Here is a 288,358-nt window from a genome sequence, read left to right as displayed (position 1 = left end):
ACAGTCAGATGGAAAAAATTACTCCCAAACAGATCTCTATAGTTCTGAACTGTATTTTCATCCACACTGATTATTCATCCCAATTTAACTGCTATCAGGTAATACAATTGTTTATTACATACGGTGTTGCTGAGGTGGTTATCAGGGAAGTTTTCTGTCAGCTGCCCATGCTGAAACTGGGGTAAATGTGCAGACAGTTCTGTCATTGAGGCTGTCCTCTGGAAATCACTTGTTTCTATACAAAATGGATCCTTCCTCTTGAGATGCTGGAAGGAAAAAGATGTGTGAATAGTCTTTTTTCTTTTACAAGCAAATTTGCCATCCCCTCCCTACCTCAATTCTTAGAATTCACACAGACCAAAGATAACCATCTTCTCTCTTCACAATGTTACCAAACTGTATCACGTGTTTACTGAGAGGTCATAACAGGGATTTTCCAGCACAAAAATAAGAGTGTCTGGGTGTTATCAAAATAGTTCATCAACCACGGAAGTCAGTCAGCAACAAACCAAAGATTCAAACAGTTCTCCATTCCATCTTGTGCAATAAATGAGAAGTACTGCATACTTGCTCACAACCTTGTGTGCTGTATCTCAGAGTCCAATTGCTCCAAGTCTTTCATTTCTGGATGAACAAGTGTAATCTTCAAGCAAGGATGATCAAGTTACACTTGATCATTTAAAATCTGGGCATGACACCTGCTTACCACTGTAATACCCAAAGAGGGACCTAGAGCTACACAAAACAGTATTTCATCTGAGCCTGAAGAACTAGTATGTGTTCTCCTAGCAGTAGGTTTTATGTATGAGCTAAATGTACCTAAAATTCCTTATGCTTTAATAGTTTCAAGTGTCCTTACACAAAAAAGTTGCGTACTAATATTTTCCTAAGCAAACGTGAATAAACCAGAACTAAGCAGCTGCTCTGTAACAAAGAAGAATAAATAATTATAGCAGAAAAAGGAAGAAGAGTGATGTAAGCGCAGGTTTCAAAAAAAAAAAAAAAAAGTAGTTTAAAGGAACAATGAGTAGGCCTGCATAAATCACTGGCTTGGTTGCACAAAACACAGCGAACTGAAATAACAGCCACTGCTGCTAAGAGGGAAGTGCCAGTCCCCACTTCCACGCCAAGATGCTCCTGCTCCTACCTTGTGCCAACTCCAGCACTCATCAGTCCTCTTTGCAGTATGTTTAACTCAATAAAATGGAAGAAAGCAAACCCAGGAAAAGAACACAATCTTCTTGTGCTGCTGTAGTGCGTTCAACCAGTTAATGGAAGGATCTAAAAAATCGTATTAATGGAGGACATGCAGACACTGCACAAGGCAAGGCCTCTCACTTTTGGCAGCAGAAAGCCACGAGACAGCATCTTACTTCAAATGGGAGTTAAGCTCAGTTTCATACATACAAAGACGCAGAAGCTGCTTCTTCACTGACAAGTAAGTGAATCTCTTACAAGATTAGCTTGCAGTGCTTACTGACTTCTGCAGGGATGCAGCTTACGCTGAAGGGCCATTAGGAGGCAAGACCAATTTAACAGGTCTAGTGGGAGCATCCTACCCGTCTGGAAAGGCAACATAGCATTCGCTAGGAGAATGGCTCTCTTCTGTGCTTCTAATTAAAAACAGAGCATCTAGTTTAAAATCTAATGAAATGTAAGGCTAGAAGAAAATAAAAAGGTATTACGTTGCTCTTATTTTAAAGTTTTTGCTCTGATTCTTTAGTTGGACTACAGAACATACACGGTGCTGCTTTAAGGCTGCCATCAGCGAAAACCCTCAGTGACAGGGCAGCTACAGAGAAAAAAGTTCAAGTATTTTTTATCCAAATGCGGATTAGCAAAACGAGACCTCCACATAGCATCATATCAAAATCCTAAATAAACTGGGGGGGAAAAAATCGAAAAAGCAAACAACAAGAAGAAATGCCACCACAGGATCCTGCTTAAAGGCCGGTAAAGAAAAGCACCACAAAGCCATCCAACGAGACCAGGCACTGAGGGGCTGAGAGAAAGTGAAGGGCACCTGAGGTAACTGACAGGAGAGGGGCACCACAACTTCAGTAGCGGTGTCTTAGAGGTGACAAAAATTATAGTGTGCTAAAATCATCCCTTTTTAAAACTCAAGAACTCAGAAATCGTATTCAGGACATCTTCGAAGACTTTTTTTTTTTTTTTTTTTTTTTAAAGGAATGAACGCCCCCAAGTTTGAAATTTAACTACGAACGAACAAACCCTACAAGCGAGCCGCGCGTGGGCAGGAGCAGATCGAGTTTTTAACCACCTTTACCTCAGAAGGGGCTCTCAAAAACGTCTGATTTTCCAACGAAGCCGTGATTTAAAACCAGCCTGCCTGAAGAAGTTCCCTCCCGCTTCCCCTCCCCTTCCCAGCGCTGCGGCTTCCCCGTGCTCGTCGCCCCCGGCCGCCCCCGTCCCCTCACGCCGGGGCCGGGGCAGCACCGCCGCCAACCGCCCGGGGGCCGCCGCCCCCCTCCTCGCCTCCCGGCACGCAACAGGCGGCCGTGAGGGGCCTCCCGGGCCGGCCCCGGCTCCACGGCCCCGCTGTGCGCGACCCCCCGGCAGCCGCCCCGCTCCCCTCGTGTCCCTGCTCCGGCCCCGGCCCCGACCCCAGCCACACCGCACCTGGAGGGCGCCGCTCCCCCGCCGGCCCCGCCACCGGCTCCTCGCCGCCCCGCAGCCCGGCCCCGCTCGCTTCCGGCCCAGGCGCCGCCTTTCGCCGCCACCTCACGTCCGCCGCCCCGGGGCCGCAGCGCCGCGGCCCGCCCGCAGCGGGGGAGCCGCCGCCTGAGGGGCGGCCTCGCGCCGCCACCGGGCGCTGAGGGGAGCGCGGGCCGAGCCCGCCGCGGGGGCTTTTTTACCTCACGGCGCGTCAGGAGGCGACAGCGCCGCAAACAGGGGTTTCAAGGGAGCACCCCCCCCAGCACCCCGTCAAGGCAGGAATTAGTGATTCTGGTTCAATGTGCTCCCACAATAAAAATATTATTAAAAAAAATTGTATTTCATACCTCAATATGCAAACGCTGGTTTGTTTCAGCTACATGGAACCTTTTCACAAAGGTGCCAGTAGTGCTATGACTCATGGAAGAAATAAAGACACTTCAACCTTGAAGCTTACCTTGCTGTCGCTGGTACTTGACAAGAAATCGACGCTTCCTTTTTAGCTGCACATAACCTCACTGAGCAACTAACACATATAGGAAACGCTCTTATAGGAAACTCCAACTGTGAAAGCATAACGTCCATCGAGAGACCCTGGTGAATTCTGCATGTTTAAAACTGCTCTATTTTTTATTATTCAACCACATTCTGGGACGATCTATGGGAAAGTGAGGTGGCATGTTGAAATTGTGCAATAAAACTTAACTTCAAGAAAATTATCGTGGGCATTCAACTGCACCACACAAGTCTCTATTTGTTATTAATATCATTTAGGCCTAAGATATAATGCTTATTACCAATACCTTACATTGGTTATGCTACAGGACTATGTACTAATTTGTAAGTTTGCAGGTATGACATCCTATGCTCCTGCATAGGAAAACGTATAGAATATTGGAAAGTGTGAACCTAGTATAAGGCAAGAGCTTCCAGTTTTAATTGTATTCACCTACAAGCAAACTATCCTCCTGCAGGCAGCTATCTAGCAACTCTGTTAATAAAAGGAATAAATTAAAAAAAAAAAAAATCCAAGTGTTCTCTCTCTTAGTAATAGGAAAGCTTTAGAGTAGTGAGAAATATAAATTAAATGAGAAACTAAACTTACAGTTTGGGGCCTTCCCCCTGCCCACATTTAGAGCCACAACGGTGTAGCTAGATGCTTTTTAGTGCAGAGGCTCCTGTTCAGATAGAAGACAGGAAGCCCGAAATTAGAAACGTAAAAAGACTACATGAACATGTTAAATATTCTAAGAACAAAAAAAGTCCCAAAATAACAACAGTAATGTAAAAATACATCATTCTTGGTAATTAATGTTTCTTGTTCAAGGCTTCTTCACTTCATTTCAGTGTACGCCAACAGAAACAGTACTTCAGTGACATACCATTGCTTAGAGTATGTAGTATGCAGAAGGGCAGTTGCACAACATGATTATGAGACAAGTTCAGTTACGGTATAAATCCCAATCCCAGCTCCACAACAATGAAGTCCAGATCAATGACTAGCACATCTAGTTCTGTTGTGGAAACTGATATTTTCCCCCTCTGTACATTAAGTTTTGAGATACTTAATTTTTATCATGTAATGAATCATTGTGGCATATTGCACTGAACACACATAATTTGCTATTGGTTTGTTTTCACTATACCACTATTATTTCTGCGCATTAACATACTAGAAATATTAAATTGCACATTCAGGCAGTAAAGTGTTGTAATTTAGAATTGGCAAGTCTTCTCCTGATTTTTTTTTTTTTTTTGCAACTTAATCTTGAAATAATTCTGTTCCTGTGTGTTGAAAGAAAAAACACTTAAAGGGAAGTTACTTCAAGAACCTCTCAGCAGTATGCAGATTTGTATTCTACCCTGCAACATCACACACACACACACACACACTATATTGTTACCAATGGGGAGCAGTAATGCTAATTTGAGTAATAGCTGACACCAAAAGGTGATTTTTTTAAAGCAACAGCTTGCATTAGAAAAGAGGAAAACCTTGTTGAATTACTTGCAAAAACCAGACAGTGTAGTGACCATTCCTTCTTCCTTCCATTACAGATGAAAGCCTCAACTTCTAAAATTTAAACTGGAATGTTAATTTTTTTAGTATGTTGCAACAGGATATTTAATTTCATAGATGTCTTCCTCACAGAGATTCTTCCTTTGGTCTCCTTAGGAAGGTTACAAGCTTATGTCCAGTTCATAAATAGTAGTAGAAGATAAATATACAGCTTTAATGGAGAGCAAAAGAAAATAAGCTGAAGTTTCATGACTTGAACTTTCCCTGAAGAATCTCAACAAGCACATCAGGCAACCTGTCTCACAGTAGCATTAGAAAGCATCTGTTGTCTTTAGTCTGTTTAAATACCAATTATGACAGAGAATGATGCATTAGAACAAAAAGCACCCATGAAGTTCACCTCTTCTCTATGTATACTAAGAACAGAACATATTTTGAACTACTTTAGAATTTGGCATATTTTTTCGGTAAGTGCTGATCCAAAACTATGGGGAGAATGGGGAAGTTGCAGAAAAAAAAAGGAAGATTGCAGCATGTCAGTGTGTGAGCTTCATGCAAACTTAAGCATAACATAAAGGGAACATCCAAGCATTAGACTTCAAGGTAAACAGCATTCTGCTGCAGGGATGAGAATGAACACACTGGGATCACATCTGTATTTGCAGGCTTCTAGTGACCCAAAGTGGAAATTTTAAAAGAAACACCCCTAATTTGTGAACACTTCTTGATTCATTGGATTCAGAAAGCAAACATTAATTAAAATTGCATGCTGTACTGCACAAGACTCAAAAAAATGTCAGTCCTTAAATCAAATATATACATTTTTAATATCTGAAATATTTACATGGTGGAACCTTTACACGATCCCATTTGTTAAGAACAGTGTTTTCAAGTGTCCTCTCCAGATACAAAGAACTAGTAACTCAAGGTCACAGTTATGTTTTCTGAACAGGTCAACCTGTATCCTTCAGTTAAATACAATACAGAGATACTGGAACACCTTTACTTAATTTGTTTGCTATTAAGATTTGTGTTTAAAAATTAAAAATGTTTGACAGTTTGCTCCCTGGAACACAGTCCTCCTGCAATCAAGACAGCTCATAGCACATTATTGATTTGTCTTCTTACCTGGGTATGAGATAAAAAATGCAGTTTACAGTACATCTCATCATTTGTATCACATCAGCCTATTTATAAAAATCCATACAAACGATGCAGGAAAATATCACCCTCTTTGTGGACAATAGACTGCTTACAGTAGAAAACAAAAGTCAGGGCTTGTTTTAACAGTATGGATAAAAACAAGACTTCAGTTTTGTTTGAAAATTTATGATTTAGTTCTTGTCAACTGCTACACTCAGTTACATCTCTGAAGCTTCCCAAGTAGGTGTTTTTTCTTCCTTAAGCTCTAAAAAAAAAAAAAGTTTTAAAAAATAACTTTAAAAAAATTTGATTACTTTGGAGACAGAAGGGCTAATAGAGAAGGGATAAAATGAAATTCAGCAGAAAATAAGCTAGGTTTAAAAAAAATTAAATAGCACTTACTGAATTATGGTCCTGCTCTTGTTTTAACTGAGCTGAGAATAAAAAACTTCCTGCAATTTGCACTTCCTAGGAAAGAAGCAGAGCATCTGCAGGAGATTAACTTCCCAGCTTTACTAGTAACTCTAAATGAGCAATGAAGTACCAAGACTACTTCTGGTTCATGTCAGAATCAGAAGTATAATGGAACTTCTTTTGCAGAGGCAGGTAAGGGACCAGAAGAACACACAAAGCTGTTCTGTGAAAGCAGCTCAAGCCGCTTATTTTTTAAACTGTATTCTGATCATTCCTTAAATAAAAAGAGGGAGAGTAGAGAAAAAAAAAAGCTGACAAATTTGCAGTAAAATCATCCGTCTTCGTCCATAACTGATAATAGTTCCACATTAAGTGCAAGTGTTTTGCAAAATGGGCCTTTTTTTTTTTTTTTTTTTTTAAATATTTACAAGAATCAAAGTAACATAACAAGATTACCAGAGAGCGTGTACAGTAGCTGCAGCTTATAAAACATACCGGTAATTGTACCTGGTGAATTATAAAGAGAACCAATGCAGGATTTCAGATAACTAACTGAGAAGGGTAAAGGGGGCCTCAAAGCAGAGGACAAAAAAATTCACATTTTCTACATAAAAAAATACAGGTCTCAAGTCTCTGAGAACAGAGAAAATTCAAAGTCTTTGAACGATGGAAAAAAAATTGAAAAATGGAACCCTAGAAGCAAGGAGAGTGCTTTATTTCACTAGACCAATCTTCTTGGCTTCTGTCTCGTATATCAACAACCGCCACATTTTGACTATGAAAACTTCAGCTTCTTCATCTAGTACCTGTAGGAAATACACATTTCACAGATTATTTTTTTTAGGTTAGGCATTGTAGTAATAAATATTAATCCTAGTAGACATATCAAAGTCTGCCATTTGTAGTCAAAAGAAAGATGACAATACCATTTTTATCAAAGTAGAGCTGATCAAATCAAAGTTAAGCATCTGAGTGAGGCATCAGATAGATTTTATTCATTTTGTCTGTCCTGCATTTATCACCTGGCTTGACTTCAGTATGTATCTTATATACTTCATACCTTAATACGACTTTAATTATATACTTGCATAAGGCAGCTTTGAGCACAAAGATATAAAAGCATCACTAATGACTTCCTAATAATGGCTTGGGAAAAGGCAGAGAAATAACAAGCCTGGGAAGAACGTTAAAAAAAAAAAAATGGAGACATGAAATTTTCTATAATTCTCTCTTACAGAGAATTAAATCTGCTCATTTTCAGCTTGGAACTTCCTTGGATCCTATTTTATTTAGTAAGTAATCCCTTGATGGGTTTCTCTTCCTTGAGCTTACTATCCAGGCTTCTTTTGAGTCCTTACAGAATTTTAGCACACACAAAACTTCTCAGGAAGTTTCTCATGTTAAACCAAAAACCACCTACTGACTTGTACTGTGAATCTGACTCCTACCAACTTGATGCTTCTAAATTTTCTTTCCAGAAGAGAGGAAACAATCACTACTTAATCACCTTTCAATCTATGAAGACAAGGTGAAGCAGTAGCCTTATTTCATTAAATTTCCTCCTTCTAACACCAAGCAAACAACAAAAACAAAAACCCACAAGTTTTCATAGTCTAAAGAAGATCACCTTTTACTCATTAATTAGGAATAAACCTACTATAACATTAATTATAAAAATCAAGTTACAAGAATGAGAATAAATAGAAGTTCAAGATTCAACAGTAACAGAACTGTACCAGAAACCTCTCTCTAATGTTAGGGACAGAATTTCAACACTTCCAAATACGAAGAAGCCCTCAGCAGCGATCAGTATTTTGTATTTAGATGCCACAACTACAAAGTCATGTCTGTTTTAGCATTACATGTTTAATCAAAACAGCTTTCATAATTCCCTACAATATACACGTTCTATGAACACCAAGTATTTGTTATGGACTCCTAATTGACACACTGACTGCTACCTTCTGCATATCACAGAAGCTATCTCAGTTATACAATTTTTGCTTACCATGGCAACATCATCCAGTATGCTCTGTGGTGAGCTGTGAGCCATAACCTGAAAGGAACAAATATTTTTAGTTTGAAAACTCAAAGTAAATTATTTGAACATATTTGGGGGAAAAAAAAAATCAGTCTGTACTTCAAGGATTTTGAATACTTTGTACATGAGGAAGTGTTTCCAATTTTTTAGTTTCTAGTATTAGCCAGGGTAACATTAATATTAAACTACATCAGATTCAATCATAGTGAGTACTAGTTTATTGCTCATTACTGAGGATTATGATCCAGCAAACTTCAGAGATTCAACAGGACCTCTGTTTGCTGGCCATCTGTGCATCAGTTAAGCTCTCCTAATTTAAGTAAGCTCCCCTTTATCCAACAGTACATTCCTGATAGAAGACTAAAGCCAAATCTTGAGCAAAATTCTCCCTGTATCACTTTATAACTGAATTTCAAATCTGTCTTTTTAAGCATTTCATAGTATTTTCATTTTTCAGAATCATAACATATCATTTAAGACTAGAAAACAATTTTATTTTTATGTTTCTTTTGAATATAATTTAAAATTTTGCAAATATTCAGCTTCTGCTTTTCACTTTCTACTAACCACCCATGCTACAAAAGTGGTTTTTGAAATTCCCTACCTATGAAACAGCAATAAAGATATTGTGACAGATATAAGAAAGCAAGTTACTAGACTTCTTGTTTCTAACTTGATGGAATAATCTCTGCAGAGTTTACTTTAAACAAGTCATGTAATGGCTAAAAGGTATGGCAGAATGACATCTAATTCTAAATCTAAGGCCTCAGTATTTACTACTGAAGAAACAAAGTATCTAAAAAGCTTTTTAAGAAATTAATCTAGTTAACCTAAAAATTATGCAAAGTCAGCCTACTGGCTTTCCCTGAATTCAGGCATCTTGTTGGTTTTTTTTTTTGTTTGTTTGTTTTTTGTTTTTAAAAAAAGTGTTAACAGCAAATGAATTATTAACTCTGAAATCTAATGGTCAAACTATCAAGCATAAGAGCTGCTTTTATTTCATCAATCCAATCCAGTCCATATGTTTATCTAAGAGAACAGCATCTGACACACACAAATTGTATGCAAGCATGAAAGGAGGTAATCTGTAAAACAGAGTACATACTAACTTCAAGTACGTTGACCATTTCTGCACACCAGTATTATATATTTATAGAGAAGATAACAGACTGCCTTCAAAAACAGATATTGCCATCATTGCTGTAGCTTAAAAAAGGAACAATGAACCAAGAAGATACTAACCTTTGAACAAACAAAGTCAACTAGCGTGGCTTCTTCTTCACCAATATATTCTATTATTTTCTTGTTTATCCATGGTCTAATTCGACGTTCCATTAGTGTCTGAAGAAAAAGCACACCATAATCCATAAGTTTTACTTCCCTGAAACAATACTGGCAGCTAGAACAAACCCTACTGTTTAGTGAAAGATACCTTTTGCTATTAGCTTAGAAAGAACCCATAGTGATTTAGAATCAGTATTTCTGACATCTGATCAGAAATGTTTCTAGATGACCCACACACATACACCTTCTATAACACTACTAGACAAATTGAGTCATTACTAGACACCTTATATAACACTACTAAACAATTCAGGAGAGACCAAAACAATAGGCATGCTCATAATAAGTATTAAATGTGGAAAAGAAATATAGTACTCAAGTCTGGTTCCATTTGATGGTGCTACTTAATCCACTGCAGTCCCAGGAATGAGGTGTTCCTATGCAATTCAAAAGTTTGTTTGGAAAAAATTCTGCTTTTTGCAAATTATTAAAAACAAATCAACTTACTGAATCCACAATTGACCAGTCAAGAGGATATGCAAAGAGCTCTGGTTTTGCTGTGGGAATCTTCTCAATGAGACTCTTAATATGTTTGCGTTTTTCTTCTGTATTGACACTGCCTTTAATATTGCTTTTATCTTCATCTCCATAATCCAGGGGTACGAGTTTCCTTTTCCGGGGCACATCATCACTGTCTTCATCATCAAATTTATTGAAAACACTATCCACAGCAAGCTTCTTCCTTTTCACAGCGTTGGGCTGATTAGGACTATTGCAGGCACCTACAAACCATAAGACAGAATTACATATTCATAAAATTCAACTGAAGCTAGTTTGCTCTTCACATATTTCTTGAGGAGTAGCTGTGTTATATAAGTGTCTATGAATGCCAACAAATATTTTAATCTCTCAAAATTTGTTATAAAAATGCCAAGCTCAAACTGAACTTCTTCAAGATTCCAGGAAAAACAGGCTGCTCTTTTCTACCCTGAAACCAATTAGCATCCCTAACTGAGAGAAAGGGACTACGGCATGAGCTCAAACTCTACCAGAGGCAAAGCATAGAGATGAAAGGTTACTCTGAATCTAATGCTAGGAAAAGTGTTCATCTGTCAACCTAAGAGCACACAGTCACTCTTCATTCAAGATTAAAGTGTGAGCTCAAAGTGCAGCCCTGATATTGTTCAACCAAAATATTAAATCATAAATGCACAAACTCTCTGAAATAAGTATTGCTAATTCTGCTACTCAGAACTTTAAGAACATTGGAAAATTGCTGAAGTGCTAAGAAACTCTGCACTCGTGCTCAATTTGCAATTGTCGTCAATTCTACTTTAAGAGGTGAAAAACCTCATTTTCAGTTTTCTTCTTTGAAAATTGATCAATAGTATTTGTGAATAAATAAAGGCAGTACCTTAATTAAGGTACCTCTAGCATAAATAACATACTTGCATCAATGAAGAGTAGCAAAGAGCTTTCACATAGAATTATTAATCCCAACTCAGAGCTTTCCTTAAAAAAATAGTAAGCCTTAAGGATGACAGAACTTCCCTCTCTCTTCCCCCCCTGGATTTTAGAAGTGATCCATAAAAGATATCTACTGGACAGCAGAAATCAATCAGACCGTCAGGATAACAACAACTTGATAGAATACGTCAAAATGTTCAATATAGCTAGAGAACTGTGTGGCTGCTCATTTTGGCTTTTTTTTTTTTTTCTTTGATTGTGAACCCATATAGAACATCAAAATAATACGTAAACTTGCCCAGTTTGAGACTAAGTCCTATTTTGGGCCGATGCTCCTCCGGCTGTTGTTGATCAGGTGAATTTTCATGAGGGATAATAATGCCACAGGGAGATTCATCACCAGGTGTGTTAGGGGTTGCATTTCCACTAGCAGAAGAAACAGATGGGGCAGAACTGATTGGTCGTAAAGTTGGTTTAAGGCAGGGCTTTTGTTCAGGCTCCTCCTCTTCTTCCTCTGGCTCTTCTCTTTTTTCTTCTTTTTCTGCTTTTTCCTCCTCTTCTTCCTCAGACTCCGGCTCTTGTTTGATTTGCGGCTGCCTACGCCGCTCAGCCTCCTGCTCCATCTACAATGAAAGAGAATTAGGAAAAAAAGAAACTCTCAAAACCAGCACTGTTTAAAGAGAATCTAAAGGCCCACTGCTTCCCTGGCAGTCTGTTAACAAATACATGCAACTACTGCCATTTTAGTATAATAAAAAGTCAATCCACCATTTGTTTTTGAGCTCCATCTAAGCACAGATCTGAAGTTACTTTTCATTTCCAATATTCTTACTGCTTTCCTGGATTATTTTTTATTTAAAGAAAGAAAATACAGCAAATATTAACCATCAACTCTTACAAATTTTTGCTTGCTAAATACATTTTTATTTTACTGAATACCAGCAGAATACTAAGGGATGTTTTCCCCTGTCAGACCAACAGCTACTTACCCTCTGGAGTTCTGCATCTGGATCTGGGTGTCCTTCTGCCAGAAGGCGCTGCCTAATTTCTTCTAGTTCTTCCTTTTCCCTTTTCCTATCCCGTTCATCTGCTTCCATCTCTTTCTCCCTGTCTCGTAGCCTCTTCTGAAGAGCACTACCCCTACAAAAGATACAGAATTGGCATTTCAAAGAACATTCCAAATGTGAACCTTGTATGACAATACAAGAAACACCTGATAAAAAGGTCTTCCACTAATTAAAAACAAGAGTTTTGTAAGAGCATCTACTGTCCTGTATTTTTCTGTTGCAAAAATACAAGTTCCCTGCATTACTATACAGAATTTACCTCATCATGTTAAAGAGAAAATGTGACTGCCAATCTCCTCAGGAAAAGAATCAAATTTATCAGAATCGGTTCTTGACAAGTACATATTTCTGTAAGACTAATTTGATCCAAGTTTTTACTTAGTACCACGCTGAAGGATTTTCCCCATCCTTAATACACTTGTTCTTGATACAACTCAAGAGCTTCCTTGTAGTGAACTATTTAGAGACATTTCATCCACCCTTCCTGCCCTCTCCACCTTATTTTGTAATTGATCACTTAAGTGGCAGGAAGGAGCAGCTGCTCCCAAGCATTAGCAAATAGCAATAAAAGGTCTTTTCCTTTTCCCTCTGCCCCTTAATCAAGTAATGCCAAAATAATTAATGTCCCTTACATCACCACCTAATCACTCAAATGTAAGCTTCATGAACCTCTGCCAACAAAACCCACAATTGTGTTAAAATGGTCAATTAATATTTTCTTGCCTGGAATCTATACAAAGACATACCTGTAGTATTTTGGATCATCTCTGTCATCATCATAGTCTTCTAAGAATTCTTTTAACCGTTTGGCTTCTTTTGCCTGCAATGAATTGAAGCATAAGTAATGTTATTTCTGGTTTAAAATCTAGTAATAAATTAACTTGCTAATATTACTATCTGCTGTGCTTCAAAGTACATTTTTCCAGACACAGAAATACTATATGACATCATGCTCAACATTAAAAGCTTGGAGGAAAGGCAGTGAGGGGGAACCTTTGGAGTTACGGCATTTGTCTTCCAAGTAGCTGCTATGCATGATGAAGCTTAACTTCCCTGGAAAACGTTAAATACTTACGTACGACTGGGAAGCAGCAAATTAATTCCTTATTTTGCTTGCTTCTGCAGTTTCTGCTTTATATATTAAACCGTCTTTATCTCAAACCATGAGTTCTCTCGCTTTTACCCTACAAATTCTCTTCTCCATCCCACTGGGAGGGAAGGAGCAAGCAGCTATGTGGGGTTTAGCTGCCTTCTGGAGTTAAAACAGAACACCTCCCAAGCTTCTAGGGCAAAAAAGTTAAATTCCATGTAAACCAAATGTCTTTTTTCTTATTTTTGTTTTATTCTTCCCCATATCTGTTTCCAATTTCTGCTTTGCAGCAATTCCCACTCCACCTCCTACTTAGAACTCTCTCGTATCTTCTCCCCTTCTCTAGGAGAATTATGAAGTGAAATGTTAACACCATCATTTAAAATAATTTCTTCAGCAAAAACCTGTTAGCCTACGGAAGCATCTATTTTTTAAAGCTGTCAGTTCAGACTAGACTTTCAAGTATTACATTGGTAACTGTGGTAATTTCACAACTAATGAACTGAACCCGTAAATTTAGCAGTGCTTAAATATTATAGAAGGTTCAGGCACATGAGCAGGTTGGAAATAAAGACTGGTCTAGTTCCACTGGTATGGCATAGAAAATGTAGTAGGTTTTGCTAAAAATCTGACAAAAATACAGGTTACAAATGGAGTAGTACATGATAATCAAACCATAGCATTTTCAGCTGCCTCCTTCTCATTCTTTTGCCTTCATAAGATCAAGCTGCTAGGTTTTGTTTTCTAGACTTTCAACAGTACTCCTGCTTTTGTTTGACATCTTTTTCAAGTGTAACTGATATTTTTGTATAAAAACAAATCTGCATGTATACAGGATTGATGCTCTATTACTATCCATAAAGATACCAGCAGACTGTTCTATTCTAAATAGGACACAAAGAACAAGGAGAAAAAAAATCACAGGTAAAACCAAGCCTTACCATTTCCCTCCTCCTTTCTTCTTCTCTTTCAGCCTCTTTTTCATATTCTCTACTTTTCTTCCTTTCTCTAATTTCCCAGTTTTTAAGACGCTACAACAGAAGACACACACTTGTCTCAACATTAAAAACAGCACTACTACATTGAAGTTAGTTTGAATTAATGTTTTGAAAAGTTTACATTAAAATTAGGTAAAATTAGTTATTTATAGTTTAAGACCCTAGAATAAGTCCAATGTTGTTCTGATTAACTGACACACCTGCCCCAGTTCATACAGTCAAGAGATTAAAAGTGTATTAAGAAGAGAGAAGGAATGGTGTATTTTACAGTAGAACAGTTAGTGTCACCCAGCAGAAGTTTTCTTTTTCCTTAAGGAATCTTAGAAATTCCAATCTACCTCTTGATATGCAGCTTCTTTCTCCCGCAGTTTCCTCTCTAGCTTTCGGCGTTCATAGGCATCTTCTTCATCTTCTTCTCGGTCTCTCTTTTTATCTTTCTCTCGTTCTCTTTCTCGTTCTCTTTCCCGTTCTCTCTCACGTTCCCTTTCCCGCTCTCGTTCTCTTTCCCGTTCCCGTTCTCTTTCCCTGTCTCTGCTTTTTTCTCTGAAGGAAGCAAAAAGACCGAATTTAAGTACAGAGCCCTCAATGTCCACTCAATCTAACGATGCCTCTCCAAATGCATAATGCACTATAGTCTTGTGAGCAGTCTTGTGCAATTATACAAGACGTTATAATTAGCCAATACAGCAATAGGCACAGATCAATATTTTAATATATTTAGTTCCTATGTTATCTAAACGTAGTTGTTTGAACACTGCAACCATTAAATACAAGTATCTACAGAAATTAAGCATGAGCACATGGCAACTCATTATGTTAGTAGTTCTCTATAACAAGTAACAGCTACAGATACCACAAAAAGGGTATGCTTAAATAAGTCCTTCATGGCTTGCATGATAACACGAACCCTGCCTATAAGAAACTTAACGTGAAGCAGCTATTTTTCCTACACTGAAGAGGGAAAAAAGCAGCATCTAGAGCCCGACACAATTAGTCATAGTTTAAGACTGAAAGAGGAATACCCTTGCATTAAAAAAAATACACCCAAGAAAAAGGTAAGAAAAAAGTGAAGTAAAGACACTGGAGAACTTCAAGGAGAAATGAAACTACCCACCAAAAGATTTAAAAAAAATTTTGATAAATTGAAAAAAAAATCTTGATAAATTCTTGACAAATAAAAAAAATTATTGATAAAACCAGCATCCAAGCCATAGTTGGAGGGTTGCTTACGGCATATTACAATCGTTATATTCTTGTGCTGTGCAGGAAATAAAGTATTCTTCTCATTTGTATAAAAACAGTATTTCCTAAAATCTTGATTTCCTTTTTTTACACTAATCTTCCAAAAGGACCATTCTTTTTTTTGAATGGCAACTGTTGTCATGAACTATATACATTCAGAAAAGAACACTAGTGAAAAAAATGAAATAGATAGCAATTAAAGTGTATTTACCTTGATCTGCTCCGATCCTTGTTGCGGTCTGAACTCCTTTCACGATCTCTGTCCCGATCTCTGTCCCGTTCACGGTCTCTGTCCCGGTCTTTAGTTCGGTCACGATCCCTATCTCGCTCCCGTTCACGCTCCCGTTCCTTCTCCTTCTCTCGTTCACGTTCACGCTCCCTCTCTCTTTCACGCTCCCTCCTTTCTCGTTCACGCTCTCGTTCCCTTTCTCTTTCTCTGCGTTCTTTTTCAATTTCCTGTCTTTCTTTCTCCTTTTTGCCTTTTTCCTCCTCCAGTTTCTAAAAACCAACAAGAGAACTTTCATAGTTAATTTTGCAGTTATAGGAACTGGATCTTCCCGGCGCAACACACAAGGCTGGTAATGGAAATACCAAAACCGCCCATTGATTTTAAAATATTAAATAGGGTTTGGTGGGTATCTTTTGGAACTCATAAGTATGAAATCAAAATGCAGCAATCACAAGACTAGATTTCGTGCAAAAGCATAGATCTACACAGACCAGCAATCTCCAACCTTAGCAGAGCAGGGCTGGCCTCTTATTGTAAGCTGACTAAACTGCACATACACAGTGCACTGCCAGTCATGATTCAAGTGGGCCACAAATTCCACTGGCCCTATAAGCCACTTGGGTACAAACAAACTGAACTTTCATCTAGAAAAATATATTTCAGTGGAATGCTTACTGGACAGTGTGGGGTTTTTTTTTGTTTTGTTTTCACAAGAAGTCTTGGCAGACCAAAACCATCCTATATGAAAAGTTGGGTAAAGAAATTTATCCACTTACACATGGTGCATGTGGTTTAACAGTGAAGAGAACTGCAACCTTTCCCCTTTTCCCTCCCTAAAAAAGTTCTAACAGTTCATTGGTAAGAACTGGACTCTGCAGAATGGAATCCTTAACTTCCACCACTGCAAGATGGAAAGAGTTACAAAAAAAAGGTTGGAAATAGCTCTTTTGAAACACAGAAACTAAAGGGTTACCTGCTACAGTTTTACTAAAAATTGTACAAAATTGCAACTTTTTTTTTCAATTAGAAACAGTTCCTATGACCAGAATTCCTATAAGACAATAGAAAATACATCAACAGAATGATAGATAAATCCATCCTTGGAAGCAATTGTTATGTGTTAACTTACAGATGCTGTGCTAGGACATGGACCGCCAACACTGGATTAACCTTGCCTATAAGCTATGTTTCTGGGAGGAAGAGCAAGTACACGGTTCACAAATATACCAAATAACAACCAAATATACCAAATTTCAACCTGATGGATGCCAGAATACCACTTTTTTTGAACACATATTGAGCAGAATAAACAGGTTTATCCCCTTTGGCTCCACGTTTACCACCACTGAAATGAAATTAAAAACTGGAACAATCATACAGCATTTTCTCTGTTTTTTTGTTTTTCTTTTCTTTAAACAAAGCATTTAAGACAACTTTAAAAAGCAATCTTACCTGATAAGTGTTCTTCTGCCATAGGCACAGGGACCAGAGAACCGACAAAGGATTACAGAAATAAAGCTAATTCACTAGTGATTAATGTATCCAGTGAAACTATACTGCATTGATAGAACAATACAGGCAAACCAATGTTGGATACATTGAAATCACAAAAGGAAAAAAGGACTAAAAATGGTAGGAAATTGGTAGAAAACTGATATGAAAAACAAAACTTAGGTTCTACAAGGTACACGGGGCTGAAAACCAATTTGTAAAGGACTGTATTTTACAGGAGCTTTATGGTATTAAACCTCAATATGGTCAGATACTAACCTAGGCTGTCAACTTTTAAAAATACAACTTACCTCAAATTTCAAATACTTTTAAAGAAAAGTTTATATACTGAAGTCGTTGATACTTACAGGTTATCTTAGATGTTCCAATAGAAATTTCTTTGGTAGAACTCCTGCTTTTTTGCCATTCAAAAACTTTGTGGTGAGAAAAGAATTTCTCAAGAGAGGTTGTTTTTGTTTGTCTTTTTAAAAAATATATTTACACATGTGTAAATACACAAAGTGTTCTGAATTAAAATCCATTTTGTAGACCCGCTTTCTTAAAATCCAATAAAAAAAGTTTACTTTGTAATCAAAATCTGACCTCAACTTCTATCAGCCTAAACAAGAGGATCTGAAAGGGTAATGGGATGGGAACGGTATCAGGTATATTGAAGTAATGAACAGAAATGAACAGGTAGAAGAATTATAAATCTTACCTTGAGCTCTCTTCAGACTCGTCCGTGCTGTAAATGGACGCCCCCTGCAATGCTGATACCCTGACAGTCTGTGGTTATTGTTTTATAAACTCATACCAAAAACATGCAAAGGTTCACTGTGCTCACTAGCCAGCTGCTAAAGATTCAGCCCCTTTTAAACATATCCAATATACACAATGACTACTTCCAGTTGATTTTTTGATGTTAAGAAACCCCAAAATACCCCTCCAATAATAATAAAGATTAAAGGCAGTAAAATGCCCAAAAGCTTCTGAAACAACGAAGCATGTTTTGTTGGTTTTTTTTGTTTGTTTGTTTGCTTGTTTTTGTTAAGCATATAACTTGTTTGTATGTCAATACCAGTGACTTGCTGGGGCTTGGAATTTAACACAATTCTACTGAAGTTTCACCAGGAACCAGTTTTGCATTCAATTGCTGAGCTTCTCCAGATGATTTCTTCTAGAGTTTTTCCCCACATTTTCATCTCCAACAACTTCAGTCAAGTGAAAAACTGAGTTTTTTTATACATCCAACAATGTGTAGTCACTTGTGTTTACATGGATAAAGTTGCGTGAAAACATGGTACCATCCCCAGTGACTGCATGTGGTAAAGCTGAATAACACGGGCATACTCCACCTTGCTGTAGCTTCAAGGTTTTCATTAACGTTGATTTAAGGATATTTTGAAATAAAAGCACGTGCTCAAAAGAGGAGCTTGTTGATATTTCCCTACACCAAGGACCATTCCAGTCTCATTGGGGAAAAAATAATACCAACTTTAAGCTGAACATTAAAACAAGAACATTACATGCATATTTTCCTTACTACCTATAAGTACTATTTTCCATAGCAGAAACATTCACAGATGCAATAGCATTAATGGAAACTTCTGTACGTGGGAACTGAGGTGGGATTTGATGTGCACAAACATTTCCAAGCCAGTTACCCCTTTGCATATTTTTCTGAGGGGGCATCCATAAGTATAATAAAAAACAGAAGCTCATACTTACATCCTATTCCATGTTACTTTCCAAGCTGTGAGTTTCATCTTGCATTAGTCACCATATGATCTCTATCATAATGGTGGGGGTCAATGAATAGATTAGCTTTATGGGAATTTACAGTTCTTCCATGCATCTAAAGTTTGGTAAGTCTGGTAACCACTGACCTACTTTTAATCTTTCCCCCACTCTTAAACTTAGAACTATTAAAATAAAAGACTTAAATTTATTCAAGTTTCAACTCTTCATAAAATCTTGGATTATGTTATAAATCTACCTACAGAAACACACTCAAGTGTATGTCTTATACTGCAGCCCCGTTTAGCCTTTAGTTATAAATATCTTGACTTAATGTATGTGTAGAAACTTAAGTTGCCTTTACTCATGATAAAGTGAGAAGACTGCAAAATAATCAGTAGCAATCAGAAGTCTTAGCATAAAGATGTCAAGGGCCACTTTAACGTGGTATTTGTCGTTTGACTGGTAAAGAACTACATGTATATTAAACCTAATATAAACATCATTTTAAGTGACATTGCAACGTACGGCTAAATTTTTTATAATAGTGGTTTTTTGGATTTTGAAAAAGCCTAATTTGTATTAAGCGCAAAAACAAGAATACTACCTTGTGTGTGTCTCTGAATTTACTGATCTCTCTTGATATCAGGTCTCTTTTGTCTTCCTCCATTTCTATAGCATTTATATCCTCCTAAAAAACAAGGGGGACAGGAGGAAAAGCATTAAGAGCCATTTGTAAAGACATAGGAGAACAAGAGAAAAGCTGAAGGTTAGAAGTTTTCAACCAGTCTTGTAAGAGATAAATAAAGTCCTTCTGCAGTACCAAACCTGACAGTCTGATGTTAATGAGTGAAAAAAAAATAAAATAAAAAAATCAGATGGACAAGAGTCACAAATCTGGCAACTAGCAGTAAACATAGTCATTGTCAAAGCCTACAATGTAAACGAACCTTGGTGATGAGTGGATAAGGTATCAGTGGGGCCACTGGAAATCTGCGGAAAATCTGCGGAAAAATCCACGGAGATTTTTTTTTTTAAAAATAGATTGCACACTACTCTGAAAAACAATGTTTTGTATGTTTGTACTATAAAGCAATATTGTGTTGCTGTGATCTTATTTCTTGATTCAACAAAATTACAGAAGAACCTCGCTAATTCTCCCTTCTCTGAACTACCTCAATAGATAGTGAGGTCTCATATTAGGAAGACTTCACTGAATTGTGAAGTATACTAGAGGATATTAGTATGCTATGAGAACATCACAAGCAAGACTAAGCTACACTTGCCAATATAAACAATCAGGATACTTGTGGTGCATTAAGTCTTGATTTCATTTACTCGCTAATTCGCAAAATTTGGTAAATTGCACCTACTAACTAATAGTGCGAATTAGCGAGGTTCCCCCGTGCTTGAAATAGAAGACCAGATTCCACTCACTCTGTTCCCCACACACATTTTCAACTCCCCCACATCAGTCATGCCTTCATCCAGAAGAACTAACAGACTCAGTTGCTAACACCATTGGGAGTCTTCTTCACCCCCAAGCCCTTCAGGGGACAACAGCCCCGAAGCTAGCAAGCTTCCCCACCCCCCTAACATACATATATATGTGCATCCATCTTCCCTTTCCCCCCACCCCATAGTCCTTCTCTCCTCTCCCCATTATGGCCAAGAGAGCAATGAGCTAGGACCATCTCTTCACTCCCACCTCTATCCACACAGGCCAAAGATGGCAACTTTCCAGTTCCTTTTCCTCCTTCCCAATATGGGAGGGATGATGGGGTGTAATTGCAACCCACATTCACTAAGATCGTATTTGTCTACTTGACTAGCTCAGATTGGTCAAATTCTACATCATACAGAGCTAGCAGAAACTCTCCATCCCAGTGACTCAGCACTCAGTTCTTTCAAGACTGCGATGGCCTCTTACAGTATGTAACTATCTGTCATTCATGGCCATATATGTACCCACAGAACAATAAACATTTTAACAATGCTTGTAACAAAAAACACAGCTGGTATCATTAGACAGCAACTCATTTGTAAGTTCTCAACCAAGAAAGCATCTTCTCCCAAAGGAAGGGAGAGAAAAGAAAGACAAATTCTCAGCTCAGCACTCCTGTACTTCAGGTTAGCCATAGCTAACAATGCTGTGGGGCAGATACACTCACTCCCTAAGGGAGATACTGCTTCTTGCACCATGCTTAAACCCCATAAGCATTTGAAACTGAATTATTGCCTTGGAATAGGTACTTTGCAGAAGGCTTTAGTGAGTAAATATCTCAGTCAAAGAATTGTCCAATCTTTCATATTAGGTGCAAATGGCAAGTGTCAGAGCCCATTTTCCCACGGTTAGAAATTTGGCTGGAAAAGCTAAGTCTGAGTTTGCTCATTCTTACTCCCTCTTCTCCAGAGTTTGTTTTCATCCATAAAAAGCTCATCCACAGAAGCAGGTCTAAACCAGAACATTCATTCCTGCTTAACATTTTTTTCGCATTACACAATATAGGAAAACCAGATGATCAAATCCAGCCAAATTGACACATGCGTGTAAAAGTAATTTTGTAAAGTAGCAAGATAACAATATGCCTTTCATCCCTGAAGGATCCCTCCAAAGTCTGTGAGGCATACATATATACAGCTAATGAAGTTCATCCACATCTGGAGAGACAGCTGCAGGCAGTTGGATCAAGGCGCACTACAAGAATGCACACTAAAAGCAAGAGAGGAAGAATTTCATCAAAAACTACCAGAGCAAATCCTTGCCATTACCAAAGTGCCCTGGCATCTTTCAATGGAAACACAAGGTACGCAGAAACTTTTTACAGTTTTTTGTCAAGTTCTCATCTGAAAAGCCTAAATGCACATACAGTTTCAACTGCACTAAATTCAGCATTTCCACCTTCAGAGGGATGAAAGGTTGATTCAAACCTGCCCAGATTCAAACCTGGCAGTCCAAGAAGGCTAGTTGCTTAGATCCCTAAACCATCCCAAAGAGATGGTGTCTATAACTGACTAGCTTTCAGCATAGAACATGAAACTGCTGCTGACATCAAAGCTTGTTGATTTGTTTTCTCATCAGAAGTTTAGGGTTAAAGTGTTTGCACAAGGTTTGGCCATTATATAAAGGTGAGTTGAAGAAAAAATCTGTTTTGTCCAAAATCAAAACACATACGTCCTCCTTCTTTTCCTTTTTCTTCTTCCTGGGGTGAGAGTCAGATTCCTGGGAGGGGGCATTGAGCTCGCTGGAATATTCTCGTATTAAGACTTCAATGGCCCCTTTAATTATCTGATCTCTTCTCTTCGTTTCCTCATCCAGTGCTTCATCATCATCATTTGTGGTCTCTGGTCTGGTGTTCTAAGGAAAAACAGCAAAGTAACAGAAATCAACAAATTAAGAATAATATTAGTTTTATTTCAGAAGTTCACCTTTGGTCATCATTATTTAATAAATGCTATAGGTGAACAACTAAAGGCTCTACAAGTAGTTATCAATTGCATTATTTTACCCAGACCTTTTCACAAAAGCAGTAACATGGGGACCACGCAGCTTTACGTGTGGAATGACAGCAGAAAACAACTGCAGGATTGCATACTAAAACAGAACAGATTAAGGAGGAAGACAGGAAAAGAGGAGAGAGCGCACACAGAGAGGCAATGACTATAGTCCATCTCCTGATCATAAGTTTCTGCCCTGCTTCCTTCAGAACTTTTAAGTCATTTCAATAGCAGTTCCTCAATGCCTACTATTTAAGCACCATGCAATACAAATGCCTAACTGTAACTTTAAAATTGCAACTTATAAAGGGAGAACTATATTAGAGAAACATTGTTAGAGAAACTACTCCTCCACAAACAATTTTCTTAGTATTGTTGATCAATTACTTCACAGGTTCTCTCATCTTTTTGATGCTTTCCACCTTGTAGCAAGGAAAGGAACAAACAAGACGTGCATTTCACTAAACATTATCTGAAAGGGTAAACATTAAACATTATCTGAAACACTAACATCTGAAACACTAAAGGGTAAACACTAAACATTATCTGAAAGGGTAAAACACCGATCTGCATACCAAGTAAGGTAACCCACCTCTCAATCCCTTCAACCTTTCAAAAAAATGGAATCTCACCTGAGAATCCAGCTGGGTATCTTGTCAAGCAACAGGTGGTAGATGGAGTGAGGGGGAGGGAAAGGTCTGATAGAGCAGCAGCTAAGAATGAGGGGAAAGGGAGGGTTCAGTTGGTTTTTAAAAGGCTGCCAGGCCAAGGAGGACGGGGCTGAAAAGAGCTAGAAGGCAGTGACAGGGTGTGGAATTGTAGAGCTCCAAGGAGAAGTGATCACAGAGAGGAATTAATTTGATAAAGGTTCACTTGCTGTACTTCTAAGAAATCACATTGTATTATACGTTTATTTCTTAAAAAAAAAAAAGATTAAAGAAAAATGTTGCAACTTTCGGATGTGTGGCACCAGGATACTAATGATGGTATGAAAGGAACCACAAGCAGGATGATTAAAATACATGTTTATCAGAATTCCTCAGCAATTCACAGCCTTTCCTGGCTCCAAATGGCTCTTTGATGGTGATGGTGCTCATCTCACTCTAATTCTACATTTCCATACAATCACCATCCACTGATGTCTTCCGCAAAATACAACTTCAAAGCCACAAACAGTAGCCTCCAGTTTATTACATCAATTGCCCAACAACCCCCAGGAGCTCACAGAAAACAAAGTTCATGAAATGTAGAAAAAGCTTCACTGGTGCTTTAAGCTTCAGCTGTGAAGCATGGTATTACAAGTGATGCCAACAGGAAAAAAGGAAGCCTGCAGCCAAATCAAACCCCTATCTAGATTAACAGCTAATATATTAAGCCATTCAAAATGCATGAAGTTAGCACTCTCCTTTATTGAGGTACTGCATTTAATACCATATGCTGGGTACACAGGCAAAAGCACCAAGTGCTTCCCGTCATCACTATGCCTCTAGCTCTGGCTAAATAAAATAAAATGAAAGTACATGTGTTCACACTGTACTTTACACACCGTTATAAGCAAGTCTAAGACTTCTAAAAATTGACTTGCTAGTGTGATTAGTATTTTCAGTTTCCTGAACAAGAGCTTCTTCTCACTTTTGTTTTACAGTCGGTAATTATTTTAAGTACCAAATACCTTAATGCATCCATAGGGCTTGCTCTGGAACTATTTTAAAGTTCAACAACTTGATTGTGATGTGCGATACATTATTTCAGCAAAAATAGACAAAGTTAATTTTAACAGAAATTTGGCAGTTGACTGCCCACTGCCTGGTAACTGCATCTTCTACTGAACGATGTGCTCCTTTCCTTTTCATTAGTTTGTTCCAGAAGATCATCAGCAGAGGGGAAAGAACAAACAACTACTTTGCTAACTCTGGAAGAGTAACTAGTTCTAGCATTTATAAACTTTTAAAGAGTTTCTAAACCAAACTGAAGCAACAGAATAAGGGATGGCATGTATTACTGGACTATAGAATGAACTAGAAATTAATTCTAGATATCCAGTAGTAGTTTACAAAGATGTTTGAATAAATTAAGCTTCAGTCATGATCAGCAATGTGCCCAGGCAGCCAATAGACAACCTGGGGCTCAGTAAGCACAGTCTAGCTAACCATTCAAAAGAAGCGACTATCCCACTATAATCAGCATTGGTGCAGCCTTACCTCGAGTACTGTTCACAGTTTTATTCTCTTCCATACAGAATAGACATAAAAAATAGTAGAATGTGTACACAGGATGGTACCAAAGATGATGAACAGACTTGAGGGCATTGCTATGAAGGAGCAGCTGAGGATACTTGGTTTGTTCAGCTTATAGAAGTGAAGCCTGAGGAGTGACCTCATTGCTATCTACAAATTTCTCACAAGTGGGAGAACAGGAGGAGGTATATATCTTTTCTTGCTGGTGACCAGCAATGGAATGGTTTAAAACTGCATTAGGGAAAGTTCAGATCGGATGATAGGAAAGGAAGTTCTTCAGTGAGAGGGTGGGTAAGGCACTGGAACAGACTCCTCAAAGGAAGTGCTCATGGCCCCAATACTGTTGGTGTTGAAAAAGTATTTGCATGTACAACACTTGTAGACGCATAATTTAACTCTTAAGTTGCCCTGTGCAAAATCAGGAATTGGACTCGATCTTCATGTGTCTGTTCTTAATCAGGGTATTTTATGATTCTATGATCATACAAGTTAAATGAAGCTAATCTGTGCACTGACATTCTAAAATATACGCTGCTCTGTAAGTTTACATGGAAGAGAAAAAACTATTTAAAATATATTAACCACATATGCAGAGTAACTCAAACATTTGTAGTAAACATGGTGAAAGTTTTCAAGAGTGCTGCTGAACTAAGAGCTTACACTTCACTGTCTTTCAACTTATCTTTAGACTCATTCATGTGATTCTGGCAAAACCAAACAGCAGAGACAAGAAAGGAAATCAGGAGACCTGCTCACTGTCTGATCTAGCGAGTATGTTACTTAGCCCTCCTGCCAAAATACTACAAATCATACATTATATACATACCCCATTAGAGGCCTTTCTCTTTGCTTTCCATTCGTCTAGCTGAGCCTTTGTCTTTGCATCAACTTTGACTAGCAGCTTCTTCTCTCCAATCTGGAGGTCATGGAGTAGTCTCAATGCCCGTAGTGTGGATTCTGGTTCTTTGTACTCACAAAATCCAAAGGCTGAAATGAATGATTGAAATGAGAAGCAGAAGCGCTAAAACTCTTCAGGTAATTAACTTCAAATAAACAAACAACCCATGTGTTTTGAGTCAATACATTTTGAACACAGGCATTTTGCTATTTAAGACCAGGAATACACATAAAAAACAGTCATCAAGATAACTCATTGCATTAATCTTTGGAATAATTAATGGCCCAGTGAATAAAATATAAGCAATGAATACACTATATTTATATGGCTTTTGACATGACCTTAATTAACGAATGCAGTCTATATAAAGACATGTCTTAGGTAGATTTGCAATTGTCTGAAGACCAAGGATGTCAATCAACACTTCACTGTTAAATGAGAGCATTTCAAACCAGGCTCTTCACAACAAGTACATAAAATTGTGAGACAGATGCCTTATGAGAGCAAAATAAAGAAAGAATGATATACGACAAAGATGAAGAAAATTACATCTTAAAAAAGCAACCTATGGAAGATAATTTTTGTTATTAGGCTTCACTGTTAATGTTATTTCCTGTATCCACTAGAGAAAGTTTATGGGTAGAAATAAATCATTTAAATCTGGGGATAGGGAAAGAAGATAAATTTTAAATCTGGAAAAACTCCTTAACAGTATGAATAACATATACTAACAGAATAGACAATTACTCTCCAGAAGAGCGAATTGACAACACTTAAGTCCAGACCAGTAAACATCTCTTGGGGATGGTCTATAAACTCTCGAGTCAGCCTCAGAACAGACAAGTGACCAATATTAGTCCACCAAATAAACTTTTTGCATTTATTTTTCTGTCTTGATTCCAAGGACAGAAAATACTAACTTTTTATTAGGAAGCATGTTAAGTAGTAGGATAGCAATGCGTCAGACATTTGAAAGTCTGTCAAGTAATAAAAACGGTAGTCTGACTAGAGACTTCAGAAAGCATGAACATTTACCTTGAAGTTTTCCAGATGCTCCTTGTACTCTCTTCCAACTCAAAACCAAGCCACATTTCTGCAGTAAAGATAAATTTCATCGAATCATTAAGGTTGAAAACGACCTCCAAGCTCATCTGGTCCAGCCAGCTTCCCACTACCAATACCACCCAGTAAACCATGTCCAACCTTTACTTGAACACCCCCCCAGGGACAGTGATGCCACTACCCCCCTGGGCAACCTGTTCCAATGCCTGACTGCTCTTTCTGAGAAGAAATGTCTCAGAATTTCTAACCTAAACTTCCCCTAGCTCAACTTGAAGCCATTCCCTCTAGTCCTGTTACTAGTTATCTGTGAAAAGAGGCCAACTCCCAGCACCCCACACCTTCCTTACAGGGCACTGTACAGAGCAATAAGGTCTGCCCTGCGCCTCCTCTTCTCCAGACTAAACACCCCCAGTTCCCTCAGCTGCTCCTCACAGGACTTGTGTTCCAGGCCCTGCACCCTTCTCTGGACACGTTCCAGGACCTCAATGTCCTTCCTGTAGTTAGGGGCCCAAAGCTGAACACAGTACTTGAGGTGAAGCCTCACCAAAGCAGAGTACAGAGGAACAGTCACCTCCCTGGTCCTGCTGGCTGCACTATTCCTGATACAAGCCAGGATGCCATTGGCCTTCTTGGCCACCTAGGTACACTGCTGGCTCATGTCCAGGCAAACATTGACCAACACCCCCAGATCTTTTTCCTTTGCCATTATTAAAATTGACTAAATATTTATATTTAATATTCATTATGTATTAGCACGTTTTATTACTGTGTTTTATATATATATTTAATATTTATTAAATATCACTGTTTTCAAATATTTATTAAATATTACTGTTTGAAACACTACAAAACCTTTAATACGTTGCAAAGGAAGACAGGTACAAAGAATAACCACTACTAAAAATAAGCTACATGTCTACATTCACTGACACATACAACTGAAAAAAAGATCTACTCTTCATTAAATTACTGACTTTAAACTCAAACCTAATTGACTGTTATTCCAGTGAGTAGGACCGATTCTGTTTTTACTTTCAATTTCACTATCTGGGGGTCACAACCTCATTTTTTAGCCAGGGATGAAATTTAACAAGCAGCCCACTGTACTTACTGCTAGAAGCTGCCGTATGAGCATGTCCGAGGCCTTCTCTGAAATGTTGCCTACAAAAACAGTGGTAGTGGGACCGCTGTTTTCATCATTTTCTTTGTTCTTTAAGCCCGGGTGATCTTTTCTGGCTCCTAAATGTTTTCCAACCATAGACACTGTAGTAGGAACTAATACCTAGAAAGAGGAGAAAAGGGTATAAAATACTGTTGTGTTCTTCTGTGTTTAAATCTCTAAGACAAAAAAAATTGTGCATAGATGTATTTGAAAAATATTTTTTCATATGAACCTTAGTCAGGCTTATGGAGTGAGACATCAATAAGTAATTCACACTTTAATACTTCATACAACACAAAGAGAATGCCTTTTTCTGGCAAAGAGACAGAAAAAAGGTGTACCTGAACATGGCTACTGGAAGGCCGCAAGGCGAGCATACAGAAACATTAAGTGTCACTTGTTTTATGCATTTGCAACATTTGAGTCACCACAAGTGGTAGCATTTCACCTAACAGTGTACTGTATTCTTAAAAAAAAAAACAAGCTGAAAATAGAAAAGTAACTCTGACTCAAACCTCAGAAGGTTTGTCCATTTGGAATGGACAAATGACAGGTCTCAAGGCTTTCACAGAGTGAATAAATGCTACTGAATAAATGCTACTGTTTTAGTCAATAAACAGCTCTTAGCCACTTGCTTTCAGGCAAGGAGCAACCATTTGTGAAATAGAGTGTACAGAGCTAGGCATAATCATTTGTTCCATTTTGCTGCACCTCTGCAGCAAAACCCTAAAATTAATCCTAGGATTTAATGGTAAATATGAACTGAGTCTCTCTTCTCAAAACCCCTTCAAGATGCGTAACTTCTATTAAAAATAATTTTATCAGGAAAGTGAATAATGGATTTGTTCCAGCATTTGTTTATCTTAAATACACCAATTATCATGAATACATCTTCCTGTAATAAATAATGCAAGCTACCCAAAAATTCGGTATTCTGGGGAGATTTCCCTTAAGCAAACTCATAGGAATGGTAATTTACCTTCACATCAAGAAGTAACCGTCATGCTTTAATTAGCATATTAACATAGCAGCAATAAAAACTATGTATTTCATTTCACAGTATGAATTCTGATGAAATAAAATAAAAATACTGTTGGTATCTACTACCTATGAATTTTTTACTCTCCATTTTATTGCCTCTCATCCCTACTGTAATACTTACAGTTGGAGCAGGAGCCATAATGCCCATTGGCACAGGAATCATAGGGGTCCCTGAGAAAGACAAGACATTGCTATCAATCAATCTGTCCTGTTGAGATTATTGATGAATACAAATGAACTGATTGCAGGTATGATTTTCAAACCAGTGAGCAATTTTGCTCACAAGATTTTTAGCATACTGATTACCAGTCATTCTCTAAGCATTCAAGCCCACTCTGAGCACACTAACATAACATAAATGTCCTGATCACTTTCAGCATGTTCACATTTGCTCTTCAAACAAATTTATTTTCAAAGCACATTCAAACCACAGTATTGCTCTAGTTATGTGACGAACGAGGCAGGAAATTCCATAGACAAAAAAGCAGCTGAATTTTTTTTTTTTTTAACACTTGACTTGAAATCTTTAAAACTTAACTTAAAACAGTATTTAATCATGTGAAGTCATGACATATCCTCCTTTCCCCTACTGCAACATAAAGTAGCACTTTACACAGTATATGATATTTATGGTAATGAAATTCCGGAATCTGCTGCAACAGGTGACAGTGGCAACAGTATCAGCAGGTTCAAAAGCTTAAGATGCTCATGAATCCTAAGTCCATAAGCAGAAAAAAGGAAGTGCAGGAGATCACACATCCTTAACATATCAGCTGTGGAAACCACAGCTACATGAGGGAACAGACCTGGAAAGCAGTTAGGTGTAAACATGCACCCTAAAAATCATCTTCTATTCCCATTGCCCAGACAAAACATCAGGCTATATGGACTGCTGGTCTGACCCAACAGAGCATTTCTTACATATCAAAACTGAGTTTTATATCTTAATGGTATCTGATTAATCTTCAGAAATGACGTGAGATACCAGAATCACCAACATTTTTATTTTAACAGCTATATTTTTAAGCAAAGCAAAAACATTTTCCTAACTTCTTACAGAAGCACACTGTTCTAGCCAAAATTCTTCAATAAAAAAATAGAGGCTGGATAACTGGCACATGTTTTTTGCCAAACAGCTAGATAAAGATAACATTTAAACCAGTAAAATTGTGATCTTATAACCTGGAGTAACTTCAAAATACTTTCAAAAGGTCATTGTGGAGTTTTCAACTGTACTCACACACTTGGGCTGAGAAATGAGAGATCCTTATCTAAGTGCCATAAGATATTATCTCTACATGCAAGCAAATCGTATTTCCAGTGTGCAGAGAAAAATTAAGTTCTCTCCTAACACCAGGCTCCTCCAATCCACCATCTATTTGGATTACTAATACTAAAACAAGACTACTTTTATAAAAATCAAACAGTGACAGCACAAAAAGGTCTTTGTTTTATGTGTTAAGAATTAAGTGTTCAGAGCAGAAATTTGTATCAGGCCTTTTAAAATATTCTTCAGGAAGGTATTTTAAAAAGTTATCTAGTGCTTTCCACAGAAGTCTACATAAATCATAACTAGTAAAGATCAGAGGTACAGATAACATCTCATGGATCTTGGGGGAGGGAGGGAAAACTGAACCCACAAGCAAGGCTTAGCACGATGATGTTAGCATGAATGGATATGCACAAACCATTTCTGAGTTCAGCTATCTGGTTTTTGAAAGCCTTTATTGTCTGCAAAATACTTGTGCACAACACGGCTCAAGACCGTATGGCCAGCCAGAAATTTTGTTCAGCCCTCTACATTATGATAAATTTTAAAGGGGTAATTCTCTAAAGTATTCCTCTCTCTCACTTTCCCTGTCATCTCCTGCCTCCAGTCACTTTCAATCCTGGCAATATACAGAAAAAAAGGTGGTTCCAGACCAACAAATTAAAGTCTCAACACAAAAACAGAACCTAAGCTTAAAGATGAAGAAAGGAGAAAAAGTAGAATTAGTTTGGGGAAGATTAGAAAGAATAAGAAAAATAAGTTAACAAAACATGTGGAGTAAAGCATGTAAAAAGTAGAATGAAAAAAAAAGGGGATGAGATGGACTTAAAAAAAGAAAGAGAAAACAATGTGAAAAGGTGGAGCTTCTCCAAAAGTTGCTCCTCTATTTTCACACCACACATTCTCAGTGCAGACAAGCCTTTTCAAAGACTATTACAATGTTTATTTGAAAGGAATTAAAACCTGTCTAGTGTCAAAGCAGTGGTTAGTAAAATACCTCAGATTAACAAAAATCACTACACAGGTCCAGTCTTGAAAGAAAGGACAAAAAATCTGGTGTTGACTCTAATGGTTTAATTTCTGGTCAGAAGTAATCAGCTATTGGCAGACCAGTTTGTTCACATGAATTCCTGCATGGGCGCACTAGAAACTCGATTGCAATGCACATGGATCAGTGTTACTGAAATACATTAATACCCAGTAGCTTTTATAAATAACGCAGCTTAGAATAATGAGGAATGAGGAATTACTTTCTACAGCAGCTTGATGCGCTAACGTAACTTACCAGGGGGCACAGGTGGAGGGAAGCCAGGGAACTGTGGAGGTGGAATCCCAGGGGGAAGTGTTGGGATTCCCATAGGAGGGCGATTCAAATGAGGTGGAAAAGACATGCTTACAGTTGTAATCTGTCAAAAAAGATAGAAAAGGAGAACCGTATTAGTCAATTCCCAAACACATATTACAAAAGGGGTGCAAATTATATGCATCTATGACTTTAAACCTTTATATGGACATTCAGCTACAAATTAAAACTATTTTTGATTTCCTCTTTCCTCAGCTGATCATTAAGTTTCCTCCATAGTACACCTTCCCTCACAATGAAAAAACAGTACTTCTACAAAAGTGTTTCAGAAGGAACTTAAAAAACAGAACTATACCTGCCTCTTCATACCAGTATTTTGCAAAGAATGTGAATTAAATGGCATTTGATAATTGGCAGTTTCTTTAAAATGAAGCTGTGAGTTTTTTCTTCCAGTGTCTGGAAACTGAACTATTTTTGTAACTTTTTTTCAATAAAGTAGCTTTCCAGAACAAGAAGTGATCACACATGATCTAACTGTGGAACAATTTGAGGGAAAGAACTGGGACATCCTCATGCACTGGCAAGAATTGTGGATTGTAATACAGACACTGGGGAAAGCCCCAGACTCCAGCACAGAGACAGTTAAACGCTCAGAAGATCTGATCTATTTTTAACATCCCAGTTCACACACCTTCTAGAGCTCAGATTGGATGATAGCCCATGAGCTAAGGGTCAATATGCTATCACAGAGTAAGAGCTGTTTTAACATCACTTGCTGCTCAAATGGTTATTGTTACGTAGATATTACGGACCCTGTCACAGACACTGCCTCATAAGATTCAAGATCACCCTGAACAAAATTAATGTTCTTGCTTCCAGCAACCTTACACAATCAAGTCTTCAAAAACGGTTGGCCCCCAGTTCTAAAGAGGAAATGGAGCACTGGTTACCAATACACATAATTGGTCACACCCAGCTTAAATCTTTGCAGTCCAGCTTGTGAAAACACACCAAATTACTCTGTAGCAACTTGGCATGGCTGTTACTTCCTTGCAAGTGCATAGGTACATTCTTCCTGCAGAGAGGAACTTCAAAGATGCTGGTTTATGCAGATACAAATCACAACGAGTATCAGAGAGTAACGAGAGCCCAGTTGGCAGTTCTGTGCAGACATGTTCCCTTCTCAAAGGACCATACAGTACTGCAGGATGCAGCGCACTCTGCATCTTCACTGCAGCTCTTTTCCAAACAGGCAACCACAAGTCAAAACCGAGGCCCTCAGTACAAGAATTATTACAAATAAAATTCTGACAACTAAAACAGACCTGTAGACTGGATGATGCATGCCCTGGTTTCCTGGCACCGAGCACAACTGGAACAGGAAATGAGCTTTGCTGGAGAGAGATGTACCTTCCTTATATGTGCAACAGCAAGTAGGCAATGACATCTTCAATACTAGAGCTAAGAGCTAGTATCATTACTGTGCCGCAACGGGAGATGCATTTGAAAAAGTTCAAAAATTATAACAATCACACACAAAACTTTATTCCCACAGACTAGGGAAACAACTGTGAGATCAATGCATACAGTGGACTGGAGAGGATGAAAGGGAAGCCCGTATGTATTTGGTAATGCCTTTGAACACCAGAAATTATGCATTTAGGTGTAACAATGGATACATGATCCTATAGCATAATTCACCCAAAGACAGATTTACAGTTACATTAGTTACAAGAGGTTCATGATGACTGCATTCATTAATTGGGCCCGAAGAGCATTCATCATCTCACCAGGAGAAGAGAAACACTCCTGGGACACAGGGTCACAAGGACACAAAGTCTAACCACCATCTTAGGTTGGTGGAAGACAAGACAGCAAATGCAAGCTTTCCTCCAACAGTTCAATAAAGATTTTATACAATAAACAGAAAGCCTTTTTGTATTTTATAACCACTACCTCCTTACTGTCATCCTTGATTTTTTAAACTGAATGGGCAAGCAAAAGCAGCAAAGGTGTACTGCCAAAAGCTTTGATTTGGAGGAACATTGTTTATAGTCTCGTCGCACTAAGTGCACATCAGCTGACATTCCTCAAGAATCTCAAGTTGGGGTGGTACAGAAGAGACCTGGACTCCCTGGCCCACCTCTGTACCACTGCTCTAAACCCTTTCGACAGCAACAAAAACCAAACCAGGCAAGGGTCGCAGGAAAGATAGGAAATCGGGATCTTTAAGGCTCTTAGTCCTTATCTATATTGCACACTGGTAGCTACCTAAACAAAACTCAAAGCAGTTTTGGGACAGGATGGCACAATTAACTTGTGGTACAATTAACCCTGAGAAGGTTCCAGAGGGGCTACAGCAGCATTACACAATCTGAGGTCCACAAGACATTAAAGAGTGAGCTGTAAAACAAGAATGAACTGGGGAAGTAATTTTCCAGGCTGCCAGTAGGTGCAGTCCCTCCTCTTGCTCTGAGAAGCACTAATCTGAGACACCATTTTGGGGAAGCTTAAAGAAAAAAAAAAAAAAAAAAAAAGGACTAAGAAGTGAAACAGTTCCTTGAATTAAAAAACATTGAAACATACCAAACTGAGTTGTTTTTATTTAATTGAAAAAAATTAGCAGTCAAGTAATCATTACTACATAAAAGTAACAAGGCAGTTTGTAAGAGAGATCAAATTTAGTCTTTGTCTTTTAGTCAGATGAGAACATACTGTAACCTGCGGAGCTACAAAAACTTTTTTTTTACTTGAAGCACTCATTTTTTCTTCCATGCTTGTATGGTTATTCACAACACAGCTAGAAGGCCACTCTGCTGCTGACTTCAATCTTGGATGAAGCAGTGCTAGTACCTCTGCTGTCTGTGACACTGAAGACCGACAGTAAAGCAAGCCTTGGGCTCTCTCCTATTGTAACTACAAGTGTGAAACCACCAGAGAAAACAGTTCAGTTCTGTTTCCGTTACGAAAACTTTGAGAATCGGTGGGAGCCCAACAAACTGCTCGCTGGAGAAGTGAGGGAGCCAGATGAGAGAGGAAGATGCCTCCAGTTCCTTGCAGCAGCCAAGGTGCTGCAATGAAGGAAACTAAATAGCTATTTTTGCTGTCAACAGCCGGAGAACAAGAAACATAAACACTCTCTTCCAGCACTCAGAGGGGTCTCAAATTTATAACCAACGACAAAACATGAGTTGAGTATGGGAAATAAAGAGATTTTAAGCTGGGCCTATGGAGAATACTCTTGTAGAGATCTCAGAAACAGCATCTAATTTCTCTGTAGACTGTCTTATAACCCCACGAGTTCATCTCAGCAATTGTTGCCTGGAATATTTACTGTGGTCTCACAGTAAATTGTATGCAGTGATCTTCAAATTTCCCCCAAATATTCAAATGTACAAGTAAAGAACTAAGGTCCTGAAATGTTTTAAAAATCTCATTTGATTTATGGAATTATTCCCTCCCAAAGTCAGCTGTATAACGCAGCTATCAAGAATGCTGCTTAACTAGCAGCATTTAAGGGAGGCGTTCATTTGTATGAGTTTAACAGTGACCACAAAAATACAGGTATAAGAAAAACAGTGAGCATCTAGCCTGACACTATTAAAAACGCTGAAATAATGGCATCTACAAAACCCCAAATGACGGCCTTGCATCAGGCTGGAAGTGCAGTCATTTTTGTGTCTGTCAGCAAGCTGCAGCAGGAGCCAAGAGCCCGATGCCCACACTGCACACCTTGAGGAGGTGCATGCCGGTGGGCCAAACAGGTCAGGAGGGAAGCGCTCTGTGTGTTTTCAGCTGAAGGGAATCGAGTTCATCCACTGCAGCAGTACAACCCATGTGAGATAGTTTCCTGAGCAGGGCTGACTGCAAGACTTGCCTTAACTGCACAGCCCCGATCTGAGCTAACCCAGTACTGGCCACGCACACTTTATTACCCTCAGACAAATTTTATAAGCTGCAGATTAACAACGCCATGGATAGCAAAACATTTCAGCTTACTCTAAGCAGGTCCAGCTCAAATCCTGCCCAAGCTATTAACTAGAGCTGTGCTTGTCTAGCACTTGCGTTAATATTTCGGGTTCAGCTTTGGCCTAGAAGGAGCTTAGTTGCTTTCACTCAATGCTCTTCCAAGTTACTAAGTACTGGCAGAACCAAACGCCAAGCAGAGTCGACTGCACCAACCTTCTGAAACCTGCAGCAGGCACAGCAATACCCTCATGGCTCTAAGGTTTGGCAAATTCCACTGAAACTAATTAAATCTGACTCAGTGCTATCCCCCGGGCCGGAGCTCCATGCACCAGCCGTGTGCTAGCTCTGACACCAAACTCAACAAGTGCCCGGGGCTGGCCTGAGGGCAGCGGGACCCCAGTGCCTGAAACCCCCACAGCTCAGCAGTGCCATCAAACAGTCACTGTTCAGACACTGCTGCCCCATGGATCTGGATGATCTCTGACTCCTACAACTCCCCATACCAGGGGAGTAAATATATGAGAAGACAGTTTGGCATGACTGCATTGGAACAGCAGTTTTTAAAAGCTATTCCATAGCATTCTTTCAGCCTATTTTTGATTTACTCTTTTTTCTTTTAATATAGGTATGAAAAGATAAGTTATACAGAACACTAGTTACCAGTGCCTTTTAATAAAGTAACATATTTCAAACTGACAGTTGTACCACCTACTCAGAGCAGCATCCTACGAGCCACAGAATTAATCTCCTTAGCATTTATAACTGTGTTTACAAATTATAACATTTATTAAAAAATCTGCAAAATGTTTTAACGATTTTCAAAACAATCACATTCCTCATGGAGCAGTGACAATATTTACTGTTGAAGTACCATTAACTGAACAAAGTTATGATTAATGCATAAACTTAATGTATTTTAGGGCCAAATACATGGCGTATCATAGCAGCAACTGCATGACTGACCTAGCTTGATTTCAATTTGTCTGAAAGCAACTCACCTACATTTCCTAATACCATTCTTTTGCAGCACAAGAAAATCATTATGGTTATTCTAGACAGTTGTACAAAGTAGCTACACAGGCTGGTCCCTCAAATAAGGGAGCATTAAGCAAAAAATGTTTTAAAAAGTTAACTAAAATGTAGCTTTGGCTGTAATCTTAGTCTTTAGATGAGTACAAAATAACTAACAAAATCCGTGCCTATTGTGAGGAGGTAACACTGTGTTGTTTAGTAGCACCCCAGTTAAAGAGATGTTACACCAACACATTTGATTTGAATGCCCACGTTACTATGTTTCACTGTAACTTCCCTACAGAAAAACCTGCACACTCAAAAAATAAACAATGTTAGTGTTTCTAATGCTTTTTTAAGGATGAGAGTATTCCATGTTAGTCTTATGAGGCTTTTGCATTTGGTTAGAATACCTACTGCTCACTCTTTCTTGCTGCCTAGGTATAATTGCCTCTAATTCATGACAATTTTGTATTTTGTGTCAAGACAGGTGCAGCTGAGCAACACAAACATTTTCAGAAACAACTGGAGAAAACATAAGCACTAAACCAACCTACTAAAGTCATTATTGTCACACAGAGCTTTTACCTCAGTCTCCATATGGTGTATGGACTTTTAAGCCACTCCACTGTAAAACTAACCCTACAGTTAGTCACCCCTTGGAGATACTGCTGACATTACTGCATCTCATAAAAAAATACACAGGTGCCTAGAAGAAGTCTCTTTTAGTTAAAGCTAATAGATCCTTTACATTGAAATTTTATATAACATATAACACCCTACAATTTTCTCCAAAATGGCCTGCAAGCTAAGCAAGGCATCAGAAAACACAACATCCACGTGGAGAGAAGAAAATATATAGATTTTTGTAAACATACTTCTGAACAGAAGTAGTACATGTTTAACTCTGTTTTTTTTAGGTGATCTAGAAAGCTCAGTAAGTGCTACCAAGTTGCATCCCAAACTACTAAAATGTAGCAAGTAAAAAGTAACTTCCTTATCCAAACCAAAGCTTCAGCCTGAAAACTCCTTATCTAGTGCTCTACTGAACTTGTACCAAAACTTTAAGATCTTTGATTCTGTTCCTAGTTCTGTGCCCATTAAAGTCCTAGTCAGTCAAATGAGAGGCTTTCCACCATAACTTTGCTATTGTCTCTTCTCAAAACACAAACAAGGCTGTGGCATAACAAAATTTAAGTGAATGTCCAGAGACATTAGTGAGAAACGTGAAGCACTACCTACGAGGCAGCTCCTTCATGGGCACCGTAAGACTGGCAAGTGCTTCCTTGTTCTAGTCTGTTCTGGACCACCTTCTGTAAATGCTGATGCAATACTTGGAGCAACGCTTTCCTGCCCCCAAAAAAAATAAAGAATAAATAAATAAAAATCGGTAAGTAAATATTTCAATCGGAATTGAATGAGGACTATAGCATTTCTAGGTTGTAGTTTCTGCAAGCCCGTGTAAAACCGGCTACAGAAAGAGGAAAAAATTATAAAAAGCTAGTCGTGATCACAGTGCTCGCTGGCCTCTAGTTAAAGTAAAAGATGGAATCCAACAAAACTATTTTCCTTCGGGCAGACAAAAGTCTCGGGCCACAAAGGAAAAAGGAGATGAGGGGGAAGCCACGCCAACACCGCTCACGCCGCCTGCAGCGCGCCGGCCGCCCCCCGACACGTGTTGAAGGCCGGGATCCCCGCGGCACGCCGAGGCCGCCCGGCAGCCGGTGAGGGGCCCGGCAGGGGGGCACAACACCCCGCCGAGGCGGCGGCGGCGGCCGGGGGGCAGCCGCGGGCGCTCCCCGAGGCTGCCGGGCGGCGGAGGAAGCGGGAGGGCCCCGGGAGGGCCCCGACAGCGCCTCCCGGAGGCCGCCGGGCCCGGCCCCGACAGCGCGGCCTCGGCGGAGCGGTGCGGCCTCGGCGCGGCCTCCTCGCCTCAGCGGGCGGCCCGGGCGCCTCGCCTCGCCTCGCCTCACGCCGCCTCGCCGCCCGCTCCTACCGCCCCCCCAGGCGCTCACCGTCGCTCGCTGCAGGCCGGGAGCCGCGTCCGGAGCTCCGCCGCGGCCCGTGCGGGGGTCGCGGGCCGGGGATGGGCCGTGGGGAGGCCGCCGGGGGCCGCGCGGGGAGGCCCCGAGGCGCCGCTAGGCCGCGAAGGCGCCGCGCCGAGCCGAGCCGCCGCCGCGCTGCGCGGGGTCACGTGAGCCGCCCCTTCCGCCAGCGGCCCGGCGTGCACCGCGCCGCCCTACCATAGAGACGGGAGGGACGCAGCGCCCCCTCCCCTCCCAGCTCCCGCGCTTGGATAGTAAGGAGCCAGGGCATAGAGCGGCGGCTAGAAGGGCAGCGTGAGGCAAAGGGAGTGTGGGCGGCCGCCATCTTTGGTGCGGGCAGCTCGGGGCTCCGCCATCTTGAGGTCAGGTGCCGGTGGCGGGGCCCGGCGGGGGCCTCGCGGCTGACTCTCGCCCCGCGGCCCCGCCGCCATCTCGCAGCTCCGCCGGGCCCCGCTGCCTGCGCCCGGGCTGTGACGGGGACGGTGCAGGCCCCGGCCCGGTGGAGAGCACAGCGGGGCTCCCTCTGGGTGTGCTGCAGCTGGGAGAGCGTTAACGGCATAAAAAGCTAAAACAAAGAGCAGTCGGTACATACAAAGATCTGAGGAAGATTCTATCTCACCTGAAAAATTTGTGAGGATTTAGAGAATAAAAAGAGGAAGTGCCAGTGCTTCAGGCAGCCACATCCTCAGTTAAAAATATATATATACACGTACCTGTGCTTTATAGAAACTGGGTCTAGGCATGGTCTATGGCTGCTAGTTTCCCCAGTCTACTTCTAGCATTTAGATTACATTAAAAACATGTTTAAAATATACAGGTCCCCCTCCCCATGCGTACAGGTTACATATAAGAGAGTAACTGCCGTTGCCACAATGGTGGCAAGCCGTTGCAAACGGAACAAGGAAGCAACTGAGTGGAAGAAAGGTGGTCTCGCAGATGGTTGCAGTAGAGACCACAACATGGACGTATGTGAACAAAGCTGTTTAGAATATTTTGGATCAGCTAGGGGAGGAAAATCTTGCTATCTATGACACATTTTCCAATGTTTACATACACTGTATAAAAAGAAAAATGCTCAAAGGATCAGAGTCTAATGGCACACAATCCCTGCCACCTGTACTGGAAAGAAAAACATTCAAGTTAAACACTGTTGACTTCTCCATACAAAGAAGATGAAATCTTTCGTTTGTCCCTTCAACTAATACAAATTTAGTAACTACAGTACTAGTAGTGCATGGCATCCCTGCTCATGGCAGGGGGTTGGAACTAGATGGTCTTTAAGGTCCCTTCCAACCCGAGCCATTTTATGATTCAATAATACTGACTACTATTAATCTTCCAAATAATTTATAAGTCTTTATACCTATATAGGTAAAAATGGCACTCATTTTGCAGCTTGGAGGAAAAACAAGGAAAAGAGAAAAGGCAGAATAAGAATCTTCAGAGTTTCCTGTTTCTACACAGTTCTCTCAGATTGAAACTATTACCTGCTTGGGAAAAAAAAAAAAAAAAAAAAAAAAGAAAGAAAAAAAGAAACGCGACATCTAGAGTCACTAATATTGTGGTAACTAGCCCTTTTATTTAAAGGAAAAATCACCAAAGCTTTCCTGATGTAACTTTATCTGGTTTTGTTTAGCCAAAGAGACCATTTTGCATTTGTTCTCCTTATGCAAGTCTTGAACTTTAGCTTCCGCTATCCTTCCTAATCAAGGAAGAATAACATCAGAAACATACAGTGAAAGTAGTTACTTCCACATCTCTACTCCATCTGCTGTTGAATTTTAGAATTAACTGTCCCTGAACCTATCTGTGCTTTCTTTTTACTCTTTGGTTATCAAACTTAGACACTACTTTCCAGTCACTGATCCCAGTTAACTTGATTTAGTTACTCACTGCTGTCTCCAAAGTTTCATGCTCAAGTCAGTCAAGAAAAGTCCAGTCTGTGGCCTTTCAAATTAAGCCCAACATTTTGAGGCCTTTTTTGTGTCTGCAAGTTTTTCTGCATTTCAAGTGAAAGAAATCATTCCAAACAGGCTAGGCAGAATTTTAGGGTACAAAGGTCAGATTGTTTCTCGAGTGTGCAACATTTTAAATGTTTTATGGGTGGAACAGAATTCTGGTCCACTGCTCTACTTCTGGTAGTTTTCCTGATCTACTTCCAGCATTTAGACATTAAAAGACTGTTAAAAATGTTGTGCAAAGTGACTTCGTATATAACTTCTTACTTTTCGTAGTATTGTAAATGTCTTCAAATGTACTTTCCTTAATACTACCAAACTATTCACTACATTTTGTCTTCTCTTCCTCGTGGGACTTAATCTCTCCATCTCTCACATTACCAGTCTCAATATAGACACTTTGAGGAAGATCCCTTAGAAGCCAAACTCTCATTGATTTGATTCCTTGGCTCCCTATGAATAGCACTGTGAGATTTAAAAGTTTCTACTTCTTCTGTATTGATTATATGCACTATCTAGAAATTTTTTACTCTGAAGACATTTGGCTCACAACAGTTTATTCTTCCAGACATCAGTTTATTTAATCTTTTTGCTTACTCTTATCTGCAAAGTACTGAATAAAAATACATCTTTGTAACAGTGTGATAGGGAATAGGGAAGACGGCCACCATGCCAATCTTGAGTCATTCACATCACTTAACTGCATAGAAGAGAAACAGATAAACCATATATATGCCTAGCTATGCAAAAATACTTAGAATAAAAGTACTTCAGCAATATACTTGTTTTCTGACAGGACCTTGTTTATTCCTAGTGCTAGAAACTTAAGGAATGCCTTTTTTTTTTTTTTTTTTTTTTTTTTTTTTGTGGTAGTTGGACCTGCTGACTTAGTTTTTTGAAATGAGGGTACTTCACCTTACAAATGTAAATTCATTATCACTGCTATCTCACAGATATTCAGTTAAGTAATTTGCCTCCTTCTTGAAGTTATTGGTAGACTACCAAACCAGGGAACAAAATATCAAAGCACTTCCTAGTTGCCTTTCTGTGTCTGTGGATGCGTAAACCCATTGAAGTGAAACAGCACATCGTCCCCCAGTGAGACAGCCACTAGCACCTGATCCAACCAGCCAGCCAAAAATGTTTTTAAAAGAGAAAGAGAAATTGTTGGCGCACTGGCTGTATTACTACAAAAATACTTTTGCATGTCGCCTAAATCATATACCTTCCTTAAATACGCAGCCATTGAAAGATGACTTAGCCCTCCATGTAGCACCCTGCCCTTTCCAGCCTGTATCCCAAGCCAAAACCTCACAGGGCCGCGGCTGGCTGAGGTTACTGCCTCACTGCGGGACCTCTTGCTCCGACGCCCTGCACAGCCTCCACCAGCCATTTCCACAGCTCCGGTTTCTCACTGCCTGTATGCCATTTTTTGGCAGTCATGCACCTCAATTTTGGGTCTGTGGTCTCTTTCCACTAAAATAAGTGGTGGTGGCTCACACGTTGGCTGTAACTACCATAAGAAATAAATAAAAGGGGGTGATGAGGATTGTAACGAACAGTGGCACTCCTTGCTGGGCCTTCCTCTCAGAGAGTGCCAGGCCCAGGAAAGGATGGCACCCTGATGGATGATGGGCCTCCAAGGCCTGGAAATGTCCCCTCGGTGGCTCTTCAAGAAGTAGAAGGACGAGAGCTTCGCTCTGAGAGAAATGGCAGGGATGCAAGAGCTTCGCTTGGGTTTTATCCCTCACACACCTGCTGGGCGCTATTTCCACCCTGCTGGGACTCCTGCTGCCTAGGAGAGCCACCAGCTGGGGGTGAAGAACGAAAATAAGGCAAAGAAAACAGAAATATCTATTTACATTTTATTTATTAGTTTTATTTTTCAGACAGAAAAAGGCGCTGAACCCCCCCCCCCCAAGCCGCCCCCAAGATGTCGGTCCCCACGGACTCCATCTCCCAGCGGGCCCCGCGGCGAGGTAGCGCACCGCGCACCCCCCCCCCCCCCCACCGCGGACTACAACTCCCGGCGTTCCCCCGGCCCCGCCCGCCGCCGCCGCCGCCTTCCCGGCTCCGCGGTCAGCAAATACCCCCGGGGCGCACAGCTGGGCCCGGCCGGCGGCGGCGGCAGCGGGCGGCGGAGCGGCCCCGGCCCGGCCCGGTCGGGCCCTGCGGGAGGAGAAACGGGCTCAGCCGGCCGCACAGGCGGGGCGGAGCGGGGCCGAGGGAGCAGCAGCGGCCGGGCCCCGAGCCCTGAGTCACCGGTGCCGGCGGCAGGGAGGGGGCGGCCGCCGGCCTGGGCGCGGAGCCGGGCCCGGGGCCGCCTTTGTTGCGCCGCTGAGGTGGGTGCGGGGGGACGGGGGGGAAACGGGGGGACGGGGACGGGGCCGGCTTCACCCGGGGGAGCCCCTGAGGGAGCGCCCCGCGTGTAAACACCGCGGGCACCGAGGGAGGAGCCTGGCCGCGGAGTGCGAGCGGAGAATTTTCTAGTATTGACACAATCCCGTGAGTGTGTGTGTTTGTGTGTCCGTGTGTGTGTGTGTGTGTGTCTGTGTTTGTGGTGCCTCTCCGCCTGCTGCGGTACCGACTGTCTCTGTCTGTGCCCCGCTTTAGGAAAACAACGCACCCTGAGCTGCTGAGGTACGCCAGGCTGGTTGCTTCTCACCACCGAAGGCACAGCGCATGGCTGAGCGGAGGAGGAATGGATGCTGGCATTCGGGTATAACGATAAGCAGAACCAGCCACATCGCTTAAGCTTATGAGACAGAAGGAAAACTTCACCTGTGGCAAGCAAGGTGCTGTCAGCCTGTAAACTTTACAGAGACATCTATTAATTATTTAAATTTAAGTACGGACAGAGCTCCTGTTGTGTTTCTTTCTCCTGTGAAAAATACTAAATTTGCAGCCAACTTTTACACGTATCATTAGTAAAGCACAAGCAGAGGGGAAAAACGCTGCTTTAAAGAAATCTGAAGATGAGCGCCCACACACAAACTGCAGAGAAAGGCCAAAACACGACACTCCTGTGCCAGGAAAGCTATGTTTGCAGTGGGACAGATGAAGCAATCTTTGAGTGTGACGAGTGCAGGAGCCTACAGTGCCAGCGCTGCGAGGAAGAGCTGCATCAGCCAGAAAGGTTACGGAACCACGAACGGACCCGTATAAAACCTGGCCATGTCCCTTACTGTGACTCCTGCAAAGGTGCCAATGGGAATATAATGCACGCCAGCATGACGGGGTCGAGACAGATAGCGGCGGTGAGGTGCCAGGTGTGTAAAATCAACCTCTGCGTGGAGTGCCAGAAGAGAACACATGCTGGGGGGAACAGGAGGAAGCACCCTGTCACCGTGTACCATGCTGGCAAAGCCCAAGAGCAGGAAGAGGAGGAGGGGATGGATGAGGAGACCAAGAGAAGGAAGATGACAGAGAAAGTTGTGAGTTTCCTCTTGGTGGATGAGACTGAGGAGATTCAGGTAAGAGCTGCTGTGGCCTGTTTGACAGGTGAGATCTTCAGTTCTGCCTTAGTGTAACGTGTTACTGGGATGCATGGTTGATTCTTGAAGTGTAACTGAGAGCAACAAATTGAGAACAGGGGTTCCTGGCCCTAAATGAGTATCTTGGGCAAAAAAGACACAGAGCCTAAGGCTGGCCTTGCTCTCCAGTTCCTCAAAGGGCAAGTTCACTAAGACCTTTTGTGTGGTAAGAGCCTACTTTCAGTGGCTTGGTAAGTGAAGCTGGTGAAGGAATGGACTGTACTGAGACACGCACAACTAAGATAAGAGCTTGGTATACGGGATGCTGATCATTCCTGAACAAAACTGAACCGAGAGGATTGCAGGAGGTATCCTGCAATGGGAGTGCTGGCTGCCAATCTCCTACCGTATGACCGGGAGTGGGCACTGTACCAAGCAGTACTAATGGGAAAACTGAAGCCCCCTGATACCCTCCTTCACCACCAGTAAATCCATATGATTTTTAGGAACAGGATAAAGTATAAATAAGGGTTTTGTGAGGAATCACAACTGTATGCCATTCAGGTCCTACAGACACCGTGGTTAAGCAGTGTTGCTAGTCACAGATACTGTTCCATGTCAGCCTTTTACACAAAGAGGGGGAGATTGGCCATCAATTTGGGACAGGTTTGCTGGTAGTAATGATTTAAATATTCGTTGGCAGTCTCTCAGGAGAACAGTCTCTCAGGAGACTTGGTTTTAGAGCCTAGCATGCAGTATGTGCATTTATTTAACTTTTCTGTTGGCCTTTATATTTGGTAAGCATAAGCACTTTACAAATGTAAAAATATTCTGTGCATACAAAAGCAGCAACATGTGAAAGTCACGAGGCAGATTAGTTATCCAACTAAAAACTTGGTTTCATCTTTGGGCTTCCAGTTTGCAGCTTTCATGTTTAGCCTTACTCAGGGGATACTGAAAGAAAACATGTAGTCACCTGATGGCTCAGTATCTGGTTGCCCTAATTTGACATATTCATGCTGCTGATGGTAAAAAGATGTGTACGGAGGCAAAAGGGGAGAAAGGATGATAGTGACTGTGAACTATCATCACAGTTTCAGGTGTGGTAGCAGTCCTAAATTTGTATGCTTCCCCTCAGCACGTGTTGCCATATAATGCACGGCAGATGCAGCTATTGCTGTAAGATGCAGGCTCTTCAGTAATCTTCACCTGGCCACTAGAGCAAGCTCTGAAGTGTTTCAGAACATGGCTGTCCTAGAAAGTTCCTCACAAGCTGTGCCTGGGTGTGTTTGTACTGTTTTAAGTTATTTTTATACTCCAGAATCTGTAAGCCTTGCTGGGGCAGACTTTTGGCTGCCTCTTGCGAGCAAGTGCATTACTATTTCAATATCATGGGCTATAAAGCCAGCTTCCTTATTGGGACTGCAATGGTCCTTTATCAGATCATAACAATTTGATCTGAACACGGTTGGAAAAGCTCTCTGAAAATGATCTTTCCTCTTACTGGGATCTTGAGTCAAGAGCTCCTCCATCTCAAGTGATTTTCTCTTCCTCATAGCTGACTGCTTGCCTGACAACTCACAGCCAGTCTCAGAGCAGTCTGAGAGTTTTCAATTACAGGATGTTCTGGCAGCTGAAACTTTGAGTTCTTGCTATTATGGTGATATTTCTGCTAGTGAGCACGAGAACCTTTATTTAGAGAGCGTTGTCAGATCATGAGCTCTCAAGACATGTTCTGTAGCATCTTTTGCCCTTGATAATACCGAACAGACAATGCAGGTATAAGAAAGATTTTAAGTCTTCTGTGCTCATCATTAGCAAGATGATTTCTGATTACTTAAGAAGAAATCTTTAGTTCCTTATTTAAACCAACTAATTGTCCAAAAAAAATACCAAAGCAGTAATAACCTGAAATGTGAAGATTCAGGGTTTGAGAGTGTGTGGTTTTCGAAGCTTGAGCAGCCAGGAGAAGGCTTGATCAGAGTTAGAGAGTGCAGCTGTCCTCAGGCGTCTGATTTTTGACCTTTGGAACTTGAAGATTGTTATCTTGGTTAGGAAAGCAGAGAGAAAACTGCTGATTTGCTCTCAGCAGCACATTTGGCCCTACCAACGTTAAATGCTAGTCCTACAAAATTGGGCAGAACAGGTTATGCTCCTGAACAAATGGGATGGATCAAGATGCTTGCTAATGTATACAGGCTTACTAACATCTGACCTGGCAGTGGGTCAGATGTTCGTAAGTATATGACAATAAGATGGGAATATGGGACAAAGACTTTTTTTTTTTTTTGTTATGCTGTGGAAATTGGAGTTGCTCGGCTCAGGTGGTTGTGTCTCATCTCATCATTCCCTTTGGCTTCCAGGAGCTGGTGGTTCTGAAGCTTGAGGATATTTATGGTGTGTAAGCAACAGCAGCTGGCTTCAAATCCAGAAGCAGTGTAGCTTCATCCATAAGGAGCTGGGCCTCAGCAAACTAGTTGAGCTGAGAGGTGTTGATTCTTAGCTTGGGCTCAGCACTGCACTGTTAGAGCTGTGATAATTCTGAGATCTTCCTAATTGTCCTTGTGCCATGTTGCACAGATGCGCTGGCCTGCTCAGAGCTAGCTTGGAGCTTTTTGCCCTTTGCAGACATAGCCATAAGCTGAAAAAGCTGAGGACTTCTTAGGCTTGTGTCAGATTTGCTTAGAGTTGGGAAAGGTCCCATCTTAAGCCACCAGTTGTACAGCAGTTGTTTGTAGAGAACTGACAGTAGCTTAAGCTCATCCCTGTGAAATGCAGGCTTCTCTGTGACTTCCTCATCGCAGCACTTTATCTGAACACCTCAGAAAGACGTTATCTCAGTAAAAAAAAAAAAAAAAAATGCTGCTAAAGGTAAGATCCAAGCTCACTGCGAGGCTGTGGAAGAAGCAGAGAGAGAGGTGGTTCCTCAGGGAGGTCCAACTGCTGCTGTCTCACCCGCCACACAGCGTGGCGTCTTGTGACTTAGTCCCCAGCCATCCAGACCTACTCCACAGTTTTTTTTTTTCCTTCACTTCCTCCAGGACTGAAAAAAATAAAACATCTTGCTGGTGTTTTACAAACTGACATCACTTGCAGTTTAGACCCCGTTCTATGTCCCTTTTCTCAGGCTGTGTTACAGTTTTACGTTTTTTCTTTGCACAATATTAAACTTTTTGCCTTGTCTATCACCTATCTGAAGCTGAAACTTCAAATTGTTCTTGATAACAGCAGCATTTGTTTGTTAATTGGTTTTGATATATTCGGTCTTACTTGCTTATCTCTACTCAGGGTGATGTTGCAGGGATTATTTCCTCAGCCAATTTCTCTGGTCTTGTCACTGCTGTTGTTAGTCTTCCACATCTCTTCTTTGCCATGGTAGGCCAAAACCCAGCACTGTGTCTTCTTTTCTTATGTATGTAAATCCTCCAGCTGAATCTCCTGATCTTGTTCTGAGAAGGTGTCACCTTTCCTTTCCTACCTCAAACCTGCTGAATTTCCAAAGCAGCACCGTTGTGCTATCACCAGTGCTTCCCCTTGCATGTGTGAGGCGCTTCTCATAGGAACTTAGAGAACAGTTCATTGGTCTCATTAAAACTCTCCTTTACTCCTGGACCTGTTAAGAAAAACACACCAATGAACACACGACAAGGGTTGGGATAGTTGGTTCGGGTCCTGATACTCTCTTGAATTTTTCCACTGATCTGTGTCTGCCTTTGCATTTTGATGTACTTAATGTTTATTCAGTTGGTGAAGCAGCAGCCATCTTTGCTTGGTTGTTACACAACCTTTGCAGCAGAGTGGAGAGTTACCCATCAGCTGTGCGGTGACCTCTATTTGCTGTTACTTCTGAGGCAGGGGAGAAATGCTTAACGAGGCATCACAATTTGATATTGTTATCTTGGGGACCAGATGTTGAGGGTTTCACAGGATCAGAACTCCGCTTTAGTGGCATCAGTGGTTTCCATGATAACGCTTTGTCCAAAGCTGTAGTTGAGGACTTACACACAGAATCTATGCAAGGGGAGGAAGTCTTTCATTTACCCCAGCAGACGGGGAAAATGCTTGATAGTTACAAGGCTGTCTTTGAGTTCACTGATATTTGACCAGAAACAATCCCTGTCACAAGAAATTATCCGTTCTTTGTGTTTCAAAGAAAAATAAAAACAAACTGACTTTGTAGCCTGTCTTATCATGGAGGCAGGAAGAAAATAAGGTGAGCAGGGTTAGACACTTGAAGGATTATTAGTTGTTCCCCTCAGCCAGTACTGAGCAGGATCTATATTCTGCTCTGCAGTCAGCCAGGATGGCTGAAAATGACCCACTGCCTTTATTGAAACGCAGAACACTTGATGCAATAAGCAGCCTCTAACAGTGTAACAGCCTGCATGTCCTCCTCTGTCACCTCTTTTTAAAATTTCTATGCACAGAATGGTAACTCTTCAGGACTGGTAGCTGCTTTGCTTTTGTCATTTCTGTAAGCCTGATGAAAGTGCTGTGGTTTTCTCTTTATTACCTGCTGACTTGAGCTTGGCCCAAGTCTAGGGATGAGAGAAGGGAGAGTCACTAGGAATGCTTTTTCTAATTAAATATTTCTTGTGGGTCAATGCTAGCTAATGTATGTCTTCTAAGAGAAGATCACAATCTCTTAAATTTCATTACTTGCCTCTGTAGTTTAAAAAAAAAAAAAAGCATTTGTCTAACAGACTATTAGTTTCTGTGACACTCTTGCTTGACTTGCTGTTGGGAGAATGTTTTTGTTTTGTGCCTTTTTTTTTTTTTTTTTACTGCCTCCTGTGAATTTCTTGGGATTTTATTCTGTATCCCTGTAGCCTGAAGAGTTGCAGCTGATATATTTTCTATGGGTATAAAGGAGGAAGAAGAAATGCTGAAACATCCAAGGTTTTTTTAGGTCAGTGTGGTCTGTTGGATCAGAGTTTGTAATTTCTGCCCTTGATTCCTGTTGCTGTGCTATTGATGAGTTTTCCTCCTTTTTGTGCTTCAGAGAGGTTTTCTTGCCAAAGTACTTTGCTGCCTCATACTCCAGGACTATTTTTTCTTACTACTTAGCTAGTTTTGAGTATTCTTCCCACCCTACTCTGTTACCAATTTTGCAGTTCCCTCTCCTACAATTCAGTGCACTGTTTTTCTGTCCTCAGAATAAAGTAGCAGGACAAGTATACTTGTTTTTACCTTGAAGTCTCTGTTAGTTTTGAGATCTTGAAAAAGGAAGAGGGGAAAATTCTTCAGCTAGCGAATAAGTTAGGGAGGTGTTTAGTCTTCAGCAATTTCATTGAGCTTGGTTGTCATCTCCAAGGGTGGATTATCTGCTAATAAAAATACTTCAGTCAGTATTGTCTCTTGGGTTAGGAAGGGCTCACAGTAGATTACCTCCCATCCACCTGTGTTGTGTTCCACCCCTCTCAGGGTATTCTGCCCTATAGCCTTTGACATAGGGTCTATCCCCCTAGCTAGGGTTGATAAACAGGATTTAACTCTTATCTCTTTGTCTCTTTCAGGAAAGAGTTTTCTAAATGATAGACGCGGGCTTCACCTGTGGGGAGCCCCTGCCCTTTGCTGCAGGGACCTCTTCCAGCCTGAATTAGTCTAGGATCGTACTGGAAACAGGGTTTGAATTGAGATAGTCTAAGGCACTTCTTGTGCCTCTACTGATGTGACGGGTTTCATAGGAGTTTTCCTTCCCTACAGGGAGCCATCCAGTCCTTTTTCTCACTTGGTAGCAAGAAGCATTTGGGAATATCAGCAAAGGTTTCTCCTGGAGCAAAAGTGGGTTGTTTCCAGCAGCTTTTTTAATAGCCTATCACACCTGAGTTTCTGGGATAAGCCAGCTGTGCTCCTTTGCCTTCCCTTGGAGTTATGGCTGTGTACATTGTGATACAAAACATCAGATACTGTGGTGTTCTGGTTGTCAGACAAGTCTAGTGACTCATATGTTTAATGATTAATATAATGATATATTTATTTCTTGATTGCAGAAAATGTATTTTTGTTATTAAAAACACTCTGTTAAAATTAGCTTAAGCAAAGAGTAAGATTTCAAAATACACCAACAAAAGTACCACCATAACTCACAGTGACGGTGTAACACTAACAAATGAAAGCACTGAGGGATCCTATGCCACGCACTCTGTGTTTTTGTTTTCAGCTGTTGTGTCATCATGGCACAGCTCTAGCTTTGTGCACCGCTTCCATGAATGCTAGCCAGCCTTCAAGGCTTCGTGGATGGTCTTAAAAGAAGAAAACTGTGGTTAAAAAATGTCTGATTCACTTAATGTGTTTGTTTTGCCTGGAGGCAAAGTTAAAGTTGTATGAGTACAGCTCATTGGAAACTCCTTTCTATTTTATGGGTTTTGTTTCTAAGCTTTAAATGTTATTGTTTGAATAACGTTGTTTCCAAGAAATTCATAGGCAGGAATGTCATTTTTATCAGTTCTCGTTTCCAGACTTTTCCTAAACAATTCTACTTTTATTATGGCTTGGATCTAGGTAACTTGTTCTGTTAGGAGTGATACATTTCAGAGTAAGAGTGATGAGGAGGCTGGACATCCACATGCATTCCAGAGCTGTGTGGTATGAGGTTTTTGTGTCCTCTTCAGAGAGGACTCCATCTGTGAAGCTTTTAGTTCTTCCTGCTGAAAGCCTCCACCTCCAGTTCAGTTCAACTCAGGTGGTGTGACTGACTGTATGGAGGGTGCATGACCACTGCTAACAGAAACGTAGCTGAAACTGGAAAATGAATCGAGGCAGGATTCTAACCTGCGATGGAGAAAAATTATTCTTTCTAGAAGGAAGTCTTTTTCTAAGATCCATAACACAAGTGTCAATGAGTCTCTGATACTAGAAATGACAAAATACTTCAGGCAAATAAACGAGGAGCTGGAGAGAGATGTCTCTTAGGGAAGATGTACAAAGTTTTCAGTCTTAATCATCACTGCTGCATGATTTAAGGAAAGTTTCATATCTACTCTTTGCAGTTCATGTCAGATGTGGAGCTCTTGGGCAGCACAGGAGTGTACATGGCAAAATGTGAATCCTTGGCGTGTACAGCAGAAGGTGGTACCAAACAAACTGCTGTAGAGACGGGGGGAAGAAGCAGGACATGAACCCCGAATGGTTTAGTGCTTCAGCATGCTCCAGCTTCGCTTCAGCACACTCCCAGCCTGTCTTTAATTGTCTTTAAATGTCTTAAATAAACTTGGTTGGTTGAAGTTTATTTGGTCACTGATAGAGGGGTTGTTGTGGATGGTTCTTTGTGTGTCATCCCTGTGCTCAGCAGTAATTGAAGATAAATGCACAAGAGCAAGGACCTCATGAGATACCAGCATCCTCAACAAAAGGAAGGTTTGTCAACCTGGGAAGCTCAGCCTGGGACAATTTCAGTGGAATTTGTATGATCTGACTCCTTTTTCTCACTGGGGGGAATGCACTGCAGAGCTACCCTTATCCCTGTGTTCCCTACTGTCATTTGTATCTTATGCCAATACCAACTCAACCCCTTGCAGATGCTGTCTCAAAGTGATACCAGAATATCAACCAGTGCTGCTTAAATGACCTTAGTTATTCGCTGCCCTGCCTACACTTGAGCAACTGTTTGATACTTCCTTGCACTGTCAAGAGAGTGAATAACTGGAGTGAGTGGGTCTGATCAGGCACTTACTCTGGCAAAGAATCTGCTGCTGCCCTTATGGTAAGAAGTTTGAGAGGCAGTAGAATAAAGAAAAAAATCTGGAGAAAAAATCATATTCCTTTGTGTTTACATATGTGCAACATTATGTAATCAGTGGCTGCTTTTAGCAGCTATCCCATGAACCAAGAACTTGCTTTCATCTCCAGAGGTGCTAAATGAGACTGAGTCTGTCATCTGAACCACCTTCCTGACAACAAACTGCTAATCACAGCCACCAGAAAGGCAGACCCTTTCTTGTGCACATAGGTCTTGAGAGTGTCTTGATGGTCTCCCACAAACGATTCTGTTGAAAGCATTCTGATTTCTGTATTTCCTGTTTTTCTCTGCATTGTGAGGCTGCCTTGAATGCTTTGAGCCAGCGAGTAGGTGCTGCAGCCCTGCAGTCCCAGCCTTTCTTTCAGCCCGGTGTGCTGGCTGTTTATTTCCCTTCCAAGTCTGGAGGCTGCTGCTAGATATGACGAGGGCGAGTGAGACTGGATGAGCCTTAAACTAATTTACTGATCTAAGAATAAACTTGTTCGAAGAAATCATTTGCTACCCCGTCGCCTCTCTGGATCTTGTATCCTGAGACCTGCCAGCAGTGCTCTCTGAGGAGCAGGGGGCGAATAGCCAAGCTGCCTCTAGCCACCAAGAGGGGAAGGAAGCCCCCTTCCTTTTGGCTGCAGGGATTCTGCAACGAGGGGATCACGGTGGAGGGAGTGGATTGAATTACTCTCAAGAAGTGTCTGTCCTATTTTTCTCTGTCACATCATGTGTGGGGTAAAAACTCGTTGGGAGACAGAACACCAAGTGATAAGCAACTGTAACCAGAAGCATGAAACCTTTGATAGCCAAGGCTGCATTCTGCAAGGAAAGCAAGATAAGCCCTCGTGCAGAGCCCTACCCTGTTGCACTGCTTGGTATCTGTTCCCTGTTGCTCTCTGATCCAAACAGAAAATGCCCTGTTTTCTACCCTAAATAGCACGGTGCTTGTCACTTAATCTATGTGAAGCCAAAGAAAGGTGATCTGCTGAGGTCTGTCTACTGTCTTTTGGCTGTATGTTTGTTTTTGGAAAGAGGAGTTTTTGTTGTTGTGTGTGTTGTGTTTTATGTTCTTTAAATGAAAGCACGATTCAGTAAATTATGAAATGAATCATTGAGGTTGTTGTGGCACTTCTGTCAAAGGCAGTTTGACCTTCTTCAGTCACCGGTGCTCAGACTCTGTGCATGATGAAGTCAAGGTGACAAAAGCACTCACCTGTTTTGCGCTTGAGTTCAGAGACTTGCCAGGGAGACTGGTGCTACTGAGAGTGTCTGCCACGCTGCAAGTAGCTGTTTTGGCAGACATAGGAGAAAGGTTTTGCTCTCTTCTCTAAAAGGGATTGCTTCTGGGAATTGGTTAACATTATAGAAGAGGTTTCACTGGACAGATAATCGCAGTGAGGCATCACTTCCAGAATGGCTACGTGATGGACCAGCCTGCATCCCATTGATGTGTATGTGTTACAAAGCTGCTTTCTAATATTTTGCTTTGGACTTCTTGGTGCTTCAGATTTTGTATGAAGTTTTTGAACAGGAAGTTATTGCTCTCATTAATCTTATGACTCCTAAAGCCAGCTGTGTTCTGAGTTGTCTACTCCAATTGCATTGTTAATAATATTATGTTTTTTCCTTTTCCTCAAGGTAAGGAATGAGGAAGAATTTATCAAGAAACTGGACTGCAGTCCTGACCAGCATCTAAAGGTGGTGTCCATCTTTGGGAACACGGGGGATGGCAAGTCTCACACCCTTAACCACACTTTCTTCTATGGCCGGGAAGTCTTCAAGACATCTCCAGCACAAGAGTCCTGCACAGTTGGAGTCTGGGCAGCGTACGACCCTGTGCGCAAAGTGGTGGTGATCGACACAGAGGGCCTCCTGGGGGCCACTGTGAACCTCAGCCAGAGAACACGGCTGCTGCTGAAGGTCCTGGCCATCTCTGACCTCGTCATCTACCGTACCCGTGCTGACAGGCTCCACAACGATCTCTTCAAATTCCTTGGTGATGCCTCGGAGGCTTATTTAAAACATTTCACTAAGGAACTAAAAGCTACGACAGCTCGATGCGGCCTAGATGTTCCTCTGTCAACGTTGGGTCCAGGTGTCATCATCTTCCACGAGACTGTGTACACCAAGCTACTGGGCTCTGGTAAGTAGGCAGTAAAAACTGCTCACTGCTGTGTAACTGCTGTCTGCAGGTTATCAGGCTGCGCTGAATGTTCAGTGCTCCTTGCTATTGTGTAAAAGATGTGGTTTGAGTTTTGCTCGTGCTTGTCCCAGTCTGTGAGCCAGGCTGTGGAAGGAGCAGAGCGTTCCCTGATGGTGGTCTGACTCCTCTAGGTCAGCTGGAATGATCCTCTTAGCCAGCTGAGCGGTGGCACTGAGTGGTCACCATGGGAGTTGTGCCAGCCACAGGGAGGGTCACTGCACAGGATCAGGAGTATGGATGATATGGCAGACGAAGGTGAAAACTGAGACACCCTGGGATTTTGGCAGGGGTATAGAGAGTCCTGTTGCAAAAGAAAGAGGGGGGAGGAGGCGAGAAGCAAAGCAAAACAAACAAAAACCAGAAACAGAATATATGTAGGAAATAGGAAGAGCAAGAACAGTGAAATTGATGAACATCAGTACTCACAGTACCCTGAACCAACTCTTCTAATTTCTGTGGACCAAGATTGTTCTGAGGTGGGTGTGAGGTTGGGACTGAGACTGGTGGCACAGGGCTGATGCTGCTTTTCTCTGCAGCCACGTTTGAAGCAAACAAAGCAGCAGGCCTGGCACAGTATTATTCCCATCGCTTTCAGTGTTCTTCACCAATGCTTTTAAGTTGGCTCACGTCGTACTGGATTATGCGTATTTAAATTGTGTGGTTTATTTGCACGTCTGAGTGAAATGCACTGTCCTATGGAAGTCAAGGCAAATTTTGTTTTTGACTATACAGGATGTAAATGTCTTTCCTGGCCCTGTTTTTTCCATGCTTCAAAAGGCATGGTGAAACCTTCCTTCATTCTGTCTGATTCTTTGATGAGCAAAAGCCCTAATGAACGGACTACAATGCATAAGGCTCAGTCCTGCCCTCTGTGTAATGCCACAGTAGCACCCTGCTGGCCCATATTTTCATTCTTGCCTTCCTCATGGGTGAGATCTTGAGCTAGTAGAATGTGGCATTGTTTATGCTGATTATTAGAGTGCCTTCTTAATTACTTTCAACTTACCTGCCATGGCAGTTCCTTTTCTTCCATAGCAATTTGCTGATCACAAAGGGGAGTTTTCTGTAGCTGTTGAAATTTGCTATTTCAGCAAGTCAGACTGTGACCCACAATGATACTGGCACCTGCGTTCAAAGTCAGGGTCGTAAAAAAATCTGTTTTATGATCCCTCCTGATCATAGTATGAATAGCAAAGAAACCTTTTAGCACGTGGATTTGCATCAGGTTGCCATCACCCATCTTAGGAGGTAATGGCGAGGTGAGAGTGTATTTGTGTAGTTTCAGGGCAGGGAAAAAGAGAGGCCTGTGTTATTCTAAAATGTGCATGAAATTCTGAAATGTATGTGGCCAGTTGAAGTGCTTCACTTTGTACAAGGGGCTGATAGACTTGGTCTTCCTTGCTACAGAGCTGGCGTGCAGAATAAACAGCCCATGTAAGGTTTGTGTCCTCCACTTATCAGGTGCTAGGAGTAACTATATCAAGTTCTGGTCTGGTGAGAGGAGCTAGCTAGCGTGTTGACGTGGAGTTGCCTTACGTTATAAATTGTCTTTGTATTTCCAAACCTAGATGTTTCCAGCTTTACCTGTGGATTTGCAGTCTCTACAAAGCTTGGTGTTAGGATCTAAATCTACATATCAAAAAAACACAGATTGGTTTTGGAAGAAGTTTTTCTTTCCTGGCTTGTGAAATATGATAGCTGCATTTCAGATGTATTAGAAGAATTAAGAAAACTAGCACAGAGTGGCATATGAAAGCAGTGTGCAATTTAAATATTATTTTAAAACATCAGTTGTTTATATACTTCCTGATACTCTTACATACAGATCATCCTTCAGAGGTTCCTGAGAAGCTCATTCAGGATCGCTTTCGGAAGCTAAGCTGTTTTCCTGAGGCTTTCAGCTCAATTCACTACAAGGGAACAAGGACATACAATCCTCCAACAGATTTCTCTGGACTTCGGCGAGCTGTGGAGCAGCAGCTGGAGAACAATACAACTCGGTCACCTAGACAGCCTGGGGTTATCTACAAAGCACTCAAGGTAAGTCCTCTGGTTTGGAGATCAGTTCGGTACAATCTGTATTTGTATCGCTGTTGCTAGTAACTGTCAGTCTGGCTAGTTAAGCTGGAGCAAGTGAACCAGTGACACAGAATTGCAGATATATGGAAATCAAGCAAGTTTGGGCAAAGACAATGATTTTGTGTAACAACTAGGTAGCTTGGATAATTTTTACTTTTAAAAAAGCAGACCAAAAAAAAACAGATTGCAAGGTCTAGAAAAGTTGAAGAGCAAAACAGATTTAAAAAAAAAAAAAAGTGAGTTGGGAAGAAACTGACTGGGGAAGAAAATGTAACTAATGCTGTGAGTGGTGAGCACTTGATGAGGGATTTACAAACAGGAGGCCCCTCAGTACAAGGGGAGGGACTGCAAAAGACTTGGAGGGAGTTAATGGTTGGCAAACCTGGCACTGAGCATAGTGTAGCCAAAGGGCTATGTGGTGAAAAGGAGGAAAGATGTGTTGGTAGCTAGGGAACCAGATGGGACCAAGCCAAAGGATGTATCATTTCAGAGGTGCAGCATCAGATCAGAAGGCTGATGAAAAGGAATTGGTGGAGAGAGCAGCTGGTGATTTGTATTTTATTTTTTTTTAAAGATTACCTCGCCAGAATGTCAGAGGGATTTTCAGGTCTTAAAAAATTGCAGTCCATCCTCTGAGTTTCTACACATTGCTTACCACTACCTGATTAGCAGCATGTTTTCATTGGCCTGGAAGAACATCTGCCTCACCATGGGAGCGGGAAGCAGGGGCGTATTTGCAGAAGGTGGCAGTGCTAGCAGTCTTTCCTGATGTTGGTCACAGCCACTGGAACAGAGGACTCCAGCTGCTCTGTATTTGGGGTAACTGAAGCCCAGAAGAAAGTGTCGGGGTAGTGGGTACACCGTTCCTTGCTCTGGGAGCAGACAGGCAGCATGGAAGAAACAGCTGGAGTGGTTAATTCAGGTTTAATTTCCATACATTTACCACAGTAATCAAGTAGGGAAGTTTCAGATACAGCTATCACTCTATGTCAGCTCACATCCAGTAGGGTGGTTGCTGTGTTCAGATCACTACTGAATGCAAACTAACGTTTTAGCTTCTCTTGCTGGGGACTTAAGGCTTGCTAGGCATCTTTGTCTATCCCTTGTGGCTTCTGAATCCATTGGCCAGTATCAGTCAAGCTTGAAAGATACCTTAAAGATAATTTCCTTGAAGCTCTGTGAAATCAGATTTGTTTGTAGAGGTCTTAGCTGAGAGAAGCTGTGGTGAGAGAGATCTGTATGTGTGTGCATACGCACTGTCAATCGCTGTCAGACAGCAGAGATGTTTCTTCCCCCTGCCTATCCTGGAAGGGAAAAGGGAAGAGTAGCCAGAAAGGTAGTAATTATAGTTCATTCAACTGCAGGAAGAGATTCAGATAGACTTCATGCCTTCAAAGATCTCCATCAAAAAAAAAAAGTGCTTTGTTTCAGTGGTTACCAATCTACTTGTTTTTACCATAACACCCAGAAGAACTGAAAAAGTGTGCCGGGGTTAAGGGTTGGATTTATCTAAGAATGGATGCTCCCAGGAAAGGGAACAAAACCCTTTGTCTCAGGCTTGAAGTTTCACCAGCCTAGAGAAGAACAATCGTTCACACAGCCAGAGGAACACTCGGCAGCGCTTCCTGAATGATGGGCAAAGAATGTGTCCTTGTGTACTGTGTGAAATGGCTCTTCAACTCCTAGAGGCTTCCAGAATACAACCCCCTCTTAGCTAAGGAGGCAATGGACACGAACTGAAACACAGGGTTTCATCTGAACATTAGGAAACCTCACCTTTTCTGTGTGAGGGTGACCAAGCACAGGTTGCCTAAAGAGATTCAACCACCCATTTCTGCTGTAAAATTCAAGGTAGGGGCAGGAGGAGAGGAGAAAAGTATCTTACAAACATTCAGGTCATTTCTGTACAAGTGCAAGATAGTCTGTCTTGCTTAACTTCTAATCTTTGTCTTGGTTTCCAGGTTTGCAAGACACCATTTGTTAGCTGTGCGCCCTCTTTCTGCCTCTGGTTCCAGAAGAGGAGCCCATGCTTTTGCTTGGAAAAGCTTTCATAAAATGTCTGCGTTGCTCTCAGTTCATTGATACTTTTCTGTTTCCCAGGCTCTAAGTGACCGGTTTAGTGGGGAGATCCCTGATGACCAGATGGCTCACAGCTCTTTCTTTCCAGATGAATATTTCACATGTTCCTCTGTGTGCCTCAGTTGTGGGTAAGTGGATGAGAAATGTACCCTCATCCTTCTCGAAGTTAGTGCTGTTCTGGTCTACAGCAGTAAAACAAAGTTTTTGTGATGTCTTGACACCTGGCATCTATCATCAGGTAGTGCTTCCAGGCAGAGTTTTTTTGAAATTAGACTCCTATGTGGAATTGGATGGCTGTTATTGTCATGTCCCAGCTAGATACGTGGCCTTTGCCTACTCTATTTTTGTGTACTGCTGTGAATCTGTTTTGCCCATATCCTTTCCCTGGATGGCTCATGAATAACTTGGCTGAGAATTGCAGACAGAGGTAGAAGAAGGGAATGTCTAAGGAAATCCCCTGAAGCCTTGTATGATGATATCTACCTGCTGTTTTTATTACATGAACAATGCTAAAGCACACGTTATGGGCCTGGACTGTGCCCTGTGGCTAATTCCAAGCGTACCCCCAGGTTTGATTAGAGCTTGGTTTGTAGCTCTGTGGGAAGAGCACAGAGATTGAGCCTGCAAGTGCTCTGAGTCTGTAAAGTACTCCAACAGCAGGATGCTAGGGCTGATTATGCTTCTGCAAACGTTCTCTCCCAAATACGCTGTAGTGCTATGTTCACACTCTTTCGTGTTCGTTAGAAAATTCCTACCAGCTTCTTGTACCGGCTGCACTGTTAACGCTGATCTGGCAAATTTCCAAGCTCAGTTAGTCCTACTTAAAATTTTCTGTGAAATTTAAATTGGCTACAGTGATCACTTCCTACGCTGAGTTGTTTTGTAGTGCTGCTTTGTGCTATGAAACAGCTGCTACGACTCTTTGCAAAGAGCCTGCCTTTGAGTAATAGGTGACATCATTGCTTTATGTACAGTTGTTGGGGTTAGAACGCCTACACAAAGGCAAGATAGTAATATAAATGAACTCTTAGTGACATCTGTCCCATATCTAACAGTACCAGCTCACGGCTTGCTTTTGCATACTCAGGTGTGGCTGTAAGAAGAGCATGAATCATGCGAAGGAAGGAGTCCCGCATGAATCCAAAAGTCGATGCAGATACTCTCACCAGTATGATAACAGAGTCTATACTTGTAAGGTGAGTAGAGACACACAAGGACAAGATCTGAAGAATGAAGAAAGGAAAGGATGGCCCAATGAATGAGGAACATCACAGGCATGTGCCTGTTTTGTTGCTTTTTGTCAAATGGGAGAGGTGCTCTGGCCTTTGCAAGAAAAATTAATCCCTGTTGAACTTATATTTTTTGATTGGAGATGTCCTCTCCACTATGTGCTGTGTGTCGCTGGCTAAATTGTGAGCTCAGCTGCTCTAAACTTGGCTGATGTTGACTTTCTACATGCTGGATGCAGTTACTCTCTGTAATTGCCTGTGCCTATTGCTTGATGTTAGCTGATTTTTCTATGGAGTGTATGCAGGAGACAGGAACATTTTCAGCCCCTGTCATGGTATTCAGTATGGTAGAAATATTTACCAGATGTAATTATTGGTAGTGGTTTCTTTATTTGGTTTTGTTGAGTGGCTTTTTGCTGTGGAGACCACTGTATGCCAATTGCATGCTTTATGTCACCAAACAGCTGCGAGACCTGGAGCCTGGGATTCTGAAGAATGTGTTTTTAATTGATCCTTTCTGTTATTATAATACAGGCCTGTTACGAACGAGGGATGGAGGTCAGCGTGGTGCCAAAAACCTCTGCTTCCACTGACTCCCCTTGGCTGGGCCTTGCCAAATATGCTTGGTCAGGGTGAGTACTGCAGCTACGACCTTTGTTCTGCTCTCTATTGCTTCTACTCCACCTAGTGTTCTGGACTTCCAACATCTCGCTGAGGCGAGCTGTCTTCCTTTAATCCTCTCTTGCAGATATGTGATTGAGTGCCCCAACTGTGGAGTGGTGTACCGCAGCCGACAGTACTGGTTTGGCAACCAGGATCCTGTGAACACTGTGGTGAGGACAGAAATTGAGCATGTCTGGCCAGGGGTAAGTCTGGTTGCTGGATAGTCCTTGTGTATGTGCGCATCCACACAAGCGTGTCAATTAATCGAGACACTGATGGAGAAAATGGGTTGACTATGATTCGAGCAGGTCCCCTGTCTGCTGTTTAAAAGAACTTTTGCAAGGGCTTTTGGTCATCTTTTGGCTTTTTTAAACCGGCAATTCAACCATTTCATGAAATCTCTGTGTAAATATTACATCACTGAAAGCTACCCCTATGTTTCAAAGTAGGGCTGGTGAAATTTAGCAGTTTAACAAGGAGCAGTAGGGTCGCAGAGCAATCTGCTTTTGAAAAATCAGATTTTCCTGTTTTTATTCTCAAATGAATGAAATTTGTTTCAGACCGATGGATTTCTGAAAGACAACAACAATGCAGCCCAGCGTTTGTTGGATGGCATGAATTTCATGGCACAATCAGTATCTGAACTTAGCCTGGGACCCACAAAAGCTGTGACCTCCTGGTTGACGGACCAGATCGCCCCAGCTTACTGGAGACCCAACTCTCAGATCCTGGTAAATAGCAGCTACTGTACTTCCGTACTGTAGAGAAAAGCTTTGCATAGCTAAAAATCTTGCCTCACCCTTTAAGTAATGTAGGATTTTGCAGATTTTAAATGCTTGTTTTATTGCAGCAAGCCCTTCTCCTACAATTTTGACAGAACTGAATGTTTTTCAGCTTTTCCCATTCTTGACTTAGAATAAGAATGAACAGACTCTGCCCAGCCCTGCCAAATAGACTGTTCCCTCCCTACTTCTTGTTACCTCTTTTCCCTGCAGTATCACCACTGAAAATCCTGGCTTGCATGAACTTGCTCTTAGAAGCAACGAATCTGCATCTTAAGTTTGGTTTCTGTGGTTGATAGTAGTATTTTTATAGGTGCAGAGATTTAACTCTGGTTTCATACCAGATGCCAAAATCTGGACCCAACAGTTGAACTAGAAAGGAATTCCGTATGTCTTGGCGGAAACAGATACCTCTTCAGGGAAAGCAGCCTTCTGAAATCTTAAACCCCACCAAGACCAAATACCCACCATTCAGTCCTGCATGATGTGGCTGTAATTATTGGTGATTGGGACTGAAGGGATCACAGCAATCTATTGGCTTAACCCCTGTGTTTGTGTATAGTTATATACAGAATATATATAGTTATATATATAGTTATATATATAGAATATATATAGTTATATATATATATATAACTATATAGTTATATATAGTTATATATATAGAATATATATAGTTATATACAGAATCACAGAATCACAGAATTTCTAGGTTGGAAGAGACCAACCTCTGACCTAACGCTAGCAGTCCCCACTAAACCATATCCCTAAGCTCTACATCTAAACGTCTTTTGAAGACTTCCAGGGATGAATATATATACACACCTACCTGAGTCACTTCCTTGGGGTGAAGGTATGGGGGTGGTATCACCCTAGTCTCAGGTGTAACTGTAGTTTTCACAATCTCCGTCTGAGTGATGCCAGCCTGGAATTCTGCTCTGTTTTTCTGCTATGAGACCATTAAGGAAGATTAAGCTAACAGTTTTTCTTTCTATGTTGTCCTGATCAGAGTTGTAATAAGTGCAACACGCCTTTTAAAGATAATGACACTAAACATCACTGCCGGGCCTGTGGAGAGGGCTTCTGTGATGGCTGTTCTTCCAAGACCCGTCCTGTGCCTGAGCGAGGCTGGGGACCAGCACCAGTGCGCGTGTGTGACAACTGCTATGAAAACAGGGGCATCCAGTTAGGTAATTTCGAGTTGACTGTGACAGAATTATTTCTGGGTAGTAGTCTGGAGTCTTTGTCCTTGGCTCGTGGGTGTAGACAGCAATGATCAAGTTGGGCTTTGGTTTAGAGGTGTTTGAGGTGTTTTTTGTTTTTTTTCTTTTTTTTTTTTGCTAGTGAAGCTCAAGAGCTCGATATTTTTTGTCAGGAAGATTGCAATGAGCTAGCAGATATCTGACTCCCCGATAGGATTATTTTCTAATTGGGTCTCTACTTTCTTTTCCCAACGCCTGTTGGTGGTGTGGAGCTGGCATCAGAGCAGGGATACTGCTGTTGCAGCAACCTCTGTTTTGTCCTTTATTTCTGAAATGAAGTGAAAACCCTGCAATTGAAGACTGGGGATGTGGGAGATAGAGGCTGAGGAGAGGTCCCAATCTGTCTTTTGGGTTTGCTGCTTTTGGGTTTTTGCTGATGCAAAAGAATAAATTTGGCAGAAATTGTACTGGAAATAGGTGCTGAGTCCTTAACTCTTGTGTCATGCAGATGTGGCTGAGCTGCCTTCAGACGAAGAAGGGGGGACGCTTATTGCCAGGAAGGTGGGGGAAGCCGTACAGAACACTCTTGGAGCAGTGGTGACAGCCATGGACATTCCCTTAGGTGAGCTGTGCTCTCTTTTGATGGATTTGTCTAGAGGTATTTTTGATTTCACAGGGCAAAACTTCTGACTGAACTTCAAGAGGTTGTATGACGAGACTGTCAACTCCACTATGATGCTACCATTGGTTGAGAGTTGTAGAGCCCCCCGCAGCTGATGTTTCCTCTTGATTTTCAGCATGCTATTTTTGCACTCCATATTTTCTACCTGTTCCTCAAACTTGTGTGCACCAAACTGCAAGTGGTTCATGCTGCCCTGATGCATCACCTCAGTGACCTACCAGCTGAACTTCCCTAAGGACTGGCCGATTAGAAAGCATTTTGTCAGGCTTGGTTTTCTCCCAGAGATGCTGAGTGCATTTGTGTATGTTCGTGGAGACTGCTGGCACTTGGTACTTCTGCAAGGAAGAGCTGAGAATTTGAAGCTGTCCAAGTTGGTTTTGATGGAAAATGATCAGTAATGTTATCTTTCATGGTGAGATTAGTACAGGGAAAGGTTGCTGCTCTTTCATGTGCTGGGTAGCAGTTCAGGTATGTCAGCAAACGCTTTGCATCTGAATCTTCTGTTGTTGGAGCTGAACTCCTCATTGCTCAGATTGTTGTTTTGTTGCTTTGCCTGCAGTGTGTCCCACCATCACCTCTGTGGGCTGTTTGTTGCACAACTCAATGGAAGGAAGAATAAATTTCTTCCTCAGTTCAGTGTTTCTGAATATGTGGTTTGGTGACTGTTTTCTTGGCCACAGCTGAAACTGAAGGTAGCAAAGAGCAACTGTCTCATCATACTCACCTTCTGGAAGAGTATGAGTAAGAGAAGATGCCACAGTGTAAGGAAAAACAATCTGTTCCTTTGAAGAGAGGCAGAATGCGGGAGAAAGCCATTACCCATTTCATCCATTCTGTCTGTCTGTTACGCTGAAGTATTGTCAGAAGGTTGTCTTCCCCTCCATGGCAGTGTTACAGCTTGCTGCGTGTGAGGCCTTCCACCTTTGGAGGAACTTTGAAGGAATGTAGACGTTCTTGACATGCTCGTTTTCACAAATTTTCTTCATCTTTCTCCCCCTGCCCCATCACTTCCCCCATAGGTCTGGTAAAAGATGCTGCCCGACCTGCATACTGGGTGCCAGACCATGAAATCCTGCACTGCCACAACTGCCGGAAGGAATTCAGCATCAAGCTCTCCAAACACCACTGTCGGGCCTGTGGCCAGGGATTCTGTGACGAGTGCTCACATGACCGCAGAGCGGTTCCTTCTCGTGGATGGGATCACCCAGTCCGAGTTTGCTTTAACTGCAATAAAAAGCCTGGTGACCTTTAACCCCAGGCTCTTCTCCAAATCTTTGCAATTCCTTATGTTCTCAGGGTTACAAATGAAAATATCTGGTCTCCCTTTCACCTCTTAACCTGTTGCAGCCAGAGTGCATGTTTCCAGTTTCTGGCCTCCTCTCATGTTATATCCATCTTGGAACGCTGGGAATGAGCTTAAGTTCAGCCTTTAGGTTTTAATTTCAAATTAACTGGAGAAGGGAGGGAACTCCCTTGTAAATGAGTGAACCAAAATCCAGTGTATTTTATTCCAATTTAAGTACATATATATATCTATATATATATCTATGTATAATTCAGTATATTAAGAATGCAGGTGGCTAGTGAAGCATTGAGTATTCCTAGTTCAAATGATGGATAGTGTTGTTCTTTGCTATGTTGGATCAGAATTATGGCCTTCTAATTCTTCTTTTGGAATGTCTCGCTGATCATGATGTCCTGTGAGGAAGGTTTGGACTCTGTGCTGCCAGGAAACCACAGGCCTCTCCAGTGTTGGTTATACGAATTACACCTGGGAATTCGAGCAGCCCTACATCTGGAGGTGCCGTACTTCTGGCCGTGGAAGCTTAAACTCAGATTCTTTAGCAAGTTTGTTTGAACTGTCATATGAACAGTGGTCTTGCAGTGCAAGAGGTATTAAGTTGAAATAACCCCCTGGGAGAGACCAGTAGAGTTTTTAAAGGTAAAGCAAATCATGGCACAAGGCAAAGCATTCCGAGTTTGCCATTTCAAGTTCAATACCAGATCAAAAGGTAACAACAGGGTCTTCATCTCCCTGGCAATGTTCTCATGTACTCAGGTTTTTTTCAGCTTCCTTTGCCAGCTTGTTGCAATTAAAAGTTTTGTCCAGAGCAGAACAAGAGGACAAGTTATGTAGGCAATTCTGGGATAAGTTTGAGTTGCTTGGGTTGTGATGACTTTTCTTTTCTCCCACTTTTTAAGTGATCCCTGAGTGTATGGAGCCTCTGTGTTCTCAGACATGGTTGCGTAGAAACTGCACAGATATGACGTATCTTTTTTTTTTCTTTTCTAATAATAAGAACTTTCAAATCCACCTGGAAAATGGGAACCTTTCTTCTTTGCTCCTAGCAACTGGCATTCACTGGACTTCATCCTTTTATTAAAGGACTGCATTGAATTCATTGATTTATTTTTTTTTTTTTTATTATCAAAACCACCACTTAACCTAACTAATACTGCCTTGTACTGTGGACTTGTGGTTCCAGTTGTAAGAAGAGACCATTGTGGATTGAACTGCCTAAAATTCTCCCTTGTTGGCGTACATAGACAAGAATTCTTCCACAACAGGAGGCTTGTCTCCTCTTGGAGTTTGATGCAATGTCCTGGAACTGTGGTATTTTTTTCCCCAGCTTATTAAATGTGCTCTTGTGTAGATGAGTGCCCAAGACCCTGTTTTAGGACTGTATTATTAAATTAACTACTATAAAAGACTTTATCTTCTGAGCAAGTGTACCGACTTTTTCCTTGTATCATGTAGATCTCACTTGGTTTCTGAAAGACCACACAAAGCGATTGCCCCTTCACAACTACATCCAGCCTGCACACGGAAGTAGACTTGGAAGACATTCCAGGATACCTTCTGTTCTGGCCGAGCTTGCTGGGGACTGTCTCATGTTTTTATACGCAAAGTCTGCCATAAACTGACAGTTGCCCAAGGGTGGGCATCAGCAGGTAGAAATTTTCTCTGAAAAGACGTTCTGCACATCCAGCATAATTCTGTGCTTCAAAGTCTTTTTATTTTTTTAACAGGTGAGCAACGTGTTCTTGGTTTGTAGGCTGTGCCCTGTGTGCTGTTAATGCATGAGGCTTTACTACCATGTTAATGCACAAAGAAGACAGCCATGACATTCCTTGTATAAAATCTTTGGCATCTGTTTAAGCACCTTGTCTGACTTTTTCCTTGTCACAGACATATTTACAAACAAGTCTAAGTGAAAATATTGTCTAAACATTTTTAGTGTATATGCTACCTTAGTAATTTAGCAGCCTGTTGGTGTGCAGAGTCCACTCTTGATTGATTATCCTGGAGCTGATTCTTTTATGCTGTTGCTCGATAAAACAAAATCTTATTTTGTGCTTAACCTGCAGCAGGCTTGGTGTTACTTTTTCCAGACAATGTTGAGAGGATTATGTGGGTTCTTTGTTTCCCAGAATGAGGGAAAAAATTATCTCTGAGGCTTAAATTCACTGCCATTTTCTGTAGACAAGAGCTTTTCCTTATTCTGCTTGTATTGGGTGCTGTGAGTACACTAAGCATAGAATATGGGTATTGAATGGATTAGTTAAGAGGGATAGCTGCACGGTTTTGCAGAGCGCAGTGCTGCCTGATGTCGACCTGTTAAGGTTATCAGGATTTTATCTGGGAAAAAAAGGCTCTAAACAATGTCTTTGAATAGAAAGCACAGGAAACTTAAATAAAGGAAATAGAAATCCGGGGGAGGAATTCACTAAAGCAATTAACAGGGCAACATCTTGTGTTCAGAGTGGGACCGAGCCTGAAGACAAAGATTAATAGCAGCAGTAGAAACCTGTGACAGTTTTATTCCTGAGCTCTTAGGAGAGAGGCTTTACTTGCAGAGGTATTGGTAGCATCTAACCAGAGTGAGTCTTTGCAAAATGTGTCTGCATGTAACAGCTCCTTTCTGGAGCTCTGCAGAAGCCCAGACTGAGTGTTTCATAATGCCAGCACAGTGTTATGAGACAGATCTGACACTTTAATGCAACTTCTGTGCGAGATGTGAAGACTGCTAGGTTTAGCAAGATGCAACTGAGGAAAGAAATTCTAATGCTGGAAAAATGGCTTTGTTTGTTTACCAAGGGTGGGGTTGCTGGTGGGGGGCTGTTTTCCAAGAAATTTCTAGAAGGTCATTGTGCATCTAACTGAAGACAAATTAATGACATACCAATAAATTCCTGTCAGTCAAGGTGGCAGTATGTCATTTGGATCAACTGGAGTTCACTGCAGTGTTAATATATCTGTAGTTAAAACGAGCGCACTGTCTTGGGAAGATAACGATTTCACTTGGTCTGAGATGTGGCATGATATAAGTGTGTTCTGAGTTAGTGAGCGAGACAGTTTGATGTAAATCTATTGCCAGAAAAATGATGTCAGACTGATCATTGGTAGATCAAGCATCTGCACCTCTTCTGACTAGAAATTGTGCTGAGAAAACACTAAAAATATGAATTGTGAGAATTAAGTGATGTGCAAAATCCTCCCCAAAGCACTCCCTGGTGAAAAACTAATTCCTAAACACCACAAAATAAATCTGGATTTATAGAGGAAGAAATGTCTGATATGACTGCTCTGATGGATTTGTGCCCATTATAGAAGCCTATGACAATTCAGCAGAAAGATTCCCCTTCAAACAGGTGGTGTGTGTTGTGGTGTGTGTTTTCTTCTCCTTTGAAGCAGATATATGTGAGCTTCATATAGAAGTGCACGATTCAGTTCCTCGCTACCCAAAACCTTTGGGCCAGACTTGGCTTAAATGCACACCAGGTGCACCTGAGATTTGCAGCTAGGGAAACAGATGGTTGAACAGCAGAGCAGTAACATGTAGCTACTGCCGGGGGTTTGCACAAGGGAAACTGCCTTTGTCTTTCACCTTTTTTTTTTTTTTCTTTTTTTTCCCCTCTAAATATTTATCTTCTATTGGTTTTCCTGCTCATTTGTTCTCCTGCCCAGTTCCTCACAGGTGAAGTTGCGCTTGCAGAAGTTTGCCAGTGCGTCTATCATATGTGCTCCCCTTTGTGTCGCTTCTCAGTTGGACCTTTGCTCATGATCTGGAAAACACGACAACATCAGTAGCTTTTGATGGCAACAAGGGGTTTTGTTGAACTAAAACCTCATTGTGTTACATCTGCCTGGCATGTATGCAAGATGCCTGTCTGCTGTGGCTCTGCTGAGAAATTCACTGGTTCCCTCATTGCTTTGGGGAACCTGGGCATTGCAGAAGTCTGGCTTCGCACCTGCTCATGCAGACTGTGCTCCTTTTTTGGTCCGTTTGCCTTCCAGCAGAGCCAGCCATAACCAGATTTCAGTACTAGTGTCTCACTTAGATTTTGCAGCCTCTTGTTTTCATGTTCTGTTGTTGACTGCTGTTTTCAGTCTCTCTAGCGCCACATATTGTGGCTTTGTCCTTGTATTTAATTTGCCACTGATGGCTGTAATAGAAGTTGGCACTAACAGATACTTCTTTGCCAGTAATTTGAGAACAGAGAGTGATTTGGACAAGTGATAGAGCTGTCTGTTTTTTGTCCCCTGCTGCTTCAGCTGAGCACTTTTTCTTGGTAAAGCAATGTCAACATGTATATTCTGTGGGAACAGCACATAGTAGTGTGTCATAGAACATTTTTGTTCATAGCGCTGGCACGGCAACCATGAAATCATGACAATGCCAAAATAAATAAAACATACTACAAGGGCTTTCAAAATGATCAGTGTGGTATGACAATAAGAAAGCCACTGTGGTAGCAGAATGACAACTAGTCCGTTGTTGAAAGGCAAAATTAAAATGCATGCAGCTTTTTAACTTCACTTATGTTGTGTATAATTTGAGTTGACACAAAGCAATACAGATAAAGGGTGTGGATATGGACATACATATGCACACCTGTATGTATATGCAAATCCTCACGTAGGGAGTGTCTCAACTGCAGTACTAGAGAATTTCTAATACAAGAACGTTCAGAGTTTGAAGCTGATTTCTGACATTTTGACATGCAGGCTAAATCTCTCTGCTTCTGCTTAAAAGGCACTTTTACAGCAGAACTGGGGGGAAGCAGCGGCGTAAGTATGATAAGGTACAGATGACTTGTCAAGAAAGCATCAGAACGCTTCACAGCTGCAGTGGTATTAATAGAGCTGCAGGTAGGAAAGCAGTTGTTTGAACAAGAAAAGGCAGGTGATCTTGATTATATTTTAGGCCTTACCTAAAATGATTTATCTGCTTTGTGCCTTTGCTTCCATTTTTGAAAAGTGAAGCCAGTTTAAGATGTTTTAAACTCTCTGGACAACTATCTTTCAACCTCCAGCTGCTCTCCCCAGAAATCCCTGTCTAGAAAGTTCTTTGGGTTGGTATTGACTGCTTATTCCAGCTCATGGAGATACTTGTGTAAGGCAGCACATGCAGGCAGTCACCAACAGCTCAGGATCTGGGGACTCAGTCTGAACTGTTCACTGCCAAATTACAACTTTTCTGAAAGCAGCTGCTGTAAGGGGACAGCTAGAGACTATGTACACATTCCATCTTAAAATCCCACTTCCTTGCAACAAAATACTTAATTTTCTGGTACTGTTAGAATAGGTCACAAGCTCAAAATGTAAAAATGTCAGAGTGGAGTTGTGACTGATGATTTGCTTTTTTAACGTCTTAAAGTTCAGTATTCATCGGGCTGGTAAAGGAGGAATGGCCATGAAGCCATGCATTGCAGTAAATCATGGGTAGCAGGAGGACAAAAGTGAACCCCCTCCCACTTAGACCTATACAAGGTTAAGTTTCCACCTGTTAACATCTAAGCACCATGTGTGACCTACAAGGCCCCATATTAGAGAAGCCTTTTTAAAGGGTGCAAAGAAAAGACAAGAGGAACAGTGACAAGGCTGAGACACTGCGGCTTCTGAAATACCCATGGTGATGAGAGGGACCGGCAATTTGCAAGTTTTTATCACTTATTAAATAATTGTGGGCTTTTCTTGCAATGGAGCAGGGAAGAAGGATGTGGCAGGCTGTTTTGGGGATTCTCCAATGTCATGCTTCTGCTCTTAGCACAGAAAGGCAGTCCAGTTCCTCTCTCTTCTCTTACATCCTGGAGGACTCCCACTAGAGCAAAACCACTGTTCTGTCTCCCTGGGGGCAGGGAGCAAGGAAAATGCTGCTCTTTCATCCAGCAGCTGGGTCCCATCCTGCTTTAACTGGAGAGGAGCAACATAATAGCCTCCTTCCCAACAGAGAGGGACAGCAGTAAAGGGCTGTACACAACAGATGGAAAGTAAAAGGTTTGCTCGACTGTGGGAAAGAGTCAATAATGATCTGTACTTTGGCTTGAGGGAGGTTACGAGCTCAGGATGACCTTGATTTCCTAGGCTGTAGGAACCTCATTGTGCCTGTTGCTGAGCTCTTGATCTGCGTGTACAGTAAACAACCCAGTGTTTGGGTAAACCCAAATAACTGGCGTGTATGAAGAAATAATAACTAGTCGAGGACGTGAGCATTCTTCAGTAGTTGTTTTGGGCAAGCTTTCTAGAGAAAAGGTGCAGCACGTCTCCAGTGGCATTAATAGGGAAAGCACAAAGGTGCTCAGTGTTCTTCCACAGCCCTGACATTTTTCCTCTGTAGCCTGTCAGTAAGGAGAGCCTGGCTGTCCACTCTGAGCCTTGCTCTAGTGGGCAAAAAGGACCAAATTGTGCCTGCTGGGTGAAGGATGCTGCAGCCTAGCTTGGAGTGCAGATTTGGCCTTTTGAAAGTTTTCTGCTAGATTCAGTGCTTGCTGAGAAGCAGAGGCAAAGAAATAGGGTATTTTGATACTGGAGCAAGAGAAGGGAGTGTGCAGTTCCTTTTTGTTTGTTTGTTTGTTTGTTAAGCTACCTTGGGGTCCTAGCTACTGCTGCATAAAGAAATGGTTGAGTTAATACGTCAGCTACTGCCTGCATACTGCTTGCTGTTTTTCACTGAAGCCAAATTACCTTTTTTTACCCTGCTCCCCCTCTCCTTTCATACTGCTCTTGCAGGCTTAATTAGAAGCATTGGCTGCAAAAGCATTAGTTGGGTAAATGGGTTTGCAAGGACGTGTGTGTTTGGCTCCTGGAAACAACAGAAAGCAAATGAGTATCCTTTTGTTTTGTGAGCTTTGGCTAAAAAGGAGCAAAGAAAATAAACTGTCTTTAGTTACGTAAGATGCCGTTCTACCACAATTCCTAGTTTGTGTTTCCCACAGGAACTGGGCACAATTATTGCAGGGTCTTGTTCTCACAGAACATGCACTACTGGGGTTAAGAGTATCAGAGAGGTTAAATCCTAACTTGACATTCTGGAATTAATTCTTAATAAAGGGACTTTATGATGTGTTTTGCTACCTGTAAGCATTTGAATCACATATGTTTGCTAGTGAGAATATCGATATAAAGTATGTTCCTGTCCAGCTCTGAGTTGATTATCTGATGTAACATCTGGAGTTTGTGGTGGGATGGGGGTTGGTTAGGTTTCTATTTTGTGACCAGATGCTAGTTGTAGCGTGCATTATTAACTAAGCCAATGCAAACTCTTCTGCAACTGGTGCTGTAGGTACTAATCATTGTGCATGTGATATAAAATGGCCTAAATGACCATAAATCACAGGGTATTTTCCCAAATTAAGAAGAAAGGCATGCCAGGAATTGGTGACTATGCTAACCAAGCTGGCCTCTTGATTGACCAAGGGTAGTAAAGCAAATGGGAAGAGCTTGTAAGTGTCAGACTGCAAACCCTCCACTGGGAACAGGGGCCCCTCAGCCTTATAAACAAGTTCTGTAGAAAGGAGTGGCAGCACAGAGTATGCTGTGAGCAGCTTCTGCTCTGCCTTCTGAGAGGGTTAAAATAGGCTCTGCAGAGAAATGCTAAAGCCAGATGCATCAGAGGAGCTATAACTGCAAGGAATTCACAGCTCAATTCCCTTCTGAGGAAAGGGGAGTTGGCTGTTGATGGGATACAAGAAAGATTTGTTTGAATGTATACTCAGGGAAGAAACTGTGTTGGGTGTTTGCTGGGATGTATCTTAACTCCCCTTGCAACAATTATCATAGCATGAATACATTCTATATGAAAAGATGTTACACTGTTCCCACAAGTGTTCCCACAAGGAGAGTTTTCCTGCTATAATTTTGTCTTCTGTATTGATTAATAGGTTAAAAAAAAAAGGCAAGGAGATAACAGCACAAAAATTAAGTGTGATGAACAAAAGGGAGCTGCTGAGGAGAAGAGGCAGTTTAAACAGTGTATTGCTTAGGCATGAAAGTTGTGAAAAGACAGGAAACGTGAGGGTGGAGCCTTGCAGGACCCTTTGTGGTACTTCTGAGTAATTCCCTCTTACCCAAATTCACTTGAAAAAATGAAAGGAAAGGGGAGAGCAGGGCATTGGAAATATTCCCCTCCCTTCCTCCCAGGGAACAAAACCTCAAAAGTTTAAAACTACAGGATGCTCAGGTTTGCATATCACTCCTGAAGGGGAATCTCCCTGTGCTAGACTTGTACTGCAGAGCATGTAGGATGCTTGAACACAGTTCCTTTCTGGAGGAAGCCAAGAGACTCACTCACAGAGTGTGCTCAGTGAGCTCAGGCTGAGCAGGGATGCAGAGGGATGCGTTGGCTGCACCACCACAACCTTGATGAGCTAAAAGCTTTGGGTGAAGATTACTAACTTCTGCTGAGAAAGAAAGGCAAGCCAGAAACCTTTGCAGCATGCCTAGAACGGTAGTGCAAATTTCTCTCTGAGGGCAGGGACAGGCTTGCTTTGCCTGCTGTTGCAGAACATCCATCACTGCCTTTGGGCAATGGCAGTACAGTTGCTCTTCAGCATACTTACGGTTACCACTATCCCCAGCCTGTGCCTGGATGCAGGTCTTCTCTCCCCTGTTTCTGCTGCGTGATGCCTTCCTGGCCCCCTTTTAGCACCCAGTTGGCCCTAAACCCACGAGGGTTTGAGAGAACAGTACAGATGCAGAACAACAAGACAGTAATCAGCAGTCACCTTTTATTTACAAGATGTCTGACGTATATACAGCAAAAATTGCCAAACCTACAGGAGGTTCTGAAGTTCATGGGTAAAGCAGATGCAGCAGCACATAGTGACTCAACAACATAGAATCATTAAGGTTGGAAAAGACCTTCATGATCATCTGGTCCAACCGTCACCCACTAAAACAGGTCCCTGGTGATCAGTGTAAATATTCTGAATTCATGTATAGGCTGGCAGCTTTGTAGGCCAGTTCTGAGAAGAGTATCAATTGTGTCAGTTATAGGAGAAGTGGTAGAGATCCTGTCTGACAGCCATGAGCAAGCCAGGGACTCCTCGTCTACCCCCCAGTCTTGAAGAAAACACCACGCTGGGGATAGCATCTTTGGAGGAGGGGTGGGGAGAAGGGATGGTTCTAAGCAGATGGGCATCTTGGAGGCTCCAAATTCTGGTGTAGCAGTCCTGACCAACTGAAAAGGAAAGACACCAGCAGTCAGCATCATACAAGAAGTACTTTATGTGGCTCTGCAAGACTATCATCAAAGAAGCAGAAGGTGATCTACAGAGAACAAAGCGTAACCATTTCTATACATCCTGTGGGCAAAGTGCTTATCAATACTTTACAGAACAAGATATACATGTAAAACACTGACTACTGCAAAAGTGGCAAGAATATGTATTTCTTATTAGGTTATAAGAGGTATAATAAATCAGTATTTAGAATGCTTTCCTCATTATCAGGCAAAAAAAAAACAGCTTGTCAAATTAAGAATTATTCTCATTATTCCATCACTCATTGAAAAACCCAAGGACAGCAGACACTACATGTACAAGAACTTCAAGAAGTCTAGCTATATTATAAGGATTTAGGAATTTTGCTTCATTTATTGTTACCTTTCCTTTTAGGAAAAAAATCTCAAGATGTAGCCAAGAGTATTCAAAATAACCCTGAGTGACAGAAAATTTACAGGGAGTTCAGCGTATGTGCCAGCGCTTCAGTCCATCACCACACTATGCCCTGTAGCATCAAAGAAGCCTAATTGTGGTCTTTGGTCTCTATATAGAGATATTACTTCAAGTCTCCTGTTAACACATTGCTTCCCTGACCTTCAAAATCCATTATTTTCTGCTCTACTCCTGGGCCACGCTGTGGAAAGGATAATGGAACTTCCTGAACATAGTGGATAAAGCACTTAAGAGCTACGCAGGAGTGATTACAGTAGGTGTGCATCCATTTTTGTAGTTGATTACAGTACATCTAAAGCAAAAGTTCTGCTGAATTTTGAAGAAGTAACAGCTATCCAGCTTGCAACAGCTGTAGCTAAGAAATAGCCTTCAAGCATAAGAAAATCACTGCACTTACAAGTAGAAGGGAAGAAGTCAACCCACCTGCTGTAAGAAGTCCTTCCTCCTCATTTACATGCAAAGGGAGAATAGCATATTCGTTGTGATGACCTTGGTACTGTTTCACACACTTCACTGTTCTCAGGTCCCAGAGTTTTATCTGAAAGTTGAAGTATTTTTTCACAAGAGGATACATTAACAAAGCAGAGATCACGTGCTGGTTGGTAAATAAGTGGACCTAGTAGTGAGGAGCAAAGACAGCCCAGTAGGGAAATACCACCCAGTTCTGTGCCACTCTCCAAAGAACAGCCACCCGCCCTCAGGTCTGGAGTAAGCGTCTGTCATTGCCCAGATACCTAAAGGAACTAACTGTGTATCCCACAGCAGCAGAACCCTACCTTCCCAGCCATATCTGCTGCCATCAGGTAGTGTTCAGCCTCGAGAAGCCGAATAGACGTAACTGCCGAGTCATGGAAGAGGCGGATTGCTTTCCAGCTCTGGCCCTTGCGGTTGCGCTGACGCACATCGATGCTGAAAATCTCACCTGAACGGCAGCCATTGTACAGCATCGGGGTCTGGAAGAATCCAAAAGAAAGAGGTGCACTGCATAGCATCTGAAAAGGCTTCCTTACACAGGAAGTACCAACATCAAGCTTTTGGGTTCACTGGTGTAGCTCTCAAATTATTTTATTAACACAAGCATTAGGAACCAGAATTTTTATTACACAGTGTGGTATTTTTGAGCCAACTCATTAGTTCCATTCAAACCTCAATTATTTACCTCAGTTGTAAAAGGTCAGCTAGGTTAGCAGGAACTTAGGCTAACATAACAGCAGAACAGGAACTGGAATTCTCATGTTCTGATTTGACCCCTCTCACTAAATCTTTGTGAACGAGTCAATTAGAATTCTATGGCTGTTTTTTTCTCTTGATGGAGACAATACATTGAGTGTTAATGAAATTAGGTCATTTTGAAAAAAACAACCTACAATACATTATTACTCTGCTCTTTGTACTTCCATAATTTCCTTTTCACCTCTGAATATTTAACAAATACCTTCCACACCATAGATTTTGAGATCAGTTAATTTTTTCATTGCTATTCCACTGTGTGCCAGCATCAGACAGCTACGGAATGATAACTGTCATCATAACCCTTATCAACAAGATGATGAGTCCCATCACACACAGTACCCACTAATGACAATGCTCTGAAACAAATGAAGGTTCTTTCTACCTGAGTAGCAAACTGTTGTGCCAAGACATCACTACTGGTTCCAAATGTCTGTCGATGCCCTGTCACTACATTGGTCACGAGAACTCGTCGTGTCAGGCCTAAGGGAGACAGATTATGTTCATTTAGTTGTAATTTGAGCTGCAGGTGGGAGATTAAAGCAAGAAGTCTTTCCTGCTGAGATAAAAGTGGTTGCTAGCCTTGCAGATCACCTGTGCTGAAGCAGTTGTCTGCTTGTGGATTCAGGCACCAAGCACAGGACCAGGCAGTAGATATCTTGAAGCTGCACAACATTCCAGGTCGATCTCCTAGGAGAAATAAATACCACATGAAGCATCCATAAAATGTAAGGACAGGATGATAACTCAGGAAGATTCTCTGGACTTCCATGCTTCTTTCAACATTGTAATTAGAAGCAGAGACAATGATAGCCAGTTAATACTCCTGTGCTACTCAAGAGACATGAAACAAAAGCAGGACTTCACCGTTGTAAGCTGAAGACTTACAGCCTACACATATACACGACTGTGAAATTTACTCATTAGTCAGAGGTCTGACCATGATAGTAAAGATCAGAGAAGAGGAAAGTAACACGTGCTTTACAGCACTAAGTAAGCCATTTTTTAAAGACAAGTGGGCTGGAACACAAAACATTTTCTTTAGAAGCTGTAGTTCAGCCAAAGCCTAACTTAGAAGTTCTATAAATAATGAAGATGGAAGAATTAAAAAAAAAAAAAAAATATGGAGGGAAAAAAAAACACTTAAATTAATACTGTCTCTTCCCTGCTTCTCTGGGCCTGTGTTTTTAAAACAGTTTTCAGTGAAGTAACAGCACTCTAGGTTTGATTCTTACTCATGTAGCTCCTGTACAAGGCCTACCAACCCATGTACTTTAACCGCACAGTTTTCACTTTATGGGATGTCTGCCGCAATCATACAGATGTCAGGCAGCACAGGTGACATGTCTAAAACCATGCTGCAGATGGAAGTTTTACTTTTGTTTTGAAGGTACCAGCCTGACTGCTGTCTCCAAGAACACAGAAAAAAAAATATAGATAATACAGCTACAGCCATCAGATTTATGATAAAGAATTTTCTAAATCAATCATGCTTACACAAAGCTAAGCACGATGTCTAGTACAAGGAGCCATGGGCTGAGACATTTACCAGCCTTCCACCTATGATTAATCCACTAAGCACAGGGAGTACCTACGGTGATAAAATATCCTGCAATGATTCTAGGGAGTCTATAAGGAAATCTGAGTACTTCTTGTGTGCTGTTTCTGAATGTTAATTAAAAGGCCAAGCTACTCATATGAATAATCTCAGATGTTTACTTTACAAGCAGGACGTTCTCCTGCCAAAGTGCAACATCAGCAGAAACTAAAAATAAACTAGTGCTTTGAATACTGCTTGCTAATTAATTCTTAAGGTAAGTTCTTTCATCTGTTCGTTTCTTATACTGGAATTCTTCAGGACTTCCTAGATTCATTTCTTTTTTTTGTACAAGAATACAACTACTGAAATTTGGACATCTGTCGTGGTTCCGCTCGAGTGGGTAGCCGAGCTCCACCACAGCCGCTCTCTCACTCCCCCTCCTCAAAGAGGAATGGGGAGAAAATATGTGAAAAGGGCTCAAGGATTGAGATAAGGACGAGAAAATCACGCAATAATTATTGTAACGGGCAAAACAGACTCGGCATAAGGAGATAGTAAGATTTATTGCCTACAACTAACAAGCGAGAGAAGTGAGAAAACAAAGGAAAAAAAAAAAAAAACAAAAGCACCTTCCCCCCATCCACCCTCTTCCACCTCCTCCCCCCGAGCGGCGCAGGGGAACGGGGAATGGGGGTTATGGTCAGTCTACAGCACTTCTTCTCTGCCGCTCCTTCTCGGTCACTCTCGTCCCCTGTGCTGTGGGGTCCCACCCACGGGATGCAGTCCTTGATGAACTGATCCGGCGTGGGCTTCCCACAGGCAGCAGCTCTTCCAGAACTGCTCCAGATATGGGTCCGTACCACGGGGTCCATCCCTCAGGAGAAAACTGCTCCAACCTGGCTCCCCTACGGGCAGCAGCTCCTGCCAGATCACCTGCTCCTGCGTGGGCTCCTCTCCACGGGCTACAGGTCCGGCCCAGAATCTGCTCCGGCAGGGGTCTTCCACAGGCGGCAGCCTCCATCGGTGCAGGGCCACCTGCTCCACCGTGGTCTCCTCCACGGGCTGCAGCGTGGAACCCTGCTCCACCGTGGTACTCCATGGGCTGCAGGGGGACATCCTGCTTCACCATGGTCCTCACCACAGGCCGCAGGGGACTTCTGCTCCGGCGCCTGGAGCACCTCTCCCCCTCCTTCTACACTGACCTTGGCGCAAGGCTGTTCCTCGCTCCTCTCACTCTCCCGGCTGCTGTGTGGCGCAGCGTTTTTTCCCTGTCTTAAATATGCTCTCACAGAGGCGAAAAACAACATCGCTTATTGGCTCGGATCTGGAAAACAATGGGGCCCTTCCCAAACATGGGGCAGCTTCTAGATCTTTCTCACAGAAACCACCCCTATGGCTCCCTGCTACCAAAACCTTGCCACGTAAACCCACTACATTCCACCCCTCGCCTCTGTTAAAAGCATATTTAAGACTACTCACAACATACTCTTACTTTACAATTATCACAACAACCTTCACAAACTTCACTTACATCAAAAAGAAAAAGAATTCACCACACCAAAATGAACATAACATCATCACAGCACCGACAAGGTGGACATTTTACACACACACCACCCCTCGTCCCTTCACCACACTAACATATCACAGTTACTGCTTTCTTAAATTCTTCACAACTTGTACATTCCTAACAATCATCCTGCACATATTTTTGCCCGTTACTTCTACTAACTATCATCCTTATCTCAAATTCCTTGAGCCCCACGTTGGGCGCCAAAAAAGACTGTCGTGGTTCCGCTCGAGTGGGTAGCCGAGCTCCACCACAGCCGCTCTCTCACTCCCCCTCCTCAAAGAGGAATGGGGAGAAAATATGTGAAAAGGGCTCAAGGATTGAGATAAGGACGAGAAAATCACGCAATAATTATTGTAACGGGCAAAACAGACTCGGCATAAGGAGATAGTAAGATTTATTGCCTACAACTAACAAGCGAGAGAAGTGAGAAAACAAAGGAAAAAAAAAAAAAAACAAAAGCACCTTCCCCCCATCCACCCTCTTCCACCTCCTCCCCCCGAGCGGCGCAGGGGAACGGGGAATGGGGGTTATGGTCAGTCTACAGCACTTCTTCTCTGCCGCTCCTTCTCGGTCACTCTCGTCCCCTGTGCTGTGGGGTCCCACCCACGGGATGCAGTCCTTGATGAACTGATCCGGCGTGGGCTTCCCACAGGCAGCAGCTCTTCCAGAACTGCTCCAGATATGGGTCCGTACCACGGGGTCCATCCCTCAGGAGAAAACTGCTCCAACCTGGCTCCCCTACGGGCAGCAGCTCCTGCCAGATCACCTGCTCCTGCGTGGGCTCCTCTCCACGGGCTACAGGTCCGGCCCAGAATCTGCTCCGGCAGGGGTCTTCCACAGGCGGCAGCCTCCATCGGTGCAGGGCCACCTGCTCCACCGTGGTCTCCTCCACGGGCTGCAGCGTGGAACCCTGCTCCACCGTGGTACTCCATGGGCTGCAGGGGGACATCCTGCTTCACCATGGTCCTCACCACAGGCCGCAGGGGACTTCTGCTCCGGCGCCTGGAGCACCTCTCCCCCTCCTTCTACACTGACCTTGGCGCAAGGCTGTTCCTCGCTCCTCTCACTCTCCCGGCTGCTGTGTGGCGCAGCGTTTTTTCCCTGTCTTAAATATGCTCTCACAGAGGCGAAAAACAACATCGCTTATTGGCTCGGATCTGGAAAACAATGGGGCCCTTCCCAAACATGGGGCAGCTTCTAGATCTTTCTCACAGAAACCACCCCTATGGCTCCCTGCTACCAAAACCTTGCCACGTAAACCCACTACAACATCTTTCCCTTGTACTCTTTGCATTACCATAACTACTCTCCAAAATTGGAAAAAAACAAAACCAAAAACAAACATCTTACCTGGGTTAGTGCTGCTGAACAATGATGCTGGAAGCAAACTGGCACAGCCTGGAGTTTCTGCAATTCCCATGAGGCACAGCTTGCTGGAGCGAGTTAAGGAAAACAAAGATTTCTTCCTAGAATGGAACAGGCTGCCTAATATTTATAGCTGGGAAAAGTAAGATGCTCTGACACAGTTGTAGTTCATAATGCTCCCCGTTCAGTAACATCTTCCAAGAACTTTGTTGTGCCTTACGCTTCACAATTAAGTCTTGACGCTTCCTTTCTTTCATAGGGTGAGCTAGAAAGAACACGACTGTGTATATGTAAATAGACCATACATGCTGATGACACTGCATTGATATAGAATTGTTTTGATGGAGATGAGCTGGAGAAAGGGTTACATACACTGAGGAGGCAAGAGTCAATTTAGAGTGCGTTGAAATAATTCCCCAACATTATAGTGGGTATAAATAGATTTTGAAACTGCTTTTCAAGTTTAGTGTGGTAAATCTGTGTCATAGAGAAAAACATTGAATAACCAAGCAATCTCCAACTCCTAACCATCTCTAAGCAAGACTGATGAAATCCTGCCACCTTCTGGATCAGTTCTGAATTGCATAACTATCATAACTATTACATAACTATCAGTATCCCTTCCTCTTTTAATAGCCACTTTTAATGCCACTTCGATAGACCTTCTGTTGCTTGTCATCTCCCACTTTAAAATTCCATTCTGTTCCTCTCTTTTGTGACTTTGTGTCATCCATTTGTACTTCCTCTACTACACATCAACTTTTCTTTTCTTTTGAGATAAAGCTGCAGGACACGCTCTGGCACTGAGCTCTGCTGCTTTCAATAAGTTGCTGCCCTTCTCCTCCCCTCCAGTCAACATGGCAATGGTTTACAACAGACACCAAACAACCCCCTTTCAAAGAGCTCCACTTTTTTAAAAAGAAAGTTAGTTGCCTTGACTCTCTCTTTTGTTGTTTTATTACACTGGTACAGAACTCCATACATCTGTAACAGCATGATACATCTGTTTCACTAGCCCCAACAGCTTCCAATTTAATTAATTTTGGACAACTTTCCCAGTCTTCTAGAAAACAACATTTCTGGGGCAACTACGTGAGATGTCTTCTGAAAATGTTCTGTTCTGTGCAGCACAATGCAGAATAGTCAAAGCAGCACTGACATTTTGCTTTTGTAAAAGGATATAAAACATGAGAGTCTGGATGTGTCAGTGATGCCCAGCACACAGAATTCACCTTCAGACACAAGAAGACAGTGTTTGTGTAGACCTCGTACACAATTCACGAAAGGGCATTTCCATGCAAAGATGGCATGAAACTACGCACTGGGCACACTTCCTTAGCTCATGCAATAGCGTGGTAGCAGCACACGAGCAGTTTATCCCTATTCTCCTCTTAGGTGTACAGAAGAGAGGGCAGCACTGGGAAGTCTGTCCAAATATGGACAGACTAAGGCACCAAGCACATCCTATTATTTAAGGGATCATCCTTACTAGAATCTGAGCATGAAGAGGTTACACAAATCTGTTTTAAATATTCTTCATGTATACAGATAAACACATTTTCCCAAAGTTATTTTAAAGAAACATACAAATCTTACTTTCTCAACATAGTGTTTTCAGCTATGGCTGAGTGAAACCCTGAAGCGCTATCCTTGGAAGGTGATACGTCTACATGGTCTTCTGTTCCGATGGCAGCATAGCATTCCTGATAAATAATGCTAGTCCTCAGGACTATCCGAGGCAAGTTTACTGCAATTCTGTGACATCACGCTGCTAGATTCTTCCTTTCTCTCCTACTAGCCCCTTCCCCTCATGCATTTCCCCACGTGCCTACCAAGCAACAGCGTTTTGAGAATGCAGCAATTGAAGGAAGCAGGAACAGAACACAGTACTTTGCGGTTGGTGAAGTAGAGGTTGTCATACATCTCTACAGTGAGAGACTCCTTCCCCAAACCACTGAGGTTGATGATTCCATATTTACACCCTCCGTGCTCTACGTCGTTCACGGTGAATATCCGCTCACAAGCAACATCTGCCTGTAAAATAAAAGCATCGTTGCACTCAGTGGAAACTTGCTGGAAAAAATGGCTTGAAGCAGCTGCATTAGATCTAAAATGGAGAAACATTAATTAGTCACTTTAACACCATCAACTTTCCATTCATCCTTAAAACAGTGGTCAACACCTTTTTTTAATGCAGGCATAGAAAAATTATCATTAAAAAAGAAAATGATTCAGTCCTTAAACAATAATAAAAACTCTTTCCCATTATATCAGATACTTCCTCTAGTTGTTACTAGTAAGCACAGACTGGTATCAGTAGAGGACTCAAAGAACAAAATAGTAATTAAATCTTATCAAAATGAATGTGGAATTCTCCTATCCTGCTTAAGTGTAGGAGATTCTCCTCCTGCTGGATCACATCACAGCAAAAAGGATGCTGCTGTATTTCAACTTTTATAACACTAAGTTTCCAACCCCGTTCTGGCTCCAGCTACCGAGGCAGTGCTCTGTTTGCAAGGCTAGAAGCTGGTCCTGGAGAGCTTCCTACATGGGCTATGGCAGTTATTTGCTCCAGAGACCTTTTCTGCACACACATGCCATCAAAAACAGTAGAAACTGCCTTCAGAGTATGAGAGGTAAAATTGTTACAGGTGTTTACATAGACTCCCTACACTACAGGCTTTGATATTTCCCAAGTTCTTCTCTTCAATTTTCCTCTTCTTTCCCTTCAGAAAAACACCATACTAATCGCCCACAAAATTCCTGTTTATTTCCAACAGGAAATATTGATCAGCTCCCCAGATCACTTACATATCCAACCTTTTTATAAATTTTCCTCCTTAAGGAAGGACACTCTCTTCCTACCTGCTTAAAAACTACTGAGCTCAGATTTTGAGAACTAACCCAACAGGAATAATGCACCTTTTAAAGCAAAATTTGACATATCGGATTTGATTTCAAGATCCTCAATTTTCACTGAAGACAGACTTTCTGTATCTTAAAAGTTTAACAGTTGTCATAACATACCACAATTATTTTAAAATTGTTGGTTCCAGCAACTGAGGAATCGGGACTGTGAATTTCTATCTTCCTCCTCTGCATGCAGTTCACTTTTAGTTCATGGACCATCCTGTAAAAGCAGGCGGGGCGGGAGGAGAGAAGGAATTCAGGTGAGCCTAGGTTTAAGAATTGTTGATAAGACAGTCAGAACTGCTTCTCAGTTGCAGAAGATAAAATGCCTGAAAACTAGCATGCTACAATTTCACTTACATAATCTGTTTATTGAATTTCGTCCCATCGTTTTGAACCCCAGAACATCTCAAGTAGCAGGAACAACAACATAGCAAGCCACTAACTTCCTTTCTACACTGTTATTGAACTTGAGCATAGAGATTCTAATGGTGGGGAAGACATCCACATCAGCTGAAGAGCACTGATCCAAAGAAAAGCTGAACTGTGTTCATAGAGCACAATGTGGTAAAACAGCATGTATTGGAGGAAAAAAAAAAAAAGTGAAGGTTTAAACTCCAGTTATCTGAGATTGGGACATACCTTCCTCATCTCAATTCTCACCACTTCAGAAATTATAGAAGAATATAACTCTCTTGTTATTATAAATAACATTACTCTGTCCTAAGTGGAAGGGTGAGGGATGCAAAAAAAAAACAAAAAACAAAAAACAACAACTGACAGGAATGGTTGTACGAGTAGCAGAACTTGATATTGCAAACGGAAGACAATTCAGATTATTGTACCTGCAATAACTTGTGGAGCTGAGCAAACCTAGTTGCCTTTTCTGTAACAGCATGGATGAATTTAGTCCAGGCCTTGTTGTTTTCTGGAAGAGAATAAAATGAAAGTGTTCTCAGTTATCTTCTTGTTTATGATTCAACTGTGGCCATTGGTCTTTGATATTTGGGATATTCGGGTAACTTCTTCCTCGAGCCTATGTATAATAATATTTTCAAGTCTATAAAATGCATTTCAGCAACATTTCCCTGGTCTACTATAGAAAGTACACAAGAAAGAGAAGTATTCTTGTGAATTTCAAGTGCTTCTATAAATACAAAAACTGGGAAAAAAATCTCTTGTTTTTGCTTAACACAATCAATGGTACTAGCTTGAGGTGTGAAGTCACCTTGTGTTTTTACTCTGACACCTTAAATCTTATTACATAGCAAAGCTCTATCACCACAAGACTGCTGTTAACATGCAGTCTTATTGCTGCACTAAGTTTCTTTTCCATTCATCACTTTTTAAAATTGCATGTGAACACTTTATAAATACTAGGGAGAGCAAAGGATAGAGAACTTTGCAGTGTTAGGGATTAAGAAATCTCTTTGATAATGCTCTGTCAAAGTATTGAAGAGTCAGAACATTCATATCCAGGAGGCTGATTCAGATGTCTGATTCTATAGCCAGATTTTGAGAAGAAATGTATCTTCACAGTTCCCATTAACAATTACATGGCCAGCAGCTGTATAGGAGCTATGAAAACTAAACTTCTCATGGAAACAGCTTAAGAGAAACCCTTCACCACCACCATCCTCCCACCAAACAACAGCCCTTTCATAATGAAGATGGAAGAGCTGAATTGCTGCTTGAACAAATAACTTTATTACCTGAGGAGAAATATACCACGCTCCTCTCCCAAACAACAGCATATTTAAGGTGAGCTTCAGACACTGATTTGCTAAGTTATAAGACTTGGCTTTCAAGCAATTAAAACCACTCTTGCTAGGTATTTTACCCAGGTTTCAGATGTGTACTATTGCTATCAACTCTGCTGTAACACTTTATGTCTGGAAAGCCTGCATACTTTCCATTATAAACTTGAAAGTATAAAGATAAGACTAAACTTGATGTCACCTGTACAAAGAAAATTCTTTGTTACAACACTGTTTCCCCAAAACATCGTTAGTATTATTTCCTCAGGGTCTAGGTACACAGTCTAAATATTTATTAAACATATGGAAAGCCTACAACTGAGATCCCACTTTGCCAGTTCACAGCAGGGATCTGAAACCTGGCATCCAATGTCCTGACTCAACTGTAATTGTTAGACAATTTGTTATTCTGAGAGTTCCTGTCTCTTTACAGTGTTTTTTTTTGTTTTTGTTTGAAAGTGACTTCCTTTCATTCCTGTGTGGAACAACCAAACAGAAGACTTCAAGAAATATAAATTCTCAGCAAAAAGAATTTTTTGCTTCTTCAGACAGCTTATGGGACTGTACTACAGTCAAAAAATCTAAGGATTTTAGCTCATCATCTGTCTTCAGACAGAACACAACAAAGGATAATTGCAATCTATTTCAGAACGTACCTTGTTTTGTTTTTCTTCCTCTTCTAAGAGTCTCAGTCTTTTACTCTCCATTGCTTTGTGCTGAATACTCTCCTTGGTGAGTGGGTTGCAGTTATTATGTCCAGGCAGTAGGCGAAAATAGCGTTTTTTTTCTGGGTCATAGTAAAATCCTGGCAGTTCTGTAAAGGTAGCAAAAATAAACAAAATCAGATGCATAACCAGATTTATTTGTTACTCTTTGACATCCCACATCTTCGTGGAAACGTCAACCTCACAAGGCTCAAAGTTATTGCTCCTAGTTGGTCCCAAGCATGATAGGCAGACCAGGAATAGAAGACAGCCACTTAAGAGAAAAAAAGGATTTTATTCAGAAGAGGTGAACATTAACATCTTTGGGGGTTTTTATTTAAACCTTTATCTACTACTACAACCTGCATTTGAAGTAACCTCTTTTTGCTGCTGCTTATAATTCAGCTCCTTGTCAGTATGTCTTAGGTTTCAGCTTGGCGATAAACGACCAAGATTTATTCAACTTGAAAAAATGTAAAGTTAGTTGGTAAGAGCACACTGCGTGTAGTATACAGAATCTGTTTATGCAGCAATAAATGTTTTGAACGATATATATTATTTCCTAACAGGCTCACAAACTCTTAAGCACAAGAGTGATACACACACAAAAAAAAAAAAATCACTTTATGCTCTGGCTTTGTCTGTTGCTAAGAGGTTGCAGAGTCAGTGGTGTTTCAGGACTCTCCTGCTGTGGAGCTATGCATGTTCCCACAGGCCTAGCTTTTCCTAGGGATGTTTAATGAGTCAGAAAACCAGAATGCAAACGGAACATCATCTTTTATAGCATTGCTACTGCATCAAGTCTGGTTTTGCCAGTTGACTCCCTAATAACAAATGCACAGATGATTTAGCCAGACAGTATTTCTTACAGATTATAAATACACTGAAGGCATAGAGATGAATTTGTATTTTTCCAAAGTGGTGGATAGTTGTGTCTTTTAGAAGACTGAATAATTTGATCTACATTACTTTTTTATATGCTGTCCTTTTATTTTTATTGAAAGATATATAACATTTTCAGCACAGATAAGAAAAAAGTTCATATTCTTCCCGAACCAAGATTTCTGGAGAGAAAAACAAAATTCTATTATTGTCAGTTTATAATAGCTTGGCTAAGCAGACGAGTTTTCATACAAAAGATGGAGTTCTGGGCCTGAAAGTTTTGTTCCTGCTCTCCAGATTTTCACTAACTACATCTTTTTAGATCACCTTTTCAGATACTAATTTTCTCTACAAACTTTATTGTTTATATCCATCCCTTAACACCATACTATTAATACAGCACATAATAACACCACATTTTTTTTTCATAAGATCAGTGTACAGACACTGATTTTCTTGCCTGGTACTACAGAGTTCTGCGTCAAACTGGATGAAGAAGGATTTCCATTGCTGCTGGGGTCTGCATTCACTGAGGTTTGTGGTTCCTCCTGTTCAGACCTAAAAAAAATAATAGTATTGCCTTCAAGACAGGCCCACAATTGCCCTACACATCTTTTCTGCAAAGCCTCTTTAAAGCAGCTTGTTAGTCACATTAATAGAGTGCAATTTTGCAGGTCTGTGATAAGCACACTGTGTGTATCACTGTATGCCAACCTATGAAAAAGGAACAGTACAAACATTCAGCTTTAAAACCTCTCAAGAACACAAGAGATAACAGTATCTTAAAGTCTTAATTACTTGCTAAAACATTAGAGGTGGTTGCTGCTTCTGTATGTGTAGTTAACTCTGCAGCAAAAGATTAGTTCTGGGCATGTTACCATACCCTCTATTTCAAAGAAAAGCACGTCCTTGAAAGTCGGATAATGCTTTAGAGCATAAAGTGAAAGAAATGGCATGGATAAAAAAATGACATCAGATCAGAAGTATTTTGCTATTGTCTTCATGAAAGGAAGCTCATGGAGGAGCTTCAGAAGCATGCAAACCAAGGAAAAATTTCAGGAAAACTCTAGGAAAGAAAAAATTTGTAATCAGTGTCACAGTGAAGTAGGTAACTGCAGCTTTCTTCTTTGAGAAGCCATTTAAACAGGCACAGTCAGTACTGAGGGGTGAAATTCCACTGGGATGTTTTCTGAATCACCCCTACGATTCTCACTTTTTGAGACAGGTCATCTTAAAAGTGTTAGGCCAAAATGTTTTTCATGAGTCATAATTTACTAAAACAAAATAACAAGGAAATTCTGGTTTTAATACCAGCTCTGTTGCTGCTCAGTTACACAAGTTTGCAATTTTTAAAGAATGTAACTGATATATTGGGTGGGGAACCACTGAATTCTAGCACTTAGGTCTAAAGCTTGTTAGTGAAATACTTTATTCCGTATTTGTGAGTTAGGGGTCCATTTGCATTTCTAACGTTTTACACAACTAGAATTAATGGGGCAGCTCTTACATGCGTGCATATCTTTCCCTGAAAATCCTTTTTACAAGAAATGCTTGCAGTATTAAAGGCCTGGCCTGCTTTACTCCTGTAAGAGACCGATGTCAGAACACGGCAAAGGAGAGCCATACACATAGTCCTAACGCAGGTAAGCAGAGGTTCTAAAGTTTAAAACGTCTTTTTCTGAAAGCGTCAGCTCTCAAGGCAACACAACTCCTAAGACCTCGTCCCAGTTTCCTGACCTGTGTGCGGCATTATCACCCCAATACTTCCCGTGTTTTTAAACTTCCAGGGAGATTTACGGATCGTTTTTACACCGGCAGTCCCTGAGGCGCGAGCTGGATGGCAGGTAAGCGCTTACAAACGCTCCTCTCCTCACTGAGCCATCTCTGCGTGCTGCTGACGGGCTGTGGAGGAGATGAGACCCCCCGCAGCCCCCTCCCAGCGGGGGTGCATTTGCAGGTCAGCAGGCCCGGAGGGGCCCCCCCCAGCTCCCGCACAGCCCCCGCACAGCCCCCGGCCCGGCCCCCCCACCCCCGCGCCCCCACTCGCCTGTCGGGGCGGTGTCCGGGCCGCCTGCGCCCACGGGGCCGCTGCCTGTGCCCGCGGCCGCTCCAGCCCCGCTTCTCCTCGCCTCTCCAGCGGCCTCCCCGCATGGCTGCCTGCGGAGACAACGAACACACGCGCGTGGGGGTGCCCGCCGTGCCAGCGCGCCTCCGCACCGGGGCTTTCGGCGGGGGGAGCCCCAGCGGGGCGGGGCGGGGCGGGGCGGGGCGCCTCGCCCCGGGGCCGGGGCCGGGGCCGGGGCCGCTGCCGGCCCGGAGCCGCACGCCCTGACGCGGGGCCGCAGCCCCCCCCCCGCCGTCCCTTGCCGCTTCCACACAGACGCCCCGCCCACCCCGGTGAACGCTCGCTGATTGGCTCTCAGCGGGTCCTGCCGCCTGACAGGCAGCTCCCTCGGCAAATAGGAGGACAGCGCTCCGCCTGCCTCGCTGCCTGCATCTCGAGGAGGGGCGGGAGGGAAATGGCGGCCGGCGGGAGGCCCTGAGGGGGCTCTGAGGGGGCTTCCCTCAGTTCTGGGGGGCTTGGCTCTGGGGGGACGTCCCAGCTGGAACGGTTGCACTTTACTTTTACATAGCAAGCTTGCTATGGTGCTTGGCGTGAGAGTGACTTTGGGGAGGTAATCAAGGAGTAATGACTTCAGACTAAACACGGGCAGGCTGAGGCTAGGCTCTGTGAGGAAATTCTTCACTCAGAGGGCAATGAGGTGCTGGAGCGGGCTGCCCAGAGCTGTGGGTGCCCCATCCCTGGAGGTGCTCAAGGCCAGGCTGGATGGGGCTTTGGGCAGCCTGATGTGGTGGGAGGTGTCCCTGCCCATGGCAGGAGCATTGGGTTTTATTCATCTTTAAGGCCCATTCCAAACCCAGCCGTTCTGTGGGTCTTAAATCCTCTCTCTCTCACTCACTTGGTGTGTGTTTTAAGTTCAAAATGCCTAGAAATAAAAGTGGCCAGTGCAAATATACCTTTAGGGGTAGGAACGGTCAGGGAACTCCCTTGTAGCTCGTACAGCCTGTGAACTCTGTTTCTTTGCCTCTTTAAAAGGCAGAGGACCAGTGTGGTCTGGCTCTAAGGCATTTTTCATCGATTAGGCGTGTTTTTCAAGGTGGTTTAGCAATACCGGCTTTTCAGCTTCCACAAGATGATTCTGAACTTGCACACGTTAACTGGAGGGTAGGGTAAAAGGCCCAGAGAAAGCTGCATGAGCAGCACTGTCTGGGAGCTGTTAAGCCATTAATCCTGCGAATGCCGTAGACTGGATCCAGAATGACAGGTTCGAAGGTATTGATACTTGATCATCTGAAATTTGATGATACGCCTGTGGCCAGGAGTCTAGGAAATACAGTTTTCCCTGGTGTTTCTGGCTCGTACATAGTATTTCAGAACATCAAATGTTTTACAAGTAATGTTATAACTGTTTTTTTTTTCACTGGCCTTATTTCAGGTTTTTAGTTTCTGATGCCAGCGAGCAGTGTTAAAGGTTTTGTGACCAATGCGCTGTTTGTAAGCTGTGGGTTTGACTCCACCAAGATAGAATTACCTTCGGGGAGAAGTATGATAAATGATCTGTTTTCTCACTTGTATTGCAAGCTTATTATAGAAGCTTGTACGTGTAAATAGGCTGGAAGAGAATTCAGAGGTCACTGGATTGCTCTGTATGTGTATGTATGCAAATAAAATATATAAAACAAATAAAAGACCCCCTTCCACACATATGCTTACCACCCCTCCATTGTTCCTTAGCAATTGTTTGTTTAATCTGTTTTAAGAACAGATTAACAGAAGCAGCCTTTTGGTTCACTTTGTTCTGGTTATTTTATTGTATCGCCCACTGAAAGATTTTTCGGATGTTACCTGAGTGCTTATTGCTGCAATTTAAAATCATTGCTGCAATTTAAAATCATTGCTGCTTTTCCTTCTGCCTTTCATGGATGTAGAAAATGATTTTTTCCCTCTTGTCTGCAACCATACTACATATTTGAAAATTGCTTATGGTGTCTTGCTAGAGTCTTTCTCTAGATTAAATGCTGGCTAAAGAATGCCAGTTCACTCAGGTATTATGGATGACAACTCCCAGCTCCAGTCATTCTTGCTTCCTCTTTTGGACCCTTTCTACAGGGAACACAACTTCCCTTGAGTCATGTTCCCCCAAAGGCTTTCCTAGTGCTGGCTGTGTTGCAGCCTGTACTCATGTAGAGAGCTCTGCGATGTTTTATAGTGGCCCAACTTTCACGAAGCTTAACGATCAAAAAGGAGGGGAAAGTTTCAGTTTGAGAAGCGCAGCACAAGCGGTTATTTTCAGTCTGACTTTGTGCAGTTGGCTGTGCCGGGGCTGTTGCTACTAAATGCTGCTCTTCTCCAGCCAGGTCTTGCTCTGCAGCATGCAGGCTGACCTCAAGTTCTGTCCCCCATTTGCTCTGGTGTTTTTTCTATTTATGTCACTTGGGACTAGAGCTATACCTGGGTAGCCCAGCTTTCAGTCTGTACTTCATTTGCTAATTAAATATAATTGTAAAGTGCATTAAAACATTCTGTAAAAAACAAACTTTGTTATTGACATTGAAATTTATGCTTCAGACATTGGGTTGGATTATTGCAGTTCAGTGTGTTGTCTCTCAGCTGAGCTGCAATACCTGAGCCTGTGTCCATTTTAATAGTCACTTGTGAGAACTAGGGTGAGTTTGCACAAATGTCTTTTGTGCTGAGGATTAAGTTATGTATTTTATCTCATACTTGTTGGGGGCTAAATATATGTGGTCTGCTAGTTATAGCTTAGCTTACTCAAGGCAACTCATTAAGCTATGGTAACTGGAATGTGTACAGGGGCCCACGAGTGTGTAGGGTAATCAAAAGCAGGATTTTGTCTAATGGTACAATTAAGCCTTAATTTAATTCCAGTGAAATCAAAGCAGTTACATTAAGATCCTATGTAACCTTGTATGCCTTTTGCCTTACGTGCTGTGGTAGTTCTGCAGCAGCACTCTTGAGAGTTTTAGATATTTTTGCATATGAAAGTTGCTGCTTGACTTTATTTTAGTTCTTAGAATATTTTGCTGTCCCACAGGGTAGATCTGCTGCTCATGGTGAAAATTGTTTTGGGGTTCCCCTGCATCAGATCGTGGAGGAAGGAACAAACCACTGTACCACTGAAGCATTTGAGGTGATGAATTATTATAATTTATATAAGGATTAATAATATGCTATGTTAATTTTATTTTCAAATCTGGAGCTCCCAAAGCAGTCCTCATGATCTTAGGGATGCAACTCCCTTCAGGGTCTGCTAGGTGGTGTACAGATAGGGGAGAAGATCTGATCAGCTCCAGCAGAGAGCAGCAGTGCACTTACACAGAACTGCAGCCTCTCGGCTCTGTAGGACACTTCGTTTTGATCTCTTTGTAGCAAGTATTGAATTTCTATGAAAATCGATTTAAAAAGCAGAAGTACACCAACAAATCCCTTTGCAATGCTACTTTGTCTGTTTATTTGTATTTATAGCTGTAAGGTGCAGGGGCGCTGATGTTACATATTTTAACCAGAGTTCTCTCCAAGTAGGAAGGAGAAACTTTGTTCTGACATACCAGCTTTGTCTCCCCTGCAGGTCATGAGGGAGTGGGTGGCTAAAACTGGAAAGCTGGCAATGCACCTGCACTTTCACAGTCCTTCACTGCATTTACTAAGAGGAATTTTACAGAATAATGGGGAAAAAAAAGTCCAATACTTTTGGCTGTTAAAATGGCAAGAAGTACTTCTATGCCAGTGAGTGACACTTGGAAATTTTGTGGTAGGCTCTGCATCTGTCAGCCCTTAGTATTGTACACACATGCACAGGAAGGTTTCACCAAAAGGCAGTAGTGAAGATATTTAGGTTATACTTTTGATGATTTTAGTGGAGGGATTTCATGACTTTTGGTGTAGTCAGAAGATTTACCGTAGGTTATGCAAGCATAGGTAGGTACCAACAATTTATATTGGTAGAAATGGAGTTGTTGTATTATGGGTCACATTAAATAGGCCAGTATGTTTCAGGAGGTGGTCTCTGGTAAAAGCCCCTCTCAGAGATCTTCCATTGTCACCTCCCACTTTCTCCTGTGGGGAGTACAGGTGGCTGGGCTGTGTTGGAGCTGGTTGCGGAGGGGGGTAAAAAAAGGAAAAGGAGAAAAAAATTAATATTCTCCCCCAGCTATTGACTTCAGTAAGGGGGTGGTTGCAAGGAGATTCCTGGTCCATGTACCTATCCTGATGGAGCTGTAGGTATATGTACCTTGTATGTACATACACATATATGAACATATCTCAATCTACAAACCCAGGACTTCCATACTGCATTTTTGTGTATGCATAGAGTGCTGGTTTGAAGGCATGGGATTTGCAAATGCTTTTAAGGGCAGAAGTGACTGCTTTGTCTTTTTTCCTGTGGTGCTGTAGGTCTTATGTCTGTCACTTCAGAACAAAACTTGACCCATTTGTTAATAATTTTAGTGCTTTTGTGAACTTTTTTTGGTTTAAAAAAAAAAAATCCTGTCTGTAGGTGGTAAAATCATCTGTCAGGAAGGTAAGGATTGTAACTAGGTTTTACACTGCCAGAACGCAGAACTGGAACTGGACTTTTTATTCCTTGCAGAGCCATTGTAGAATATAGTATACCTATGGTGTGGTTGTTCAAGAAAACTGTGTTGAATACTGCTGTTCTGCCTCTTCATAGGGGAAAAAATAGGATTCTGTGTTGGCAGGTTAAGTTCATGGTATAAATAATGTTATTTCTAGAATAGTGTCAGCTGGCAGCTCTTTCATTTTTCTCCCAGACTAATTTGTTCAGTTTATGGGTATCTAATACACAAGTGCTGCGATTATAAGATTGATTTTCAGTGTCATATTTAAAAATGTGTCAGTGAGAAGCATTGGTCAGAATCTACTAGGAAGTATTTTCTTTTGGGGTCAAAATCTTGTGTACTGCTTCTTCTCCCCTGTCTGCTTTGGATGTGAGGTTGTACTGTTATACAGAGATGCGAACTGTTTTGCTTTACGCATCAATAGTGGATGTCAGGTCTCTGACAGATGATTTCCCACTGGAGGAAAAATTGGTGGCATAGACCACAGGAATCATCTTTTTAGCGGATTTTTTTATATTAAATACAAAGGCTTTGAACAGATGTAGAGACCTGTGATAATGCAGGGGGGAAAAAAAAAACAACACATCTCCAGTAATGTCAATCTGGAAATCAGTGGTTCACTTTCAGAAAGCAATGCTTTATCTTTGAAGTTCATAGCAACTTAGCTAAATACACAGTGTCACAGGGCTGCTAATGCTTCATTTCTCAGTCTATATCCTGCTTGCATCCGAAGGAAAGTAATTTGTAAGACTTGAGTGCGGGAAGCATTATAATCATGTGAGTGTGGTTCTCAGAAATGCACAGTAAATGAACAGTGCTGTCTTGGAGCATGAGCTAGCTCAATTATTTTGTATTCTGTGCTGTAGATGTACCCTCTTGTAAAAGTATTGTTTGAACAGTACGAAAATTAGTTGCTTAGTGTCTCTCCCCACCCTGCTTCTCTTGTTTATGAAGATGTATGGTGGAATTTCTTGTTTCAAGTGGTCTCTTTTTTGAGAGAGAAAAGGGATTGAAAGTCTTATCTAGTAAGAATTCTTGCTTCTCAATCCTCTTTCAGGAAGAACAGAGCAGGAGGAGGAAGAAGCTCAGCCCAGTGTTTACAGACTAGTGTGGGAGGTTTTCGAGATGTAAAGTATCAAGAGTAAGTTGTTGCTTTTTTTGAGGTCTTTCAGGAGTATATCCTGAAGGAAGAAGGGTGGGAGGAGGGAAGGTTAGTTTCCATATATCAGTGCGTTCTGTAGAGGGCATGTGTGGGTTCTTTGATTTGTTTGGTGATAAGAGTTTGAAGGGAAGTAAGAGATCAATCTGCAGATACCTAGGCTCAAAATGATAATATGTATCTTCTACTCATGTCTTGATTACTATTTATACACCCTTTCATTATTCTGTATACTTCCAGAGCTATCATTGTGGCCTCAGTCTTAAATTTTATTCTTAGACCACTGTGCCTTCAGTCATCTTAATTGCATGTATACACTGGTATTTGGTTGGTCTTGGTGGTGCCTTCACCCTGCTGGAGTGCCTGTTTCACATCTCCTAGATGGCTCCACAGACACTCTGCTTCATTGCATGGAAGCTGGGGAACAGTGAACTGTGGGCAGTTGTAATTATCAGTGTGGATGTCAGCCTGTTTATTTCAGTACATATGCTTAGTGAAGAAGTTTGCCCATGGAATGGCATTGCAGGATCTGTCCCATATCTACAAACTAAAAGAATTCTGTGCTGTCCGTGATCTGTCACCTCCACTGTAGCTGGGGGAAAAAAAAAAAAAGAAATAAAAAGGTATTGTAGACCAAGATATACAACAGTTATGGGGAAATATTTAACTATTTCTGAAAAGGGATACTACATAAATCACTGAATTAAAACAAAACTGCAGATGAGGATAGTCTCTTACCCCTAGCAGTATTTTGTAAGGCCTTCAAAAAGTATAAAGACAATTGAAATGGCATGTCTTCTTTGTGGAACTGAAGCTGTAAGAACAAATTTATTGGTTTGAAATTAAAAAAAAAAAAAAAAAAAGAAAAAGAAAAGAAGGCAAACTTTAGCTCTCAGATTAATTGGATGGAAATTAAAAGAGGAAGTAGGATATAGAAGGTGGTGTACAGGGTTGGTTGAGCTATCATTTCCCTGAGCAAAGCACTTCCTAATTGGGAGCTGGAAAGTTCTGCAGGTTGCAAAGAAAGAATAACTGAGGTAACTGGCTGTAGGATAATACAAGTTGTGTATTAGAACCTTGTGGGAAATCAGGAAGGATGACAGAGCACTCAATATAAAATGGTTAAGAGCTTCCACAGACTTTAAGATGCTACCAGACCATGGGGTTTGTGCTGTATTAATTACCCAGCAAGGTGTAGGTTTTTTTTTTTTTTTTTTTTTTTTTTTCTTTCTACCTGGGTAACAATTGAGCATAAGCTGACTAATAGCATTTACTTTCTTTCTTTATAAAATGTGCCTGCTTTCCTACAGCTAACAGACAGTGCAATTATGTCAGCTGGTAGAGCATCCTCACCTTGAATGCTGAATTTATTTTATCACCTCAGTTCAGAATGCCAAGTCTGAAAGAAGAGAAAAATTCATGTGGTGTGTGCATGTGTGTAAGGTCAAGGTCTAGGAGAACTTCTCTGAGAACAGCAACATAAAGGGGAGAAAGAATTGTATGATGATAAGTAAGCAAAGTAAAATTGCTCCTGTAGGTTCTAGATAAGTTTAAAATAAGTGGTGAATGTTTTCATGTGGTATGTATACAGGGTCCAACAGAGAAGTACTTCTGACCTGAGGAGACTGTCCGTCTTCTAAACATGGCTTCTAGGAGGGATGCCAGTGTTACATGGCAGTTGCATGCATTTGTGCAGATAAGAATATAAGGTCAGCCTCAGCCCCCTGAAATGAAGAATAACCCTGTTTTGGTAAGAATTTCCTAGTATACTGTTCTGACAAGTTTCTTCCTCTAAAAATAAATGTATCGTGTTAAATGGAGGTGAAAGAAATAGCAGAAAATATTCTGAGGGTCTTCTTTTTTTTTTTTTTTTTTTTTTAATTCTTTGACCTGCTTATTATCATTTCTTTGGGTTAAACTTTGAGGCAGATTGGCCAAGTTATTGAATAATTAGTCCATTGATAATTGTACCTGAGAAATGCTTACTGTTCAGTAGTATGCTATGACAGTAGGCTAAAAAAAAAGCTTAGATTGGGTAGATGGCTGAAAGCAGGACATTAGAGATAAAATAAACATTGCAATCAAGTGTAGATTGCTTGGAAATCTGCAGGCATAGCTATAGACTAAGTAATGTAAACTGGCTCTACTGAAGGATAATGACAATTTCATTGAAGAAAATCACTGAAAACCTTAAAAGTATTACAAAATAATCGAAACCACAGTTGTCTAGCCAGGAGGGAAAAAAAAAAAAAGGAAAGAAAAAGGCAAACAAACAAACAAAACCCCTACCCTCCTCAAATAAACTGACAAGGCATTCCATAACTTAATTGTTAACAACCTGAAGAAGTCCCTTTGGTGTTAATTTTGAACCTGCCTTTTAGAAATTGCTTGGCACGTGACATCTTTGTTTTAAGATGGGTTGCAAGTGCTATGCTCCTTCTGGTGGTTGCCATAGACTTCTAGTGTATCTCACCCTGACCATCTCTTCTACCTCTTCCAACATTTGACCCCCCTGCCCTGTTCTTTTGTTTGTACAAACAACAGAAGTTGTTCTATACCTTTGACCATCCTTGATATCCTTATTTGTGTCTTTTCTAGCTCTAACAAACCGTACAGAGTACTGAGAAATCAGGCACACCATAGATTCTTCCATTGTGGCATGGTGCCTAGAGTGTGCTGACTTTGACTTGTGGCTGAATAGCAAGCTGCTGTTCTCAGGCAGCTCCTGGTTATACCCTAAAATCTTTTTCCTGACTCATAATAAGTAATTCAGAGACTAAAGTTGTATATGGAAAGTTAGGCTTTTTTCCATGTCTGTCACATGCTTTACCTGCCATTTTAGTGTCTTATGATTCAGTGTCTCTCCTGCTGGGTTCAATTGTGTGGGAACAATAAAGTTCAGTTCCTAAAAAAGCTTCTCTGCAAGTTGGTTGGAAACTGTCACAGAGACCTTCCTGAAAGCTTACTTTCAATGTCCTTTCGTTTGGGGGACTGAGGGGACCTTGCTTCAGGGCAGAGCTCAGATAAAAAATCTGTTACCTCCAGATCCTCAATTCTACTGCTGATGAAATGACTTGGAATGCACTAGAAATGTACTGTCTGATAGTCAATGGTTACAGCCTTTCTGAATTAGTGCAAGATGGTTTGATGCAATGAAAGAGTTTCAATGGAAAGAGTTTATTGAGTGGCCCCGATTTCTTTCTCAATGTTGCTGCTAGTGACAAGCAGTGCTACAGGAACTAGAAATGATGTTATTAAAAGTTTTGTGTGCAGCACAGCCACAAAGGATGTGGCTGTGCCTAATGAGGGCAAGAGCTTGGTACTTGCAGTTACAAATTAATTTATTAGGGCTTGGCTATTGCTGCAGAATCTGGGGTCTGTGCTGCTGCTGGCCTGTGTCGAGCTGCGATATGCAAGGTGTGGCTTAGAAGAAATGCATAGTTTGCCAAATGCTTGCTGAATGTGTGCCACAGATAGGTTCTATTGGTTGTATTATAGTAGATATAATCTAAGGATATAAGCAATGCCATTAAGAGATTGTTGTATCTATCTAAACTCTACCAGTCTTAACATGTTAGATGTATCCTACCCATTAGGAGGAGTGAACTCATAAGTGTTCCAGTTCAAAGTTGCCTCCTAAGTATTTTGTAAAAACATTACTGACAGACTATGCTGCCTTATGAAACTATCTTTCCTCTTCCATTTCTGAAATTCAGACTTGTGACCAGCATTTGCGGTGTGCTTGTGTGAACGCTTTGTAATGATGGAGCTTGTAGAGGGACTGCAAGTCAGTGTCAACTGCTGTCTGCAGAACCAGGAGCTGCACTGCTACACCTGCATGGAACAGTGCCTGAGACACCCAAGTCCTGTAGGATGGCCCAGCAGCTCCTTTCTCATGCCAGGTTGCGCACAGCTTTGTTCACCTGTAAAGCATGCAGTAAGCATGGCACTTGGCTAGTGTAGTTTGTTGCAGTAATTTGGCCCAGTTTACCCAAGCTAGCTGCAGTCAGCTCCAGGTTGACTGTGTCATGATGTAGCTACCAGGTAGGCAAGACTGGCTGTGGAGTATAAAGACACACCCTGAAGATCTGATGCAAAGCCTATTTAAGTCTGTAGGGTTATTTTTATGGAATTTGGATTAGGTGCTAAATCCTGGAAAGGTATTTAAAGGTTCCTTACCTAAAAACCTTTTGCATTTCCCTCAGAGATTCTGGTACACCTTTTAGATCTTCTTGCTGAGCCATTGACCTAAAATATCAAAATATGTTTGTTAGAGTTTTTGGTTATTTATAAGTATTCTGGATCAGATGTGTGATGTGACTACCTAAATTCACATGAGGAATGAAACAAGCAGAGTCTTGTTAATTTTGGGTGTAGCAATTGGATCGTGTCCTTTAATGTTCCTAATGGTAATGGACAAATTATAAGACTTCATTTATTTGGCTTTTCCACTGCATTTTGTTTCAACCTGCCACAGCACCTTCTTTCTTGTAGGAGGCTCTCTGTGTGCATTCTGTTCGTGGGCAGCCATTTGGTATTAGCTTCTGCCACTGGCTTATTTCAGGCTGTTCCACTCTGCCCTGCCACCCATCTGTGGCTGGGTGTGGTGTGGGGGGTTGGGTGGGTTAAGGTGGAAAAGTGGGAATTTGCTGTGTTAGTGTGGCAGCAGAAGCATCCTGCCCCGCTTTCAAAACGCTCAAGAGTAATGTCGGGTGCACTGATGCCAAGGCTGGTGACAAACCATTTCGCCACTGTGTCCCTTTCCCAGGCAATCCATCAAACTCCTTCCACTTCAGCACAAGTTGCGCTAAGTGGAAGGATTTAAGATGTTTAGGCTGCTAAAGGGTTTTTTTTTTTTTTTTCTGGAGACAATTACTTGGGCTGAGTGTTATGTTTACCCTTCCTCCTTGGAGGAGGACATTTTTTGTAGGCTGAAGAAATGCCTTACCTGTTGATCTTTGTTTCAGCTATAAGGAGAGATCTATCTGTAATAAGCTTGAAACCTACTTTAAGTTTGACAAATGGAAACAATGCCATAACGTATGTGCTCTTAACACAAGAAATATCTGATCTTGAAATTCTGAGTTTGCATTTGTCAAGGGTGTCCACTTTGGCTTTGTTTGGAGCATGGCAAGCTACTGAGTGATACTTACATTTATAAAAGAAATCTTTTAAATACTTCTACTCAAATGACATTTGTTGTTGTGTTGTAAGACTTTATCGAAGTAAATGCCTCATATGCTTCTTTGGCTCTATAGGCTGTGCTTAACAAGTCTCATGTTATTTGATAGACACACAGAGATTCACAATCAGTCACTGGGGTCAGGTTTACTCTCTTGAAAGATCACTGTATGGTGAAGAAATGCTAACCTTCATGTAGATGACACTTCCTGCATGCTTTTTCATCCTTCGCCTACCTGATTTTTTTCCTGACTAAAAATTTTGGCATGAAAGCACTACCTCTGTGTAGGTGTTCCTCTGATCCTTCTGTTTTGTTCTTCACCTGAAGCATCATCATCATCCCTATAAAATCAGACTTGGCTCCTGTATGAATAATTAAAATAGTACAAACAGAACTATGATTTCAAGTGAACAGAGCAAAAGTAGATAAAGCACTTCAAAAATTGGCTTTTGAGAAGCATCTCTGTACTAAGAAAGCAGAGTGAAAAGAAAAACTAATAATGCTGTGTGTATAGCACTATCTTTTTAAGTTGTTTTTGGATGTAGTTTTGACATTGTCCCAGGGCTTCCAGCCTGACTTCAAAGGTTAAATGAGACTCGGTAGGTCTGTGTTCATGCTTGCACGTGCATGCCCAGATGCCGCAGAGGGACTCTGTTTGCATGTTTGTGTGTTTGCATGTGTACCAAGGATGGTCAAAATAAAAGTCCTGGGATGTAACCTCTTTGTCCTAGCAGCAAGACGTGTGTTCAGTGTTCTGGGAAAAGCAGAGTGGTGCACAGCCATCCATGACAGCTATGTACATTTAATATCGTGTGTATATATGATAGATTAAAGAGAAATAAAAGTAGTATTAAGGCTGCAAAGTCAAGCCCTCAAAAAGTAGGAGAAGCCAGAACAAAGGTTTTCTTCAGAGTTTGAATTCCGCTCCTTTATGTGGATTGCATTATCATAATGCTCAGTTGCAGGGCCGAGTGCTTTCTCCCACTCTCCTGTCTTCTGCCCTGCCTTCCACTGTGCATCGGGAGAGAAAATGCAGAGCAGGAGTGCCGGCCCTTCCTCCCTGCTACCTGCTGTAATAGTCCCTCATCCAGAGGTTGTTACTGAAAGACAGAACCACACCAAGCTGCTGGACTGCTGGGGAACTGAGGTGCTCCATCGCCACAGCTTTCAGGTGGTGCTTTTCAGTGACTTACCACGCAGTTGTGTGACTTTTTTTTTATACAGGAAAAAATTGTGAAGACACAGCTTGTTACCAAATTGACTGAGCCTTCTGAATTTTAGAGCTGTGAAGGCGTACAGTCACTCAAAGTCATCAGATTTTCTTTTAATACATCACGTTTGCTTTTGCAATGCCTGAGCTGTCCCGCGTCAAACCCTCCTTGCCCCCTTTCTCCCCTCCCGGCCCGTCCCCTGGGCGGGCTGCAGGGAGCCGCGGGGTCCCCTCAGAGCCGCCCCGCCGGGCCGGGGCCGGGGCCGGCCGCCAGGGGGCGCCGCAGGGCCGGGCCGCTGCCGCCGGGGGGCTCCGCGGGCTGAGGGGACCCCCTCGGAGCTGCCTGCCCCCGGTGCCTCGTAATTAAGGCCCCGCAGTGATAAAGGCACACCGCGTGTGGGCCCAGGCCCGTGGGGACGTGAGGAAATGCTGGTTCTGGGACCGGGACCGCTGACCTGAGGCGGAACCCGCCTCTCTGCCGGCTCCACGCGGGGAAAAGGTCCGCAGAAAGTTTTGAGCAGCAAGCACGCCTTTACCAGCTCCCAGCTGAGCGCTGAGAGGGCTCTGCTTTGCCTCACGCCGCTCTAGGTGCGGAGTGAATCCCAGTGGCAGAGCCCCACAGCCCTCCGGCAGACCCGAGCCTTTAGGTCAGAGCTGCGCACCTCACATGGGAGCAGTCTGACCGGCAGGGGTTTTTGTTTGTTTGTTTTTAACGCCTGTAGCCCAGGCGTTCAGCATGAAGGAGACTAAAACTAGGTCCCTAAAACCACTAACTCCCGGAGTTACCCAACAGGAACCACCAGGTGTAGGGACCTGCGGGGAATGTAGGCTGCGTGGCTTACACAGCTGTATTGCAGCACACCAAGTCCGTCAGTCTGCTCTTCCAGGGTGCCCTATAGTTGTGCGCTCTTGGTCTGTAGTGACTTGACATTAGCTGTATAATCCCACTCTGATTCTAGATTCTTTCTTCCAAATATCCCGATTTTAGCAACCGTTGCTTCCTAAATTATTCCCCTGTCCTGTTGCACCCCAGCACTATCTGTTACCTGCATGTCTACTTCTCCCCGTCTTGTTTCCACAAGGTCTTTGGCAGTATAGCTCACCTTTAGCAAATGAATGGCATCAGTGACTATGTATAGACGAACGTGTTCTCTTGATACAACTTTTCTCAAAGCTGTGTAGGTCTTCCAAATTCATTTAAGGAGAGGAATTAGGGTATCTGTGTAAGGATATGGCCTGGAAAGGAAACCTTGCTAGCGGGTTAGAGTGTGTCTGTATGTTTTGGGGGTGGGGTGGAATTTAAATATGCAGCGATTGCAAAATGAATGTCTATTTTCCCAGCATTCCTTGATGCTGTGCTGACAAGTAGGCCAGGCTTGGATGTCCCCAGCACTCCGGTCTGGAATAGCGCCCAGCTTTGGAATATAACATGCTTACGTTTGTATCTGGAATACAAGTGGGATTCTCATGTTCAATAATCAGAAGGAGGGAGCGTGAGTGAGGGAAACAGCTGCATGTCTCTGGCACTGTGCTTTGTATACTGACCCTTGTTGTGTAACCTCAGTGCTCCAGAAGTTTGAATCCATTTCAGGAGGTGGGCATTTATTTAGCTGGGAAAAGTGTTAGCTGGTGAATTATTCCAAGTATATAAATAGAGTAAGGGAATCCATCGCTTGTCTGATGTGAGAATGATCTTAAGCAATAAGCACCTCTCACCCACAGCAAATGCAAGTATATTTCAGACCATTCTGTGCTATCCTTCCCCTTCTCCCTAAATGGATTTAGCCAATGGCTCTGTCTAGAAGAATGACGAGAGTGGATGGTTATGATTGCTAGGAGAAATTATTACTACATAGGGAGAGAAAATGTTTTAATAAAAGAATTCAGGAAGAACTAGCCAGTGGCTAGGAGAAGGTAAGAAGCTATTGCAGGGCCAAAAGGGAGCAGCAAAGAATGCAGGTCAGTTATGCTTGCTGGTACAATTACTGAAGAGTTGTACAGAGAATCAGGTAAGGATCAGTCCTAAGTCTTTCTTCTGTAGCTGTTGGCTGCATAGAGGTCCTGGAAGCTGGATTCCCACTGCTCATGTTTGGTGGTGAGATGCTGATGCCTGCAGGAGCCAGGCAGGGAAAATCTTCCCTAAAAAAATAATCTAGTAAACTAGTCTACTTTGTGCAGGCTGGAGCATTGCAGCAGCAGCTGTAATACTGTTCTTTGTAAATGTTTTTACTTTAACAAAATTGTTCTAATGCCTTTAGATCGTATTTCATAAGGGCTTTAGTCATAATAGACACCAGATGGGAGGGAGCATTCTGCTATGTGTGAGATGGGCAAACCCTTTGGGTTTTGCAAGTGAGTGCAGAATTCAGCACGTAGATGACACTGACCTTAGTAGGTGACTGGTCTTACCCTAATTCTACAGAGTTTTGCTCTGTTTAAAACGGTAGTGCTTGATTGCTCCTGAACATGATAGGCACCAAAATATTCTAAATGTTACAAGGTATCCTCAGGTGTATCTGGTGGCATGTTTTTTTTTTTTTTTTTTTTTGGTTTTGTTTTTGTTTGTTTTTTTTTTTTTTTCTGATGTTGAAGATGCCAGTGCTTTCTCTTTCAGAAAGAGATGCTGGAATGCTCCTAGCTGGTTGACCTTTACAACAGAAAAGACACTGGAAGGAAGAGCAAGGTAGGGCACTTGGGTTTTCTGCATGTGGCGCAGCTGGCATGATAGACTGTAAACTTCCTGTGATGATGCCATGTTGAGACTTGCATTCTACTCTCAGCTCTTGGGTAGCAATCCTTTCTATTTCCTACCAAGATCTGAAGATGGGTTAAATATGTAGTGTACATGAGTGCTACTTGTAGCAGTGTAGGGAAAGAGTATGTGGCTGTCAGGCACACCAGTGAACAAGCTTGAGCCTCTATTGTCTGCTTGAGATCACTCGTAGCAGTTATTAACTGTGATTTTTGGGACAATGCCTGTCTAAACTTACACTTGTAGATATTGGTATAAATCAGAAGCAGTAGTAGTGATGAAATGAGTAGTCCCATATTTGCAGCACACATGCAGATGAGAATCTGGCTCCGTATATATAGATACAGACACATACATGCACACACAGACACACAAGCAAATCCTGCACTAGGCAGTATTTCTTGGGGTTGCACAAGGACTCTAGAGGATAGTCCTAGAAACAGCCTAACAAGTAGCATCAGTAACAGCAAAAATATGGGCTTTGAATCAAGCATTATCCTGTCAGCCACTTTCTTTGCTTGGAATTTCATAATAATCTTTGACACGTTCTTCTTAGCTGCTTTCTGTTGAGGCAGCACAGTACCAGTGTCAGCAAAGGCCTGTCAACTCAGGCAAAAGCCTCAGCTTTTGTGGAAGATTTGACGCGCAGGCTTAGATGTGGTACAGAAATGGATGGAGCAAGAGTTGTATGGCAGAGCTTCCTGCTGGAGAGGTGGCCTCTGTGTTAGAAGGAGGTGGCCTTGACAGCAAAGCTGTTCCACCCTTGGAACACCTTGGGGTGTTAACACACCCCACCTCCCAAAACCCAAACAACAACAAAACAACCCCCCCAGCAACCAGCACTCCACCCTGGGTGAAGCTGTTTCTGCGTAAGGGATTTGACCACTGCAGCTCTCTCTGTTCAAGTGTATCAGCAAAATTCTGAAGGAGAGAATTCTGGCCCGAGAGCCTGTTTGGATTAGGGAAATGTATGTCAAATTAGCTTCACAACTGCAAGTTATTGAGGAGACTTGAGGGAGCAAGTAAATCAGGACTGGCTGTACTGTGACTTAGGCTGCAATTACTTTAATAAATTCCCAAGATCTATTCTGTGTTATACCAGTACCTTGTGTCCACTGAGATTTCCAGGAGTCTGCCAACTTTAAAGTTAGGCTTGTCCAAACCTGGTGTTTTAGGCAGGTCAGTCAGTACTTTTCTGTTGTTCCTCTCCTCTACCAAAATAAAGCTGGATGGGAAATGGAAAAACAATTGCATGACACTTTTAAAGCTGTTTCTATTTCGCAAGTTTTAGAAGATAACAAAACCCAAAGTATTTTATTTCCCCCTTACTTGTGCTTTCTTCTGGCATTTGGCCAATCAGCGCAATGAAATGAGCTAGCGCCTTCTTATCCCCTCACTAATTCCAGTCTGCTGTTTACATGGATTTTTTTCTTTCCACCTTGACCAAACTTTCAGGTTTTATTTTTCTTATTCTGAACTTTTACAAAGTGAAAGATATTTTAAGTTATAGATTGGCAAGATTAATCTTCTTTTTGTACCCAATTTGTTTTGAAAGTAGTGGAACAAAACAGAATGAAAGTTTAAAAAAAAAAAAAAAAAAAGCGGCATGGTATTTTTTCCATATTTATATGAAAGATGAACTGAAAGCATTAAAGATTTTATTAATTGAGATACTGAAAATAAATATTTGACAGATGTTAATTAAAATATTAGCAGGTGGGAAATTTTCTGGGTAAGTTTAATTTTAATGTAGTTGAAATAGATTGGTTTTATTATAAACTGTATAACTAGTCTGTGTGCTACAAAAGTAACCTGTTTTAATGTATTTATGATAACATCTGTTCCCTTGGCCCTATAAAATCTGAAATACATCTTATAAAAAAAGAAGTTTGGATACTGAAAGAAAAGTTGTTGTTATTCCCAAGCTGTGTCTGCACAGCTCGCTTCTGCCTCCAGTTTAAATGAATAAAAATACCAATCTCCACAGTGGAGTCACCAGACAGTCAGTGAAATATTCATTCCTTTCTTTGAGGTGGTCCCATCAGTAATGAAGGTGAAGCTGTTCAGATCAAGAGCAAAATTCAAAGTTAACACTCTTTGAATGAATGTGGCAGTTTGTTTTTTCTCTGAGTTGTTAATTTTCTCAGGTAGAACGCTATCACTATTCATTATGCTCAATCCAAATGTTAAACCTGTCTTAGAATCATAAGAATTACGGTGTGTGCTCAGTGCTTATTAGAGATAAGATGGAGTAGCAAGGTCATACATTCTGTTTTCTACTCCTGGGCAAGAGGAGGTCATCACGTTACTGTGCTTTTTGGCCTCAGCTGAAATCTGTGTTTCAATTAAAAAAAAAAAAAGTGGTTAAAACTGTATGAAGTCAGACCCTCCTGATTCCATCCACAGTGGTGATGAGGAACTTGTTTGGAGGGTCAAATCAGACTTGATGTACTTTACTCAGGTCACTCAGGTAAGATTCATCCGTGTTACCAGACGGGTACCAGGCCTGTAGCATCTGGTCCAACTGACTCGGCAACAGTTTGGGCTGTGGGACAGCCTGCACCTGCCCATGCAGGTATGCCCTGATCTGTACCAGTGACTCCCTCCGAGATTCAAGGCACCTTATAAACTGCTTTTAGCCCTGCACCAGGAATAGTTGGAGGCAGGAGGCATAACATTATCTCAGATGAATTAGAGGACCATCTCCATGTCCCACTAATGGATGTAGATGTAGAAATTCTTTTCCCTGCCTTTTAATGGAGGGGAGTGAAAAGGACACCGAAATGGTTCACATCTCTTTTATTTTCCCTAGCTAGCTATTCATTTAAGGAATTACAAGGAAGACAAACCCGTGAGCATGGATATTAAATCTTGCGCTTCAGGAGATAAAGATACGCATTCTTCAGGAGATAAAGATATGCATTTTCCTTCTGAGTCAGTTTGTTCTTTAGCTTGTTTTAGGCAGTTGGGGGAAACTAAAGAACAATCCATAATAACATAAAGAATTTTCTAACCACCCTAAATAGATTTTCAGCACTCTGTCAGAGCGGAAACTAAAACTTGGAGCCTCAAACAAATTCCATTTCCCCAAACTTTTGAAAACTTCAGAACAAGACCTTAGTGTACTTATCTAGCAGCAGAGACTCATCTTTAGTGTGAAAAATACACTTCTTTTGTCACTTATTTCATTTAAAAATAAAGAGGCTTGAGCCCATATCTTGGCAATATATAATCCAGGAGTAATATGATAGAAAACTGAATAGTGAATACAAAATGAAAACCTTGGGTAGTCAGAATCAGGCCCAGAAAGAAGTGAGTCTGAAGGCATCTGAAAACTGTTGCTGTAGCTGTAGAGGGGAGTTTTGCTTTTAGGAAAGGAGGAAGAGGGGAAAAAAAGAAATTGAGGTCACCTTTTAAGAATGCGATTCCCAAAGTTACAAAGAATGAATCATTGGCGCCAATTTTTACGCTGTGTAGCTCCCTGGTTATCTTTGTTATGCTGACTGTGTAAGATTTTTGGTGATGTGTCTGTAGAGGGCTGGTGTTGAGTCTGTAACATTGACGCTCTGATATTGTTCCCTCCCCTTTCAGCTAACTCAACTATTGGTAAAGATCAAAGAAAAGGAGGAGGAGGGCTGACAAGAAACAGTGTATGAGAGATGCCTGCAAAGCTTTAAATAAATAAAAAGGGGTTAAGACTTCAAATCTGTTGCAGGATATCTGTGAAAGTGGGGCCCTGTTTTGCTGTAACAAATTAAGGCTTCTTTCACAGAGCATGCTGACTACTTTTATCTGTATGAATCTGGTCCTTTGAGTATTAATGTATTTGGACAAAACACAGTTGTATATTACTGGACATATCTGGAAATATTAAAGCTGAAAAAAGCATGTGGCTTCTGGTAGACTACCAACTGTTTCTTTTATGTTTCCCTCCACAGCAAAATTAGATCAGTGGCTTTCAGTGTTGCTGTCTAGTTTGTTTCACTTTCCAATTCAAAAGAGTTGAGGAATGTGTAAGCAAGAACCTAACCTTCCCTCGCTCCAGAAAAGCACAACTCTACGATAAAACTTAACGAGATAAAAGGGAAAACAGGAGACAATAAATAGAAGGTAAAAACTCGTTCACAGGGAAAGGTCCTTAGCCAAAATAGGGCTTTGCAGGGTGAGCAGGAACATTTTTGTCCCCTCACAGAAAGTATCAATGTAATTGCGTTATGTAAATAACAGAAGTGCGGATCAGGATGGTAGCAATATGATGTATGCGACATGACACTTCCAATACAGTGGAAAGAAAGGACACTGTTTTTCTTCTACTTGGGTAGAGATCAGCTGCAGTTGTGTTTGCAGGGCCTGGGGTGAGGATGTGGATTCTACCTTCTAAAGCCCTGTTCACTCCAGCCCCGTAGGGGCAGAATGCTTAGGCTTTGTGTTGATACCTCAGATTTTACTGCAATGGTTTTATGTCAAATCCTGCCTTCCTTTTTTTTTTTTTTTTTTTTTTTTTTTTTTTAATATAAATGTTGTCAGTCCAAGCAGTTGGCAACCATTTATTAAAAATATGCCCACCTAACGTTTTTAAGGTACACTTATATTCTTGCAGCTTACTTCTAATGTTCTGAGTAGGTTTGAGTACAACTCTCAGAAGCTGAGTGAGAATGTAAGTTCCTAAACTTGGAACTTAGTGTAACTGAGTGTGTTTCAGATGTGTGGGGCTTGAAGTGCTGCTTAGGTGTGGTGTAAATCCACATTAACAGTATTTGTTAGTGATGTATGGTAACCTAAAACCAGAATAAAAATCATAAATGATCAGTTGATGCTGGAGTGGTGTGTGTTTGTGGATATGGAGCTCTCTGTGGTATGACTTAAATGTTTTAACATGAGTTTGTGGTGGTCCCCTTACTTTCAGATGGTGAATCCACAAATAAGTTATGTAGGGCATTACCAAGGAAATGCCACTCGTGCTCTGCGCCTCTTTTACGGCTCGACCAGTAACCCAAACGCTGTGGAATTCTCCGGGAAGCACGCTGAAGGAAAACCAGGTATGAGCAGCGCCGCATGTCTTCGTTCTCACGGGTGAGACTTCCCACTGTGCTGATAAGGCAGCTCTGGCCTTGGGCTTTTGGGAGATTTCTCTGAGCGAGGCAGTTCTGATAAATTCTCCTGGCTGGTAACACGGGATCAGGCTGGGAAAAAAGCTCATCAACCCTCCAGGCTCACCTGTGGCAGATACCGCTGCTTGTTGGGGTTGCTGCTAGCGGATAAAGGCCCAACGTGCAAATAACAGGGGCAGCAAGGGAAGTACACGTGTTTGCCAGGATGGGATCAAGCCTCTCTCCCTGCAAAGCTGCAAGATCCCTTTGCCTGCTGAGCAGGAACGGGCCTATACACCCAGCCCAACAGGATCAGAGGCTCGTTAAACTTCTAAAACTGACCTCAAACTTTTTTTTTTTTGATTCTGTGAAAACGTCACCATTTTGCATCGGAGTCTCTGGGGCACAGCTGAGCTGTGGTGCCTTCCCTCAGCAGCACAGCTCTGCAGCAGGGCAGCAGCGAGTCCCACCAGAAACCCTCCCCATAGCGGGCCGGGGCGCAGGTCCCTGGCTGGGGGCGGCAGCTCAGGTGCACGCCGCCCGCTCGCTGCTTTGCAGCCCGCGCACCGGCTGCGCGTTTGCGAGGGCTCGGCAGCGTGCGCTCAGCCTTGCCTCTGAGCGGAGCGAGGGTGCTAACGCCGGGGGCTGACGCTGCCTCCCGCGGCACCTGGGCTCGGCGCTATCGGTTGAAGAGCAATACCGTGGGCTGCCTCGGAGGGCAGAGCTCGGCGCGGGAGCTGGCAGCGCTTCGGGCAAAGCCGCATTTTAGGAAGTTGAACTTTTTTTTTGCCAACTCGTGCTGGAATTTAACAAGCGGGCGGCGCTGCGCTGCTCCCTGCTCCCTCCAGCGCCGGGCGCTGCGCTGCGCTGCGCTGTGCCGCCCACCTGCGGCCGAGCTCCGGCCGGCGGGTCCCAGCGGGTCCCAGCGGGTCCCAGGGGGTCGCGGGGGCTCCGCCGCCTCCCGTCCTGGCAGCGGGACTCGGCTCCAGTTCGGGGGGGGCCGGGGGGGGCCTCCGGGGCGCGCTGCCCCTTTAAGGGCCGCCGGGCGCACGGGCAGGGAGCGACCTCTGGGCTTTGACAGCTCCCCGCAGGACTCCCCGCGCCGCCGGCCCCGCCCCCGGCCGCCCATTGGCCGGCGGGCCGGCACGCCGCGCGCCCATTGGGCGGCCGCTTGCCCTGAGCCCAGCTTTAGAACTCCGAGCCCCAATATTCGGTTACATTGTAGCAAAATGGCGACTGTCATTCACAACCCCCTCAAAGCGTGAGTACCGCCCGGCGCGCCCCGCACGGCGCCCCCCGCCCGCAGCCGCCCCCAGCCGCCGGGCCCCGCCGCTCCGCCCGCCGCCCGCCTCCCCCCCCCCCCCCTTCCTCCTCCTCCTCCTCCTCCTCCTCCGCTCGCGGCGTGCGCCCCGCGGGAGCCGCCGACCCCCCGAGTTCGCGCTCCCCGCGGGCGGCTCTGGGCGCGTCCCGCCCGGCCCCGGGGCTGCGCGCACTTGACAGCGTCCCGCGGGGCCGGCCCGAGCCGGAGGGGGGTCGGGGCTCGGCTCCGCCGCTGCGGCCCCCCCCCGAGGAGTTGGGGCTGGCGGGGGGCTCGCTCCGGAGGCGCGGCGCGGTGGGCGCGGGGCTGTGCGGGAGGGGAGCGGGAGGGCAGGCGGGGAGGGGAGGGAGGGAGGGCGGCGGGCTCGCCTTAAATGAATGACTCGGGCCCGCCGCCGGCGGGTTTGGGGCAGGAAGTCCGGAGGGCTGCTTTGCATATGCCAGGCTTTCGCTTTCCCGAGCGGCGGGGACTCGGGCGCGTCTGCGGCTCGGGGTCGCGGGGAGCGCCCCGGGGCAGCCACCGGGACGGGGACAGGGACGGCAACACCGGCGGGGGCAGGTGCCGGTGCCGGTGCCCGGCCGTCGCCGGCCTCCCGAGCCCCAAACGCGGACGGCCGCCGTCTTCTGGCTCGCGTCCTTTATTTTCCTTGTGGTCCGCGCTGCGCACCGCTAATCCCCGGCGGCATTAGGGAGAGGGGGATTTGGCCCCGGCCGTGGGGCCAGGAGCTGCCGGAGCCTTGCCCGAGCCACTTCTCCGCGAACGGGGGCAGCGCTCTCGCCAACGACGCGGAGCGGAGTACCTGCCGGGGCCGCTTCGTTTGCACTTCCCGGCTGCACCGAGTGGGTGTTTTTATGCCTTTGAGTTTTCAGAGATGAAATTGAGGCTGCGAGTCTCTTTTCTTTTTTTCCTTTTTTTTTTTTTTTCTCTTTGACTCAAGTCTCTCCGCCTGGAGTTGGAAAACCCCTCGGAGGTTTTTTCCAGGGATTCCTGCCTCTGCCTCAGCGCGGAGGGAAGGGAGGGCAGGAGCTGGGAAGGGGCTCGCACGGTCCCCGGCGGGCAGCGAGCTGCCCTCCCGCCTGCCGCCCGGCCCTTCCGTGGCACCGCACCGCGGCCAGCGGGGAACGGGAGCGCAGGTCCCGAGGGGACCGAGCGGGCTCTGCCGGCCCCAACCCCGGTCCCGGCCCCGCCGGTCCCGGTCCCGGTCCCGGCCCGCCGCGCACTTTGCAGCCGCCGGCAACTTCTCGCCCCGGCCGCTCCGCCCCGGGAGGCTCCAGCCCGCTGGCCCCGGGCCCTCGGAAGTGCCCGGCCGGTCCCCGGCAGCAGGAGGGGAGCGGCGAGGGGCGCGGAGCCCCCGGGGGGGAGCGGGCGCCGCCGTGCGGGCGGCTCCGCTGCGGGGCTGCCCCCCCGGAGGGCCGCGGGGACCCCGGCCGGGCCCCGCTGGGATCGGGGAGGGCAGGATCAGGCCGGGTCCCATCCGCTCCCCTTCCTCCCCGGGGGGCAGAGGAGGAACAATAGGCACCCGCTGCCGGGGTCGCTTTTCTCCCCGCGCCTCCCAAAGTAGCGGCGCCGCGCGGGGTGCGCGTGGGGGAGTTGGTGCTGGCTGCCTGACACCGTCTGCATTTTTTATTAAGAAGTTGTTTAATAAAACATTTTATCGTTTTCACTTATTCTTGAAAGTTGCTGATCGGGAAACAATACACATGTAAATAAATTATGCATGGGCTAAATTAGGACAAAAGCGGTAGGACACATAATAGGGTGAAGGATGCAGTGTACAGTATTTTATCCTCATGTGTCCTTCCTGACAATGAAAGGGAGCTGAATGACATTTGCATTTCCTCTGTCTGCGTTTTGATTGTATCGCAAAACCCACAAACGCCCCCTACAGAAACTGGCCACACAAAGGTTTTGCTCTCAGATGGGGGACAATGTCGAGACGGAGAAATCCTAGCTCAGGTATCGAGCAGCTCCCTGTGTGTGCTTGTGCATTTAAGTGTGTCCAATATGCAGTCTCTCTCCGGCACTTGGACACATATGTGGCCTCGTTCATGCTAGGCTAGTCCCTCGGGGTAATCCAGTGTACCTGAACATCTGGGGGAATGCATTAGGTAGAACAGCTCAGTCCCTTATTAATGATGGGTACTTCCCTACCTTCAGCTCGCCTCTTTCTCTACCTCTTCTCACTTGCCGCTTCTCTTTTGGGGCTTTCCTCCCTCTGCTGTTCTCTTCACTTCTTCCAGTGATCCAAACAACCTGGCACAACTGCCTGTTGTTTCTGCCGTTTAATACCTGGTTTACCAACACAGCGCTACAGGCAAAAATACTGGAGATCTAAGTTTAACCGACCTGGGAAACAAGAGAAAGGCAGCAAGCGTCTGGACAAATGCATTCTTTATCTGTGGAAAAGGCAGTACTCAGAGGGCTTCGGTGGGGCAGCAGTGGGTTTGAAATGCTGGGTTTGTTGGGCTGTTTTTTTCCCAGTAGCCTGAGTACTTATCTCAGTGTTTTCTCTTTCCATCTTCCACTCCTTTGAATATCTTAACGTGGAGATATTTGAGCAGGGCAATAGAAGAAACAAATGCCGTTAAATAGTATTCTGAGTGACTTAAAATGTCAGTCAGAAATCTCAGTGGACTTTGTAAACATTAATTAATTAAACCTCTCAACACCCCTGTGAAGAAAGGATTATTGCCTTTGTTTTATGGGCAACTAAACTAGGACAGAGTGGTTAAGAAACTTTCTAATTCAAAGATCGAGCCTAGAACGCAGCAGTTCGGCTTCCAGCCCTAGCACCTCATCACGTTTTCCCCATCTCTGCCTTATTAGTGATGTGCATATGGTTCCATAATGCATTTAATGTAATTAAGATCTTGTAATTTACAGAGTCTTATCTAGAAGCGGAGCTGATTTCCCCCCACCCTTTCTCTGTCTTTACTCCCACAGCTGACTTTTATTTCAGGTTGTCAATTAAACATACTCACTGCAACATATGTTAGGCTATTGCCTTTTCTGCGTGCGAGATTCCCTCATGCTGTAGCTCTCTGCCTGAGCGCGCACGAGAGGAGCTGCTGCCGCTGCGTAGCCTGGTCTCAGAGTAAGTAGCAGTGCCGGTGCTCTCCTGTGCTCTTGCTCCAGACAGCCCGTGGGGCAGAAGAGGCGAGCTGTGCCCCCGTTGCGAGGCTGGGTCACCTACCTGCTGGCCGTGCTGCTGGACAGCTTTGATGTGCGGGAGGAGTTTTATTCCCAGCCAGGTGTTCGGTGCGGTGTGGTGTGTACAGCGCTGGAGCTGACCTTATAAACCCTACCAGGCCTGTTGTGTGTCTGCGCTCCCGCTGCAAAGAGTCAGCAGCGGGTGGTTTTCCAGTCGCTGTGCCTCCTCAGATAAAACTGCCTTGACAGCCCGCTCTGGCCCCTGGGCTGCCAGTTGGCCATCCTTGTGATGAATTCTGTGGCATGAGGCACCTGTGGAAAAAAGGCTTGGTGCTCACATCCTTGCTTAATGTCAGCAGCAGACCAGAGTAGGTCTTTGGGTCTTGTATGGCAAGAGTATTTCGTAAGTGTTAACTTGGGCTGGAATTCAAGCTAGGGACTCAGAACTGTTTCCACATCCTGTTACCCACCCCTGAAACAACCCTACATTGTGATTAAGTGCTTGTGAAGACTCATATATATATATATATATATATATATATATATATATATATATATGTATATGTATATGTAAATACATATACATGTTTTTTCCCCTGAATGTTGTTGCATAGGCATCTGGTTGTTAATTTTTAGTATTAAAGCGAAAGTATAACGTGCTGTGCTTTTTTCAGCAGGTGGAAGCAGAGAAATAGATGGACAGTTAGGTTGCCAGTTCAGTGTTTACAAGTGATGTGAAGGTGATTTTAATGTGGCTTTGCAGAAGGGAGTTTTCTTCTGCTTGACAGAACAGGGTTGTTGGACGCATTAAATCATGTACCAAAATCTCTACAATGTTTCCAGTATGGCTCTGAAGTCACTTAAAAACATAAATGAACCCTACTGTGACACATTTCGAGCCAAAACTCTTGCCCACATGAACGCTCTCTTTTCTGTATCCCAGCACCAGTCTTCAGAGCAAATGATGGATGAATGTTTTTGTATTTATGCAGGGAAACATGAGCATAAGAACAAAGTTGTTGGGGGTGAGAGGGGGAAGAGAGAAGCCAAGTTATGAGGACCTGAGGATATGCTGGTTTGAATATGGGAGAGTCTGATAAATATGTTACTAGTTACAGTGTTTTGTCTGGTTGCATGAGTAACTTGTGCATGGTTAGTTGTTGTAGGTCTTTTGTAATTTTGTTTTGTTGGTGTGGATGGATGAAGCTTGTGCCATGAAATTGTAATTTAAAAAAAAAAAAAAGATTTTTAAAACATGCTATTTGTGGTGTGTGAAAGCAATGTTGAACTATCTGGGGTGGGCTACAAAGAGCCAATTTTTTTTTTTATTTTTTTTTTTATTTTGGAGGGTGTAATCGTTTAAAGGTAAGCATGTGTCCAGTGGTCTGGGTTCATGGTGCCCATTAGATTGGATCCACAGTGTACGACTGGGAACAGTTTACCAGAGCATGCACGAGTGCAGCACATGAAGCACAATGGGGTTCTGTCTTCAGAGGAAGCTGTGGTGGGCTCCAGTGAAGGTAATGTGGCTCATCTGTTGTGCAGCCTCATGAAAATTAATTTCTTCCTCTGCTCTCCTGAAACTGCAAGTGTGGTTTTCTGGGGTTGCTCTCAAGAATAGACCTTGTCCATCTCGTTGGCTGTACCACTGCTGTCCAGAAATGAGACATCCCAGCGTGTTTGTTGTCTGGAATAATGCATCTTTTAGGATTATCATTTGCTGAGACTGGTGTTTTCTCACTCTGGTTTGCCTTTCATGTCAGAGCTGAATTTCTTTGCTTGGTAGATCAATTTTACAATCTTGGTATTTATTCTGGGCTCATCACTGTGTTGTCTCTGTATGTGATGTTGCCTTGAGCAAGAACAATTCCTGTATTGTTTATCCCTGAGGACTTGTAGGAGTAGAACGAATCTGGTTTGGGAGCTGAAGCTTTCTTCCCGTTGGACAAACAGACCTCTGATCTGAGGATTCCCTGGCCTGGGTGGCATGCTCCCTCATGCAGGGAAGCGGCAGCGAGGCAGCATTGCTCAAGGCCTGTTCTGAGGGCTTCATTAGGACTGTGCTGCTCTTCTGGCTTTGCCTGGGAGTTTTGCCCAGGGTGCACAGACTGAGGTGTGTTAATTTCTTCTTTAGTGCCGGTCCGTTTTACCATTGGCTTGTTTTCTTTTAAGAAAAGCAATATCGTTAACATAATCTAGGAGAAAACATACTCTAATACCCATTTTTAGCAACTTTTAGTCAGGTGGAAGTGCTCCTTTCTTCTCTTCATAAACTTCTCAGCAGTTTGTGGAACAATCCCAAATATGCTGGAGCAGTGTGTGAAAAGCAGAAAGTGATTTTACTTTCCAAAGAAAGAAGAAAACTGCCCACTGTGTTTTTACTGTCCAAACTGAGTGACATGCAACAAATAACATAAGTGACTGCTTGAATGCTGAATGTTCAAAACTCTTATTTATCTTTAATGGCCTAAATTATTAGAAATACCATACTTCTTTTTTCCTATTGTTATATATGGTTTATTTCCCAGAAGAGCATATTTTAACCACAGATTCCCAGCAGATGTCTCGGAGAAGAATAATGCAGTGTCTCAATAGCTGCTGGCAAATATCCTTCTCACACCCCCATCTCCTCCAGCATGGGACTAGCAGGGCTATGTCAGCACGTGTCTCGGTTTTCAGGTTACCTGCTTGAGCCGGGTGCAGCAGGAGAGCTGCAATTCCAGCTGCATGGAAGGTTTTTTGGCACCCCAGCGCTGTCTGGGGGGAGGCTTCGCAGGGAGTCACCGGAGCAGCGCGAGCAGGGCAGGGACGGGCGCTGATGAGCGTGTGCTGGGTGGCTGCGATCAGCAGCGTGTGCTTGCCAAAACCTGACTCATTCATTTTTCGTTCTGCTGAGCTATAGCCGGGGGAGAGTCCCCTGCTCAGGTGCTGGTGGGGACACTGACTGCATCAGTATTCTTCTGGGGAGAAAGGCTGGAAGTGACATTTAATACTGCAGTCCCTTCTGACAGAGCTGATCCAGCCTAACTGAGGCTCATCTCCCCATTCACGCAACGCTGTGAGTCGGATCAGTCTTTGGCATCTGATAATGCTGCCCTTGCTTTCTGATATTTTTTTATACATCACAATAAAATGTCAACTATAGGGTGCGTATTAAATCTAAGTATGCAAAAGAAAGCAACTCCAGATAATTTAGTTTCTTCCCCTCGTTTCTTGCCAGATCCCCCATCATTTTGGCTCCTGTACGTGTTGTAAAGGGCGCTCTGGCTGGGGCAACGATCAGTTGTTATTTAGGCTCCTGAAGGTCTTGGTTAAGACATTGCACTAAATTCTCTACAAACACGTGGCTTAATGGTTCCTGCCTCGTAGGGCTGAAAAATCTAAATAGGTTGGACAGTGCAAAGAAAATCAGGTGCAGAGCAGTGAAATAAGGCCGTGTCCCGAGTTGGTTAATTCCAGCCTGCCCTACCGCATCAGCTGGCAGTGCTGATTTGATCTGATCAGATGCGGGCATGCTACTCCTGCCAAAACACAAAGTACAGTGCTTATGCTGCTTTTATGCTTTGGGTTGGCTTCATGCTAGCCACAGGAAGATAGATTATGCCTGTTGGAACAAAATTACCTCTTCGAAACATTCTGAGTGTTTTTCATGTTTGGAAGAGTGAGCGACTGCCAGTTCAGTGCCTGTGTCACACAGCTCTGGAGTTTTTGGTCTGGTTCTAGCAATTCTGCAGTTCCTAGTGTTTGTTGTCTTGTGGATCCACAGCCTAAAGTGATTAGTCAGAGTTGGGAGAAAAATTGAAATGGCTGGAGTTAGATCTCAGATAGCTTGCTATCCAGCGAACAGTGTTGTTGGGAAACTTAACGGAGGCAACAGAGTTAATATTTTTTCTTCAAGGGAAAATTAATATATTCATATTTCCATTTTCTTCAAGAACAGTCCTGAAGAAAGTAATCCATGGATTTGTGACTTTCCAAGTATTTTGGCCTCCATACGGTTTCCTGAGAGATTGTGGGTAGCCAATGATGGGGACAAACACATTTTATGCTTATGATTACTTTAAAACCTATGCAATCTGAATAAAGAATAATGGAGACAGTGTGTCAGAAGGATGTTTTACTGCTCATCTCCTTTGGTCTTGGCCATGAATAAGAACAGAATCCAGTATCAGAAATTTTAACACGAACCCACTTACATCTACAAGTTGCACTGACTGCTACTGCTTATTTTATTATTTTTTTTTTATGAATGCATTTTGAAGACTGTAGGTTTCTGTGTTTTCTATGGACTCCTTATCCTTGCAGTTTCCTCTTCATTCACACGTACCTGTTGATGTGAAATAGGGAACAGATCAGGAGCACAGCTCCAATTCGTAGCTCAGCACCTTTTATAGCTGGGCTGGGGCTAGTGCTGGCTAACAGGCATGTGAGACGTGCCGGGAAGACTCCACAGTGAGAAGTTTCTCTGCAGGTGTGGTTTGATTGCAGCACTGAGATACTTCTTTTACTGCTTCCTCATATCTGACTGACACCCAGACTTCAGCTTTTAGAAGGGCTTCTCCAAAAAGGGACATGTCCCTCTGTTCATTTTGGTGACATCGGTCCCCAAGGATCAAATGGCACGTGGATGAATGTGACGTTAATGCTTCCCCAGGCAGAATGGGGCCCCAAAGATCTCTCCCTTTTCTCTCTTCTCTTACGTTGATGGAGAGGAATAGGAACTTCAGCAGGTTAGCTGGTGTTATGTTGGTGGCAAACAGGCATTCCTGAGGTCAAAATCCGACCAAAAAATATTGATGGGGAAATATGTGGAAAACCCTTCTCAATTTCATGTCACCAGCTCTGATTCATTGTTGTTGATAAGCTCAGCTAAATGTTTTATCTTTTCTTAGCTTTCCTCTCCCCCGCCTCTCAACCTCTTTCCCCCATTGACCTCTACGAGCACAGCCCTAGCTGTTGATTTATCAGGGCAGGCTAGCTCAGCACTGTGTGGAGATTGCTTTTAATTAACTCTCTTCGTTTTTTCCAACCTTCAGGGAGCAGCAACCCTTTAATGATTTTAATATTTTATCTGGATTTATATCCACCTTATGTGTTGTTTGTTGCTCTGCTTCCTCACACGTTCTTCTTGAGTCATTTCCCAAAATGAAGCGTTTGCTTCAGGTCCATCACACGGGATGAGGAGGAGTGTTTTTAATGGCATCTGGACTGGGAGAATTGGGCTCCCTATGGTCTACCACGGTGTTTTGGAGGAGGATGGGGAGTTTGAGGTGATGCATTTTGGTGCTGTCTCAGAGCAGGACTCACTGCAGTGTTGTGCCTCAGTGTGCAGGGAGCGGCAGCTTTGTTTTGTGGTTGCAGCATGGCAGATCAGAGCCTACCAAATTAAATCTGACCCCTGACTTGTTGTCATGGTCAGAGTCACAAGCTAATTTTCGCAGCCAGGTATGACTCTCGTGCTTGAGTACAGGAGGCACTAATGGAATGAACTGTTGCTAAAATGTAGTTAGCTTCCTGTGCGTGAGTACAGGTCAAAATGGGAGTCCTTGTTTACCAGCAGAACCACTCTGCCTGCTGTGAGTAACTCTACCAAGTGAGATTTCTTCAGCCTCATCAGAAAGCAGCTATATAAAACTTCTCCCACCTGGAATTCTCTGTTTACATATCCTACAGTGAGCTTTCAGGCGGTCCAGGATAAAAGAATTAGGGAAAATGCTATTTATAATATTAAGTATGGCGTTTTCATGCCAGAGGAGGAAACCACTTTATAATCATGCTCAAAGTAGCATCACAATCCCGTTTGTGGGATCATTTTCTCTGTTCCTCTCATGGGAGGAATGACTTGCACTGAGTGACTTGGTTGGGGTTGCACCAACAACCACTGACAGAACTGGATGTTTAGTAACTGCATTTCTTTGCTTTTGGTGTTGAGTGTTGAAAGTGCATGGGAATCCTTCCTGGGTAGCAGTTTGATGGTCCAGCTGAAATTGGGGGCGTGAAGGAAAGTGACTTCAGACTGTCTGCCTGGTGCTGATGGAAAGAGTCCACAGATAAATATGGCTAAGCCATCCTTTATGGAAGTGGTTTATGCCTAGAGCAAAAGCATCTTTTGGGGTGCAAAGATTGTACCACTGAAACAAACCAGATGACACCAAGTGGTAAGTAGTTGAGAAGATATTCCCCTTGTGATGCAGAATATACATGCTGCACACCACATAGCCTGTTCGGTGTCATTCGTGCATTGAATTCAAAGTCATTGGCGTGAGAACAGTTTGACTCAATTTATTTTACAAGGCTACTTATAAATATGTGTGAGTGTATTTAAAGCCTATTTGTTAAAATAGCCAAAGAAATGACAAGGTTCCCAGATCCAGTCCTCCCTTACTGAGGAAGGTAACTCCGAGGCGCTAGCTGGGAGGATCACGATCGCTGGTGCTACTTAGGGAACTATTGGCAGTGCATCACTGCGTAAGATCATGTATGTCATCTGGTCTGCGGTTTGTGTCTGTTCTGTCTTCCTCTGCAGTACGCTTTAATTTTAAAAAGTAATTATTTGGGTGTATTTTTTTTTCCCATGCTGTTGCTGCGATTCCTCCGTAACTAACTCCTGGCATTCTCATCTGACCAGATTGCAGATGTGTCTGCTTCAGGTATTCATTCTGCTGAGTTGATCTGAAAGTAAATTCCCTCCTCCCCTCTTATTAGCTTTCTAGCTTTGTTTCCATAACTAACTTATCCGCAAAATCCAAGGGCTAGGAGAAGCCGGCTCTCCTGATAATGTCTTCTGAATTCCTGACTGCTGAACGCACAGCATGCGAAGTCAAAACCCGTCTGGCCCTCACAAGGCAGTCTGTTTCCCAGGCTGTTGTGAGCAGCTACCTTCTCCATGCACCCCTCGGAGGGGAAGAGGAGGAACAGATGAGGGGTGAGCACTCTGCCTTTGGGAAAGGCTCTGACCTGAAAATGGATTGCAATTCCAGCCGAATGGTTCCTTCCCTTGGTAACAGAATTGCACGCCTGGGCTCTGAGCTCTTTGCATTAATTCCATCTCTGCTAAACTTTCCCAGTCAATTAACCATGTCCATCTCCCGCTCTAGCAGCCACATGTGTGCCTTTCCTGCCGCAGCAGGGTTTTGGAACAGTAACTCCCTGCAGCCTTTGCTGCAGCAGTTTTCCTCCAGCAGCTTCCCTCAAGCATGGTTATCAATTAGGACCTGTCAGGTTTTTCCTGCCGATGCATCTGTTTTCAGGGCTGCAGGACTCTGACCTTTTGCTTCTGTCTTTATAAATACTGCTTCTTCCAAGAGGGGCAAGCTCAAATGCTGAGTGTTTCGTCTTTACGCTGATACAAAAGCTAGGTGGAAATTTCAGTCTTAATCTGAGGGGATTCTGGTGAACGTGGATATTTCTTTTGGTTTCTGTCATTGTGCTTCCCTTGGGTTTTGGTTTTGCTTGTCAAAAAGGCCCCATTAGGCTGACCAGTAGTTCTCATGGGGTGTTGCAGGCAGCACCCAGAGTTTAGAGACCTCTTCTGAGTGGGTGACCAGACAGAACAGGAGAGCAGTGTGTTCCTGGAGGCTGAAGTGGCTGAGAGGTGCTCGCCTATGGGCTCCGAAGTAGACTTTCTCCGAAGGGCATCCCACACACACCTCTGTCGCTGGAAGAATAGTTTGGACACTGGCACTGGTGGTCTCTTGGCAAAGTGCTCAGGGGACTACAGCAGTAGCTTGAACGTGATTTTCTTGCATGCTGTGCTGTCTTCAAAGCTCAGGTTGGGCTAGAGTGCCTCTTAAAGTTAGACACTGTGCTTAATGTGTTGCCCTGAGTGTGTGGGTGATCCTGGTTAGTGGATAGGTATCTATATCATAAAAGCTGCCATCCCAGTTGGCACTAATTGGTTCCTATGTGGGTGCTTTCAGATGAGAAGACAAAGACCAAATTGGCCACAGAGGCTCAATTAAGAGAAGTGTAGGTTTAAAAGAAGGTTCCTGGGTCTTATGTCCAGTCCCCTGGTACCATGTCAGATAATCCCTTTCATAAACTGAAAAGTCCTTGTCTTAAATCCCCACTTGGACTGTTTGTTCCCATTACTCCTCTTGGGAGGGTTCCAGAACCCACTGCTCTGATGGCTGGAAATAGCATTTTAATCCCTAGCCTAGCCCTACTTGTGACCAGTTTATACCCATTTGTTCTGGTGCCAGCATGGAGTTGTTAGTTTAAATAGTATTGCTGCTCCCTCCAAGTCTTCCTCTCCACTGTTGTGCATTTGTATGGTAGTGTTACAAGCCCTCTTGGCCTTTGCTAAGCTAAACTATCTGCACTATCTCTTCCTTTCCTTTGATCACCAGAGTATTTATTGCCTTTACCTTCTCTACTTCAGCTTGGATTACTCCCATTTAACTTGCTTGAATGTGAGTAGACAGTTTTTGCCAGTGCCCTCTCCAGAACTTTAATTTTACCCCTTCTGGAAGCATTTTGCCTTTGCATTTGTTTGCCGTTGTATAGTGCTGGTCGTTCAAAGTCATCCTGTGAAAGACTGGTATTGTTCTGGTTTTTCTGTCCTTTTTCAACTGTTGTTGTTGAGGAGATATCTGCACGGTGTCAACTGAAACTTGTACTAAATTCACTCCATCTAATTCTTGCCCGTTATTCTTAACTTCCTGGATGACCCTTCAGCCTGTGGAAGTGGCTAACGTTTATCAGCACACGCACTTCTTGTGCCAAGGTCATTAGCAGAAATATTGAACAAGAGCAGTCCCCAGACCAATCCTTTCTGGAACTCTGTAAGTAACCTCCCTTCGGCCAATTACTTTCTCTCTCAGGATGTTAACTGTGTCCAGTCCTCTCTCAGTAGTTTTTCAGTCATATCACCATTTTTTACTCATCCTCATCTTCTCTGGTTTTGGTAATTTCTTTTATTTCTTTTTCCTCGTTTTGTAATTAAAGAACTTTGTCAGTAAATTCAGGCTCATTTAGCTTTGCTGCAATAACTTGCAAGGTTTTAGAACACTTAACAAAGAAAGAGGAATTTTATTTTGCTTGCTATGCTACAATAGTATAGTACTAACCTTAATTTTTAGTATCTGCCTAAAGAACTTACCCGTAGATGTATGATTTCATGTTGCAGTTCTTGCTCAAAGATTTTTCAGAGTTTGTGTTACAGCTGCACAAGTGTCTGTGGCTTCTATCTCAGTCATCCCACTAAAGCACGAGCACGGCATTCCTTTAGCTCTTGGCCCGTACCTACGTTGTGTTTAATCTAAGTACTGTTCTCATTGCAAAACAGCTGATCTTTCTTTGATCACTTTTGTTTTGATGTATGAAGAATATTACTGTTTCTTAATAGCTTTCTGAAGTTCCAGCTCTTGACTTTGGCAATTCTCCCTTTATCACTTCTACTTCCTGACCTTTTAAAATCTTTTTTTTTTTCCCCTGTAACTACAGCTTTCTGTTCCTGAAGGGTGTATGTTTTATTCTAATGTCCTTTTCCAAATATTCAGCCAATAACTTCTCCAGTCTTTCCATACGAGTTTCAAACAATTTTTGCGTTTTTGTCTTAAAGAAATTCCACAAGTTCTGCTGTATTCCACTCCTCCCATGCTTAAAGAGCAGGTTTGAAGCACTCAAAACCAGGTTCAGAGTACTTTGGTGATGGGAAGTGTACAATTTTGTACCTATTCTTGGACTGCAGAAGACTGAGGCCATGCTGATCTAGGGCAAGCAGAAGTAATTCTGTTTAATATTAAGGTATTTCACTTAATTAGTTCATGTCTAGATGTGGCTTTTAAAAGTTCAGCAATATAAAACTATGTTGTTTCTTTCAGCAGAGTTGTAACCATTAAGTAAAAACCCCAAATGAGCAACATAAAGTAATTTTTTCTTAAATGACTCTGTTCACTTTTTTACCCCTGATGTTATTGATCTTATCCAGAGAAAATTGTGTGTATGCAGAATGAAAAAAAAAAATATATATATATATATACACGCACACACACATATATTTGTGTATATAGGAAAGAAAGAGTGTATCTATAGGTGGTGTTTAGGAAAACATGATACTGTTTGCTAGTCAATGCCTTGCCATTTTAAATCTTTCCATACACTTCCTACTGATTTATAGCAGTATGTGATTCAATTCTTTCCTATTGGACAGTTTCAAAAACCTCATATAAATTGGTTTTTGTTTGTTTGTTTGTAATGAGAGAAGGCTCTGGGAACTTTTGCAGTATTACAGCACTCTTTGGATCAATGCATATCCCAGCAATCCCTTGAACAAATGACCTAAAATTGTGTGATCAAACCTCTTCTCCCCTCCCCATCCCTAGAGAGATATTTGTAATTAGATAAAATGAGGACAGAATATGCATAAGTATCTGTTATGCTGGGATTTCTGCCCAGAAAGGAAACTAACGGCCTGAGCTGGTCATAATCTTCTGCACCCTGTATGCTATTGACAAGGCTGTGGCTTGAGAATGCTGGGAGTTCAGAAGCAGATTTTGGCTGCTGTCTTTTGGTAACCTTTTTTAATTGACTGACTGTTTTCCAAAACAAGTGGAATTACACATCCTATATTTTATTCATCTGTCACTGTCAGGGACGTTTTGCTTGTAGAAGAGGGCCTGATTCACCAATCTCATGCTTTATGCAATGGAAGTGAGTGTAAATTACTGCTTCTGTGGTTTGGAAGTGCTTCGTGTTCACTTTGCCCAGATGTAAATGACCACATGAAGTGCAAGACAGTGGAGATCTGGGCCTGGATTGCTGTTGGTTATTTTTTTCCATTTCATCTAGCAATTGCTTCTTGTCTCTGATTCTTGGGCAGAAGGGACTGTGGTGTTTTGAGAGCGAATTCTGCTCTCTCGGCTCAGACTAAGAAGCCTCTTTGAAGTCTGCATGCTGGGGTGTGCCATCCTGTGATACTATGCAGTGTGAGAGGACTGGGTAGGTGACAGTAGGTGTTAGCTCACCCCTCATAAGCTTGTCGTTTTTTGGTCCTCTGCTAGAGTTGTGGTTTTGTCTTGTGACTTACCAACAGTGAAACACAAACCCTGGGCACTTATGAATCCGTCAGCCTTCCTCAAATAGCCCGGTCATTGGCAAATCCATTGATGAAAAGCTTTACTTGAACAGATGGGCAGTCTGTTCTCTAACCTTTCCGTCATGCTTTGCTTCGATGTCCATGGGGTAAATGTCGGTGAAAGTGAGAGAAGCCTTCTGATTAAAGGAGAGGCAAGGTCACGTAAAAAGCATGTCCTCCTGCACGTTCCCAAGGAAGGTATCTATCCAGCATTTCCAGTACTCTGCCCAGTGCAGCTAAATCAGGAGTTATGAGAGCCAAGGCTATGAGGAAGATTGGTTTGTTCTCCTTCTCCCCTCACAGTAGTTTGCAGCGGGAGATTTGGGATGAACCTCAGTTTTCTGTGCCTACAAGGGAGCAGGAGCTTCTGTGGCTGGACTGGAGGACTGGAATGTGTTGTTTCAGGACACTGAATGTGAAAAAAAAAAAACAGGTTGGCTTCATACAGACTATGGTTTTTGTTTGTACTCAGCCAATGTGATTTCACTGAAGTCCAGAAAGTTGTGCCAGTATGAGAGACGAATCAAGTACATGTTATTTCAAGACAGCCTTGCTACCAGAACTAAGAGGAAAAAAATCTTTTCTTTTTTTTCCACCTTAAATTTTCAGAATCTCCCTCCCTGTAGGATATTCAGCAGCGCCCAATGCTTATAATTTGGCAGCAGTTGTTGCCATTAGCTGCCACCTAGGAGATCTTTAGCAGAAGTCTATAGCTTACCATGCAGGACAGGCAGCAAGATGACTTCTTAGTAACAGGGATGGGTCTGAACAAAATCCTGGATCTCAGCACTTCTTGCGAGCTTCAAAGATTGAACCTGGATCTGAAGTTAAATGTCTTTAATGGACAGGATCCAAACACCCACATGCTTTGGCAGAGCTCAGATACAAATTTTGTCTACCTAAAGAATCAAGGTTCTGTTTTCATCTAGATTCATCTACTAGTGAGAAGCAAGGGAAGGGATAAGACAGAAAATATGACACATTGGCAAAATTGTTTTTCAATACTATGTTTTTCAAAGTTTTTTCCATGAGGCGTCAGCAGCTCTTAAAAGTCGCAGGGAGAGAGTACAGTTGTCAATGAGCCAGAACAGTTAAATGCTTTTAAATATTTGAGTTGGGTTATTCCTTCACCTTTCTTTCTCACAAACATGTCTGGTAAAACTCCAGTAATGAAAACACTTGCTGTGGGGGGGGTGGGGGGGGATAAAATCCTTTTCAGCAAGTAGTGACGGTGACATTTTAATCATATCATAACAACACTGTTAGCAACGGTTTAGGTTTGGCATTGAACATATACACAACATTTGTTCTTTTATACAGTATCGGTATTACGTAGTAAAAATAGCACAATTGCAAAACTCATTTGTCACCCTTGTGCCAACTTTGTTCAGCTGACAGTTGCTGTTTGAACTTTTTAAAGCAATGTTTCATCCATATGTTAATACCAACTGTACGAATAAGTCTCTGCTTTCAGATGATCCTCCGGTGCCCTACAACCATGCACGGTAGTTACTTCCCACTTTGGGATACCTGCAAAGCCATCGCTGCCAGATAAGCTGTGCTCATCCTGGCTGGTTCCGTACTTTGAGCTGGTAAAGAGCAGTCTTGAGATAGGCAGCGGGAATCTTTCTTCAGCTGCTGTAAATTTTCCAGCACATTCCTATGCAGAAGTTTGTTATAGCCACTTAGCTTCACTGAGCCATTTCAGGACGGTGCTATTCAGAAATTTTCATCTTCCTAGTGGGAGATTTGGAGCTACTCTGCAGTGTTTTGGATGCTGTATATTCTCCCTGGTTATTTGCTGCATGTGATGGATGCTTATTGTATAATTCTCAGTTCAATTTTATAGCAGGCTTTTGATTTTCAAAAAGAAACAAAACCATGAGGGCAAAAACAAGACTGAGGGCATCCATCCATAAATGAACACTGGAAGTAGTGCTACGTAGTAACAGGTGGGCAGCTGGCAGGGAAGTCTCCGCTGGCTCATGCTAAACTAGCTTTGGTTTAACAAAACCAAGGATGCCAAGTATGGGAGGAGGGAAGAACTCTCCCCGGGTCAAATGGTGCTCCCTTGGGTAGTTACGAGCAGGGAACAAGCTGATGTACAGATATACGTGCTGCTGCATCATCCCACAAGGTTGGAATTCAGCTGGAATAGGCACAAATAGATCTTATTTCAAAGCCTTTTGAATTCTGCCTTGTACCTACTGTTACAATAAAACCACACTTTATTTTAGGAAGGTTGTTATTGTTTTCTGTATTTACTTCTGTAATGGTTTCTCAAGGGTGGGGGAGAAACATGCAGTAGGTAGGAGTGAATCAACATGCAAGAGTTTGTGTTCAGACTAGGACCTGAACCCAGAGTGGGGAATTGATGGGATTTCACCCTGGGGAGGACATCAAAGCAGAGAGGAGCCCAAAGTGCAGCTGGTCCTTGAGAAGTGCCATTTACCTATAAACTACATGGAGTGGTTTTGTTTTCTGACAGGCCTGTTTGGAGTTTCACTCAGTGTTTCCTTTTACATATTTATAAACATAATGCTACAGCGAACTTGATTGTCATGACTGATATGAGACCCATGCTTATAAAATTGCATGACAGCCCTTATTTGTTCCAAGATACCGCTAAATAGAGTCCTGGGGTTGGTAGACCTTTGCTTAGCTGGAGATTGTTTGAATAGTGATGGAAGGTAATAAATTGTAGCTAAGCAGTGGGGGACAGTGCTTGTGTGAGATATTTGTTCTTCTGGTTTAAGTTGGTGGCACATTTATATAGCAGTACAGGTGTTGCCTGCTCTGGTTGCACCAGTGTTGGGACCGCAGATGCCTGCACTCTGAGCCTTGATGCTGCTACAGGTAATGCTGCATTTTGCCTTTCCGAGGGTGAGAGGCCAAGGCCAGTGCTATTCTGGTAACGGGGAAGGAAAAAGTAGGAAGAGCTGGGATGGAGAACAGGGTGAGAATGAGGCCTGCTTCTCCCTTTCCTGCTGGGAGGACAGGAGGGTGGGAATGGTGCCGGCAGCTGGGGGCCAGAGCTTTCCTCCAGTGGCCACCACTCTCAGCAGCCACCACAACACTCAGGCTGGTTTCCAAATAATGTTGTGGAAACTTCTAAAGAAATTAAACAGCCTTAGGAAGTCCTCTAGAGTCACAGTAGCTGGTTAAAAGCTTGGAAATGCAGGCTAGGAGCAACTGGTTGTTTCTCTCAGGTCACCTGTGGATGCCCAGCTGGCTCAGTAAATGGGGCTGTGCCGCTTGATGTTGGCATGCAGTCTGGAAAAGAAAGTGGAGAGGGAGGTGGCAATCTTAGCTGGTAACACTAAGTATATTCCAGGTTGGAAAAACATAGGGTTGCTGTGAAGTATTGAAAAAGGACCTCATGAACCTGAATAATTGGGCTAATGAAACTGGTTGATTATGTTCAGGCTAGATAAATGTAAATTAGTGCATGCGGGGCAAAACAATCTCAACATACACAGCAATAGGGACAGAACTAGTAAGTGGCACTGAAAAAGAAAGGTTTGGGAGTTATAATAGATAGTTTCACCAATACATGAGCTTTGTGTTCGGTAGCTGGGAAAGATAATAATAAGGTAATAAGAAAGAAAGGAGGAGAGGCAGGTTGAATGTTTGGTTTCTTTCCTTTACATAATAACTCCTAACATCATTGCTATGACACTATATAGACCCAAGTTTTGCTGCATGTTAAGTAGCGTGAGCAGTTTGATCTCCTTATCTTGAAAAGAATACAAAAAGCTCAAAGATGTGCTTAGGAGGAAACAAGGATGATCAAAAGGAATAACTTCTGTATGAGGAGGTACTAAATTGATTTGGGTTTTTCAGTCTGTAAAAAGATTTCTGAGGGCTACTTAAGAGAGATTTATAAGACCAGGGGCATCATGGAAGAGGCAAATGGGATGAATGGTCTCTCTTTCCCTTGAAGCTAGTTAGGACATCAAATGAGATTATCAATGGGCTGATTCAAAATGAACAAAAGGATACTTTTCCACAAAATATTAAATAAAGCTGCAGAATGGGATATACAGGGTGTTAAAGTGAACCCAGATCCAAAAAGTGTCAGCTTCACGGAAGAAAAATCCTTCAATGGCTATTGAATAGCAGATGTCTGGATTGCAATTTGCTGGAGGTTGAGAGGATGTATCAGTGTATTTCCTGCAGAATATCACTCCATCTTGTTCGTATTTGGTGTACCTCCTTAGGGATTCCTTCTTGGCTGATGTTTGAGACGGGGTCCTGGGTTAGATGGACCTTTGGTCGGACCTGGTTTGGCCGATTTTATATTTCAAGGGCTCTGGCAGTCACACAGTACTTGGTGTTGCAAGAAAGACCTTGAGAAGTTTCAAAATAAGAGACCCAGAAATGCAAGATGGAATTAGGATTACTGGCTAAGTAACCAGAGCTTTATTTTGCTCTTTGCAAGGTTTGCTCCTTCATGTCAACCCTAGGGGTAAATCTGTGTGCCAGTTCACCCAGGTCTTGCAACAACCTGAGACAACCTGTTTATTAAACATATGCTTTGGCTGCTATACAGAGGAAATGGCATGATCCAGGCTGGTAATGCAGAGACTTGCATTTAGTTTCTGCCTACACCATTGACTTTCAGTATGTTTCTAGCCAAGTCCTTATTGTCCCGCTGTTTCCCCATGCCAAAGAATAAAACCCTTCATATCTCCCTTGAAGAGCAGCTTGAGATTAATGGTTGCAAAGTGCTAAGTAAGTGCTAAAAGTTGTGAGTGAATGCAAACTTTGCTTGATGCTGCTTTGTTTAATGGACAGTGCAGTTCAGAAACTTGCTCTCTTCTGTGTCTGTTTATAGGCCTCTAATTCAGACTGGGTAAGAAGTAAAACCTATATTCATTCCAGAGGAAAAAATCTGATTGTTTTCCACACTTACTATTTATTCATTAGCTTGGGGGTATGTATGTCAATACTGGCAGGGTTAACACATGGGAAGTCTGCACTGGCCTGATTTGTCTAGGAGAAACATCATTTTTTGTCCTATCTGTCCTGTTGCAGTCTCTTCTTGTTTTTGTGCTCTCACTAGGTTGCTGTTTATGGGATGAATTTTCAAGTCATGTCTCAGATTCCCAGTCACCGTCGACCTTTGCACTTCCATGTTGCTCTCTTTCTGCTACTGTGACCTTTTGCAGATGTGTTGTATAAGTTATTTATAATGAAAGGCAGCTGATGGCACTTTCACATAAGGTGGTTGTCCTCTCCTTTGCTGTGTGGTAGCACACCTGAATCCTGATGAGAATGTGAAGAGATGCTCTTGTTCAAAATTAAACATATCAAAGGCCCTAGAACCTGCCTCGGCACTTGCTGCTGAGCTAGATGGTACCAGATTTCAAGGAGACATGGAAAAAATTCTTGGTGTCCAGTTATTGTGTCCCAGGAAAATGCTACCTGCTTAAATTGAGTTTCAGCAGGGAGGTGTGCAGCCGTGAACACTGTGAATTCATACTGTGATCTCTGATTTCTCTGCACATGGTGTAAAACTGCAATGGATTATGTAAGGCTTTTTCCTCCTTTGGACTGACTAAAATCTGGCAAGGAGGTGACTTGAATCTGCTTGGTTTCTGAATTTCTGGGAAGTGGTTTGGTTCCTGGCTCTGTTTGCTATTACATCTGATTGCTGTCGTCCTCATGCTGCTCCGGTATGGTTGGGGTGTGGGGATATTTCAGCTCAGCTTGCAAGTCCTGTGTCACTCCTGCTCCTAGGGCAGGAGCCTTCTCATCTGCTGTGCTCCCACAGCGGGGCTCCTCTGCAGGAGACCTGTCCTTACGCAGGAGTTGCTGCTGCTGCAGGTTTACAGAATGATTAATAATCGCATATTGGGCCCTTGATCAGGCACCTGTAGATGTTTCAAGGACACTCTACACATCCACTAGACGATGTGGAAAAAGTCCACTGTCAGTGTGCTCGCTGGGTGTTAACACACTTCATTGTTCAGGAGGTTCATTGAACTTCATTGTTCAGCTCCAGGGTGCTGCTTTTGTATATCATCATTTGAGTTCTTAGACATCATATTTCTGGGAGCTCTTTGGAAATGAAACACTAACTTTGGCAGTACAACCAAGAAGCCCTACGTGATTCCCTTTACTATTGGGATTTAAGTGCTGGGATTGCATCAGTCCTCTGCCTCAAAGCTGTTACAGGTCAGGAAGTGGGGGAGAAGACCCAGGTGCTTGTGCAAACCTTCTCTGAGTTTCACTAATACATTTCCAGACACATTTCCCATGAAATAACTAGCACTGTGTGGTTCCTACAGAGAACCTTACTGCAGTGAGAGAAAGTAGCAGCTCCTGGTAATGTATCTGCTCAGTGTTTACACATGCAATTGTCCTGTTGGGTGTCAGTGTAGTTACAATATCAATGCAAGTCTCCATCCCAAATGTGAAGGCAAGAGCTGTGTCATTGCTTCTTTATATTTTACTTTTTTTTCCAACACTCCCTGATAGGTTCTCAGGACCACCACTGATGGCCACTAAGAAGAAGTCTGTGGATTGAAAGGAGAGCCTCATAGTAAAAGAAGAAATGGCATCCAGCAGAGTGGGCTGTCTGCAGGCATGATCTGCAGAGCCACAGAGTCACACGGCATGGAGCAGATGCACACAGGGCAGTGTTAATTGCCAGTCCCTAAATGCCATTCTCACCCACAGTAAACCCTGCCCGTCTCAGGATAATGCTCGAGTGAATTCTGCCAGTGCTCTGCGTCTAAGATCGCATTAGTAAGTGGTCCAGATCTAATACAACACCCCCCCGCACAGGTTCTATTCCATTCATGCAATTCATCTCGGAATTTGTTTCCACTTACACTCTAAGCCTCTCGTGTGCTGGTTACAGGTATTTTTTGTTTGGATAAAAACAGTTATTTGAAAACGGCCATCTCTGTCTTGATTTTATGTAGTTTCTCTGTAAATTCTGTGTGAAGGCCACTGTGTCCTTTTGTTCTTTGCATAAGTGTGGAGAGGTACCTAAACACGGCTCAGCAAACAGTTATCCTATGCAATGCAAACAGTAACTCCGGCCAAAGGGCATTTACCCGGGCCTGTGCTGTCAGTGATGATGCTCAGAGGGTGGTCCTGTCTCAGGCTTTCCTTGTTAGCCTTACTTTACTTCTGGTTGTCTGTGTATGTCTCGCTGCTGCTCTGCCTGCCTAGGAACCAAAGGTAGCCAGTTAAGAAACAGAATAACTGATTTTAGAAAATGAATGAACAAACAAATGAAAAACAACAAAAACTCTCAACACATGGAAGAAAACATCCAGTCCAGTTTGAGATATGCCACCTTTAGAGCGAAATATTGAGGGGTGTATCGAACGCTTGAAGTGTCTGTGAAAATGCAGCAAAATATCTTATACTAAAACAGAAAACAAACTCTAATTCAATATCAGTATTTCAGCTTATGGGAGTATTGTGCTTTAGTTCCACTTTGTACCTTTCTCTGTGTGTAGTCCCAGTTCTGGTCTTAGTTAAAGATTTTCTATACCCTTTGGGTATCTGCAAACTGTCTTCTGACAGTTTTAAGGTAGTTGATAGCATTGTGAAGGTGTTAACTGCAGTTTAATCCTTCTTTTTAAGGGGGCCAGGGACATTCTACCAGAGTGACTTGCCAGTTTTCCTAGCTCAGTGTTGTTTTTTGCTGAACTGATATTATTCTAGTGGGGGGAAAAAGAAAAAAAAAAAAAAGAGAGAGAGAGAAATATTTCTAGTTGTTAGGATATTCTATTTCTTTACCTCCTGGAAAGGCCAAAGTGAGATGGGAGAAGCTAAGCAAACCCCCAACAAAGTGAGGCGATGAGTTACCACTGATGAAGCAGGCTTAGAGGTTAAGGTTGAGAGAAGCACTGTAAAGAAATTATGCTGTGTGTACACGTGTGGTGTGTGTGCTGCTTCGCTTTCAGAGCAAGTCAGAGGAAAGGACTGCAGCTGTGAAGGCAGCTACTGCTGGCCCTGGTCACTAAGTTGCAGGATGGGCACTGATAGCAAGTGAGGAGCATGAGAGCAGTTGGCTACCCACAGACTTCCTTGCAGGAGAGGTTAACTTGCGGACCTGGTGTGACATCCTTGGGGATCGTGTTGGGAGGTTGCTGGAGGAGAAGGCTTAGACTTGGCAGAACAAGAGTGACTTTTCACGCCCAAGGCGAAGACGTGGTAAGGGAGAGTTTGGGAAGGATGAGCAGGAGGGCATTCATGGCAAGGGGGAATGACATACAGCTTTATTTGTGGATGCCAAAGCTGGTGAGAACTGTATCCCTGTTCCCGAGGGGAGAAGTGCGAGATGGGACCCCTCTGTGCGTTTGGGTTTTTAGAGGCTATGCTGCTCAGGGGATCTAGTGACTTTTCCTCCCACTGTTGATAGAAAGAAATCCCTTCTCCTCCTCCTCCTCCCACCAATGAGGACTGGAAGCAGGAAATGAGGTGGTAGCAGCCTTGCTGGAAAGGGCAAGAGACAGCGTCAGGGATGCCTCTGCACCAGCGCATTGCAATGTGAAAAAAAAATTGCACAACTGTCACTTTGAAGTTTGTGGGTTACTGTTCTGGGAGGAAGCAGAAGCAAGGATCCTTTTGCTCTGGCTCATAGACTTAACCCTTGGCTTGCTACTCAGGATTTGTCATGCCAGATCAGACCTCTTATCTGCCTCGTTCAGAATCCTGTTCTGGCAACACCTTTCAAAGCTGGATTTTCAGCGTCTTCTAGGATTCTTCAGCAGAAGCTTTATCACAACAGCTCAACTGCACAGGCTGAACAGACTGTGTGCTGTCCTCAGTAGTGCTGTTTGCTTCCAACAGATCTCCTTTCCAGTGCTATTCCCGCTCCCAGAATCCCAAAATTCTCTTGGGAATTTGTAGGAACTGAGAAATGTAATCCCTTTATTTATTTTGCTTGTGGGTACAGAACGGATTCTGTGCCCACTGAATTTGGCAAAGAAGCACTGAGGGGAAGCCTGCAAGGGTAACTCCCTCTGTGCCTGCCTACGGGTAAGTGGCTAAACTGATCTGACCACCTCTTTTGCCTCCCTGCTCTTTTCTGACAGAAATTCTCTTAAAGTTCTTGCAGCCTTTGTATGACCTGAAAGCACTTAGTCATAACTGCTCAACAGCTCTCAACGTACAGCATCCCCAAATAAAACAAAGGCACTTTCCCACCTTTACCGTCAATCTATCTGTACTATAGTAATTTGAGTACTTTCCTATTTTATGATTTTTTTTTTTTCTGAATTGATCAGTACAAGTGAGGAGTCAGTAAGTGAGCCTCAGCCTCTGTTGTCTTCCCTATATGGTGATTTGCTCACCAAGAGAGCACGTAAAATCTTCCTGTTTAAAACGTGTAACGTTTTGACCAGGTGTTAACAACAGTACAAAGTGTGCCAAAAGGGGTTAGACTGGCCTTGGGCCTTATTGACATATACAATATAGGCTTAAGAATCTTTCATGTCGTCCTAAACGACTGTTTCACCTTTGCTTTCTCACTTTTCCAGCAGTGAGTAGCAAATACAAGGCAAACATCCTCTTTCCTTTCACATCATAGATGTGAGACAAAACGATGTAAAAGCCCAGCCCATGACTCACAAGTGCGTAGAAGTAGAGCACAGACATCACACTGTTCATCTTGAGGGGTGGAGAATAAAAGCAGTTCAGTGGCAGGAAAAGTTTTCTAGAAGGCCAGCATTTACAGTTAGTGTTGCAATGTCATAAGGACATCCCCTTCCAATTATGAATTGGAGTGGTGCTTGTCTATTGTGCACAAAAAACGTACAAGGGAATGCTATGTCATTCCTTGTAGGAATCTGGTGGCTGACTTTACTACCCTGCTTTGTTCTGTCCTCTGCTCAGGAGAAGGCTTCAAAGCTGGCACTGGACATTTTGCTGAAGGCCAGGGTGGTTCTGCAGCAGGAGGCCTCTTGCATCCTGCATAATGTGCTGCAGAGACTCCTTTCTCTGCTGCCACTGGCCTGACATACCTCCTGAAGAAAGGAGCCACAACCTGCCTTATATTTGCTTCTGGTCATTACAGACTTGGTGGTAAGGAGGCACACTGTCTTACAGCTTACGTCCTACCAGGAGTTTCAGTACTTACACTGGTGCTGTGGGTGGGAGAGAAGTTTCCTGAAAGGAGCTCTAGTTTAAAGAGCAGCGCTGAGGAATTTTGTGCAGCCAATGAAGAGACTTACCAGGCTTTATACTGAATCCAGTGCGTACTGGACAGGATTTTGCATGTTTAATCACTGCTGTGTGACTGTGTAGTGCAGAAATAGTCAAAAAGGTGTGTAATTATGATACACCTCACTGTCCAGTCTCCATGCTTTGAATGAAGGTGCACAGAATAGCAGTTCACATCTTCAAAGCATTGCATCAGTGCTAACACTGGAAATTCCTGTGATGGGTCCAAGTGACGTTATTCCCATTTTTGAAATTAGGGAACTGAGAGAGAGGGGTGAAGTCACAGGCTTGGGACTTTAGAAAGATTTACATAACATTTAGGCATTGCTGGCCCCTATGCTTCTGTTAAGCATGACAGAACATACCTGTCTGGATATTGTTTCTATAATGCTCTACGTAGATGTGTGTGTATATTACGATTCCTCATGATGGTTAGTCTTCTTGGAGACACAGCTCCGTAAGAGTCATACTCAGGTGTTCCTGATCCAGAATCACCTATGTGCATCATTTCATCCTGGCCCTCTCTGTGACCTCCCTCACTGGTAACCTAGGATATGCTAGAGTTTACCATCATTTGAAAGGTGGCATTAGTGATATTCTGTCTCTTCAATTTCTTTTACGTAATACTGAACAAGAGAAACAATTATTTTTAATGTTCTGAGACATCACAATCTAGCATCATTGGGTGAGATCATTACGATAGAGGCTGCTCAGGGAGGTTGTACAGCCTCCATCCTTGGAATTTTTCCAAGGCTGAGCTTGACAAAGCTCTGAGAAACCTGGTCTGACCTCACAGCAGACCCTGGATTGAGAAGGATGTTGGACTGGAGACCTTCCAAGGTTCCTTCCAACCTGAATTATCCTTGGATTATTATGCAACATTTTGTGGCATGCTGCAAATTAGTGTTCATATTGAATTTACAGAAGGCTCTCCATGGTATGGAAAGGAATCTGAATGGAACAAATGTGACAGCAGGGATGCTAGAGTAAAAAGTTCTCAATTTCTGAAAGAATTCTGTCTCATTCTTTGTAATGGGAGTACGTATTTAAATAACACAATAGCTTGGTGGTAAAGGCTTGGTGACAGACTTGTATCCTGGAACAAGCAATGCGAAGAGCTTCCTTCAGCTCTCCACGCCTGTAAAGAGGAAAGAATCTCTTTCAGACAGCACATAACTCCTACTAGTGTCAACGGGAGTTAGCTCACTCTGCCCCTTCTCTTTCTTTTCTTGTGGAAGCATTGCCCTTGGGGTGACTCTGTATCACAGTTAATGGATGTGGCAACAGGTGGAGGAAAGTCCTCACAGTTTCTTTCTCCAGGTAGAGCTGCAGTTTTTTTTGCTTATAACCCACGTTACTTCCAGTGACCATGGTTTGTGGTGTATGAAATACACATTCTCAAGAAGCAATTTATTTCCTAAACTATATTTTTGACTACGGTTAAGTGAAGGCTGTCTAGGCCACACGTGTTTTGTTTGGGGAATTTATAATATGCTCTGGAGAGATATTTAATGGGAGCACTAAGTAGAAAATAATGGAGTGCTTGCAAGTCTTACATTTTCGGAACAGACTAATATTAATCACTTAACACCCTTTCCTGAGAGTAAGGAACACATGCAGTATGTTTAACTTTGTTAGATTTTCTTTGCTCAGAACTGTAGACTCCACTTTTGCTGATTTATTGGCACTATACTGTGTCAATAGAGCTACTTAAAGTGAGTGCTGGAAGCAGTAGGTTTTGTGTGGGATAGAATACTGTATTTCTCATTTTTGATCGTTTATTTTGAAGTGCCAAGACTTCAGTCTGAAACAGCTTTTCTAGGAAAAACTGAACTGTATGGAGAAATAAATAGTAATAATCTAAGAAAAACATGCTGTACTTTTTTTTTTCTTTTTTTTTTCTTTTTTTTTTTTTTTCCTGGCATTTATAGAGCAATAGTGGTTGAGCTAGATACACTGTAGGTAATGATGCAATGATAATGGTTTCTGTCAGAAACTTCTAATTTGAAAAGAACTTTACGAAGCCCTTACCACCCCTCCCTTCACAGTTCTTTACCCCACTTGGTGTCACCTGTTGAAAATGTTGTTTAACTGTTCTCATTTTCTGTGAAGATGAGGCTTTTTAGCTGAAACAGAACCTCTGACCCTCTCACCTGACACCTGGTAAAGGCAGATAACACGAGACTTTCCACTTATCACGGAACACCTGAAGCTGTAAGAGGATACCTCTCCTTTGCTAGGTTGAGGCTCCAGAAAGCTTAGTAACCTGTCTCTCTTTCTCCTTCAACTCTGAGAATGCCATTAGGACAGGAAGATTGAGGTTGAGATATAAGCGTATAAAAGAAGAGTCTCCTTCCTCTTCTCTGTCTAGTCAAGTTGGGCAGGGAAGTCCTTTCGACAATTCAGATTATATGGTTCCTGAAAATGTTAATGAACTCTGCAAGCTGCCTGGAGAAACAAGCATGAGAAGCATGCCTCGCAGTTAGTTTTCAGGCATAATGAGTCAGAACACCCAGCATTTATTTGTTGCATCCTGAGTGTCCTTGGACAGGTTGTTTAACTACTCAGAAACTCTTTCATTTCCTGTATAAGGAGAACAATAAATCTTACGTGCACTAGAGGAGTGTTTTCAGGGTTAGCTGATGAATACTCATAAAAAACCTTAAAAGGGCTTATTGAGTGACAAACTGTAATTATGACATATGCATCGTGATTACTAGAGATTGCTTCTCTGTGTGTATATATGTGCACGCAACTGACTTGGGTACACAGTCTGCTGAGGGCACCTCACCAACAGTGGATTCAAAAAGGAGTTCTTAGATTTGGAAGGTGGAGGAGAAGTCTTCTGCTAATATTAAATGACTTGCTTCAGTGGGAGTTGCTGTTTACACAGGTATTAAATTTAGGGAAGGGGGTGGTGGTGAAGAAGGAAAATAAGTACTCTTCCTTGTAGTTTGGTGGTTACAGCGTCTTTCCTTTATCTCAGCATGTTTATAGGCAAGAGTTTACAAGACTCCCTCATCTTGCCTAAAAAGATCAAGGGATCATTCATTCAAAGGAATGAGAAGATATTTTATGCTCTACAACACTTTAAAGCCTATGGCTTCTCTCCAAGAGTGGTAATTCTATGGTGTGTGTCAAGTTATATGGCAGCTTCTCCACGGGAGACCGAATTGAAACACCACCCCCCTCCCCTTTATAAATGTCTTCCACGATGTACGTATAAGAGTAGCTCACTGTCAAGAAGAGCTGTGTGGAAAAAGGTAAAGGTGAATTTTGATGACTAGTTTTACAATAGATGTTTAACAGAGATGTGCTGACTTTCCTTCTGTTGTACTGGATGGGAGGATGAGAAGTAAAAATAAATGATTAGTGTGGATGAGGGTGGAGTCTTTCAGTAGGGCAGCTTCGTCCTTCTCTGGATTTCCCATGCATTCTTAATTTTCTTGCTTCTTTGAAAGGATAATGAAGATCTCAGTGACACATTTTTTACCTGGAGTTTTTAGCTAGCCATGTGTCTATAATCAGAAAGTCTAAGATCCATATAAATGCAGAACTGGCTCTTCTAATTGAAGAAAGTTATCTTGACTCTGTTTAAGTTGTTGCTCAAAAGCAGAATGGTGTAGGCTCAACTGGCAAGGTAGGTAGAGGGAAAAGGAAGTTTCCAGGGCAATGATACGGAAACTAGAGAAGATAGGGGAATTTTTTGACTAATTGTTTTGGGGTAAAGTATGTAAATTCATCAAAATCAATCCAGTTCACAGAACTCAGCAGATTTTTGATTAATTTCTTAAATCAGTGAATTGTTGTTTTCCAGAAAAGCATTGGAGCACGTAGGAACATTTAGTATTTTCTAATTTATTTTCTTTTATGTGGAAATGATTTAATAATTCAAAAGACCACAAAGGTTAAAATCAAAGTGAAGCATTGTTATTGACTTAAAGACTGTTTTTGATACATTGTCAGTTCGTGCGTATTTTTAAGATTTTTAAATTCTTATGCTGTTACGGGAGAGGACACCAGATCTCCTCCAGATGACCGAAGGTGAGGAAACCATTTCCCAATAAGATTTAGCAAGTGAGAGATGTCAGCCCCAGAAGTTCTAATCATAGTTGCCTGTGCTGCATTGAACAAATCAGAAGCCTGCCCTGTATAGCTATGACTACTGCTGCTAATCTTGAAAACCGCAATATAGGCAAATGCTTTTTCCTCTTAAAGGTTAAAAATTACGATTTGATTGTTTTTAATGGTACCTTTTTGAATACCTGTCTTTACTTTTTAGGTTAGAGCGCATAGGGTACCAATCCAAGGTATTTTCTGGAAATCCAAGAGTTAGAAACACTTCTAATGCCTATGTATGCTCCAATTGTGTAAGTCATGTTTCTGGAGCTGAACTTTGAGGAAGAATACCACATTGCAATAAATGTGCAATTGAACTATGAGAACTGGTAAGAGCTGATTTAAATTCTTTGTGATACTGCAAATGAGTTGAGAACCAGTGGCAGCTTCTAAGAATCTTGGTGTGAGCTTGACTGCTCCAGATCCCTGCTTGTGGAACAGATGTAATACAACTGACTACACAGCCGTCATGTGAAAGTGAACTCTTGGTTACAGAGTTCCCTGAAGTTGCAAAGAGGATGTGATTTGTGCAGATTTTATTAGCTGGGCATTTTTTTTTTTTTTTTTTTCTTCCCTGTGATGATAGCCTCAAACTGGAACAAAGTGAGGCTTTCTCTTGTTTGTCAGAATATATTTATCTTTCCATAACTTATTCACCTGGTTTGGAAGCTAGCTTGTTTGTTTTTTCAGGAAAGGTGCCTGCTTTGCCCCACTTTATGATGAGTAAATAAAAATGCAAGGAAGATGAGTGGCTAACACAAGGTCATCCACGGAATTATCTGCTTAGCTGAGTTTAGTACTGTAGACCAGTTCGACTCATGGTCAGGCAAATAAGGACCAGCAGCATTTATCCTCTTCTTCCTTTTTCCCATTCAACATGTACAAAACAGTCCTTTCTATAGTCAGGAATCTCCTGCTTAGATTCTGATGTTTGGTCCAAAAGCCATCAGAAAGGGGGCATTTGTTCACAGGGTGTTTCATAACGGTTGTCACAATCCTGCTTCCAAACCCAAATGAACCCAAACTACATTGAGGACAGGGGGTCACAGGGAGTCTAGTGGGCAGAGAATAACTGCCTTCAGCTAAATTGTTTATGGATCAACAAATCGGTTAAATCTTCATCACATGGCCTGGGCTTATAGAAGCTTTTCAGTAGTCATGGAAGTAAAGCCTTCAGATATGCCTGGCAGGACAGAGGAAGTACCTGTGGAAAGGGCTGTCTTCGAAACCATCCACTTTTTACATTGGGTCTGGTGAACACAAATGATTAATGTCCTTTTCCTGCTGACAAGGCTCTCTTAGGAACATACATACATGCAGCTTAGTTTAGAGTGGCTGATAAAGATTAGGTCCTCTGTGGAGACTGAGGAGGGGACCTACTGTTTGTACAGAGCGAGTGATGCCCCTGTGCCCTTCAGAGAGGCCATTTGGATCTCCTCGCTTTGCGCTGCTGGAGCGGCACCTGCCTGGCTGTCGCTCCCGTGGCCTGCTCCCTGGCTCCTTCAGCTAGGTCACTTTTCCAGTTTGTGTTTTCTGTTGGGCAGATCAAACAGTATCTGCTTTTATCTGCTGTGCTTTATCTCCTGTCGTGAAAATCAATTCTCCCATCCCTCTTTGAGAATGGTCTATTCCCTTGTGAAATGCCTCATGCCTTTCTCCCTCAAACTCTTACTCTAACTTGCTTATGATTTGGCCAGGTGGTTTGTTATATTACCACATATGGTTTGCACAGCTGGGCCTCCGAGAGGGGAAGAACCCCCCCTAAACCTGCAGTTTACGTATCTTCTCTCCACCTCTTCTTCCTTCTCTCCTCCCTGCCCCCCACACCGGAAAATACAATTCAACTAATCAGCCGTTGCATCTATTAAAATATTAGTCTGTGGGATGCTACATGCAAGAGCAAATCCTACAGAAACTTGTTGCACCTGCAGGGGAAATGTTCCATATACGGTGTGGAGGCTGGCAGAGTCCTGATTCAGAATAAAATTTAAACGATTCTGGTCGTTTTGCCACATCCTGTTTCTCTCATTTATGCATGCACTATTTTGATAACCAGAAAATAGTTCTCAGTTTGCTGGAGCTAAAGATAACCTTGAATCGTAGTAACCTTGAATCTCGCTCCTTTAGCAGGGCTTGGGTTCTCCCCCTGCACAGACTGGGGCCAGCCTGGAAAACTGGGGCCAACCTGAAGTTTCATTTCTGGCATTCCTTGAAGTTTAGCGTGATTTCATAACTGCTTCTGAAGTGTTTCAGAGCAACCCAAACATGGCAAGTAGCACAGTTTAATTCTCTGGCTGGTCAAATTACCAGTATCATCCGTCTTTGTATCTGTCTTTTAAGCCGAGAGACTTTGTTTTGTGTAAGATATGAAGTAGCAGGGAGAAAAGCAGTTGGTATGCTTCAATTTCCGGACTCTGCCCGAGGGCTTTCCCTCGTTCACTTGGTTTCTAGCACTAGAGTTTTTTGGCATGTGAACCATTCTCTAGATCCCTTGGCTGATTTCGGCACATTGTGTGTTTACATCCTGTTTTATTTCCCTCAGAGCATAGGTGTTTTAACACCAGAGAGAAAATTTGATCTTAAGATTGCTGTCAGTGGTTAGGGAAGCAATCCCCACCTAGACACGCTGACTGGCATGGCAGCTACTCCACTTCCAGCAGTCTTCCTGTTGCTCTCGTTGAGCACTGCTGCTCTCCCTGCAGCAACCCATGGTGTTTCAAAGTGCTCTTTCAACCTGTGGCCGTGTTTGAATGGACAAGTTGTCTCCTTTGGCCCTTCTACAGACTCTAGTGGTAGTTGGATTTGGAATTCAAAAAAAGAAAAAAAAAAACCAACAAGAAATGGCTTGTAGAATTGGTTAGTTTAGCTTAACATTACATTTTTCAAATTCATAATGAAGAAGGGACATGTCAACAAGATGCATCAAGGTCCGTTGTGTGTATACTTTTATTTATTTGACATAGACCTTTCCTTGAAACTGAGATCTAGTTAAAATTAGTATTTGGTAACTCAAATTCAAAGAATGACCAGGCTGGTCTTTTGTGCAGTGCCATCAAGCTTTTCAAAAATGAAGTTCTTTGTGACATTTTACTTTTTCTGTTCCTTTCACATGACTTACGTTAAGCTGAATCAGACTTTGGTCTGTGCAGGCTGGCGCGCTTCCTGAAGCAGATGAGAAAGATCTATATTTTAACTGGATACTTACAGAAAGATGTTCAGGGGAAAGAAGTAATGAGCAGATCTTTCTGCAGGTTTATAACTTCTTCAAGTTTCTTTGGACAGTCTGGAGATGCTAACAGTCCTAACACAGTACAGCCATTTAAAATTGCAAACAAAAGTGTTTGGCTGTCGGATGCCTGATAGTGAAGAATGCTCAAACTCCCATGTGGCAGCTGGGACCCAGCACCAGATACATAACTGTTATCATCACTTATTTGCTATTTGTATTTAAATAGCATCCAGAGTAACTAATTTATGGATGAGCACTCAGTGTTCATCTAGCTTGCTCAGCATTAAGGAACAAATCTTGCATATTTTACTCATGTGACTAATCGCATTAACTTTTCCGGTGAGCAAGACTAGGATTTTTGGGGTGCCTTGCTCTCATTGGCAATCCTGGAACTACTCAAGTAAGCAAGGCTAATAACATTTGGCTCTGTGTGTAGAGAGTTGTGTTCTTTCCATTAAACAAAATGTGACCTCTGTAGGTTCTCCTTTTCTGGTGTAAACACCACGTCTACACCGACTGGGGAACCTCTGTACCAGTGCTGCTGATTCCAAATAAAGTCACGGTGACAGGACCCTTAGTGGGAACTTACTCTGCCAAATTCATAACGCAGCAATACGAGAAAATTAGCTCATTGGATCAGATCCTCACGCTGTTGTAAATCTTGGTCACCTTATGGACCTTGCTGGAAGTGTGCCAGCGTACACCAGGAAACGAGTGGAATCATTCTCCTTCTGTATTCGTGATCACCACCATGTATATTTTCGTGTAGTATTTATATGCACCTGGTGTTCCTTCTTAGAGGAAATCCTCTGCTGCCTGTTTTTCTTCTCAGTGGCGCTGCTGACCTGCGGTGAGCAGCTCTGCCCAGCAGAGATGCGGCGTGTTACCGCGTCTTGGTGTGCACTGCCCGTCCCTTCCCCTTCCCCCTCCTTCTCCGCCGTGTGGAGCAGATGGTGCTAATTCCCATGGAGACTCTTGATGCAGCTGAGGTCTCTTCCCTGATGCCTCTACTGTGTCATGGAAACTCCCTGTGGTCTTTTTGGAGAAGAGAACACACAGCTGATTATTATCTTTTGTTTATGACTTTTAAGATCCTATTAGGATTATATTTCTTTTTGCTGTTCTCTTCCACCTTCCAACCTGTCCCGAAGATCTTTGGTCTGAAATCCCATCTCACTTGGGGAAAATTACTTTTCATTACTGTTAGTTACATTATTTTGCATTCCTACAGACACCTATCCACAACATATTTACCTTTGTAAACAGTTGTGGTTTTATCTACTTTTTATTTTTTATTTTTTTAGCAGAAATACTGACCCTTCACATATAACAAGGGTCACTATTGTTTTCTGTTTTAACTTAGAGGCTGAAGCACCACTATTTGCCATTTCTAATCAGCCCCTTCTTCAGTGCCCATTTTCTTAGCCTTCAGGCCTCCCACTCTCTTGTATTATACATATACAACAGGATGTTTGCTAAAAATCATCTTCCTCTCCAACAGGCTCCCGATGTGTGCTGCCCACACCTTTCCCTGTGCTGGCATTCAGTCTCCTATCTGATTCAAGCACCACGTCTTTGTCTATAACACACTCAGTTTCTTTCTCCAGACCCTTCTGATTCTGTCTTACCATATTGTATGCTCTTTATAATTTGGTGGTTTTATATTGGTGAAACACGGAATAGAATTTCACCTTGTGTATCTGATTGCCTTTGCTTTATTAATTGTGCCAGGTTCTCTCCTAATTCAGCTTGCTGCGTTGCTCCAGCATTCTCCTGCCATAAATGTCTCTGTGCATTTTCCCGTATCATATAATGATGTTTCCCCTGACCCTGTGCATTGTACTCAACTTTCTTCCAAACCACTCACAAAATCCACTCCTTTTAGGCTGGCCTTCCTTTGCTGTTCTCCACCCTTGTCTTTTATGCCAGATATGAAGCCAAATCCTGACGCTACTGAAGTCATTTGAAATGTTGCCATTTGCCTCACTGAGATGAAGACTGCATTCACTGTCTACGGATTTAAATGAGGGGGAAGTGGGGAATGAAGGGACACAAGAAGAGGAGTCATTAAGCTCATTACACCCTCTGAACACATCCTGTGAGCTCTCACTATTGTGGTATGTGTCCTCCTGTGCCACTGTTTTTGTCACCCTCGCTGTGCTATGCTTAATGGAGATTGTAAATTCCTCACAGCAGACTCCTCCTGTTTCATTTCTTCTTAGTGTGGTAAGCCTACCTATGGCATTGTGCATATGTAGTTATTCAAGGAGCAGGTATAGTCTGACAATTTTACCCAGTTTAAACAATAAAAACAAAATAATAACAAAAAAACAAACAAACAACTATCTTTTCACAGTACCAAACAGGAAACCTCTGAGCAGTGGTCAGACTGGCAGTGGAAAGTCCAGCTTCACTGGGTGACAGGGTGTGCAATGACCACAGTAAGGGGCAGGACAGAAGCCTGTGGAGGAACATTTTATTCATCACCTTTGTATCTTTGCCAGGCTGAGGGGTATAAATCCTTAAAATCCCTGGAATTGTCAGATGTAGTCTTCTTGTGAAAATACACACACAGAGGTGACCTCTGTAGGGTCTTCAGCAAGTGCGCACCTTGGCTCCCTGTTATGAGAGAAGAGAAGCTGTCATTGCGTGTGTTTTTTTTTGTTCCAGTCTCCTATATCCTGTCAGCCTCTCAGGTGAACCCTTAAAGGCCTAGGCTGTCCCGGTGACATAATGTTTCAGAGTAGCTGCTGTTTTGTGGAGAGCATTGGGTTTGGTCCAGGCAGCCCTAATGATGTGTTGAGTGGTGGTTATGTCCGAAATGAAACAGGCAAGAAGCGCTGTGTACAGCTGGGGCTGGACCTGGCGGGGGGGGAACGCAGCAGGCTGGGTTTCGTGGGGAGCTGCATGACTCCATCGCTACCCCTCTGCTCATTAGTAAGTGGCCCACGGCCTTTGTAAGGCACAGAGCCCTGCGTTCAAGTTGCATCAAGCTCTGATATTGCCTGATTACAGTGGTAAAATGGATTCAATTGTATTTTGTGGATATCACAAGCTAATTTCATTCTTACTGAAATCACTGGCTAAACAAAGCCAACATTCCTGCCTTATATGCACGAGACTACTTTTTCCCCTCTTTGCTTATGGTTCACTCTAAAACACCAAAGACATGAATCTCCTCTTGCTTCTGAATTTCACTGGCTTAATTCTTACAACTTGCACGGTCCTCGTAGTTTAGAGAGGTGATAAAAGCAAACCAGTCTCTTTCATGTCATGTGACAAACCAGTGGTGGCACAGTGCAGTGGGAGAGCTGCTCTGAGGATCAGCTAGCAGTGAAGGTCTGTCTGTCTTGCTGCATCTGCTTCTTTGATATTTGAATAGGACTTTTCTGAGCCAGTCTCTGCCACTCCTTAATTAGCCTGCCACTCCAGGGAGCAAAAAAACACACCCCACAACCAACCAACCAACCAAAAAAATAAAAAAGGACAGGAATCTGATCCGTCTTTCCTAGATGACAGGGCACAGCACAAGGTTGGCCAATGAAATATATACTTAAACAAAATGCTTCACATTTACACATTAACCCTTGAGTAAATGTCTTGCATTTCTTAAAGAATCTACTTTGCAATTGACTAATTTCCCACCTTTTGCTAAGACCAATGAAAGGACAGTCCAATCAATCCTCTATTCTGCAATTATTATTTCTATCCTGTCTTTTCTGTGCTAGAAATCCTCATCTATCCCATTCCCAAACAAGTCTCTTGGAGAAGAAATCCTCTGTTCGTCAATTCTTAGACCATTCTTAGCATCCTGTATTCTAAGAAGTGATGGTGGAAAGCAGTTCAAGGCAGGACGCTCAGAACACCTCTCAGAAGCATAGATAAGCCTATGAGAATCACGCTGAAGGGGGACTGCAGGCGGGGACCTATGGCAGGAAGATGCTGCCATACAACGTCTTCTAAGGATACTAGTGGAGGCATTGGATGGCTGATTGGGAAGCCAGGGATCTCCACGTGGTGGGTTTGTGTGAGCCTGAGAAACAGCTTCACTTGCTGTCAGTCCTTAGGACCTCCTCTGGAACAGAAGGCATCACAGGAGTGAGTAAAATGTTAAACCAGACTGGGATGGACTGCTATGTGGGAGCTTTAGTGGGAGTCAGTTACAGTCTCCAGGACAAGTCTGTGCCCAGGATGAGGGAATGACCACTGTGGGAATTACAGCAAAGGCAAAACACAGGCTTGGTTTCATTCCTGTCGCTTTTGAACCATCAGTAGTCCATTCATTTAACTGCTATGAACAGGTGTCTTTCCAGCTGCCAAGAATTCATGTTCTTGAGAGTACAGGGGTCTGTTACAGTGTTTTCACCTAATATTTTTGGTCAATACAACAAATACAACAACTCTTATAGTCTGCAAAATAAGTGCTGAAGTTGTAACATGAAGCTTGATTTTCTTCCCGAGGTCAGCTGCCACTTTAATTTCTCTACAATCTTGTTTTTCCTGCAAGAAAAGATACCTACCAGTTACATTGTGTGAACTCTTTTTATTTTGTTTCTGCAACATGAGATTTTCTCCAAACAGTTTTTAACTACAGAATTCATCTTTGGCATGTCTCTGGATTCGCTGGAGTTACACCAGAAACAAATTTGTCTCTGGAAACCAAATAATGGATCAAAGATTTATAATTAGAATGTCTCATACCCTGTGGTCCTGTAAATGTTTTCCACATCAGAGGCAAGGTCTTCATTAGGATAAATGAGATAGCACGCTTTACTGTAGGCTTATAGTAGCCACTGAGGCTTTTTTCTTTCTGAATTTAGTTCTTGTTGCTGGATTTCCAGTTATGTTGACTTAAATCTCCTTCCCGATGCCTGACCAACATTGCCAGCAGCAATGCAACTGTCCCACAGGCTCTCCTGCCCATCTACGCCATTTCTAGTCCTTGACTATGTGAGACAGCTTGATCCTTCTTATTCTTTCAATTAGGAAGTAAAATGATAAGGAATTTAATGTAAATCAGTATATTACTCATCTAAAGCAAAATCAATCCATATAGAAAGACACTGAGTTAAACACGTACATGTTTTAATCAGTGTAGTTAGTTTGGAAATGGACAGCTTTCGATGAGTGACATTGCTACTATAAGCCAAACAGAGCAGTTTGTGTCCCATTGCTTTCATTTCAGGGAAAATTAGCTAGTTTAGTTCTGACCACCAATTTGAACTATTTAAGCTATCTCAGCTTTTTTTGGTTGATGCAAATTAGGAACCTTCTTCAGTAAAACTTGGGAAGTAACCTCAGATATGGTGGTGCTGCAGCCACTCCAGGTGAAGCTAGATGAGCTGAGCTGAGAATTTCTGTGCATGGCAGAAATCCATACAATTTCCTTAGGTGATTTGCTCTTCAGGAAAGTTCTTGGCATGTATGACTCAGAAAAACGTGCTCACCGTGGTGTAGGTGTTCATGAGATTGACATCTGACCACTGTTGACTGAATTTAGGCTCCTATGCCACTATGTTAATATGCAAGTTTAACGAAATTCTCTCAAAGTGTTTCTGGTTCTTCTCCCCATACCCCTTTATTTCAAAATGTGGCAGAAAACCAGAAATTTTGTTAGTCTTCACTACAGATCTGAATACTACAGAACTCCACAAGAGCGTTATTACTTACCAGTAACTTTTTTTGTTGATGGATTTTCATAGTTATCTGTGAACCTCACAGAGAACATGTAATGGTCAAGCTGTAGGCTGACTTGCAGCAGTTGATGGTAATCTAGCATGTAACTGAAGAAGTTTAACTCCATGTTTGCTCCTCACTTATCCCACTGGAATAAAGAATGAAAGTTACATTCAGAAGCAATTGTACAAACTCTGGTTAATGCACTCTACATCAAAAGAAGTTGCAGTAAGAATAGTACAAACAAATTCAGATTTAATAAGAAGCAACTCGAGCCTTTCCAGGATTGAAGCAACATGGATGACAAATTTCTGCAAAGTAAAGATTTCCTCCTCTGTCACTTCCGCATTCCAGCTTGCAAAAAGGAATAGGAAAGCCAAAATAGAGTGAAAGTGCTCTTGTGGAGTAGCGAGCCAGCTGGGAAGGCGGGCGTTTCTGTTGTCCTGGAGGAGAGCTGTGCGCAAGTGGAATCTCAGCTCAGTTGTGCCAAACCAGGCAGTTTGTGTCCGAACCTGAACTGCACAGATTTGCTAGGGAGATTCCAAGGTGGCTGGCTAGAGGATTGTAGGACACTTCCCAAAGCAGTGCCTGAGTTCAGAAACTATTAGTCTGCTTTGTGTGCCTGCCTCAAATGCAGATGTTTGAGGGGAAGCTGTTCATGTTAGCTTACAGAGCTGTCTACAGACTAAAATTTAGTTATGTGTTTCCTATATAGGGCTTGTTAAAGCATGAGTATATGTACATTATGAAGTATTTATAAGGATGGTTACAACATGGAAACATGTTGTCTGTTTCTGGCTGCACAAGTGTTGGAGGAAGAAGATGGAAAAGTACTCTGAATAGGAGGAATTAAAGGGACTACCAGCATGAAACTTGAATTCAGTAGAAGACTGACATTACACTTACCTTATACTTAAATTTATTTATTTATTTGTATTTTTCATACACATTTTTTTCTCATCTGTTCTCTGTGAAAGGTGTGAAAAATGGGGAGGTCCAAAGATAAGCAAGGAATAATCAAATCTGCAGTGTAAGCAAACAGAGAAGCATTAGTTTTTTTCTTCCTGGTGTCTTCCTTAGAGTGACCTTCAGTAGACGTGTGTTAACAGGATGTTAAAAAAACCTTCTGATAGCAATGTGACTTTGAAGTCAGTCGTGTTCCTTTTACTGAAAGCTTTGCTACAAGAGACCCCCAGCCTTTCCATTCCATGGTAAAAAGACCTGATAGTGCTGTAAGGTTTTTCTTGTGGCTGGAACAGAAGGTGAGAGCTTTTCTCAGGAGAGCTCACAGCCTAGCACAAGTATTACAAAATCATCACACAACTCCTATTCTTTCTCCCCTTAGGAATAAGTTTCTCTGTTGTTTTCATGAGGTCAAATACACTGCAGTTTTAGTGGAGTGTGAGATCTGCCCCTAGTGTGTATTTTACCCACACGATAGATTCTATAGGATCTCCAGCAATCGTCCTCCATCAGGATCTCCACATCAGAGCTGATTTGGGCACCCACAGACTGTTCCATTAACATCAAGTTTGGGCTTTAATTCAACAGTGACTCATTGAGGGCAGAGCATTGCTTCATGAACTACCAGCCAGGCGCTCTGTACTGCCTGGGGTTTCAAACTAAGTCACAGGAACACAGCCCTCCTTTGAAATATGCGTTCAAGTAGTGCACAATACAGCGGTGTAAGGATGACAAATATTGAAGACCTGTAACCATACTGATGAAAAATCTTTTATAATTGTGGTGCATCCCAAGAGATTATGATGTATTTCTGGAGCCAACGGGGCTTTGGCAGTTAGGGTCATTTTCTGAGGCCCTCCTCCTGCCAGTGTCATGCTTGAGATAGCACCAATGGTACTTGGTGGTTGTATCCGATGCAGTGTGAGCTGATCCAGAAGGAGCAAAGGTCTTGTCTGTTTGTTTTAATGTATCACAGAAGATTGTTGAGGCTACCAAGAGCATTGGAGAGGAATATTTATTTATTTATAGACATGCTGTTTACATATCATAGCTTGATGAAAGGCTGAACTCATTACACTTGGACTGAACATGTGACTCTGTAGTTATCTGCCTCCCGCTGGATGGCCGCAGGCCAAGGCAATATATGTACGCACTCTGAGCTGCACTTGTACAGCTGAAGCAGTTGTCTCTTTCAACTTGTCTTTGCCTCTCTGTTGAAAGTTAATGTCCCCTTGGTGTGCCAGCTATGCTTGTCCTTTTAGATCTCCCTTTAAAAATATTCAAGATTAGCATAAACAAAGAATTTAAACAGCAGGTCTCTTCGCTAGGGTTTATTGCAACTGGTAAAGGTGAGGGAATGCTTGCACAAGCCTCTTGACTAGTGGCAAAGTGGCTTCTGGCAGGGAGGCTGGGGATTAGGCGGGAAGTAGCAGACCATCCATGTGCCATGGTGGCACTTGGGACATGTGACAAAGGCATTCCCCTTCATAGTTTCCTGTTTTGCCTAAGCAGTCTCCACTGGCAGCAGCATTAATTGAACTGGAATGCACTGTTCATAACCTGTTCTTTCTGAATCACCATTATGAATGAGTGTAATGGGTTTCTGCAGTAGGCAAAGGGGCTGAGAAGTCAAAGGCGATGAATTTCTGCTTCTAAGCAGAATGAAGCTACATCGTGTCCTGCAGTGGTGTATCTGGTGTGAATAACAGCAAGAGAGTTATGCTTGCTGATGTTATGATCTTTCTGAAAGATGGGCCCTTTTTTGCTGCATTTTGTTGGCAAATGCATGGGAGTAACTGTGCTTCCTGTTGACGGGATGGCTTATGAGTTACACGTAGACTATCCATTGGGAAAGAATTTCTGTGCTGTCTCTCAGGTGGTGCTCTCTCACAAAGCACTGCCTTTTTCCTGTTAGGGGGATTTTCTACTGGGACATCTTCATAATATCATTTATGTGAACAGGGAACTACATTTGGACTTGTATCAAGGATAATCTCTTAATGGGAGATCTTTCCATGCTTTTTGTTGTCTTTGTGTGTGAAAGTAGAATCATAGAATCAGTCAGGCTGGAAAAGACCTCTAAGATCATCCAGTCCATCCTTTAACTGAAGTCCACCAGTAAACCATGCTACTAAGTTCTAAATCTACACGTTTCTTGAAGACCTCCAAGGATGATGACTCAACCACTGCCCTGAGCAGCCTATTGTAGTGCCACACACCCTTTTCAGTAAAGAAATTTCTCCTAACATCCAACCTAAACCTCCCCTGGTTCAACTTGAGTCCATTCCTCCTTGTCTTATCGCTTGATGCTTGGGAAGGGCCCAATCCCCACCTTGCTACAACCTCCTTTAAGGTAAATGTAAATAGAATCGTAGACTCATTCAGGTTGGGAAAGACCTCTTAGAAAGCATATTAATGACTTGATAGCATCCCAAACACAGAAGCTGGACAGGGTGGATAGCAGGATGTATGGTTGGTAATGCAGGATGGGTGAATATGGTGATACAGTAACAGTGCTGCAAGAAGAAATGGCAGGAAAGTTGCACTTTGTGGCCTCGTGGAAAGCCCAATGTAGCAGGCACAGCAATATGGAGCAGTCTGTTCCTGGTAAAACTGTCTGTTCCTCCTCAGTGTTCATACAATCACATTAATTTCCAGTGTGGATGGCAGTGACTTAGAAGGTGCTAACAGAGTAAAATGAGACTGAAATAACATTCGTGACTTCTGCGGGTAAGGGTGAACATTCATCAGATATGTTGAAACAATAGACACAACTCTTATAACCTCCTGGTTTCTGCCTCTTTCAAAATATGAAAAAAAAAATAATAATTTCAGTGAAGAAAGTGTAAGACTGGCTGAGTGGTGGCATAGTTCCATAATGGATTTAGCCAGTGCTGCAGTCTTGTCCTCTGGCTGTCCCTGGCTATGTGTCCCAGCTGTGATCCTGCCTTTCCTTGTACCAGCCATATTCAGGCCAGAGAAACAGTCAGATTTAAAGCATTTCTTTAGCATTATTGTGTTACATTTAGTGACTGTGCAAGAGCTTTGCTGGCATGAGGGGGGAACAGTGTGAGGCTGGGACCTGTAGCAAGAGAAGGATAGAGGACATTTATTTTAAGGTCAGTGCTAGCTATTGCTGGCCTAAACTGATTGTGGGACTATGGCATGGCGTGGCCATGTAGTGGGCAGGAAAGGAGATAAAGCATGTCTGGTTGATTAAAATAGTGCAGGTGTTACAGCTAATGTAGCAGGTCCCGTGCTTGGAGAGGGTTTGTGTCCTCCACGTGCCTTTAGCTTCTCTATCAGCAGAAGTGCAGATAACTTCCTCAAGGGGCTCCTGGGGGCTTCAGTTCAGTGAAGTCCTGAGGAGGGGAGGTTCACAGAGATAGGCAGTGTTGGTAGATAGTAGCCAGGTGGCTGCGCTGACCTACAAAGCTTGCAGCGTTTGCCCTTGTCTGGGGCAGTACAAGTTTCTCTGGCTCAGTGCAAGCCTTCCTTCAGAAAGGGGGGTCCTGGCTTTGTCACGTTGGGTTTGTGTTGCGTGTCCTGCTGGGCAGACCTTCGGTGATGGGAAGTAGGGCAAAAGCTGTATGTGTTCAGAGTGACAGTGCACGTGGGGAAAGAAGTGGCACTTTGTCCTTAGTGACGTCTGCTGTTCGCACGTGTCCCTGTGTACGTTGCCGAGTGCTCACTTCCAGTGAGACCCTAGCCATAAGGATATTATATCAGGTAGTATTTGCACGTGCACACCGGGGACAGGGTGCAGAGCAATTATCTAGCAGCCTCTCAGCTGGGAGGACAAGAGTAGGATGTTATGTGAAAGGTCTTTAATAGTGAAACTTGCTGCTTACATTAGTGCTCCTTGCTACTTCCTTTTGGAATATACCCCATGCCGTCAATTCTCCACACCCTCCAGAGGGGGAAGATTAAGCCACAGTGACAGTAGGGAAAATTTGTTGAGGTGGTGTTTAATTTCTTATAAAATGGGGGCTACTGTAACATTAAGGGAAGTGCACAGACGCCTGGAGAAGGGAGCCTACTTCTCATTTGCTTTCTCATAGCTCTGCTGAGCAGGCATCTTTCTGATAACACTATGCAATAATTTTGCTTAAATCTGTTTCTGTTCATGGTCTCTCTTTGCCCTCTTTAGATGCCCAGGAACCTGCCAGGTTAAGAACAAAAGCAGAAGCCTATGTTTTAAAAGACGATTGATTCTTCAGTCCGCTTCCTTGTATTTCCAAAGCTACTGATGAGTTATACATCCTAAGTCCTGTGTCATTTTACTATTTTAGCACATTCTTAGTTCAAAAACTGCTCTTAAACATGACGTTGATTGTCATAAACTACCCTCCTTATGGCAGATTACTTTTTGTCTCTTTACCAGGCATAAAACAGACACATTTTTACCTTTCCATGGTCAAGGAGACCATAACAATATCATAAGCATGAAATTGTTTTACAAAATTGTCCAGCTTGCTGGTGTAACCTGAGTGTGATCTGGCTTTGTGTCTACCTCTCTTTTGTTCTGGAGGTGTTTCCAACTTGCAGCACTAAGCATGGGTGAGTGGAGGGGATGTCAAATACCACAGTATTTGCTGTGCTTTTCATATCTGTCATAACTCTATATTCTTAGTACTTTTTCTTTATTGTTCTGATCCTTATAAGAGTATCAACTTAAGTCATAGTTCTGGCTCAGAAGAACCTGTTACCACTATTTTGAAGTAGTTCCCAAGATGGCCTTAGTTGAGAAAAAACTTGTTTTAATATCTTCACCCTCAGGTTGTTAACATGACGGCACTTGACATCATTTACTCTAATGGCATTTTTGGAGTGCAATTTACATGGGTGAAGGAACAATAGATGAGAAGCAAACACAGAGAAGTTCTTGAAAGAGGAGCTGGGAGCAGAAAAGTGGGACATCCCACATGAGGCGTCTGCCTGGGGTGCTGCTGGGATCCCCGTGCCTTCTCCACCAAACCTGCCTGGGCCCCCACTTTAGTAGGAATGCTGAGAATTTGGTCAGCACTTTGGCCCCGAGGTTTTCCATACAACAAAGCCTGTGGCACTCCTGTGTTGACTTCCTCTCTGGTTCTCATTTGATTTTGTCAAAAAAAAAAAAGGAGATAGGGACAGAGTAATTTCCGCTGGAATAGTGGAAAGCCTGAGAATAAAACCACCAGGCAGTGCTTTGACCAAAGCCAGAACAGGGGCAGGAGGAAGGGAAGCTGCTACTTCTTCTAGGAAATCAGAACACATTCATCAAAACGCAGTCCTGTGCATCCACCTGGCAGGAACACACAAGTTTATTTTCGTCCTGGGAAGCTGTTTTTGGATCTTTGAAATATAACCCCTGTTATGGCAAGTTTGAGGAGTTTGAAGAGCAGACTGCCGAGGAATTTGCTTTGTTACGTTTTGTCTCCTTCCTTCTGCTCCTCCCCGGGGAAGACATCTTTTCGAGCTCCTGCCCCCTCCCAAAATACCATAGTAACCCACCAGCTTTGCCAGAAAATGCTTAGCACATTAGCGGGTTTAAGTGTCATAGTTGTAATCACTCTGAAGGCCGCAGAGCCGCATAGATTTCATTCCAGTCTCCTTTCCAGCTGGTGGCTTTCTGACAACGCTCTGTGGGCAGGGTTACAAGCTCACGAAGCCCGTGGTACAGATGAAATACGAGTTGCTGTGCTGCATGGGGAGGACAGTTGGATATGTGTGGATGTGGCAGAGGGAGGAGGGTTATGAGATCAGCTGGGTGTCTGTAGTGAGGGAAGTGTGAAATGGCAAGGGTAAGTTTTCCATTACACAGCGTTCAAATAAAAATGGTTGTTATTATTGAGGCTATCTCTTCTAGAGCACAAAAAGGGTCAGCACTGCCTTATCCAGCACTCTGTGTAAATAAGCAGTATTTATGCCCCGTTGTTTTGGCTGTCTTGGATAATTCCTGCCTCCTCTAATTTATTTCTGTAATTGCCTGTGTGCCAGATTCTGCTCTCAGCTTCAGGATCGTGACACCAGGAATAATTTCTCCCAAGTCAACGGTGATCTGCTGATTTTTTTAACCTGGTGCAACTGTAAGCAGGATTTGGTCACTGGCTGTATTAACACCTGTTAACAAGAACAGGCAGCCCCACGTGCTGCTGAATGGAGCCAGACAGCCGCTTATCTCTCCTGCAGATGTTCCTCGCTTTTTGTCTCCTCGGCGTGAGGAGGCACGATGGAGCACAGGAATGTGCCATATCCTTTCCATTCCCCTCCCTGCTGGTTTGGGGCAGCCAAAAATGAGAGGGGACTAGGGACTCATTAGCAAAGCGAGCGGGGGAATGTGTAATAATTGCCTTTTTTTCTTGAGCACGGGATCTGACTTTTTGGCTGGGGCTGCAGGCAGGGCTAGGAGTGGGGATATATGCAGAGAGAATGCGTGCCTCTGCTTTCTTTTCCCTAAGTTACCGCTTTGACAGCTTTCAATGTGCAAAGACTGCTTTCAGAGCAGTGTCTGGATGGAGGCAGAGTCCCTCTCTTACCTTCCCTTGCAGGACCTCGCAGCAGGCTGGCTCAGCAGCTGCTGCACCATTGCAAAGGCAGAGAGCTGGTGGGCACGCAGGTGATGGGCAGTATTCTGCTCCTTCCGAGCCAGTGGCCCAGTCCCAAGCTGTTTCCAGCCTGTGATTTCCTCCCTCGAACAGGGCAAATTGGATTTTTGCCTCCACGCGAAGCAATTCCTTCCAGTTCCCACTGCCTGGATTCCTTCCCTCTCTCACAAAGGCAAGATGTTGCTGACCGCCTCCTGCGTGCAGCAGTGCCACGTATTTCCTGCTAAGATCTCGCTCGGATCTCGCTCCAGTCTGCAACAGAGGTTTCTGGGCCCACATGAACCTGGCAACTGCTCTGAGCTCCCTCACAGAGGTTAAATGCTACCAACTGGGTGATCAGAGGTAGCCTGCTTTGTGTAAAGCGGGGGCTCCTGGGCTCCTTTGAACGCTAGATGAGGTCCAAATCCCATTAGGGAGCAGCGCTCCGAGTGCTGGCCAGCAATAGTCTGACACTACTGGGCCGTAAATAACTTTAATAACTGTTCAAATTGGCATCTCCTATCTATGCAGCACAAACTTCTCATAGCTGGGAGGAAGTGTGGCTGCCTGTGATACAGGTGCGGGTGCTTTGCTAGGAACACTTGGGCTGGAGCCAGAAGTGACACGGCAAGAGCCCGCAGAGGCAGATCTTTGTTTTGCTAGGATTTATTTTAATCTTTGCTCATCATTTGGAGTCACGGTGTGCTGGGGCGCTTGGCCATGCTTTCTGGAGGGCATGAGGCTGGTTCTTGCCTACAGCAAGGAGCAGAGTCCACCTAGAATGAGCAAATGAAAAGGCGCTTAGTCTTTTTTCTCCCTGCCTCCTACCGGGCAGTCTGTGGATGAAGAGATACAGTTGCTTACACCAGGTTGTCATAGTTACCTACTCTTACAAAAAAAAAAAAAAAAATACAAATCAAGGAAGACCATTCAGATTTTGTAGAACTGGTAGGCTACTCCAGTCCTTTCTGTTACTTTGGGATGAGAGCGAAGCGTCTGAAGCAACGTAACGTGTCTTAAACAGAACAAGCGAAATCTCCAACTCTGAGTTTTCCTTCCAGCATTTCCCCAACATTGCATAATACTACAAATGCAAGCAGCATGTTTTAAGCAGGTGTAGAGTTGTGCCTCACTGCTTCCTGTGTTTCAGTGCCTGCTATCTGATTGGAATGAGACTGCAGGTATCGAGTGCCTGCGCGCACTTGGGAACACTTGATTATGCATTCACTGAATCGCCAGCCCTTCGCTTTTCTTTGTCCAGCGCTGGAGTACATCTCCATCCTCCTTTCCTGTCTCACACGCCTTATGCACATGGTGCATGCACTGGGCTGAGCTCCTGCTTGCACCAAATCCACCATGCTGTCAAAGGAGGGTGTTAAAGTGCTGGAACCAATTGCAGCATAAAGCCAAGAAGTGCATGAAAAAGGGAATTGTGTTTAAATCATCAAATCAAGTATAAGGAACACCCAGATAAACGTGAAGAGAACATGAAATTTCCTTTGATGTTCTGTGCTAGGAAGGTTTCAATCTCATTTCAAAGTGCTCCTCCTCCACCCCCTTGCTTCTTATGGGATTGTATCCAATATTCCAATGTTCATGTAATGCCTTGACTTTGCTATCATTCTTCTCGGGATAATTATAGGTTAGCATAATGTACCTATTGTTCTGTTCCACAAAGCCGCACTGTCATACGGATGCAGGGGTGAGCAGGGGGAATCTTTGTGTGTTCTCCTGCATCCACACTGTGTCTTTAATTTGTGTTCTTCCTTCTCTTTCCTTTTTTATTTTTATTTTTTCTGTCCTTTAGTGAATGCTAAGCTCTTCCCATACTGTCGGTCTCTTTTTCCAGGTACACCAGTACTCTGTTTTTGGGTTTTGGCTGAGTTCATATTACAGCAGGTTTGCCTTTTGGATGAAAATAACACGAATGCCAAGAAACAAGCAATTGGTATTTACAGAGAAAACAGATAAATCATTCTTCCCAAGACCTTATCAGTTGAGTCTCTTTTATTATCTTGCTTGGTTTTCCCTAGACTCAAAAAGAAGGAAAAAACCTATGCTGAGCCCAGTCTCCACTCTGGGCCCTGCTGCACAAGGCACTTCATAAACATGTACCAACATAGTCCCTGCCTCTGAACGCTCACACGTTTCTCTACTACAGCATTCGTCTTTGCCCTCCAGGTGCAGGTGTGGGAGACTGCCGTTGAGTGTTTCTGGTGCTGGGGCTTTGCTGCTTTTTTATTATTTTGCTAGACAAGGTGCTAAGTATATTGCTGGGTGCTCGTAAAATCTTAAAGTAAGGCTGAAGAGCTGGTTAAATCTCCATTGTTGCACACAGGAGATAAATGTTGGTGCATAACTGGTTGAGAAGCTGTGTAATCAGTTGCTCAGTTTCTATTGTTGCCACCTCCAAGATAAATAACACTCGGGGCTGGTGTTGTATTTTAGCCAATGAGGCTGTATAAGCAAATAGGTTCATCTTGATTAGCTGCTGTTTATTTTGCTGAAAACTACTTTTTGCCTTTGAGTCAAACAAGTGGTCTGGGGAGATGGTTCCTGACTAGCCCATCAAAGGAGAACCATAGCGAGGTGTTTTTTCTTTTCAGGACTTCACACAACTTCCTCCTCTTTGAATGTGGGTTTACCAGAATAATGAAATGGGAAATCTCCAAACGATAGCACTTTTAAAACCTTTTGTTGTAAACGAGGAAATTACAGATTTTGCAAAAATCTGGATTAAAAAAACTCAGCTAGCGTTGAGTGTGCCTCAAGTGTGCCTCCTGGAAAATCGGACAAAAGTGTTCTCCAAGGTCAGAGCTCTTTCTTCTCTTCTGCAGCATTTGGGCTTCCTCTTGATCCAGATGCACCAAGCCAAAACACGCAGTCTTCATTTGAATGTCTCTTCTAAAATACCTTGTATGAATCCTGGAAAGGAGGCAACCTGGAAGGTTTATCCAGCACTGTCATTACTAGATTGTTCTGCCACAGAAAGCGACTTCTATTGTGAAGCTGTTAACGTTGGCAATGTCTTTGCCCACTTTCGTACGCCTTTGTGGATTTGCAAATCTGAACAAATGTAATGTCCATCCGTCTGTGTGGAGTTGAGAAAAAGGGACTTTGTGGATGAAAGTGGGCTTCTCACTCTACCCCTAGAATGTGATCTTTTTAAAACAAAAATTAATCTTTCAAAATGATAATTTGTAGAACCGTGTCTCCAAAACAAAAGAACCAGCACAGATGCACAAATTGGCAAGCTGCAAACACTGAACAGCCAACCTCTTTCTCCCTGGTGTAATTCCATGGACTTCAAGGGAATTAAACCAGTGGCAGTGAGTTGCACCTAAAATGCCTTTGACTAAAATGTTTAGTATCTAGCGTCCTAGTAATGTTGAATGAGATTTGATGCTTTAGAAACAGATGACATCTTGTGTGTTTGTGCAGCGTCCTGAGGCACGTGCACATGTGTGAGCACACACACGTGTGTATATGTGCACGTGCACTGATTGCTGTCTGGGGATATTCCCAGAGCTGACACAGCCGTGCCAGGTATATTTGCAAGCCAGGTCTGACTGTGATGTGTGTTTTGGAGAAGAGCAGGGATGCTCCTCGCAACTGCTGCTTGCCTTCTACTTGCCTATTGTATTTCTCCTTTGTATCCTGAAGTGGAAATCACAGGTTAATCCCAGTCAAATCCTGTAAATGATTGGCACTGTTGGACTGGACCCAAAAAAATTCCTCCCTCTGGCTTAAGCGTATTTACATACCACAGGTCATTACAAGTTGGCGCTTACCTTTGTATTCATTCCCACATGTTAAGTATGAATGTTGATTCATTTTTCTTTTTTTCCTCCTATTTCTTCTATTTTCTAGGTAACCTTTTTTAAAAAAATACAAAAGCCAAAGGAGTGATCCCCATGGGCCCTGACATCTGCTGCAACCCTTCTTACTGATGCAAAGGACACCTAGAGAAGGAGAGGGAACAGCCTGGCTGCAGTCTCTTGTTGTTCCTCTTTTATGGGCCCCTACCCCGCACCCTCCTGGGCCTGCAATCCACTAACTAGCTCCTCCTGACTCCAGCTGTCATTTTTGCTTTTTATCTACTGCTCTCTCAAAGAACCAAATGTCATCTCTTGTTGTTCCCTTAGCCAGGGTCAGAGACTCCTTTATGTGCCTTACTCTGATCAAGGATTTTTAACTGGGAACGAGAGCGGTAATCAACTGCATAGTTGGGGAAGGAGAGAGATTAAATCCGAGAATTGCCAGTGATTGCCCCACGTGAAGAACAGCGGCTAACAAAACACATGCTATCATTATGCTGTTATGATTATTTTATTCCCTTAGTGACAGTAAAATGCTATCTGTAGCAGAAAGGTAGGACAAGGTCCACCCTTGCTTTAGCCCTGTGGTATTCAGTGGATTTTTAGTGGGGTAGAATTGGGAAAATCTAGATTTGCAATGAGGGGTGACTCATATTTTCAGACCCTCTCCCTTAGAGATAAGTCAAGAAAGGGAGAAAGCAAATCAAAGATATGTTTGTGTTCTAAATTTAGGACCCATTTTTGTTCAATAGGGCAGCCATTTTTATTTCCAGCCTTGACTCCAGGATGGGAGAAGTAATTGGTGGGTGTACTGAGAGGTGACTTCTGCTGTGTCCTGACACTTCCATTTCATCAGCCAGATTTGGAGTGTGCTGGCTGAATAAAAGTGGGGACAGGAAGGGTTCTCAGTGCTGCTGTAGTCTCTGCCCATAGTTTTTTTGATTTACTGAAGACAGAATCAAGCTCCAGGGACTGCAGTAGGTTGCAAATTGTTATTTGTTTATTTATTATTTGTTTCATAGCCAAACCCAGGAAGGCAAAACACTTAACAAACAGGCTAAATGATGAGAATTACCTTTCAATTGATTAATTACATAATTATTAAGTCTAGTAGCCTAAACTGTCTTCTTCAATACATTCCTTTTAAAGTCTTGCCAGCCCCTCTGAAATATCTTCCATTGTTACAAAACTATAGGAAGAACAGTACAAAGTGTCCTGATTCTCCTTTTGCACTGATGGAACTCAAAAGTACTCTGAGGTAGGCAGGAACAGTCAGCCCTCTTCCAGAAAAGCACTTTCTTCACAAGAGACAAACGGGCTGTGTTTAGAGTTTGCCTAATTAAGGGAGACCCGGCTTGTAGGGAAAGAAGCTTCACTGAACTCAAATTGCCAACTTTTGAGAAGATCTGTGTTAGGGACTAGCACACTGGTATCATTCCAAATTTATTCTGTAGGCATTTGATAGTGATTTTGTTAAGGCTTTCAAAATGTGTTGCTTTCTTTGCAACTCCAGCCCTAGAAGCCAGGAACTACATGAAAATTTCATTTTGATAGCTATAGCTTTTGTTGATTCTGCTGGCTGTAGAAATAGGAATTGAATATCATCTATCAGTTCAGTAACAGGACCTAAGTCATGATTTTTCTGAGTGCTTTGATTTGGAAATATAGGTGTTCATGAGCCTGCAGTTCCAGGTGCAGATAGTGGCTGGAATACAGGAAGACAGATAGGAATACAAGGATAAGACTTCTCCATCATAAATTCAGCATTAAGCTTCTTGAACTTGGACTTCATCCACTTCCTATTTATTTATTTATTTATTTATTTTGTTAAAATAGGAGATGTGTCTGAATCTAAAGTTTAAGTTGAGACCTACTGGTAAAGAATTCAATCAAATGCTGCATTGTGAAGCTCCAGAACCTAGGGAAATACGGAGTCCTGCCTGACCTGGGTTTTCCCCTTTCCGTCTATGATGATGTTTCAGCTCTAGCATTTACTTGAGCCTTTTTATACTGTATTGAAGTCTGCTCATCTCATGTATACATTGTGATTTGAAAAGAAGGATAGATAGGAGGAATCCATAGCCCTAGAAATTCTTGTCAGCTATCCTCTTGGTCTCTTCCTTTGTCTTTCTCAGTAGGAGGATATGGGTCACCTCCTGGGACATTCGTCCCATGAAACCCTTGGAATTCTGCATGCCCTAGGACACCGGCGAGGTACTTGAGATTCCTGCTCTTTTTCAGTATAGATCTTAAGGTTTTTTGATTTTTGTTTGTTTGTTTAAAAAAAAACCTAAGATTTTGCACCCAGGTTTTTGTGGATCTCTTTTAGCTAAATCTCATGTACATTGTTTCCTGGGGCTGCTGGAGTCTGAGCTCAGTATTTCAATTTGTCATTTCCAGTCCTATCTTGTTCAAAGACTCTCAGTCCCTGCTGTGTGCTGTTCCATTTACCACTTCCTTTTCACTCTTTGCTTGCCATCTTTCCTCCCATATTCAAATTTCCTATTCCCAGTGGTATTACTGTTTTGTTCAGTGGGAGCTGCTGTTAATAATTTCCCCATTGCACTGACTTGGATTGACACCTGTCTTTTCAACCCGTCAGTTTTTGAACAAATCCCTCAATGTGTAGGCAAATACTAACACTGAAGCTATGGACTCATTCTTCTTCCACCTCGAGCAGTCTTTTTCCTTGAGCAATGGGAATGTAAAACACTAGTAGAAATGAGAATGGAGTGCTCAGTACATGCAAACTTTAATGGCAACTGAGTGTGAGATCACATGGGGAAATGATGTTTCTGAAGTTTAGATTCAGGCCTTAAATCCAGACTGCAGTTAAAAAATAATTTGTCTTAATTTACCTGTCAGAGCACTATTGAACTGCAGTATCTAAAACACTGCAGTGTTTTCGAATGCCAAGTTGTACTTTTCCTGCTTCCACTTTTTTCTGTGATGTTGCTGTACTCAAATGTATTGACAGTTGCAACCACATGGAAAGATATTACTACAGTAGCCAATTTGGTCCTTCAGGACATACCATAAGTGTGTTTCTCAAGTGAGTGTAGAACATACGACCCTGAAGGAAGCGTGTAATTACAGAAACAAAGTGCTATAGTTTTACTGTCATTTTCTTAACACTTACACCTCTCTAAAAAGTGGGTGTCATTAGAATTGGGTCATTTTCTTTCTGCAGAACCATGAGCCCTCGGATCATCCTTCAGTATTTCACCAAGATTTTCTCTTTTATGTAGGTAGAATTAAAGAAAACAGGCAAGCAAACAAACCTAAGCAAAAGCATGCAGCAGAAATATTCTGAGAAGTGTGAGATTTTGGACATTAACCTATAGTAAATCATAACCATACCTGCTATCACCTCAAATCCACAAGGAATTCTTGCCACAGATGCTTACCAGATGCTGCAGCAGTGGCTGCAGCAGTGTCTAGCAGTTTTTCCACTTTTGGATGCACCAGGCAAATTTGAGAGAGTTAATCAGCTGATGGATAAATCCATGAAGGGTAAAATTGTAGACCTAAGTAGAAGCTGCTTAGCTGAAGTGGCAACAAATAGAATTTCATCCAAGATGATACTGACTGAAGACCTAGATGCTAGGAATTTATCAGATGGCTTCAGATTGAAGGTTCATTTTCCTTTCCTTCTCTATACTTGTATTTCCCCTCCTTCCCTAAGTCTTTTGTCTTGTTAGACCAAAAGAAAGGGTATAAGAAAGAGAGCCATGCACTTACAGTTCATATACGTGTATCATTCTTTTTTAATTGAACTTCTTCTTGGAGAGATGTCACATGGGAAGCAAGACAAGGGATCTTCAAGCTGTTCATTGCCCCCACAACAAGAATGCCCTGTAAGTGATTGTATCTAAACATACAAAATGTCAGATAAACAAATAAATGTGTTTTCTGCTTTCAAAACCCAAACATTCAAGTTCCTATAGCTATAAAGGATTCCATTCCAAGTCATACATTGCAGTTTTATGACCAAGAATCTCAATGTGGCAGTGACTCAGCTGTAAGAATATCCAATATGTCCATGTATAGACATCACTATAGATCAGTGACAGTCAAACCTGAAAAGTTTGGTTCTGGAATGGACTCAGAGGGAAGCAACATAATCACCAGGGTGTGGAAACCTGATGCTATGCTGTGATGTGCTTTGTTGCTTTGTCATCATTTTTGCATATTGATGGTAAGCTATGAGCAGATGCCTTCGTGTAGTGTCAGATCCATCACACCACGATTAGCGTGTGGAACTCTGCAATTGTATTTTCTTTCTAACCCACTCTGACCACTGGTAAAATGAGTTGCTTCCCATCTTTCCGTCTTTCTGCCTCTCTTCAACTGCATCAAAGAATAAAAAACAATCCCAAGTGCTTTGAAATATTGGCTAAGTCTTCTTGTTTGTTGAGCAACGGGGCTCTGATCAAGCCTACAGATTCCTCCAGAATCCACATGTGGTGTTTTAAGGAACTCAAGTTGAGCATTGCTGAGCTATGTAATACATTAGATTTTTTTTCTGACTTCTGGGAAAACATCCTGTGTTTCACTGGCTCACACAGTGCTTTCTTCTAGCAATTTTCTTTATGCAGAGAACGATTCAGCTTATGACTGTTTTGTGTATGTCACACAAAAAAACTCCGAACAAAGAATCTCTGAAGGGCTTTTCTCTCATAACCCTCCTCAAAGATGACAAGACATTTTAGCATTCAATGCGTATGACTTGTGGTTCTCTTTGGGAAGAAGAGGAGAGACGTTTGGAGAGAAAGGAGACAGTCATTCTGTTGTACATGTGATAGAGCCAACAACGTGGGTGTCAAAGAATAGCAACTCTTAAGCTAACCACAGTGGAGAACCTCTGGATGAGGGCAGAGGAGACATTTACCTGCCTGCTTCATGCTCAGCAGCAGCTGCACCAAGATGTTTCATCTGTGGTTGTTCCTTGGAAGCAGGAGGCTTCCATACCCACCATATACTGTGACCTTTATGCAGATCCTTCCTCTTTCTTCCCATCTCAACTCCTGCCAGTGGAGGGACTCTTCCCTTCCCCTTCCATTGCCTCGGAGCTGTTTTCCTTCTCCTGATGAATGTCAAGTGCTTTGGGCCAGCAGCCCTGAAGGGTGGGAGCTATGGCTCAGATCTACCCCTGAGACAGAGTGGAGCCAGCAAAGATGGGTTATTTTAAATTGTGTGGTGACAAGCCTTTTTTTCCTCCCTTTTTGTTCCCAGAGGATAGCTGGGGAAGTTTGCTGTGCCAAAGGCTTGGAATGTGGTTTTTCTCCTCTTCTTCCCCCTTCAAAACAGAAAGAGAGAACTTTATGCTGTGAAATGTGTTAATTGGGGAACATAAATCCAAACTGTAGTGCAGCACTGCTGGGCCTAGGCACCTATTGAAGTTTAATGAGGGAAGAACAGCTTTCTCGTGCCTTCCCCTCTTCTGCTCTCCCCACATCAAGCTCTTTCTTGTGGTACGGTCCTGTTTCGGATGGGAGTATGGGAACTCCAGGCAGAGTGTGCGTGCTGGCCCAGAGTTCTCACGGGACTGAGGCAGTGTGTGACTCCTTTAAACTAATACAGCTAGAGTGAGGCACAGATGTTCTCCCAGGGCAAAGTTAGTTGTGTTGCCAGTGTAGGAAAAAGAAATATTCCTCTGGGTACCTGTCAGAAGTGGCTGCAAGCCCATTTGAGGCATGTCCACATGCCCTGACCATCCATTTCTGGATCGACAGGGTCCCATGTAGCATTATATATGACTTTTTACTCCTCATGTCAGGCCTGATGTTTTCTTGGACCTTCATGATGAAGTATTTCATTATTGTTAGTGACTGGCTGAAGAGATGTCTTGTTACTTCCAGAACAGAAAATAAGAATCCTTCTCCCTGTCCCAGCTGTGGTGCTGGGAATAAATGCCAGCCCGCTTGTACTGGATGTAATGGAGTCCCTTACAGAAAAAGCCAACCTAGGAGGGCCTTGATCAGAGCATGAGTGGGAGTGTAATAACCTACTGAGTGTAATAACCCATGCTTTAGCAGAGATGGACAAGTTCATCTGAAATGGCTCTGGAGCGAGTGCAAGAAGTAAAAGCTTCTCTTTGGCACTGATGCTTCAAGAAGAAAAGCAATTCACGTAGTGGAACAAAGGTAGTTTGGAAGAGTAACAGGAAAAGAACTTAGATGGCCCTGCAAATCCCAGAAATTTATTAAAACAAATACTGACTGGCTTTGATGTCTGCTGCAATAAAATAGTAAAACTTGCTCTCAGACAAAATGCTTCTCATGATGGTGCAAAACTAGTGTTCATCCGTCAGCTCTGGATAATAGAGCATGAGTACCTGAGGTATTTTAACTTGCTGTAATGTTTTACTGCTTTTGCTCACAAGCTCATCGATATTTGTGTAGCATTAAGCATTAAAACTCTTATTTTATCAACTTCCCCAGCCCTTGCTGATGCAGCAGTGGAAGTATGGGAAGAACTGCTCGCTCCTGCTTTGAGAGATGGGAGGAAAGGCTAGAGGGGGTGGATGGCGATTGCATGAGCAATGCAGGTCAGGTTACTGGTGTATTCCTCTTGCAAGATAAGTGAGAGCCCTCTGAAAGGTAATTATTGGAAAGCATAAATTCCTGAGATAACCTGTCCAAGAAGAAATACTGACAGGAGCAGAGGCCATGTGTTAAAGGCTAGCCATTACTCCAGGGCAATGGGCTACCCTCTCTGTCTCGTTTTTTTCTGTAACCTCCCTTTGCTCTGACAGTTGACTCCCTCGGTTCTTTTCCTTCAGCTGCTTGCCATTCTTATCGTGGTCCTGTTTATAGACCGCTGTGGTGCTAGGCCCCATTTGGGGGAGGAGAAGTGGAGACTCACTGTGCAGTTTAGTTCCATGTCTAAATTCTTTGGAATCTTCTCATTGTCTTTGCTCGCCATTGTCACTGTGGTGTTCAGGTAGCTTTTACAGCATGTCTGGAAAAAAGAAAGGTTGCTCTTTGGAGCTTTCTTCAATTGATTTGGGTGTAGAAGAGTTTCAGCTGGCATTCACGGATGACATGGAATTAGCTTTGCCTCTGAATGAAGAAAATTGCTGGATTGCAGTTGGAGAAGGAAATCTTGAAGTGTGAGATAACAAATTTCAGAAGAAAAGATGGAGCAAAACTGGGAAATAAGAAAAGGGCCTTCTGTTTCTCTCTGTCTTTGTTATGCAAACTGTCTGTGTCTCATCTGTAATGTAGAGATAATGATATCTACCCAGTTCCTATTTCCACTGGTTGATTGATTAATGACTGCCTCATGATCCCTTGATTACACTTTCGTGACCTACAGCTTTAACTATTGCAGTGCTTTGCATCCCAGAAAGAAAATGGAAGTGTTGGCTCTGGCTAGTTCCAGCTAGGAAAACACGACAGACTGACCTAAACAGGCTTGCCCACATGCTTTTAAGACCTCATCCTAGCAGTGAGATGAAGCATGTGCTGTCTGCTCAGCTGTCATCTCTGTTCAGGAAGGCATTCAAGTATCTTCAGGACTTTGAACTGAAGGGGTCCTACACGTTCAATGAGGTGCTTTGCTGAATTGGGATCTAATAGTTGGTCCCAGGCAGACTTTCATCAATAGTCTTTGAAGACCTCAGTGAACACATGGAGCTAAAGATGGATCTGAGATCTTTTGCCTAGCATGATTGGGATGTGCATTAAACAACTGGTGTCTTAAGCAGAGTGAAACTATTGCCAGAAGAGTAAGTTGTTTGAACAGAACAGAGGATTTTTATGGCGCAGCGATAATCGCAGCAAACATTTCTGCAATCTTTGCTAACTGCTAAGTGAATTACAAGACTCTTCTCTTCCCTTTAGCTGTTCTGCAGTAATAACCACCCTGATCTGATAACTGAGTTAAGGTGGTACTGAGAACAGGAGGGAATCCAGAAGAAAAACGTTTACAAGGAAAGTCAGCGTATAGGGGAACAACCATCAGATACGTGAATTTCTAAAAGCTTGTGGTGTGTGCTTTTTCTTGACTATATCAGACAGTTCCTCTTCGATACTACATAAGTATCTGCACAAGCAAGGACACAGGTGTGTGAAACATGTCATCCTAGAGTTAAAGCAGTGTGTCTATTCGTAATGGTGGTTTTCTCTGTTTCCATGGGCTGTGCTCCACATGCAGAGGATCCTGTGCCTAGACTTTTCACTTAGCTGAAGTGCACTCCCAATAGAGGGTATTTTTTATGCTAAGGGAACTGTAAGATGATGTGTTGGAGGCCACAATGCATGTTTCATCTCTTACTTCTAACTTCTGAGCAGTAATAACGATACTTTACCAGAGGAATGCCAGTAATCTGCCCTGCTTCCATTTGCGGGCAGAACTGGGGGAAGGAGGTGAAAAAAGGAAATAAAATTCACAGTCCTCTTGTGAATTCCCCTACATAGCATGAGTCAAGTGTATCCCTGCTATATGTTTGCTAAGTCAGTAGGTTTATACAAGTAAGAGAATGATTGTTCCTATGTGTTCAATAGTAATAACAACTCAAAGAAGCATAACCTTAATTATCTAGACTCAGGATGGCTTTGTAGAGAACAGAAAATGCGACTTTCTGTTTTTTTTTTTTTTTTTTTTTTTTTTTTTTTTTTGTGTGTGTGTGTGTGTGTGATTAATGGTTATTAACTTGGTCGAGTAGATTTTTATATTTTGTTATGTGTGGTCTATTTGTCATACATACTGTGATTGAGGAACTGCTACCCATTCAGGATTAGTAGTGTTATCTTTTAAATATTGACTATTGCTGAGATTTTTTTTTCAAGGTTGACCTCAGAAGCAAAGTAAACTCTACTAATTATGTGGTTTTATTCTAGATCTATATAAATTTCTCTCTGCTTTGTTATTTTTGTGATCATATTCACCTGAGCAAAATGGATTGTTTCCTATATAGGGATTTCCTTTGCAAAAGGCAATACAAGGTTCCCACAAAAGAGGCAAGTCAGTTAGCTCATTAACTCTTTATAGTCAAAGGACAGGAAATACCTAAGATGTTAATGTAATTTCAGTTTTGTGTGATGGGGAAGCCTTCCCTGTCATTTAGGATCATTTCTACTACTCTTCTACTTGCACGTTAATTTCAGTCTCTTCTAAATTTTGCCATCTGGATTGAATGGCACTCTATATTTGTCTACTAAATAACTGCACAGGGGAAATCCCAGCCTGGGAAGTTCCAGGAGGGCTAACAAAGGTCTTTTTGACTAGGACCGTGCTGTAGAGCTTTCACAGGTACAGTTCTGACATGGCTAGCAACTTACACAACCCTCATGCTCTTTCCTGATATCTCTCTGCCTGTAGAGAGCTGATGGAGACGCATGACTTCGTGAAGGACAAGTTGCATGGAGACTCATGAAGAGGAATGCTCTTGGCAGCTTAGGTAGTGTTGTTTGAGCAGATGATGTAATTATGGTGGTAGAGAAAAACTCCTTCCATTTGTATACGTTGTGCCTCCATGGAGGGCTGTGCTGAAGGAGTGACAAAGCCCTACCGCTCATGATGTGGGCAGGCTTTTTCCCATTACAAACAAGCGTCCTTCTTGAAGTCTTACCCAAACTGGTTGTGCTGCTGGTGACTACCTCTGGCGGCAGAAGGGGTTGTGCGAGCTTGTTCTCAGCTCCCCCAGGCAATGTCAGCTGGGTTTGCTCAAACACATCGAATGGCCTTGCCGAAGTGGATCAGGGAGCACTCACACAATTATTGCTACTGGCAGGAGGTGCAGCAGCAGTAAGCTGTAGGAGACAAGCAGCGAAAAGCAGCAGGGTAGGAGGGAAAGGACGATATTTTTAGCCAGCACAGCTAGAGCAAGAAGAGGATGCCTCTTCATGATCTGAGGATCTTTTAGTACAGACAGTGCCTAAAGTAATCTGCACAATTTATTAGTGAGGTAAGTCTTGGGTGTTACCCCTGTTGTGCAGGTGAGCTGTTAAAGCTAAGAAGGGAGTCAAGGCAGAGTCATTTGGAGAACTCTCGTTTGCCGGCTTCCAGGTGCCAGGTCAGGCAATAGATCATGGATTTTACTAATCCACCTTTCCCCTAACGTGCAGGAATGCAAAAGATAGTCCCACTGTGGGAAACTGGGACTGAGAGCTGTATGGATAGATTTTGTCTCTGGCTACATCTGTCCCTAAAGCCATGAATGCTCTAAGCCAAACAGGCTTCTGGTGACTCCAAGTGCCAGCAGCTTGAGATACTTCTTTACAAAACATAAAAAAATCTCTTGGATGTTGTCATGTCTAATCTAGTATTACTGCTGAAATTTTCATTAGTTCATTCTTTTAGTAATTGGAGAGAATTTTTGACCTTTTGGGGGAGGTTAGGACCAAGCTGAATTCTGACTGCTGTCTTCAGATACAAAAAGAGGTCTAGGTTATTACCTTTCGCACCTGTTGTTCATTTAATTGGATGATGCTGCATCTCTTTAAAACAGAAACCCTGGCCTGAGAAAGAATAGATGCTCTGTGATATCCCCAAGGAGTCTGCCTCTGAGATTAACCTAATTGGTCACTGTGCTGAGTCTAATAGAGATTGCATGCAGTGTCTGACTCTGGAAACACCTTAGATGGTCAGGTGTATGACACAGAAACTGCTGCTGTTATGTCTCCTTGGAAATGGAGGAAAAATAGGAGGAGAAGTCGACAAATAACCACCAGCACCATAATATGATTGTTCAGAGCCCCATATACATGAATAGGGCCAAGAATTTCATCTTCTGAGGTAAGCTCACACACTTCATCTTGTACCATACACAGATTCCTGCTGTATCTAGACAGCAACTCTGGGATCTCTATGCCCAACACTTAACAGGAACCTTTTTGGCTGTGAGGGCAGCAATATTGCTGTGGGCCTTGTGCGGAGGGCCATGTGCAGCTGCAGAAAAAGGAGCACCTCCAGCTCTGCTCCTTCTTCCTGCACAAAGATGGCAGCGGCTCCTGACCCTAAAGCCGGGTTTGGCCTGCAGGCTGCTGTTATTGAAGCACCCTGACGTACCACACTCTTCTTGGCAGTGGTAGCTTCTGCTGATGCTTCTTTTCTTTAAATGGAAATGCTGGCAGAGCTCTTGTAATTCCACAATACTTGTGAGGATGGACTAATCTGATCAATTTTGCCCAATTTGTAAGGTATGCCTACTTTCTGTCATTTTTATTCAGTCAGATTTTTTTCATGAGATGCCTGTAGGTTCACACTGGATTAAATTACAGTCTAAATCTGTTTTCAGAGTAGTGAATTTAGCTCACTCAGTGAGGCCAGGCTCTCTGTTATGATTCAGCATCACCCCATGATTCAAGCAGTGAGAAGTCAGTAGATTCTGGCCACAAATGGCCACTAGGGATTTCCACCCCCACCAAGGGGAAGTCTGCTGATAAATAGCTGGCAAAAGGGGATTCCTCTGCCTTCTACATACAGGGGATAGACAGGTGCTGGGTGCTCAGAGGAGAACGCTGGAAGATCTCACGTTAGTCTTTTGCTGCTCTATGATTAAACCTAGACTCATAGCTCAGGGCATCTCCTTGACTGCTGTAATGTCTGGGCTGTGCCAGTGCTGACTCAGGAACTTGTCATCAGCTCTCTGATGGCTCCTAATCGCTTGTGCCACATACAGTCTATGCACCTGGCACAGTACTTTTGAACAAATGCTTGAAAGCTTGTCTGTTTTGACTTGACGGTGTCAGTTCTTCCAATGAAAGGCATTACCTATCCTTACAAGCCTTTCCGTGCGTTTACCCTCAGATCATTGCTACTTCAGCAACACTGGCTCTGCTTGCGTCTGTAAACTGCTTTGTGATCCAATTTGTGTATTTTATCTGCTACTGAGATGACTCTGCTAGCATTTTTTTTTTCTCTGACTCTCATGCTTAGGAAAGTTGTACAGGCCTTGTTTTGTGCACCAGATAAAACTATTTGATACGTATGGAAACAAAATGGGTGTATGAGCAACTCTGACTCTTTGAGAGTCTTAGAGAGTTTAGGATAGGCAGGGGTATGTGTATGTGGGTCTTCACAAAGCTGCCAAGTTAATGTTAAAAAATGAAGGTCTAAAAAAATTGAGTCACTCTGTAGCCCATCTGGAAATCTTGTTTTGCCTTTGCTCATGTTCACACCCCTTACATCATTAGAAGATGTTGTGCAGGGACAGATTCAACTGACCGTTGTGAGAGAACTGAATCTGCACATTCCTGCACTCTCCGGCTTGCCCTCGGAGTTTGTGGTAGGGTTTGGAACACTGTTCTGCTTCACCTAACGTCAGGAAAGCCGTTCTGTATTGCTGTTGCATCTCGTTACCCTACCTCTCTGCAGTCACAAAGGGCATGCGATTGTAGCATTTAGGTGCTCCCTATGGGCTAGAAAATCCAGAGTCATATTTTCTTTTGCTTCAGTCTTTTGATGGATGTTGTGTGACCATCTTGCAATGTAATGTGAGGATGAGCAGAGCAGAATTCTTTATCTCTTCTGGGAAGATGCTCCAGAGCTGTGGGTCTGCTGTCCAAAGGTGCTGCTGGAGTCTGGCAGATGCTGGGCTCTGTTACGCACAGAGTTCCAGTTGCATTCGCTGTTTCGGCTCCAGGAGAAGCAGCTTTTCAAGTGGCTTGTCTTTAGCACACTGCACGCTTTGCAAAAAAAGTGTTAGAGTGCATGAGGAAAAGGGATGAGCACAGGCTGGGGAGTACTGATCTCTTTGGCTTGCTTTGTGATAGGGTCGATACCACATTTTTGCAACTAGCTCCATCTCTGTTGCTTATCTAGTCTAAGGTAGAGTCTTAGTAGCACAGCCCAGATGTGAAAAACACACATGAGCATGGCAAGGCCACTGCTTGAAAGTGGAATTATGCTGACTGGAGAGAGAGGAAGGCCTTTGTGATGATTGCCTCTATTAGATTGTCCACAGCGGTCTGTCTTTGAATCATAAATGTTATTAGCTCACAGTTTGTAATGCTTCCCACTTCTAGCCAGCCTCCTTGCTGTCTCTTCTGACTTCTGCCTCTGCCAGCTATGCCACCCTTGCTTTCAACACTGAGAGGTTTGGGAGAGTGCTGTCTGCATGAGGGGAAAAAGGCACACAAATCCATGTGTCGTCAACATTCTGTCTGGCATTGCTGCCTGTACCACTTCATCATATTCTCTGGAGGTTTTGCATAGATATTAAATAGGAGTGTTGGAAGAATTGAGCCTCGTGGCATTCTTCATGTCAAGGCTCACGGAGAGGAGGAGCAGCTGCCTGTCAGGAGCCTTGTGGGATCTGCTAGAGGGATCCAGTATAGCTGCTTGGTGCAGTTCTCTCAGCTCTTGCCAAGACATGCAGTTGGTCAGCAGTACCACATCATCTGCAGTATCACAGGCAGCTGATAGCTCAGGTAGCATCTGCATGACTTAGTCCCTGTCCATGTTTGTGAGAAGGCCCAACACTCCACGTGTGTTTTATTTCCAGGCTCATTCGTGAACATCTCCAGCAGGAGAGGCCAGAATGTCTTCTGAAGCAGCGTCACATTGCTTTTTCCTACCACGCTTCCCAGATCTTACTTAGTTTGGAATTGGATGGTTGTGTTGCTGAAGAACAATTTCTTATTTTAAATGTATTTCAATTTTCCTCAGTGTTCCTCCCAGTATCAAATGATCTGAAATGTAAGACTAGAGGCTAAAAGTATAGTAAATGAAAACGTCCTAGTCTTGGGGAGAAGTTCCACGTTTTTGATCAGCTGGGGACCACTGTAAACTTCCAAAGGAAGTCTGCTGCTTTCTGTTACATGATTAATCTTTTCTTTCTGTGCTATCAGCTTTTTACTTGCCTAGTCATGTAATGAGCCTGGTTTGGGAGGAAAATGAAAGGGTCCTGGCCTCTGGAACCGGAGACAGTCCAGATTCACACTCATAGTATTGGCTGAAAATGTAAGAGCTGCACTTAAGGAGGACTGGCCCTTCATTGTATGAGTTTTTCTGGGGTGGCATGGGCCTGTAACCATGGTTGAGGTTGGCTGGTTATATGCCTTAACTGAGTGTTCTTCTCTGGATCCTAATCTGAAAAGTGATAGGCAGCCAAGGAAGGGTGCACTAGGTTCTGCCCATTTTGTAGCTTTTTTAATGGGTGTAGTGCACTCAAATAGCCTGGACTTTGCAGACTGGGTTGGAAAGAGGTGGTGGAGAGCTGCTCCACTGCTTTCAGGTCCACGAGGCTACCTCGTATGCAGAAGGAACTCTCAGAGAAACAATCATCTCAAAGTGAAGCAAGGCTCTCAGTCCTTGCTGCTGACTCGTAAGCTGCTCATAAACCAGGCCGATTCTTGTTGGCTTTGGTTTAAGGCATGCCTAGGCAGAGGGATGGCACCAGGTATGGTACAGAAAAGCAATAAGTCAGAGTCTGCTCGGAAGTCCTACAGCCTAGGCAGAGCAGGCAGACAAATGTTGAGAGAAAGGGACGGGTTGTTCACCGACTTTGTTGTAAGTTGACCTGATTCTTTGTCAGAAAACCTCAGTTTCTTAACGTGTCAAAGGAGAGTGACCTAATGAAACGCCGTCTGCTCTTCCAGTCCAGCACATGCTTTTTCACCAGTGACTACCTACAAAGTTGCATAGGACTGCACCAGCCTCACGTCACTGCCCCAGGACTCGGAGGGTGTTGGTGCTTTGGGCATCCTCCAGCGTGCTCGCCCCACTCCTGCTGCACTTCAGCTGCTCCAATCCTGCTGTTCAGTTTCAGTCCCACCCTTTTCCACCAAAACAGCCCTTCTGGAGCTATACCCCTCTTGAAAAGGGGCTGCTTATGTGCAGTCTTGCAGGAGATTTTAATAGTGTAGGCTGTTCTTTTCCAAGCCAGAGAGCTTTTATTAGTCAGAACTGGGTTATTTTAGTGTCCTCAGGCTGGAATGCAGATGCGGAGCCTGCACCTCTCCCAGCAGTGTCACCTGTCCTGCCGGTCCCAAGCCCCCAGGATTTCACCTGTGGACCTGCACTGGTGGCCTGCACTCTTTCTGCACTGCGCTGACAACTTCTGTTCTGTATTTCCACTCGGGCTGTTTTCAGTATGGTTTGCCTCCCTTGACCGGCAGTTATTAACATCAGCCCCTTGATTTTTCCCTTGAAATTGTTGGTATTGTTGAAATCTATGCATATGCTGGTGATTTTGTATCGTTAATATAAATCCAGACAAGTCAGTGTGACCTTTCGCTCCCATGTCCAAAGGGAAGAATCGACCCTTGCAGTGGGTTGCCGCACAGCACTGAGTCATACATACTTCTCACAGAAATAATGCAGAAATTCCCCATAGTTTTTACAGATATTTTTTCAGGAGGTGAAGTGTAAGTCTTCCATGGCAACACAGCTTGGGAAAACTACGAAGCATGTAGCACCAGATAATTAATCTTTCTGACATGTGATACACTTTTTACTATCAATGTAGTCTGTTTATTTTTTGTCTCTTCGTGTGCTTCATTCAGTCAAACTCAGCTGATCTGTTTGAGTTTCTTTTGAACTCCTGTCCTCTCCAGTCTTACTCCTGCCCTCGTGTGTTCTCCAGTTCCCTGGGAGAGGGCTGGGTCTTATCCCACCTCTGTGACTTTGCAGTGATCAGTGCATTGGTACCACGCTTTCCTTTTTTTGCTTGGATTCTAATAATACTTTCTGTTTTTCCTGTACAAGATAAAATATGCTGTGTTTGGATATGTAGCACCACACTGAAAACAAAGAAAAAAAATGTATCTAAAGTTCCTTAAAATATTAACTGAAATTTTGACTGATGGAGATTCACTCCAGTGAAGACTAATGGTAAAACAAAACAGTGAACTTTCCAAAAATGGTCACAGGGAAGCTGTTTTCCACTGGGATATGACTATCACAAGGAAATAATGTTTCTTAATCTTCCAATATCTGATTATTTGTTACTTAAAAAAAAAAAAATCCATTCAAAATTAAAATCAGGGCAAGCCCTTAAGGACCCAGTACTTCAATACTGGCCTTCCCAGTAAATACTTAGGGGTGGGTTTTTGATTGTGCTTGCTGTAGTGGATCCAAAGCAAGTTTTCCTAAGGTATGGTAATGACTAAATGCCTCTCCTAAATTATTATTTCTTTAAGGCAAAAGGTGCATATATATAATCTTTAAAATAAATATAACAAAACAGAGTACAAAATTGAGTGAAGAATGAATTTGACCGTTAACTTGGCAGGTTCTGTGGTCGTTAAACACATGGGGATTCCAAAAACCCTTTTCTCCCACTTAGAAAAATCTGAATTTTAATTGTACACGCCACTTGATGGTGACACCCTACTTGATAATGTTAAAGCCAAATATTTAACACTCAAAGATTTGTACTTATTTGTAGTCTTAGAAGAAGACGGAAGCTGTGGCCATCTCCAGCCAGATGTTATATCTGGGTTGCTGAGATGTCCTGTTTTTGTCAATAAATTCCTTGGAGTTAGCAAGCATCCCTGCTTTAATGTAGGGGGAATCTGACTTAGCTCTGCGGAAGCTCAAGTGTTTGTGGAAAGAGCTGTTAATCTTTGATCAACTGGAGTCTCCTTGTTACTGACTTTGATTACACAAGTGTACAACTTTAATTACAGCTTTTAATAAGCTTTCATTTTTTCCTAGCCACATTCTTTGTACAGTAGTGCGGCTTATCTTTTCCTTTCTCCCTGTTCCCCTTCCCTTCCCCCCTGCCTTTGATGGAAAAGGTGGTTTGAGGTCATTGTGGGGGGGGGGTTGTGTCCAGAGACACCCCTCTGCAATGTCCCTGCCTGAAGCTTTGCCCTCTGCTCGCTTGTACAGCCCCGAGAGCTCCCTCCTCCAGCTGACCTGCAAAGAGCCCCCCCTGCACCAGCTGCTGCCCAGGGCCCGGTGGTCAGTGGTGGGGGGCAGGTCTGTGAGATGCCGGATTCACACTAAGTTCTGCTGCACGAAACAGCTGAATGACCTTTAGAAAATCTGTGAAGCCAAAGGACGTACTGGCTCTTGGGTGTAATTCCTTCCTGCTGAGGGCTGCCCAGTCCTCCCCGCTGGGGACGCTCTGAAATGCAGCAGCTGAAGTCAGTGGCTGAGAACAGCAGGAAGCCAGTGGGCTCAGCGTCCATCCGTGATGCTTATTCTGCATCCAGAGCCTCGGTGTGTTGGATCACCTTTGTTCGTTAGAGAAATGACCTGGTGGAAGCTTAGTGGAGGACTTAAAATTGTAAATAAATGAGATGTGGCTTAAAACAAGCATAAGAAAATGCTTTCCTTTAATTATATTTTAGCCATGCTTTACAATTTTTTAGGTGTGAAAAATGAAGGTGGGTTGAAGTCAGCTGGATAAATTCACAGAAGAAAGATTCATCAAGATCTCTTAAACACAATATACCCACCATTGGGTAGCCTGAGACTTAGGGAAATTAAGTTCTGATTATCAGAAGCTAGAAGGAGGAACTAGAAATGCCTGCCTCTGTAGTGGTGTTTCTCAGTAAGCCTCTGTTATTGGCCCCTGCCAACAAGAGGACATTGGGCCAGTGCAGCCCACGGGGAAAGAGTATGGCTCCCATGGAAGTCATGAGGTGAAACTGAGGAGTGAATTAAAAGATATGAGTCAGAAAAAAGACACAGTAAAGCAGCAATTTACACCAATTTGACATTCAGAAGTGTGCAAAAAGAGTATAATTTAAAAATGCCAATTGTGTCTGTGCAAGAGGGTAGCGGGGAAACGACTAACAGAAGAGGGAAGGGAGCCTCTTTTATCTCTGTGCATGCATCCCTTCAGCTCCCTTGCTGTGCATGTTATACTCTTTTTGCACACTAATGAATATCGGAGTCAGAGCAAGTTATGTGATATATCATTCTACTCCTATTTTCTAATGAACTTACCCCTGATGGGTAGCTTTCCTAGCAATTCATGTCACGACTGAATTTTACCTTGACAATAGATCAAGAATGAGGTTGAGCAGCGAGGCCCACCTACTTTGCACTATTCCAGCATGACAGCTGCTTTGTGTCCTCAGGGTAGCTCTACTTTGATGCTTTTCCCTGTTTAGAAGAATTTGGAGGGAGGATTTTGGTAATCTCCAGCAGGCAGAGTTTTTAAACCTTTCTCAAGGGAGTATGAAGATTCTACAGAATTTTTGAACAAATATTTCTGAAGCAAGTGGCATTGTTTCAGAACATTTGACTGTTCTTCCCACTGCGCCCCAGAACAAAGAGTTTGCCATGCTGGATCTTACCAGCTGCTGTTGGTGCCTAAAACCTGCCTGTGGAAACCTCTGGAAGGGTAAAGACAAAACATCTGGTCTGACCACTGCAGGCATGGCCCTAGCTGTTAATGTGTGTGTTTTCGTGCCTCAGAAGCGCGCAATATGAAGACTGTGTCCTTTGCTCGTACGGGTTCTTTGACATCAGAAATGCTGGAGTGAAGTTCTTCTAAATTTGGCTGGCTTTCTGGTTGCTCAAAATATCCTGCAGGACTTCCTATAGCATAGAATTGAGATGACTGGTTTGTTAACTTGGCTGAATAAACTACGGGGAAAGGGAAACAATAGAAGGAGGTCACCATGGTGTACAAGTTGGCTGACCCTGGGTCATGGCCAGTGTGGTTGCACCGCTTGCTCGTTCAGTATCTATGCCTACTGAAAAGATCTGTGTCTGCTTTCTGAGAGTCTTAGCCTTTGATGACACTTTCTGCATGATCCGCTTCAGCAGTGTCATGCGTCAGCCAGCCTTTTTCATGTGTTCAGGGAAAGTTGTTCTGGTTCTTAGTTTATTTTTTTTAAACCAACCTCATGTCCCCTTTTTTTCCTAGTCTTGTTTGAGGGAAGATGCAGTCTTCTTTAATCTCCGCCCTATCTCTTTTGGCAGACTTGGGGACCAGTTCTACAAAGAAGCGATTGAGCACTGTCGCAGCTACAACTCTCGGCTGTGTGCTGAACGAAGCGTCCGCCTTCCCTTCCTGGATTCACAGACCGGTGTAGCTCAGAACAACTGCTACATCTGGATGGAGAAGCGGCACAGAGGACCAGGTTGGTAGCATTATGTCTGTGAATGCATGTGCATGTATGGAGGGCTGGCCACTGAACCCTCATGGGGTTTAATTAATAGGAACTCAAACCTGCTACAGGCCACACAGAAGAGAAGCTGCCTAAACCTCTGTGCCTGCAGGGGATTTCCTTTGGTAACTGCAGAGAGCTGATCCTAATTATTCTCTCTCTACCCAAAGAAGTGCCTGACATGGTAGTTTCTAAGACTGTATCATTGTAGCTCTCTTAATGCTATTGATCCTAGTCTGTAGCAGAAGACACAATGCCCTGCTCTAAGTAGGACTGGAATTATCTTCAGGGTGGAGAGGTAGAAGTGGAAGTCTCAGGTGAATGCTGAAAATAAAGGATTATACTGGGAAGCGTATACACTGGAGGTGAAATTCAGGAGGGTCCAGTTACAGGAATGAATGTTGTTCTGATGATTAGAGATGTAGGTATAACTTCTAGTTTTGATTTGGACAAGGTACTTGGATACCAGCTCCGGAGCCTCAGTTTCTTCAGTTGCAAAAAATAAATTGATACATGTCCTTAAAGAGCTTTGGCTAAGGTCTCTTCCAGAGCTCAGCAAAGCTGAAGGGAAAAGACCACTATCATTTTTGTACACTTTGGTCAGTCTTTCCTGTGTTAGAGTAAATTCATCTGAAGTGCTTATTTGGAAGGTGAAGGACAATCACCAGTTTAAATGCTGGAGACATTACTTAGGCAAAACTCCTCCTGAAACCCAATGGAAATTTTGTTAGAGTATGGCTCAGTATCTGATCCACAGTTTGCACAGATTTTCTTAGAACACCAAGCTGCATTTCTGTTGTTTGTTTGTTTGTTTGTTTTCTAGTGCATACCAGAGAATCCAGGCAGGGAGGGGCTAGTGTACATGCACACTGGAAGCACAGTGTACACATGTGCATATATATAGTTGGCAGTTCCTGTAAACTATACTGAAAAAAATGGGGAAAAAAAAAAAAAGCAGCAAAAGAAAAAATCCAGATCTGGAATTGTGGGAAGGTGCAGGCTGCTGTTACCTCCTCCATCAGCCAGTTTGCAACAGCTGTAGTGGGAGGAACACAGAGGACATTTCCCTCCCCTCCTGCGGGCAGACTATGAAAGCAATTGATGTCTCTGAAGAGTGCTTAGCTGAAACATTCCCTCTCCCTTTCCTAGGATTTACTGAGGGGCAGATCCTTGCACTGCTCCTAATCCTAAAGTATCCAAAATAGATGTAGTATCTTGTCTTGCAATATGGCCAGAAAACTCTTTTGACAGTAAAATGCAGCCAGTTCTAGTGCAGGAGACAACAGGTGTTTTACCAGCATTAAAAATACCCTAAGAAGGTTTCATCTGCCAAAACTATTTGGGTAATCTGGGACTGCTAAATGTGGTTTATGAGGTTCTGGGCTAACCCTTCTTTTGAAGGTTCCTTCATGACCACAGTTGTTTTTTGTTGTTGTTGTTTTTCTTCTTTTTTTTTTTTTTTTTTTTGTTTTTTTTTTTTTTTGTTTTTCCATTTGAAAACTCTGCATTCCTAAGAGATTATGCTTTGGCAAAGCTAGCTTGCTTTCCTTTTTTTTTTTTTTTTTTTTTTTTTTTTTTTTTTTTTTTTCTAATCAGTTTACCTATGTAATTTCTGTAGCATCTGGTTATGAGTGAGATGCTATTTTTATCCTTTTGAACTCAGTCATAAACAATAATACGTCCACTATATCACTATATGCACAAGTAATGTTTTGGCAAGAGCATCTGCTACAAAGGTGGGCACAGATAGTCTTGAATGGGTCTCACTGGTGTCTCTGCACTTACAGAGGGAATCATCATAGAAGAGTTACAGCATCACACCAGGAACTGAGAGGTCTTAACACTTTGCTTCTCTCAGTCACTAGTTCTCTGGACTACCTTCAGAAAATTCACTGTGCAAATCTTTCTTTCCTCACTTCTGATACTGACCTGTTCTGCAGCTTCCCCTGCAAAAGAGGATCAGTGGCATTCCTCCTGCAGGGCTGCAGTGGGGACTAATGGTGGAACATTCTTCATAGAGAGTCTTAAGTGAATCAGGCCTTCTGCATCTGCTTCAGCCACCAAATCTGATGCCTTTGTTATTTTGAATTAGAATAATCAGTGTGAAATGAAGCAGCCCTCCTCCCCCATATTTGCTCTGCTCTTTCTTGATTTTTATTAGCCCATTTAGTGCTCCCTTGGGTCTCTTTGCATCATCTATTTCTTGTAGTATCATTATGGTGGGTCAGACCATCCCTCTGTAGTTTCAGCATGCCTGTTTTAAGGCTGTACACAATGTGCTTATGTCCATACTGAACATCTCCAAAAATTCTCTGCCAACCACCTTGGTATCTGTCTTGTGTGCTGTGTTCACTGCCATTTACCATCTCTAACCTGAAAAAATGTATAAAGACAAATGGCAAAACTCCAGGACCTCTTTTTACTTACAGAGGGTTTGGAAAACAGAGGAGAGCCAGGATCTCAGTGTGTTAACCTGGTTTCTCACTGTCCTCTTTGTTAAAGGAGTCAGAAAACTGCATCTCCTGATAAACAGTTCAGGGTTAATTTCACACAATACTGCACAGAACTCCCTCCCTCTTTTCCCCTCCTCCCCCAGCCTTTCACAGGAGCTTTGAGTTATGACTCTCCTACACTAATGAGATAAACAACATAACTCACTGCAGGTTCTGCTATTTCCTCTGTAAGCAAATGGTTGGAACCTTCTCTGGTTGCCCTATAAGGCACCAGAGGGAGAGACAGCTCAGCCAGGGCTGAAGACAGTAAGACCTGTATATGTGTTATTTCCACATGCACCAACTGTGTGGGGGTTAGACTGAAAGCGTCCAGAACAGAGCCTTTTCTCATTGCTTCTCTTCTGTGTAAACAATCAAAGATGCACAGTTTGTGTGAGCCAGCACAGCGACAGATGGGGGTCAGGATAGAGAACTGAAGATAGTGTTCGATGGGTTTGGATCAAGTGGAGGTTCAATATCTGTCTCAAGTTCACGGGATAGCTTCATATCAATGAGCAAGGGTATTGTGAATAGGAATAGAGAGCTTGCCTCAAGCGGTGTAGAGGTAGGTGTTGGAGGAACTTAAAAGCCTATCTGCCACCTGCATGGGCTATATTCCCTCTAGGGAAGAGCCTTTCCCACCTCTATTTCTTCAAGGATACCTGCTCTGTTTCTTGTTGGCCTCTCAGCAGCTGTGGTTGGCTTTCACTGTCCTGGCAGAATCCAGAATTGCTAATTCTTATGTGAATTCTCAATAATTGAACCCACATTAACAGATACTCCGCCAAAACCACAATGGATATTTGCTTCTCTTTGTCTGGGACAAACATTCAAAGCTGTGGTGCCCATTTTATGCAAATGACTCCTCTATGGAGGCCTGTTCAATGGGAGTCTGATCCTCTGTCCTATTTCTTTCATCTAGCAACCCCCCATTTGAATGTTGTGAGCAAGGTCTTGCACAGGACCTACTGTTGAAGGGTGAGGCTTCTTGGCTCCACCTCTTTAATGACTCACACCAGAGCCAGGCAAAATCTACCCCATTATAATAGCAATTGTTTGCAGTGGTTAATGTTTGCAAAGTGTCATGAAGAAGTGTGTCAAGAACTGTAGAAGTACTGGTTATTCGTATTTTATTCATAAACCAGTCACATGTGCCCCTTTCTAAAATATATCCTTCTTGTGGTGGGCATAATGCCCAGCAAGCTGTGCAGCAATGAAAGAAGGGTGTGAAAAGCCCCAGGCCAGTAGTGCTTTGTGCCCCAGAACAGCCAGGACCTCTGTGAATACTCCATCACTCAGCCATACCTAGCTAGTACGTTGTAGTTCCTCCGTTTATGCACCAAGACCTGGAAGCAGGTGGAAAGTGCTGGGGTCTGCACTGGCATTCCCAACAGCAGAACTATTTCAAACAATGAGCATACAGAATTTGATCAGCCCATTCCCTTGAGGTGAATAATTTTGTTGTGTCCTCTTTTTTTGCCTAGTAACTGGATATTGTTTTTATTAATATTATTATTATTATTATTCTCGTCTGGTTCAGTGAACCAGTTTTGTACCCGAGCTGCTGTGCTCTCCTGGCTGTTTCAGAAAGGACGCCAGAGAGCACTTGGGCCATCCTGCTGTCCTCAAGCTGTTCTGCTTTACTCACACTGCCTTAATGATGTCCAGCTGTTCACTGTTGGTGCTATTTCAGATATGGTAATGCTACTCCTGTCCTCTCTCTTATGTCATCTTACCTGTTTTCTGAGGGTATTGAGTCTGGAGCTTTAGTGATGCTCTGTACCCTCTTCAAGACTAATAGCAGCAGCAGAAGGATAGAAGAGTCAAAGCAGAAGTGGTGGACAGAGAGGGCAGGGAAGCAGAGGAAGACAATGACATTCTTCCAACAATTCTGGGTCTTTCTGGGTATCAAGAATAGCTGGGGCAGTTGAGGATACTTAGAAGCACTTGGCAGTGTGCTTCTGTGCCCCTAGTAGTAATGCATTCATGACGCCCTGCTGCGTTTGCAGTACTAGAGAACAAAGCATAGCTTGAGCATTGGCTAAGGGGGGCTGCCAGGAGAGCCAGGGCAGCTCAGAAGCCAGCAACACCAAATGTGAATCAATGGAGCATGCAGCAATATAAACATTACTGCCGTATCTCCTCCCTCATTCAGGATGTGTCATGAGGAAGGTAATAACCAGAATGAAGAATCTGTCTTTAAGCAAAAATCCAGAATTTAGGCAAAAATGCAGAGTCTCAATAACCAAACCTCATGGATCTTTGTTTGCTTCCACTCAGAAGACAAATTTTGTGAGCAGGTCTGCATATCAGGGCCTTATGATTTGTGTGTCGGAACTTCATCTCTTCTCTCCCAGGGGGCTTTCACTGCCTGTGGAGGAGGCATCGCCCCTGTGACCCAGGAGAGTCTGAAATTCTATTTACCCTGAAGAAATCACAAATTATTTATGTGCAGCTCTGGTTTCAGTGAGCTGAGTGAAGTGTATGAGTGAGACCTAGATTCTCTGTAGGCCTGATCCCAAGAGGTACTTAGGAGCCTCCAGAGCACTGGATGCCTGGAGTGCATAGTTCTGCCTCGCAATTTGTAGGATTGAACCTTCTGACAAGGAGATGCTGAAAGGACAAGAGCAAAGACGCTAGAGACAGTGCTTGTGGTTTACAAACTGAAATGTGATTATATTTTATTTTTTGCCTCTAATCTTCAGGCCTGGCCCCAGGTCAGCTGTACACGTACCCGGCACGTTGCTGGCGCAAAAAGAGGCGTTTGCATCCCCCCGAGGATTCCAGGCTGAAGCTGCTGGAAATTAAACCTGGTACGTATTTGTTTGTCTCTCTCTCCTGTGCTGCAGAGCAGCTGGCATACATGCAGGCCTGGCATTTAGACCTTGGACTCCATCTTTGCCCCTGTCTATCCATTTCTCCTTGCATCTGTTGCATCTTATCTCAGTTTGCTGTAACAGTAACCACCAAGCTCTCTGTACTTAGCTCACCCCTTGCAGAAATGTGCACAGCTTGTATTGGATGAAATGGGAGCTGAATTTACCTTCTGCAGGGGTGAATCCCGGCATCTACAAACAAATTTATAAGGATGTAAAGGATTTATTACTAATTACTGCCTCAGTCTGTTATTAATACATAATCTTGCCCTGGTGTCTGCTGCCTAATCGTTGTGAAGACTGCTGTGTGTAGAGAATAGTACACTGATAAGATTTTTTGTAAAGGAGCCAGAGGTGTGATCAGATTATGAACACCAAATACTAAAAATTGGTGAGGATATGCCACACATATATGTGTGTGTATGCCTGTATGTGCATCCTAGTCCACTCTTCTTTCAGTGTTGTTGTCCTTGGTAATCTTCCCCCACAATTAAGCTATGTTAAGTGATGAATCTGGATGCTGAGCGAGTGATTGTGAAGCAGATGTGGAGGAGCTGCAGCTGTCAGGTAGAGTGTAGTGCTGTGCATTCTTCCCTGCAGTTAGTAATAAAGGTTTGCTGTCTTTGTGGTCAGCTATTATGAGAAAGAAGGAGCACACACAGCTGTATGTGATTTTTAAGAGGCAAGACACTGCTAGTATAAAAAGTACAGAAGAAAACCCCAAAATGTAAATTAAGGATATTTTAAAAAACAAAAATAAACCTGTTTGACAGAACGAGATGTCTGGGAACTGAGCTATACTCAGCAGTACTGATGTAAAATCAGAGGCAAAATTCTCATTGATTTTGGTAGAAACAGGTTTTTGAAGGCTCCCTATCTTCAAGACAGCAGATGTCAACAGGCTATTGTACAAGATGAAGAGATGCCTGTAACCACTGAGTTGGGGTGCAGACCAAGGACAAAGCCTCAGGCAGCAGATAGAACCAGACCTCGTGGCTGAGTCAGTCAGAAAGAACTGTTAAAATCGGTCAGTTTACTCTGATGTCAGTGAGACTGGACTCGAGGAAGAGGATGGTGTTAGCCCATAGAAATCTCTACCTCAGACTTTTTGATGTTCCAAAAACTGTTGTGCCTTGGTTGTTTAGTAAGGTAAAGCAGTAATGTAGAGTTTGATGCTTCTTTGTTTGCATTATGCTTCTTTGCTGTACTCACTGAATGCCAAATTAGTGCATCCTACATGCCACAGGGCATGAAAGGCAATTACCACAAAGTTATCAGATAAAGAGACCTCAGCATGTCTGTCTCTGTGTTGTTTTCCCTGCTATAAACATCTCTTCTGCATCTCAGGAGTGCTACTTTTGTTGCATTGCCAGTGGCAGCCAAATAAGGCAAGTTATATTGCTCTGCCATTTAAATCTATTTTCCAACCAATTTCTATCTAGTGATTAACTTTCCTTATCAGTTACACCACGAAATAATTTCACTCCATCTGTGCATATCTGGAATAGACTCACTAGCAAAAAATGGGATTTTTCCCGTCTTGGATTTAAAAGTACAAAAGCCACGGAAAACATTGGAATTTCATTTAAAGGTAGCTTTTGATGATTTTAGAAAATGATAGTTTAGGTTATTTGCAACATGGACAGTAGAAATACTGCTCGTTTTTGGTGAAAAATGCTATGGGAAAGCCTCGTGCTGAACCTAGGAATCTACCTCATGCTGTCTTCCTTGTTCTGCAGTTAAACATTAGGTGTCTGTGTGGGGTACAGATATGGCAGTTTAAGATCCTTTGAGAAGTACAGAGATGACAACCATAGAACATATAAAATACACTTGGCAAAATTCTAATTTAAATATATAATAGTTTCATTATGCCTAGGTCTTGGACTCAGGGCTTCGAGCTGTTCTCAGCAGCTAGCTACTGTCTGCCATGCTTGTGCTGGCTTAATATGAGAGTAGCTGATTTTTATATAGGAGTCTGTTGAGTTGGGTATATGTTATGCAATATATGCAAGCAGTACAATTCTATAACATCAAATTAGGGTTAAACCTTATTTTTATCGTGTTTTACTTTTGCTAATTTCTTAGAAGTACTTTTAGTAAAACTGCCACTGCAACAGCACAGAAGGGGATCTTAGCTCTAAGATTTTTCCAATCCAGCAGTTAGTGGGATCAATACAAGAGGGTTTCAATGCTTGCTTGGGCATCTGGAGTGGCTTATTATACAGATAAGTTGTATCCAGAAGTTCAAGACTTCTACATCATTTTGGGGATAGCAAAACAAAAATCCTAGGGCTATGTAAGTTACAGCTAGTCAGCAGCTGGTCAGTAAGTAGAATCAAACTATTGTCTTGCTAGCAACTTAAGGGTGTAGTAAATCATTTAGCAATAATACAGCATTCATAGCTGTAACCCACTTTTGCAGTGTTGGTACCTTGCAGCTGTAGGTAGTACGTGGTGCAGCTCAGTGTTTGAGAGTTTCATATTTGGTAATACCAAAAGTTAATGAAGAAAATATCTCAACATTTTCTGTTTCCAAGAGATGGTGTTCCAAGACAGAATCATTTTTTTTGTAAGATGCAAGTGCGCTATAATATTTTTCTTGGGGTCAGTTGCTGCCTGCTTCTTAATAGAACATGCTGCTTTTACTGTCTTGGTCTGTTGCTCTTATTTGTGAAGTGTTCCATTTTAAGCATAGTTACAGCTAAAGTTGTAAAGATCAGAACAGTGGAATGGAGGTTGCTGATGCAGCCTTCAGACGTCCATTTTCCTCTGCCACTGTACTCCGAGTTAAGTGCATGGATTGCCCTAGTAAAGTTTTTTGATCAAGGGTCTAGCAGTTTTCATGTTAGCGCTATTTCTAAGCATCCTCCATCCCATTCCAATGGATATGAGGTAGAAATAAAGTATCACCCAAGCTTACTTACGATAACTGCCTCAGACAATTCAGTCAATATTATTACCAGACCTTTATGAATTACACTAAGTATTCCTGACATTTAATTTCACATGGACTGGTCTTCATCTTTCAGTGGTACATTCATATCAACACAACCAAACATTATGCCTCAAGAGCAGCCAAGTTTTCATCAGTGTAAAGGATATGATCTGTAACATGAATCATTGTAGTGTAGCAGCCAAGACTCCTATGAACAGTGGTAAAGTTCTGAAGCAAATTCCCAGCTGTGGGCAATATATTGATATCTTGGTCATACTATGATTTTCTAGGTAGATTGTTAAAGTTATCAGGTGTTGATACTTCAATGATATTCATGAAACTGGACTTCTGCCTTGTTCTGTTCAACTCAGTATGGGCAAGCCTGCCTCCCTGCAAAACTGGGCAGTGGTATTTGCATGGGGTCTCACTGTGGAGCAATGGAAGGACTGGAAGCCGGTCATGTTTCCACACTCACTCCTTATCTGGCTGTTTTCCTTCTAACCAGTAAAAGAGGAAGAGCAGAGCAGAGCTCCCGTGCATGGGAGGTCTGTGAGTCTGGGAATGGGTGTGAGAGAGAGTTGGGCTGGACTGCGGAGCTTTTTATTCTACAGGAAAGTGAGAAGGAGAATTTTCCCCAACTCTCCTACCAGCACCTTGAATTGCAGGTACCACAAAGGCAAGCAGTAAGGGTTTGGTCTTCAGTAATATCAGAGCAGCTGGAAAGATGAGGGTTAGAAATGGAAGAGAGATTACATCCTGATTACACGCAAGTACCTTGGAAATCGTAATTGCTCCCTGTGCAATATGCTTGGTGGTTTTGTGATACTGGGTGATAGCATGTTTCTGCGTTGGGTCAGGCATCAATATTGTGAAAGTGGTATTACCTACAGTAAACCCTGCTGACAATCAGGTATTACAGAAGCTTTGCAACTATGTGGATGAGAACAGATAGGATGTCTATGGCCAAAAACTCTGGTGGAATTTAAATTGGTAGTGTCCCACTTCAAATTTACAAGATGGCTAAATATAGATACGTACATAAAATACACACAGAGCTTTCAAGTATTTCACGTGCTATGTAAGTGTAAAGAATACGACTGGAAAGTTCTTGTCTCAGTTCACTGCTGTCCTTTGATTTTGAACTGAAAGGCAACAGCGAGGTCTCAGAGCTGGCAGCCTTCCCACCCATTTGGTGGGTGTGGAGTACAGTTTGTGTGTGCTGCCACTCTGGTAAGAATGAGCTGTGCTAGAGTTTGTTCTGTTACTTATCTCTGGGCAGTCTAGTGTTCAGCTGACTACAGAAATGGCTTTTGTTTTGTTTTGTTACCAGCTTTGAAGTGGTAAAAATAAACAAAAGTATTATTTTTCATTTGCTATGATGGACCATGGTAGAATTGTTCAAGGCAAGTGCCAATATCAGATTTTTAGATGGCCCTTAAACAGTGCCTGATCTGTCTGTAATCTGACATATGGAACAGACCACTGTGATTGTGATTGTGAACAAATGAATGGAGTACTTACAGATAAGCTATTATCTCTCCAAAGCATCTTGACTTACCTCGTAGAGACTGTGTCTGATTGCACAAAGTGCGGTGTTTATCCTGGGAAGTGCTGAGTGCCCCCAGCTCTTGTGGATGATGTTCAGCATATCCATGGAAATCAGTGTTCTTTAAGATGGGGCACTTCACCAAGATAAACTTAAGATGAAATTAAAAAGCAAAGGACAGAATTAGCATTAGCATCACTTATATGATAGCATCTAGAAACTCAAGTTAGACCACTATCCCGGGGATCATTGTGAAGTCTCCTTATACTATCTGCTATAGTCTCATGTTGTAGCACATATTACAGCCCAAACATATAAAATACATAATGGAATTCCTTCTGTTCCAAAACGGAGAAACCAGTGACAAAGTAAATTACCTGTATGAAGGTCTGATCAGAGACTTGTGGTAGAGCTGGAAATTGAACCCAAGAACACAAAGAACTCAGTTCTCCCGAGTTCCATATTATTCTTTCTTTCCCTGGCTGATATGTCTAGTGTCACTCAAAGATATTAGACCCTAAAGATAATTCAAAACACTAATTTCACGAGAATTTCTTTTTAGCATTTTTGTCAAACAAGCCAATTAATATTGTCTAGTTTCACTTTCGATTTCAGCCATTTTGTACACAATCACATGTTGTTTCTTGTTCAGTACTACAAGACAGCAGTGTTGTTTCTCTATGTGCTCTGTATGGAAATACACATTTCTTTTTTCTTAACAAAAAGTTTTGCTCTACTGTTTAACATATATGGAAACTTCTCTGTGATTAAGGGAAAAATTGTTTCCTATCATCACAGGAACCTGTGCCGATGGTACCTCTTTGCTATCTAAGAAGACTGTTTTAGGATCAAAACCGGCAGGATAATTCTGGTGCCAAACAAGAGTACTTCTGTAAAGTTTAGATGAGTTGGATAAGATATTCCTGAAGGGTCTATAATAGCAATATATCAATTGTTCAGGCTTTGCACAGGCTTCAGCATATCTGAATAACCAAAGATATTTCTGTGAAGAACTGAATCATTATTTTTAATCATTATTATTTTTTATTTTCCATGGCTTTTATAAGCATTTGCTGTGAAGAAACCTAAATTTGGGGCAGATGTGACATGAACAGCCAGCAGATAGGAGGAACTTCTATCGTCTGATGACTTGGTCTAGATTCCTCGTGTAAGACAGTTTCATTGCTGATACCAGCTTGTGTGTCCTTTGCTGTCTTCCTGCCAAACTCTTGGAATTAAAATGTTTTTGAAAATCTGGTTTTTATTCAAATACTTCTGCTTTCTTAAGTACTTTGGCTTTTAAAATAGCACTGCCCATCTTTTATAATGTATTCTATAGTACTTTAAAATTTAGTTTATTTAGGATTTTCTTTTTCCTTCTCACATAGTTACTCCTGACTCCACCTGCTAGATGTTTAGTTGTGGGAGGACTGGAAATGGGCTCTGCCTATGACTGCTTCTGTATTCAGGCATCTGCACATGCAGATGGTGCTTCAAGGCCAGCAGAGGGAGCATTGAATAGTTTTTTTTTTTTTTTTTTTTTTTTTTTTTTTTTTTTTTCTTTTTTTTTTTTTTTTCCAAGGGCAGGGCCTGACTGGTTCACGTAACTGAAGTAAGTCAGGAGTTACCTCTGCAGAAATGAATGAAGCTCTGTGGGTGTAAAATCAGGGGAGGAGAAGGACTGAGCCTACTGCATGAGTCAACATTTAAGAAACATTCTTCTGTAGCAGGAATAGGCTATTTTTAACTCATTATTTTTTAGAAACGGGATTGGATTTTTGGTAGGTGGTGCCAAAGCAACAGTTGTGTGCTGTATTTAGGTCACGTGTTAGGCAAATATTAGGTGAAATATCAAATAACCTTACAAAGTGTGGACAATGATGACCTTCATATTTGAAGAAGCTGCATAACCCATGTAAAAGAATTTTACAGAGCAATTCCCACATGTATTTTGGTACAAATGGAGCAGGTCTCATTTTCATCTACTCCCATCAGTCTTTATTTTTGGTACCTCATGTAGAAGAAAACAAAAAGTACTTACCATTTTGTAGCAGGGACGGTGGATAAAGTTCAGTTCTCAATTGATGTGTTACAGTGCACATCTGCACAATGGCAGTGCTGAATCCTGAGGTTGGTGTAACATGTACCTATATATGTCACACGTCTGTATCACTTTGGAACAAACCAAAGCTTCACATTGTGAATCCAAATCTTGGAGCAGGGATTCTGGAAGGTGGTTTATTGATGTTGTTTTTAAATTAGGGTTAGATAAGAAATTTCAATATGTAAGAGAAAGGGAACATTTATCATGGCTTTAGGAATCCCTAAACACTCCGACTTTTTTTTTTTTTTTCCCTATCATTTCTTTAGCAAATTGGGAACTTGTCATGAAAATGGGGAGAAAATTCTTTTTTTAACCACCTCTAGCTTTTATTTATACCAAAGTAAATACTGATTTCTGCTGGGCTCTTTTTTTTTTTTTTTTTTTTTTCTGGCTTCTTATCCAGCAAAGTACCTAAGTATTGTCCTAAATTTAAGTAGGTGTTTATTCATCAGATAAGCCTGCAGCTTACAGATGAGTCCATCAATGCTACCGAATCAAAACAGTGGGCTCCAATTCTCCACTAATCTTGCCTTCAGATTGTTCACAGCAGGACATGGCAGCACAGGAAAGTGCTGCTGCTCTGTGGCCTTTACACATCGAGCTATGACTCAGGTTAGAAAAAGTAACTTTCTCTTGCCAAGAAAAAAAAACGTAAGTGTGGGATCTTCTTCTGAATCTGTTTCTTCCTTTTACACACATATATAACCAGACTCTACTCCATCCTAACCAGACTCTATTCATCCACCACCCTTAAATTCTTACAGTGGGGGCTTTCTGTAGTCAGAATCTCTGGTTAGATAAAGTTTGCTTTCCTTTTCTCATGTGACACTAAGAAAACGAGAGAACCTGTCCCTTTCTGCATGTACTCACTGACACTGAATCACAATGTCGAAGTCCTGCAGTGAAATGTCTTTGTCCCATTACCAGTCTACAGTAGAGATGCCAACCTCTGCATTTAATGTTCTGCCACACTATCACATAATTATATTGCCTGTGTGCCATACAAGACTACACAGCACAAGGCCAATGGAATATTTCTTTTTCTCTCTGCTTCTCAGTCTGTAAAATGGAGGTGCTAAAACACTTACTCACTTTGTCTATCTCAGAGAAGTGCCTAACGGTTAGTTAATAAATCTTTTTAGAGAGCCTGGGAGGAGTAGGGGAGTATCTTTAAATAAAAAGGAATGTGTGAATAAAGCCTGACACTTGCCAAGACTTTAAAGTGCTAGTTTAAACATTTTGGCCATCATCATGTAGCCTTGCAAAAGTGGTATGAAAGTATATCAACTCTGGTGCAAAACCTGAACTTATCTGCCCCATGGTGGCCAAGACAACAAGTAATTTATTACACACCCATTTATCCAAATAGAGAGACCAACATAGGTGAGTCGTTGGGTCAGATTTCATAAGGCTAGCTGAGCAGTGTAAACTTTAGAAAGATATCTGAAGTTTTGCACAGTGCAACTAACTCTTCTTGTTTCATTTTGGCCCCTGACAATCTGGCCTTACATATTCCCTGTGTAACTGCTGTGGCCGACAGGGCTGTGGTAACTTCTAACTCCTCCTTTAGTTCACATACCAGCGCTGGGTATTGTTATGTCTGCTAAGGTGCAAGTTCTTAGACTAATTCAGTTCAGTCAGCTCAAGGATAAAAGTAAACGTGTATTTTCTCCCAGATGGGATTACATGATTTCACAGGTATGGAAATAAAACACACTCCTTTCTAGAAAAGCAAATAATTTTCTATAAATAGTCTAGTCAAGAAAACAAAAACATTGCTTCTGCTGCTCCACTCCCGTCATGCTACTAGAATTTACAGGATTAACTTTGTGTAAATAGTTTCTCTTTCATTTGTGGGATCTGGAACAGGTCACTACAAGTATTTTATACGCACAGTTTTACCATGAGAACTGTATTGGTTAGCTAAGATTGCTCATATGAATCACCTGGGTTTACTCTTGGTTCTTGTGTGGCTCAGCCAGTTTGCATAATTGGGAGAAAGCTGCTTGCAAAAGCCACTGTGCTTTGGAATCTCTCTGGATTTTGATCAAAAGCCTATTTAAGCCAAACCCCTCTGGCTCTAGTGGTCAAACTAAAGCAGAAGTAGCAACTAAACAAGATAAAGCAGTTTTGGAAACTGTTAATTTCATCTCTTTCTGAGCTCTCCAGGTCTTGTCCCTGAGAATGAGGATGTAGACTGCATGTACAGCAACCCCCCCATGCCAGGCTGTTGTAATTTCAGAAGCCATGCAGCCACCTGGAGGTGACTTTTCCCCTGGCATGTAGTCTCAGCTGTATTTAATGTACATGTGAAAACGGAGTTATGGTGACTTTGAAGCCAGGCCATTTTGAAAATGATCTGGGGCAACTGTATCACTGTAGTAGGCCACTAAATCAAAGGAATGAGCTGTGCCGATGAACTCGTCAGAGCCTCTGCGATGTGTCTGTAGGTCATCTCCTGGGACTTGATCTGCAAGATATGAGGAAAGCTTGGAGGGCTCAGGCAGCTGAGATGGTGTTGGCTAGAAATACCTGAGGCTGCTTGCATGGTTGCTTTCTTGTGGTCTTATCACCCTTTCTGTGTTATCCAGTCCATTGTTTTGTTCTTTCCCTGTTCTTCACTGCTCAGTCTTTACCTATGTCTGGCTGCTAGGAAGCATCTTTGAGGAGAGGTTTTTCAACATGTGCCTCCTAAGTTGCCAAGGCCTGACTGTGAATGCAATGTCTCTAGGAGACATTATTCCTACTGGAGAGGTAAAGTGATGTGAAATATATCCCCTTTCTATGAAATTAACATTGATGCCTGTATGTAACCATTAGAACTATTTATTGCTGAAATCAACAGCTTTTAACATTGAAAGGTGGGCTGAGGATGGGATTCTCCTCTTTGAGGAAAGGTGGCTTTGAGAGACTGCATCAGTGCTCACCGAGTGGGCCTTGGGGGGCCAAGGAGTGGGTTGTCAAAGCTGTCTCCCTAAGGCTTGTTAGGAGGAAGAGGTAAGGGAACTCCTGGGGAAGTGCCAGGGGATGGTGTATGGGGGAACAACTTGAACCTGGAGGTTTTGTTTTCCCCAAGGCACAAATTGTCTGCTCTCCAGAAAAGGGGCAGCTGAGAAGCAGCCCCGTAGAAGTTTTGCAACTAGAGCTGAGCCTAAGCAGCTTTGGCAGCAAGCCTCCTGGCACTTTTCTTGGTGTAAGCAGTACCAATTCCTTAAAAAGAGTAAGCTGTATTGGCAAAAGTGTTTTTGTAAAGCACAAGAATAGTTTAGATGCAAGTGCTGGACACAGGATCCTAGGAAATAGGTATCTTTTCTCTAATGCAATGCTTCTATTTTGTATGTTTGTGTAAGGAATCCTTGGAGTTCTTTGGTAATTACATGAACAAGAGTTTATAGGATCAAGTCCCCACGGCTTAGTCTTCTAAGATGCCAAGCTGTCTATCCCCGGACAAGGAAAGCACCTGAGCTTGGACTTTAAGAACATGAGTGATCTTTTTGTAATCAATGGGACTTGGCACATGCTTAAAATTAAATCCACGTGTAAAGGACTTGGTTGGACCAGACTTGCAGGTTTGGTCCTGAGCATCTTGCAAGATAGAGCCCTGTAAATTCGCCAGGCTACTAGATTAACCATTTAGGAGAACCTGTGTACCATTTTATACAAGAAAATACTAACAAAAAATAACAGAGGTTATGGAATGTCATTGCATTCAAAATAATATTGTTAAAAAACTTTTATTCAATTTTATTGTTCTTCTGACACATAGAAAATTAAATTGTTTTGTAGTCTGAAATATTATAAAATTTATAGCAGGTGATATTTTTCTGGTGCATATATAAAGGAAAGAGCAATAAATGTTAATATAAAGCCCACTATGAAATCTTATAAGCCAAGCTTTACAGATTTGCTGAGAGTAGAATGAAGCTTCCTCTCCCCCATCCTTGTACCTTCCACCATCTTTCCTGGTTGGTGTTTTGTCAGTCGTTCTCATTCTCATGTAAACATTTTACCCCCTTGTAAATCACCATCGTATATCTGAGAGGTATTAAGTGTGTTTGTACTGGATTTCAATTCATTTCAGTATTTCTTGCATTTTGTATTTGATTGTCTGATAAACCACAGATATTTTATGCTTTAGAATTCAGACATTGCTGGTGTTTGCCATGGAGTCCATTGCCAATAATAAACTCCTTGGGGGAAGGAGAGTCAGTGCAATGTATGTTTGGTGGGGGATAAAGTACAGAACAGATATATATGGCTTTTCTATGCAACCTCTTCCAGACCAGAGATCTCACTTAGGATGCACTTGGAGCGTGATTCCCCTTAAACTAACAAGGTGACTTAGGGCCAGTACCTTAGCTGCTGGAGGTGGATGCAGCTCCCTAAAGACTACGGTGAGCAGCAATTTCCATCAGCTAAAGCTGTAGTTCTTGATGTAGGAGAAAGGATGAAAACTTCACTCATGGTGCACTTCTGAATGCATGTAATCGCCCTCGGGAAGTATGGAGTGGATGTCTTAGAAACACATATGGTCATGATTAATATCCTATGCATGTCCTCCAACACTGTGGAGAAAATTCTTTTGTTCTTGGCCTAAAACAAACAGCATGGCATGATGGGAATAAAAGACAAATTTTCAAAGATGGGACATTCAGTTAGTGCACTGAAACTACATTTAAACACTAAGCAAGTGGCTATTTTTTTTGTATTTTTAAGAGATGCTGAATACTTTTATCTTCTCATGATACCCTTGGTGCAGTGCCTGTGAATGACAGTTACAGATAGGTGCTACTCTGACAAAGTGAAGTTCATAGCTCTAGGACTTTTCAGAGTGATGTTGCCTTTGTAAACGATGGGTATGTCTGCCATGCAATGCTCATTGCCTAAGTGAGATAGCGGCACGGCAGGAGAACTGGCAATGCGGAGCCTGTGTCTGAGAGCAATGCTATAGACCAGGACAGTATCAGCAAACAAAGAAACTATTAACTAAATAGGAAGGAGTCAGGATTAAATGCTTTGTGGCTCTGAAGCTGCTATACCAGGGATGGCACTATAAATATACTTACAGTATGTTCTTCCAGGGAGCTTTCTTTTCATATCTAAATGAGAAAAATCATCATAACAATAAAAAAATTAGCCTCTGTCTGCTAAAGATGATGCCCAAGTACATCTGATCTCTTAGCAAGTGCTACAGATGGAACCAGAGTGCATCCAACTTTTTTGTTTTGCCTTTCAATCCTGAATCATAATTAGTTCCCTACTGCTTTAGTACACGTACAACATTTTAATAGTCACAAGGACTCACTCCAATCCACTTTGCCATTTCCACAGTTCACTCTTTCATACCAGTGGCAACCTCCCCTCCCCGTTTTAGGAACAGCATAAAAAAACCTAAATAGCCAAGCATGTAGCTGTAGATTGATGAGGTTGTCACACCATTCTCCTCACCGTTTTCTTCCGACCTGCACTGTGCTCTAATAGATGGATGATTGCTGGGGGAGGGAGAGAGTTAGCAAATCCCACAGCCAGATGTTCAGGGATGGACAGAGCGACCTTCTCAAGGAACCCAGAGGAGTGTAACTGTGTCCTTCTGAGGGAGAAGGACACTCAGGTGCCTCCGGCTGTCTTTGTTTATCTCTCTTTTCAAAAGGAGCACGAATGGGCTCAGCATGGCTGCAAGGATGGATGTTTCTCGGTGCATCAGGGGAAATGACCAGTCATCCGTCTCTTCACTGTGGAGTCTGCCTGCAGCCATCAATCTTGTAGCCCAGCACGGCAGCTCCTTTGGCTTAGTTTGGCTCAACATTAGATGAACAAAGGGAAATGAAAGCTGAGCAGGGGGAAAGGAGAGAAGAGCAACTATTCTCTATTTCACTTTATTTTCCCCTCATATGGCTCTCTCTCCACCTCCCCCATTATCATCTATTTTTGCCATATTTTGTAAGGTGTGGAGAAGGCCCAGAATATACATTTTTAGGATCTAGAAGTTTACAGCATTTCTCTGTTAGCAGAGAGGAGAAAGGAGGGAGATATTGAAAAGGCATAATTCAAGGCCCAGAGCCTCCATTTTTCAGTTTACCGTGGCAGTTTTCAGAACAAGCCTGCCATAGTCCAGCTGCAATAGGCAAGGGGAAGGAATATAATATCTTCCCTCCATCTTGCTATTTTTCTCCCTTGTTCCTCCTGATTCCTTCTTCCACGCCACTTTAGTGTTTTCAGGTATGTACTTCATCTCTTCACTCCTGTTCTATTCAGAAAGCAATCAACAGAGGCACGTGATGGGGCTGTCTGGAAAAAGGTATGTACTGACATCCAAGAGCCATGACGGCAGCTTGTGTCAGCACATGCAAGCTCACTTGAGTTTGCCTGCTTGATACCACAGCGCCGGGGCTGCATAAGCTTTGCACAAACTGCCCGAGCTCATCTAGCACCTGTGATTCATGCTGTGAAACTGGAGGTCATGACAATGTCTTCATTGCTGTTGGTATGTGGCCCGTCAGAATCAAAAACATTCAGATATGTCTGCTTGTAAACCTAGCACTGAATTAACTGAATTCAGCACTGAACTCAGATGGGCCACTTTTGCCTGAAATCCTCAGATTTCATGTACTTTGAGCCAGGCTGGGAGGAAAAGAGGGATGTGAATTCACTGCCTGTGCTGGATTCCCAGAGCTATGGTCTGATTTCTTTTTTCCATGGTGGGTTGCAACCTGGTTGCTTTCACTGTTTTCCCCTAAAAATCTTGCCTCTGGATATCATAGCAGAACATGTTTGGCTTAATTTGTAGAAGCTTTATTTAGAGATAGCGTTGCTCTGTTAGCACTGCCCAGTGTGGTGTGTGATTGACGTATTTAATAAACGTGTGATTACATTTACTTTTTAATTTTCCTGGCTAACACCGATGATCTAAGCACCAGGTCTGAAGGAGCCAGGCTCCCCTGCAGAACTGTGGTAGGAGATTTCTTTCTCCCACTTTTTACTGGAGGCAAAGAACTGAGATCTCCCAGGCGTGCACAAAGCTTATAAGGAGATTCAAGACCTAACTAAGCACTAAGACAGAGCAAGGGAACTCTGTAAAAGCAGATATTGGACTCAGAGATCTATCTGAGGAGTCTTTACCTGCTTTCAACCCAAATGTGCCATCTGGAGTGAACAGGCTTATGCCAAGATGGGGAAAATTTATACCATCATGGGTTTAAAGGGCTGCTTTGCAGTTTGGGCTGCTTTGTTTTGTTTTGTTTTGTTTTGTTTTTGTCTTCTTTTTATTCTAAACCTGAAGCACAAATCCTCAAGAAAAACATATATTTGGTGAAAAGCAGTTTCTCCTCCCCCACACCGTGCTTGTGTAGGCTTTACAAGTGGACACAAGACCTCTTTGAGTGGGGATATTCAGAGAAATCTCACAGTCCTTCTTTCATATTTTCCTTATATAGCGATAGCATCATTTCCCAATGTGTGTATTTAATTGTGCCCCTTTGAAACGAATGCTCAGATTTTCTGCGGCTTCCCTGCAATTGTCGAGAAAGACAAATCTTGTTCATGTTGTCATGAGGCAGCCTACCCCAGATGGCACATTTGTGTCTCGGGATGCCCTCTGGCTGGCCTATTGGCAGGCATTCCAGTGGCTCTGAAGGTCACCTTGTTTACACCTTGCCTTTTTCCCCCTCCCTATTCAGAGTCTTGCTGAGCCTGCAGGCTGGGCTTCACCATCTGCATTTTCTCTGGTGCCATTAATCTTCCTGTTTACCATTCTGTTATTAATTCTGGAGTTCACCTTTTTGTTTAAACGCTTTATAGGCCTCTTGGAATTTCTTGCCTTTTTTGTGGCAACAGATCTGAGCATCTCAGTACATGATTTGCTTTGTTCTTTCCCATTTCTGAAAGGATACCTACTAGCATCTCATGCCATTTTCTATTAGAAGCCTTCCTTCCCATAATAACATTTTTCAATTAAATAGCTTCATCTGTCAGATGCATCTTACCGTATGAGTAAATATTATCCTTATTCTTTGGGGTTTGTGAATTGGCCAATGAAGCCTGGTATCTGAAAATAGTTCAGTGTTTTTCTTGAGTAGAAAAAAAAAAAGTGTTTAAACCTGTTTTTGTGAGAACCTGTGAGAACACCTTGGCTTTTTGGTGTATTTTATTCGAATGTCTGAATGCCTATGAATATTAAACAAGTCCTACCAAACCCTAGAGGATAGATGAAGGCTATCTCCTTTTGACAGATGATGGAAACACAGAGGGTACCTTTGTTAGAGTTTGGCCCAAGGTCACATAGGGAGGCAGCACCAATGCCAAGGGCAGCGTCTAGGATGAGTGGGGATGATTGTTCCCTATCCTTGCTAAAATCATTGGTCACTTTGCTGTGGCCTTTCTGTTCTTCAGTGGTTTATACGTGTTTGAGCCTTGCATGATGAGCCAGTTCTGCTTGGCATGGTGTAGCTGACTTCTTCAGACACTGTGCCATGCAAATGTGGCTGTCCTGCTTCCCCGCACTGCCTGGGTTGCAGAGCACTTTGTTCCTGCAACTGGGAGCTTCACAGCCACAAATGCAGGATGAGGGCCAGGACACCTGTAATTGGGCTGTGCAGCACTAATAAGCCCTGCCGCATCTGTGCTATTACCTTTAGAGCTGCCGGGGTGCCTCTGCCTGCTCCCTGATGCTCTGGGTGTTGGAAGGGCATCGTTAACTGAGCTGCAGCATCGCACGAGCATAAGGAGGCAGCTAGAGCTCAGCACTGCGCTCAAGCAAATCCCCCTCCTCATTCCGGCGCAGGAGAAAGCGCGGTGCAGGCTCCCAGGAACCACTGCAGGACTCAGATTGGCTTTGGCAGGTTTATCAGCTCTGGCTTGGTGCCGGCTCTGCTAGGCCCAGTCTGAATTAATTGGGATGCCTGCGCACTGTGGTTGAGAGATAACTGCATTACAGAGATTTATCTCTTGCTGAAGGTATCCCCTCCACTGTCCTCGATAAGGGAGAGGAGAAGCTATGCAAAACATCACAGAATTTGTAGCAAGGTTAAGGTATGGCTGGCCTTATGTATGGTTTATGTATGAGGCTAGATTCGGTGCTGTCACGTATGGAAATAGTAGAGTCGATTGCGATGGAGGTCCACTCCCTGCTAGAGTTGGCAGACTGTACTGTGTCGAAGTGGCTCATGTTTTCTGGTAGCTTTCTTGGTACTGGATAATGAGCGGGTTCTGCTTCTTTTGATGGGTCAAGAGACCAAGGGCCCATCCATCTGTGTATCTACATGACCACGTGCAGATAGGTTGACCAAGTTACTCTCTTATGCCATACAGGCCAGAAGCCATGTCAGGGTGATGCGAGGCCTAGAAAGATAAGCAGGAATGTTCTCTAAATTGTAGTTGTTACCCAGGCTCTGTCCCCTGATGCTATCTACTGTGTTTGCTTGTTCCGGTTCTGCTAAGTCCTGGTTGTGGTTTGAGCTGATCTAGAGCGCAAATGCAAGAGCAACCATGAATGCAAGGGAGTGCTAGAATAATGTTACTGACAGGAGATATTCCTTTATGATTTGAACACTGAGGGTAGTTATATGATCCAGCATTTAGCCTGATATTGTAATTTGGCAGGCTTTGAAAAGCAGGTACAGTATAACTGTATGTGACAATGATTTATGTTTGCTGAGAAATAAATCCGTAAAAAACTTCTAAAAGACAACCAACAAGAGGGCTGTTTTTTATCTTATTTTATTTTATTTCTATTTTTTTACTGTGAGATTTTATAGAGGCATTCTAGTCTGCCAAAGAAATACAGCTGCTTGTAAAGTCCATGTTTTGATGATGGGTTAAGCTAAACAATACCTAACCTTGTGTTTGAGGGTCTCTGCTTTTTTTTTTTTCTTCTTCAATTTTATTTCTCCCTTGTGTTGTAGCACCCTGAGACATGTTTTAGCCAGGAGCTGATAGAATCTTTCCACTGGATTCTGATTTTGAAATTCAAAGTTGTCCTCTGCTTTTTCTACAGTTTATGCTCAGACTGAAGAAAGTTTTAGACCCCCATACCACAGCTTCTTGTCTTTCATCTCTTCATTTTCTTTCCCTGCCACTGCCCCATTCCCCCAATCTTACAAGAGTGGCAGCTTTGCAGTAAGAGGTGCTGGGGAGGCATTGGGATTTTTCAGTCTCCCAGTGCTCCCTAGGCCAAACCTCAGTAAGCTCTAACATTTGCAACAAGTGTTTAATAAGATTCATTTTGGAGCATTATAGGATCCCATGGCTTCAGTCTGTTGCACTGTGTGGGTGCGGAGCAGAGGTATGCTCTGCCCCTAAAGAGAATTTTTCACTTAGTGGAGGATAGTCCTCCAAACTATTCTTTCTGTGCAAAATGGCTTAGTTACAGAGAAGCAAATAACCTCTCATTTTCAAGTAATCTTGCTTCTAAAATATGTTTATCTTTCTATTTAACCTAATTCTCATTCTCACCATGGCACCATTTACCTTGAGAGTGCAATATTAGGCATGAGGTTTGAGGGTGGAATTGGAGGGGGAGACAAAGGGTTACTGGAGTAGCCTTACGATCTCCAGTCCAGCCATGGCTTTATTGCATCTGACTTGAATTAAAAATAAAGCAAATTTGATGTTTACTAGCCTCCAGGGTCATTTGTTTGGCTTTGCAGACCCATTGTGAGAATCCATGTTATCAGCAGTCTAGTTTTGGGAACACCCAGGGCTGGGATGGCTGAAGGTCCTGTGGATCAGGGATGCGGAGGACTCTTAGGTGGAGATCTGACACTGAAAAGTTCACTACAGATGGGTGCTGAATTGCGGTGATGTTGGGAGAACAGGCTGGGACAGCAGGGACCATGGAAGGTGAAGATAAGAGCATAACGGTGGTAATGTGTAGCATCTGCTCCTGGGATAGCAGGTGACAGTGCAGGGAAAGAAGAGTTTTGAAGATCCAGGTCTGCAGGAGGAACGAAGATCGTTACTGCGCTGTGCTGGCAGATGCATGCTTAAGAGAAAAGCTTGCAGAGCCCTGCCTGTAGTGTACCTGGTTCTGGTGGTTGCTGTGAAAGCATCCCTTCCAAGGGCAGTAACATATCACTATAAGCAAGGAAGGAAACGTGCTGAGGAGGATCTGGTTGTGCACACACAGAAAAGCTACAACATCCAGCTATTCAACGTAAAGCATTGTCTCCTCTTTTTTTTCTTAAGGGATTCCATCCCCCCTGCCCCCACCCTTTGCACTCTAACGCTATATTTGTGCCTTGGAGATGTGGAGATGAGCATATGATGGATGGATGGATGCTGCTTGTCTGGGTTTTTCACCACCATTTCCCCCGGGGCACTCTGTCTGCTGGCAGAGAGCACCATCCCAAAAGATGGTATCTTTTGCAAACTCGACAGCTAACAGACAGCTTCTCTCTCTGCATATTTCCCAAAAGAAGAGCAGGCTTAATCTGGTTTTTATATGGCATATTTCATTATAATCTTTTTGACTTCCCATGTTCCCAATACACCATCATAAATAAAACGCTGGGGGTGGGAGCAGCAGAGATGCTGAGGCTTCACACTCTTGTGACACTGATAGATTCTCATTTTAAACTGTCATGGGATTTAATTGCTTGCTGAGCCACTGCACTGCACTTTCAGACACATCCTGCCACATCCTCTTAATGAGCTTAGTGGCTGCATTCGCTCAGCAGTAGTTCTGTTTGCTGTGAATTAGGTGGCTTTTTCAGACCACCTATATGATTTTAAAGAGCCAGCGGTTCTTAAGGTAAATATCCTTGGATTTGTCCATTTTAAAGAGCAGTTCATGGACTCCTAATATATAGTTTCCTCTGGCGCTTTTTATGTTCCAAAAAAATAGAACCAAGAAACAAAAACACAAGAATCTATGTGCAAAGTCAGTGTTTGTCTAAGAGGGTTTTTGGAAGCCGGATTGCTTTGGTTTGCATAGTAGCTGTCTCTGGCATGATAGATCATGCTGGAACTCACCCAATAAGTATCTCTGTTCCCAATTAGAACTGGAAATGGAGCTGCTTACGAGTGCACAGAGATGATGGCTTGGGTGGCAGCTGCTACTGTGGAGATGGAAATGATCCATTGTAAAACAAATACGTTTCACTGTATAGAAAAAGGGATGGTTGTTTTTAATTTATGTTTCAAAGAGACACTGAAAAGTTGCTTAGCTCCCAATGCGTTGTAAACCAAATGTGGCATATTTAAAGACAGGCATGTGCTGCTATTTCGGTGAATCAAAACTTGCAAAAGCCCACCATTTTGTAGGATTTGCGAAAATGTGATTCTTTTGGAGGCAGCATGTCGATAGAAAACAGATACTGGAATGGTACCGGCCTGGGTGCTTGTTCAGATCCTACCACTGCGGTTTAAGGACCTTGATAAATAGAGAGGTTGTTGCACTGAGCTGGTAAACAGAAATAACCACGTTAATTTAATCACTATGGAAAGGACTCTGCCAAGTTAAGAAACATAAATTTTAATTATATGTACACACATATTTGAATTATACTATATGCACAACATTTAGCTGAGACACCAATAATAGCTTGGTTTATTAAAACAGGAAGGACTCTGAAATAACGTCTTCTTTTTCATTGATGATTTTTGGTGATTTGACTCTCCTATTTTGTATGGTTCTGGCTTTCGGTCTGTGCTATTTCCTGCATCTCCTTCACTAACCAGGTGCTATTGCATTTGCAATACTAATCAAAAGGAAATTTACCTACAAGCTGTCTTTAAATTGTTATGTATAAAAGAGAGAGCTTTTAGTTATATTGCTTTTACTAGTAGTTATTACTTGTAATAAAGATTATGTTCTCTGAAATTGCAATGTCTGAAGAAGAGCTTGTGGTACAAACTAGGAGTTACAATAGAAAGAATTTAGAACAATTTGTGGGTAGCAAATGTTATTACTTATATTTAAAAAGGATTTGGATGTGATTCAAGAATTTAAAGAGCCATAAATTCTACGTGAACATTTGAGAAATTGATTGAAACAGTAATTAGGTATAAGCAGTAAAGCACCTCAGAAATGATGATATAGGAGGTTCTGACTGACTTCCCCCACCCTCCAAAAGGAAAATCATGTCTCACCACTCTCTTAAAATTCTTTAAATGACATGTAAAGAATTAATAGATAAGGAGGTTGACAATTTACTTAGACTTTCTGAAGACCTTTGGTCTTCTCCAAAGAGGAACAAAGCATTGTTGCAGATCAAGACTTCTAGAATAAAATATGAAGCAAAGAAAAAATGAAACAAAGAATTTTATAGAGAAAGGCTAGCAGCTGGTGCATCAAGGTTTGGTGTTCAGTCCAGTGTTGTGCAATATAGTAATGAAAAAACTGGAGAGAGAGGGAGTACGTTGTAAAGTACAAAGGTCTGCACATAGTCCAAAGTTATCTTGAGCAGTCGTGGCCAGAGAGGTCTGTGCTGGCCTCTTTGGGGGGCGTCTCAATGTCCTTTGGGAATGGGCAGTGGGAGAGACAGTTTAATTTGTTACCTGTGTGTTGAAAGTATTGCCTGCTGGAAGTTTTTGTCCTTGTTACAAGGTTCGTAATCCTGCCTAGCATGCAGCTGTGGAGACTGTTAAGACCCTGGATGCTGCCCGAGGGATAATACTGTGGGTAATATAAAGAATATTGTAATACATTTGTTTAAATGGGGGCTGTGGCTTCATCTGAACATATCAGGTGCAGTATTGGTCCGTCCTGGGGAGATTATTGAAGAATGAGAGGAAGTTCAGAGAGGTCTAACATGACAAAACCATATGGAAAAGCTCTCACAGCAGAGAGATGGAAAAGATTGTGACTGTTTATCTTCAAAAGGAGAGGAATAAAAAGAAATGTGAAAAGAAGTTCGGTCAGGAACTTCTATTTTCCCTATCTAACAGCAAGAAGATAAATAAATCTGCTAAGCAAGCAATAAATAAAGCGAAACACTCCTTATTTCAAGCCATAGTTCAACTGTTGAACTCACTCTGGTAGGAGGACATTGAGAATGAAAGTGTATCAAAATTCAGAAAGGGATGGGCTATTCTGTGTATTTCCAAAGGACCCAGATTTAGGATAACTGGAAGTGATACTGTGTTTATCCCTCAGGACTGACCTATTAGATAGCGTTTAACCATTTCTCTAGGCAAACTGAACCATCCTTTAGATTTTTGGAGGTTTTTATCTCTGAGGATTCAAAAAGTGTTTTGGAAATAAAATTTCCACACTTCCTTACTGTATCCTTTTATAGACCAGCCATCTTCCAAGAAAGATTGAATTCATTACAGGGACTGAATTCATTACAAAGGTGTTGTCTATGGACCTTTGTAGGTTTATATGCTGTAAAGTTTACATTTCAGATAAGATAGGGAGGAGAGAGTGCCATTTCCCACTTTGTAGAGCTGCTTAAGAATGAAAATGGCCTCAAGAATCTACCAGCAGAGAAGGAAATAAAGCGGTTGAATAGTTGTTAGCTTAGTGGGCAGATGGGAGGCAACTGCCCTGAGTTTCTTTTCCCCAGTTTTCCTCCCTTCTAATTTAATTCTTGGTTATTCAATCTCCTCAACAGTAAACTGGGAATAAAAGTATTACCTTATACTGCCTTGTCAGTGGGATGTTAAATTTAATAATTAAAAAATGCTCTGAGAGTTTCGCATGAAAAGCCTCCTGGAGTGTTGCTGGTGGGTGGTGGCAGCACCACACAGAACAACTGTGCTTTTTTAAGGTCAAAAAAGGGCAGCTATCTTTAAGCCTACCTTTTCCCCTGACTTAATTTTCAGTATCTCTGGAAGAAACAGGAACTAGTTTTCCTTTCATATATGTTTTACTTATCCCCTCCCTTCCTTGCTCATTCCCTTTACAAATGCATTTGTTTGCTGAGTATATCAGAGGCAGGCATAGCTTGTCACAGTGAAGCAATGTTTGTTACTGATGCCCTTCAGCTTGCTTGAAGCTTCTTCTCTTGCTGAATGTATGATGATCTGTTGGATTTTACAGTCCTGCAAGGTTCACAATGCAAAACAAATGCCCTTTTGCACCTAAGCACAGGACTTTGAAACAAGGGCGAACACGCAGCTAGAGATGATTTTAGAGGTCCCTTAGTGACTTTAGATTCAAATGTTGTGACTTGCACATAAATCGAGTCTAAAACCCTTTCTTTCTATTGAAATGTCTGGATTTAGCATCCGGAGGGAGGTACTAGGTGTTCATACAGGGAATTCTCTGTTGACTTCTCTGTCAGTTTTTTTATAGCTCAGAAAGGGGAAAAAGTGGAGAAAGTGGCATAATGGGGGAAGGTGTGCAGAGCTTGATGCTAAAAATGCAGGCCTGATTGCACAGACCTCCTTGCAATGAGAAGGGGTCAATTCACTGTTGACCCCTTCCCATTGTGTTGGCTGTCCTGGGAGTTTCCTTTGAAAATCCCAGTGGTTTGGGTTTACTCGGCCTCTCCCTCCATGAATAGAATAGCTTTTGCTGGAATTTTGCTGGATTTTATGTGGTTATTGGCTGAGCAGTGTTCTCTCACTTAGAAGACTTGAGCAAGCATGTTGTGGAAGCACTGATCAGGGACCCTGAATCATTTGCTGGCTTAGAGGTTTTCACATATAGAGCAAACATATTCCTGGGACACAATTGCCCCCAGGAAACAGATTACACTTTACTGTCCCAGGTGGAAGTGTTCATTCATTATTTGGATTGCAGGAGTGATTTGAGGCTTTATAAACACAAGAATTTCTGCCCTGCAGAGTTTACAACTCAAGGTGATAGAAAAGCAGGGAGCTTCAAGCAGACTGGGGAACACAAGACAGTTCTAAAAGATGAAAAGTGGACAGAGCTGTGAAATCAGCACACCAGATGCTGATTTGTAAGCATTGATCCTTTGCATTATTACTTTATAAATCTATTGGCCAAGAGGAAGGAATTCATTTTAGAAGGGAGGGAGTACTTGAGAAATCCACACCTTGGCCTTGTCAGCAGAGACATTCAGGATGTCTCCCTACCATAGAATTGCTCTGAATGAACACCTACACAAGTAGGATAGAAGCCAAGATCTACAAGGAAAATGTAATTCTTTCCTGGGTGTATTTTAACATCTTGCTAAAATTAACATGTTGTATTTGCATGCCTACTGCACCGTCTCATAATCCAGTGACAGAATTCCAAAGGGGAAGTATGCTCTGTTCCTTCACTTGCATGGCAAGTTGCATCAGGCTTCCTCATAAACCCTCTTTACCAGTTAAAGTCCCATGCCCCAAGCCTCCCCCCAAGCCACGCTTGGGTTCTTACTGCAGTGGCTGAGGCTCATCCTGTTCTATGGGCTACATTCTGCACTTGTAACTGTGTTGGCTGATGGTTCTTCATTTGCGTTGTCCCATTTAAATCAACCCGGGTATCATATCTAGTCAAAAATGGGAGTCAATATTCAATGTAAATTCAAGGCAAATCCTTTTTTGTTTGTTTGTTTGTCAGTTCTTTGTTTTTTTTTTTTTTTTTTTTTTTCCGAATTTTAATTCTCAGCATTGGCCCCACATACTAGGTTTCCACTTCACCACATGCAGAACATGCCCTGCTGTAGGGAAGTGCTGCTTGTAGCTGTTCTATATAAACTGTGCCAGATGCTAAATTGCACTAAACTACTTCGCAACTTCAAAAGATCAGATCTTCATATTTGTTATTTCAGTGTCTACGAAAGCCTTGGTTTTGTTTTTTATTTGAAGCATAAGGAGTTTACATAAAGGAAAAATATTTTTCCCCCTTTTATTTCCTCTTGATACAATGTTCACAGCCTTATTTTCCTGTAAGCAAGCAGTAATTGAAAAGATAGCAAATTTTCAGCAAAATAGAATTGAATCCTATAAGGGGATTCATAGAGATTAAAAAAAGAACTTGAAGAATTCTCCTTCAAGATAGAAACAAGCTTGAAGGACTGTCAGTCTTCTGCTTGCCAGCTCTGTCCTTCTGCCTGTTAGCTGCCCGCGGGGAGATACATGCAGTCAGTGTGTTTTGTTTTTCAGAAGTTGATCTGCCTCTGAAAAAAGATGGGTTCACATCAGAAAGTACAACTCTGGAAGCCTTGCTACGTGGAGAGGGAATAGAGAAAAAAACGGACACTAAAGAGGAAGACACTATACAAGAAATCCAGGTAAAGGAGATCCCTGTGCCCTGACAGCAGTGCTGAATTTTACAATTTGTCTCTAAGCCTAGCAATTTTTGTCCTGTGACAGAATAGTTCATCTCTTGATAGTTGTGTCATTCTACTGTCAAAATGTTATCAAACCATTGTGCTATACTGTGATGCTCAAAATGAACTTGGGATCTCACACACTTCTCCTGTCATAAGAATCTCGGTCACTGGGCTGTGTTCTGCGTGGCTCGTGTGTTGGGATTTTCAGCAGTATGAGACAGTAACACATGGAACAGCCAAGCAGAGATGGGTCACAACCATAAACCAAGTTTTATTGCCTCAGATTTAGAATGAGTTTGGACATGGGTTTGAAGTTGTATTCACAGCTGCTGACTATAAAGAAAAATATGTTGTTGCTGTGTCTGTTTTTGCTTATACTGACAAGTCTTCAGGAAGTATGCAAACAAAATAAATAATTTAAAATATGCTAATGTTAATTATCTCAGTTATCATTAGTGATGCAGGTACGAAAACTATTGCCTCTTTGCAAGCATTATGGTTTGAAAGTTACTTTTGCCAAAATTCCACTTCATCCTTTAAAACTGTTAAAAGTAGAAACACATTTGTGGGTCTGTCACAGAATGAAGTCAGCTAATATAAATGTTTCTTATATAAGGGCATCTCACTTTATAAAGACATCTTAAATTGATGGGAAAACAGGCCTCTCCCTTGGGAACAGCAGCAAATCTTTGGTGATGGTAAAACACCATTGTGTTATTTGATTCTCTGTTAGTGATTTTTAGGAAGAACCATTGGCAATGCATCAAACTTGGTTATTTTGGCTGAAATACAAGATCATAGAATCATAGAATCATAGAATGGCTTGGGTTGGAAGGGATCTTAAAGATCATTTAACTCCACTCCCCCTGCCATAGATAGGGATGCCACTGACTAAATCTGGTTGGCCAAGGCCCCATCGAGCCTGGCCTTGAACACCTCCAGGGATGGAGCATTCACACCTTCTCCTGGCAATCTGTTCCAGTGCTTCACTACCCTTACAGTGAAGAATTTTCTTCTAATGTCTAGTCTAAATCTATCCTCTTGTAGTTTAAGACCATCTTTAGTTTAGGACCATTTAGTTTAAGATGTGGCATCTATACATGAAATTAGTAAAATTTTGAGTGGCCAACCCCATGCCAAATGAAACAGAAGAGCATGGGGCTTCAAATCTATATTACCTGGAGATCAGTCCTGCTCCAGTGAAATTTCACATATGTAAGGGCAGCAAATTAGGTCTCCTGTTCCCAGTAACACAGGTAAAAGAGCATCATCAGAGAAGTGTCCCATGTTCACTGAGTGGGGAAGAGTTCTGCACAAGGTGCCATATGTGTTTCCTTTCTCAGTGGTGTATCTGGCTCTAATAAGGTGAGAGCCCTAAAGCCCTGTTCATATCTACTTTCAAAGTCACAAGAAGTCGCAGTGCAGCACCATTATGTGATCAACAGGTGCCTTTGGATGTTATTTTGCGAAATGAGCTCCCAAATTATCCCCAACATCAGTCCGAGGAAAGAGACTTCAGAGATGGTAGAACTAGCACAAGTCTGGGCATTAAAGAGCAGAGAGGGGATACCACAACATACCATGAGTTTTTCGCTAAACTGCCCAAGCTGAGACCTGTCACCCATATACTAGTTTCATCAGAACAGACACAAAAGGCATGTCTTGCTGTTGTTTCTTATGCAAGCACAGCTTAGCTGGATTCAGTCTGTACAATGATTACTGGAGCCTTTACTAGTGGCCAGCTTTCGGTGTGTATTTCATCACTTGACAGCTAGACTGTAACAGATCAAAATAATGATCAGGGTCCTTCATCCATATCACAAACAGAGAATACAGATATCTCTTTTGTTACTTTGCATGCTCTTCTATGCCATAACTTGAAAGGACCCAGGTTCAGTGGTGGTAACATGAGCAGGTGGGATAGACACAGTTGTAATTCCCACTTCAGTCCCAGTCACATACCACCCTCAAACTCACAGTATCTGTTAGTAGAAGACTTGGTGCTTAGCTGTGCTGAAGTACATTGGGCTGGGAAACTCTTTTAGAAAGATAGAATAGGAAAATAACAGTTACTTTGCTAAAACGGTAAGGGTTGCCCCTGCTAAATAGATGCAGTCACTGGGGTCTGCTGTACAGCTGGTATTTAACAGAGTTGAGGATTTTGCCCTGCTATAAATTAGTATTGAATGTGTGTCTCCATCATTTGCTGGAGAAGACAGAATAGCCTTTTGACCATGCATCAGAAAGGCTATGCCCTTTCTACTGAGAATTAAAGCCATTATACTGGCAGTGTCATCAAATTCACACATGGTTACTTATTCTCCATGTCTCAAATTAATGCTGGAATTTAAAATGAAGAAAGTGGTTTGTGATATTTTTCTTAACTGCTCTTGTGTAGCATTATTAGTATAAACTAGTTCCTTCCTATTCCACATGCAATATGGTGGTGGCCTTTTTTTCCCTTTTTTTTTTTTTTTTTTTTTTTTTTTTTTGAGATGATTTAGGACATCAAGCACCATGAAAATTTAAATTCATATCAGTAAGCTTGCAGATTCTCTTACATAGCACTTGTCTCCTCATGTACAACATTTCCAGAGTGCTCCAGTTTTCTAAGACCTAGTTGATCGATGTATGTAAATACCTTAATTTTGAAAAAACATTTTTTGTATGTAGAACTGGAACTTGCTTAACTCTTCCACACTCTAGTATTTAGAAGTCCAGTATTATGTGAGATTAGATTTCATGATGGTCTAATCTCATTAATAGCCTCCTGAGATTTAAAAATAAAAGGAGCAAAAGCCAGATGAAGAATTCTTCATTCTTCAAATGAAGAGTTCTTCATCTGGCTTTTGCTCCTTTTGTTTTTTATCAATTGAAGATTTTCTACCAGGTTCAAAGAACTACTTATTCTTTTTAAAAAGGACACTGTCCAATATTAGTCTTAAAAACATGGCTGATAAAATAAGAATAAACTTTTATGGCTGTTCTTCCAAGTGCAGGCTTTTTCTTTAAGTCAAGTCTCTCTTGTTTCCACAAATGCAGAGTTCAGTACTTGAGGTATGTAGAAAGGAGACAAAGCCTCTGTGATTTGCTCCTGTTCTCCTTCTGCTGGCTCTCCAATATCTGTTAACTAGAAATTATTGGGAAGTGACAAACACAGTGAAAGATTAAAAAACAAACAAACAAACAAACAACACCTCCCCATCAGTTTAAAGTCACACTTTTGAATCTGCATCCTGGCTAAATGTTGTTGTGGTTTAACTGGATGGTGTCGTGGCAAAGATAAGTCAGTGGTTCCAGAGTAGCCCCTTATGAAATGGCATCCATATCACAAATGGCAGGAGTGGCTGGGGCCCTTTTCTTTGTTTGCCACAGGGATGCCAAAGGTTGAGAGAATTTCAGCAAGACATCTTTCCACATTAGTGTTGTGATGGTCTGTCTTGCCTTTGTCTGTGCTATGTCCGATTTGTGCATGTTTTCAGGGTGTCTGGCCTGGGTTTGTTCTCTAGAGGTTACATTTCAGAAGATTAAAGGAAAAGGGTTGAAATTCCCTGACAGTTATGTGAGATGATGAATTATTGTTATTGTTTTCATTATTATTCCTATTAAATAATTAACTGAAGAAGCTATTATTCCTATTAACTTCAACAAGACCTATACTTCCTCAGCCTTCTCATGCAGCAAGACCCTTGCTTCCAGATTACAGAGTTGTGCCTATGGTGTAATCCCTGAAAGATGTGACTTTCTAGTTGCACTACAGATGATGGAATATATAGAGGAATTTTCTCTCTTTTTGCAAAACAGATAAAATTCTAAGCTGCCAAGGAGAGAACAAGTACTGACTTCTACCTTCTTAAAGTGCATGCTCAACATTAGAGGAAAACAAAACAATTTAAGTTGCAAGAAACAAAAATCAAAAAAAGTCATGCAAACCATTCCTCAGAAAGGGCCTGCATGAGGATACTACTTGTGCTGTCTTGGGGCATCAATGCTCAGCAATGCCACTATTATTTCCTAGGAACCTTTTTTCCTTGGTTGACTGATATCAGTGGTATTTTTTAATAAGAACTCCTTGGAGAACTGAGGGTGGAAGGGAAAGCAAATTTTTCTTTAGCAGAAAGAAATAGGGGTTCTGGGATCTGATTTGGCATTATATCATTAATCAACTGTAATTTAATAATGTACAGTCTCTGTGGTAAAAAGCAGCAGTTGTTTGTATGTGTCATCTTCTTTTCTTCTAACCATTCCTGTTTATTGTTCAACCACAGAGGGTTTTAGAAAACGATGAAAATGCAGATGAAGTAAATGAGGAAGAGGATTTGGAAGAAGATATTCCAAAACGAAAGAACAGGCCTAGAGGACGGGTATGTTGAGAATGTACTGGAATAGAAAGGAAGGGAGCAAACCTCTGTTTTCTAGTGTGTATTTTTCACATGTATTATATATGCAAAGTGTATATCCGTGGATATATGAGAATGATAACCATGTAGATAATTTTTAGTCATACCATCAAAGATTTTTAAATATATTTTACTTTATTTTTGCAAATTATCAAGTAAAAAGACTTCTTTGAGAGTAAAAAGTTGGGGTGCATTTATTATAGTGCTGTATTTATAATTTTAATGTGAACTGTAACAATTATGGTGACATCCTGCTATTACAATGCTCTTACTATAAAACAGCATTTACTAATTACAAAAAAAAAAAAGCAATATATTCAGTCACAAGATCCAAAAAAAAAAAAAAAAGTGTTAGTAAGAGTAACTTGAACTGTGTTATTATGTCTTGCAGCTTTCTCTAAGGTAGCACTTTGTGGCTGATATTTTGGCCTTCTTGAACCCAATGGCAAATAATCCATTTGCTTAAAATGGGCAATATTTTATCTTTAGGGGAGTCCGTGTCCCTTCTCTTACCTAAGATGTCTTTTCACAATTTCAGTAGGGTGCCAGTTAAGTAATGAAATCAACATTTTAATACTTGGAATCCATATTTTCAATTGTGGCCCCTTAAGCTAGGCATCTAAATAAAAGGGAACACAGTTCTCAGAAGTTTCAAGCATTTTCATCTCTCCTTGGTTCCAGTGGATGCTGCAGGGGCACAGGAGCTCTAGAAGTACCTTTTGATGTGTTTATAGGAGTCAAGCAAGAAGGGCCACATTTTAGGCCAAATGAGCAGGATATAATAGCTTTTGAATAAGAGAGAGACATGAAACCACATTGAATACCTACAATGTACTTATGCATCAAACCCTCTCTTTTGGTTTCTTCTGTTGTTGTATTGTTTCAGTTTTCTGCTCCTCTTTATTTTGGAGCTTAAGTCCTTTAATATAAGATCAAAGCACTTTAATAACTGGATAAGTATATATTTCACCTTCCTTATTCTCAAAATCACCTGAACCAGTTTCTTTCTTTCTTTCTTTCTTAGCCAAAGACCCCCACCTGGAAAAAAATTTTCCAGAAAAATGTAAGTTTCAGAAAATTTGTATGAACCAGTAACCAAAACCAGGAGTTAGAGTCGATATGTGCACACAAGCTTGACTGTAGCTATCAACTAATATTCCAGGCTAACAACTCTTTTCTTATAAGCTGCCCTCACTTAAGTTGCGCATGCTGGTTAGGGTAAGTGAGGGAGAGTGAACAGCTAGAAGAAATATACTACCTGGGAGAAGGGAGTTAGCAGTATGCAGATATCCCAGGCCTACACAAAGTTCTGAAGTTACTGTTATGTGCAATGTTGTTCTCCCCTGCTCAGGAAACTGTTTCATTTTTTTTCTCTGCTACTGTAGGGAGAGGAGTTGGAGGGTAGTAGATGTCCCATTCATTTTAAAGTGTAAATTTACTACTTATTTTCTGCCCTAGAACTGGCCCCCTATTAAGAATAGGCACAGCCTTTTTTGTTGCTAACTAACTCCCACTCTGCTAGTGCCCTGGCTTCATTCAGTACAAAAAAAAAAAAAAAAAAAGAAAAAAGAAAAAAGAAAAAAAAAGAGAAGTTTGAAGAGTGCCAAATACTTTGAGCAATTTTCATTTTTATTTAATGGCATCAATAACCAAAGTAAAATGTGGTATAAATTAGGATTTCAAAATTAGGGCCAGATACCCTAGCTGTTGAAAACTGGTAAGCCTGAGCTGAAGCCTGAATTGCATCTGGTTATGAGTGTTTTGCAGCTTTTCAAGCAACCCTTTTATAATGTTAGCCTGACTCAGTGTAGGGAATCGCGACTGAGGATTTCAAATTAGGGGATATGAAACCTAAGCAGCACTCCGTTTCTGGGAAGGAGGTTGTCAGGGTGTTTTTAGAGAACAAAAGTGGGGAAAGGATGTCCATAGGAAACTAGATCCTGCAGAGTGTGGCCTTTGGGGATTCAGAGAAGGAGTAAGGGCTGGAGGCATTGATGTAGAATGAATGCAACAGAACTACTGCTCTGGACATTCCAAATTGCACATGCCTCTTCCTTTTTCTACAGCATAATTTTATTTTTAATCCTCAACTTCTCCATCTGTCCCTCTGGCTACTCTCTCTGGCTGCTTCAGGACTGCTTCAAGGCTGCTGTGCCATAGCTCCCAGGCCTCACATGTCAAGTGTCATAGTCTTTGCTGCATCCTGTCAGGAGAATGAAGACAGTCGTGGATGACTGAGTGCAACAGACTGGAGAGCCGACAGCAAGCACGTGGCACTCAGTTGAGAGCCTTTGGTGCAGCTGCTAAGTTAGCTACCCTCTCAAAGCTAGACCTGAAACCATGGGAGCATTAGAAAGGACACTGAAAGATGAAGAGATGGATTTACAGAAGGTTTTTAGTATCTTTGCTGGACAGGGAAAATGTGGTAGGAGCTAGGAGAGAGAGTTTGTTAGGTGGTGTGAGAGGAATGCAGCTGCACCCGTACAAGTGTGTGTTCCTCAGCTGAATATCCCATAGGACATTTTCAAAGGCACTGGAGGTGTTTAGGAGCCCAGCTCCCAGTGAAAGTCACTGACTTGAAAAATTTCCCGGTGTGTTCAGTGCATGAAAAAATGTATCTGACATGTGGTCATGACATGAATGCTGTACCCTTGCCTTTCTGTAGAGAACTGTTTGAAGGGAAACAGCTGGCTGCAAGACTAGTGAAACTCGGAGCAGCAGACTTTAAATTGCCATCCCCTTCTGAGAGGTGTCAATGTAAAAATAGTACCTTCTTACTCAACAGACCTGTTTTCAGTGTATAAACAGACAAACCTACTGACTAGTGACAAAAAAACCCACAAACTTTACAGCTTTTTCACAGCCCTGAAAAGCCAATGCAGCCTGGTAGGACAAAGAAATGGGATTCTAATCCAGGTACCAGCAGAAATATTTATTAAGGGCCAATCACTTGTCTCTGTGAAAACTGTGATGAGCTGAGGGTTGTACAGGAGCTGCCACAGACCTAAATTCAGCTTGCAGCACATTTTGTAGTGGTGATGGAAGAAAGGAACTAGCCTGGGATTGATTTCATAGCTCAGAGGGGGTTTATAGAGCTGGCAGTCAGAAATAAAAATATTGTAGACTAATAAGCTGATTTTTGTGTGATATGGTCAGTGAAGTAGCTTCCAACAAACAATTGTTGATGGGTCCTTTTCCAGGGTGAAACTGCTTTTCAGTTCACCCTTACAAATCTCACTTTGCACGTGTGTACTGATTTGCACAGAGGTCTTGGCAGAAGGCAAAGCTGTACTTGTCATACCTAATAGTATTTACACCATCCAGAGAGCTGCAAATCCATGTCTCTCCTTCAGGACTGTGTTAAGAGTTAGACCTGAGCAATCCCGAGGAAATAATACATGATGTTTTTGTAAATCCCTGTTTTGACAGACTGTGGTAGGCGAGTGTAAAACTGTTCCTTATTCCTTCTCTTTAGATGTCCAGTGGAATGCAGCTCAAATATTTCTAGTTCAGTCCAAAATCCACAGATGAGGGACAGAGATTATATGACTGCTTAGTATCTGAGGCACTGATATTCTCAGAATTTCTACATCTTCTCCAGCTTTACTTGATAAAGCTCTGTTCCTTTCTTATTTTCACATGCAAATGTTTGAAAGATTTGAGTCAGGTGGCCTTGCCTAGGGGGAGAGACGCCAACAGTTTAATAAGAGGTGCAGCAGAAACAATTTTGTTGCTTTTAGGTGGGAAATAGATTAGCTGGCAGAATTACTAAAGGGCTATGTAGCCATCCACCTCCAGATCATTTTCCTCATATGAAGATCAAGTCTAAAATTATTGTCATCTGCAGACTGTACATTAACTATCATTAAAGAATTGAAGGCCTAGGCTCAGTTTCCAGTTCCACATCAAAACTGCTGCCGTTGGATAGATATGAACTGCCCCCTTGTTGTTGTCTGGCCTGAGAAGGGTCAGAACCAAGTCTCCACTCTTACCTCTCAAGCTCAGACAGAGCAGTGTGTGCTGTGAACAGAGGTTTTCCAGGGCTGCCAACCTGCTGTGTTTTAGGAACACAAAACTGCAGAGACCTTTCTGGGTAATTCCAGTTCTCCACTATTGCAGGTAGCCATTCTACCTAATCTTTTCCACTAACTGACCTAAGCTCCATGTTGTAGTGAACCATGGTATCTTTGTCCCAGTCAGAAGGCCCTTGAAACATTGCTTTCCAGCTAGAAAACAAAACAAAACAGCCCACCATCACCTCTGAAAATACGGTAGTCATTTTACCTCTGCTTTGTTTGTTAACTGCTTTCTGGCTGGTTTAAAGGTTATATTTATCCCTTACCACCTGTTCATCTATTTTTTTCATTCATATTCAGTATGACAGGTATTTGGACATCTTCAGAAATGAAAGTTTGATGATACTTGACTGAATATGTGCTGGCAGTAGCATACTGCTATGGATGAACAGTTTGGGTTATCTGTGGAGGGGATCTCTGCTGCATTACGAGGTCCATTTGCATAGTGCATATCTTAGGAGTTGAAGGGTCAAGCCTACCCTTGATAAACCTATGTGGAAGCTGAGGATTTATTTAGTTTATGTTGCACATTTTTCATAGGAGGGTGAGGGGCACAAGGAGACCCGAGGGGCAATGGAATAATGTTAACATTCTTCTTGTCCTTGCAGGCTCGGGGATCTGGAGGTGGCAGGAGACGGAATGATGCTGCCTCCCAGGATGATCATGACAAACCCTATGTCTGTGACAGTAAGTAGCACCCAGACAAATGACTTTGCTTCCAGCCTGGTCCTACCAGCTCGGTGCACTCAGGGTTCATCTTTTCTTTTCCAGCAAAGTATTCTGCTGCTCTCTGACTTGCATGTTTGCAACCTGCTGCTGCTGCTGCTCTTGGTGTTTTTGCATGAAGGAAATATAATTAAGTCCTCGGCAAGACTCTACCTCCCTTTGCGCTATAACAAGTCATCTCTTACATTCTTTCTCCTTCTCCTCCTTTTCTGGCTTCTTGGCCTTTTGTCATCCTTTCCCCCATGTAAGATTCACCCTCTATTTCTTTCTCTGTTTCAGATAGTTACAAACAAAAGCATAACTCAAAAATCTCCGACAAAGGTACTTCACCCTTGTTGTATCTCTTCATATATTTGGTGATTCTCTTTCCTTCAGTCCTTTAAAATCTCACTGGGCTAAATTTTGAAGGTCTTATTCTCATCCCTTATTCAGAAAGGACTCTTGTGGCATCATCAGGAGATGAGCCCTCCTAAGAAACAAACACAACTGGAATGCTCTGTTTTGATACATATTTCCCTTGAGTATGACAATACTGTCTGACATCTTTCAGTGGGACTGCAGGTGAAGTAAAGCATTGCCCAAACTGAAAAAAGATATCAGAGTCCTAGTATGAAGAAGGAGTACAATATTTGTTACACACTGTATTTTTTAAGGTCTACTACTTGGTGCATTTCTTCTTTTTATATTCATTTTTTTGCTTTGCTATGTCATTTCCATGAGGGACACTCATCTTTACCTACATGCTTTTGAGACTTCCTATCTTAAGGCCTACTGCAGTGTGTTTGTGCAGCAAAGAGTATTATTAGAGTGCCTTCTATAGTACAAGACAATAACCTAACAAAAAATAATAGAAATAGGAGAATAACAGGAAGTTTTCAGTTCTGTGACCCAAAAATGTTTGGTGGTTTTGAGAAAGTTAGAACTCCCCTTTCTCCACTGTTTAACTATTTTACCATGTTACTGACACAGTAAGTATTTAGTGGGTAGTATTGGTGGTAGGGGGAGGAGGGTTGGACCAGATGATCTTGAAGGTCTTTTCCAACCTTAACCTTAATGATTCTATGACCTTAAAAGACCAACCATTACTATGTCAATCTCTGGGTATTTTCTGCTAATTTTTAAAAATGTGAAGAAATACGGTGCATGTGTGGTAAATGAAAATTATATTTCATATGATTAAATCATATTCTTTTATAGCAAGACCAGATGATTGTGCATAGCACAATATGACATGTTTGGTATATTACTTCAGCAATGTGAATATTATAAGGTCTGCTGGAAATGAGTAGATATAGGGAGACTTGCAGATGAATGGGAGTCTCTGAACATATAATCAAGGATGAAGAGCTCTTTAGTATTTGAAGAGTTGGGAGACTTCTACTATAGTTATATAGCTGTCGTTTCATGCTGGAAGAACTAAAATATGTCTTCTAAGACTTATCTAGGAGCCACTGTATATCTTGTAGAAAGACACAGTTTTTCTCTGCTAGTATATGCATAATTATCTTAATCACTTTTTTGGAACATCTTTCTAAATCCAAGGACACTTGCCAATGATGTACGCATTTTGAACATAATGACTCTTTATCGTCTGATCTTGCTCTGCTTTTGGATCTTACAGAGAACTCACAACATGCATAGTAGTGATTTGAACAGAGTAGATAAAACATCTAAGATACCAAAGAAGGCGGCAGAAATCTGAGCTGAAGTCTATGTTCTGGTACATTGTTGTACTGATGGAATTTTGCCTTGGCTTACATTTTGGAGCATAAATTTCCTCTTTGGTTTTGGAAGTATAAACTTTCCTATTTCATTTGGCTGATACCCTTCATTTTTAAGAAACATATAGTCAGAGGGTGAGTCATAAGGAGTTTTGGAATCCAGACTTTACACAGTAACTCCTCCTTTTCCATTGTAGATAGCTGAGAAGAGGGTTATGTGATAGCAGAAGTCTTACCTGACTGTGGAGCAGAAGAACTGTCCCAGTTGCAGTGCCATCCTCCTGAAATAATACTATGCCAATGTTAACTTTCTGTAGAAATATTGCATACAATTCATAGTGAATAATTAGCTTGTCCGTTCTGAGACCTTTTTCCTGCTTGGGTGATCAGTACACCAGTAAAGGATTTCTTTAATGATTTTTTTTAATTTGAAATGATTTGCTAAATAATTTTATAAATAAATATCAATCTGATCACGGTAGGTTAGATATTGGTTTGCAGTACTCCAGGTAGAGGTGTTTTGGGCAGATAGTTTAGTTTTACATGGCCATGTGCAGGTCAAAAATAGTGAATCTGTTCCATGGTTTGGAGAACATGATTCCTACAATTACATTATTGGTATGAATAATTACTTTAGTAGGTGGACACTTTACTTTTTCTGTATATTCTTTAATTTACTTCCAGGTTGCTTTTTCTGCATGTGTTCTGATATTTGAATTTGGAATGTGACCACAAAGCAGAATACATAAGCATATCTAAAACTAATTTTGGTATTTAAGTGTATGACCACAAAAATGACTTGTGGTGAAGAATGCCCTTTTTTCACAGTTGTGCGTTCATATTTGTAGGAAATTAGTATATCACCAGACTTCATCAGGAGTAAGAAGGTTATGTGAAATACCTAGCCTGTGTGTCAGTAAGATGATGCAAGAGTTGTATCCAGCTGACAGTGCCCCTTGTGTTGTAAAATAGCAACGTTATTTCTGAAAAGGCTTGCCTTTGGTGGAAGAAGCATTCAGCTATGCACCAATATTAAAGTTCATCCCAGTATTAAAGCTGGCTGGAAATATGGAACCTCTATACTCAGGGATGTTTTCAAAGCTTTCAAATTTTGTGTCATATGGTGTTAGGAAAGCACGAAACCTCTGTTTGGTTGTTTGCCTGTTTTGTAGAATTAAATATTCTAACATACTTCAGTTGTTTTTTTGAGTATATACTGTATCAGAAGTTCAGAATGAAATATTTGGCCATTCAAAGCATTAATAAAATTGCTAATAAAATCATGAAATGCTTTATTTCATTAAATCGGCAAATGGAAATGGGTTAGCCAGATTTTTACCCAGTTGTTCTGGACAGTGTTGTGCCTTGAGCTCCATTGGGAAAAAAGCCTCGATATAAAAACTGGCAGGGAAACCTGGTGTAAGGTGAGTATAGACAGGAAATGGTATCACAGTGGGATGGTCAGCTGCTCTAACAGAGCAGACCCCAAATGTAGCCTGAGTACCTGGCTAGCACGGCCTCTGATGTTACTCCAGAGAAGCTGAATATACTGTTCAAGATGAACTTGGCATGTGGTTTGTAAAGAAGGAACAGAGTGAATGAATGTATGAATGCCTATGTATGTAACAAGAATTGGTGTTGTGTGGTGATGTCATGTGGTTGTCAAATGATCAGCTGAGGAACAACTATCCTGCTAGTCTGCAGTCTTAGAAAATCATTTTGCTATTTTTATATTTACTTTATTATTATTGTTATTATTATTTATTCATTCTGGGGAAGCAGGGGGAGCTTATGTGAAGTTTTATCTAGAAATATATTCTGTTTTAAAAGTTGCAATCAGTTGTAGCGGCAGAGGTTCATGACTCTGGATGTCTACTTCCTTCAGCCAGACTTGTTAGTTCATCCTGAATCTCCAGGAGTTATTAACGTCACTCATGAGCATTCTTATTTACATGTATCTACTTTTATTCATGTTCCCACTGATAGTTCCCTACACACTTACCTACTTCTACCTTTGTTTTCTGTTCCTTCATCTATGGGAGATTTCCCTTGACCATCTCTAAATGAGTTGCTTCTTTCTCTCTCTCTTTTCCTTTAACCAATATGTCCTTACCTCCTTTTAGTTTTATTCCTGTATAAACTGCAATGTTAGCATAACAACTTATGTTTGCATTGTATCCTTTATTCATGGTCCCTCTGAGACTGAGATATGTATTTAGATCCATTCCTTGTCCAAAAATGAGAATCGACTGAAACCTTCTTATGATCTCTGCTGGATCAGTGACTAATGCAACCTTAAATGTACCCAGAGACACTGATCCTACAGTCTTTTGTAGAAGCTGGTTCTTTTGTCAAAAACTTTATTTTCAGGTTTTTCCAGTTACTTATAGTGATTTTCCTCTGCTTCAGTCTAAGAACAGAAGTCCTTGCTCTGTTCTTAGTGGATAACAATGTCTTCTCTCTATGTCTGAAAACAGTTACCGTGGCTTTTTTCAGCTCTGTTTTCTTCAGAGTTTTTTAAGAAGCTTGTTTCTTTTCTCTGAAAAATCCTCAGAGATTCTTCTTTGAATAACAGTGGCCAGCACTAAGTAGAAGATGCTGTTCTGAAGATAGAAACAATTCCGAAGAAAGACAAATGGCTGTTACATTTATATGTAATTTATACTTACCTATATAAATTGGATGTATGCAACTTGATCTGTTATATATCTGTGAAAGGTGGCTGATCTAATAGGTTGCCTAATAAACCCTTTTTCAATGCAAGACACTCCTTTCCAGTGGCAACAGGGTTTTCACCTGTGTCTGACATGCGAGTTCATATTTAATAGACCCTTTTCTGTAACTTCTTGTTCCTTCTCTGTTCAACCTGCTTCTACTCAGGCTGAATATCTGTCATCCTTAGTTTCCTCGTTATACTGTCCTCCCCTGTTATACCATGTTTTATTGATCTACACAAGATGTCATCTTAATATTTACTAATTATGCTGCTGTTTGAAAAAACATTCTTTGATTGATGAAACTTGTATGGTATATTTTTATTAGTATTCCAATATTTTATCCAATCAGTTCTCTTCATGTCTGATTCTTTTATTCTCAATTCCACCCTTCAAGTTACTTGTACAAATAGAGGCAAATGTTGAGCCCCAAATACACTCTCAGGTGCTTGAAGATGCAGAAAAGTGCCATGTGAAGTTTTCAAAAGGTTAGGCTCCCAGTTCTCACTGATTTCAGCTGGAGGTAACCTCTTAAACTGTTTTCTGTAAATATCCCAGCCTATCTGTTTGTGCCTTCCAGATTGTATAAGGCTTGGTGCCTAATTGAACACTTTGAATTTGACTTTGAACTAATAATAATTAATCAGAACATCCTACGTTCAAATCATTAGAGCTTGAAACAATTGGATTTCTCTGTGAGTTCATCATCCAGCACGGTATTGAAATTTCAGTATTTTAAGGTTAATTTTTTCTTCTCCTTTCCCTTTCTGCAGTAAATGTATCACAGGTTCTGCCAACAAAAGGCTGGAAACTTCGGATAGTTTAAGTGATTTAAGATGAACAGATTCCACTGAGCTTCAATGGGAATTGAGGATCTCTCTCTTTTGAGTTCCTTAAAAAAAAACAAAAAAAAAACTAAACGGTTAATTTACATGTATGTTGTTCTAGCATGACTTGCTAACTATAACTCCTTGTGGCCTGTTCTTTAGGAACTATATTCCTGTATATGTTCACAAAGTGACTGGTCAAGTAATTAGCTTAATAACTTCACCTGCCTTCTTTCTCCTCTCCTCTGAGTATGACCTGATCCTGCCATACTCATTTTAAGAAACGACTCATTTGTTCTCTGTAAGGTTTGCTGGAGTACCAAAGGCTTGCAAGATAAGTCATGATGTAGGCTGATTTTTACCAGTTCTCCGAGACTTAATCTGTTATCATAATTCTCACAGATATGAATGAATCTAACATTGTTACTGCTGCTTCTTAGACCTTTGGTTAAATACCACGCTGGCAAGCTTATTTTAAAATACTTTGATTATAGCATTATGTTTTTACTTGCCTCTTATAAATCTCCATCATGTCTTCAGCTTCTCTTTAAACTATTAGCAGCATAAGCCCTAAATCATCTCCTGGTATTATCCTTTCTAGTGAATCTCTAAGTAGGTAATAAGCAGTAAGATCTAGAATAAGATGATTGTTCAGATGAACCCAACAAACATCTCTCCCACCATAGCTGCTGTACTTGCCATTCATTGACTATATTACTGGTAGAAAAGCCAACATAAGAGAGGCAAAAACACTTTTTTTTTTTTTTTTTTTTTTAATATTGAATAACACAGCTGTGGAGTGGGTCATATGGTTAAGAGGAGAATAGAATTGTGATTCTAATCCTACAGGGTATCTGTTTTCTGCTTTGCTCCTGCTAGCAATTTATTTATTGAAATGTGGATGTACATATTGTTGGATATATGTGCATTGTTGACCTGTGCGTGGTTTGCTTTGGAGTTCAACCTTCCTGTGATCTTAATGCAAAAGATAGATTCTGGGACTTGTCCCTCTGGGGGCAATGAAACAAAGACTATTTACTACCTACAGAAAATCCCATAAGAAATGGGTTAATAAATAACTGCTCTGATAAAAGAGGTGTATAACATGACAGTACTGATCAAAGAGGGACAAGCGTAATGCCTTTTCATCTGTGGAGGTCAAGATACACTGTGTTAATGTTTGAGATCTCTCTGTACCAGAGAGTGGACATAACTGTAACAGTGGAGGTTATATTACCAAACCAATGCAAAATAAGGCATGTTTTTATTTTTATTTTTATTTTTTTTTGGATTGGAGTGAATGGGAGGACAGGAAGATAACGTTGAGGAATGACTGCCCGCCATCAGTTAACTTAAGCTTTGTTTTTGACACAGCCCCATTGAGGAGAAAGAACAGGAGGCAAAGGAGAAAAGCAACAACAATGAGGGGGCAAGACTCAGCAAGGGAAAAAAGAAAAAAGCATATATCCTCCCCCAATTTCCGGTTGCCACTGAAAACACGGATTGTTTCCTTCTGTGTCATACTGGTGACAGATTGTGTAAAATGTATGTGGAGAGCTGGCTGGAATATACCTCACAGCCTGCCAAGGACCAAATGTGTAACAATTTGAAAATGACAGCAGCACAGCTATTAAATATTTGATGAGGAAGTCTTTTAAGTCATAGATTTCAAACCTTCTTTGAAAGGAGGAGAAGTATTTTATATTAATTTTACTCATAGAGAAACGTAAACAGAGAGAAAATTTGCTTATCCAAAGAGTTACAGGCTGTTACAGGCCATAACTTAGAACAGAGCTCTCTTTTATGAAGTGCTCAATGCTTGTGATTAAGCTGTCTGCAAGTTGTGGTTTTTCCCCATAACATAGTTGTGTAACGTCTTCACTTCAGCCTTCAAACTGGAAGGGATGTAGGTTCATCATAGGAGAGCGTCTGGTGGCCTAATACAATCTTCCTCATCTGTGCTGTTTGATCTGCACTGCCATGTTAGCTTTTAATTACCCAGCTTGTTTCTAAGATGGCATTCACATCAGGTTGTAGCAAAATATGTCCTTTGAATGCAGAAATGGAGGAGGTTATGTTCTACAAACTCCTGCTGTTTTCATTGGGTTTGGCTACCTAATTAAAGATTGTCAACTTTCCAGTGTTGAGATTCAGGATGAAATCTAACACATGCAAGGATGATGAGCCTACCCAGCATGGAAAATTAAAGATAGAACAGCCAAAGCCACTGAAAGAAAGGCAAGGCCACCCAGCAAAGTTTATGGAAGGCACACTCTCACTTGCTATGTATGAGCTGTGTAGTGTTAGAACATAACCACCAGCATACATTTCTGACTGGGGGAACCAGTTCCCATTATGCTTTTGTCAGCTCCAAGAATGAGAAAGATGTGGTGTGAGCACTGGTCTGGTACTGGAACTCATGAATTCTAATCCTGGTAATGATGAAAGATCACTGTGTGGGCAAGCCACTTAACCCCTTTGTGGTTCTCTTTTTTCAGAAGTGAAATGAAGGTAGTATTTCCCACTCAGGAATGTGGAGGAAGATTAATTAATGTTTGAAAAGCCAGTCTTGCAGTAGGAAGAGTTATATAAGAGCTAAGCATTTATTAATGATCACCCTTTTATAGAAACTCCTTCTTAGCACAGTGATATGGTAGATTAATAAAATGTGCTCTATCTGGAAAATAAGAAGTTAGGGTGAATTTGGGAAGATTCCAGTCTGTTGGAGAAACCATGAAGTTCTGACTTAGCTTTTATCCTAGGAAATTGTCACTGAAGCCAGCGGTTCTTTTGCCTGAGTAATATCATGATACCCTTTTTCCCCTATAAAAGTCGGATCTGCTTGGGGAATAGGAAATCCCAGCAGTTCAACTCATGGTTTTGCTTTAGACTTTTTTCCATGTCAGAACATTGAATGGAGGAAATGTCTGGACACCCAGAAAAAAGGCTGCTGGAAGCTACAAATCTTTGGTCCTACAAAGGATCTGCTAGAACTCTGTAAACATAACTTCTTTGCCTCAGCTCTGGGTATAAAGTCCTCTAAATTCATTTGTAGTGAGGAATGTCTCAGCTTGCTGCCACCCTTGAAGGTTATCTCAAAGAGCTTTGCCAGTGGAAAGTGCCCAGCTACAGAATTACTACTGCCTTAGCTTATATTGATACTTGCTGTTTTTTTTTTCTGGAGAAGGAAAAGTCTGCAAACCCACCTGATCTGATTTCCTATGCCATCCCAAACTCTGCAGCTAAAATCCCTGCAGGATCCTGTAGGGAGTGGAGACAAGGCCACAACCTTGGGTATTTCTGCAGGGAATGCAAGTTTCCTTTTGTACATTGAGGGAGAAAGCTGTATGAGACCTTTATTCAAGGATGCTGTGCTTTTATAAGGTAATACCTGTAGAGCTAGAATTGTGTATTTGTTTTCAAGTAGACCTAAATGAAATGTAGTGTGTTAGAATTATTAGACATAATTTTGTTTTGAAATTTAAAACAGACAAAACAAGAGGTAAATGGGATTGGGATTTAGAGCTTATCTGATTTTGCACCTACATTAGCAGTAATGCAGGATCAAGCTGTATAAGAGCAAGATAGAGTCAGATAGTATATATTGTGTAGCTGCTAACTCCAGGTGCCTCCTCCACTGTCAGTACAGCACTGATCATCTGATAGTGCTCTGAAAATAAATTAAGCAGATAGAAGTTTTGGAGAATACCAGTAATTCTTAGCAAAAGTAAAATTTTTTAACTTCCATTTTCAAAAACACGATAAGGTGGATAGGCTAGGACACTTAGTGTGATGCTCCAGTCATCTGCTAGGAATGTTAATCTCTCTCACCATTCTAAAAAAACGACATTACAGTTGCTTAATTAGAGGGACTTATCCTTCCAAAATCATTTTAACAGTGAACATTGTGTAGTTTTCTCTAGTTTGATGATTACTTCCGAGTTACACTTTTTCCAGTATTCAAAAGTTGTACTTATTCACTTAACTGTGAATATATATATATTCACATATATATATATATTTATTATAATATATAATTATGAATATTATATAATAATATTTTTATATATTTATTATAATATATATATATATTTTTTATTTTTTCTTTTTGGTCCTTGTCAATATCTGTTCCATGGCTTGTCCTGTGCTTTGTAAGACCACAGATGAGCAGTAGGTAGTTTCCCAGTCCAGAATGCAGTGAAGAATACATGGTTGGTACCAGAAGAAGGGAGACCAAACTGAACTTCTGAGGAGAGTGTGCATCCAAGAACAGTTCTTCAAAATATCAGGCAGCACAGTTAGGTTTACATAGGTAACAAAGGCAGATGCTTCAAAGAATGGGTGAGCGTATACATCTGAGTGTTTTAATCCTTCCTACTTCTCCCCTGTCTCCTGCAGGAATTTTCACTTCTAAATCAAGGGAATTTAAAGACTTAAGACTCTGTGCTAAGGACACATTACATTTGGAAAAAAAAAAAAAATCTGCTCTGTTACAGTAACTGTATGATCATCATCTTGCAGAATGGTGAAAACTGGGATAAAAGTATCTAATCTTCCAGATCAGACATTTTATTCATATCATGAGGTTGTTTTACACGTTTATAATAAGGCAAAGTATTTTCCTTGAGGGAGTTTACAAATCAGTTAGAAGAGACAGAGAATGAAATCTGTTACCATACTAGGCTTTGATTTACAATTTTCTCTCTTCTGTTCCACAACGTGGACCACCAGTTAGCTTTTTGTGAGCAATAGCAGAAAAGTGAAATAATTGAAGTTTTACTTAGCTGGAAATGAATAATTGCAGTGGGTCTTTTTAAGATTTTTTGTTTATAGAGCTTAATGACATTCCCAGACTCAGGTGTCTGGGGAACGGAATCTATATATATTGCAAGATACGTTTTAGGTATCACAGTTGAGTGAAGTTTTTAGGACTGGATGGTGACTTCCCCTCCGGGGATCTTTTCAAGAGATCTAAAATCAAGACAGAACTAGAGGCTGCTGGGTTCTGCTCTATCTTCTGACACACCTTCCTAAGCAAGCCACGTGGGACATAGTACCACTTATTTCTGTGTGATATCCTGGAGGTCAGTGAAGCCAGTACAAAAGTGTGAAAGTGTGGCTGGGAGAAAAAATCTGCAGGAAGGGCACTAAGCTTCTCAGCTTTTGTTTCCTAATCTTTTAGAATGGCAATAATTGATTCAGAGACTGCTTTGAAGATGAAAAGAGAGAACTTTTAGAAACAATACCATGAATTAAAATCTTTATAGAAGCTGAATTTGTATGTAATGAATGTTATGATGAAGTTTGCCCTTGTGTTGAGCTTCTATGTTTTGTAGCCCTTTTATCAGCCTGAATTGTTTGATCCTGTTCTTAATGCCTGTTGGCTTAGTCCTAAAGCAAACAAATGTTCAGAAGGAGGATTCCATGTCACACTTTGTATTATTTATTGTGATTGCTGAATGTGAAGTTTGTTAAATGTTCTTCTAGGAAGAAACTATGGATGATTTCCATCTCCTTGTCTTGACTGGCAATCTGTGAATAAAGCAATTTATTGCCCTTTTACAGAAAGACTTTATTTTCTTTTTCAAAAAAAAAAAAGAAAAAAGAAGTAATTTTGTTTCCTTTTCTGAGAGATCAGTAATCAAGAAAATAATGCCCTTTCTTCTTGGTCCAGTTCCCCTTGCTGTGCATTGTGCAGCACCAACATCAGAACTGGCATTTCATTTAATTTTATGGGCAATCTTGTTAGTAATCTCAGCAGAGAGGATTAGGGTGGTATGAGCTGCGGAGACTGGATGTGCATTTGTCCAGGCCAGTAGGAAGGGCTGCTGGCAGCATGGTGGGAAGAGCGCTTGTCTGGGGCCGTGGGGCTGCAGGGCTGGCATCTGTCACCTTTCACTGACACCCATCGGTAGCATTTCAAGCAGAAATATGGAGTTTGTGGTGCTACTGCCAGGGGAGAAGGGAGTGCTATTTTAAAGGATGCTGTCATTGTTGCAGGTTGTTCTGATGTTTCCATTCTCTCTTCCCCTCCCTCGTATTTCCTTTCCTCCCAGTCTGTGGCAAGCGTTACAAGAACAGGCCCGGGCTGAGCTACCACTATGCCCACACTCACCTTGCCAGCGAAGAGGGTGATGAAGCCCGCGAGCAGGAGACCCGCTCTTCCCCTGTCCACAGAAATGAAAACCACAAACGTGAGTAGTATTTTCTCTTTGCCTTTGAGATCCTTTTCAGGGATGTTGCCTCCACCTGCTCTTTGCCTTGCGGAGGCTGGCGTGATTGCCTGGCTCCATTGTGAGTGATTGGTACCTGGATGCTTGGAGCTAATCAGCCACTGCTCACACCAGTGCTGGCTCAGCTAGTCAGGAATTCATTTCAAACCCAGCATTATCTCTGCAGCAAGTCACTTTTCCATTACAGCTCCTGTGGGGAGGAGGTGGCAGGGAGAGGGGGGGAAAAGAAGAGATGCCCAACCCACCCATCGTCAAGCAGCCTCCCAGTGGCTGTTAGCAGGGATGTCAAGGAAATACACATTCTGTTTCAGGGGGCTGTCTTTGTTTTGCCTTTGAATAAGACACCTTTATCCATGCCTCAGATTTTTAGCTATGAAATTTACAGCATCTGTCTGCCTTATCCCTGCATCTCCTCCTCAGAAGGCTTACACTCATCTTTACCAAAATGCACTTCTTAGTTACAGTTTTGAAAAAATCTATGAAAAGGTATCAGTTCTCATCTGCAAGGAGGAATGCTGGAGCATGACATCAGTTACATGCCTAGATTCTCCACACCAATGCAGGGCTGAAAGAAAAAGGTATAGCCCAGATGGCCATGTTTGACTGTCCTTCCCCTGCTTCTTAGGCACAGAATGAAGGGTCAAGGAGACTGTGCTTTATTACTGATTTTTGTGAGACTGACAAGTCTCTAAGCCCCTGTTTCTCAGTTTTCCAGCGTGCAATACTATGTGATAGTCGCTTTTACCATGGGATTTGTGTTGATATCTTTGTTCACTTATGAAAAGTCCTTTCAGATCACTGTGTGAACTGTCATTTTAGTTCAAAGCAAGGAACAATGCAGACAAAGCAATAAAATGTTTATGGGGAAAAATATCCAGGCAAACATTTTATAATATATTAAGAAGAACTGGAAGAAATATGGAAGTAGGAAAACATTTTGTTTCTGAGGAGGATAATTGATAATTGTCCCCAGGGATGGAGGGGGGGAGGGCTTCCTTCCTCCAAAGCATCTGCTGCTAGCCACTGTCTGAGCTTGAAGGGCCACTTAGTGTGATCCCATTTGGCAGTCTCTGTGTTTCTGTCACTTTTATGCTCTACCTTTCAGTTATTCATGTGTTTGGTAGGTTCACAGCAAAGGTAATTTTGACTCCTCCAGCTGTTGATAAACTTGAGCTGTCAATGCACTAAGAGTGACTGCTTGGGCAGACTGGAGACTGTCAGTGTTCAGCCAGTAGCTCTTGTTTACTTAGCATTTATATTACCTCTGATTTTTGCCATTGTTGTTTATCCTCGTCATCATTATTATTTTGGTGCCTGCAGTATTTAGTAATAGTTGCGTATCTGAGAGGTGTGTTGCCAGTCTGTATTGAGTTACTATTCATAACGGCCTTGCACTGGGGCCCAGACAAAGAAAGGTAGCATCCATTACCCTTCAGCTTGTCACAGAGGCCAAGGGCAGTCTCGGCCCTCATGTTTCTGGTGCTTAGGAATTGATAGAAGTTAGCAAGAAGAGGAGCTAGAAGAGCCGTGGAGAGATTAGCAGAGCAGGACTTGGCCCGTGGAAAGAAAGGTTTGTTACGTACTATGGGAAGGGGTAGAATGGGAGCTGCTCGGGCTTGTGTTCCCCCAGAGCTCCCATGTAATGTGTGTGGTAGAGGGAAGCTGCTGATGCTGATCCCCAAATAGGCAGAAGTATAAAAGCAGTGGGGTAAAACCCTCTGACATCTAGCCTCCTGAGCAGAAAGAATCTGCTTAACAACCAGCCAGGAGCCAGTGAGGTACAGGCAACAGCCATGCGAATGTGAAGATCACCCCTGGGGAAAGTCCCAGACGCCGGAAGGTAACTCTCCCAAATGGCTTAGCTGTCGCAGTGGCTGTTTGTTCCTTTTTGCCTGTTTATTTGTTTACAGCCTTGAGCTCAGATCTTGCATCTTTGCTCTTTCACTTGGCGATATTTAATTTATGCTGCCATTTATCTTCCATGTGAATGCTAATTGTCCACATTGCTAATGTGCAGTCATTAAATGGTCCCTTTGTACAGGGGGATGGTGGGGAGCCAGAGCATCAGATCTTTCCTCTCCCCTAAGAACTGCTAGGCATGTGTTATGAATTAGATTTGACAGGTCTGCAGTGTCGCAGGGCTCGGGCTTCAAGAATCCTCTCTGCATGGGCTTGGGGGGAAAGGGAGGGAGGAGGGGGGATGTTAATCCAAACAGCTAATCCGCAACCTACTGCACAGGAGGACCAGAGATATGGTATAGAGCAGGGTCTGGTTATTTGCTTAGCAGTGTGTCAGAGAGATATGAGCAGCCTGATTTAGCAAAAGCAAGGCAAATTCAAACGAGCCGTTTGGAATTTTTCATGCTGTGGGAGGTGAGCACTGGGTCAGTGAAGTTCAGGCGGGCAGTTGCAGTGTGAACTTCCTTCCTTTGTACCTACGTCTGCTCTGCAGTCTCTGCTCCTTGCGGTACCCGCAGCAATGGCAGCCTTGCTGATGCAGGAGCGAGCTTTCTGGAGCATGGCTCCTACTGGGTACAGCTACAGATGCCCTGGCTGGTGCCAGCTAAGGAGCTGATGGCTCTGTCTCTTGCTGCACACCCAGACCCCTTTACCTCTGCTCTTCTCCTCATGCACAGACTAGTTCGGGCAGTTCAGTAAATTATCCAGGAATTTTTTATCCTGGAAAAGAGAGTTAGATAGGAGGGATCTATCTGAAACTGAGAGCCCCTGAATAGATGTGTATCAAAGAAGGGGATTGGCCCAAGCCCCAGGTCTCACCTCCCTGGCACGTCTCACTGTCCTTGGCAGGTGTAGGTGGTTTGTTTATTTACAGCTCTCCTTCTGTCGTTCTTCCTATAGATTATCTTTTGCATCAGGGAAGATAGTTTGACAGTCTTCTCTGCCCTTTGCCTTTCCTAAAACACCTCAGCCTGGGCTTTGTTTGAGCTCTAGTTGCTTTGTTTGGATGTCTTATCTAGCTCTTTGACACAGATAAACAGCCCTTCCTCAGTGCCTAGTCTTGCCTCTGCCTACACACCCATTTATTGCTGACATACGTTCTGATTTTTGGCATGAGTATAGACTCGTGAAAAGGAGATTATAGAAAACCTTTAAAAAAGGCAACTCCCCTTTCCTCAAGTCCGCCAATAAAAAGGCAGGATCCTACACCATTCTCAGCCTTTTTTTATTTTTTTCTGCTGCCTTTTCCTCCACATGTTGGCACTGACAGTGTGAGATTTGTGAGCCCAGGGTGCATCCAAGACTGCCACAAAACACCTGCTGTTTTATTCCATCTCACTCTATGGGTACAGGCCAGCTCTGGGGGCAGCTGGCGCTCAAATTTGGAGACACTTCTGATATAGGAATTGCATTAGACTTCTATCTATTGAAATGTGTGTGTGAATGAGTGCATGAGTATAAATGCGCTTCCTTAATTCCCAGGAGAATAGGATAGTCTGTCTACATGGAGAAAAACTTCCTCCCCATTAAAGGAGGAGAATTTTCAGTGGTATTTTGCTGTGTGAAACGTTGGTTAATGGCAGCTGTGTCGTAAACAGCAACTGAACTTATGCCCACAAGCACTTTGGCCAATGACGATCCTAAATAAAGCACATTGTGCTGGCTGTTGCTGGCCTAGCTGTGATGTGCAAGTTGGGCCGTACCTGCAGTAGGCTTAGCTAATGAGCATGCAGGTCTGCGAGCTCCTGTCACTCTGCGAGCTTGCACATCTGACCTATAAAACCACCTGTTTATGTTGTTTCGTGGCATCAGGCTGTTGTGCCCAGTTGCATCGCCGATTTTATGATGTGGATAAATCTCTACTGGAGAGACCAGCCAAAGTTGTTTGTGTACTCTAAGCATAATTGGATACCCAGTCTCCAGAGATAAAAAATTAATGTGCTAACCTCAGTGTGCCTCCAAGCTGTCCTCCAGCTCCCCCACACAGTCAGCTTTGAAACATTTTTATTTCCATCCAGGCAGGGGGCTGGCCATGAATAAATGACGAGAGTCAGCCCCTCAGTTGGAGACGAGCTGTTTGTTCCTCTCCACAAGCAGCATCAATTTGAAAAGCTACATCAGGCCTACTTTTTCCCTGCCTCAGTGCTGATCCTCGCTGGGGCCATGATAGGAGCCACATCTGAGTGCAAGGGTGCATCAATGCTCACCTTGTGACAAGACACCCTGCAGCAGGTGCTTTTTCAGTGAAAATATGTACATTGCCTTGATTTGACTTCTCATTAGTTTAATCTATTTTTTTTTTCCCAGGGCTAGTTTTAATGAAGAAAAAAAAGTCAGGATACTAAAAGAAGCTGTAATGATTGCAGACTTTGGAGATGCATAACGATTTCCACTCAAACTCTGTTTGCAGTTGTAAATTTCTCAGACTTCTGTGCCTGTGTTTTGAGATGTTAAGGAAATAATAAATCAGATGTTTAGAGTGGCAGAATACTGGAAAATCCCAAAATTATCTCCTATGTACAGAAACCCATAGGGGTCTTTTGGCTGTTTTGTTTGAAGTTGTGTTTTTTGTTGTTGTTATTGTGTTGTTATTGTGGAGGTGCTATCTCCATGCTTTTTGTCCTCATGTAGATTTTAAACTAAGTAAAACTCAAAGATTTGACTCAGTTTGAACTTAGGTGCTCTGCCTTCTGACATTCCTCCCGTGAACAATTTCTAGAGCCAAAGTCTACAACATGTGACAGGGACCAACTTGAAGACAATGGCCATCCTCATATGAATGCTGAGGGATGCTGTTGATCTGCCCCGTATGTTCGACAGCATGACCCCTCCTTGAGTTCCCTGAGCTGACAGGAATGCTGCACTTCGATGGCCAGAAGCCAAGCCTCAGGAGAGGAGCCCCTCAAAATCAGGAAATCTGTATTTTAACATGTTGGACTTTTTGTCTGCTTGCCTATTCTTTATCTCCTACTGTTAATTTTCATGGGGTGCTGGACAATTACAGTATGGTCTATTTTTAGTGATTTACTGTGAGCAGTGGGATTTTGGCTAGTGTCTTATGTGCTCCTGCAGAAGACCCTCTGAGATCAGTACACAGACATTTGTATGAAGTGTGCCTTATGGTGCAGGAACACTGACACCCCAAGTCTGCTAGATCTCAATAGCTGATGCTGTATTTCGTTGGCTTACCTTCCATTGCTTGCTTCCCAACTCATTCCTTAACTGTTCAACTAAAGGGCCATACCAATTCCTGTAAAAGATGAGATCGAATGTTCTTCCTCCCCCCACAATCAGAGGCTTCCTCTGACTCCTACAGAAGTACCTGCTGCTGGTAGCATTCGCTTGTTGCAGCTTGTAGCGCTCCTTGGCTGTGCCTCCCCATGAGCAGGGGGTATGTAGGAAAGGCAGCCTGTCAGAGCTGCTAAAACATGTGAAGGTGAGAGCTTCCTCTTTCCTCACAGCACCAACTAACCCAAAGAGGAGACAAAATCCAGTTCCTAGGGAGAACTGGCAATACTTGCAGCGGGCAGCTTGCAGCACCTCTCGCAGTAGCACAGCTCTGGCTGCCAGCAAAGGGCATGACCGCAATGTGCGGTGGGGCCCCTGGGGGCCCATGGGGCTGTGCAGAATGATTAGCTTGGTACCGGGAACACAACAGCAGCAGTTTCCCAGTGCTACCCCCGGTTCACACACACTGAGCAGAGGTTATTTGGTTGAATGCTGTGCCACATCAGCACAGCTGTGTCACTACCAGCCTCAGTTGTGCTTGCAGCCTGCTGGAGGGTCTCTGTATCAAGCGCCCCAACACTTCCCAGTTTGGGGTTAGCCCACATGCTTATCTCTGCTATTAATGATAGAGGAAACATGCCCAAAGAGACTCGCCATTTCCTCTCATTCAATTTGATTTATGTTTTTTTCCTGAAAAACCGCAGTGAAAAGACCCCGTGTTTAATTCATTGGTGAGGACAGCGCAAAAATGGCTGTGCACATCTCTGCCTGGCCACGTACAAGTGAGAGCAAGAGCCTTGAATGCAGCTGAGCTTTGCTTGGCCTCTCCCTCACCACACCAGGGGTTATATATTTTTGTTTTATAGCGTGGTTCTGGGGCAGGGTCTGGGCCTGGGCACTGGGCACAGAAGCACCTGTGGGGCCCACCTCCATGACTTCCACCATTGCTCGTTAACCCCAGCAGTGATGAGGCAGACGTGGGTGCATCTCTGGCCAGGCATCGCCCTCCATTCTCCTTCAGAAGACATGCTTCAAGACAGGCCAGGGTTCACGCTTTGACTCTCCTTCCCCTCTCCTCAGTACCATTTTTTCGTTGTTATTACTTCATTGCAATTTTGAGCAGCAGGCCGAGGGGCCGCGCGGCGACTCCTTGTGCTCGAGAGCTGGAGTCATAACAGGTGGCAAGACCAGAGGCAGCCTGGCCTGGCACGCCAGTCACCATGGAAACGGGCCAGAACTGCGAGGGATGAGCTCTGTCAGCAGCGGGGGGGAAGGCAGCCCCAGGCACATGGGGGCACTTGGGCGGCGGGTTGGGACGGGATGGCAGCGCCTTGGGATGAGATGGGTCCTCCGAGGGGCTCCGCCAAGGCAGGCCGCGTGCGGCTGAGCGCTGGGCTTGTGCTTCAAGAAGGGAGGTGTCGGAAAGGAAAACTGGGCCCCAGCTGCAGACAAAGGGTCTTGTAGATTTAAAAAGGAAAAAAAAAAAAAAAAAAGCAAATCCACCCCTTTTTCTCTGTTGCAAAGCGCATTGACTTGATTCAGGCCTGCACGCAGGTTCCTGTGGTCTCTATTGTGCTCTGGAAATTTCTGTTGCAAACAGAGTAAATGACCTCATTCAAAGCCTTTCGAATTGAATTGAAAACCTCCAATGGACTTTATTGGTTTTGGATCAAGCCCAGAAGAAAAAGGTAAGAGCTGGACAAAATGTGTTAGGAAAAATCCCTTTGGGAACGCATTTATGTCTGATTGTAGCCAATTCACTGTAATCATTTAAATAAACAAGGCACAAGCCCCCACCCTGACCCTGAGGCACACGCTCTAGTCCTCCTCCTCCACTGCCTTTCCAGTCCTGTGGACAAGATACAAAATAGAGATGAAGTGCTAGCAAACCTGGATATACCACTTAAACCATGGCTCAGTATCAAGCTGCTGTACCCACAGGCTGAAGAAACGTATGTGGCTGTGATTCAGTACTAAGGAGCAGAGAAACCAGTTTTTCTTTTCAGTGCTGTTTCCACCTACAAGTGTTTAAAGATCATTATCCAAATCATTAAAATAACTTAGCTGGAAATAGCTGGAAATCAGAAAATTGAGAAAACACAGTGTTCTACTTATTTAGCTTTTGTTTGTTTTTAAGAGTGTCATTTAGAAGGAAACCTTTTGAAAATATTTGTGTTCTGAACTTTTGGGTTAAAAAAAGGGACAAGAATTGCTTCTTTTGCCTTCCATTCAGGGACAAGAATTGCCTTCCATTCAGGTTATTTATTCTGTGCAGCCATGAGAGCTAGAACCTGAGGCTCTTATTGTGTCACACAGCATCAGGAGAAAATAAAAATCCTAATTTCTTGATGTTATTTCTCTAGAAGCAGCTTTTATCATTAAAACAGGAAAAAAAATTCTAGATTCTTTGACTACTTTGAGAGAGAAGAAAAGAAGCTAGAATTCTGGCTAGACCACCTACCTGCAAAATCAAGAAGGCATAGAACTTATTTTAAATATTTAAACGCAGTCAATTTGTTTAGCATTTAAGGTTTTGTCTACAGAGCAAAGTTACTTTGTAATATACTACAACATTAATTTAATTTACAATACTTGTTTTGTAGGAAGACTCCTGTGAGTGATGTTACTATATTTTAATAAGGAATTTATTCTGCTTACCATTATATAGTTTGAAATTCACTTGATTAGGCTGAGAAGAAAAAAATCTATTTCAGAATAAGAACAAGCCAAAGTTATTTGGAAATACTGACTTCATTTTCAGTCTGCATCCTATCTTCACATGAATCAGCTTTCAGGTACGGTTAAACCATCATCTGACCAGTGCAGATCTTACTCAATGCATTTTAAAAAGGATTTTTAAAGCCAGTATACACTGCTTATTTGGGGGCAGATGTAGATGAAGACAGGGCCTTTGATGAAACAAGAAAGTGAGACCAAGTTGAAACTGCAAGAGGCGGTGATTTAAGTACCCCCCCTATGAGAACACCTTAGCTCAGGCAGTACTCCTCAAAGCTCCACAAAGCTTTTGATCTGTTGTAGCAGTTTGTAATGTAAAAGAAAATCAGAGGAGTTTTGTGTAAGCTAGGACGAGACCATAGTTGTTTTTCACGGCTTTGCTTTAAAACTCTTTCTGATTCTGGGTGAACGTTTTTCAGACAAAATCCTTGGCTGTAGTCACCTGATCAAAATGATTTAGCTAGCACACCTTGGCGAGTTACTTCTCATTAGCTGAGCTATCATGTGGCTTAAGCAAGCACCTTCTACTTTGTGATTAATGTGTGCAAAAAGTGTATACCTAGTTAATTACTCTGTCTCAGATGAAAAGCAGCAACACATTAGTCCCTAGTAATTTACTTGCTTTCGCTTGTGCATCCATTCCCATACTTTTGTAAATACTTTTATTGATAAAGGGGAGGGATTAGGGTTGGGCTTTTGGTGTATGATATGCTTCTCATGAATATTGTACATTGTATCTTTCTGTCTTTGCTTTGTTTCTTAATTTCCTCATCGTTTGTGAACTACAGGAAAATTGAAGTAAAAACTAAGGACATACACAAAAAATCCTTTGAAAGTAAGAACTCTGCTTACTGTCATCTGCAAATCTTTTTATTCTTAAGCCTTCTGTTATTTAGCCTGAGGCTTAATTCGCTGTACTGTACTGATCAAGAAAATAAGCCTGAGTTAGGCTTCATTCCAGTTTTTGTACCCATTAGAATGAAAAAGCATTGGAGACATTGTCTGTACTGATGTATTTGGCTGTGAAGATGCATCACTAAAGACAACATTGGTGTAACTTCAGGAATTTTAATCTGTGTACAACTTTTCAGGACTGACATCTCTTATCCGAGTCAGATGAGCCAGGTGCATATTATAAGTGACAAGCAATAGATGAGCACATAGACACTGACATTAAAAATTAAATGAAAGTGGAAGACAAAAAAAAAAAGTAAGAGGAAGTGATTAAAAAGTGTGCTTTTCCCCTTGCCAGTAGTCTGGGAGAATCCCTTCAGCTTCATCACAGCCGATGAAAACCCTCCACGTGTGCCACACGCCGTAGATGAATTGGTCGGTGTACGTGTTTTCATGAGTTCCCCTGTCCCATTTCCAGTTCGACTGTTAGTGGGTCTTAGGTTCGTGAGCTGCGTTGGAAAATTTAAGTCAGTATATATTGCACATTAAACCAGTTACGTGATCCTACACCATGTAGAAGTAGAGCTCTTTGCTTAGTACACTGGCAGGCACCTTGAATGGTTGTTTTTATTTGTGGCCTCACCACAGAATTCTTGTGCTTTTGAGGAAGCCAGCTAATGACCCTACTACCAGGTCTTTCCAGCTGTAAAATGCCATGGTGCCTCTTCACCATGAAATTTAATTAGGGCGCAGTAATACTTTGGCTAGATGGCAAAAGGCACTTTGGACTTCACTGAGGGTTAATATTAGGTTCCTAGTAGCTGCAAGGCGCTTTAAGAAACTCGCATGAAAAGTGAAGTAATAAGGAACAAAAAATCACTGGATGCTGGGCTTGCTGAGCTTGTATTGCATTTGACCTGTTTGTAGATGCAGCAAAATATACAGAAATAATGACTTAACTTTTTCAGAGTGGGGCTGCAGTGGGAAAAATAAATGTGAGAGAGATCTGCTTTTTATAAAAAAATAAAATAAAAAAAGTACAAGTAACAACTTTATGACCATTTTGTTACAGCTCTTAAAATGAGTCTGTGTGCTAGGCTTCCACCTGGTTGCAGTTCTTTTCTGCTTATCTTGCATTCGCGTATTAAATGCCTCTCTGCTAACTGGCAGGATGCTAACCTAACAGTGGGAGCTTATGGCTGGTTTTGGGAGAACCAAGGATCTGCTGACCACCATTTCAGAGCAAAACCCATTGTTTAGTAAATACATCAGGGACTTGATGATCATGTAGGAAGATAATGCTGTATTTGCAGTGCTATGGTTTTATTTATTTATTTATTTTTATTTTTCTTCTTAATTTCACCTTCCTTGCAATCTTTCAGCTACCAATCTTCAAAAAGCTCAAATAATCAACAGCTGGAAGGGAATGAGTAACTAGATGCACCCAAACCAGAAAAAAACGATGGAACTCAGAGGAAATTTTAATTTTAACTGTATGTCTTGGACTGCTACCAGAAGCCCTTTAGAATGTCATTGTTCTGTGGGGGAAATTTGGATGTGGACAAAAAGATCATTAATAAAGGCTGTCAAAACATCTGTTAAAAATCTGCAAGTTACAAAATATGCATTAAAAGGATAATTAAATATAGATGACACAGTTTAAAGGTCTTCATTTTCTAGTTTGTAGCAATCCACATGGGGTAGGCTTAGGCCAGGTATACCGTTGGAATTTTTATTTTTAATTTAAAAAGGGAAAAACCAAGACCAACCATTTCCCTCATTTCCCTCACCCTTTCATGGTTCCTGGTCAGACAATGGAGGAACAAGAAGTTTTCTCTCTCTGGAAAGCAAAGGAGGAAAATGACAGTTGTGAGGAAAAAAAAGAAAAAAGAAAAAAAAAGTGATGGTCTGCTCAACTAGAGATGCTGAAGACTTCTGTCCATTTCTCCCTTCTAGAGGAAAAGCCTCCCCTTGTACTTGAGCCCCAGTGTGTGCCTGCTCTTTTCCAATATTCCTAGGTGGAAAATAAGAACCTAGCCTCCCTCCTTTTTTAGAAAATATGTGAAATAAAACCAGTGAGGGTGCCTCTCCCTTCATCTCCCTGCTGTAGGTTTCTGAGTTTTGGGGAACATTGCTTTTCCTTTCTGTAGTTGTGCTTTGTGTGTTTACATTTATGGCTGCTGTCTGAAAAAGCAGGCTTGGCTTACCAACAGCTTAGGCCTGATTCTGCATTAGGGTATGTTTATATGCTTGTGTGTATTATGAATTCCCTGAACTGCACAGGGATCTCTGGCAGCATGTCCTGGTGAGGGACCAGCTCGGCTGCATTGTAAGGGAAATGGTGAAGTGCATTTCAGGCGAAATAGCTACAGCATACAGTGTACTTAAGATGGAGGTGATTTATACAGCCCAATTCTTGTTTTAATTGACAACATTTTGTGTGGCCTGCAAACTCACCCAGTTAGCATTATATCAAAGAGAAGTGGGAAATATCTGAACTGAATGCTCTTTAAGTAAATCTGATTTCTAACCCGACTGCAGCCCAGAAAGGACCAGACGGGGTCATCATTCCCAATAACTACTGTGACTTCTGCCTCGGAGGCTCCAATATGAACAAAAAAAGTGGCCGGCCTGAGGAACTTGTATCATGCTCAGACTGTGGGCGCTCTGGTAGGTGACTCCTTCTTGCAACTTTCTTGTACAAAAGCATTTGTGTGTTTTCATTTTTTCTCCTCCTGAAAATTTTGAAGAAAGGCAGCACATTTGGGAGGGAATAGGACGTGAGGTCTTACCTCTTGCCTGTATTTGTGGGAATGGATGATTGGGAAATTTTCTGTTGTAAAACCCATTGTTGGATTCACAATTTTAAGCTAATGGGGTTCTTACGAAATAACGAAGTTTTAATGTATTTATTGGCTTCTGTGAACATTGGTACATGTACTAGTTGTTCTTTAAATGGAAGGAGAAAATCCTATGACAATGTTAAAGAATGGGCTCTGTCTTCAAATGCTGCAATTACAACTATAAATTACTTACAAGATTTATGAAAGTTGCATGACAAGCATTTCCATTGATTACACATTTCATGCATTTCTTCATCCAAAAAAGAAAGAGGGAGGAAATTACAGGGTAGAGATGGGGGTAGCTGTCAAGAATTATCCTCTTACAAGATGACTATCATTAATTTTGTTTAAAGAGGTTTTTATTTCTCCATTTTCTCCTCTTCTCTCTTTTTAAATGTAGGCAGTTGTGTCTTTCCCATTTCTAGTTGTCTTTATTTCTGGACAGTTATCTTTCTTCTCTTCTCTTCTCTTCTCTTCTCTTCTCTTCTCTTCTCTTCTCTTCTCTTCTCTTCTCTTCTCTTCTCTTCTCTTCTCTTCTCTTCTCTTCTCTTCTCTTCTCTTCTCTTCTCTTCTCTTCTCTTCTCTTCTCTTCTCTTCTCTTCTCTTCTCTTCTCTTCTCTTCATCTTTTCTTTCACTTTCCTTCTCTCTTTCTCTCTTTCTCTCTCCCTCCCTCCCTCCCTCCCTCCCTCCCTCCCTCCCTCCCTCCCTCCCTCCCTTCCTTCCTTCCTTCCTTCCTTCCTTCCTTCCTTCCTTCCTTCCTTCCTTCCTTCCTTCCTTCCTTCCTTCCTTCCTTCCTTCCTTCCTTCCTTCCCTCCCTCTCCCCTTTTGTTCTCTTGTTCTCTTTCTCTCTCTCTTTTCTTTTCTTTTTTTTTTTTTTTTTTTGAATTTTTGTCCCAGCTGAGCAGCTACTCAGAGTTTGTGTGGGAGGTGGTGGCAATGGTAGAGGGAATGGGAGACCTCTAACAACTGCATATTCCAGCTTTGGTCCAAGTTTCCAGTTGTGATATTTCTGGACAGTGGTGATACTAGTGGTGATAAGACCATAAAATGTAAATTTGAAAACCAAAGAGACCTTGAAATTCAGTATTGCTGCTGCTGCTTCTGTTGTGTGGTCACTGGAAGATGTTTGTTGCGTGATGGCTGCAATGCTATGTGAAGTGTTCTCGTGATGAAGGAATGGCCTTCTCATATTCCTGCTGAGATTCATAGTGAACTTCTTACCAGATTCAGTGGGAGCAGGACTAGGCTCTCACTGACAAATTGCCTTCTGCAGTTGTTGTGACCTCTGAAGATATCCTGAAGTGATACTGACTGGTCACCAGAGGACCACTGGTGACCCCTTTGGTTTTCTCCAGGGGCATCCTTATGAATCCTGCATAGTCAGTGGCATGGACCTTTTAGTGTATATGCATTTGCTTCTTAATAACTAAAGGGGGAAGCTCATATGGTCTGTGGTGCCATCTTGGAAGAGCATTCCTCTTCTCCTTGATTGCTGTAGTTCAATATAACTCATTTCAGCCTTGTCCTGATACGGCGCAGTGAGACAGATCCATATTTTTTGCTATTTAAACATTGCTATGGTGATTATATCAGAATGTAACACAAATACATTAAATCCCTTGATGGCTTAGTGTGATAGAACAAGTAGATCCGCATGTAACCTAAATTGTGCAAAATCAGTTCCATTAAATGCTATCCTTGTACAAATTCGGACCCACCTGGGTCATTCGTAAGGGTCTGCAATGGTGTGACTGATGTGTGATGGAAGCAATTAAGGTACAACCACACACTAATCTGCAAACTAAAACAATGAAAACTCTTTGGTGGCTGCCATCTTTCTCTTTCTTGATAATGGGCAACATTTTCATTATACTGAAAGAGAGGTCATGGAAATTATGTTATTTCTTCCCTTCACAAGACGAGTAATACCACATCCCTGTAAGGTGGTTCATCTACCAATTATTTTGTTATATCCATTTTATTTTTGTGAACAGGGTTTAATTCTTCGTTTCTCAAGCAATGCAGTGTACTTAACCACGCAGTTATATGGCTGATTGGTGTAGCTGGAGTGGGGACCAAACAGTCGGTTACTTAATGTCATGTTAGTGTTTCCGAGTAATGAATCAGTTGTCCCCTACACACTGACCCTTTCGTTTTGCTGGGGCACAAGAAATATCTTTTTCTCTACCTTTCTTGGAGAGGGATTCTGAAGGTTATGCTATTAATCACATAATGTGTTTGATTGAGGGAGAAAATAAACCTCAATTTCACAGATACCAGTACTTGACTTCTATTTTCAAGAGTCTTGTTGTTGTTGTTGACATTGATGTTCTGTGTGGAGAATTTCCTGTTGCATACTGAAAGTTGGATTAACGCACGCTTTTGAACTTTTCAGTGTTCCCCAAGACAGGTCACTTCTCATCTTAGTTGTTTTAGTTATTGAATTGTGTCTGTTTGTTTGTTTGTTTGGGGCGTATTTTTAAAGGAGATGACATGAAATCGGAATAAAAGCATTTATTTAGTTTACTTCCACTTAGTTTTCAAAATGTATTTCATTTTTTCCATAGAAGAGGCTGTTTAGGATCAGGTGAAGGACAGGAATAAAAGTCCTGAGGCTGATGAGATGTCTAATGGGTTACATTTCTATAGCAGTAAATTTGTGACAGTTGATGCCAGTCTGAAGGACAGTCATTGTGCTTAGAAGCTCTAATGGTGTCTAATTACTTACACGGTCTAAAATTCTTTTTAAATTGATCTAAGTAATCACGAGAAAATATTTTAATGTCTTTTGAAGAGAGGAAAATATGATTAACCCTTTCGCTGCCATAGCTATGGGCACCTGTGTTATTTGTAGATATTTTTTTTCTTTGAAAGAGAAACTGACCCTTTTTTATTTTCTTACTGCAGTTCTACCAAGTTATGACGTTGAGGTGTGTGGGCACGTACAAGCACACACCTCTGAGCTCGATAGTCTGTATTGTTTAATAATAATGATGCTTAAAAAAAATGATGATGATGATGCCTGTTGCTTAACCCATGTGCTGATATATTCATCATACATGTCAGCTCATTTGGGAAGAGAAGGCAGGAGGGACGAAGCAGCGCCAGCACGCACTACGGAGGACTTGTTCGGTTCCACGTCAGAAAGCGACACCTCGACCTTTCACGGCTTTGACGAGGACGATGCAGAAGAGCCTCTCTCAAGCCGAGGAGGTGGCTGTGGTGGCAGCTCTCCCTCTGCAGACAAAAAGGGCGGCTGCTAAAATAATTAAAAAGACGCACAAACTCTGAGCAATTTGCTGTCCATTTTACTACTAGAATTATTATTACCTTTTTCTCTCTTTTTTTTTTTTTTTTTAATTTTAGGTCCTTGGTTTTTGTTTTGTTTTATTTTGTTTTTGTTGTTGTTGTTGTTTTTCCCGTGGGGTGTACACTGAAAGCACAAGCGCTTAAAGCTCTTGACAACTACTTTGAAGAGACAGAAGGTTTTGATTTTCCTGTTTTTTTGTTGTTGTTTTTTTTTTTTTTTTTCATTTTAGTTTGTTTTTCTCCCACCTCCCCTCCCTTCTCTTTCTCTCTGGAAACATAAAAGGTGGATTTAATATTTTTTTTTAATAGTGAGCAGAGTTGATTTTGTTGTCTTTTAATATATATATCAGCAAACCACAAAAAATACAGATGGGTTGGAGAGCATGAAAGAAAACCCAAATAGTTTTTTTTAATTATTATTATTTATATATTCTATATATTATTAGAAAAAAAAAAAAAGATACTTTTTAAATAAAAATACAAAAAAAAACACAAAAAAGCAATGGATGTCTACTTGATGATAGAACTGTTTCTAGAGAACCACTGTGGGCGGACTCTATCCGAAGACAAGGAAACCCTTGGTGTGATGGCTTCTGCATTTTGCACTTACTGTACCATGTGGAGTTTGGCTCTTCTTGTACATCTGCTACACTTGTCTTTAACAGCTTGAAGACACAAGCAGCTCCATTGAAGACCATGACCTTGGGGAACACGTTTCCATCATCCGTCCTTTGGATACCTTTACACTCAATAGATCTCTTCCTTCCTGCACCCCTGCATCTTTTCCTCACTCCGCTCTACCTTTTTTTATTATTATTAAATTACTTTTCCTTCACCTTTCACTTCATGGATAGCAATTTCCAAGCATAGGGACGGCATATGAATGGCAAGTCATAGACATCAAAGACAAAACAGATGGAGGAGCAGAATCATGGAAGAAATGATATGGAAAAATACCTCACCTATACTTTTCTTTCCATTTTTAAATTTTAATTCACAGCATTTTTTTCTGTGTCGCCCAGATTTTTCTCTCTGTAGTGTCTTGTGAGACACTTTGTTTGCTTTTCAATAGCTTCTCTTGAAATAAACCAAAGCAATACTCATTAAAGTTCCATGGGCAATGGTGAAGAGTGACTCCCTTCCCAGCGACTTTCCCAGAAAGGAGGAAGCATGCAGCAGAATTCAAAAGGTATGTCCTAGCTGAAAAGTCTTTCACTGATTGTGAAATCTCTGTTCCCTGGATTTTCAAGAGACCCTTGAGTGAACTTTGTTGTAGGAGTAAATACTGTGGATTAAATTGTCTTATGAGTATGTGCCACATTCAAAATATGAGTATGTGCCTCTTATGAAACTTATTGAAGTTATGTGGGAGCAGGATCCAGCCTTGTTTACAGTCAGAAGTGAAGTCTATAAAAAGATTTAGTATGTAGGTTATGTTTTCCTGTCCTAATGCTGGTGAAAATACTCCTGGAGCAGAGACAAAATTAGGTTCTAAGGTTGTGTTTTTACTGATGCGTATAATGCCAACAAATAGGGTGAAATCATGACCCCATTTAAATCAAAGGCAAAATAGACATTTATATGGGCAGTGTGTAGTTCTTAAATTGGAGATATTTGATTCCAGAATAAAAATCTCAGCCTTGTAATGAAGACTTTGGATACATATTGTTCTAATATGTGAATGAAGCCTGTCCAAACAGATTCCTCTTCTTTTTCTGGGCACAGTACTGTCTGTGAGAGTTCTTTCAACAATTTTTTCTTTCCATAAACCTCAAAAAAAAAAAAGAGCTTACCTCAAATTCTTTATTGACTTTAGGCCTAGAATAATCAGTGGCCAGATTCTGCTCTTAGGTACGTAGATGTAAATCCAGAATGATGCTACTGATGTTTAGATTACATTAATAATCTGCCCTCAGAATTAAGTGTGCTACAAAATGTTACAAAATACCTCCATGTGTTTATAGTGTAGAATAGGGAATGTAAGAGTCATGTGCACCTGTGAGGAGAAAGACTTGTTTGAGCTTTTTCCATATTGACAATCTTTTTCTGTTGCTGTTCTGTTCCTGCTGGTGTATTATAATCCATCAAGTGTCAAATCAATGATATTGTGACTTAACACTGTCAATGAGAAGTGTACTTTAACTGATGAAAACATTCATTCATTCCACAACCAGTCCTTTTTTCTCTGAAAGAATACAGCAGATAAATTCATAATATTTTGCCATTCTTCTGTATTTACCAAAAGCTCAAACTTCAGGTGGTTTCCAGGGGGGAGGCACAGGCATACAGGTATCTGCCAAAATCCCTGAGAGGACGTAGTTGGCTCATTTGTATCATCTTGTGTGTGTGTAGTTAAACATATATCAGAAATACATGTGCACAGCTACATACACACCTATAGACAATACAGACGTTAAAATGAAGAGCACAGCAGTCAAGATAGCAGACACTTCCTAACCAAGAATAGATGGAATCAGCACTTGCATGAATCTTATGTTGGCTCACTCATTTCATACTGACCTTACTGTAAGCAGAGTCATATCTTTAAAGTCCAGTGGATTTCCTCTAATTTTACATTACTGTAACTCAGAGCAGAATCTGGTCTAGAGATGCAGTCATTCACAGTTTTCAAAGGAATACCATAAACCTGAAATCCTTTAGATTAAAAAAAAAAAAAGTTCAAACTGATTGCTTCTTTTTCTCTGCCCTTCAATCCCTGCACTTACATCGATGTTACTAGTATTACATTCTCTCCCTTAATTTCTTTTTCCTTCTGTTGTTAGTCTGTGACATGGCCATGTGAACAATAGGAAAAATGGAAAGGGAGCAGTACATAGAAATGTGCCAAATGGAAAGCAAACAAGGAACATGATTTCTAGCATCTATCTTGCATCCATTTCTTGTGTTCATGTAGCAGTCATATCACACAGATGAGTTAAAGAGTTTTCATTTTGTACAGCCAAAGTATACTTTGGCATGGAAAGACGCACAGGTGAAACAGACACTTGAATTATTAAAGAACTGAAGAGAGCTCAGTTTTCATGAGCTGAGGAACACCAAGTTTTGTTAATTTTATCTACTTTTTGCAGTCTGAGAGGTGGATGCTTACCACAGTTGGCACCAGGCAACTGCACGTGGCTACTGGTGCAGTGATGGCAGCACAGCACTCAGCATTTGCTGACTGCTGTGTTTACTCAGCTTCTTGCACACTCTTGCAGCCCATTCTCAGCTCTGTGCTGCTGCACTGACTGTTGTCCTAGCAGCACCTGGGCTAGCTAGCTGAAATTTATCCAGATATATCTTTCTGAAGAACTTCAGTCACCGCAATAACTGCAGAATAGACATACTCTAAATATAATTTTAGACATACTCTAAATATATTTTTTTCCAAGTGGAGTCCTTACCATTGTCTTTTGTGAACCATGCCTAACACATTCTGGGCTCTTCTGGAATACAAACAATAATCAGATGCCCATAATTCATTAAATCTTGATTTAGTTTCACAAATGCAGTTAGTATAACAATGCATACAGTCTTAATCCTTTCGCAACCTAACCACCCATCTTTGTGACAACCGGGTAGCACAGTGCCCTCAGAAAGAAGCCACAGCTCACAGAGTGCATAAGGCTGCCAGCAGACATTTATTACAGATGGCGTACAAAAGTACCCATTACTGTTATTTATGCCATTAATGTGTATATGGACAGTCAAGCTAGTCCTGTAATGTGTAGTAATGTGTAAATGGACAGTTCAAGCTAGTCCTAAGGAAGGAAGGAAGGAAGCAAGGAAGGAAGGAAGGAAGGAAGGAAAAATAAATTTGTTGTTATGGAGAGCAGAGTGGTCTTTGAATTCCTCAGGATATCATATTAGACTGAGATAACCAACCTGAGGAGAAATCTGCTTCTCACAGTTTAATCAAGTAGGCTGAGCAGTGGTACTGGCCATAGGAAGGCATTGATCACAAGGAGGAGGTGAAGATGTAGAGATGGAAGCTAAAAGTATACTTGTTTAAACTAGGTTGTAAAGCAGTGTTCACTGTGAATATCGAACGGAGAGCTGATGTGGAAATGAAATACTGTCAGGGTAGGCACTGCTGGAGTGAAGACTGGGAACAGGGAAAGAAAGTTGGTCAGCTGATAAGTCAAAGATAAAGCAAAGGCAAGGGGCTGCTTGCATGAGACCCTCTCAGATGACAAGAAAATGGCACTGTTATGAGGTAGAACATACATAGGAGGAGGTTTCATAAATGCAGTGGGGAGGAAAAAAAAAGCAGGGAGGGGGCTGACACCAGCATAGCCGGGTCAGAAATGAGGAAACTGCACAGTGCCAATTGTATTCTCAAAGACACGTAAGTCCCAAACCAAACTAGGAAGGCATAAAGAAAGTGAATTCTATGTCATACCTGAAAAATAAAGTCATCTTTGAAATGAGAAAGAACTGTGATGCTCTGTATTCCCCAGCGATTTCAGCAGTTCAATGAGACCTGCTGTTCTGAGCTTTATAAGAAGGAGATCTTTGAAAGTACAGTCCTTCAACTAATCACAAGCCTGGCTCTTGCAGTCCACATCCAAAGACGTCCTTCTTATTAGAGGAAGGTTAGCACAAGTCTATCCGTAGATTCTCCTGAAACTTATATGCTCCCACACAAACCACATCCCAAAATAAAACCACTCCAATGTGGAATGTGAATAAAGGAAAGTTTCATCTCAGGTCCAAATTCAGGCTTACCCATGTTTGTTTAATCATATGAGCTATGTTCTCTGGCCCCTTTCTACTGCTTCATACTAAAGGATCTTAGAAAAGGCACAGAATTTCCTGAGCCATCCTCTGCAAACTGATTCACAGATGGGAGCAGGTGGAAGTGAGGAAGTGACGTGCTGCTTGAGCAGCCGATTTGTAGGAAGAAAGGCTGTGTGCGCAGATCCTTAGCATATTCCATTCTGTGGTACTTAGAGGACATGTTAGCAGGGGCAGACCTTATCTCTTGCATAAAAACAGTTTAAAATTTTAAGCATGATGGTATTGAGAAGTTTTAAGAAAAGGGATTCTGACATTACAGACAATAAAGGGAGGCCATGAGGCATGTGGCAGAATAGGGTTGAAGATGGAATCTGTTTTACTTCACTTTGCATCTCTTCCCTCCACCCTGGTGCCCCCAGGTTTGTGGGTTTGTGGCTTGGATATTTATTTCTTGTATATGTAATATGCTTGGGATAACGTTGCACATATGTGGTAAGGTCATGAATGATGAGGCTGGGCTGCTGAAACACGGTCCAGGGAGAACTTTGCCACTGGCTTCAGAAGGATTAGCACTGAGCTTTCTTAGCTATTGCTTTTATTGAATGAAACCTCCCTGTTAATACGCTTGCTAGTATGGTGTAGACAAGCTCTGAGACGGCCATTTGTTTCAACAGAATGTGTTATTAGAATCCCCTCCCCGCATTGTTTTGCCTTTGAGCTTTTACATTAGTTATTCATTTTGAGTTCCAGTGTGCCATTTTACAGTCCTCAGCTTAGGCTCTTGATTGAAGACAGAGACTCAGTTTGCTGCCTGCTGGTGCGTGGAGCAAACCAGAGCTGCACCCAGAGAGCCACTGAGTCCAGGCTGTGCTGGGGCACCACAGCATTCTCCTGGCTGCCTTGCCTTTCTTTGGTTAATTCTTTTAATGATGTTTTGAGATGGATCCTGAAATTATGATTCAAATACCATCAAACTGTGGCACTTTCAAAACCTGGATCCTCAGACAATTTGCCTCTTTCACATGGCAAGCAGTTTTACTGAATCGACTCCTCAAGCAAACATTGTATTGACCCCACTGGGAGTTGTCTCATTATAAAAACTGCAAAATCTGCCCAGTGTGTTTTGTGCTGCAGCATATGTAGATGTTTCCAATAAACACCCATTTTGTATTTTCTTCTATTTTTCTCTTATTTGTATAAAATGTGTCACTATGAGTATATGTAAAGTATGAGGCATATACATGTGTTCATGCTGGCATGGGGTTGTTTTGACAAACCCTCACAGTGCAGGAATGTAGCCAGGCTGAATTTTTGCTGACTGAGCCATTACAATAAACCCTACCAACCTTTGTTCTCTTTGCCAGATATTTACCAGGGTTGAAAAAGCCCAACCTGTATAAATACCATAGAGTACTGAAACTGGGTTGGAACTTTTTTCATGTTCCTGTCTGATTTCCCTGAGTGTTGAGTTGCCAGCTTCAGAGGATGGAAGTTATAGTAACATTTAGAAAAAAATAAAAATAAAAAATCCACAGATGTTGCAATTTCAAGTTCTGATACCTCGTTAAGGGGTTGCATCCAGTTCATATCATTGAGTTATTCTTCCTGTCACTGGCAGCTTCTAAGATTTTGGACCTCCAAGTCATCCAGAACTGATACGAGAGGTGTGGGGAAGGTGTGGGGCAGGCCCTCCCATTTTGTGGGAATAAACATGAGTTTTTTTAAGCTCAGGAGCTTAGTGGTATACAACTTAGTCCATTCACGGATTAAATTAAATGCAAAATGCAAATTTTCACGTGTTTCCAGAAGTTATCACGTTGCTGCTGCCCCTGTGCGTATGGTTCAGAATCCTAAAAATGTCTTCTGTGCAGTGCTGCATACACTCATGGCTCTGTTCAACTAATTAGCAATATAGCAGTGTAATCAGACAGGATTTCATAAGCAAAAATCTTAACCTCTAGTGAAGAGACAGCTATATAAGCTGAATGATGAAGGTTATTTAATGACGTTCACAGTAAGAAAGATTGACAGCATTTGGTGCCTTTCTTTTGGATGTGCTCCTTCATATCCCGTTTGTTTGCTTCATATTTACTTGTAGCTCCCCCAGTCAGTTGAAACTGAGTCTGTTGATCTATGTTTTCAAAGCACTAGAATGCAAACAGTGTTGGAAGGTTGGTTTGTGCTTTTTCTGTTTTATTCTGAGCACTTGCTTTTGTTGTCTGTTTGAGTTTGTTTAGTTCTACTTTCTATTGCCTTTCCCTCTGCAGTCAGCCCTGCCCTCATGGACTCCAGCATCCTTCAAGCAAGACATTTCAGAAGAAGGCCGAGAGAAGCCAGGATGCTTTGATACTTCTCCTTGCCCTGACCCTTCTGTACCTGTTTCATCTGGCACAGGAGCCTGGACTGCGGGAAGCCGGCTGCCAACTGTTCAGAGAAGTTCTGGGGATGCCCTAAGCTGGTGCAATACAAAGAATTTTTTTAAAGTCTTGATTTCACTTTCTTTTAAGCATGTGTATAAACCCAGGTCAAACTGGAATTGATCTACAGTAGAACTGACTGAAAAACAAACAAACTGAAAAAAGACTTAACTATTTTATTTATTTCAATATTTAAGAGAGAAAAGAAGTGCTGAAGTTGCACAGTATTTTTGTTTGAAATACATTTTACTTCAAATTTTAAATGCAATTTTGTGAAGACATGAAATTTTAAAAAGCACTTAATGTAAAATAAAGACTGAATATTTACTTTAAGGAAAAAACTTTTTTTTTAAATAACGAAAATAAAGATCAACTCTGCTCTCTCTCTTACTTTAAAGAAGCCATTCATACATGTGCTGGGTATCTTTGTTTTTTGCAAATTGGATGTGGTAAGTGAAGATTGTTCTGGTTTACTTTCTCCTTAATAATATCCTGTTAGATGCTTAAAACTTACTTTGCTGTATTTGTGTTAGGCACAAATCTGAACAAAAACTGTTGAAAGAGCAAAGATCAGGCTCAGTGGCTGGATTTTTTTGTTACCATATGTTTTGTCCAATTCAAAGGACTGTCTTCTCCCAGTAGGATTGATGTGTCTCTTCTGCACAGAAAAGCAGGTTTTCACTTGAGCAACTCTGTGAAATACCTCTGCTGAAAGAGGGCTTTGCAAAAAATGAAAACAACTCTGTTAATCCCCCTACCCCCCTTGTAATTCCTCAGCTGATTGTGAGTTGGTTGTAAGGAAAGTATCTAAGTGTTCAAATGCTCTTGCATGGAGCTTCCTGTTGGAGTCAAGGATGATGCTCTGTGTAGAAACCTTGTGTATTTCATCCCGTTATTAAGAAGTAGTGGTCTTTGAAAAGTATAGAGATGCACCTGCATTTCAGCAGTGAGCAACAGGGGTTGCTCAGCAGGAGAAGAATGTGAGTTCCCACAGCTGCAGTCCTAAATTATCCGGTGAGGAACATTCACAACCCTCATTCTGGGTTGTTAGCCATCTTCTCAGTGAAACAAGTTCTGCTTCATGTGAGCACTGGGGGAGTTTGTTGGCTGCCAAATCTGCTCACAGCAGATAGTGTAGGACTGTTCTCTGTCATGTGTGGTGCAGGGTAGGAAGGATGCAAGATAGCCTTGTGTCTTAGGAGAAGGGTATTGGACTTGGCTCTGAGATTACCTATCCTCTGTGGCCAGGGGTACCTATTGGGATAGATCCAGTGTATAGTTAGAAAAAGTGTTTTTGTTAATGTGGATTATGTTGGCTTTTTGAGTGAAAAAAAGCAATGTCACAAAAAATTCATCCTGAGTAGGTGAAGCTGCCAGAGAGCCTGATCCTGCATCATGTTTCTTGTGCACCTAAATCTCAAACTCACCTCATTGAGAGATTTCCATGTGTCAGCAGTGGATTTTGTCCTATGCTCCCTCTCCCTTCTCCTGCTCCCTCCTGCATAAAGACATAGAGCCAAAAATAACCATATTAAATCTTTGGTAAACCTAAGTCCTGCTCCCACTAAGTCAAATGGCAAAATCCATGTCATAATCAGGCTCTTTAGCAGAATGGGTTTGCTTTGTTCATTTTGCTGATTTCCAGGCTTGCAGTGGTGAGCTGCCTCTAGAGGAAAAAAGAAATCAAATTTTATTTAATCAAAATATAACAAAACGCACAACTGTAATGAAGATTTACAAACTGTAGGGTCTGTATCCAGTTTGTGTAATATTCCTTTCAAATAAAAGTTCTGCTTCCAATGCCCCTACTGTATATTCCTCTGTAAATATTACATTATCAAACCGATTCCACAGGGTCTTTTTTAGTGCAAATAATCTTCTTTTAAAGAGATATTGTTGAATAACGTACTTGTACATATACTTTTCTAAGCTCTCCATTGTTTATAATACTCTCTTGAAGCTTAAAATAAAACTTCCTCCTCTATTGATTTTGTTTTTCTTTACCATTTTGTAAATTACGACTCTTGTCCCTGGATTTTGTTTTGTATTTCTTAATGAAGCTTGAAGTTAACCAAAACTTCTCTTCCTTTTTCTCACATACTTCCTTTTAACCCTAGAAATTGGTCCTGTTACTTGCTATAGTGAAGGCAGGCAGGAAATAAAATACTGCTTTTGTGTAGGACTCATTTTGGTAGTATCTCCTGTGACTTGGTGGTAGTAGAAGATCTTCCTCAATTTGTTTGTGTTTTAATAACCTTCTTTATGAGATAAATAGAGTTGCAGTGAGGTAATTTAGACTCAAAGGTAGAGTCTAAATTATATGATGCTCTTTGTATGGATTTTAGTGACATCGCCTTATGGAGCCGCGACCCTACCTATGACACTTCTAATCCAGTCACTGGAGTGACTGCCTGCCAGAGCCAAAGCTGTGGTTCCCTTTGCTGCATTTCACAGTGCAGGCATGAAACCTCCCTTTCCCTTTACACATCTAAGATTAGTAGTGTGGTTATATAGGATGGGAAGAGAAGGAGGAAAGACTGTTTCAGATTAGATGCCCTCTTTTTAAGAAAAGCCATGTTTCCTCTTCCCTAATAGACCTGCTGTCATTTTTATGAAGTTCTGTTGTTTTTCCTCTGCCTTACCATTGATTGCTCTGCTACCAGTAGTGGCTATAGATGGGCCTTTTCATTTTGGCAGCTGCTTGCAAAAATAGCAGCAGGGATGTAGTTTTTAAGAGATCTTCTGATGTGGGTACAGAGCCTTTAGAGTAGTGGGGAATAAAAACACAGCAGATCAAACAACAAATAAGTCCTAAAGAACACAGCAGAAATGAATCCAATAAGGCAATATAGAAATTATAGTAAACCCCTAAGAATTGTCGAACATGAACTCCTACCTTCATGATTTGTAACATTTCTGTCTCAGAGTGTGTCTTTACAGCAGAGTTAGCTATTTCCTGTGAAGTTTTATTTTTCACATGTGTAATCTTACTTTCCATTAGCGTTTTGTCTCTTCACTCAGCTGGCCAGAACATGACTTGAAAACTTCACTGCCTACCTTCAGACCTTATCTTTACCTGTGCAAGGCCCTTTGCAGATTTACTGAAGGGAGGAGGAATCCAAAATGCATTTCTGCTACCCTTGCTGTCCCATCACTGTGGCTCTTGGAAACCTCTTTAGGATCTGGTAGAGCAGCTTGTGGGCTGCTCGCTGGCTTGTCCTGAGCCGTTCTGCAGCTAAAAAGGTCCTTCTTTCCTTTGCACAGTTTGGACGTGGGGGGCCAGAGACAGCTGAGGAGGTGGGATAAGGTGCCAGCTGTATTTCTGAGCCGTGCTGAGAAGGTAGCTGTGATGCTTCCTGAAGAGTGCATGCTGATGTTGCTAGTTTTAAAGCTTCTCCTAGCAACTTCCAGTTTCCTTTCTGTGATTTGCTTTCAGATATTCTTACAATAATCTAAACTGTATGCCTACAGAACTACTTTTCCAAAGGGACTTGATGGGGGCATGCAATCTTACTGCCCTAAGGCAGTGTTGGAAGGGAGGATGTGTGGTGACAGATTCTGAGCCCCTGGCCATTGCTGTTTTTGTTCTTCTAGCTCCTCTTGAGCTTTCTGCTGTGCTGCACAGGACAGAGAGACCCAGATGGAGGTTGGACTGAGGGCAGAGCTGGACAAATGGTGACAAATCAAAGAAAGGAAAGTTGAAAAAATGAAGGAAGGAAGCAGCTCATGGCATCAGAGCACTTTTCTTGTTCAATAGGTCATCTCCCACTCTTAACTCAGTTGTCACATTCATTGTTCTCGGTGTGATGGATACACAGAGCAGAGCTAAGCATTTCTGCTAAGGTAACCAGGAGTGAAAGGGTACATTGAAACTGGCCTTTATGGATGGCTGTCAACACCTTGTTTGGATGAATGGGATCCTTCCCACCACAGCGGAGCTATTGCTACAGGCTGTCAGACTCCACAGAACAACTCTGCATAGGTCTTACTTCAAATGTTTTTGTGCTTTTTGTTTATTTCCTCCCTTCCTCTCTCTCTTTCTCTCTCTCTCTCCCCCCCTCTCCATAGGCCAGGAAATACAAATGTTATAAAGGAAAGTTTTAATTCTGCAGAAATTATCTGGACAGAAAAAAAATAGCACTGTTCTGTCATCCCCAGAGCTGATTTCTTTGTCATGCTGGCTAGGAAGTTGGCATATTTTCCTGTATGGAGAAGGGTTCTTGCTGGTGAGAATCAGGTGCAGCAGAAGGGGGAAGTAAAAGTGCTCACCAACCCTGCTGCAGCTGCTGGGTATCCCCACAGCCACGGCCCCCTGGGATGAGGTTTAGCCGAAGGCTGACAAAGCCGAGAGCTGCAGTCCTGAGTTTTCTGAGTAAACTGACAATGGAATTGGCTTCTTTGCTTTGACCTGAGCTAGTACACTGCACTGGTTTCGGTGACATAGCCTTTTCAGTTCCCCATCCCACCCCTAGTGTTGAAGATGGATCAGTAGGACACCCACTACCTCATGCATAAACAAGAGTGCATACAAGCATTGACTTCTCAGCCCTCTGCTTTGGCTGAGCCTGTCAAAATTGTGGCCTGATGTGTTATAATCTTTGTTGTCCCTTGGAAATTGTTGTAAAATTGTATTTCCTTTGTTCCACCAAAGCTGGGCACTTGTAACAGTTTAGTTCTATCTTTGATTTTAATGAGTAAAGCTGAGAGCCATCCATCTGTGGCATCTTAATTTCACCAGTATATTTTTTAAAACCTGACTGTATTTTTTTTTGCTGTTTCAGTGTATGCTCTTGCTGTGTATCTAGAAAAAAAAGTATTATATCTGTTATGTGATGAACTTTTGTTCCTGTATTCAATAATTCTTCCTGATGCCATGATGTGTGCACCATGATGGGAGAAGCACGGCATTTACCTTTAAAAAGTACAGATTTCTGAAGTGTTTGTTGTTGCTGTCATTGCCACCCAGGATATAACTAGAAACAGCTTTATTTGATGTTGTCTAAGATAGCTGTAGTAGCTCTGCATAGCCTACAAACCAAATATTTCAGTGTTATGGAAAAGGCAATATACTTTGAACACTGAAAGCTAGGTGGTGGGCTGAAGCTCTCAGAACTACTGCTACCTGCTGGAGAGAGGCAGCTGCTCTGGAGAGCTTGCAGAAGGGTTCGTCCTCTTTGGGAGCCCAGCTGGTGGACCATCCATCTTGAACAGGAACAGGTGTAACTTCCCTTTAATGTCTTATGCTGAGTGTTTTTCTTCAGAGAGTGACATTTTGTTTCTCAGTGATTTTAATCTTCCAACACAAATTCTCAGTAAGACCTTCTAGTTTATCTCCAGAACTGCACAATTATTAAGAGTCATTCTTCACTTGGGCTGAAGTCCCTTCTTATTACAGTTCTTCAGTCTTTGCTGTTAGTGGCCTGGTGTTGGGGATGCTCATTGTGGGTTGCAGGAAGAGAAAAAACATGACCAAATCTTTCAGATACAGCCATCTTGTTTTTAATCAGAGCAGAAATTTTAAATAATGCTGGAGTGAGTTTTGTCAAGCATTGCTGAAGACTTAACTTACTAATTTAGATTTCTTTCATGTACCAACAGCCATTAACTCCTTCTTATGATGAATTCAGGGGCCAGTACCGAAGCCAACTCTCAAGTTGAGAGGAAATCCCTAGATGGGAAGCAGCTGGAAGCTATGCTGTCACTGGAGGGGTACTTTTATTTTAGCATAAGACAGCCTTAGCTTTCCAGTTCATGTAGCACATTGTATGGTGGAATTTACATAGGGTGTTTTTGAGCCTATGTTTGAGAAATTCACTTTCCACTGTTGGTGCAAATCATGGTTGCTTCACATCAGTGCTCTGCTGGGAGTGGCTTAAATCTGTTAACCTGCACTACAGTCTTTCCAGCCCTTTCCTCAGGCTCAACAACTCATTTTAGCATGCAGTGGATTCTGCAACTGTGTCTTGGCTCAGAAGCCTCGTCCATTGCTGGGATACCTGGCCTTGGGCTTCTTAAAGAAGGTCCCAGCTCTTCTCAGGAAGACATGCAGGGACTCGGCTGGCATCTCTGAATATGCCCATCAGCCTGGAGGCTTAGGAGAGTTATTAACTATCCACAACCACTCTCTGGGTTCAATTCAGATTGCTGTTGTACTCTTCAGCCATCCAGATGGTTCAGAGCCTTAGTGTTCCTTCACCTGGAGAAGAGGATCTTCCCTGGGCTAGGGAGCTTCAGTTCCCTTGCAAGGCCAGGTCAGCCTCTTCCTTATTCAGCTCACCAAGACCACATTCTCACTTCTGTTAAGGATGAGATTTTACAGGTATTTACAGATGTGATAGAAGAAAATGTAGGGGAATCTCCTAATGATGTATACACCCATTAGATTCCTCTGTGATTGTTTAGGAGCTTGCACCTGGATTTATGTTGAAAAGAGCTAGTCCTGATTAGGCTCAGTGCAGCTGTCACTGAGAATTGCCAGGGAGCTCTTGGGTAAGTGGATGCCACCTCGTAGTGAATGTTGCAGGTGATGAACGCCCTCAGTAGCTGTGAAAGGTGCCCAGGTCAGACCAGCAATGCAGGAGAGGACTTCCCAGCCCCCTTGCCAGAATCACCAAGCAGCAGTCCTGCTAGCCAGCACAGCAGCCAGCTCAGAGCAGGGGCAGAGGACTGAACAGATCCCAGTAGTACAGTGGAAGATCATTTTCTGGCATTAAATAGAATAATGTTCTACTTTCATATAGCCTCTATTAAGCAATTCCTCTGGTGCTGAAAAGGAACAGGACGAGTGAACTGTTTAATGAGGGACACTTGTGTCCACTGCAGTGGAACTAGCTAATTTCTTGTTTCATCGGAAGTGATACTTAGCTGTTATGAAATACGGGTTGTGTAGGTAAAAGCAATGCTGCTCCTGGTCTTTAAAAGCAATGCTTATCTGGTCTTTTTCTACTTAAAAACAAAACAAAAAAATCCTACTGTTTTGGAGTCTCTGGCATTATTTTGTTACAAAGTGACTCAAAAGGGCTGTTGAAATGACTGAATTGAAAAGTGCCGTGGTGAGGAGAAATGATTTTGGTTTGATTCAAAACTAAATGAGTTCTATTTTTCTGAATGGAATGACCGTTTTCCTTCCTTTCCCACTGCCAAGTGGGCTCTGACTTGAATGAAACATTTCGTTTGTGAGTATTTTTTCCTCTCTTAAAAACAATTAAATGGAGCTCACTTTTAAAGCAAGGTACTGTTCCAAAATGAAAGTAAAGCTTTTTGTTTGTAAAATTCTGGCACAAAATGTCTCACCCTTTCTGAAAAATCTGTTTCTGCCTCTGCTGTTTCTTAATCCTTTAACACCTCAGATTTTCTTTTGACAAAAAGCACTTTGTTCAAATTCAGGTATTTACTCAGATATTTAGATCAGCCTGGAATTGCATTTTTTAGAAAGTAAACTCATAGTTGTCACAGCCTTTTTCACATAGTGGGCATGTACCAATGCTCTGCAGCATGTAGTGAGCTGATACTTCCCTCGGTATTGATGTTGCTGGCATTTTGATGGGGAAGTGAAAACTGGCTGCCATGTTGATGAAATCTCCATTGGAGCTTAAAAATTCCTAACCAAACAGAAGGTTTAGCAAATGGAGAAGGGAAAAATCAGTATTCGGTGGGATTTTTCCAGCTTCTAACACTGCATTGCAAACAATGGAGAGTTTGTTTAAAAAAAAAAAAACTCTGCTGCCTATTCTGTAGCTGAAAGAGCTTTAAATCAATGGGGGACTGAAGTAGCTTGCTTTAAATTGTGTTTAGTTAAGTGAGGCAGTCCTAGTTATGTCTGAATATACAATCATACAACTGCATTAGCAACAGTAAATTATGCTCGTGTGGGAAAGTCAGACTTCTTGCATTTGTGGTGTGTTCGTGTGGGTTATCAACCATCTACTCATCATATGCTGAATTTCTTTACCTGGATGGTACATAGTTACCTCATGCAATCACCATGAGGTCACTGTCTATGCAATGGCATGGTGTCTTCTGCATAGTTAATTTTATTTAATATTAAAAAAAAATATATATTTTTTTTTCTCTGGAGTTTGCCATTTGATTTGAAATTCCTGGAACCATCCTGGTAGTGAATTAACCTAGAATTGCTCTTCAATCATTCTAGAGAGAAAGTTTGTTCAGAGACCAGTACCACTCTCCTTTTCAGCTCTCCCATCCCCTCCTTTAATTCACCTGTTAAAGGAGGTTTAACTCACCTGTTAACCCAGCCTGCCCTATTTCCAATGGGCAGTGGCTCTTAGCAGCACATGGCTGAAGTCACCCCTGAAGTTCTCCTCAAAGCCCTTGGTGCCTGGGGAGGACTGCAACTGGTCTCCGCAGGTGCCACCTCGAGAATATGGTGTGCTGGGCAGCACCGACTGTCCCTGCAAACGTGCTGCTCCCAGGTTGTGCCAAGGAGCCATTTAACACCAGGAATGCTGAGGAAGGACCAGGTGTCTCATCAGCAGTTGGGGCTGAAGGTTTCAAGCAGGTAGCAGAGTCCTTGTTCGCCTTAAAGGAAGGGGAGGAGGGGCAGAGCTTATATCTTGCTTTATGGGGGGAGGCTTAATGGAGTTTTTCATGCAATGCTCTAGTAGAAGGCTATTCAGGCTGCTGTTTCCCTAGCATTTTAAATAGCACCCTACTCCTCTCATTATAGCGGGAGATTTTGGCTCTCCCAGGGGGGAGGAGATGTTCTAAATGGGCTGCCAGGGAGGTGGATTTAATGCACTAGGAAGAACTGGCTTCACCAAGTTAAAAAGCAAAACAAAACCCAATCCTCCACTCCTATTTTTAGTGTTTATGACCAAGTATTTTTGCTTGGTTGCTCATTTTGAAAGGGTTTAGTGAGCCTGCCAGTTGATTGAAAGCTCTGTGGTGTGTGAGCTGGCCGGGCCGGGGAGCCCGCAGCGCATAGCGACGAGGTCGGAGCTGCCTCTGAGTTTTTTTCCACTGCAGTTTGTTGAAGGGTAACGAAAACGTCCCCCAGGCAAAAAGGGGATGTTGGCTTTCCAGGTTGCGGTGATTCATCTTGTCCGGATGAGCGGCCTTCCTCCCTCCCACTCCCACATTTTCATCTCATCTACCTCACCCCTGCTTCTCTTCACAGCCGAGCACAAACCTGCCCCGCATGGCACGGGCTGCCCGGCTGGGAAGGCCGCCGGCGGCCGTCCCCACTAGGCCTACCTGCTGGGCAGCGCTCGCCTTCATTGCCAGGGTTCCCGGCCAGTTTGTGCTTTATAAATGGGTTTATTCTCGTTATTAGAAGCTGCGTCCCTGGCATATGGAGGCCGTGCAGTGCCTGCAGGCAGGTTTTCTTCCTGTTGGTGTTGGTAAGCAGCCCAAGTGCCTCCTGGCAATTAGCAGATCGTTACCCATGAAGCTGCGCGGTGCTGCAGCCTGGTGGGTTTTTGGGAGGTCACTCTGACCTAATTCACCCCCAGGAATCGTACAGCGCTGGCATGACTTACCAGTGCATTAACGAGCTGATGCTTCGCTGTGAGGTTATTTGAGTGCTTCCACATTATGCTTCTCAGGGAAGAAATAGCCATTTTGTCCGGCAGCCAACAGTGTCTGACAGGGACCAGCGTGGAGCAGGAGGGAGCGGAGCTGTCTGGTGGGTCACAGCAGGCACGAGGTATTTCCTTCGGGGTTAGGCATGGGGTCCGTTTCTGACCCCCTGGGTTGCAATGGTGCAGAGTTTGCCGCGTGGCTTCTGCCTTATCGCAGCCTCTCTGCACCAAGCAGAGCAAAGTCCCTCAGGTAGGAGCCAAGTGCCTGCAGCTCTGCCCCACCAGCAGCTTTGCAGCGTGGGGAGGCTCTTTTCAAATAGTTTTCCTGTAAGATTTGTGGCATATACTACTGATAGGGTGCTGTGGGATAACTCAGAGGGACTACCACACCTTCAGGATGGCTTGCATACCTCACTCCTGCTCCTCAATTTGTGTGCCCTATAGAGGTCATTCCCAGCTCCCACCCAGTGCCTCCTGCTGCCATGTGCCAGACACAATTGCTCCATCCTGGCCTCAGCTAATCTCTGCAGGCCCGGCTGTGCCTGGATGTGCACGGTGCCTTCGTTTTGTTTAGGCACATATGCCGGCATTGCACCCAGCTTTCCTCCTGACACCCTTGTAGTCAAGTTTCTTTGTCCCAGTGGATGTTCTCGATGCTTACCAGCATTTTATGTGGTGGTGTTGTGTAGTCAGAGCTAGGAGAGAGTTGCATGGGGAAACTGGTACCCAACTCTCAGCCAAGGCTGAGAAATTTTCCAGCCGCTTCCCCGAGATGCGGGGTGTTGTGGTAGGACCTTGCTCTTGCTGTGCCCTTTGGTGTTTGCATGGCCAAAGCAACAGCAGGGGACTGCAGTGGGAACTGCTGCCTTCAGCACACAGAAATGTTTTTTAACTTCATCAAGATCTCTGGTGTAATCACTTTCAAACGCCAGGCTTGTCTGCTTTCCGTTCCCATTGACTCCAATTATACCTGCCTAACTGAGGCTGAGACCTACCCAGTATCTTTTGCACAGGGGTTTTATTTGTCTCTTGGGTGGGCAATTAAAGCAGGTTCTCTCCTACCAGCGCTGAATATTTGAGCTGTCTGTAATTTATGTGCCTGTTTTTGCTGGAATGGGCACCGAGGAGCAATGCAGTGCCTCCTGTGTGCAGATGCAGCGGTGTGCCCTGTGCTTGGGCACACCCAAGCCCGCTCCTTTCCAGCCCTGTCCACACCGGGTAGGAAGGCTCCAGGGCCAGGAAATGAAGTGATAGGAGCTAGAAGCTCTGCCACAGCCGAATGGTTTCAGAGCTCCATCAATTATTAAATGAGTTAATTCTTCCACAATTACTGGCATATTGCAGCATATTAGAGTAGAGGAAAGTTGGTCTTGCACCAAATCAGACAGACCAATCTATGAAGCAAGGCCCCTGAGTCCTTTTGGACTCACCTCCGTAGCAGCGCCTGCAGCACCAGGTCATGAAGCCTTGGACACTGGGGGAATCAGCCAGGTTTGCTCATTTCCATGTAGAAATTCACATCGGCAATACTTCCTCTCCTCTCTTATGCCTTAGTAGTGAAACCCAATGGTGCCTGTGAGTGAGGCTTCCTTTGTTTCTTGTTTGCTTGTTTTTCTTAAAAGGCTGAGTTCAGCAGGGCTCAGCTCTGAAGAGGGGGAGGCTGGAGCTCCTCATCTGCAGCTTCTGGTGCCCGCCCCTGCCATGGCCTCAGGGAAGCCTGTTACATTTTTCTGCATGAAGTACTCCGGCTTCCCCAAATCACAGAAGTAGCGAGGCAGTTGGTGCACTGGATCCTCACCCTACACACACTTCCAAAAACTTCTGTTTATGAACACTTGCACTCGAGCAGGCAGGCATATGTCCCTGCATCACAGTGCCTCGGTGTTGCCAGACGGGAAGGGCCAGGAAAATGCCAAGAGCTCCATGTCCTCACCCCTTAGAAATGCTTGGTCTTTTTGTCAGAGCTGCAGCTCCTGGAGCCCTGGGATTCTGGCAGCCTTTTGGTTTGGTTGGATGGCTTGCTTTTTTAACGACCTTCTCTAATCCTTCTATTTGCTTGGGAACCTTTCAAAGAGGAACCCTAAAAGGCTCAAGAATTAAAATGCAAATAAAACGTACTTTTAATAATCTACTGATTGGCAAACTTGGCTCAGAGTTTTTGAATGTGTGGGGTTGTTGACACCAGATATCTGTAAGCATGCTGAACTGCATTTTCAGATGGACAATATAGGGCTACAGTTTTATATCACAACCGTAAAAACATATCCCTTAATAGAATTACAAGTTACTTTTCCCTTCTCTTTTTATGAATAACACTAATAATTCTGTCTGATGATGGCAGTGGTCATAGTAATGCTTATCCAGTCTTACTAAGAGGAAATTTTGCAGTTTCTGTGCATGCATGTTTGGATGGGGTTCCTGTGTCATTATATCTGTAATATGTATTTATGGCTGTTTAAAGACCTGAATAGTTTATGGAATAAATTCTGACATGATATAGCCAGGAGCCCTGTGGGTTTTCATTATGCTATTGATTAAAAAGCCTACGACTACACAGTGAAGATAAAGGAAGGAATTGGGAACTGGGTGAAAATTCCTTTTGCTCTGTATAAATAATTTCACATTTGTTTTTTCAAAAAGGAGTCTTTGCTTATTTTTTCCCCTCAAGATAATCTCTGCCTTTGTTTGAAAAAGGTTATTGATTGGATTGTTAACTTAAATAGTCTGTGGCGGGTGTGACAGAGCACATGGCTGCAATTAATCTTGTGATGCAGAATCCATTATTGAAGAAGCACTAATGAGCCATTCGCAGGCCTTCGCTGGTCACAGAGCGCCTGGGAGCAGCAGATTGCTCCTGCCCTTTAATGTCAGTTTTGGTCTTTAGTGTTACACAGCCAGCGTAAGCAGAAGAGATTTTTAGATTTTTTTTTAGGGTATTTCTGTTTAAATTCTCTGTACCATCAGCCTGCAAGTGCGCCGCACGCAGGAGTCACAAAATGGTGGCCGAAATGCTTTCGCCCCCTACTCCTCAGATCAGATGTCCAGTGGACACAGTGTACAATTAAAGCCAGCGGCATGTGAAACACGGATGTCACTGTAAAATATTGTCTCAGTCACAGGGTTCAGATCCAGATGAGAGTTTTGACAGAGATGGGGGAGCATTCAGGGCTGATCTATACTTTAAAATATTGCTTGAAGACAAAGGGATGAGCTGTTGGAAACCTGCTCGCTGCAAGTTTTATTGTTTCTGTTGTTTATAGCTATTGCAGCATAGCAAAAGTTTAGGTAGAGAATAGTTATGGTAGATTAGAAACTGTCGATGTTAACATATCACCTTCTCCTTCAGCAGAACTACTCCCTGGATGTATTTTAGAGGTCTGTCTATTGACTTCAGTGACACCATAAATATGTGTTACTTCTGCCTTCTGTTAGATCCGCGGAGCTGATACAGACATGTGAGAGTGATCGGGAGTTTGCCAGGGCTGAGGCACCACCTAAATAATTAACCACAATCCTGCTGCAGACTCTCTGCAGCACACCTTAACATATTGAATGCAATTTATCACAAGATTATCAAAATAGTAGTATTTTTTTTTTTTTTCATCCTGACCAAATAACTGATGAAAGTAAGTGAAAAAGCCTTTCCAGCTCTTGGGCTTGTGCACTTCCATAGTATTTGTAACTGGAACCGCATTTTTGACTGCTCTTTGTGTGAAGTAAAATTGTTCACAAGCTGAACTAACCTTTATATTTTTTAAATGAGTTCAGATCTAGCAACAGAAGTTATGTTATGTGAAGCTACAGGGCTTCTTCCTCCGGTATTCCACCACAGAGGGAATGCTGTGATGTGGAGCAAGGATGGTGCTCACTGATACAACTCCAGGAAGTCTTGGATGTGAATTTTCTGATAGGTTATGGAAAACACTGCTTTTTCAACCAACGTAACAGGAAAACAGAGGGATGATGATGAAGGAGAGCAAGCAGGGCAGAAAAAAAGGATTTTAATGTCTTAAGTGTCCACTGTCATGCTTGCCATACACTGCAGTAACTTGTCAAGCTGCTGGCATAAATAAAAATAGTCTTTCCAACTTCATTAGGTTGGGGCCATGGTACCACATGGCATGTTTAATGTGAAAGAGGATCTGACTTGGAGGCTAAAGAAGGAGATGTCCATGAAGTGTTCCTTTTGCTTTGGACAAGTAATGGGTCCTGGGCTAACAGAGAGTGGTCTATGGCTATGCAGACATGTCTGTGGCCACTTTTTTCAGACTTCTTTGTAGTCACAGCATTTGGAGAGAGAGACCAAAGAAGTAAGTTAGTATGTTTTGCAAAATATTCTCTTTGCTTCTGAAAAGAAGCCACGGTGGCCCTCACTCCACTAATAATATTTTCTAGGGAATACTCAGCTCACAACACCCTGCTCCTTTTAGGCTTGGGGTGGGTGCGGTTCTTAAGAAAGGCTCTACAAAATTGGATGTATCACTTCCAGGGTGGGGCACCACTGATATGAGATGTGCAGAAAATGTGCAAGGTGTTTCTGAGGCAAGCGAGGAACTAGAGAGTCAAGACTAATAGCTGGAAGGGAACAGGAATGACTGTGAAGGGACAGAGATAAAGCAGTGAACAGAACCTGACCTTCATGTTGTGTGAGAAAGGGATAGGCTCTAGCTGGAGTCTGCAATGAGCAATAGGAGTATGCAGGCAAGTGAGCACATGAATGCATGTAGGCATTTAACTTTGATTTATTTATCAAGTTTGATAAATAAAGCTCGATTTATTTATAAGTTTGATTCCATATCTGTTTCTTTTCAAATGTGACTGAAGCTATTTAACTGATTAACTTGCACCCCTCTACGAGTTGTTTTCTTTGATATATTCCAGCACTTCACAACCTTTCTGGATGCCGACTTGCATCTGTAGGGATGAATCCCTTCCTGCTGTGTAGTGTGGCCCATTTGTTCTATTTACTGGTGTTGAAATGAGGTTCTGCATTTGCTGTAAATCAGATCTGGGAGATCGTTTCACTGTCATGTCAGGTTTTCTAGTTTGGTAGCATCAGAAATTACATGAGGTCTTCTCAGCCAGAAAAGGTCTTGTGTCACGGAATTGCCTTCTGGACAGTTGTGACTTCAGGGTCCCCAGAACTTCAGTTTGGACTTGGTTCTCAGTAAATCTCAGTAAAATCTGACTTCTGTTTTGTGCTGACATTTCAAGGGCTCCAAGAGTTAGTGATCTTCTTAGCGGGTCTGAGCTCATCGGTACTGTCAAAACACTTTGCTCAAAGGCTTAAAAAAGCGACATGAACAATGTCATTGGTCCCTCCTTCCTTAAATATCTCCTTTATTTTCTGTTCAATTCCCTTAATAACTTACACACACACATTTCTTTGCTGGGCTTGGTTGTCATATCAGTACCATGCAAATGTAACTGCAGAACCAAAATCCTTGTTCCACCGCTTGGTAACAACATGGGCACATAAAGAAAATATATTTCCCACAGCATTATTGCATTACCCAGCAATTCTCAGCAACTGTTTGCTTCACTAACTGGAAAATATAGATGCTTCTTATAGGCCGGTGGTGGGTAATGTGATAACACAGCAAAGTACCGCTGATAGGTCTGGTAATGAAGACAGTACATCTATGCCCATGTCTCCTGTAGCCATGCCTTTTCTTCTTATCGGAGAAACAGCTTTTTTTTTTTTTTTTCTCCATTCTTAAAAAGACACCTAGGCTGGTGGAGGTGGCAAAGATTGCTTTCTACCCACTGGCTCTTTTCTAAGAACAGATCTGCTAGAGGTGAAAAAAGCCCACACACTCAGTGGCGTAAGTTTCTAGAAGTAGTGTTGGATGTGCGTACCTGTATTTCTAGATATTCTCTGCCTTTAGATGAGCAATTGAATAGTCCTGTCCCATTTCCCCTGCCCCAACTCTGCACAGTACAAATGCTTGTATGTGCCAGAGAGGGATGCTAAATGCAGGGCTTTCCAAGCAGGCGAGTGATAGCTTATTGCAGGAGGTTGCTTTAGCCAGATAGGGGTGGTTTGGGACTACAGCGCTTTATTTCAGCGGTATATTTTTCTTGTTTTGTTTTGCAGAAGGAACACTGATCCTACCTTTGGTTTGTTTGTTTGTTTGTATTTTCCCCTCCAGAAAGCCCATTGCTGACCCCGCTACTGTGATACCGCTGTTTTGCAAAGCTGGAGTCGACACGCATGTAGGGGCGGGGGTTGTAACTGGCAGTTTGTCCTCCCCGATTAGATGTGACTGTTCTGCTAGCTTTCCCTTCTTTATTCCTTTCACTTAGTTCGTTGTGGAGTTGGCTTGGGGTGTTTTCCTTTTGGTTTCTTGTTTTGATCCTGGAAGGTTAGCTGTGCAATTTGGTTTCTTCTGTGCCAACAAACTTTAGCGGCAGAGCTCTTAAAAAAACAACCTGACAGCTGCATCCCTCCGTCCTGTCTTGCCTCTTCTCTGTATGCTGCTGCTTCCATGTAAGCAAAGTTTACAGAATTGCTTTGCCCATCTGGACACCAGGAAGGGAAGTTCTGAAATGGAGAATAACCTCATTTCCACCAGGTCCTTCGGTCCGGTCGAAACAACGCTCATTGAAGCTGTAGTCCAGTTGCTATTAAGATGGATGGGCTCCCTCTAAAATTGGGTTTGTTTCCGACTTCATCCTTTCTCTTGTTTTCTTTCAAAATAAAAAACAAGCAAGCAAAAACAAACAAAAAGCACAAACAAATGAACAAAGAAACCTAAACCCGATCTCAAAAAACAAATCCAAAGACAAAAAGCCAAACCATTTTTAAGAGCTCTGAGTAAAACTGCTTTGCCAATGGGGAAAGGGTGGGGATGACTCTGATTTTTCTCTTGTGCCCGGCAGCGAAAGGGTTAATGCCTGCTTTCCTCTTTGGTATCTGTTAGTTGCAGCCCATGTTGTGATCAGTCCATGTCCATGTGCGTTTTGTTCCCAAACATAATGCCGGTTTGCTGACGATGGGTAAGTGAGCCTTAACAATGACGGTTGTTTCCCATCTTCCTCAGGACACCCGACCTGCCTGCAGTTCACCACAAACATGACTGAGGCTGTTAAAACCTATCAGTGGCAGTGCATTGAGTGCAAATCCTGCAGCCTTTGTGGGACCTCTGAGAACGATGTGAGTTTTTTTTACCTTTTCGTGCCAGTAAGCGTCACAGCCAGGGGCTGCCGTGCCCGCCCGTGAGAAGCAGGTGGCAATGCTGTGGGTCATTGCTTTTCTGCTGCTTTTGTACATCTCCTGGGAGGAGATACTCCTGAGAGCAGGGATGGGCTCCTCTCAGCGACCCGGTCTCTGCTGAAATTACCGTGGGTATCCAGTAGGGCCGCTTAAGATGGTGGTGTGCTCATTCAGTAGAAACTAGCTGGAGGCCATGCACTCATGTTGCAGGGAGCTGCATAAGAGTAGTGTTTTTAACATTACAATCAGGAATAAATCTGAATGGGTGATAATCCCAGAGATGACAGGTATGTTTCTTCGGTCCAAGATTTTATTTACTCTGTTGGCATGATTTTTTAATCTTAAATATAATATTCAGGAAACATGGAAGCATTTGGATTGCGATGGCTGAGCCTCTCATGAGTCACCTAATCACCTTTTCCAGTGATTTCCAGACCATGACCCAGAGTCTGCAGCTGAACATTTTTTTTTTTTTTTCTTCCTCCAGTTAAAATCTAATGATAAGGGCTCTTGATAGTCTGTAAGAAACCTGGAGAACTGACCATGTCCGAAGAACTTCGGAGACAGTAGTTAAGGCTGCATTCCCTATAGCAGAATGAATTTGAAGCCTGAAATTTTAGTGGTAAATGAGGAAATCTGAGAATAGGGAGCTGTTCTGTATTAGGAGCCAGGGGCACTTTGGAGAAGGATTTATCCCCAAAAGCGTGTGAAAGAGCTGCAGACCATGAGGTAGGGTCACATTTTTCACATCTCCTTCACAAAGTATATGCTACTCAGTTAAGTTTTTGATAACTGGCAAAGTCCAGGCTATTGATGAGAAAGGATTCCTCTGAAAAAATGAGATCCAGCATTGATATCACAGGAAACACAGGAGCCCAGCAAAGAGGGGAAGCCAGTCCTCTTCTCTCAGTACTGACCTAAGAGCTTTTGGTCCTGCATCATAAGGCCACTTTGGAGAGAAAGTCCTCTGGTTCTCCCAGAGATTTCCCAGTTAGAATCTAAGAGAATTGTAGAGATTCTTAAGAGTCTAATCTTCTAAGAGAAGGATTTCAGTTAGAAATCTCAGAGAGATTTCCAAACTGTCTTTGTGATGAGAAGGGCTCTCAGTGGCCTCTCAGAAATATGGTGCTTGATCCTGGACCCACAAATGTGATGTCTTTTACATCCTTTTACATTCCCAGTAACCCCTTAGTCTCTATGTTGCAGCTCTTTGCTCCTAGTTGAGCAATGCTGATTACCATGCTTATGTTTTCATCTTGGCATGAGACTAATGTGCATCATTTTATCTCTCTTCTCCTCTCCTTCTCTCCCTTTCCCCCTCTGTCTCTCCAACAACCCTGCCTCAGGACCAGCTGCTCTTCTGTGATGACTGTGACCGTGGCTATCACATGTATTGCTTGAATCCACCAGTCTTTGAGCCCCCAGAAGGTAACATATGTTAGAAATCCGCTTTGAAAATCATGATAAAGTCCCTGTGGAGAAGAGTTTCAGAAAAGTGGCCTGGGCCATGCCGAGTTAAGGAAGCAGTAGGAAAGGAGAGGCAGGTAGCTCTGGAAAGAAAGCAAATGAGTAGGCCTGGAGGGCCTGTGTGATCTGAGATGTCCTGTGCAATCTTGCATAGTCTCTACTTCCTCTTCCAGCACATGGCTCTTCTGCAGGTCATGGGTACCTTTGGATGTCCCAGATGGCATTGGACTCCTCAGTTTATGCAGCTGAAGTGAGCTCCTGTGAGCTGTGACTTTGGACTTCCAAAGAAGTCAAGGTCCCAGAGAGAAAGCCCCAGACGGGAAGCTATTCTCTGGAATAGCTGAGTCTGTTGTAAGGAAAGAGGATTAAGAGAAAAAAACTCTTCCTTTCTTCTCTGGCCTGTCGTTGCCTTGGAAGGGTCAGGGTTTTATGGTCTGTATTACATTCGTATGCAGTTAAAACCTCTAAAGGGGATTGTCTGACTATACTGCTACTGGTTGCAGTTTGCCTCCTGGTTTTGGAGCAGAACTAGGCCCTTACTGTTATTGATTCTCTGACTGAAGTCTGCAGAGAGCAGTAGAAATGGAGAAGGAGATGTCTGGGTACAAATGACTGCAGTTTACATGAGGGGTGAGACAAGAATAATTACAAATTAATCATGCATGCAGGAGCTAAATGTTTGTAACTTTGATAAATGGGAAACTAAAATCAGGAGGGAAAAATTCGAAATGGAGCTAATAATTAGGTAAAGGTTTCTGTTGGACTGGAAAGTGGTGTATTGAATGTATTAAGACATAAAACACCTATAAGCAGGAATGCACGTCCCAGCTGTGTTTTAAGCTGTGTTGAGGGTCTACATGCATGACATCAAGGGCACCAGAGTCTGCTTCAGATGCATAGAGGCAATTCCAGTGTCAGGAATGTTTGATATTCTATTCAAGCCAATCTTGACATAAACTCTGAGTATCTGGATTTGGTGTCATAAGAAGGATTTCTTCATTTGCAGGGAGTTGGAGTTGTCATTTGTGCCGGGAGCTGCTCAGAGAAAGAGCATCAGCTTTTGGTTTCCAGGCCTGAGGAGCTCCAGCAATCAAGAAACACTTTGCTCCTCATGTTGTCATACCAGCACACAATTCCCATTGAGAACACAAAGACACAACCCACATCAAAATGAATGGACATTCAAGTACAGGAAGAGGTATCTGTCGTATTCGCTGTCACTGATGCAGAACCTCCTGGGCTCTACGAGAAGGATCGTGTACTTTCCTGATGCTCCAGATGAAATCTCTTCACTGCTATGCATGGTTGCTGCTTACTGTCACGGGCTCACATGCATTATGGAAGGGGGAGGGTTGTTATATTGACACGGAGAAGTCAGTTTTGTGTGGCCTTGTGCTTTCTGTTTAGTCTTCTTCTTGAAGGAGGAATAGTAAAATATCTCCCAAGGATTTATTGGTGAGTACGTTGGTGGGGAGCAGCACCAGTTACTCCTCAAGGGCTTGCCTGGAAATCTCTTTACTGCAACCACTCTGTATTCATACGGGGCTTTGCGTTGCATTAGTTCAGTACTTACCCGGTTGTGAACAACACATTGTCACTGAGAGAAGCACTGATCAAAATTTTTTGCGGGTGACACTTTCTCCCTTGGATCAAATGCTTTGCTTTGGCAGATCTTTAGACATCTGGTTTTAGTATTTCTGACAGAAGAGTAGGACCATTATGAACACACGCAGATGCTTAGGAAAGCTTAGGAAAGTCTACTGTGTTTGGTATTTTTGGATATTCAGGGACACTGTCGTACTGCAGTGCCATCACACACACAGTTCAGACTCATCATTTTATTTGTTTTGCTCAAAAAAATTGTGAATGGTTATGTATCTGTCTTGCTGTTTAGCTCAGAAAACTGAATGAAAGCAAAATGTAATTTTAAGCAGATCGTAGAAAATGAAGGTGTCCGTTTTCTGAGCCATCTAAAGTAAGGTGAAAAAAAAAGGAGCAACATTGGCTTAGGGTGGTATGAAGCACTTTTGATTATTACTATTTTTTTAATTTCTAAACGAAAATATTCTGCAATTGAAAATGGAAATTTTATTTTAGGAATTGTCTCATCAGGAGAAGTTGTACTTTTTTTTTTTTTTTTTTTTTTTTAATGAAAATAGTTACCAGGATCTATCTGAATGTTCTAATCATTTTGCCCCACAGTTCTATACAACTGCATTTTTGACAACCATGATAATTTGGCAAAAACCTTCCAAGCTCTCGAGAAAAGACTGCTTTACTGAACCTAATATGGAAAGAAAGATTTTCATAGTTATTTTAAAACTTAAATAGAAATAGTTGTACTTTGTTTAAACAAACCTCTACATGTGAAATGGAGAAACATTAAGCAAGAGCATCATTGGAAAAAATATTTTTACAGTTGAGTCCCTTTGAATAACTTACAACATTGCTAGGAGGACAAGTGAGTCCATTAACCATTTTTTACCAGATGCATCTTTAAGGTTAAAAACATGCAACTCCCCAGACTGCCAAGTAGCCCAGAAAGATCATTTTCCTGAGTATGATGTATATTACTTTCTGTGCATAGATTTAAGTGGGATTAAAACATAAAGTTATGAGAGTCCCAAGCAGCATGTGGTTCAGGTTGCCTGTACTAGTAGGTAAGGACACTGAAGATTATATTTGGGATATTTATATTGGTTGAAATTTTTCTGCAAAAATTAAATGTCCCTGAACGCTTGAAAGGACATTGTGGAAGAATATCAGTGAGCTAATTTTTCTTCCTTCTCCTGCTAATTACACTTAGTTAGAATGAACTTTACTGACCTAATGCACTTTTCCTCATTATTTAGATAGTTTCTTCACCTTTTATGTTTTGTAGCTTGCACAGTAGCCATGTCAGCTGTTGGATTTTCCCATGTGCTGTCATGAAGTAATTTCAGACTGCAGTGGGAGTATTTTAATCTGTTAGAAAAGGAGTTTAGAAAGTATTTATCCTAGTCGTATTGGACCAAATTTCTTCTGGAGCAGCTGTGCTGGCTACCTGGGATTCATTCAATACCTTAGTTTCTGTGTGACAGCCCCCTGGGTGAGCCAAGAATACAAAGATATTTGAGTATCACATGCAAGGAGGGTAAGGCTCATGGGCGTGCATGAGGTGTCTGGTACATGGTTGGACAAAGCTCTAGAAAAAATGTCAAACGAAGCATCTTCCTCACTCACAGTTTGAGGAACTGCCCATCACTGCGGTCCCATTCAGATTTCTGTGCCGCTCCCTCTGCCCTGTCTGCTGTCACCCTGTTTGATGGGTGGTCCTGGGGACATGGCCGTGAGATAGTGTGATCCTCCTGGATGCATCGCCTAAATCTCTGGTAGCCCTCTGTGGGCTGTTGGTGGGACCAGCTGGTGCAGAAGGTCAGTGCTCTCTGTCCTGTGATGGAGACATTGCCGAAGGAGCTTTGCTCTGCGTGCCCACCTGCTTTCCTGTTTTGCCCTTGTGATCCATACCGCTGACCATTTTCTCCTCCCACACTGTAGTGAACAGCATTGTTCGTGGTTGTAAGTATTCGTTAGTGGCACTGCTGAAGTTTCATCGCTAATGAGGTATGACAGAATAGATTGCTAGACCTTCGGCGGCAAAATATTGTTGGAGATCAGTGTAAGATCCCATCAGCTTTTAAAAATTGAATGGATTTGTTGGAAAGTGTATGTTTGTCGTGCAGTGGGCAGGGCAGCAAGGGGATGTTTTTCCTGAGCACTGACAAAGACATGTGGGCAGGGAAAGCTGTTAGTGAAGGCAACTTGGTCTTCCTTTTAGCCTGGCAGACTGAACTGAGACAAAATTCAAGGTGTTGTGCTCTTTATCTGCTCTGGGGATAGCTGGGATTTCTCTTTTTTGCCTTTTTTTTTTTTTTTTTTTTTTTTAAAGTGATGTACCCAGTAAATCATCTTTGTACCTGCTCCCCTCTGTGGTGAAGTTCACACTCCATGTGTGAGCTCGTTGGCAGTCCTCAGGGTGATCAAACTGACGTATTTCAAAACTCTTCTGAGTAGGCAAAGCAAGCTATTTTTTTAGCACAAATCAGGCCAAACTACCATAGGAGGTGGTAGATTCTGCATCCCTCAAAGTCTTCAAATCAAGACTGGGCAGTTTCCCAGAAGACATATTTTAATTAAATACAATTTTAGTTAATCACAAGAATGTCTGACTGGAAAAGGCTCGTGTTGTAGAGGAAGCTAGACTAGATGATGTAATTGTTCTTCCTGTCCATATTGTAAAAACAGATGTTTACCAGTTGAGGGGATGTATTTAAATTAAGATGTGTCTGGGTAAAGGCCTTAAAATATGTTAGTTAAACATATTCATGAAATCCTTCTCATTTTTAACTCATTCTGGGTAAACCTAAAAAGGGTCAGTTACAGAAAAGTGTCTTTATGAAAGCAGTAAATAATGTAGTACCTCCTTCATGCCCTCAATGGCAGCTGTTGGTGCTAGCTACCTCAGGCTTTTCCAGAGAACAAAAAAATCAGTCTGCGTTGTGTGGAACTGTGGCTTGGTTCTGGCTTTCCCTCCATAGTATGTGAATGCAGGGTTGTCCAGTTTTCTGGAAGCCAGAAGGGGCAGAGAAATGATCTCAGTCTTCAGATTGCATCTGAAGCATTTGAGAAAACGTACCTTAGGACACTCCTTGAGCTAGGAAAGTCACCATTAAGTATGTTCTGTAAAAATATTACTCAAAATAACTTTGAAATTGTTATTCTTCACCTTTCTTTAAAAAGGGCTCAGTAAATTCTGCCCCAAAGCAAGAGCCTGTGCCGTGCTGTGGGGCTAGTGCATGTTCCTCACACCTACAGCATCTATTTTGACAGGGTTCATCTGGGAGGTGAGGACAGGATGGGGGTAGAAAGGAATATTAATTAAACTTGCCACTGCTGCAGGAGTGGTGTACATTGTGTGCAAGGAAATTCCAGGTAGAGCTGGGCATGATTCTTCTGTGTGGAATAACTTTATTTCCAAAAAAAAAAAAAAAAAAAAAAGGTGCTTCTGAGGGAACCACAATTATTCACATATCCATTTGCAATTTGACAAATTATTTCATGTAAAAAATATGGGGGAAATATTGGAAAAGTTGAAACTGTGTGTTTCAACACATCAAAGCCTTGCATTAGAAGAAAAAAAAAAAACACAAAACAGTATCTACTTAACAGAAAGCTAGCATCTATGGAGGAATAAGAATCATCTAAGATGATGCGACTGGGTACATCTAAAAGTAAAAGAAGATAAATAACAGAGCAAATGGTAATTTTTGTGTACTAGGGACACTTCCCTAGCGAGGCATCTTTAATCAGTTGATCTTGTCTGTCTGTCTATCCCATCATTTAGCAATGCCAGCTTTTAGTCTATAAAACTGTCTTTAGAGCAGAAGGGGAAAATGTTTTATGTTTTCCTGAATATAAAAATATGGACAAAGAAACACTGAATATATTGGGAACACTTTGGCACCAGTCTAGGAGGACAGAAAATGCAAATCTCATTGAGGAGGCAATTGAAGATGGATTGAGTTGTCAGTTTTGTTGAGGGAGACTGCATGTTGGCAAGAGGAAGTCCTCATCTGAAATGTTAACAGTAAGGCAGTTGCACATTTTTGTGAAAATAAGTTCTGCAGGGAGGAACAGGCAGACAGGAGAGGTGTCCCACTTAGTGAGCTGCTCTTTTCATCTCATTTTACCTGTCCATAGTGTCTCACCATCAGCACTTCCAGCAGGGATCGTGGCACTGCTCTGGGCCAAGGAGCGGTGTGCTGCAGTCCTGCCTCTCAGATGCACCACGGAAGCCTTTGCCAGGTGCCACCACCACTGCCCATCGAGGCACTCAGCCGAGTGTCTGCAGGAATGGCAAACAACAGCTCCTGCTCCCCTGGGGAGCAGGGGAGGGACAGACTTTTTAGTGTTTACCCCTTTATTTCACACATGTCAGTGAGAACACCAGGTGTTTTGTTGCTGGGGAATCAAGCCAATAGCTTATTAATGTTTGCAATGCCTTTCTGCCACCCTGGGTGAAAATGCAAAGAATTATACTACAGTATTCACTCGTACATTTAGGATATGCGTTGGTACTGTTATTTTGAAATGAACAAGCTACTGTTTCCAGATCAGCTTACTGCCCTGTGTGTGCGTAAAGTTAACAACAAAGCCCTTCGTGCTGGAAAATTGCTGATTTTTCAGGTCCTGATGTTTTATTTCAGACTCCTATCAGTCTAGCCACCAATCTGGTCTGGTTCATTGCAGCAAACCCAAGATTTCACCTCCACAGTGAATCAGGAAATGTTCCCCCTCTGCCCGCGTTTCAGAAGGAAGGTGAGAGTTCTGAGTCTTCATATTCTGGGTGATAAAGAACAGGTCTCTTTCATGGTCATCGGGGTACATTGGGAAGTATCTGCTCAATATCAAAGGAAAACATAGGAACACTATGCCCAATGTACTCTTCCTTCATAGATCTTTTAGAAGTATAGGACAAGAGATGTGCCCCCGCATCCTTTTGCAAAGGCTATCACAAGTGTATGAGGAATTTCCAAGTGTTCTCTCATTTGAGCTTCATTATAGAATAGCCTTCATTGTTCATCCTAATGTTTTTTCTTCCCTGAATTATGTTTCTGGATTTGAGAAAGTCTGTACCAAAGCTGATACGGAGGGTCTAGATCAATTCAGAGACAGAGGGAGGTCCAAGCTGAACCATCAACTTTCACCTCCCCCTTTAGAAGTGTTTAACAAACCCTTCATCGTTGCAGGGAATCAAACTCGCATGCTGACTGAATTCCAATTCAGCATTAAGGTCATACAATTGTTCTTTTAGACTCTTCTGTAGTCATAAAATGTTCTTTAAAAATGCAGGGAGAAATGTTCCCTCTTTACCTTGATGGCATTCCTTTTTTGTGCTGCAGCAGAGATCAACAGTCCTCTAGTTTACTCTGACTTTCTTCCAACACCGTAACCTGGGTCAGCAGTAACAGGGACAGGTCCAGGAATAATCTGTGTCATTGAATTGCAGATATAAGAGAGGCTTGAGAGCATTCAAGTAAATTGTCATCTATGCTAGGCAGTCAGATCTCCTAAGAACCAGAATTTTGTGTGCTTTTTAAGCGATTACTTCACCTGTTCCTCACCTGCCATTTCAGACTTTTTTTTTCCACTAAAAGTGGCTGCAAAGAAAAGTATCAACTAAAACTGGGGGTGGAGGAGACTGAGTTAGGATCTTTGCTCTTGAACCTTTATTTGACAGTCGTTCAACATTGTCACAATTCATAAGGGGGGAAAGAAAGAGGCTAAATCTGTGACATCATAGTTCTTCTCAGATAAAACTGTGATGTCATCAACTTTTTAATGCACTTTTGAAATGCTCAAGTAATCATCCCAAAATAGTGACATCCCCATTAATACATTGGTAGAGCCTTACTGTATGATGCTGTAGTATTTAATTTTAATTAGACTTTAAGTTGTATGTAGACATATACATATATATTTGTGTTTAATGTTATTTGCTGTAAATATGGTTCACCAACCAGGAGTAGATCTAAAGCCCTATAACAAGTGTTTCTGACCCTGAAAGAGAAGAAGAAGGGAGAATATCTTACTTGTTTTGCTAAAGACGTGTGAGAATTCTAGCAAAATAAGACAAAACATTACCCCTTACAATATAATTGCAATGTATTTGGAACATGATTTTATTGACAAATGAAAGAGCACAAATTCACTAAAAGTTAGGTCAGCTTCTCAGCTTGCTCAATCAACATTCCTCGATTGACTTTAAGCCAAGAGGCTGATCTGGTGTCTTAAAAAGGCCCAATTGAAGTAGCCCTAGTCTTTGGTCTTTAGCAAGAAATACACATTTTTAAATAGTTGAGAACACCCAGCACATACAAGAAAATAGGCGTTTCTGCTCCAGATGGGTCTGGTCTGTTTACTTTGGGTTTGGGTTCAGCCTGGTTCTGGTGCCATGTCACAGGCTTCAAAGCAAAGTGAGACACTGCAGCAGATGATTATGGAGCAGTCAGCAACCAGGGTAAATTTCCTCCTAACTCTATAGAATTTGGACTTGATTGCTGCTCAGTTTCCAGTATACTGCCTTTTGATTTACTGTAACCCCCTTATTGCTGTATTAGCAAACAGTGAACTACAGCACGTGATTTTCCTCTGCTGTATCAGGCCTCACTTCACTTGGCTCTGAGCTCACCTCCCTTCTTCATTTCTAATCTGTTCCAGTCTTTTTAATCTCTCTCTCTCTCTCTCCCCTCATGTGGAAATCTTCTCCAGCCCCTATTGTTAGCACCTGTCCCTGGAGTCAGTCCTCTTCAGCTCTGTTTGTTCCACGATAGCCTGAAGTGGAAGTTTGCATGAGGGATATGCTGCAGGTTTACTGAGAGGTATGCAAACCTCTTAAGCACGCCTTCCCTCCCAGTGGTACCTCCTGACAATATCTTTGCTTTTTAGCCGTCCCATGAGTGGTCCCTAGGTCACCCCTGGGATATTTCCCTCCGTGGTGCCAGCTCACCCCAAGGGAGCCCATTCTGCACGGGGAAGCCACGCGGCGCTGCTGCTGGCACATGTGCCCTCCTTCCCCCAGTGCGCAGCTGGGGACGTGGTCAGGCTGATGGCAGGAGATCACATCCAGCACGGCTACTCCCTGGAAGCCAAAGTGTTGCTTAGTAACCCACTCATGGAAGTACCAGAAGCATTTTTCAATCTGTCACATTGGCGAAAAACACTGGCTTCTTGATTTAGAGGCATTCTGCTGCGCGTAGCAGGGCTGTGCTCCATTACCTTGCATCCAGCGCTATCTGCCAGCGAGGAAACAAACCTCCCCCTGCATGGAGGGGCTGGGGGTGGGGGAAAGGCACAGCAAAGATTTGCCCAGCATTGTCTGTGAAGCCTTTAGCCATTTCTCCTGACATCTAGACCTCACCTTAACTCCCTTCCTGTGGGAGATATTCCCTCCTTATGGTAGTGCACTCCAGGGTCCTATAGCAATTGGCCAAACAGGACCCTGCAGCACCTTCATCTATTATGAGACATTACTGCAATAAAACATGGTGTGTCATACAGAAACTGGATGAGGTATTGCAATATTTATGTTGTAAGCCTCAGTGTCATGGACAATTGCTACAGAATAATGTATGTCTTTTTTTAATGCGGTGGAGTCATAGCAGCTTCACCAGAGCACACAGAACACAGACCATCTGGGAGTACATGGTTTCCTCAGTTATTCTCAAGTTATTGCGTTATTGAGAATTAAATGAAAAACATCCTCTCATTTAAAAATAGACTGTAAAGGCTTTTAGGTTACTTCCCTTCCTCTTTTAAGTATAATTCAATTTGGGAGCTAAACATCTAAGTTCTGACTTAAGAGGTTTGCTCCTTTATCTGGCACTGTTTTATCCTTAAAAATGGCTTCAAGAAGTAACCGAAGGGCTTTTATTTGCAGTACCTTATTGATTTTGCTATCAAGTCTCCTCAGTTTGGAAGTGAAAAGGTATTTATACAATGTCTAGCTTTGAGCTCTGGGGTCCAGCTGGGTTCTTCCTACCCCGCTTCTCATCATCAGAATGAGCAGAACCATCAAAACACTGTATGACCCATTTCTGTCAATTGGCTCTTGCTGTCAGATTGTGTCCCTGGAAGCCCTCTGCAAAAAGCTGAAGGTGTTTTATGAGGGTCAAGGAAGGTCCAGAGTGTCCTGAAGTCCAGGTGTCAGACAAATGATCCTGAGAGGCTCTTTCAGTCATCAGAGACTCTCTTACCCATGATGATGCTCAATACTGCAGTGATGAAATCATCAAGGTTTATTTCTTGTGCAAATCCCTTTCAATGAAAGGTCAGTGACACACACAACAGTTGTGGTCTAAAACTTAACACAGCCTAAAGATGAAAATACATCCCACAACATGAGAAGATCCTAATTTGACCTTTGAGGAATTTATGAAGAAGTACGTTCCTGTAGTCCTTCCTAGTCTAATAGCCAAGTTTGGGTATGGGGTGCAGTTTCTTTCCATTTTAGTTTGTGTATAGTTTAAGAAATACATGAAGTAGACAAACAATGTTCCTGCTGGCTGGTGTGTCACCAGCATAAGAGCAATTGATGACCCACCCTGGGGCTCCAGGTGCAGAAGTGTCTATCTCACACAAATGTTCAGAGATAACTGGTATCTCTGGGGGGCAGGGAGCATTTCTGGCACAGGAGACAAAGACTGGAGGGAGGCCTGATCTATGTTTTAATTCTTAGAACTGGTTGTGCCAGCTCATGATAGATGGAAATCTTGCCCTTGTGGTGCTATGCTCCTTGGAGAGACAATTCAGAGAAGAATTAGGTGTACAATATATTGTTTGTTAGAAAAGTAGCAGGGTATCTGTTTCCAGTCTTCTAATACCTTGACCTTGGATTTTGTTCATAATTAAATAGTCTTGTCTTACCAGCTAGCCATTGAAGCAAAAGAGCTGCTGTTATAAAGGGAGGGAGCAAGGGAAGAGCAGGCAGACTGGGTATTTCTAGGCAATATTGAGAAAACACAGCCATTCCCTGCATTCACAACACCTCTTTCTTCTGTATGTTCTGCAAGGTAAAATGATTTGAGCTGAGAGATATTTTAGAGCACCTGGGTTAGTTAGCTGCAAAGCAGGGGCTGTTCTATTAATGCCCATTCCCGCTGTTTAGTTTCTGAGGTTTTTATCTATTTATATACTCACAGCCTTGTTTTCAACATGGAGGATGCTCTAGGTTATCTCTGTTTCACCTAGCTGGGATCTACCCTTACAAAAACAACAAATTGTGGGCTGGAGCCTGCTCCACCTCCTGGCTGTACATACCCCTACATATACATGGCTGCATTACAGTGACTTTTGTAATGTGTTGGCTGTGGTGCCAAGACAACATGGCTGGAGAAAATTAGGAATGCTTAAAACTTAATGTGAATAGAAAGTCAGTACAGCTGAAAAAGTTTTCTTACCCTGAGCCACCATCGTGTCTTCTACAATCTGACAACCCTTATATCCCCTAAATAGCCTTTTGTCCTCTTTGCAGCAGAAGAGAACTTGACTTTTGTGTCTTTGCTCCAAGCTGGAGCCATTGGCGTTCAGTCTTTTCGTAATGTCCAGATGAATCAAAAAACTGGCTTTGACATGGGTTTGCCAATTCCCACCAGAATAATCTAAATACCAGTCAGGGGATAGATTGGAGGGGTTCTGGGATGCTGCTGACTGATGAGTGCCATTGAAATATCGGTGCTCAGGGCAATAGTGATAAGGAGGTTTTGTATCAATGCTCGTGAGAAAAACCTGTCAGTCACAGATGAAACCGATTGTCCTGTTAGTCACAGGGTAAGTACAGATGCAAGCCAGAACAACAGAGTGAGAAAATAAGGCTTGCTGCCTGACAAATACCCCAGACATCCCTCTTGCTTCAGACAAAACACCCTTCTGTGACTGAAGCTGGGGCGGCGAGGAGGTGGGCTCACAAGGCTGGAGAGCCATGTCACTGCAGCACATTTGCCACAGTGTCTTTGATCATGTAAATGTACAAGAATAGGATAAAAATGCCTGTCATTTATTTCAAATTCCTTTTCAGCTATGTACACTACCTCCAGGTTGCCTGTTGCTGCCCCATGTGAGGCCTAATTGGAGTTTACACAATGCTGCTTGGTATTCATTTACTTTTGGTGGCCACAGACTAAGGTTACAGGTTTAGGAACCAGAACATAATCATAAGGACAGCTTCTTGTGTTATTTTTCTCTTTCCCTCCTTTGTAAATGTGAACCTTTCTTTTGAACTCTGAAGTGACTGTATTGTTACAATGTGTGTATGTAGAGATTTGTTTTGATATGGCTTGTGTGGAGGACCGCTGCTCCTCTTATCTCACACTCAGTTTTCTCAAGTGCTTGATAGCTTTGCCAGCCTTTTGTGGGGGAGGAGAGGTGATGGGGTGGGTTCCTATGCTTCAGACTTGACGCTTTTCGAGGGAGATTTGCACAGCTTTGCACAGAGCGGTATGAGAATCCAGGGTGCTCCCAACTGTTCTTAAGTAGCCCTGATCTGGCTTCTGCCAGCAGAAACAGATCAGTTTTGAAACCCTCAGAAAAAAACATGTTACTCAATGCTATCAGCCAGCACTGATCAAGAAGGCCCATCGGTTTGTTACGCGTGGAGACATGCGTGATGTTCCCCCCCAGCCTGAAGGCACCTGTCTGAGCACAGAGTGAATCACACCCTTCGCTCACGACAACTGACATTGCTCCGTGGGTGCTAACGGAGCTACCCCAGTTTGCACCAGCCAAGGATCAGCCCTTCTGTGTTTTCGTGGTTAGGAAAACCGTGAGTGAAATCCTACGGAGGTTTGAGAGAAGAGGGCAATGTGTGTTGAAACCTCTCAACTTTGCAGGATTTCTTTGGTATTCATACACATTTGCAAGAATGTATTCCAAGCATCTTGTACTGTTATTAGTAACTTGTACTGTAGTTCGTTAGCAGTGTTGACTACCTACGTAGCTAATATTCTGTTGCAACTTAGAAAAAGTGTAAACGATTGCAGAAAACAGGAGTTTAGAACTTGTATGTACTTTTTTTTTTATATTAAAGCACTACTATTAAAAGTACACGCAAAAATGCTCCTGTATCCTTTGTTGCATGTCCAAACAGATGTGTGGAAAGAGAAGGAGAGAGCTCGCTTACTGAGATCTTTCCTGCTTGCTCTGGTACTTCGCAAAATAAGATAGTCAAACTCTGGAGAAGGTCTCCGTATGTTAAAGTTTCTTCAGCAATCAGAAGATGCCAGTAGCCTAGTCCAGTATCTGTTATAAACTCATGCTGTCCCTGAGACCGACACCTAAGCTGGACAAGCCCCAGGTGTCCCTGGGAATGCTGAGCCAACACTTAGCAGTGATTCACGGACCTGAGGAGCTACAAAAGCCCTGGTAAGTGGGGGGAGTTTTAATGAACACGTCCACTGTGCAGTATGTTAGGTTTCTTGTATTTTTATCACGAAGTACCTTGGAAGTCACTGGCAGCCTGTTGACGTTAAAGAGGAGGAAAAGTGTCCACAGCCCAGACTTACTTCAGAAGTACTAGGAAGTTGTGGGTTTGGGTAGAGAAAAAGGGGTACAGGACGACAGCTGCACATGCAGGCAAGAAATGGTCCTTACTACACTTCCCAGAAATTGTTTTTCTTTTCCTCCAAATTTGAAATGTGCTGGTCCAAATACTTTTCTGGATCACATCACTGTGGGATCAGAGTGCACAAACAGACATCTCTAAAGCGGCTTGTGATCTGGTGATCTCAGCTCAATTCTTAGTACCCAGATGCCCATAATACGAAAACAACCATCAAAACTGTCTCCTTTGCTGGCACTGTTTAATCAAAGGGACAATGGGAGAGAATGGCAGTCTTATTTCTACAAAGAGCCCTTCAATGTCAAATTTGCCATACAGTGGAGTAGCATTCACCTCTGTGGCACAGACCACAGCCACTCCAGAGAGGAACAAAAGCTCTCAGACAGCACGCAATTAATCCAGCATCTATTAAACCAAGCACGGGTAATTTTGAAGGAACGTAACAGATTTCTGCTTTAAATTATTCTAAGCACTATTTTTTAACTCTACATGGTATGCACGTCTCAAAGTAAAAAAACAGAAGCCCGTGCTTCTGGCAGCTGTTTTCTTCTGAGTAGCTGTTTTACCTCCCCAGCATCTCATAATCCTGAGACAAAAATCAAGTAAAGCGCAGCAAAGGAACAACATTAAAACGCTGATGGCTTTTGTGCTGCCCACAGCCATGATCAGGTGCCCAGTGCAGGAGCAAACGATTAGTTCCATGACCAAGAGTACTAATGAAATCTGGCTTCCTATGGATTTATGACAATACGTTGCCTTGGTGCCAGAGACTCGAGGAGTTAGTCTTTCTGTTAATATCTTGAATCCAGATGAGGATTTTATCAGCAATCGGCTCTGGAATGGCTTAATAAACTCTGAAGTGGTGATACATTTAGAAAAAAAAAAAAAGATAAATTGCACATGACATACAGTGAAAGACTAAATTTAGTGATGGGAATGCAAAAGATAGTATAGAAACACAGGTCAAAACAAATATATCTTGCCTGCTGAGTCCTCAAAATGAGTCTACTGTTATTTGTATTTCTGTAATGTCTATCTACACTTAGAACTTTTTCCGATGCAACTATTTTGAATAACAGTGTAATCAATCGACACTTTGGTAGTTCCAATAAAAGACGTAGAGTAGTTGCAGCAGTAAAGTATAAAGGTGTAAAAAAACAATATGTTTTCACAGAGAAGTAAGATTTCCCAGAGATCTAAGCTGGATGAATTCTTTTTTATTTTTATTTTTTAATATTTATTTGCAAGTGATTTGGAAAAACAGGTTGAAAAGTGAGGTGGAAAGTTTACTGAGAATGAAAAACAGTTCAAAACAAGAGTTGATTGTGAAGAATTGCAGAAGTTTTTCATGATAATCAGTGACTAGGTTTTAAAATGACAGATGAAATCTACTGTCAATAAATGCACAGTAATGCTTCTGGGGAAAAAAAACTAATTATACATGCATAATGAGGGGCTCTAGATCAGCCATCACTGCACAGGAAAATGATCTCGGCGGCGGCACTAATTCTGAGAAAATGACAGGTCAAGGCTGAGCAGGTGTCAAAAAAACCCACAACAACAACAAGTTAAATGTTAGGAATTACTAGGAGGGGAGAGAAAAGAAGAGGAAACAGAAGACATTGTGAAGACAATTTTATGTCTTTGAATAATTCTATGGTAGCCGTTAGGAGAGCAAGGAGATGCACAGGCAGGAAGTGTTGGAGCTACGGGGCAGCTTCCATGCAAGGAATAAATGCAGTGGGACTCGTGGGCTGGCAAGGGAGATGGCAAAGCATGAGAGACAGGTCTGCAGGTTTGCCAGGAACCAGCCACCACCCTGAACTAGCTTCACCTCCAGCCCCAGAAGCACCTGGATTCCTGCAGCACACAACCCAACTGTGGGTACGTGCTCTATGCTCATCTTTCTTCTCACATGTTTTTAGCCTCCAAGCTTCCTCCAGAGGTCACAGTACGGGGAAGTGAATCCCCTAGCAGGCCCTGTGACCCGGCACCATAGGGCTTTACTTTGGTTCTCACATGTTATACCCACAGAGTTTATATCTATTCCTGGACATGTTTTCCTGTCACCTTAGTTTGTGCCCATACTGGGGGAGGAAGATCTTTTCAACACCTTAGCTGTACTCCTTCTTGATCAAGTGATGCTGTGCCTGCTTATTTAATTTAGCACAGCTGATAAAAGGTTATCAAACAGCTTGTGGTTGAAGCTTTCAGCATTTTCCTGGCACAAAAAATGTATGAAACAATAAGTCTAAACTCGGCAATCCACAGCTAAATTCAGGGGGTGGAAAGCTATCACCACATAAGCCGAGGGTGAAACTCCCATCCCTTTGTGTGGGACGGGATTTTATCTCTAAGTGTAGGAGCTTCCTAGGAAGTTGTGAGGCTGATTGCAGAGATTGAAGGAGGCCTTTCACAACAGTAGAAATTGATTTAATGGATTTTTATTTTGTGCTCCCAAAAGGCCCTAGTGCAAATATGTGTTTTGATACTGCGATAGCTCACTGCTTTGCAATCTCTGCTTCAGTAATTTTTTTTACGTGCCCACCATATTCCCAGAAAGCAAGAATCTGTAGAAAGGGAACCAGCCTTCTCCCCGATGCTGCATGCCTGGTGCTGAGCGGCAGAAAGACCTGTCAGTCTCGCCATGAAGCTACGGAGAGCAAAAGTACCTCCCCGGCAGCCCGACCTTGGCAAGGAGACAGGGGACTCGACGTTCACGACAGGCGGCAGCTCCCTTTAATAAATATTTCACGGCAGAGAGCCGCAGACTTGGGGAGAAAATGGAGGGCAGGGTTCAGCCTGTGACGCAAGGTGATGTGACCGGACCTTGTCTAGCAGGGCTGGAGGCCACCTAATTGGCATTCCCGTGCCATGCTTGCGAAGAGCATTCTGTAGTCCTCTGGGAACGCAAAAATAATTAAAAGGCCCCTCAGCACACAGTGTTGCTAATGGGCTATTGCCTGCCATGTGATGTTTTTGTGCTCAATTAGAGCTGAGCAACACAGGCTGCTAAAAATTCACGTTCCCCCCTCCGAGAGACACCTGGGTGGACTGAGCCTCCCCTTCCTTTGCACGATGGCCCTTCTCATACATCATCGCCCTGCAGCACTGGTGATAAGGAGCCAAAGGAAGAGGTGACAGCTAAGCTTCGTGCAGCAAAGTACACATCACTATGTTTACTGTGTTGCAGACCGAGCTCCGGCATGGGCAGCCTGAGTGAGGAAGGCTGTTCAGCTCCGAGCAGTCATCCCAGCGTGCCCGGGCACAGCCGCAGTGACCTTGAGCTGCAGAATGACTGTGCATATGGCGTGAAGCAGAGGCCCTGGACCTCTTCCAGGCGAGCGCTCGCTCGCGCATTGCATGTCTGTGTGGACTGCTGGCTTCTCACGGCGCCGTGCACGGCTCAGCCAGCGCCAGCTGCGGCTGCCTGGCAGAAGAATTCCTCCAAAACCCCCCCTTTCCTCGCCCTCCCGCCCCTGACCTTGTGCTCTGCACAGATCCTGTATGAGACGATGCTGAGAGACCTATCAACACCTTTCGCGTTTCCTCAGGAGGGATTTGGCCACCTCAAGGCAGTTTCTCTCTGCAGTCTCAGATTTGCCTTCTGTCCAGGCACCTCTTCTGTTTAACAGCTCTGCCGCAGAGGCTCCCTTGCCAGGTCTTTGTGCCCAGTGTCTTGTGCCTGGTGCTCTCACAAGCCTTGACTTGCTTTGCAAGCCATCATTGCTTCGTTTGGGCCAAAACAACAATTTGTCTCCAAGGTACGGTTGGTTGAGTATTCATGGGCTAAACTTTAGGTAATTAGCATTGTTAATGTTCTCTGTGTGATATTACAGCTGTGGGCCTCATTAAAATGTTCTCCCGGGAGAAGCCAGGCGAAGAGTCAGGTGTCAGCCTTGCTTCATGTGGAAAAGCCTGCTGGTTATTCGGAGAGAATTGTTTGTTTAAACACAGGACTCGCACACATCGGCGTATTTAATCCCTCACGCTTCCGACAGCCTGCGAGGTGGGCTGAGCTGCTGGGCAGCACCTGGTGCGGCTCAGATGGCCGGCCCCTGGCAGCATCACGTCCAGGAGGTACCAGGCCCGAGGGAGGGATTCGGCAGCAAGGGTCTCCATCTGCTCTTCCCAGGAAAGCCTCGGGCCTGTGGGTTCCTCCAAAAAATGCAGGCAGCGGGCAGGGACCTGCAGGGCAGCCTGACCCTGTCAGAAGACACTGTGAAATCCTGCCCACTGCCTGGGCAGCCACGGCATCTCCCCTGAGCAGCGGGAGACTAATGAGTGCTCTTAAAAGAAAGGAGAAAGAAAAAAAAGGAGATAACTGAGGAGATCAAGCTAGTCTGAACCAAACAAAGTTCAGAGTAGTGAGAAGAAAAGCAGAGGTTGCATTTCACTCTGGTGGATGTTTCCCGTTCTTTTTGCTAGGGAGGCTCCACCGGGGAGAAATGAGAAGGTAGCAGCTCTTCCCACCATGGACCAACCTCCCCCGGTGTGGGTCACCACACGAGCCACACATCGTGGCAAGAAGCACCATGCCTCCCTTTTGTGTCTTCCTGAGGTTCCTCGAGCCCCTGCTGCGCGGGGAGGTGACAGCATGGCCCAGGGTGGTACTGGGAGCCCCAAGGCCACCCTCCTGCGGCACCACCACCAGCAAAGCTGATGTCCCACCCTGCCTCCATATGTTACACAAGGAATGGGAGAGGTGAGCACACGGCAGCCATGTTACCGCCCTGGGCAGGGGAGTTATGCCCTCAGTAAGAAGCCTGGAGGAGTCCGTATAGCTCAGGTGCCGGGCACTACAAATGCGGGCTCTGCATTCGCTCTGTTTGTGACCTTTCTGAGTCCTTTCCACAAAGCCTGCCAGCAGCTGGTCAGGCAATTATTTGTGAACGAGAGCTGGGCTTCTTCAGCTGAAGGTGGTAGCTGTGGACAGATGTCAGTGCAACACATGGGCACGTCCCAGCTGTTTGCAGGCTCTGAGCACAGACAGAGATGTATGTTAACAGAGACAGACGTAGACAGAGATGCATGTTGGCTCCACACCTAATGTACCAGTAACTGCATAGAATTTTAAGCGTAAATGCTGCCGCTGTTGCTATTTCTTAGATAATTTTCACCCAGTAAAACTACGTTAGGACTGTGGTTGGAATTAGGGCCACCTGTGTGGATAGCTTGAGTGCTCAGGCACAGCCAAGGCCTCCTGTTCTGGGATACCACGTGCAGCTGTCATCTTGCTGCTGTATGAAACCATTGGCTTCAGCTTCTAGGTAAGTTTCTCCATCAACAGATTTTTTTTTTTTCTTTTTTCTTTTCTTTTTTTTTTTTCCCCACTATTTTGTTTGGGTGTTTTGGCAGGCAGCTCAGATAGCTGATGGCCATCGCTGAAATCTCTTCCTCCCTTTCCATTTTATCTAGTTAAATGCCCTCCCTTCCCACAGATCTTTCAGCTGGTGGGAGTGATAGGTAGGTGGCTAAAAGAGGAGAAAGATGGAGAGACACCATGGAGATACCGGGTTCCTGGTGTGAAGAGAAGCTGAGGGCCTGGGTGGAAATGAGGGGTGGTAATGGGTGAGTAGGAGGAAGCCAAACAGGCTGGAAAGTGGGACAGAAGAGACTGCAGGATGGGGATGGGGGAGGAAGATTACCTGACTGCAGGGTAATTTGTGTAGTGGGATGCTGCTTTGCTTCAGTTACACAAATTACATGTACCCACTGTGCAACATTTTCTTGGTTTTGCTGAGCTGGTAGGGGGGTTGGCTGCTCCCCATGCAGCTGCTACTGCCACTGTTGAAGGAAATAATGTCTTTCCCAGAGTTGTACTGACAGTATTGGCTGTCAGCACCAAAATTCAGATGTAAATGAATTGAGCCGTCTTGATGTCTGTGAAGTTAAAAACAAAATTAAGGGGAAGGGGAAGGGGAAGGTATGCTTTGTCTGGTGAGCTGTAATTCAAAATCTTTCCCGAACTATCCAGAGACTCACTCTGTAACACATCATCTTCAGGTTGTGGTAGCAGGGCAGAGTAAAATGGAATATCCCTATCTCTCTGGGATCAAATGTGGGGAGAGTCTATATTACCAGTGTTATTAAACAACTTCTATTGCATTTCTTGTCTGTTTTTAGCCATTATTTAGGAGAGAAGACCAATTGCAGTTATGAAATCAATGACTTCCAGTGAATACTTTCTAAACTCCTTGGTCATTTTGGGCTAAGTATGATAAAACTGTATGGTTCTTAGGCTCTTATAATTTTTATGAAAACACGTAGATGAGCAGAGGAGGGAGAGAGAGTGAGAAACTTCTCGTTAGTCTCTTCTGAAATGAAAGGACACAGCATGACATTACATCATATTAAACACTAGGGAATGAGGGAGAAAGATTATGATTGCCCCAGCTGAAAGGAAATTTGCAATCAGAGCCTGCATCTTAAACGCATTGGAGAATCCCAATAAGCAATGCAAAGCCATACCAAAAAATACTTCATTTCATCTGCTGCTCATGGAGCATCATCTCTTACAGTTGAAACATAAAAATGTCTTTAGGAAATTTCACAGAGGACAACATGAGGCCAAGAACACAGGAGGGTAAATGTAATTGCCTTGGTCAGCTCCTCTGGTAAGTGCTCAGCTGGTCCATATTGGATTATCTCCATTAAATCTGCTGTTTTACACCTGCCAAAAATCTGACCCATCAGGTTTTGTGCTGGGATAAATGTTTAGTTCTTCTTTCACTCTTCCAGTCCCCAAGGAGAACAGGAGGCTGACCAGAGAACTGTTTCCCTACTGAAGTGTTGCTATTGGAAGTGTAATGCATTGCAGTTACTCCAGGCCTACCTGTGCTTTTGGGAACATTTAACCAGAGTTAAAAACAGTGAACACCTCTGTTGTCCTGGACCTTCCCAGAGCTGGGAGGAGTCTGGGGCAGAGGAAAGACAGTGTAAAGCTCAGGTGGATCCACTTTTCTCTTGAGCCTGTCCAAATATCCGTAATTCATCCATGCTCAAGCCTTTGGTGTTTCTAGAGGTGGCTTATGCCACACCAAGACCTCCATATACCTGCAGCAGAAACCAAGGACGGAAGTAAGAATGGTAATCACATAAGGAAAACTATTTTGTTTCAGGAGAAATCAGAGCAGGGTTTTATATGATGGTGGAGGCTGCAACAGTGCGATATTGACAACTAACATCTTTACTAATAACACTACCTTCGGAGAGTTGCTGGGCACAGGGATTTTATCCAATTTAAATGTAGCTCTCCTGCGTTTCCTTTGCTGTGAACTCGTGCAGATGAAAGGCAGAATAATAACTCCCTCACAGAGAAGCATTTCCACGTACCGGAGATTAGCGGTGGCACCGGCAAGGCGCGCAGCTCCTGCCGGGTGCCGACATTCCCGCAGCGCCAAGCAGAGCCTGCATCCCAATTATCCTGGGGAGAAGCGGCTCTTCTGCAGGGCAGTGCCATGGACACACGTGGCAGGGACCCAGCAGAGAGGTGCCTGATGCTCACTGAGCGCAGCGGTGCCCTCCTGTTACCTGCCCGACGGACTTACGTGCGCCTCCTTCCCCGGTGCCGACATGCATGTGTGAGTTTGTGTGTGCATCTGTGTATCTGTTTCAGGGCTGGCATGTCCGCCTGATGATACATATTTAAACACTGTAAATAATTGACATGCAATGAGGAAATGCGCTTTATCAAATGAAGCGAGACCACGCAAGGCCCAGCACCAATTCATATTCATATGCTGTGCATTTCCTCCCTGTTTAATCTGTGTTTTAAAGGAACCTGTCCCTACTGGGAATTCCACTGCCAGCCTTCACCGGCCTCATTTTGTGCATAGCATGCCTTCAAAACTAATCCATCCTCAAAGCCAGAAGCTCATGTCAGCTTCATTTTGAGAGTGAGCATTTAATTTCTGCTTGCTCCTGTCCTTTAAAAAAGCCAACATTTAAGCTAATAACAGCGAAAGATCAGGGAGGGAGTAGAGGAATAGCAACCTGACTCTCCATCCATTCATCACAGCTAAATCCAGCATTTTATTATGAGGATGGATTTCTCCTTGCCCTCTCTCTACCTCGCACTGACATTAGGACTTGGTGTAAGGCCTGTTTCTCCTGGGTTTAAACTCAAGTCCCCTATACTTTCTCCTGCCTTCTAAAGTTTAGTCTTCCCTCTGCTTGCTTGGTACCAGCAATGTAAAGTTTGGGATGGCAGTAGAGTGTCCTGCACTTGTGGTGCCTGGTGAGCCTGGCTGCCAGGGCTGGCTGAGCAGTGCAGAGCTCCCCAAAACGCAGCTTGTGTTTGATCCAGCCGTGTGCGTTCTCCTTTGGGGTTTTGTGCCTCTGGATGCTTGTGGCATTAGCTCTTTGTTTTCAGGAATGTGTGGAGCGGCGCTTTTATTAATTGTGCGCTGCAGCCCGCGAGCAAATTAGCATGTGTGCACAAAGGTGCCTTCCTGGCC

General features: G+C 42.4%; 5 protein-coding genes across 15 annotated transcripts in view; 2 read left to right on the top strand and 3 right to left on the bottom strand.

Moving 5' to 3' along the window:
* The window catches only part of PSEN1 (presenilin 1), a 21,456-nt gene extending 18,748 nt beyond the window's left edge, over nt 1-2,708 (bottom strand). For 2 of the 3 annotated variants that reach the window (XM_084287467.1, XM_084287465.1), the window contains exons 1-2: nt 2,641-2,708; nt 123-266 (exon numbers count right to left, since the gene is read on the bottom strand). In XM_084287467.1, the coding sequence (XP_084143593.1) occupies nt 123-206 (84 nt within the window). In that variant the 5' untranslated portion in view covers nt 207-266; nt 2,641-2,708. Of the gene's footprint in view, nt 1-122; nt 267-2,640 lie in introns of those variants that run through there. The other variant, XM_084287466.1, reaches the window with a different exon arrangement.
* A 3,845-nt stretch (nt 2,709-6,553) lies between these two features.
* On the bottom strand, nt 6,554-38,548 carry RBM25 (RNA binding motif protein 25). 4 transcript variants are annotated; one of them, XM_084287462.1, is made up of 20 exons: nt 38,366-38,548; nt 37,589-37,700; nt 31,353-31,473; nt 28,919-28,968; nt 27,706-27,876; nt 26,568-26,625; nt 25,461-25,621; nt 22,075-22,257; nt 19,850-19,903; nt 19,507-19,590; nt 15,654-15,940; nt 14,539-14,743; nt 14,144-14,233; nt 12,859-12,932; nt 12,035-12,185; nt 11,344-11,668; nt 10,086-10,360; nt 9,537-9,635; nt 8,262-8,309; nt 6,554-7,059 (listed from the first exon to the last, which is right to left on the bottom strand). In XM_084287462.1, the coding sequence occupies exons 3-20, from the start codon at nt 31,456-31,458 to the stop codon at nt 6,967-6,969; spliced, it is 2,514 nt and encodes an 837-aa protein (XP_084143588.1). In that variant the 5' UTR covers nt 31,459-31,473; nt 37,589-37,700; nt 38,366-38,548; the 3' UTR covers nt 6,554-6,966. The 4 variants fall into 4 exon arrangements, with proteins under 4 accessions (XP_084143588.1, XP_084143589.1, XP_084143587.1 ...); XM_084287463.1 differs by having other exon boundaries at nt 37,593-37,700; XM_084287461.1 differs by lacking the exon at nt 37,589-37,700.
* A 3,894-nt stretch (nt 38,549-42,442) lies between these two features.
* ZFYVE1 (zinc finger FYVE-type containing 1) lies at nt 42,443-66,518 on the top strand. Of its 2 annotated transcripts, none has more exons than XM_084287547.1 (12): nt 42,443-42,695; nt 42,967-43,826; nt 53,194-53,698; nt 55,584-55,798; nt 57,938-58,044; nt 59,004-59,112; nt 59,680-59,777; nt 59,894-60,011; nt 60,369-60,539; nt 61,600-61,780; nt 62,301-62,414; nt 65,233-66,518. In XM_084287547.1, exons 2-12 carry the CDS (start codon nt 43,329-43,331, stop codon nt 65,397-65,399), a joined length of 2,283 nt encoding a protein of 760 aa, XP_084143673.1. In that variant the 5' UTR covers nt 42,443-42,695; nt 42,967-43,328; the 3' UTR covers nt 65,400-66,518. The 2 variants fall into 2 exon arrangements, with proteins under 2 accessions (XP_084143673.1, XP_084143672.1); XM_084287546.1 differs by lacking the exon at nt 65,233-66,518 and adding an exon at nt 63,494-65,223.
* Nucleotides 66,519-72,471: 5,953 nt separating this feature from the next.
* DCAF4 (DDB1 and CUL4 associated factor 4) lies at nt 72,472-87,757 on the bottom strand. Its single transcript, XM_084287190.1, has 13 exons — nt 87,442-87,757; nt 85,855-85,952; nt 84,465-84,622; nt 82,897-82,979; nt 82,169-82,271; nt 81,032-81,175; nt 80,324-80,373; nt 79,127-79,206; nt 75,258-75,353; nt 75,049-75,146; nt 74,210-74,386; nt 73,857-73,971; nt 72,472-72,937 (listed from the first exon to the last, which is right to left on the bottom strand). Exons 1-13 carry the CDS (start codon nt 87,543-87,545, stop codon nt 72,744-72,746), a joined length of 1,500 nt encoding a protein of 499 aa, XP_084143316.1. The 5' UTR covers nt 87,546-87,757; the 3' UTR covers nt 72,472-72,743.
* A 20,899-nt stretch (nt 87,758-108,656) lies between these two features.
* DPF3 (double PHD fingers 3) lies at nt 108,657-267,919 on the top strand (the record flags this gene model as incomplete). Of its 5 annotated transcripts, XM_084288330.1 has the most annotated exons (12): nt 108,657-108,711; nt 176,389-176,549; nt 181,774-181,881; nt 205,531-205,658; nt 209,969-210,064; nt 211,125-211,163; nt 214,785-214,863; nt 226,221-226,358; nt 237,756-237,884; nt 265,107-265,219; nt 266,626-266,707; nt 267,753-267,919. In XM_084288330.1, 12 exons carry the CDS (start codon nt 108,680-108,682, stop codon nt 267,821-267,823), a joined length of 1,176 nt encoding a protein of 391 aa, XP_084144456.1. In that variant the 3' UTR covers nt 267,824-267,919. The 5 variants fall into 5 exon arrangements, 3 of the variants coding, with proteins under 3 accessions (XP_084144456.1, XP_084144454.1, XP_084144455.1); XR_014618526.1 differs by lacking the exons at nt 265,107-265,219; nt 266,626-266,707; nt 267,753-267,919 and adding exons at nt 241,125-242,556; nt 248,375-250,452; XM_084288328.1 differs by lacking the exon at nt 211,125-211,163 and having other exon boundaries at nt 108,680-108,711.
* Nucleotides 267,920-288,358: the final 20,439 nt, after the last annotated feature.

This window comes from Netta rufina (genome assembly GCF_964035555.1).
Source record: "Netta rufina genome assembly, chromosome: 5".
NCBI classification, from domain to species: Eukaryota; Metazoa; Chordata; class Aves; order Anseriformes; family Anatidae; genus Netta; species Netta rufina.
Note: the sequence above shows the minus strand (reverse complement) of the source record. Positions and strands in the feature narration are given on the sequence as shown.

Coding starts and splice junctions, on each gene's coding strand:
- RBM25 (XM_084287462.1), bottom strand. CDS start 31,458: ATGTCTTTTCCACCTCATTTGAATCGCCCTCCTATGGGAATCCCAACA. Junction 11,669..12,034: donor CAGATGCAGAACTCCAGAGG/GTAAGTAGCTGT, acceptor CTTTCATTGTAG/ATGGAGCAGGAGGCTGAGCG. Junction 9,636..10,085: donor ACTGGTCAATTGTGGATTCA/GTAAGTTGATTT, acceptor CTTTTTCTTCAG/ACACTAATGGAACGTCGAAT.
- ZFYVE1 (XM_084287546.1), top strand. CDS start 43,329: ATGAGCGCCCACACACAAACTGCAGAGAAAGGCCAAAACACGACACTC. Junction 59,778..59,893: donor GCCAAATATGCTTGGTCAGG/GTGAGTACTGCA, acceptor CCTCTCTTGCAG/ATATGTGATTGAGTGCCCCA. Junction 61,781..62,300: donor AAACAGGGGCATCCAGTTAG/GTAATTTCGAGT, acceptor TGTGTCATGCAG/ATGTGGCTGAGCTGCCTTCA.
- DCAF4 (XM_084287190.1), bottom strand. CDS start 87,545: ATGCGGGGAGGCCGCTGGAGAGGCGAGGAGAAGCGGGGCTGGAGCGGC. Junction 74,387..75,048: donor CACAACAGTTTGCTACTCAG/GTAGAAAGAACC, acceptor GGATTCTTCCAG/ACCCCGATGCTGTACAATGG. Junction 72,938..73,856: donor GGAAGGACTTCTTACAGCAG/GTGGGTTGACTT, acceptor TTTCCTTTTCAG/TTGGTCAGGACTGCTACACC.